General features: G+C 45.2%; 3 protein-coding genes across 12 annotated transcripts; all 3 read left to right on the top strand.

Moving 5' to 3' along the window:
• The first annotated feature begins 8,479 nt into the window (after positions 1 to 8,479).
• On the top strand, positions 8,480 to 90,116 carry PPP3CC (protein phosphatase 3 catalytic subunit gamma). 5 transcript variants are annotated; one of them, XM_035139709.2, is made up of 14 exons: positions 8,480 to 8,738; positions 54,992 to 55,189; positions 55,487 to 55,611; positions 60,622 to 60,733; positions 63,224 to 63,369; positions 67,423 to 67,562; positions 68,332 to 68,409; positions 68,506 to 68,600; positions 70,193 to 70,318; positions 71,625 to 71,702; positions 74,054 to 74,135; positions 75,474 to 75,571; positions 80,303 to 80,332; positions 83,493 to 90,116. In XM_035139709.2, exons 1-14 carry the CDS (start codon positions 8,717 to 8,719, stop codon positions 83,666 to 83,668), a joined length of 1,506 nt encoding a protein of 501 aa, XP_034995600.1. In that variant the 5' UTR covers positions 8,480 to 8,716; the 3' UTR covers positions 83,669 to 90,116. The 5 variants fall into 5 exon arrangements, with proteins under 5 accessions (XP_034995600.1, XP_034995597.1, XP_060124284.1 ...); XM_035139706.2 differs by having other exon boundaries at positions 8,481 to 8,771; XM_060268301.1 differs by having other exon boundaries at positions 8,487 to 8,505.
• A 15,160-nt stretch (positions 90,117 to 105,276) lies between these two features.
• SORBS3 (sorbin and SH3 domain containing 3) lies at positions 105,277 to 174,521 on the top strand. 5 transcript variants are annotated; one of them, XM_035138900.2, is made up of 21 exons: positions 105,464 to 105,850; positions 126,792 to 126,900; positions 128,754 to 128,987; positions 133,570 to 133,678; positions 135,656 to 135,888; positions 137,000 to 137,063; positions 140,898 to 140,936; positions 141,151 to 141,244; positions 145,598 to 145,694; positions 146,062 to 146,121; positions 148,928 to 149,005; positions 151,011 to 151,072; positions 156,875 to 157,020; positions 158,287 to 158,372; positions 159,698 to 159,744; positions 160,422 to 160,536; positions 163,650 to 163,775; positions 166,378 to 166,893; positions 168,974 to 169,056; positions 169,916 to 170,022; positions 171,700 to 174,521. In XM_035138900.2, the coding sequence occupies exons 2-21, from the start codon at positions 126,883 to 126,885 to the stop codon at positions 171,759 to 171,761; spliced, it is 2,376 nt and encodes a 791-aa protein (XP_034994791.2). In that variant the 5' UTR covers positions 105,464 to 105,850; positions 126,792 to 126,882; the 3' UTR covers positions 171,762 to 174,521. The 5 variants fall into 5 exon arrangements, with proteins under 5 accessions (XP_060124326.1, XP_034994791.2, XP_034994787.2 ...); XM_035138896.2 differs by having other exon boundaries at positions 105,466 to 105,850; positions 128,754 to 129,011; XM_060268344.1 differs by lacking the exon at positions 105,464 to 105,850 and having other exon boundaries at positions 128,858 to 129,011.
• Positions 174,522 to 179,535: 5,014 nt separating this feature from the next.
• On the top strand, positions 179,536 to 243,616 carry PDLIM2 (PDZ and LIM domain 2). 2 transcript variants are annotated; one of them, XM_035139380.2, is made up of 10 exons: positions 179,536 to 179,671; positions 196,634 to 196,754; positions 203,435 to 203,586; positions 215,950 to 216,019; positions 219,517 to 219,710; positions 221,368 to 221,440; positions 229,969 to 230,129; positions 236,335 to 236,480; positions 237,492 to 237,615; positions 240,444 to 243,616. In XM_035139380.2, the coding sequence occupies exons 2-10, from the start codon at positions 196,662 to 196,664 to the stop codon at positions 240,637 to 240,639; spliced, it is 1,209 nt and encodes a 402-aa protein (XP_034995271.2). In that variant the 5' UTR covers positions 179,536 to 179,671; positions 196,634 to 196,661; the 3' UTR covers positions 240,640 to 243,616. The 2 variants fall into 2 exon arrangements, with proteins under 2 accessions (XP_034995271.2, XP_034995272.2); XM_035139381.2 differs by lacking the exon at positions 179,536 to 179,671 and adding an exon at positions 193,397 to 194,666.
• Positions 243,617 to 247,844: the final 4,228 nt, after the last annotated feature.

Raw genomic sequence — 247,844 nt, 5'->3', positions numbered from 1 at the left:
GGCAGCAGCAGGAGCCCCCATTAGCTAAAGTGGTGTCTCAGGTTAAGAACAGTTTCAGGTTAAGAACAGACCTCTGGAATGAATTAAGTTCTTAACCAGAGGTACCACTGTATTGGGGCTGGATTCCAAACCCACCAGACCCAATATATTGTGGTGCTTGAGGTGGCAAATCTAAATTCCTCTTCCCTGGCAGCCACAGGAATGTCCTTCTGCACAAATGATTGGAAGCTTCCCAAGAGCCCTTAATATGATGCCCAATTTGCTTCCACGCTTTCTCTCATTGTAAGGCTGCCTCTTCCTTCTTACCATGAATCAAGAAACTGAAACACCTTTATACTATTCTGAGGTCTAACAAACTCCTCCTCTTTCCAAGTAAAATGTGAATTGATTAGAAGATAGTAAGCGTTACCAATAGTCATGTAAGATTGGGGCATGATCCATGGGTAGAATATAGTTTTTGCATTTCCAGTAAGGAGTGGGTTTACTATGCCAACCAGGCTTGGCAGTTCTAACCAGCAGGCAGAATAATTTGCACTGTCATTGGGCAGAGGGGGGTAGTGACGGCTGAGGATGTCTCTCTCCCCACCCCCGGCCTTTAGAAAGTTCAGCTGTGATGAGGGCTCAAACACCCACCATGTTTTGAAGGCTGCTTCTTAGGGCTTAATAGCTCTTAGTTTGTTGTTTGTCCAATGAGCTTGGAGAAGAGGTGTAGATTCCCTCTTTCTTTTATAGGGCTCTTGAGTTTAAGGCCCATATGGGTGGGGCAGGCGAAAAATGGGACTGACGTTAGAAACACCATAAGCAAGCTCAGCCCCCCTGTAAACATTTTAATACTATGTATTTTGATGTTTTTGCAGTACTTTTTTGTGAGACTGCAAATGTAACTATTAAAATTGCTGTTCAAACTTGGAGCATGCCTAAAAGTTGAGGGCATTTGCTGGGGCATTGCTTATTGTCATAGTTAGGGGGGGCACCAATTTGAGTTTTCTTATGGAGTTGTATTCCATAATGCTGCATTAGCTTTTAGAGGTATTGTATATTCATTTTTTTAATTAGGACAACTGGCCATAATATAATTATGAGTTACAGTTTCCTGCACAAAAAAAGTAATGTTTACTACTCTGCTGTGACACTTGTGGTTATTTTGAAAAAATAGATGTAGAACAGAACTTTACAATATACCTGCATGATCAAATAGTCATTCTTATTATGTCTTGAACCAACTTGCATTGCTAAAAGGCATTAGCAACATTTCATTCAACAATCCATTAGTTCCATTTAATTCAACAATCACCATTTCCCCCTCATTGCTGCCACATTATTATTTCTAGGCACCTTATATTTATGATTGTTAAAGGATAAAATCTTTTAGATCATCACTTTTTAGTTTTGACTTGTCTGTGTGTTTGTGTGTGTGTGTGTGTGTGTGTGTGTGAGTGTCACACACAGAAAGTAATTCTGTGTGGAGCTACTGGTAATTAAATTCATTTTGTAGCAAACGGGTGTTGGTCTACTCCAGGCATCCCCAAACTTTGGCCCTCCAGATGTTTTGGACTACAATTCCCATCTTCCCCGACCACTGGTCCTGTTAGCTAGGGATCATGGGAGTTGTAGGCCAAAACATCTGGAGGGCTGCAGTTTGGGGGTGCCTGGTCTACTCTGACAGCTGGTACAGTATATGAAAGTAATTATGAGATCATGTGCAGCTGGATCCTCAGAAGTTGGTCCTCCTGAGTTCAGTAGGGCCTGTTCTCAGGGAACTTGTCTGTAGAACTGCAGCCTTAAATCCTAGGGACCTTAAGGAGGCTGTGGATGCCATTATTGTACATGTAATTTTGAAGAGTGAAAAGAGAAGGTACCATATCTATAGGTTATGCCAGAATAATATGACCTTTGAGGGGAAAGGTTTTGAGAGGAGAGAAAGCAAAACTGACCAAACTTCAAATTTGTATTTGTTTCTTTAATGTGCTTGGTTTTCTAACATAATTTTCCCATCTCAGTATTTGAATAACTCAGGAGTTGTAAGAAAGTTTGTGGAAACAAAGAATGTAACTTATAACACATGACTTATAAAATTATTTGTAAATTCCATAAATAAACTATATTCTGTAAAGATATTGTGAAGTGTGTTTGCCACCCCTAGATACTCAGAGGAGAAGCCTGGAAGAAAGTCATTGGTGCTTTGTTACCTAGACACCTAAAAATTATGATTCTGGTCCCTGTAAATGTAAAATATTTTCCCAGCTTTGTTACTAAACAATGAGAAAAACATTCCTGTAGAAACCCACTTGAGAGAATAGATGTAGAAAGTTGCATTTGGTGATGAACAAGTTCCCTGAAGGGTTTTTTTTATTTTCACATGTATTTATTTTTGGCACAAACGTTCTCAGGAAGGCTAATAATAAAATCATTTAATAAAATGGCAGAGGACAGCCAGGAATAGCAGAAAATATTACAGTGGTTTTAAAGGGAAAAATAAGATCTGAAAAGTCTGGGAGAATAAAAAGGTGTCTGAATGGTACTGAAGAAGAGGTGAGCCTCTTTGGGGAGGGTATTCCAAAAGTAGGACATCAAATGGAAAAAGCTGCTACTTGCTTCAGAAGGTAGGAACACACACAGGCAAGCCTTGGATGGTGATCGTGGTGGGCATGCAGATTGCTGCTGGCAGTATTATCCAACCACAGTACTGAATTGTGGAAGTGACTATAGCTGATGCCATGCATATCATATGTACCAGGCTCAACGCTTCAAAACTCCAGTCAGAATGGTCCAATGACAAAGACCTTAACCTAGAGGGGCTTAAGGAATTCAGTCTTTGTAAATTCTAGTATTAACTGATTTTCATAGAATCACAGAATCTTAAGAGTTGGAAGGGATCCCAATGGTCATCTAGTCCAACCCATGGCAATGCAGGAAAGACTTTTGACCTGTGCCTCCTAATGTGCAGGCCAAAACATAATTATCTTTCAGATTTCTTACTTCTCTAAATCTTGCAATGCAGTTTTCAGCTCAAAGAATGTGTCAAAATGCATCTTTTGAGATAAAATATGTTCACAAATGCATTTTTGGGGATGGATTTTTAAAAACATTGCAGATTAATGTGGAAACAGGGCTGAATGGACTTATGAGCACATTCAGAAATGCAATTAACTGGAAATATTGTTCCACGCATCACTACCCTTGCCTCAGGCCCTGTAGAGTCGCTACCAATCAGTGTAGACAATACTAGGCTAGACGGACTACTTTATAAGACCTAGTGTAAGCCGGCCCTCAATGTTCCTAACCAATACGGCTTTCAACTGAGCTCAGAAACTGACAGGGAACCAGTGTGCTGAAGCAAGCAGTCTTGTATTACCTGAGTGTACAAAATGGTAGAAGTTTAATAATCCATTTTTGCAGCATTTATTATTAGTTATTTACTGCCCATAAGGAAATTGGCTTTGGTTGTAGTACTATGGTTTAAACAAAAGATGGCAGCAATGACTGTGTCTTAAAATCCATGTCCTTGGAGCATGAATTGCTATGTTTATGTGCACACTTGTGTCATGTATTTTATATATTGAACAGATGGTAGAGTATTACAATCAATACCAACTGCTTGTTCTAAGGATGCTTCCAGATTTTCAGGTACCTGCTACATCAATATAGTGGAACCAGCAAATGCTGTCCAGCATTTCAGATAGTAAGAGGAATGCTCATTTGTACTAGTAATGCCCTTGCTCTTACAATGGACATGGGGCCTGGTCTAAACATGCTCTTGCCTCCACTTTAGAGTGAAAGACTAGAGTGATATCAGTAGTTCCAGGAACCCAGTGTGTTGTGAGATTTCAGGGTGGGGTGTGTGTGTCTGTGAGATCTGTGAGTTTGTTTGGGCCCTGGGTGGAAGGATGGGTGATGGAAAAGGAAAATGTGTCAGAAGAAGAAATTTATATTAGCATTTATTACTTATTAATTTTATTAATAGTGTATAGTTGTAACGTTTGTTGTTGCTTTCAGTTTGCTGTACACCACTTTGTTTTTATACATTAAGCAGAACAGAAATTGCCTAAATAAATAAGACTCCCATCACTCCTGGAGAGTGAGGTCAAATGGGCCTTAGAAAGCATTGCTAATAAGAAGGCCAGTGGAAGTTGTGACATTCCAGCTGAACTATTTAAAATTTTAAAAGATGATGCCGTTAAGGTGCTACACTCAATTTGCCAGCAAGTTTGGAAAACTCAGCAGTGGCCAGAGGATTGGAGAAGATCAGTCTACTTCTCAATCCCAAAGAAGGGCAGTGCAAAAGAATGCTCCAACTACCAGACAATTGCACTCATTTCACACGCTAGCAAGGTTAAGCTTAAAATTCTACAAGGCAGGCTTAAGCAGTATGTGGATCGAGAACTCCCAGAAGTGCAAGCGGGATTTCGAAGGGGCAGAGGAACCAGAGAGCAAATTGCAAACATGCGCTGGATTATGGAGAAAGCTAGAGAGTTCCAGAAAAACATCTACTTCTGCTTCATTGACTATACAAAAGCCTTTGACTGTGTCAACAAACAGCAAACTATGGCAAGTTCTTAAATGGGAGTGCCTGATCACCTCATCTGTCTCCTGAGAAATCTCTATGTGGGACAAGAAGCTACAGTTAGAACTGGATATGGAACAACTGATTGGTTCAAAATTGGGAAAGGAATACGACAAGGCTGTATATTGTCTCCCTGCTTATTTAACTTATATGCAGAATTCATCGTGCAAAAGGCTGGACTGGATGACTCCCAAGCCGGAATTAAGATTGCCGGAAGAAATATCAACAAGCTCAGATATGCTGATGACACAACCTTGATGGCAGAAAGTGAGGAGGGATTAAATAACCTCTTAGTGAGGGTGAAAGAGGAGAGCGCAAAATATGGTCTGAAGCTCAACATAAAAAAAAGTAAGATCATGGCCACTGGTCCCATCACCTCCTGGCAAATCGAAGGGGAAGAAATGGAGGCAGTGAGAGATTTTACTTTCTTGGGCTCATTGATCACCGCAGATAGTGACATAAGTCACGAAATTAAAAGACACCTGCTTCTTGGGAGAAGAGCAATGACAAACCTAGACAGCATCTTAAAAAGCAGAGACACCACCTTGCCGACAAAGGTATGAATAGTTAAAGCTATGGTTTTCCCAGTAGTGATGTATGGAAGTGAGAGCTGGACAATAAAGGCAGCTGATCACCAAAGAATTGATGCTTTTGAATTATGGTGCTGGAGGAGACTCTTGAAAGTCCCATGGACTGCAAGAAGATCAAACCTATCCATTCTGAAGGAAATCAGTCCTGAGTGAGTGCTCACTGGAAGGACAGATCCTGAAGCTGAGGCTCCAATACTTTGGCCACCTCATGGGAAGAGAAGACTCCCTGGAAAAGACTCTGCTGGGAAGGATTGAGGGCACAAGGAGAAGGGGACGACAGAGGATGAGATGGTTGGACAGTGTTCTCGAAGCTACCAACATGAGTTTGACCAAACTGCAGGAGGCAGTGGAAGACAGGAGTGCCTGGCGTGCTCTAGTCCATGGGGTCACCAAGAGTCGGACACGACTAAACAACAACACCCCCACCCCCCTAGGCCATGCTGCTCTGGTGCTGATTGGAGTTGGAGGCATACAACACCTTGAGATTACCTGGGATGTTTTGGAGGAACATTATGGAGCCAGATATTGATCTCAGCATTGTCTACATTGATTGGCAGTGGCTTTCCAGGGATTCAGGCAGGAGTCCTTTCCAGCCCTACCTGGGGATGCTAAGGACTAAACTTGGCACCTGTTACATGCAAAGCGAGTGCTCTACGACAAGCAGAGTGCCCTAGGCTATGTTGCCAGAAACTCAAAATGAACCTTGCTAGCTGCATGTCAAATCCACTACATAGGCCCATAGTATCACATACAAGCATGTGCATTAGAAATAAAATGTCTGTTACTCCATACTTTCCATCCTAACATATAATTCCTTGGGAACTAAGTATGGGAGGCTGCTATCTCCAGCTTTAAATCTAATTATTTTTAAAGGGCTTACGGTATTTCAAAGGCAAACAAAGGAGCGAGAATAAGGCTGTGTACACACTATACATTTCAAAGCACATGTGAAACACATTCCTTTCCTCAAAGAATTATGGGGACTTGCCAATCAGAAGGTTGGCGGTTCGAATCCCCACAACGGGGTGAGTTCCCATTGCTCGGTCCCAGCTCCTGCCAACCTAGCAGTTCGAAAGCACATCAAAGTGCAAGTAGATAAATAGGTACCACTCTGGCGGGAAGGTAAACGGCGTTTCCATGCGCTGCTCTGGTTAGCCAGAAGCGGCTTAGTCATGCTGGCCACATGACCTAGATGTTGTACGCTGGCTCCCTCGGCCAATAAAGCGAGATGAGCACCGTAACCTCAGTCGGTCATGACTGGACCTAATGCTCAGGGGTCCCTTTACCTTTACCTTTTTACTCTTACAATTCCCAGCAACATTAACAAACTACGGTGCCCAGAATTGAGGGAATGCTATTTGAATGTGCTTTAAATGCAGCGTGTGTACACAACAAAAAAGAAAAGGGGGGGATCAAACCCAGGACAGCATGACTATTAGAGGTTGGGAAAAGGTAGCAGAAGAGGAGTCTGAATAAGCTATTCCTATCAGGCAAGAACATAATTTCAGAATAAGGCACATAGAAAGCTGAGGGGCCCCCAATAACAAAATGAATTTTGTTAAATGAAGCCGATACTGTACTGGGTTTTTTCCTCCAATGTGGCCCATGCCAGAGGGGAATAGGATAGTCTTGTTAGTCTGCTGTAGGGAAAATAGCAGCAGTCTGTGACAGCTCAGTGTGTAATATTGCTGGTGTAAGCTTTTGCTAAGCCAGAGCCCATTTGGGCAGATGCCACCTCTGTGAGGTTACAAGGAATTACCATTGATACATGTCAGCAAGAGCAGATAAGTGGAAAGCCATTTTCCAGATGGGTAGCCCTGTTAAGTCTGTTACAGCACAAACACAAAAGGCATCTTCATGGGGCAGCAGAGTTAAGTCTGCAGCAGCAAAAGAAATGAAGTCTCATGGCACCTTAAAGACTTGAATTTATTGTGGCATACGCTTTGGTGGACTGCAGCCCACTTCACAGCTTAGCAGACTTATTCAGGCACACATTTGTGAACTAGATCCTGTTTTCTCAGCGTTTGATTCTCAATTTGGTGCATTTGTGTTATGTATACGGAACCACTCTCCACCAATAGCAGTCAGATTCAGTCTGATCTGGATGGTGTACCTCACATCCATGGTTGCATCAGCCCATTCAATGATTAAAGCACAAGAAACCAGTAATTTGTAAACTAAACATGCTTCTATACAGGGGCATCAACTTGAATAAAAATATGGGGGAGGGGAAGTAACTCCCGCCCCACATAATTGACCACATGACACGGTGCACACACATCAGGGGGGGCTCGGCCCCCTCAAATATTTTTTTGGGGGGCTGAAGACCCCTAGGAGTTTGCTCCCGTGCTTCTTTATATGTGCAATCACACATATATGTAATATATAAACTCTCTCCCCGAGCGTATATCAAACAGGATTGTACAGCATCCTCAGCAGTCTTGGAGAGCTGAACCAAAGTACAGCAGAACAATTTGCAGATCCCATGCAGATCCCACACCAAGTTCCAAGTGCAGGTCTCACTCATCGGAGCAAAGCTCGGAGTTTCTTGCAGACACACTGTCTCTGCTGCTTCCCAAACCACCTCGGGTGGCAGAGCAGGAACCTGTCCTGGACCCATGTGTGGCTCTTGGAAACAGGCCTGAAGCAGAACGAGGTCCACGGAGCCCCCCTGGGGAGCCCCTCCCTGACCTGAAGGAGAACAGCACCGCGCGAAGCAGGAAGGCAGGCCCGCGCTAGTCACACGGGAGGGGGCCGGTTATAAAGAAAAGGGAGAGGTGCCTTGTCGCCGTCCAACTGCGTGGCCTCGCTGGCGGGCGGCACTGCAGCGCTTCCGCAGGTCTCTGCAGCGCTTCCGCAGGTCTCTGCGGAAAGCCTCTCGGGGCAACGGAGAGCGGCCCCTTCGGCCCAGGCGAGCACGCTGCTTTCCTCGCGGCTCCAACGGCGCGTCTCCTAGCAACACTGCTTCCTCTTCAAAATGGCGGCCGGAGGGAAGGGAAACCCAAGGACCGCAGCTTCGTCACGTGATTGAAAGAACACGCTCAGGCCGCTGCGCTTCCCTAGGTGCGTCGCGCCCCCTTTTCCTCCGCACGCGCAGGCGTGACCGAGGCCAATCAGAACGGGTGCGGCTGCTGCTGCTGCGGCTTCACCAGGCAGGGGAATGACAGGGTCGCTCGGCGCATGCGTAACGGCGTTGGGGACGCGCTCGCGGGGGCGGGCAAGAGAGCGAGCCAGGAAGGAGAGAGGGGGTTGCCTGCGCCTGCGCGCTAGACGCCGAGAGACGGCGGCCTTGACAGCTTGCGCCTTGTGTGCCGTAGAAGGGGCGGGGGGAGAGCGAGCGGCGCATGCGTGGTAAGGGCAGCTTCGGGGGGCTTGGGTGGAGACAGCCGCCGCCGCCGCCGCCGCCGCGGCTCTGAGAGGATTCCCCCATCCGCGCCTCCGCCCGCCCGCGCCGCCTGGGCCTGCTCAGCCGCTGCCGTTGCCGCCGCCGCCGCCGGAGTCCCGGCCCCTCCCGCGGGGAGGCACGAAGGTCCCGGGAGCCGCCGACGGGGCAGGCGGGACCATGTCCGGGCGCGCCCAGAGCGGTAAACTGTCCACGACGGAGCGCATCGTGAAGGGTGAGGGGCCGGGGGGGCTGCCGTTACCTGGGGGAGGGAGGGGGCTCGGCGCGGGTGTCCTGACTCGCCTCCTCCTCGCGGGAGGGAGGAGGGGGCAGGGGGCTCCATTTTGCCGGGGGGCATTTGAGGGAATGAGAATAATAAACCGGGATTAATCACAATAATCGTTTGTGAGTAGCTACAGGATCCTGTGAAGATGGGGACCGGAAGGGCGGCCCTTGGCCTGCGCTGTGGGGAAGGGGGCGGGCGGCAGCAGCAGCAGCTGTCAGACCCTCCATAAAGATGGGGTGGAAGGGCAGCCGGTCCCTCGCCCCACAGAGCTGCAGTTTCCACATTGCTCAGGGTGGGGGATAATGGGGCACCTTATTGATCCTGGATGGGGTTGATCTGTCGAAGCCACAAAGCAAACAGATGCGGGGGTGGGAGATCTCTGGTATCCTTTCACTCTCAGGTAAGGGAGCTGCAAGGGGGGCAGAGGAATGGTCTGAGTGGAGGGGAAAGATTGCCTGCCTGCCTGCCTCCCTCCCTCTTGGGAGTCCAGAGTGGTCCACTGCTAGGATGTGTGGAGGAACAAGGAGGTGGAGCTGTGACATAAATTAGGGGGACAGGAAGGGCTGATGCAGAACTAGGGAGCTGCATAGAGACCGAACTGAGGGCTGGTGGGGACACCCTTGTGTGACAGTGACATTTCAAAGGCCTGTGCTACTTACAGCAAGCTTTTTCTTTTTCATGTGCTTGTGGGGTGTTTGTGCAGCTGTTAAATGGGTACATAGGAGCAAAATGTGAAAACAATCTGTGTGGCAGATAACAGCTGGGATGGCTGTGTGTGTGCATGCTCACGGGGGGGGGGGGGTCATCAGTGCCCCATTACCAGTTGACTGTATGGGTTGATTATCTTGTCTCTGTGGTGCTTACAGGCATACTGCAACCTTTCTTTGCTGCTACTCTTTAAACCTTCCAGCTTTTCTTCAGCATGCTTGTTAATTTAATGGTCAGTGACCACCTAACACCCCCCCCCCCCAACTTGTGTGCCTTAATCAGCACATGCTGTTTTAAAATAGCCAGTGATACTGGAAACAGTTAATAAGCAGGAGGGCAAAATGTTAATCGAGAAGCTGTTGGATTAGTGGCAGGCTTTTACAATGTAGATTTAGCTGTCCTAATTAATCTGATGCCAGCTATCATACCCCACGTATTGGGAAAAGATCTTTAATGCACTCATTTGTTTAAATGTGCATGCTGCACCCAGCTAGCTGGTCAAGATAAACAACTTCAGCAAACAACGAGGAGAATTTGGACATCAGAAATTGTTATGACCAGCCAGTTTAGCTTTGATCTCTTCTGTTGCAGGTGTTAACTAGATCTCTGCCATGTTATCTTGTAAGAGTTGTGGTTCATTGTTCCAAGACTCCTATTGTTATCTGTTTTCCAAGTCTCAGTTTGAATGCTTGTATTGTATACAATGTGTTCAACTCTGGTAAACGGTATACCAGTAGTTGATTGTTATTGAGTTGATGGGGTCTTACAGTAATATTGTAGTTGGCCAATAGGTGCAGAATTCCAGATAAAGGACCCCCCCATTCCACTTTTATTTCTGATCCCCAGTCTGATCCCCATTTCTGATCCTTCCTCCCTTCCTATCATATGCTTATTTTTTAACACTTTTTTACACTTTATTTTTTGTGCAGCTGTGCTGCTGATGAGTGAGTAGTAGAAATTCAAGACTAATCTTGAGTATGTTCATTTGTTCTTACCGTAGAATTTGGAGCTCTCACTTCAACATTCATTGAAAGAATTTAGAGGTGGGGAGAAAGAGAAACACTACCATTGAGCCTTGTTGTACAGTGGTACCTCTACTTACGAATTTAATGCGTTCCAAACACACATTTGTAAGTCGAAAAAATTTGTAAGTCGAATCCCATAGGAATTGCATTGGGAGAAAAAAATCGCAAGTCGAAGCAACCCTATCTAAAAATTCGTAAGTAGAAAAAATCCTATCTAAACCGCATCCAAGATGGCGGACGGAGCTCCATTTGTAAGTAGAAAAATTCGTAAGTAGAGTTATTTGTAAGTAGAGGTACCACTGTATTCACCTTGCTTGTGTAAACAGAGGATGGCTTAAGAATGGCAAGAACCAACTACCGTACTTTTCCATCTATCAGATGCCCCCATGTATAAGACACCCCTATTTTTGGTGACTCAAATTTAAGAAAATGGGGGGAGATGGCACAGAGTTGTTGAACTTTTTTTGTGGAGGATTGCCCAGAGTTGTTGAACTTTTTTGGGAGGATTACCCAGGGTTGTTGAGCTTTTTTTGGGGGGGGGATTGCCGAAAATCGCTCCCCCGCTCGCATCTCTAAATCTGCCTCCCGTCTGTCCCTGACGCAGCAACCAAAAACATGCACAATAGCCGCTGACAGCCACGGCAGCAACCAATCAAATGTCCACCCTATGCATTATCCATGTATAAGATGACCCCCACTTTTTAGCATGATTTTTAAAGAATAAAACATAGTCTTATACATGGAAAAGTACAGTAATTGCTTTGATGTGACTCTGAGAGCTGTCTTGTGTAAGACCATAGGAGAATATAATACGCTGTGAGTTAAACCACAGAGCCTAGGGCTTGCAGATCAGAAGGTCGGTGGTTCGAATCCCCATGACGGTGTGAGCTCCCGTTGCTCGGTCCCTGCTCCTGCCAACCTACGGTAGCAGTTCGAAAGCACATCAAAGTGCAAGTAGATCAATAGGTACTGCTCTGGCGGGAAGATAACGGCGTTTTCGTGTGCTGCTCTGGTTCGTCAGAAGCGGCTTAGTCATGCTGGCCACATGACCTGGAACCTGTACGCCGGCTCCCTCGGCCAATAGAGCGAGATGAGTGCCGCAACCATAGAGTCGGTCATGACTGGACCTAATGGTCAGGGGTCCCTTTACCTTTAGACTGGTCCTATGCATGCACACTTGGAAATAAGTGTCAGTGAATGCAATAGAGGTTACTTCAGAGTTAACATGCACAGGATTGAGCTCTAAGGATGTGGACATGGAGCTGGGAAGCCTCTAGTGTGGTGTAGGGGAGACAGAATTGGACCAGAGAGATATGTGTTCAAATCCCACCCACTTGGTGGTCTGGGATAGTCGACAACTCTTGGCCTAACTGCTTGTAAAAGGGAAATGGAGAGGGAAATAGACTGCATTAACTTTAGTCAATAGGTTTATGAGCAGTTGTGGCCTGATACATGTCTAGTGCAGGGGTCAGCAAACTTTTTCAGCAGGGGGCCGGTCCACTTTCCCTCAGACCTTGTGGGGGGCCGGACTATATTTTTTTTTGGGGGGGAATGAATGGCTGAAGCGAAGGAGGGATGGCGGCACCGGGTGTGGGTGGGTGTGACTGGACTTTGGTGCTGGGTAAGCCCTGAGGCTCCACCAGCACAGGTGCCTTCTTGCAAAAAGGGAGGCAGACTCCCAAGTCCCCCAGACTATATCCACCCCTAACCTTTACACACTCAGAAAAAGGAAGGAAAAAACTAGGGCTGTGGGAAGGGAAAGCAGTGCATGTGGCATCTCACAGATAAGGACTTCTTTAAAGTTGCTGCAACATAGAACTGCACAGCTCCTTCTGCAGAAAGTAGATGAGGGTGAGAGAGTGGCCAGGTGAAGCTTGAGGGACACGTGGGAAGGTGCTTTTTAAAAAGCCCCAGGAGAGAGATCCCCATCCCCCCCGCTTGCACACAAGTAGGAATGGGATTGGGGCTGCTCCGATAGGCAGCGCGAAGCCTCCCTTCCCAGCTGAGGGATCCCAACGCGAGAAGCCGCACGCGCATCCCCGCCTCCTGGAGGAGAAATTGAGACGGCAACATCTAAAGCGGCACTGCCTGTGATGTTTCCTGCAACGGAAAGGGACTTGGGCTCCTCTGGCGCCCCCCTGCGTGCAGCCCCTCCCAGGAAAGGCCCTCCCCGCCCCGAGTAATTCCTGACTCCGCAGCAAGGCTGTATCACCACGTGGAGCCGCCCGAGCCGAAATGATTGTGGCCCTGCTGCTCGCTCCCTCTGTAGCACCCGGGCAATTGCCAGGCGCCTGCGTGCTGGATTTAGAACCCTGCCGGGCCTGATCCAGCCTGGGATCCATAGTTTGCCGGCCCCTAGTGTAGGTAGCAGACCCTATTTGAAGTAATTTTGGATGCCCGGGGCTCTATTTCTTTTAAGGCAAAATTATTGCAAGGTAATTTACTGTATCTGCTAAACATTTGAGTTCTGAGGAGAAATCCGGACTTTGATCACTTTCTGGACTGAAAATGTCCATCTTATTAAATATACAAGACTGTATTTCCTCCATATATTAATTTTTGCAAGTGACTTTGCAAACATTAGATCTTCTTTAAATTGTGCTATTTCTATCGTTTATGAAAACCAACACTGCCCCCATCAATTTACTTGGGCCCCTTTTCACATTTCTCATTCTAAGCACTGCACTTAGAAAATTCCATGCTGAGGATCAGTATCTTGTTTTGCCAGTGTCTTTATTTTTAAAAAATGCAATGAATCACTTCAAGGAATATCTCTGAGGAAGTTCTTGGGATCTAACTCTTACAGAACTGATTCTACAACCTTGATGTAATTCTTGCAAATTTGACACTGAAAATATCTGGCTTGCTGAACATTGAATAGAAGAAAGCAACTCAATAAGAAACTTAATGCTGGTTTCCCCCTTCCTGCCATTAGTCCTGTGGACACCTAAATCCATTTATATATCCAAATCATTTGTGAAATTTGGTGGAACCTTAGCACAGTTGCAGAAACTTGCAAAAGCAGAGGCTTGACAGGCATATGTCAAGAATGCTTTGATGGTGTTTCCTGCTTGGCAGGGGGTTGGACTGGATGACCCTTGTGGTCTCTTCCAACTCTATGATTCTATGAAAAGCAAAGGACTAGCAACATATGTAAGCCAAGTTAAAATAAGTTTAGTAATGCCAGACGATAAAGCCACTGTATTCATCCATCCACCCATTCATTTCAAACATGGACTTAAAAATTGAATAGACCATGAGTATAGAGCAGGCATCCCCAAACTGCGGCCCTCCAGATTTTTGGCCTACAACTCCCATGATCCCTAGCTAACAGGACCAGTAGTCAAGGATGATGGGAATTGTAGTCCAAAACTTCTGGAGGGCCGAAGTTTGGGGATGCCTGGTATAGAGTTTCCTCCCCAGTTGATAACTGCCCTCCTTCAGGTGAGGAGAAAACATCTCCTTATGGATTGTCTTATGACAATCTCAGTGTATGATAGTCGTGGTTTTAGGTTAGTGTGTGCTGAATTCCAGCCACATTGGCGCACAGCAAACTTTCCATGTGTTTCTACAGGCATTGTCCTTGACCCAACTGTCTGCAAATCAGAGATGATTGCATGAGGAGATATTTACATACAAGGTGGAGAAGAGCACAAGATAGAGCAATAAGCTAAGATTGGTGGCTTAGCATTACATCCAACCTGGGAATTGTGGTTTGTTGCACTGAAACCACAGTTGAAAACCCCAGAACAACCCCTGGCTTCACAAAATGGTTTGTTTAGAAGGAAAGAAACCATGATCTTCATTTCAGATGTACTGTAAGAGTGAGTTAGGAATTGTGGTCTGTTGCGGTTGCTTATGTTAGGGGAGGAGCAAAGCAGGAGCCATCTTGGCACTAACTATGGTTTACAGTGACATGCAAACATAGTCAATGTGGCTCAGCTAAACCTACATCACAGGATTCTTGCACAGACTTAATGGGACCTATCCTGTGTATGCTTCCTTGCAGGATGCATGTGGTAATACGGTACATTAGTTAATAGCTACACACACAGTGTGATTCTGTAAAAGAAATTCAAACCTTCAAACTGTTAAGTCAGTACAAAATTAAGGCAACATCAATAATCTCCATCGTAAAGGCAAATTACCGGTAGTTAGAGAATTTGAGCAGGAAATTTAGAATGGATGGCGTATACTAGTGGCTGCTTTTTACCTAAATTCTAAAAGTTATTTTGGTCATGTTGTTGTTTCATCCAAGGTTGGTGTTCTTTAGAAGAAGTAATATTGTTTAGTGGGACTTTTAGATAAGATGTAAGGAAGTAAGCTATAGCTAAAAACAAAGAATTTTTCTAGTTTTTTTGCAGTGAAATTTCTAGTTGCTTACATTCTGTCTTGTTCTCTGTAAGTGATATAAAGTGGTAAAGGTAAAGGGACCCCTGATTGCTAGGTCCAGTCGTGACCGACTCTGGGATTGCGGCGCTCATCTCACGTTATTGGCCGAGGGAGTCGGTGTACAGCTTCCAGGTCATGTGGCCAGCATGACAAAGCCGCTTCTGGCGAACCAGAGCAGCACACGGAAACACCGTTTACCTTCCCGCTGTAGCGGTACCTGTTTATCTACTTGCACTTTGACGTGCTTTCAAACTGCTAGGTTGGCAGGAGCAGGGACCGAGCAACGGGAGCTCACCCTGTCACCGGGATTTGAACCGCCGACCTTCTGATCAGCAAGCCCTAGGCTCAGTGGTTTAACCCACAGCGCCACCCATGATATAAAGTGAGCCTATCAAAGAAGGGCACTTTTGTGTATAACTCCTTCGCTTATAAAACATGAGATATATTATGCAAATTAGATTACTCATGGTATTGGTTTTCATATGCAATTGTGCAAAAGCAGATGAGAGAAGATTGAAATTCCATCCAGACTGCAACATCTCAAAGCAGTTTTACTTGTATGTTTTGTAAACTTGTAAAGGTGTTGGGTTTTGGTTTGGTCATAGCTTAATTATCAAAATGTGAAAGGCTTGATTCTTTATCAGTTATAGTAGGCTTCCAATAATTCATTGTAGAACACTGGAATTTGGCTGCTATAGGCAAATGCTGTATCATAAATTGATGTTATAAGACATGTACTCTAACAATTATGTTTGAAACCAAAATTATTCCAAGTGCCACTGCTTAGCTAGTGAGTTTTAGTTTTTAAACTTTTCTGATGGCCTTTTCTGTAATGCAGCAGACCTCTAGTGAGCAAATTGGCCACCTAAAATATAGTTTCATATTACAATGGAGCTTAAAAATGGCTTTTGGGGACCATACTTGATTGAGCAATAACACCAAGTTTCCATTTGCTGTCATTTCAAATAACCAGTGAGGGGCTCTTGATTGAGTTTGGAGAGGGTTGGGAGTCCCAGATATTAGAACCAATCAAAAGAATTGTCAGAAGAGATATTGGAGATCATCTAGTCACCCAGCTGCTCAGCACAGAGCTGGAATCCTTTTATTGTTTGATTTATTTATTTATTGTTTGATTTATTTGAAGTATATTTACACAGGTCTTCAGTCCAAAAAGAGTCTTAACAATGATCAATAAATAGACGTCTGTTCTTGGGATTTATAATCTAGGCACAACACAAAGGGATTACAGAGGTAGGAGGTACAGTGGTACCTTGGGTTACAGATGCTTGAGGTTACAGACTCCGCTAATCCAGAAATAGTACCTCGGGTTAATAACTTTGTTTCAGTATGAGAATAGAAATCGTGCGGTGGCAGTGGGAGGCCCCATTAGCTAAAGTGGTACCTCAGGTTAAGAACAGTTTCAGGTTAAGAACGGACCTCCAGAACGAATTAAGTTTGTAACCCGAGGTACCACTGTATAAATCAGATATAGACTCTACTTCTTAGTTTTGCTTCATAATTTAGAATGCTATAATTTAGAATGCTATAATTTAGAATGCCACCCTTTCTAGGAACATTGTGGCAAAACTGAAACATTTTGTGATACCAGTTAGTGCCAAACTGAGGGTCATTGAAAATCAAAAGGGATGCCCATTGCCCAAAGGCCCATAGCCTGCCTTTTTCCCTAATAGGGACTCAAGGTGGCTTACAGAAAAAAAAGGTATCTGAAGAAGTGTGCATGCACACGAAAGCTCCTCCCTATGACAAACTTAGTTGGTCTCTATATTTTGTTTAGAAAAAAATAGGAATAGCTAAAACATAGGGAAGGGGAACAATCATTAACAAACAATTAAACATTAATAAAATTAAAATTTTATTAATTAAACATTAATAAAATTAAAATCATCTATCTATCTATCTATCTATCTATCTATCTATCTATCATCATCTATCATATCTATTAAATCATACAGATAATTACCAGCCCTTTCATTTAAAGCAGTCAGTTCCAAAAAGCCTGTTGGAACAAGAAACTCTTCACCTGCTAGTGGAAGGACAACAAGAAGGAAGCCTATCAAACTTCTCTATGGAGGGAACTCCAAAGTCCAGGAGCAGTCACTGAGAAGGCCCTCTCCCGCATCCCTACCAAGTGTGCCTGTGAGAGTGGTGCGACTGAGGGAAGGGCCTCCCTGGAAGATCTCAGAGCCCAGGCAGGATCATATGAGGAAATATGCTCTTTCAAATAGCCTGGACCTACGCTGTATTCTTCTTTTCCTTTGTTGATCACTGTAGCTGAGTAAGATTGTCTTCTATGAACACGGTCTTAACGGTGTGTCCACAAGTGACTGTGGAGGTCAGTTCTGAATCCACATGTCCTTCCACAGTAGGCTCATAGGTGCCTTCATCTTAGCTCTTTTCTTCCTTTTGTCCTGAATTTGTGCTTCTTCAAAGTCCTTGATGCCTTTGGTAGAGGCTGTTGTCCAATTGGAGCGCTCGCAGGCCAGTGTTTCCCACCCAATTATCTGTGTTTATACTTCACTTTTAAAGATTTATTTTTATTTATTGAATTTATATGCCTTGGGAGTGTCTTTAAACCTCTTTTGTTGTCCACCAGCATTTCACTTTCCATTCTTAAGTTCGGAATAGAATGCAGTTGTACCCAGGAGCTTCCTGCAGCCAATCAGAAACCGTGCTTTGGTTTCTGAACGTTTTGGAAGTTGAACTGACTTCCGGAACGGATTCTGTTCGCCGTCCAAGGTACGACTGTAGTTGCTTTGGAAGGCGATAATCAGGCATCCGAACAACATGAGCAGTCCAACAAAGTTGATGTTGAAGAATCATTGCTTCAACACTGGTGATCTTTGCTTTTTCCAGTACACTGACATTAGTTCACCTGTCTTCCCTAGTGATATATAATATTTTTTCACAGACCCCATGGATGGAATTTTTTGAGGAGTTAGAGGTGGCATTTAGAAGTGTTCCATGTCATAACCAGCACTTTAAATTGTTCCTGGAAACAGACCAGTAGCCAGGGGAGCTGTTGTACTGAGTGACTGGGATGCTGCCTACAGCCAGTCCTGGCTAACAATCTGGCTGCAATTTTTTCAGCCAGTTGAAGTTTCTGAGCACTTTTCTAAGGCAGCCCCAGGTAGAGTGTGTCACAGTAATTCTAGCGGGATATAACTAAGGCATATGTCACTGTGGCCAAACTCTTTCTATAGCAGTGTTTTAACATCACATTGTTAACCATTCACAGATCTTAGACCCTAGATTTATAGCTAGAAATGAGGACAGTATTGCAATTATATACTGTGGTGCCTCGCTAGACGAATTTAATTCGTTCTGACGGTCAATTCGTCCTATGAAAAATTCATCTAGCAAGGCACCGTTTCCCACAGGAATGCATTAAAAGTTATCTAATGCCTTCCTATGGGCTCCGGGGGGGGGGGGGGGACTGGAGGCAGTGGCAGCGCTAGCTTGCTTGGCTCGCGGAAGGCAGGCAGACAGGCGGCAACAGCCCCTGTCTGTCCTTGCCACCTGCCTACCTGTCTTTGCTGTTGGCGCTGGGGGAAGAGGAACGAACGGAGAGAAAGGGCAGCTTTCCCGGGATCAGCTCCTCGGATCCGTCCTTGCTGTCGGCGGTGGGGGGAGAGGAACGAACTGAGAGAAAGGACAGCTTTCTCTCCGTTCGTTCCTCTCCCCCCACCGCCGATCTGTCCTTGCTGTCGGCGGTGGGGGGGGGAGAGGAACGAACGGAGAGAAAGCTGTCCTTTCTCTCCGTTCGTTCCTCTCCCCCCACCGCCGACAGCAAGGACAGATCCCGGGGTTCAGAGTCTCCGAACCCCGGGATCTGTGCATGCTCAGGAGCAGGGGGAGAGGAACAAAGGAAGAGAAAGGGCAGCTTTCTTTTCCTTCGTTCCTCTCCCCCCCCCCCGCCAGACAGAGCCGGCATCTGACGGGGGTTCGGAAGCCCCGTCAAATGCCGCTCTGTCGGGCTAGGCGGTGGGGGGGGAGCGGAGGGATGCGCTAGTTCTTCTTCCCGCGCTAGTTCCCCTTTGTGTTCCGCTGGTCTCTGCCGGTTGCCCCTCACTGCTCGCGGCAACCGGCAGAGACCAGTGGAACACAAAGGGGAACCAGCTGCAGCGCGGAAAGAAGGCAAAGGAAGATCAGTTGATCTTCCTTTGTCTTCTTCCTGCGCTGCAGCTGGTTCCCCTTTCGCTAGAGAAATACCTTTTGCAAATAGGTTTTGTGATCGGAGGTTTTTATAGCCAAGCTTCGCAAAACGAAGCGGCGGCCCTAGAAAACCTCGTCGTCTTGCGAGGCAACCTCCGATCACAAAACCCATTCATCTAGTGAAAAATTCGTCTAGCAGGGCATTCGTCTAGCGAGACACCACTGTATGACTAAATTAATAACAAGCAGTACTTTTAGGGCTTGAAGTAGGAAAATTACATATAAATGTTGCAAGATACAGAACAACTTTGTGTATTTGGTCCCATCAGGCAATGGCTCGATTGCAATGGCAAGGATATCACCAACATGCTACCCTGCTGTCGAAAGAATTGCATTGGCTACCAGTTAGTTCAAGGTATTGGTTTTGGTGTATAAAGGCCTACACATCTTGGCACCAGATACCTGAAATGTTGTTTCACTGTAAACATACTCAGTTGATCACTGCGTTTTAAAATAAAGGCCTCTTGCAGGTGCCATCTTATAAGGAGGTCTGTTCTGCACAAGGTTAGAATCAGTCCATTAGTGTTGTGGCATCTACCCTTTGGAATTCCTTCCCCTTGAATATTAGTCATGTTCCATCTGTGTTGTCTTTTCAGTGCCTACTAAAATCCTTCCTCTTTCAACAAGTCTTTTAAGCTGTGATCTTTTCCCAGTCTGCATCTGTACTGAAATTATTTTTAAGATTTTTTGTGTTTGTTTGTTTTTTATTGCTTATAACAGTTATATCCTTTGGGAGGAATGGCGGGAAATAAAAAAATAATCTGCCACACTCTCTCAGCCCAAAATAGAATACTTGTGAAAATAAAATGAGAATGGGGAGAACCACAAGTTATTGAAAGAGGAGCAGGATAAATATATTTGTGACAATGAGCAGAATAAATTTTTTTGGTGATGATTGATAATATGTAATGAGATGGATTGGGATATAAATAAAATGATACATACACCATTTTGTCTAGTTAATGACATTTGCTGGGTATGATTATCTAGTATTGAAGAGGTCAGTGGTGATAAAACCTAACCGAATATCCATTGATATATTGCTACTCAGTTACATGAAAACCTGGGGTTCTTCTGTTTCCATTAAATAATGCTGAGGGTACTGAAAATCCAAAAAGCTACTTTAGTTCTGATTTCTTTTTTATGTTTTACAAATTCCGTGGGATACAAGTTCCTGTGCCATAACAACAACAACAACAACAATTTATTATTTGCACCCCACCCATCCAGCTGGGTCTCCCCAGCCACTCTGGGCGGCATCCAGCAAAGATTAAAGTACAATAAAATGTCACAGATTAAAAGCTTCCCTAAACAGTGCTGCCTTCAGATGTTTTCTAAATGTCAGGTAGTTGTTTATCTCTGACCTCTGATGGGAGGGCATTCCACAGGGCGGGCGCCGCTACTGAGAAGGCCCTCTGCCTGGTTCCCTGTAACCTCCCTTCTCACAGGGAGGGAACCGCCAGAAGGCCTTTGGCGCTGGACCTCAGTGTCCAGGCTGAATGATGGGGGTGGAGACGCTCCTTCAGGTATACTGCCATATGACATACTGCTTTTAGAACTTTTTTGAAACCAAGAAGTTCTATAAGCAAAATGTCATATGGCAGCTCAGGCGGAGGGCAGTGATTGAGGAGGAGGAGACAACTCACTTTAAAAAACCCCCACTAGGCTTCCTTAACTGTGAAGGACTGTTTCTGTGATGCTTTGAATTTTCAATAATAAAACCTTCCTTTTGTTTGCTATCTTAAAAGGTGACAATAGAAACCATCATTCCCACCACCCTCTATTTTCCCAGCTGATAAAAACAAAGGCATCATTGGATTACCTTTAAACCACAGCAATTTGCAGCTCTATCTCTAACACTGGGTATATATGTAGTCATTATTTGAATGTAGTTTTTACTTTTAAATTTCATAAATATACCACACAGTACAATTTTATTTGATACCTCAGTTAATACTTAAAGTAGTAGTAGTGGTTTGATAAGAAAGTTTTGCTTACATTTTAGTCTGTGTTGGGTGTCCCCCCCCTTATTATTATTATTTTGATACTTGATATATTTATGTGTAGTACATTAAAACTCCTCATCACCACCACCTTTGACTACTTGACGTGCTTCCCAGAGTACTTCAGATTATTATCCTGGGTCCAGAAAACAGATTTTTTTTTACTTGCACTGTGAAGCCAAAGTAAAAAAGAATTTCTGCATGATGCCTTGAATTTAGCTTTTCCTGGAAAACATATCGGGTAGAAGTCGGAAGCTTCTAAAATAGCCTTCCCAAACCTGATGCCCTCCAAATGTGTTGGAATACCATCCCTATTCATTGGTTGTGTTGGCTAGGGTGGTGAGAGTTGGAATACAAAACAGCAGGAGATGCCAGGCTTGGGAAGGCTGTTCTAAACAGTAACTCGTGAGCTGAAAAGAAAATGCCAAAAGGGCAAGCAGCTCTAATCTTTCGTTAGCTGAGGGAAAAGGGAAGTCCAAGTGACCCACATAACCTTCAGCTGATGAGAAGAAAGGGAATAGGAAATGCCCCCAGGGGAAACTGAAAGCAGCAGATAACATTGATTTTGATGTCTATAAAAATTCTACAAACATGGTATAATAAAGGCAGAGTACAAACTTAAAAATATTCCAGTTATAAAGGGCTATGGGCTTGCTTACCCAATATTTGCACCGATCGTCAGACGGCAAGGCTGGTACCCTGTCAGAATTGTGTAGAATACAAAACAGGCTGACGTTGGAACAAAATTAATTAAATTAGTTTTTATCCTACTCTTCCACTGAAGGACCACAGGGCAGCAACAACAGAACAATAAAAGCAATACAAAATTTAAGAACAAACCAAAAATATTCACAACTATTACTGGTATGTCAAAATTGTTGGAAACAGTACAGTATATTCAGCCTTAAATACTGGATGAACTGGAATCTTTGTAGAACAGTTGTTGACTTGAAATGTTAGGATGAGCCCAGAATACCCCTCCTCTATTCAGGAGTGAAATAAATAAATTTCCTGGGTGATATTGCCATGTAGGAAGAAGTCTGTTTATAGAGTATTATTATTAACAGTAAGTAATTATAAGTAATAAAGAAAGTGCAGGGGGAAATTAAATGTAATGCTTGCTTCATATTTTTTTTAAGGCTAAAGCACTGTCTAAATGTGAAAGGTATGGGCAAGGACAATCCAGGGGAAAAACTTTGAGGAACTGGAAGGTTAACTATAAAGGGTTTAGAAAATCTACAGCTTTGGTAGAAACATGAACCAGGATTTGGATTAATGTTCACAAATTAATGTATGAAAGAGTTTTAATGTTAAACAAGGGACATAAAAACTAAAAGTCCCGAAACAGAATTGGGATATACAGTATTCCTGGATATGTAACTTGATGTGATTTTGAAACTAAACATAGCATAAATCTAAAACAGGCAGTAGATGACATTGATACTCAGTTTTCTAACAAATTTAACTGGTACAAAAGAGACAGTTTCATGTTTGTTGAAAACTGGAAAGCATCAGCACTGAATAGGAAACAAGATTATTGTTCTAGTGGTGAAGCTAACAGATTACAGGTCGATAGAAAAATAAGAAGGAACACAAAAGCAGACAAATTTGTTTGTGTGTCCCCCTTTATTGTGTAAGCTTCGTGTATCAAAATAATTGAGTGCCATTTAATGATGGTTTTAATGTTAACATTTGTAATAACTTTTTATAATTATTGTATGCAGTATATTAATTAGTGTAGCACAAGAGTAGTATAGAATTGGTGACTGGCTTGAATTTTAGTTTTTAGAGATGTTGGAGTAACGAGCCAAGCTCTGTAAATATCAAATTTATCTATACTGGATTAATATTTTTATATTTACTGTTGTATTTGTGAAACAGAGGGCCAAGTGAGAGGCTTGAAAGTAGTACAGCATTCAGTTTTAGTGCAGTGCGTGCATGGTGCCCACAATAGTAAACTGTGTTTTAACAGCCAGCTTGTTTTAGCTAGTGTTTGTGCCCATGCTTAATGAGACCATAGAAGAAGTCAGGCTGTCCGCTGCCATGTTTTAAGCCAGCTGGAAGTGCTTCCTAAGACCCATGCAGTAGTTTTTTTAAATAGTTAGAATCTTTCATAAACTGCTCTTGCATGATATAATCAATGGTTGATTATCAAGACATTTTTTATGATGGGCAAAACAAAATTGTGTTGGTGGTTTGACGGGGATATCCATTTTAATGCATTTAGGATCCACTATGTCAGAGACCATAGGGTTTAGTTGGGGAATCTCCTGGGCTATTTAACTGTATCCACTTACTATTACATTTATATCCTGCCTTTCAAGGAGCCCAAAGCAACAGAGGCTTCCTTCTCCCCATATTTACCCCCAGAGCAACCATGTGAGGTAGGTTAGGTTGAGAGGTATTGACTAGTCCAAGGTCTCCCAATTCACTTTATGGCTTAGTGAAGACTTGAACCTAAGTCTCCCTCATTCTAGTTTGACACACTAACATTACACCACACTGGCTGTTTTAGTGAGCTAGGACTGTGTGAATGCTCAGGCTCTTCACATATAGAAGGAAATAGAGCTGGGCACCATTAATGTCTTTTATTGGCAGGTGGTTGGATGTCTCTAGTTTGGCCAAGACATGCATGGAATCCAGGAGCCTTGCTTTCTGTAGAGCAGGATCTTCTAACTGCTGCACTGTGGGCTTCAGCTCAAGTCCTCAGTTCAGCAGCTAATGGGAGGGACTTTGGTTGTGCTCTGACATGATCATTCACTTCTGAGGGAGACAAGGCATCCCTTAACAGTTGTTTGGCAGCTAAAGAGCAAACTTCTTAGATGTTCTGCATGGCCCCGAAGTGTTTGAAGATTCCTTCCTAGTGCTGCCAATAATTTTAAGAGGCTCCTTTCTTGTTCTTCTTACAGTATTGTGAAAAAAATTGGCCAAGAAATTAAAATGCATTCCTCAGAAGCAACAAGGTCACTTGATAGCCAGTGTATTCTAAAGGGTCACATATTGGAATAGATATATGCTGCATAAAGGTAAAGGGACCCCTGACCATTTGGTCCAGTCGTGACCGACTCTGGGGTTGCGGCGCTCATCTCGCATTATTGGCCGAGGGAGCCGGTGTACAGCTTCCAGGTCATGTGGCCAGCATGACAATGCTGCTTCTGGCGAAGCAGAGCAGCGCACGGAAACGCCGTTTACCTTCCCGCTGTAGCGGTCCCTATTTATCTACTTGCACTTTTTGATGTGCTTTCGAACTGCTAGGTTGGCAGGAGCTGGGACCGAGCAACGGGAGCTCACCCTGTCGCAGGGGTTCGAACTGCCGACCTTCTGATCGGCAAGCTCTAGGCTCTGTTTTACAACCCACAGCGCCACCTGCGTCCCAATCCAGTGCCAACCGTATATATAGGGGGAGTTGTAAAAATCCAAAGTGACCAAGAGGGATGATGTGTGTGTCTAAACTGGTTTCTGGCTTGAGAAAAGAGGAGATAAATCCTACAGTGGCAGTATATAGGAACATAAAAATCGGTATATACTTTTTCTGTTTAAGTGTGTGACTTCTATATATTGTGTATCAGCTTTTAAATTAATTGATGTTTCTTGAAAACAAAATGATGAAATATTTTTTCTACTTTATAGCTAGAAAGGCCTTCATGACTGAAATTGCAGTACAGTTTCTAATGTTTTAGTTGAGCTGCTTGCAGACAAGAAGCAAAAATATTTGTTTGTTTTGTGAATTTATACCCCACCAGTATTGCTCCCAAAATCTCTCAGGATAACCTACAGATTATAGCATTCATATGAAGTTTGCAGTAGTAAAATAACATATATCAAGGTAAAACATATACAATTGGTTGTAAAAGTCCCCGGCAGCAGCAATTTCCCACTGAAACTTTAATAAAATCTTTTATTATTTATTTTATTTTATTTTATTTTATTTATTTCTATACCGCCCTATACCCGAAGGTATCTTTGAGATATATGTCTTAAAAAGAAGATATAACCTACTTCTAAATGCTCATGGAAACTAGATTGACATTGTAAAAACCAGCAACAAACAGGTCTGGGAAATAAACAAGATGAACTTGAGCTCTTGGTACAGCAAACTAAATACAACATAATAGGCATCACTGAAACCTGGTGGGATGAGTCTCATGACTGGAATGTAGTAATAGAGGGATACAATTTATTTCAGAGAAATAGACCAAACAGGAAAGGTGGAGGAGTGGCATTATATATCAGAGATGCGTATACCTGTGAAGAGATATACCCCTATGCGTATACCCCTATACAACTTCCCCTTCTATTTTGCCCACCCAGCTGAGACACCCTGAAGGCAGGGCAGCCCTTCACATGGGTCAGATAGGGCCAGTTTTGATCACATCTCCCTCCCCACCACATAGGCAGCTGAGGTTTGACCCACAGTATTCTAACTCAGCCAAGGGATCATGTCCCCTCTGTTATATATCAGAGATGTGTATACCTGTGAAGAGATCCAGGATTTAAAACTTCTAAGCCAAATTGAGAGTCTCTGGGTCAAAATTAAAGGAGAGAAAAATAACAGTGATCTCATTGTGGGAGTTTACTGTAGATCCCCAAGCCAAACTGAGGACACAGATGATGCCTTCCTGGAACAGATGGCCAACCATTCAAAAGGAAGTGAGATAGTAGTAATGGGGGATTTCAACTATCCTGATATTTGTTGGATGTCAAACTCAGCCAGGAGCATAAGGTCAAACAGATTCCTCACTGGCCTTGCAGACAACTTCATTGTGGTAGAAGCAACAAGAGGATCAGCCATTTTAGATTTGGTCCTAACCAATAGTGATGACCTGGTGAGTGGGGTAGAAGTGGCAGGATCATTAGGTGAGAGTGACCATGCTCTTCTGGAGTTTATTATACAGCAGAATGGCGCAACCAAGCATACTAAGACTCAAATTCTAGACTTTAAGAAAGCCGACTTCAGAAAACTTAGGGAAACGCTGGGTGAAATCCCATGGACAGCAATACTAAAAGGGAAGGGAGTTCATGATGGTTTGGGGTTTGTTAAAAGGGAGATATTAAAAGCACAACTTCAGGCAATACCAATGAGACAGAAACATGGAAGGTGCCTAAATAAGCCAGGATGGCTATCTAAAGAACTTTTAACTGAGTTAAGATTGAAAAGGGATATGTACCAAAAATGCAAAAAGGGGGGAAACCACCAGAGAGGAATTCAAACAAATAGCCAGCACGTGTAGAGACAAAGTCAGAAAAGCTAAAGCACAGAATGAACTCAGGCTCTTAGAGAGGTTAAAAGTAACAAAAAAGGCTTTTATGGGTATGTCCGTAGCAAAAGGAAGAACAAGGAAACAGTGGGGTCCCTTAGAGGAGAAGATGGTGAAATGCGAACAGGGGACAGAGAAAGGGCAGAACTCCTCAATGCCTTCTTTGCCTCAGTCTTCTCCAAAAAAGAAAACAATGCCTGACCTGAAGAATATGGAGCAGATGATTGAGCAGGGGAAACACAGCCCAGACAAGTAAGGAGGTAGTACAATAATACTTGGCTAGTTTAGATGTATTCAAGTCTCCAAGGCCAGATGAACTACATCCAAGAGTATTAAAAGAACTGGCAGAGGTGATTTCAGAACCACTGGCAGTAATCTTTGAGAATTCCTGGAGAACAGGCGAAGTCCCAGCACACTGGAGGAGGGCAAATGTTGTCCCTATTTTCAAAAGGGGGAAAGGGAGGGCCCAAACAATTACTGCCCAGTCAGCCTGACATCAATACCAGGAAAGATTCTTGAGCAGATCATTAAGCAAATGGTCTGTGAGCACCTAGAAAGGAACGCTGTGATCACTAAAAGTCATCTGGGTTTCTGAAAAACAGGTCATGTCAGACTTATCTGATCTGGTTTTATGACAGAGAGAGTCACAAGCCTCGTAGATGAAGGGAATGCTGTGGATATAGCCTATCTTGATTTCAGCAAGGCCTTTGACAAGGTGCCCCATGATATTCTTGTAAAGAAGCTAGAAAAAGGCGGGCTAGACAATGCTACCATTCAATGGATTTGTAACTGGCTGACTGACCGAACCCAAAGGGTGCTCATCAATGGCTCCTCTTCATCCTGGAGAGAAGTGACTAGTGGGGTGCCACAGAGCTTGAGAAAGAGAACTGTCATTGTCTAGGAGAGTTTGTAGATGAAGAATTTCAACAGGGAGAAATGTAAAGTACTACACTTGGGCAAAAGAAGAAGAAGAAAGGCACAAGGCACCAGGGTAACCAAAATGGTCAAATGCCTGGAAACGATGCCTTATGAGGAACGGCTTAGGGAGCTGGGTATGTTTAGCCTGGAGAAGAGAAGGTTAAGGGGTGATATGATAACCATGTTCAAATATATAAAAGGATGCCATATAGAGGAGGGAGAAAGGTTGTTTTCTGCTGCTCCAGAGAAGCGGACACGGAGCAACGGATTCAAACTACAAGAAAGAAAATTCCACCTAAACATTAGGAAGAACTTCCTGACAGTAAGAGCTGTTCGGCAGTGGAATTTGCTGCCAAGGAGTGTGGTGGAGTCTCCTTCTTTGGAGGTCTTTAAGCAGAGGCTTGACAGCCATCTGTCAGGAATGCTTTGATGGTGTTTCCTGCTTGGCAGGGGGTTGGACTGGATGGCCCTTGTGGTCTCTTCCAACTCTATGATTCTATGATTCTATGATTCTATGATCTACAAATACAGGATGGGTGACACCTGGCTTGAGAGCAGTACATGTGAAAAGGATCTAGGAGTCTTGGTAGACCACAGACTTGACATGAGTCAACAGTGTGACGTAGCAGCTAAAAAAGCCAATGCAATTCTGGGCTGCATCAATAGGAGTATAGCATCTAGATAAAGGGAAGCAATAGTACCACCGTACTGGTCAGACCTCACCTGGAGTACTGTGTCCAGTTCTGGGCACCACAGTTCAAGAAGGATACTGACAAGCTGGAATGTGTCCAGAGGAGGGCAACCAAAATGGTCAAAGGCCTGGAAACGATGCCTTATGAGGAACGGCTTAGGGAGCTGGGTATGTTTAGCCTGGAGAAGAGAAGGTTAAGGGGTGATATGATAGCCATGTTCAAATATATTAAAGGATGCCATATAGAGGAGGGAGAAAGGTTGTTTTCTGCTGCTCCAGAGAAGCGAACATGGAGCAATGGATTCAAACTACAAGAAAGAAGATTCCACCTAAACATTAGAAAGAACTTCTTGACAGTAAGAGCTGTTCGACAGTGGAATTTGCTGCCAAGGAGTGTGGTGGAGTCTCCTTCTTTGGAGGTCTTTAAGCGGAGGCTTGACAGCTATCTGTCAGGAATGCTTTGATGGTGTTTCCTGGCCCTTGTGGTCTCTTCCAATTCTATGATTCTATGACCTAACACGGAGCAATCTTGCTTAGAAAGCTAGGTGGTATTGAAGACCTCTTGATGAGGGAGCTTGTCAACTGGTACAAAGGATAAAACCTTTTGAGTGGTGGAACCAGGGCTTTTTTCTGCTGGAACTCACCAGAACTCAGTTCCGGTACCTCTCAGGTGGGCACCATTGCCATATTGATGGTAAATCTCCATATCCAGAAAGATAACCCAATGGTAGTTCATGCATTTGATATGGAAGATTTGGGGGAGAAAGCTGTGTACTGCCGGTGTTGGAGGTCTAAGAAGGTTCCATTGTCCGATGTGTCTCATACAAACCATAATGATGAAATGGGAGACAATGTGGGACTTCTGATCATCAAGAGAAAAGATGCATAAATGATGAATGATCTGGACACCGCACAAACAACTATATTGCAGTGTTTTCTGCTCACTTGTAATTGGTGTAAAAATGAGGTCTTAAGTCATTTCACTGAAGCTTTTTAGATATGGATGGTATACAGTATGCTGCAACTGATGTTATTCATGGTGTTTGCCTTGTTTAAACTACAATGTATGTTAGGAATGAATACTTGTGACCTTCCTCTTTTTTGTCTTGTAAAATGTACATTCTCATTAACTGTAAAAAAAAAAGACCTTTAGAATGTAGCCAGATGGGTGGGGTATAAATGATAATGATAATGATAATTATTATTATTATTATTATTATTATACAACCCAGTGCCAAATCAATCCCACCACCTGTTTTTATGACAAAAGCCACTGTGCATGGGGCAACCAAGTGATGGTTTATTAGTTTTTAGCTGGTCCATATTTAGCTGCTTCTGTTGAAAGCAAGAGGGAAGGAAGGCTCCTGGCTTAGGAAACGAACTTGTAGGAAGTAGGGCAGGGTGCTGGCTTAAAATAGTCTTGAAGACTGGCCTGTGTTTATGATGAACTGAGCTATTTAGGTAAATCCTGGAGTCACTGTGGGGGTAGAGCCGTATGCTAATCTAAAGATATTAGCTAACAGACTAGTACAGTGAAGGCCTGGGTTTATCCCTGGGTTGCTTCCTGTTGAAGAGTTTCTAATTCACTCAGGAGTGTTGGCTGCTGCCATCTATGTTTTCTAGTTATTCAGCAAGGTCTTGAATAATAATTACATTAGATATTGATTAAGCAGCTGAAGGAAAAGGATCAGCCTATGTTAAGGCAGCAGCAGAAGCAGCATTAGTTAATACAGTGGTACCTCGACTTACGAACGACTTGACAACCGAATTTTTCGACTTACGAATGGGGGGTAATGGCCGTGCCCTTACGAATGTCTCGACATCCGAAAGGAAACCGAGGCGGTTTTAGATAGGGATTTTTCGACGTTCGAATTTTTAGATAGGGTTGCTTTGACTTGCGAGTTTTTCCGTTTCCAATGCATTCCTATGGGAAATCGCGTTTCCAATGGCGTTTTTCGACTTACTAATTTTTCGACCTACGAAGGCGCCTTCGGAGCGGATTAAATTCGTAAGTCGAGGCACCACTGTAATGCATTCCCTTTCTGCAGGGCCAGACTGATGGCCCAGTGTTGAAGACAGTATAGGCAAAGATTGTTGCAGGAGTACCGAAGGGGAGGGGTGTGCTCTGCTTGCTTGCGCTGCAGTGGAGGCCTTTGGCAGGCAAGCCAAAGCTTGGTGGGATAGCGAGATAAAAAGCACAAGTGGGAGGGAATTTAATGTGGGCAGAAGATCCCAAAGGATGTGGCAGAAGTTGAGGGGAGGAAAGATAAAAACACTTCTCTGCTGTTCTTAAATTCTTTAACAAGTGGTGGGCGGGAGTGTTGCTTGTGCCATCTAGATTGCTCTTCTGTTTCCCAGTCACTGAAGGGTAATAATTCCCTGACATGTCTAGTAACTTTTTCGTCTCCTACTAGAATGCTAGACTAGAGGTTGGTGTACTCCTTGTGGTTCCAGTGGTGAATGTTAGTTATCTTAAATGCTGTCTACTTGTTCATTTACCCAGACCTGAGATTCTTAACTTAGGTCCTGTTTTTCCATTTATATGTTCAAAGTCTTTCTGGAGACCAAACATCAAATGTACAGTGAAGATCCCTACAATCAGGGTTTCTGCCTCGCCCCTTTTCTTTGTCCCAATTACAAATGATTGGTTGTTCAAATATTCACTTAGTCATTATTTCTCATATGCTGTATGCTAGTGTTCATTCCTTTGGGCAGAGAGCACAACTAAGAAATATGATAAATAATTGCAGAGACTGAGTATAGATCAGAATACCTTGCAACTTCAATGACCTTGGAGTGAGCAGGATGTGATTAAAATACAGTACTTGGGCATCTTGTTGTTTGCATCCATCTTTCTTGAGAGACAATGGAAGAGTGTGCCTTCAGGGGTAAAGTCAAACCATTGGAAAGTTACAGCACCTGCTGTGGCTGTAGAGATTGATAAGGAAATATGTTCCAGTAGAAAAGTGTTTGCTTTATAACTTTTTTGATATCCATGAATGAGCCTCATTGCTGTGCCACATACATGAAAAAAATTGAGAATGATTTACAGTGTGGGATGCTGTAGAGCTGCATTAGTTATTGTTGAATGTCAGAATGGCTTGTTTGAAAGTTGGTATAGTTAAGTGTAGTGGGTAAGAGACTGAAGTGTGAGTCTGGAAGTAACTGGTATAAATCTTGCTTCTGTACTGATCTGATTAGGTTGCTTTAAGCCAGCCACAGTCTTTCAACTTCAGTGCCCTCCTCCCACATCTGCAATATGGGAATAATCCTGACCTACCTTAAGGAACACAACAAAATAAAGTATGTGAGGCATTTTGAACATTGTAAAGCGCAATATAAATGCTGAGTACTGTTATTTGAGGACATGTGTGTGTCAAATATTGGCCTTGTTTGCACATAACACTAAACCCAAACTATGGCTTCGTGTGAATGAGCAAGTGTGCTGGAACACAGTGAGAAAATTGTGGCAGTGTCATTCCTCTCTTCTCTGCTGCCGTCCTGCTAGGAGGAGGTCAGTGATGGTTTGGCTTAGCATTGTGTCTGAATCTGGGTTTGTGGTTTGACTTGGCTCCTGTTAACTTGACACCAGCAGGAGCAGGATACGAGTAAAGCAGCCAATATTTTCTCAGTGTTCACCTGCATGCGTATTCAAAATATGTAATACCAAGAAAATACAGTAGATACTTAAATTATATTATTAGATTTGAAAGGATCTCAAGAAATACATTGCTTCATAGCTGCCAAGTTTTCCCTTTTCTCACGAGGAAGCCTATTCAGCATAAGGGAATTTCCCTTAAAAAAAGGGATAACTTGGCAGCTATGCATTGCTTTCAGTGCCAAGAAAATGTGGTCAGCTAATTTGAAAACTTCTGAGGTTTTTACAAGCAAGCAGATTTGCCCAGTCTTGCTATTTCACACACTGGCAGCCTCTGAAGCCTGACACACATGATCATTGTACAAGAGGAAGAGAAATTGGGATGTCTGCCTTGGATGTGCTGCATATTCAGAAATGGTTAGTGGAAGCACTCTGTGCCACTTGTTCTTCTCAACTATTCCTTCAAGGCTTGCTGACTGGCCCCTGCCTCCTTGTCTCAGATTTGGCACTGATCTCCGAAGTGCATGCTGTTGACTATTGCTTTGTTTAGGTTTCAGTATATGTCTTCAAGCTGATTTGGCTTTTATGCAAGTACATTATGTGCAAAATCATCTTCACTTAAAACACCTTCTTTAAAAAGTGCTCTCTATTTTTCACATCCCCGTCCCTTTCCAGCTCAGCTGCTGTGAGAGCCAGAATTACATTTTTAGCAGGTGGGGAAACTCATTTGAGGCAACAAAAAGTCCCCACTGTTGTTTTAATATGGGTCACATATATTTTCACACACACAATCTATTATTGGACTAGCAGTCACCTTGCTAACCCTATGATAACAGGTGGTGAGTTTCTCTGCCTGCTGACATCTAGGAAATCCCCCTCTCATATCCCTTTGGCTAGCCCCCCCTTTATAAATTAGATGCAGCTGTTTGCTGTAAGCATTGGGCACTATGCCTCTCCACCTCTTCCTGCATATGTGCGCACACAAACACACGCACCAAGACCAAGGTTAGAAAAGTTAGCTGGGGAAAACATTCAATCTGATCAAACTGATGAAAGGAAGATGACGGATCTGACACTGATACTGGTTGGCAGACTGTTGAGTGATTGTTTTAGAGTGAGCAGTATATTTTTAACTGCGAAAAGGTCTTGGGACCTGTGCAGTCTCAAAGACCATTTAAAAGCTATACATCAGGCTTTCCTTGGCTATTTCTTGAGGGTAGGTGGCAGTTTGAGATCATAGTCAAGGCTTTCTGATAACATATTCAGCATGGGCAGAATCTACCATTGATTTACTAAGAAAGCTTTGTCCAAAAGGTCAGAATGGTATTGTTTAAGCTAATTAGAGTATTAAAAATATCAGACAAAATAAAGAATAGCACAGTGCAAACTGCCTCCAGCAGTTTGGTCAAACTCATGTTAGTAGCTTCAAGAACACTGTCCAACCATCTCGTCCTCTGTCATCCCCTTCTCCTTGTGCCCTCAATCTTTCCCAACATCAGGGTCTTTTCCAGGGAGTCTTCTCTTCTCATGAGGTGGCCAAAATATTGGAGCCTCAGCTTCAGGATCTGTCCTTCCAGTGAGCACTCAGGGCTGATTTCCTTCAGAATGGATAGGTTTGATCTTCTTGCAGTCCATGGGACTTTCAAGAGTCTCCTCCAGCACCATAATTTAAAAGCATCAATTCTTTGGCGATCAGCCTTCTTTATGGTCCAGCTCTCACTTCCATACATCACTACTGGGAAAACCATAGCTTTAACTATACGGACCTTTGTTGGCAAGGTGATGTCTCTGCTTTTTAAGATGCTGTCTAGGTTTGTCATCGTTTTTCTCCCAAGAAGCAGATGTCCTTTAATTTTGTGACTTCTGTCACCATCTGCAGTGATCACTTTCTGCCATCAAAGTTGTGTCATCTGCATATCTGAGGTTGTTGATATTTCTTCTGGCAATCTTAATTCCGTTTTGGGATTCATCCAGTCCAGCCTTTTGCATGATGAATTCTGCATATAAGTTAAATAAGCAGGGAGACAATATGCAGCCTTGTCGTACTCCTTTCCCAATTTAGAACCAATCAGTTGTTCCATAGCCAGTTCTAATTGTAGCTTCTTGTCCCACATAGAGATTTCTCAGGAGACAGATGAGGTGATCAGGCACTCCCATTTCTTTCTCCATAATCCAGTGCATGTTTGCAATTTGCTCTCTGGTTCCTCTGACCCTTTGAAATCCAGCTTGCACTTCTGGGAGTTCTCAGTCTGCCTAAGTCTGCCTTGTAGAATTTTAAGCATAACCTTGCTAGCGTGTGAAATGAGCGCAATTGTGTGGTAGTTGGAGCTTCTTTTGCACTGCCCTTCTTTGGGATTGGGATGTAGACTGATCTTCTCCAATCCTCTGACCACTGCTCAGTTTTCCAAACTTGCTGGCATATTGAGTGTAGCACCTTAACAGCATCATTTAAAATTTTAAATAGTTCAGCTGGAATACCATCACTTCCACTGGCCTTGTTATTAGCAGTGCTTTCTAACGCCCATTTGACTTCACTCTCCAGGATGTCTGGCTCAACGTCAGCAACCACACTACCTGGGGTGTACGAGACATCCATATCTTTCTGGTATAAGTCCTCTGTGTATTATTCCAGCCTCTTCTTGATGTCTTCTGCTTCTGTTAGGTCCTTTCCACTTTAGTTCTTTATAAAGGTAATCTTTGCACGAAACGTTCCTTTCATATCTCCAATTTTCTTGAACAAATCTCTGGTTTTTCCCATTCTATTGTTTTCCTCTATTTCTTTGCATTGCTCGTTTAAGAAGGCCCTCTTGTCTCTCCTTGCTATTCTTTGGAAAGCTGCATTCAAATTCCTATATCTTTCACTATCTCCCTTGCATTTTGCTTGCCTTCTCTCCCCCGCTATTTGTAAGGCCTCGTTGGACAGCCACTTTGCTTTCTTGCATTTCCCTTTCATTGGGATGGTTTTCATTGCTGTCTCCTGTATAATGTTGCGAGCCTCCATCCCTAGTTCTTCAGGTACTCTGTCCACCAAATCTAAATCCTTAAAACTGTTCCTCACTTTGACTGTGTGGGATTTGATTTGATTTAGATTATATCTTACTGGCCCAGTGGTTTTCTATACTTTCTTCACTTTAAGCTTGAATTTTGCTATAAGAAGCTGATGATCTGAGTCACAGTCAGCTCCAGGTCTTGTATAGAGCTTCTCCATCTTTGGTTGCAGAGAATATAATCAATCTGATTTCGATGCTGCCCATCTGGTGATGTCCATGTGTAGAGTCATCTTTTGTGTTGTTGGAAAAGAGTGTTTGTGATGACCAGCTTGTTCTCTTGACAGAACTCTATTAACCTTTGCCCTGCTTCGTTTTATCTCTTGACTCCCTACTTTAGCATTCCAATCCCCTATAATGAGAAGAACATCCTTCTTTGGTGTCATTTCTAGAAGGTGTTGTAAGTCTTCATAGAACTGGTCAATTTCAGTTTCTTGGATTACAGTGATGTTCAAAGATCTGCCTTGGGTTCATTTCGAGATCATTCTATCATTTTTTGAGATTACATCCCAGTACAGCTTTTGCCACTCTTTTGTTGACTATGAGGGCCACTCCATTTCCACTATGGGAATCTTGTCCACAGTAGTAGATCTGATGATCATCCGAACTGAATTCGCCCATTCCCATCCATTTTAGTTCACTGATGCCCAGGATGTCAATATTTATTCTTGCCATCTCATTTTTGACCACATCCTGCTTACCATGGTTCATGGTTCTTACAGTCCAGGTTCCTATGCAATATCTTTCTTTACAGCATTGTACTTTTCTTTCACTTCCAGGCACATCTGCCGCTGAGCGACCTTTCGGCTTTGGCCCAGCCGCTTCATCAGCTCTGAATCTACTTGTACTTGTCCTCCGCTCTTCCTCAGTAGCATGTTGGACGCCTTCTGACCTGAGGGGCTCATCTTCCAGCGTCATAAGTTTTATATACCTGTTGTTTTTGTCCATGGAGTTTTCTTTGCAGGGATACTGGAGTGGCTTGCCAGTTCCTTCTCCAGGTGGATCACGTTTAGTCAAAACTCTCCACTATGACCTGTCCATCTTGGGTGGCCCTGCATGGCATAGCTCATAGCTTCTCTGAGTTATTCAAGCCCCTTCACCACAACAAGGCAGTGATCCATACATAGCTTAAATTTATTTCTTCTTCTGTGGTGGCTGTCAGAGTACAATTGAGTACAGTATCATGGGGATACAACACATCTAATCGCAACCAGATGATATGCAAGTGCTTCCTATATTTCTGCATAATGAGATTGTAATGGAAATTGTTGGTGGGAACTCTATAGGACCAGATGGGAATGGGATTGAATCTGTTAGGCTACAAACTGTAGCAGCACTGCAATGCTATTACTTCCTGGTCTAGAGAGTGACTATCAAGTTGTGTCCAAAGCAATCCCAACAAAAAACAGTTTTGAACATCTGAAGTGTGATGAAGCCAAAAGAAGCACTTTGGGGCACAGTAGAAAGCACTTCTAAATTGAAGGTAAAATACAAAGTAGCATTTGTGTCTGGCAGTACTGAAAGGTTCCCAGAGAAGCAGAAAGCCCATTTGGAAAGCTGGAGAAATTGAACAAGAGAAATAAAACCTAAATATGATAACCCACAGTATTTCAGTGCACACTTTCTGGTTAAACTTTAGCTAAGAATCCTTTTAAGTTTTATTCTGTTTATACCTTGCCTTATTCCAGAATAATAAAAATACCTTGAAACTTAACACATACCAATGAATAAGAAAAGCAGTAGAACCAACAATAAAATCAGCAGTAAAATCAAAGGGCCACCAATGAAATAAGCTTCACAGCATTGTTGGAGAGTAGGGAGGACTATAGACTCATGCTCTTACTCTTGGACTAATCAAAATGCAAGGGAAACTGATCTTTGGAGTACTGTGAAGAGGCTAAGTCTTTGCTGTCCAGATAAGGGTAGCCTGCTTTCCACTTCTCACACTTCACTCCAATTTACTGATCACATTTCTTCTTCTTTTTCTCTCCTCCAATTTGTAATTGGTATTTTGAAGTGTTGTGCCGATTTTTCATTCTAGTCATATTCTTAATTGAATTTTGCAAAATTTGTGAGTATGTATTAACTTTACCACTTAATACTAGATTGGGCTGCTGATGCATTTTACTCACCAAAAATTTGCCTTCTGCTTCACGTGGTTACTGTCAAGTTTACTCTGAAATACAATATACCCACTTCACATGAGCAATTTATATTTCAGTATATACTTGACATAGCTGTTGTACACAATTCCTTGGCCTTAGGGGTGTGGGGAGGATCTTAGTGTCACTTAATGTTCTAGGCAGAAGAAAGACTTGGCAAGGGATTAAGACTTTCAGCAAAGGTTGTTGCTGCTGGCAGGGATTATTTCTACCCAAATAAAGAGAGATGGGAGGATCTTAATTGCTGCATTGCAGCCTACTGGAGGGCAAGTGCCTTGCTATTATCAGTTTCAGGTGGTTCAAAAGCCATCAGTTGGAGGGCCTCAAAGTGCAAGATTGGCTTAATACTTTTTAAAAAGCATGCTTTCTGAATTTATGGCATGCAGTCCATTTTCACAGTCACCTGAAGCAAGTAAGAACCCATAGCTGCCAAGTTTCGGATTTGAAAATAAGGGATCAGCACCCTCACCTGTCCCGGGGACAGTCTACGATTCTCAGGGACAGTCCACACCGCGGGGCGCGGTAATCCCCCCAGGCTACAAATTAATTTACACCAGGCATAGCTGCCAAGTTTTCACTTTTCTCGCGAGGAAGCCTATTCAGCATAAGGGAAAATCCCTGTAAAAAAGGGATAACTTGGCAGCTATGACACCAGGCCACACACCATCATCTTCGCCCACCTTCAGAATGGACACCAGCCCCATCCATCTCCCCATCCCACCCTCCTCTTTCCCCATTTTCTTCCCAATGTCTCAATAACCAAAACTGATTTGTTAAAATGTTAGATGGGGAAAATATGAGAGAGACATTGTACACACCTCTGCAATATTCTGTGTGTATTACTGTTCGTTTTCCAGCTTGAGCATCGTTGGAGTGAGAGGTAGGATAGATTTTTTAAATAAAAAAAAATAACTTGTTGCTATTAAAGTGTTCAGGTACCAGAAACAATTTGGTAATTTTAGTCTCTGCATTTACTGGCCTTCCAGCCTTTTTGCCTGCTGCGTCTGAAAATGTTAACTGTAATTTGGAGGAGCCAAAAGCAATCCATCTTTTTCTGTTGCATACTGCCAGCCAGAGTGAGCTTTAAAACAGGAGCAATTAGGATTAAATCATACCAAGGGCTAGAAAGAACTGTTAATTGCAGGTTGGATAAAAATCAATGATTTTTTTAAAAAATCAGATTTTTTTTTATTTAAATCAGATTTTTTAAAAATAAAATGCATTTTGAGGAAAATATATTACCATCCAAAGGTTATACCATCATGAAATAAAGATTAGTCTTTTAATTATGTAGAATATGTAGAATATGTTTAATTTTTTTTGGTAAATAAATTCCATTAATCCATTCACAATGCCATGCTCTTCCAGAGGTTTTTGTAAGATTATTGGGCAGTTTCTCTGCCTACGAGATATTATCACAGATGCTTGGTTTACTTTTGCAGTTCTCAAAACTGAATTTGACTCAGCAGAGATCACATGCCTCTTCTTCACAGCAAAAATATTATAACATGAACAGAGTTGAGGGGAAAAAACCCTTAATCCTATTGTTCTACAAACACCCCCCCCCAACAGATACACACAAATTAATTAAGAAGGGAGCAAAACAACGAAAGCAAACTTTTAAAAAGTGCACAAAAGCCAATGAGCCTCCAAAAAACACACTCACCTCACCTCAGAGCAATACACACACCCCCACACCCCCACAGATACACACAAACCAGAGGGGTAGCAATGAAGACTCTGAATCTGCATTCCGCTCCTTCCCCCAACAACCAGGCTAATCTCAGCGTGTAGGGACCGAGTCTGTGTTATCTCTGCTATCTGCTGCAGGAGAGAGGCACAACAACAGCTGTTCCTTTGACTGTGCGGGGAGAAGCAAGCGGAGCGAAGAAAAGCCTCAAAGCAAAGAGGGAAACGGCTCCCGCTTGCTTTGAGGCTTTTCTCTGCAAGGAGGCAAGGTCTTCCCAGTCTCTGGCCAGCAGGGGGAGGGACTTGGAGCTGCTTACTTTGAAATCCGGGAGTTTTAAGGGATATAAGACATCCGTGGCAGCACCGGAAACGGCTTGGAAACAGTTTTTCCTGCGAAAAATGGGATACTTGGCAGCTATGGTAAGAACCTGCTCTAGGCTTCCAGGTAAAGAATCTCTCCCCCCCCCCCCCCGGCAACTTTCAGCCCATCAAGTTTCCCTAAGTGGCTGCAGACTATTATGGACCTGTATAGCTACACTTAAGGTTAACAAATGTTGTGGCCAGGGAGAGTGTCCCTGCATTCCTTCATGGCACATTTTATATGACAAGTCTCTTCCATAATGTGTACCTGAGATTATTAGGTTGTACACTGAGGTGAATAAATCTAGGGTACATGATAGGGGATTATTGCATTAGTTTTCCTGGTTATAATGCTAGTGCCTCTGTTCCAGTTTCTAACATTCCTTTTAATACTACATTATGGAACTATGGATTTTTCATCAATATACAGGCAACTCCCCATTTGCGTGCGATTGGCACGCATATGACTTCTGATGTGTGTGCTATTTTCAGCACTGCAAGGGAGTGGGGCAGAACGGAATGGGCTTACATGCATCCTGCTAACGCATGCAGTGCCTCGGAATGCTAGCCCTGCATAAATGGGGAGTTGCCTGTATTGCCATGTTCCCCTAAATTTCATTCACACCTGTGGGCATGCTGTGACACAACGCGTGCTTCTGCTGCCATGTGGGAATCCCTTGCAGTTAATTGTAGTGCCTGGAGACAGACAGGTTGCGTATCCTAGCAGTGAGCAGAGGAGAAATGACCACTAGGAGGAACACAGAGAGAAGAAATGCCATGGTGCAGCAGCAAAAGCAGACTCTTTCATCTGTCCCAGCTGCAACGAAACATGCAAGGAGGTAGTACAAGAATACTTGGCTAGTTTAGATGTATTCAAGTCTCCAGGGCCAGATGAACTACATCCAAGAGTATTAAAAGAACTGGCAGAGGTGATTTCAGAACCACTGGCAGAACCACTGGCAGTAATCTTTGAGAATTCCTGGAGAACAGGCGAAGTCCCCGGAACACTGGAGGAGGGCAAATGTTGTCCCTATTTTCAAAAAGGGGGAAATTACTGCCCCGTCAGCCTGACATCTATACCAGGAAAGATTCTCGAGCAGATCATTAAGCAAACGGTCTGTGAGCATCTAGAAAGGAACGCTGTGATCATTAAAAGTCAGCATGGGTTTCTGAAAAATAGGTCATGTCAGACTAATCTGATCTCATTTTTTGACAGAATTACAAGCCTGGTAGATGAAGGGAATGCTGTGGATGTAGCCCATCTTGATTTCAGCAAGGCCTTTGACAAGGTGCCCCATGATATTCTTGTAAAGAAGCTGGTAAAATGCGGGCTAGACAATGCTACCATTCAGTGGATTTGTAACTGGCTGACTGACCGAACCCAAAGGGTCCTCATCAATGGCTCCTTCTCATCCTGGAGAGTAGTGACTAGTGGGGTGCCACAGGGTTCTGTCTTGGGCCCAATCTTATTCAACATCTTTATCAATGACTTGGATGATGGGCTTGAGGGCATCCTGGAGGTCTTTAAGCAGAGGCTTGACAGCCATCTGTCAGGAATGCTTTGATGGTGTTTCCTGCTTGGCAGGGGGTTGGACTGGATGACCCTTGTGGTCCCTTCCAACTCTATCATTCTATGATTCTATAATTCTATGTCTCTCCCTTATCAGTCTCCACAACCGCAGCAGGCGCTGTAGCTGTCCAAAGGTTTGACTTCACTCCCAAAGGCGCACTCCTCCATGGTCTCCTGAGACGGACGGATACCAACAACAACTTCTTCTGCTTCCCCATGATTTACCCATGAAAATAGTGGGGGGACGGGACGACTGTAGGCCAGAATATGCCGCAAATTTCATACCATGTTTTTCCATGTTAATGGAGTTGCAAACAGATTTTTTTTGAAGCAGTTAACATGGACATAACTTTTACTAGATTCCACTAGATTTCCATAAGTGGCTTTTACCTCATATGAAAGATCACATAAAACACAAAAGTTACAAGGTAAAGAAACATCAAGAAAAAGGAATAAAGTGCTCCATATGAAGCTCTAGATTTGCATCTTGACATTATTTTTGCATTTAATGCATTTATCAGTCAAACCAATTTACACAACTACAAATACATGTACTGATGGGCTGATGGGCATGTGTTAATAACGCTATTCTTTTTTAAAAAAAATTATTTTTATTGCATCATTACATCTTTACATCGTTCATTTGCAATTACAGTTTCTCATTCATTTGCAATCATCTTTACATACACTTTTGCAATAACTTCCACCCTTAAGTCTAACCCACCACCATTTCCCACCACCCCACCCCTTTCAGACTTCCCTCCGTCACTTCTTCAATACCTGTATACAAAGCCTTAACTCAATATGCATTCTATATGCACTATTCTTTTTTAAAAAAAAGCTTTATTTAAACATTTAAGTATTACAAAACAAAACAAGAGAAAAAACCCAACAATTCAAAACAAACAATATATATTCAGTATATTCAAACAGACTTAAAGAAAAATATCTTTCCCCCCTCTCCACTCCCATCCCTCACGCTTCCCTCTATCCATGTCCGATCTTCTTTTACCTACTGTACTGTTTATTGTTGCGTTGTTCACTATATCTATTTATTTATCCTATCGTTCCTACTAAATTACTCTAGCACCCACTTTCACCATGTATTCACAATTCCATTCTTCCTTAATTACTTGATTAGAACATGCTCTGATTGATGCTGTTAATTGGGCCATCTCTGCAAATTCAAACATCTTTATTCTCCATTCTACTAGTTCTGGTATTTTGTCAGATTTCCAGTTTTTTGCCAGTGCAATTCTGGCTGCCGCGGTTGCATAAAGAAATGCATTCCTGTTATTCTTAGGGATGTCATTCAAAACTAAACTTAATAAAAAAGCCTCTGGTTTCTTCAAGATTGAAATTCTAAATATCGTTTTACGCTCTTCATGTATCATTGTCCAAAATTGTTTCACCATCTTGCACCCCCACCACAAGCGATACATCATCCCCACCACTGCTTTACATCTCCAACATAGGTTTGTTTGTTTTTTATACATCTTTTAGTTTAACTGGTCTGAGGTACCAGGGGTAAAACATTTTCATTATATTTTCCTTAATTGAGTACCGTAGCATGCAGTAAAATTTACATCAGTTTTCCATAGTCTTTCCCACTTGTCTAAAGTAATTATTTGACCCAGCTCTTGAGGCTATTTTATCATAGGTTCCTTTATTACCTCGTCTTTCAGTTCCCTTTCTAGGAGCATATTATATATTTTCAATATTATTATTTTATTTGGCTGCAGAAGTTCACTTTGTAATTTTGATATTTCCTATACAGGAAATAGTGCTATTCTTCAAAGCTCTAGATGAAATGGAAAGCCATTAATGAGTCTGGGAGGCCCTGCCCTCCTGTCCTCCTGGCTGCCTGGGAAGTGGGTAGAACGCCTTATGACGCCATTAGACACCATGCACTAACAGTTGCTTCAGGAGGTAAAGATTATTCTTGGGATAGGGGACTTTAGCTATAAATACAGCAGCAAATTAAACACAGGTTTGAATTTGACCAGCTTAAATGTTAAGGGTCAGACTGGGTTCAAGTCATTCTTTCATTCAATCTGTCAGCACTAAAGAATTTAGCATTGTTTCAAGTTCTGCTTTAGCTTGTAGGCCTTGTCAAGCTATTGTCTGAAAATCAGTTGAAGAACAGCCTGTTAGAAAGCACTTTGTTGCTGCTTCTTTTTATCAGCCTGTTACACATAGCTTTTAGGATGTTTTCCTGTAGTGAACTTCATGGAAATTCTGAGTAGACATGCATAGGATTGCACTGTTCATCTGTTGCTGTTTTTCCATTTTTTTATTTACAGCGTTTAGAATATAACAAAATTTAATATTCACAAGTAACAGCTCAAATCAGTAGCTTGAAATAAGCTACGCTTTCAGTATAAAGAGAATGAAATCCAGCTGGTTTATCTAAGCATGTGTCCTCAGAGTTGCAATAGTCAGAAAGGTTCTGCCTGCTCCCACCCCTGGCATTTGGCTTCCAGGTGGTTGTCCAGAGGAGCATGTAGTACTTGGACCGAAAAAGGTCCCCCCATCATGGCCAAATTGAGCTTGGGTTTAAACCTTTAATTTTTACACTGTATTTCTATCTGAGGCATGACTTGGGAGTTTGCCCTGGCAAAATCCCACTTGATGTTCCTTGCCGATTTGAAATTCCTGTCTTGTAAATCCTCTGTATCCATCTGATTGGCACGTACAGAGAGTGTCAGACCAGGACCTGAGAGACCTAGGTTCAAATCTTCACTCAGCCATGAAACTCACTGGGTGACCCTGAACCAGTCACTGCCTCTCTGCCTAACCTACCTCACAAGGTAGTTGCCAGGATTAAATGTAGAGGAGGAGAAAAATGTACACTACCTTGAGTTCTTGGGAGAAACAGTGGGATATTAATTAAATAAAGTGCCAGGAGCATGATTCTCTTTTGGTTCATATGCAACTTGTTTCTTTTGTATGTGACCAACTTGCCCCCAAACATTCCTCGGTGCCTAAGAAATTTTAATCTTTCCCACCCCACGGTCTAATCCATGCATAGAGAGCCCTCTGCTCTGCCTTTCTAGCTGGACAGATAACAGGTAGTCTTTCTGAAAAAGCCACCTTGGAAGTTCTGGATTTCAACTTCCTACGTAGCAATCTTTTGCAGGACCATACATTTCCCCATGTCATTGGTTCCAGTGCAACAGCTTGCTGTTCCTCACCACTGCCTGGACGCCTATCTAGATGGAACTTTTGCACAGGCACAGAAGTTGTCATGCAGCCTACCTGTTAAACTGCAGAAGATGGAGAGAGGTGGCATAAGCCTTTTTCCATCATAGCTTTCCAGGAACAATCCTCACAACAACAGTTGCTTGGCTGTCCGAAGTAGCTAGTCAGATGCCTTCAAGAGATTTACTAGTTGAGTAACAGCCCTCCCTTATTGTTTGTTCCCCAACAACTGCAATTAGAAGTATAATGCTTCCAAACAAAGGACGATGAGTCAGTGACAGTTACAGTCGTACCTCGGAAGTCGAACGGAATCCGTTCCGGAAGTCCATTCGACTTCCAAAACGTTTGGAAACCAAGCCACGGCTTCTGATTAGTTTCTGATTGTGCAGGCGCACCAGAAATAATAGCAGAAGCCGCACCGGACATTCGGCTTCCAAAAAAAGTTCAAAAACCGGAACACCCACTTCTGGTTTTCAGTTGTTCGGGAGCTGAAACATTCGACTCCCAAGGTGTCCGGGAGCCGAGAAGTAAGATGGCTAGAAAGTCTTGTTTTGGTAGATATAAAAAAAATGGTGGAGTATGAAAATAAGAGAATATATTGATAACGTTGTTTAGCATTGACTCAGTTCCCTGCCTATAAAATGGGCATAAGAGTAAACGGTCTCATGTGGCCGATGAGAGAGTGAAAATCATTGCCACTCTATAAATATAGTGGTACCTCTGGTTACAAACTTAATTTGTTCCGGAGGTCTGTTCTTAACCTGAAACCGTTCTTAATCTGCGGTACCACTTTAACTATTGTGGCCTCCTCTACCACGCCGCCGTCGCACCATTTCTGTTCTCATCCGGAAGCAAAGTTCTTAACCTGAAGAACTTCCTGACAGTAAGAGCTGTTCGACAGTGGAATTTGCTGCTAAGGAGTGTGGTGGAGTCTCCTTCTTTGGAGGTCTTTAAGCAGAGGCTTGACAGCCATCTGTCAGGAATGCTTTGATGATGATGGTGGTGATGATGATGATGATGATAATAATAATAATAATAATTTATACCCCGCCCATCTGACTGGGTTTCCCCAGCCACTCTGGGCGGCTTCCAACCAAATATTAAAAACAGTACAGCATCAAACATTAAAAACTTTCCTAAACAGGGCCACCTTCAGTTGTCTTCTAAAAGTAAAATAGTTGCTTATTGCCTTGACATCTGCTGGAAGGGCGTTCCACAGGGTGGGTGCCACTACCGGGAAGGCCCTCTGTCTGGTTCCCTGTAACCTCACTTCTCGCAATTATTATTTATTTATTTGTTTGTTTGTTTGTTTGTTTGTTTGTTTATACCCCGCCCATCTGGCTGGGTTTCCCCCACCACTCTGGGTGGCTTCCAGCAAATACCAAAATACATTAAAATATCACAGATTAAAAACTTCCCTAAACAGGGCTGCCTTTAGGTGTTTTCTAAATGTCAGGTAGTTTTTTATCTCCTTGACATCCGATGGGAGGGCGCCACTACCGAAAAGGCCCTCTGCCTTTTGGATGGCAATGAGGGAACCACCAGAAGGCCCTCGGTGCTGGATCTCAGTGTCCAGGCTGAATGATGGGGGTGGAGACGCTCCTTCAGGTATACAGGATCAAGGCCATTTAGGGCTTTAAAGGTCAGCACCAACACTTTGGATTGTGCTTGGAAATGTACTAGGAGCCAATGTAGGTCTTTCAGTACCACTGTTATATGGTCTCAGCAGCCGCTCCCAGTCACCAGTCTAGCTGCCACATTCTGGATTAGTTGTAGTTTCCGGGTCACCTTCAAAGGTAGCCCCACGTAGAGCGCATTGCAGTAGTCCAAGCGGGAGATAACCAGAGCATGCACCACTCTGGTGAGACAGTCTGTGGGCAGGTAGGGTCTCAGCCTGCGTACCAGATGGAGCTGATAAACAGCTGCCCTGGACACAGAATTAACCTGTGCCTCCATGGACAGCTGTGAGTCCAAAATGACTCCCAGGCTGCGCACCTGGTCCTTCAGGGGCACAGTTACCCCATTCAGGACCAGGGAGTCCTCCACACCTGCCCGCCTCCTATCCCCCAAAAACAGTCCTCTTCCAACTCTATGATTCTATGATTCTACTATTTCTGAGTTAGCGAAGTCTTTAACCTGAAGTGTTTGTAACCCGAGGTACCACTGTACTCTATAAATACTAGCTCGTAAAGGAAATGTTAATTGTGTCAAACTGTTGTACCAAAACTCGCCATCAAAGTACAGTGGTACCTCGACTTACGAAAATTATCCATTCCGCGGCCGTCTTTGTAAGTCGAAGTCTTCGGTTGTCGAATCGTTCGGTTGTCAAGGTACCACTGTACTTGTTCAGTATTGTGGCTTTGTGTGCTACTAAGACTTTACGCTACTGCCAGAACTGCAAGGGACTTTTGTCATCATTTCAGTGCAAATTAAGGTGTGGGGTTTGGGTTACTATGTTTCAGCAAGTTTAAAAAAATTATTTCGACTGTTGATTAGCCACTCATTGGCAGAATGAAAGCTGGAATGTTTGGAAAAGGAAGAAATCTCAGGATTCAGTTCATTTTTTATTTGTACTAGCTGTTCTGTGTGATGACTTGCAGTGCTACTTTTCTTCCAGAGAACAGCCATCTGTTCAGGCAAGCAGCTGTTAGTTTCCTCACTTGTACAGTCTAGGGAACTGTTTTAGAAAAGCACTAGAAAAAGCAGTAGCTGTATCTGATAAAGAGGATAGAATGAGGGACAAGCAAATGAATTTGGCACATACCTTCTAACATACAACATGTAGCAGATTTTGCCTTTGTATACTACCGGTAAGAATGGAGCAATTATTCAAGTAAGTTAGTGTGGAGTTTGCATCCATGGTGGGTTCCATACAATAAAGGCATTTTCTAGCTTTTACTGTTCTTAGTTTTCTGGTTAAACCTAAGTAGGGTCTCCAAAATACAGACTCCCTTTCCCTGGGATTGCTCTACCCTCAGACTCAAACATGTTCTGTAGAATTTCATGAGTCATGCCTCCATATTTTTCCTTTTAAAATTTGTAGCGACCTGAACAAGATTACCGTATTTTTCCGTGTATAAGACTAGTTTTCCCCCCTTAAAATTAATGTCAAAAATTAGGTGGTGTCTTATATATGGATACATCTCTCCCCCCCTTTTCTTAAATCTGAGTCCTCAAAAATAGGGGTGTCTTATACATGGGGGCATCTTATAGATGGACAAATAAGGTACATCTGAACAGAAGGCTGAAAAAGACTGCTTAACTTATTTCTTTTATCTGTAAAAGAATATCACACTCTCTAAGCTATTTACATCCTAGGGCTCGGGGTTGAAGAGGAAATAGTGTTCTTGTATTTTCCACATTTGTTTCCCACTGTAGGTGAAAATGTACTTTTTAGCCAGAAAAATGGCAGGTGAAAAAAGTTAAAACAAGTGACCCGTTTTCTGCCCTGTTCATTTGTGAGACTCCACTTACTATGTGGCTTCAGTGACAGGTAACCATGCCAGTTATCTTTTGGATTGTGTGAATGGGCCAACGATGTGAAAGAGCCACAAACATAAATTTTAGCTATCATAATAATGGGGGGGGGGGGAGAACAATGAAACAATTCATCAGACTCGTAAACATCTGGACCTCTAAACCTAGAGTGGCTTACCTTTCACCTTCCAGATGTTGCTACTTTTATTCTTGACCCTTGGCCATGCCAGCTGGGGATGATGGATTTTGGAGTGCAGCAACATTTGAAGGGCCACAGGTTAGCCACACCTGCTCTAAAAAAATCACATCTAAATAGCAAAACAGAGTAAAACCAACTAAGTAGGATAAAAGTCAGCAGCATAAAGAATTAAAGGGAGTCTCAGTAAAAGAGGCCTGCGTTATGTGAATGAGGAACATCCTTATTTTAAAAAATGTACACGCTTGTTCAAGATGGGAATGCAATGTTAGGGATGCGGTGGGAAGTGATCAAGTTCTTAACTATTGATCATAATAAAAACCAGCCACAAGCTGCCAAATTCTACAAAATCAAAATGTGTGACCTTTTATAATAAAAATAAAGTGCAAATGAAATTGATTTTATTATAAAACTAGCTGTCCTGGCCACGCGTTGCTGTGGATTTTTGGGGGGGATTATTTATGTCATTTGTGTTTTGAATGGTAATGGTTGCATAACTTGTTTTTGGTTAGTGTTTTGATGTAACATGCTTTTCCGGATGTTTCAACTTTGTGCTTGTATTTATGGTTTTTGTTTTGTTTGTTTTTTTTGTTTTCTTATGATTGTGCATTTTAGTTTGTTTGTTTTGGTAGTTTTATTTATGTTTTTAATTTTAAGAAGTGTGATTTCCCCCACCCTGTTCTAATTCATGACGTTTCCTCCCCCTCCCCCCGACTTATTCCTGTGATTTTTACTGTCTTCTCCCCACCCTCGGTTTATCCCTGTGATTCCCCCTCTCCCGCATGCAGTTGTTACATAGATAGATAGATGTGGCTTAATGGGTTTTATGGTGGGGTTTTTTAGAGGTTTGTTTATTAAGGTATTTTGTTTAGTTTTGTAGGGTGTTTTTTGTTTGTGGGTCAGAAGTGGGTAGGGTTTAAGATGTGGGTGTGATGTGTTTGTGTGTTGTGGTGTATTTGTAGTGTGGGTAGTTGGTGTGGTGTGTGGTTTTAGAGATTTTGGTATGTGTTGTGGTGTATTTTGTATGTTTTTGTTTGTGGATTGGTTTTTTAAAATTGTTTTGTCCTCCCCCCCCCAGGCCTAGTGGGGGCCTGGCAGGGGCCTAGGGGCCTACATAAAATAAAGGGCGTGCTGCGGCCTGCAATCTGGGCGCTCCCCCCTCCCCCCGGGCCTAGTGGGGGCCTGGCAGGGGCCTAGGGGTCCGGTAATGGCTGCCTTGGTGGTTTCAGTTGCTTGGCTGATGATGTCATAATTTGGCGCTGCCCTTCAGAGCTTTTGCTAGTGACAACGTGCAATCTGGCTTTCTATTGGATGCTGCTGGAGTCTTCAGAGCTTTTGCTGGTGACGTCTAATTTGGGCGCCACTTTATTGCGTTTAATCACTATTTAAGGTATGAAAACTTTTGAGTTTCATTTCCCAATAAAGGACTCAGTGCAACATACAAAATAATACTTTGTTCTAATCACAGTGGAATAAAAAATAGGCCTTATATTACATTGGTGTGGATGCCATCTGTCTCTCTCTATAGCAATGTTTTCCTCTGCTGTCTACACCAGGGTTGTGAGAGGAATGTGATTTTCTTTGGAACCCTGGGAGAAATATTTGCTTGATTAGTAATTGGAGGAATAAATATTATACACTATAAATACATTTACTGTATATTGGTAACGTTTGTGTCTTACATGTAGATGAGACTCGAGCCACAAATAGAAAGGGGGAGGATAAAGTTGGAATGAATCAACCAACAGTAGAGACCTACACAAACTTTGCAGCACTACAATTATGCAGAAAATTTGCGCGCGCACCCACACAAATATACTAAATTAAAGTGTTGTCTCCTTTTTATTTACCGTATTTATTATTTAAATACATTTTAAATAAACTTGTTGTTGTTGTTTAGTCATTTAGTCGTGTCTGACTCTTCGTGACCCTATGGACGCCAGGCACTCCTGTCTTCCACTGCCTCCTGCAGTTTGGTAAAACTCATGTTGGTGGCTTCGAGAACACTGTCCAACCATCTCATCCTCTGTCGTCCCCTTCTCCTTGTGCCCTCCATCTTTCCCAACATCAGGGTCTTTTCCAGGGAGTCTTCTCTTCTCATGAGGGGGCCAAAGTATTGGAGCCTCAACTTCAGGATCTGTCCTTCCAGTGAACACTCAGGGCTGATCTCCTTAGGAATGGATACGTTTGATATTCTTGCAGTCCATGGGACTCTCAAGAGTCTCCTCCAGCACCATAATTCAAAAGCATCAATTTTTTGGTGATCAGCCTTCTTTATGGTCCAGCTCTCACTTCCATACATCACTACTGGGAAAACCATAGCTTTAAAGGCCCTACACCACAGCTCTAAATACTTATTTTTTATTTATTAACTTTATACCCTGTCCTTCTTCCTAAAGGTTCTCAGGGCAGCAAACGCATCAGCCTTAACATAAGACCATAAAAATAATAATAATAAGACATATAAAAACAGTAACATATTCTCACAGCTAAGTTTAAGGTTGCCAGGAGTAGAAACTTTCAGCCATCAAATGACTGGGTGAGTAGAAATGTTTTTAAATTCCTCCCAAATGTTATAAAGAGGGGAGCAGATGCACATCTCCAAGGAGGGCATTCCGCAAATGAGGAGCCGCTGCCAAGAAGGCCCTGTCATGAATCAGCAGAAGCTGGGAAGTACGCAATAAAACCACAAACAGGGCCTTTCCTGTTAATTGAAGGGCATGAGAGGGTTGATACTAAGGAAGGTGCTTGGCTCCAAAACAATTTAGGGCTTTGAATACAGTGGTACCTCAGTTTTCGAATGTCTCAGAAGTTGAACGTTTTGGTTTTCGAATGCCGAAAACCCGGAAGTAACTGCTTCGGTTTTCGGTCGAACGTGCCATGCGGCTTCCGTATTTCGAATGTTTCGGAACTCGAACTGTCTTCCGAAACCGATTATTTTTGAAAACCAAGGTATCACTGTACCACACATTGTCATGTTTGGAACTTGGTAGGGGAAGCATGATCAGAAGGGTGATTTAGCCAGGTTTTTGTTACATGTGTGCTACACGTGTAGTTAGGCCCTTGGTGTGAAAGCTGGCATGTTCCCAGTTTGAGTCTTACTTTCAGGTCTGAAATCTTATGTGGCTTTAGATAAACTACAATATCTCAGCTTTCTCTTCACTCCTTCTCCTGCCCTTCAAAAAGGGGGTGATAATACTTAGAGGAGGGATGGAGAACCTGTGCCCTTTCAGAGGTCTGTCCCTATTTGCATATCTAGGAGCCAACTGATTTTTTTAGTTTTACCCCTGTAAGTCACTTTGGGTATAATTAATCACTGAAAATATTGTGGTGATGATGGGAGTTGCGGGCTAACAACATCTGTGGGCCTACAGGTTCTTTGTCCTTGTCTTGCAGCGTTTTAAGTATTACTGAAACAATGTGTGAAGTGCTTTGGACTTAGCATTGGTCTATGAATACTAGTAAATACCTATGAAGTGCTTACCTTCCCACCTGAGTTGTAAAACATTCTCCCTAGTAAAAGTGCTACAGGAATTCCCGTCAATAAAATGGCTTATGTAAAATTGGTATGTGAAGAAGTGTGCATGCACACAAAAGCTCATACCAAGAACAAACATAATTGGTCTCTAAGGTGCTACTGGACAATTTTTAATTTATATATATATATATTTCTATGGCTTATGTAAGTTTCATAGAGCCAATCCAAATGTACAGGGAGATGTGCGACCCAGTCCTGCGCAGGCTTTGCCACCTTTAAATTGTAGAGGCGCTACAGTGCCTTGCAGGACTATACTATGAACCAGTACTAACATTTAAATTAGCTCCTGTGTGGTTTCACCAGCATGCTCAGAAATAATAATACTGAAAATGTAAGATAAGCAAGTACCTTCAGGAATAGATATAGTACCTTCAGGAATAGTAACTGAAGTTCTTGTGGTCTAACTCTAAACCACTGAGCCTCTCGGGCTTGCCAGTCAGAAGGTTGGCGGTTTGAATCCCCACGACGAGGTTAGCTCTTGTTGCTCGGTCCCAGCTTCTGCCAACCTAGCAGTTCGAAAGCATTCCAGTGCTTCCGGTGAGAAGGTAAATGGCGTTTCTGTGCGCTGCTTTGGTTGCACCAGAAGGTGCTTAGTCATGCTGGCCACATGACCCAGAAAAACTGGCTGCCGACAAACACCGGCTCCCTCGGCCTGTAAAGTGAGATGAGCACTGCAACCCCACAGTCGTCTGCGACTGGACTTAAGTCTGAATTCTACCTGTCCTTCCACCTAACACCTTTCAACCATAGACACTAATCTTGCATTCCTGGCTTGGCCTGTGATTGCTTGGACATCCTTACTTTGAAACACCCTTGCACATGCTGCCTCCATTGATTCTTGCTCCTTCCACACTCCCTGTGTCCCATCATGCTCATTAACTTATTCTCTTCACTTTCTTAAACTATTACAGTTGAGTTGATGTATGAAGAGCCACATTGGGTCATGGTGTGGGTGTCTGTAAAACTTTATCTCACAGGTGAAACTCAGAAAATTAAAGAGTGCATTTATTTCAGTAACGCAACTTAAAAGGTGAAACCAATATATGAGATAGATGCATGACATGCAAAGCAAGATATGTCAAGCCTTTATTTGTTGTAATTGTAATTATTTGTCGTTAGGCGGGTCATTTATAAATGGAATGTAATTAATGAAATGTAATAGCTATGTTTATTTTTGTATTATTGTAACTAATTGTTTTATTACAGTGGAATTTCCAAAAGAAAGCATTTGTAAAAATTAAAATTAAAATAAAAAATAATAAGTTGCATTACTGAAATAAATGCACTTTTTGAAGATATTCTAATTTTCCAAGTTTCACCTGTATATGGATTTAAGTTGTCACTTAGTTCCCCTGTGTCTTCTGGTAGATGAAAATATGAGAAGTGCAAGACTCTGAGTGAACGTGTTTGTGTATTAAAGGAAGTTTCTGGATTTAGTGGATTCTAGTAAAGGCTAGAATCCTGATGAACAACCTTATCTTCATTCATGCAGTGTTTTGATGTGAAACCTGTAGCCAAAACTCTTAGTGCCAGGAATATATTATCCCCAGTACATTTCTTTTAGGGTTTGCTTGCTTAAAGCATTTTATCCCATTATTTTGCTAAAAGGTTACTAGAGCAGCTTACAAAATTAGTAGTAGGACATAGAATCATAGAAGAGTTGGAAGGTCCCAAGGGTCATCTAGTCCAGCCCCCTGCAATGCAGGAATCTCAGCTAAAGCATCCATGATAGATGGCCAGCCAATCTCTGCTTTAAAACCTCCAAGAAAGGAGAGTCCTCCACCTCTCATGGGAGTCTGTTCCACTGCCAAACAGGTCTTACTGTCAGAAAGTTTTTTCAAATGTTTAGTTAGAATCTTTTTTCTTGTAACTTGAAGCCATTGGTTCAAGTCCTACCCTCCAGAGCAGGAGAAAACAAGATTGCTTCCTCTTCCATGTGACAGCCCTTAAGATATTTGAAGATGGCTATCATATGTTCCCTCAGTCTCCTCTTTTCCAGGCTAAACATACCCAGATCCCTCAAGCACTCCTTGTAAGGCTTAGTTTCCAGACCGTTTATCATCTTGGTTGTCCTCCTCTGCACATGTTCCAGCTTGTTAACATCCTTCTTAAATTGTGGTGCCCAGAATTGGACACAGTATTCCAGGTGTGGTCTGACCAAGGCAGGATAGAATAGTACTATTACTTCCTTTGATCTGGACACTAGACTTCTGTTGATGCAGCCTAGAATAGTGTTAGCTTTTTTTGAAGCTGTATCACACTGTTGACTTACATTAAGCTTGTGGTCCATTAAGACCCTTAGATCCTTTTCACATGTACTGCTAGTAAGTCAGGTGTCCCCTATTCTATATTTGTGAATTTGGTTCTTCCTGCCTAAGTGCAGAACCTTGCATTAGCCCTATTGAAATACATTTTGTTAGCTTGTGCCCAGTTCTCCACAATCTGTTAAGGTCATTTTGAATTCTGATTCTGTCTTCTGCGGCATTGGCTACACCTCCCAGTTTGATGTCATCCTGCAAATTTGATGAGCCAGTCTCTGTCCACAGGCTTATAATCTAAAAGAAGGAAAAGAGGATGGGGAAAGAAGGAGAGAGACACAAATTCAGGCACCAGTTCTCATAATGACCAGCTGGGATAGAAACAGTTCAGAAAGCCTGATAGTGTGGCTCTCATTGGGTGACAGTTGAGAGAGGGTGAAAGCTAATTAATCTCTTTGCATAGGCAGTGTTTCATTTATCTCCTTCTCTGCAAACAGGTATGAAATTTCAAGCAGGTGTAAAGTTAACTCATATCAGGTTCACTACAGAATATATTTGCTGTTACAAATTACAAGAGTTATTATCTCATGCTTATCTCTCTTAAACTGGTGAAAGGAATTACATGCTTTATACAGAATCAGGCCACTGGTCTTTCGTGCTCAGTATTGTCTACAATGATTGACAGAGGTGCTCTAGCACTTCAGATAGGATTTTTCTCAGGCCCCCCTGGAGATGCCTAGAATTGAACCTGGAATCTTCTGCAGGCAGCACATGTTTTCTACCACTGAGCTATATAACCATATAACCCAAAATACAGCTGCTTATACATATCAAGCCAATCGTCTATCATATTTTGGCAGAAACCAACCAAGTCAGCTTGTTTCCTGGCAGCATGGCAAGAACAGTGAAGAAGTGAAGTGACTGTGATTTCAGCAGTGTGCACCTGCCCACTATGTGTTCACATTAAACACTAGTTTATTTTAACTACTGTATAGCTTTAATGTAATGTGTGGATGAGAAAGATGAGGATTGCTGAAGGGAGAGGCTAAGGTGCTTCCACAGCTAACTTTGAAACATAGCTGTGACATTATTGTGTTTCAAGGCTGAATTAAGCAGTGGGAAACCAATGAAATTACTTGTCTGTAATCTTCAATAGAGAAAAATATATATAAAAACTATGCATTAGTGCTGAGTTACCCAGGACTTCAAAGCCTGTCAGTTTAGGTCAATTAATTGACCTAAATAGAAATAGAAACCTGTTTTGGGTGCATATCTGTGCTCCACATGGGAAAGATCCATTTCTCTGTCACTTTTATATGTTGATGTTTTATTAGTATTGAATCTCTATTGACTGCATTTTGTCATGTGTTTGTAAAGCCACCATAGCAAATTCTTTTGAAATGCACGTTGTAAATCCATTCAGTAAGTAAATTTAAGAAGGATGAGTGTTTGAGGCTTGTACCTAGAAATGTGATGCTTGCACTAGGAATTTGAAATATTTGTTTAGCTATGCGAAGGGCTGCTGTCTTAAATATATATATTTTTTAAAAATCTGATGATGGACTACAGGAATTTGTATCTGGTGCTTGGCATTTGAAATTATTTTTTCCTGCCTTGAATATCCTCACGATGCATTTCATACTTGTATTCAAAATATACTGCATGTTACGTTTCTTCAAACTCCATCTACCGTAGATCTGATCAATTTTCAGTATGGTCCTTAACACTGATCAGTCTCTCTTGTTGCCCAGGTTAGAGAAACCTTTACTGAAATCCAATTATAAGATTTATTGGTCTTTGGAGGAACTCCCTTCTTAATGTTTGTGTGTTTCTGTCTCTCTCCAGCTGTCCCTTTCCCTCCTACACAGCGGTTAACCCTGAAAGAAGTTTTTGAGGATGGGAAACCCAGGCTGGAGGTCTTAAGAAACCACTTGGTGAAAGAAGGGCGTCTGGAGGAGGATGCAGCGCTGAAGATAATCAATGATGGAGCCTCCATTCTGAGGCATGAGAAGACCATGATTGAAGTTGAGGCTCCAATCACAGGTCAGATAATGCTTTATTTTGTGGCTTGTTGTTTTCTGAGGCTCATCTGGAATGACTGGCTGCTAAAGCCAGCAGGTTTCTTGGTGCATGTTCTTTCCACTAAAGTGTGCTCAAGATCAGAAAGCTTTCTATACCTCCAAAGGGAAGAAGTGTTTTTGTAGATTGGAGATTTGAGTACAGGAGCTCAGTATAATCCAACAATTTAGACTGAAGAAAAGCCATGTTCCCTATTGGTTCTGTGACCTTTCTCTTCTTAGCACGTAATCCTGTCCCTCTTTTTTGTCCTTCCTCCCCTAGTGTGTGGTGACATTCATGGGCAGTTCTTTGACCTGATGAAGTTGTTTGAAGTTGGAGGATCACCCAGTAACACTCGCTACCTCTTCCTGGGAGACTACGTGGACAGAGGCTACTTCAGTATAGAGGTGACAATTCAACTGAGCTTTTGGGGATTACACTTTAAAGTTTGGACTGAGCATATGGAACCTTTTCTTCTTCCGCTTTGGTGGTTTATGCAGTCTAGTACAATTACAGAGGGTTAATATGCAACAAGGTTTATCTTTAAATCAGTACAAATTTATTTTTATGTTGGTCAGGAATCATGATGGCAAAGTGGCTAGATTGCAGTAAAGGACATTATGGGTTCAGGTCTGCCAAGCCTCATTCCAAATGCTACCATGTTCCTCCCCCTTCCCACAAATAAAAATAAATTAGGATGCACAAGAGCAACTGACCTGTCAGTTGGCTAAGGACAAATAAAGTAGTCTGTGGTTTTTTTTCTTTGCATGCTATTTGTATTAAAATATATAGGCCAATTTTCAACCAAAAGATGTGCCAACCACAGAATACAATAAAAATGATAAGTCGTAGACATCTGAATATCATTATGGACTGCTTCAGATGTGTAAAAATGTGTGATAACTAAACAAAATAAAAGCTTGCCTCTTTTGTTCTCACCTGGGCATCTTTATGAGCTTTGGTTGCCCTAATGCATCTTCAGGTTCATCTGGGCTTAAATACAGTATATGAATATTTCACTGTCTAAATGTTTCTGTGCTTTTTTGGGCCCCACAGGCCAGACAACATATATTCAGAATTCATAGTTGACTCCAGTCTGCTAAAACAATCCTACAAAAATGGATAATTAGCTAGGAAGGGGTGAACAGAGGAGGAAACAATCACTTCATCAACTCACTTATCATTCAGATGGAAATAGTACTTCTCCTCTTACAGCCAGCTGGCATTATGAAGGGTTAGAATAGAATCATAGAATCATAGAGTTGGAAGAGACCACAAGGGCCATCCAGTCCAACCCCCTGCCAAGCAGGAAACACCATCAAAGTATTCCTGACAGATGGCTGTCAAGCCTCCGCTTAAAGACCACCAAAGAAGGAGACTCCACCACACTCCTTGGCAGCAAATTCCACTGTCGAACAGCTCTTACTTCCAGGAAGTTCTTCCTAATGTTTAGGTGGAATCTTCTTTCTTGTAGTTTGAATTCATTGCTCCGTGTCCTCTTCTCTGGAGCAGCAGAAAACAACCTTTCTCCCTCCTCTATATGGCATCCTTTAATATATTTGAACATGGCTATCATATCACCCCTTAACCTTCTCTTCTCCAGGCTAAACATACCCAGCTCCCTAAGCCTTTCCTCATAAGGCATCATTTCCAAGCCTTTGACCATTTTGGTTGCCCTCCTCTGGACACATTCCAGCTTGTCAGTATCCTTCTTGAACTGTGGTGTCCAGAACTGGACACAGTACTCCAGGTGAGGTCTGACCAGAGCACAATACAGTGGTACTATTACTTCCCTTGATCTAGATGCTATACTCCTATTGATGCAGCCGAGAATTGCGTTCGCTTTTTTAGCTGCTGCATCATGTCAAATTTATGGTCTACCAAGACTCCTAGATCCTTTTCACATGTACTGCTCTCAAGCCAGGTGTCACCCATCCTGTATTTGTGCCTTTCTTCTTCTTTTTTTGCCCAAGTGTAGTACTTTACATTTCTCCCTGTTGAAATTCTTCATCTACAAACTCTCCTAGACAATGACAGTTCTCTTTCTCAAGCTCTGTGGCACCCCACTAGTCACTTCTCTCCAGGATGAAGAGGAGCCATTGATGAGGACCCTTTGGGTTCGGTCAGTCAGCCAGTTACAAATCCACTGAATGGTAGCATTGTCTAGCCCACATTTTACCAGCTTCTTTACAAGAATATCATGGGGCACCTTGTCAAAGGCCTTGCTGAAATCAAGATAGGCTATATCCACAGCATTCCCTTAATCTACCAGGCTTGTAATTCTATCAAAAAATGAGATCAGATTAGTCTGACATGACCTATTTTTCAGAAACCCATGCTGACTTTTAGTGATCACAGTGTTCCTTTCTAGGTGCTCACAGACCGTTTGCTTAATGATCTGCTCTAGAATCTTTCCTGGTATTGATGTCAGGCTGACAGGGCGGTAATTGTTTGGGTCCTCTCTTTCCCCCTTTTTGAAAACAGGGACAACATTTGCCCTCCTCTAGTCTGCTGGGACTTCGCCTGTTCTCCAGGAGTTCTCAAAGATTACTGCCAGTGGCTCTGAAATCACCTCTGCCAGTTCTTTTAATACTCTTGGATGTAGTTCATCTGGCCCTGGAGACTTGAATACAGACTTGAATACAGTGGTGCCTTGACTTACGAATCCGTAAGTGCGCGTCCATTACCCCCCTTCGTAAGTCAAAAAATTCAGTTGTCGAGTCATTCGTAAGTCGAGGTACCACTGTATTTGCAATCCTTGGGTGTTGCTTGAAATCATCCTTTGTACACTGTTGGCATGTGGCCCTTTCATGCTGTTCTTGGCCCTCCCCCCCCCCCAGCCCAAAATGGAGAGAGAGCTGTGAAAGGCTTGTTTCTTTTCTACCAAGCAGGTATTCATCTTTCACAAAGCAAGGTGGGCTTTGACTAGTGCACGCAGGGGGCTGCTCCAAATGACACTTGATAAAACGGAATTGAGAAGCTTTACTTCACTTCTGTGCATAGAGATATGCCTTACCTCCTGCATCCTGCAAAATAACTTCTCTCTGCCTTGAATGAAAGATTTTCTGCTTAGGTGTGTTTAGCACTGGCTTCTAATATTGAGATGGAAGCCAGACACTAGGCTTGGAAGAGAGAAGATGTATTGGCATACAAGGCAACAATACCTAAGTATTTATGGTTTTTGTCAAGGCTTGTAATAACAGGACCTAACTGCCTCAAAAAAAAGAAAGAAAAGAAACCAGCTGGGGCAATCTCAGATATGGAAGAACCTCATTTTTGTGGACAGGCATGACCTCTTATCACAGATTTTCAAGAGTTTCTGTTATACTTGGCTCCTGCTGTTGCTTGTTCCACTTTGCAACATGGGCGCGGTGTGAGCTTTCATGGGCCTTGGATATCACAGTTTGAGTCTGTACAACTGGGTTGGGGAATATTAGGGAGCATTTGCCTGAGGAGTTGGTGTTAATGACCAAACAAAATAAAACAGGATGTAATTTTTATAATTGCACCCTGATGCAGGCAGCCAGGAAGCAGGATGCAGAGCTGGGAGGGAGGGGCAAGACTGGTGTTCTCAATGCAAAGGAGTTACCTGCGCTTCTATGAACATTTATATTATGTATCATGCTCTGATAGTTGGACTTGCACCTGGAGGACTCACGTTCAAATCCCTGTTGGCCATGAACCTCTCTTGGTGGCCTTGGACTAGTGTCTCTGCCTTTGTTTGGCTTAACAATAAACTCTGTTGGCATGTATATTGTTCTGAACATATATGAGTGTATTAAGTGCTTTATGCTTAGTCAGATCATTGGTCCATATAATCTAGTATTGTCTACTTCATAGACATACACCTTACAAATGAAGCATCTCACCTTGTGGCCAAGGCAGCTCACTGCAGCTATTCTGTTGCAGGTAGTTCAATGAAGCTGGGATGTATTTTTCAGCCTGTTTTGGATTGCTCACACACACCCCCTTCCAAACGATCAGATTTGCAGCTTGGACATATTATTGGATCTGGCTCTGTCTTTGAATGCCCAAGTGATATCTGTGGCTTTCCACCAATATGACTCCTCCTGGACAAAAATAGTATAGCCACTTCTGCCCCTTGCAGTGATCAGTGTCCAATGGTGCCATCAGCGGAGGGGAGCAGGCAGAGGCCACCTGGTTGGAGCCAGCCAGCCTCTGAGGGAGGCAGAAAGAGAAGGGGAAGCTTAGAAAGTGGGAGAATAAAATAGGAGGGAGGGGAGGACAAAGGGGTGGTTGAACCTAGAGCAGAAATAAATCAAGAATCTGCTTCTGCTTTGTTTTGTTACCAACCTGTTCAAAAGGATGCATTTCTTATCCCTTCATGCGAGAACATGGCATGACTAATCTTATCCAGCACAGATTTTTAAAAGTGAGGGAAAGACAGAACAGAACTTGAAAAATGTTTGAAAACATTCAGGTAGCTTCTACTGGAGGCTTTTAATTTTTTTAGAGGTGACCATCTCTGTGTTTGCATGGCTACTTTCCTGATTTCCAATTTCACCTATTGTGCCTTGTTGATCCTGTTTGCCATACTACCACTGTTCTATTTTGCTAAAATGTTGTAAGTTCTTCAAAATAGCTCAGCTGAAATTAACAGTGCCGAATTGAGGAGGTTGCTGCAAATTAAGCAAACTTGCAGGATTTAAGTAACAGTGAGCAATTCCTTGTTTGTTTGTTTTTAAAAAGTATGTGTTGGATGTCCTACCTGAAGCATGGATGCCACAAGTTAGCAGAGGCAGCAAGAGTTTTTGGCCTACCTGGGGAGGAGGATCGTTGGACTTGGCTTTGGCACAGTTAGATGTACAGTCTTGCTTGCCATTCCTGTGCTGCACTGGTGTGCCAACTTGGTGGCTCAGTGAATTAGGAGGACAAGCCACCCCAGGATATTGGAGGTGGGGGCAAATCTGCATGGACTGGAGCTAGAGGCAAAGCTGACTTAGGAGAACACTGTTATAGCTTAGTTGGCAGAACACGAGACTCAGGGTCATGGTTTCAAGTCCCACATTGGGCAAAATATTTATGCATTGCAGGAGGGACAATTCTATGATTTTATATTGGCACACCTGCCAAAAAAGTTGGCCATGCAGTTGGATATTGAAGATCCTTGTTTCAGTCCCTGGTGTTTCCAGTTAAAAGGATCAGGTAGCCAGTGATATGAAGGACCTATCTCTGAGACACTGTTAAGTCTGCCTGGCTAGATGGACAAAATGTCTGACCAGTATAAGGCATCTTTCTATGTTTCCACTCTGAGCTCTTTGCAGCAGGACCTTGTGGAATCGAGCTTTCTTCCTTTCTGGAAATCCAGCTCCTTGGGCTTATTTCCAGAAAGTTCCGAAATGCAATTCTCTGCAAATGAATGTTCTAACATGCTGCCTTCAATCACTCTCTTGTAGTGTATGCTGTATTTATGGAGTTTAAAGATAAACCACCCCAAAACACTTTTCCTGCTCCGAGGGAACCACGAGTGCAGGCACCTCACAGAATACTTCACCTTTAAACAAGAATGTAAGTATGGGATGACTGGGGTAGGCTGTGCATCTGGTTAGGAAAAGCTATAGATGTTGGTGTGAAAACATGCAGTATGTCCTTGCCCTCTTCTCCTTCAATATGCATGGAAGGGGAGTTTTAAATTCCATAGAGCAGAGAGGCTGTGAGCACTGTTCCTATGGCACTGTCTCCCTAGCAGTCTGACTCCCTGCAAGTTGTCCCTCCCACTCCCATCAATTTAGGAATCCAACATGCTGTAATTATAGCCAAGAGTTTCAGTTCCAAATTGTGCAGCTGGAATCGGAGTTGGATGGAAATTGAGGGCTTCCCCTTTTTAACACAGACTGAGTGAAACCCGATCACCTCCTGTAAGTGTGTGTGAAGTTAAATGGGCAGGCCTTTGTTAGTTTTTTATAGACTGAATGGTGATGATGCAAAGGGGAGACTGGTCACTTTGCTTCTCAGTTTCAGAATGTCACTGCTAAAAGTTAGTTTTTCTCCCTTCATTACAGTTCCTCTTCTCATTAAATATTTTGTGCTGGTTCTCTGACTGCCCGTATCAGCTTCAAACTCTGAGACTTTTCATTTAAGGCCCTCATCTACCCACAACAGTATATCCTTTTTCTCTGTCATCCATTACAGTACTTGCCTTGTACCTCCTTATCACATTTGCCCTTTCTGCCTTGGAATACAAGTTCCCCTATTTGAACTTCTCAGCTCTTTTTGGCTCCAGGCTTCCATCAGCTCCTGTAAAAAAGAAACTGGCAGACAGCTGTTGTGTAGAACTTCTTGTTCATATTTCTTGTACTTGCTTTGTTCTCCCTTCTCTCTCCTAATACCATGCCAGATCTGAGGTCCATGTTTGCTTTTAGCTTTTACCCAGTCCATGTACAGTTTGCCTCATTCCCGGAAAATCTGGAAGTACAGTGGCCATATGTGCAAGAGAGCCTCATGTTGTAAAGATAGTCCATATTTTTATTTTAATCCTTCAGAAGCTTAATTTTCAAGAAGTAGTGCATTTTCTAAAAGGATGATGCCATAACTGAAAGATACAAGCCCAGGTATCTGGATTTGTATTTTCAGTCATCATTCTGCTTCTAGAGTATATACAAACTTTAATATATACATTATGCTGATTAACCAGGTACTTTATGGGAAAAAATCTTTCTTTGTTTTGAAAGCTGCCCTTGGCTTTAGTTGCCTTTCTGGGTCTTATAGTCTACAGAAGAGAGTTAACAACACTTTTATCTTCCCTTTTAACACTATTTATGATACCCTTATATATTTCAAACAGTGAAAATCCAGACAGAAAAGTTTTTGAGCTTTTTTGGCAAATTCACAAAAAAGAGAAATTTTTGAGCTATCTTGCCCAAAACGACACTGCCAACATGGGTTGCCATACTTCCGGATTTTCCCAGACATTTTTTTTGTGTGATTTCCACCCGGACACTGCTTTCGACTGCAGTATTCCAGATGTGTTCAGGAATTTCCAGGCATATGGCAACTCTACAAATATATTGATTTGTGTTATAAGAGCTGTAAGTTGAATAACTGGTGTCTGGACTGACTTTAGTCATTTGGGGAGCTTCTTTGTCTAAATGTTTTAAATAAATTTATTAAACGGGCTGAATGACACTAGTAATATAATATAATATAATACAATATAATATGTATAATACATATCTAACTTAGAGCAGGCCTAGAAAACCCTAACTACTTCCAGAGTCTTGCTATGTATAGTTACTTTCTGCAGGAAAGCTTTGCTTAGGACAGTGGTTTTCAAATTGTTTCTTGGAAGCTCATCAGATGCTCCTCAGTGGGAGAATCAGTCCAGGTGAGCAAGTTTTCCTGGAAGATGGCTTGTCCCATCTTCTCCTGCAATGTGCAGAAGCAGGACTAAAGAGCCTAGGAGCTAACTCTTAGGGGTCAAGATCCCTTTGCCTGCCCAATAAAATATTTGAGGGGGCCAGGCACCCCCCCCCAGTTGATGGGCATTGCCATTCAAATGGTGTGTGTGTGTGTGTGTGTGTGTGTGTGTGTGTGTGTGCCAGTGCCATGTCATTGATTGATTATATATTCTATTCAAGTTGGTACCTGTACTAGAGAGTGCATTCTGTTGTTCACTCCCAGTTCAGAGTCCGGAATTTCCAGGACATACTTTTTTGTCTGGACATTCACTGTTTGAAATATGGCAACTCTATGGTGAAGCCTAGCATGGATGGCTACAATTCTATGTGAACTACATGTACACCATAGAACATGTCCAAGAATCTTCTGCAATGGACAAGGAGTCTGCAGGAGATGTACTGCAGTTCCTTGGCAGACATGTTGGTGTGGGAAGTCTCTCAAGCAGGAAAGCATGAAAAGTCCTGGCTCAGAGAGAGGAAGAGGCAAGGCAGTTGTATTTCTTAAGTCCAGGTGACTGGCAGTTTTCTGGGAGCCTTTTTATTTTTTATCTTTTATAGTTTGCGTAAGTCATTGCAGTTCTCTTGCCTCTGTTTCCTGCAGGTCGAATCAAGTACTCCGAGCGGGTGTATGATGCATGCATGGATACATTTGACTGTCTTCCTCTTGCTGCCCTTTTGAACCAGCAGTTTCTGTGCGTGCATGGAGGGCTGTCTCCTGAAATCACATGTCTAGATGATATTAGGAAAGTAAGTGGTCCCTCTTTCTTTTCCCTCCATAGAACAGCACAGGCATCATAGTTCCAGTTAGGGTGGTCTTGTAGGCATACCTGTCCCCATTCTGACAAGGTTCCACTCCAGGGTATGTTTCCCCACCATCTTTTCTTTTGAGGCTACCTAAGACTTGTTGAAGGGGCTGCCAGGGATAAAAACATATACACTTCTCTCTGATCCCAGGCTTAAGTTCTGTAGGGTTGACAGTGGTGGAGGAAGGGTGTGCAGTGGGGGCGGTTGGTGACAAAATGCTGGGCACTTACCGCGGGGCCTCCAGTGTGCCTGAGCCACTCGTCTCTCCTGGGAGAGACACGGTGTCTAGGGCGCGCGCAGGCTCCCCTCTGCCCAAACAGTCCGCCCGCTGCCTCCCCCCAGCTGTAGGGCAGCTGAGTGGGAGGAAGGCAGACTCTGGAGGCGCTGTGGTGCACCCCGCCCCCTATGGGCAGCTCGCCCCAGTCGCCCAAGCGGCTTTTTCCACCAATGGGTGGAAAGAGGAAAGGTGCCAACAGGGAACTCGTGTGCGCTCGCAGCATTCGCTCTCCTTCCTGGCTCGCTGGAGCACGGCTGAGGCTTACTCTCTGGTTATTTTTCCTCCTTGCGCCCTTTTTCGTGCCCTGGTTGCCAAGAAATAAACAGTAAATTGCAAGAACTCGGGCCAGGAGGAAGATGAATTTCAAGTAAGTCTTCAAAAACTTTTTATTTATGTAATGATAAGATGAATTCAAATAGGAATCAATTCCAGTATGATAATGAGGCAAGTAAAAATAAATTGCAGTGAAAAAATCCCAGGACAAGGCCCTGTTTCGCCAATTCTTCATCAGCTGGAATGTAGAAAACTCAGAATAAGCGAACATCGCTCTAGGATCCGTAATCACATCTTGGAGGTGCCACAAGTCGAGCATTACACTCAATTTAAACATACAGAGGATGACGTTTCATTCTTTGTAATATGGACATTACCGCAAACCCGCTTTCACCGAAAGAATAAGGACAGACTCCTTCTTCAACAAGAATCTAAATTTATTCATCTCTTTAACACATTACATCCATGGGGCTTGAACAACAGTCTTGACTTTACAGCATTTTTATAATTATTTTTGGATCTTGATACCACATTGAGTTCAACCATGTTTCTCTGCCTTTAATTATCTTAGCACATTCTAGTATTCTTAGATGTAATACTGTTCCTTTAATTTTGCAGTAAACCACACCTTATATTTGATTTAAATGCTGCAAACAGTCTGAGCTAGTTAGGCAAACATACTTGGTACACTCTGACCATTAAAACATTGGTAAGCTACCTCTGTCTATTATAAGCGATATAACCTTGTATTTAGAAAACAACATGTATTTTTGGTGTAAGAACAATTACTTTAAGATGTATTATCATTTAAAACATAGACAAGCTACTTCTGTCTATTATAAGCGATTCAACTTTGTATTTAGAAAACAGAATGTAATTTTGGTGTAAGGATAGTTATTCTTAGATATACCTTCAGTGTTCATTTAAAACATAGTTATCTCTGTCTTTTACAAACGATAATACTTTGTGTTTAGAAATCAGAACGTATTTTTGTTATAAGGATAATTACTCTAAGATTTATTTCTAATGTTCAATTTTTCAACATTCCAGCTGATGTAGAATTGGCGAAACAGGGCCTTGTCCTGGGATTTTTTTCACTGAAATTTATTTTTACTTGCCTCATTATCATACTGGAATTGATTCCTATTTGAATTCATCTTATCATTACATAAATAAAACTTTTTGAAGACTTACTTGAAATTCATCTTCCTCCTGCCCTGAGTTCTTGCAATTTACTGTTTATTTCTGGTTGGCAAGAAAGGCATCTTTGCCACCTTGAATGGCGGGGAAAAGGGTGGGAAGGAGAGGCCGCTGACGCTCTTGGCATGGCTTCTCCGGACCCTCCTTCCCAGGGAGGCGAAGTGCAAAGTGCTGCGGCTGTGGCTGCATTTACTGGCCGCGGGCACCAGGTTTGTTGCATTAGTGAAGGCAGGAGTGTGTGAGTAAAAGTTTGCTCCTGTGCCCACCTCCAGTGGCTGCCAAGAGCCTGTTGCCGTTGCAAGGGAGATGCAAGTGTTTCCCTTTTTGAAGAGAGAGAGAGAACGAGAACAGGGGAGGGCAGAGGAGGATCCAACAGCCAAGCAGGGCGCTGTGTGAACGCATTTGCCTGCCACCCAATGATGCGGAGCTGCGGCGGCTGCCAGTGGTGCCCAGAGAACTGGGTGTTCAGCCAGACACTCTGAGTGCCAGAACTGCTTTTTCCTTTTCCTTTTGAGTCTGCTCTGTAACATGAAAGCAGCAGCTTGATGGGTGTGGGGAGGGGGGGGAGGCTCCGCTCGGCAGCGGAGATGGAGAAGGTTGCCACTTTTAAGCGCATTTTTGCATGCGCTCGGTTTTGCAGGGAAATCCCGCCGTGCAGCTCCCCTCCTTTCCTCCCAGGCTAGCTGGACTGATTTGTCAGCCGGACACCTCCAGGGAGGAAATTCTGTGTGGGCTCTTTGGCGCTCGGAGCCTGCCTTAGGTCACATTCTCGTGCAGCCAGCGAGCTCATCTCGCTCAGCAGGAGGCGCAACGCGACCCCCCCCCCAGGGGAGGAGTTTTTGCTTTCCATCACGGGCTGGTACTGATGGAAGCTGCAGCTATGGCAGTTTGAAGCAACTCTGGCCGAGGTGCTGGACATGTGCAAGAAACATATAAACGAGGTGGAGCGGGGGGTGGGGGTGGGGTTGGCTCTCCAAAGTAGCATGCAGAAGGAGGAGGCACTGAGGAGAGCTTTTTAATCAAGTTTTTTGGGGGGGGATCGTGTGATATGTGCAGTTCTGTTATTTTCTGGTGTCTGCCTTATGTCTGCCCTCCCCCCCCACCTTCCTTCTATGTATAAAGCAAAGAAGAGTGTTACATAATGGGGAGATTCCTGAAGGTAGCAGAAGGAGACTTGCAGGGACTCTGGAAAGCAAAGTGCCAAGCCCTGAATCGCTCCACGGGGGCGGAGAAACAGTCAGGGAGGTGGTTTAATTTTCAGGATGAATTAAATAAAACTGCGGTCTTTGTAGAATTATAGAATTGGAAGAGACCCTAAGGGTCATTTAGTCCAACACTCTATTGTAGCCAGAATCTCAACTACAGCGTACACACAAATTCAGCGTACTGTACTGATTTTTGTGGGGTGAGTGGGAAATAATCGTAATAAACACAAACAAACTTTAACAGTCACGGCCTTCCCACCCTCGTTATGCCCAAATTCCACTTCTTTGACAATGTCTCTTATCGTGACTTTCTCAGATGCTTGTGCATTTTAATTTACACTATGCATTATATATGTCGCCTTATATTAGCATGGTCAAGGCCAGAGGAGTTGGAAGGGGGGCAGACCGCCCCAGGTGTCATTGCTGAGGGGGGGTGACATTCAGCGCACTGCCCGCTCACAACTCCCAAGCCTACCCCGAGCTGTCGATGGGGGGGGGGAATTTCCACACCGGGTACCACCTGACCTTGCTACGCCTCTGAGGGTTGAACTTCTTTGTGTATGCTGGTCTATGAACATAATAAAGATTTGGATTGGATTGGAACTTCTTTGGTCTCCTTCAAAGACAAATTAAGCAGTTGAAAAAAAGAAATGTGTGTTGCCTTTAATCCAGGGTTTCTCAAACTTGAGTCTCCAGCTGTTGTTGAACTACAACTCGGAGTCCCAAGTTTGAGAAACACTGCTAATCCTTACAGAGAAACTATTGAATGATTAAAATTTTCTTATATCTTGATTGGGGGGGGGGGGGTAAGTGGATTCCCCATTCTTAAGTCTTCCACACTTAGAAATCAGTGCTCATATAGGCAATGTTTGTTTCTCAGATGTGACATCATAAACTATGTTTATCTAGCACAGATGAATTGAGGGTTTTTCACCATGCACTGTATTTTTGCATGCTCTTAATAATCAGTTCCCTTAATTCTGTACATTTATATCAATAATCATTGGGGGGGGGGCTTTTCTGTGTGTGTGTGCCTTTCAGTTAGACAGGTTTAAGGAGCCTCCAGCCTTTGGTCCAATGTGTGACCTGCTGTGGTCTGATCCATCAGAGGATTATGGCAATGAGAAGACACTGGAACATTTTACCCACAACACTGTTCGAGGTTGCTCCTACTTCTACAGGTAGGAAACATTTCAAACATAACCCTTGGTTAAGTGAAAAGGTAGTACTGTAGTGTGAAGTCCCAGTTTGCTGTGCTCAAACCCCTCTGTTCCAGAGCTTTGAGTGGGACTCTGTCCCACCTGTGATTGCTGCTGTCTTAAAAATGCAACTTGTACAGTATTATGAATTTTCCCTCTTAAAAACCCCAAAAGCCATTTGTTTGTGGCTTTCTGAGTTGTTTACAAGATCAAAGATGTGCCTGGAGGATTTCAGAAATACTAGAACAAGTTTGTGTAGACTTATCAGAACTTTAAAACTTGCCAAGCAGCAGAGAATATTTAGCAAAGCAATATATATTGAATTTGAATGTTATTTGCTTCACAAGTCCCTCTGAATGGTTATTTGGATGGCCTCAGGATCACCACAAATTCCAAGTTTCCATAAACATTAGTTTGATTTCTAGGTGCTTAGCAGCCCTAACAATAGTCAAGTTTTGTTGTAGCCCTCACCCTCCCTCAGGCTGTGTGTATAGTGATAGAAAGTTGGAGTTGGACTGTGGAGATGTAGGTTCAAATCCCTATTGAGCCACAATGGGCCAAGTCAACCTATCTTCAATTCTCTCAACCTAACTTATCTTTGCAAGGTGATTAGAATAAATTGGGACAAAAGTGGAATACTGTATTCCTAACTTGTATATCATCATCCCTCTTGGGAAAAAGACAGAAAACAAATGTGATGATGACTGCCTTCAGCACATGTTAATATTGCTTTTTAAAACTTCTTTTTCAGTTACCCTGCAATTTGTGAATTTTTGCAAAATAATAATTTGTTATCTGTTATTCGAGCACATGAAGCCCAGGATGCTGGGTAAGTTCAGAGTCACTATTCTGGGGGTGTATTCAACAGCTTTGTTGTCTTTATGTATTTTGCAAAAGCCTGCCTATCTTCTGCTCACTTTTCCAGGTACCGAATGTACAGAAAGAGCCAGACTACGGGCTTTCCATCCCTAATCACAATCTTTTCTGCACCAAATTATCTAGATGTTTATAACAACAAGGGTAAGATTTTGACTGTGCCCACAATGCCAGTGTGAGGTTATTATCAATTCTTTCCTGATGTCTTGATGTGTCTACTTTTAATAGAAACTCTAGCTCTTGCTTACCTTATCTTTTTCTTCTTAATACTTGGTTTCTTAAAATGGGCATGGTTTGTGCTTGGGCATCCTGCCAGAAATGTTGGGTCCCCACAGATTTGCAGGAACAATTCCATGTAAGTGGGATACAGAAGATGTGTCATCTGAGAGGGATGGTTGGGTTTTGGAGCAGCGGTGTCTGCATTCAAATCATTGCTCACTCAGAGGTTTACTGTGTGACCTTACTGTCTCTTGGCCCAACCTTACTTACGGTAGCTATCTTACTATCAATGAGGAAACAAGGGGATAATTCATGTAACCCTCAGCTCTTTGGAAGAAGAGTGGATGTGATAAATTACAATCCTGGAAGGACTGAACCAGAATCAGTTAAATGTAATTCCTCTGAAGCTTGTATGTTAGAAATAGGGTTGCCAGACTCAATAGAGGACAGGACTTCTGTGCCTTTAATTGCCCTGCTCTCTTTTGAGTCTGGAAACCTTAAAGAGAAGCCAGCAGACTCAAAAGAGAGCAGGGCAATTAAAGGCACAGAAGTCCTGTCCTCTATTGAGTCTGGCAACCCTAGTTAGAAATAGTGTTTGTTCTAAAGTAGTTACTGATCTAGTTTGGATTTAACACTAACCCATAGTTTAGTGTAAAGTGCACAAGGCTGCTCCCCGCTCCTCCAGTGGCCATGGGGAAGAGATAGGAAACACCTGCTTCCACTTTCAACTAACTGTGGTTTGTCATCCAATAACTGCAGTTAGTTTAACATACTGTGGCCCCCTGGAGTATAACCTCTATCAACCCTCAACTCCGGCTGTGTTGTTCTACAGCATGTGGAAGCCCTAATCTGTCCAAGAAATGCAGACCAGACCTGTGGACCGTCATCTGAATTGTGTTTGTTTCAGCAAACCATAGTAACAATTATTATTATTATTATTATTTTCCCCAGCCACTCTGGGCAGCTTACAACATATCAAAAACATAGTAAAAACATCAAGATCAAACTAAACAGCTTGTCCTGCTTCAGATGAAATTACAAGCAAGCATTTGTTGACTACTGAAGGAAGTGCTTCCAGTCTATTGATCACAGCTGTGCTGCAGGGGAAGCGGCAGTGTATGAGTCTGAGGCCTAGTCATGTGGCATTAAAGCATAAAGCATAAATAAAATAAATTTTATTTATATGATTCCCTCCCCCCAAAAAAAATCCTTCTTCAGAAGACTGTAGGATAGGTAACAACATTTAATACACATTCCAAAATTTAAAAACAACATATGAAATTCACTCTTAAAACTTTTATCAGAAGAAAAACAACACTTGTAACAGTAAATTTCACCTGATGTCTGATGGATATTTTGACATTCCTTATTGCCTCTCTCATGGAGGGTGTCTGATTTTCATAGGGATTTCTTTACACAGGTATATAATTGCAATTTCCCAAGTTGTCTAACCCTGGAGGACAAAGATGAAATCGGCACTCTTGTAATTTCTCTTTCTGCCTCTTGTTTTCTTCTAGCTGCTGTGCTGAAATATGAAAACAATGTCATGAACATCAGGCAGTTCAACTGTTCTCCACACCCTTACTGGCTTCCAAACTTCATGGATGTTTTCACATGGTCTTTGCCTTTCGTAGGGGAAAAGGGTAAGAAGGAGATTGCCCAATAAAATTATTGATAAGCAAAGCAATTATAAGGAGCAGGAAAGCAGACCCTCCTGATGCAATAGGATTGATTAGGCTGTTGCTGCCATAAAGAGGAGATATTTGTGGGTTTTGCTAGCTTGCTCACTCCTGAAGCAAAGAATTTAGAAAATTCTGCAAAATTTGATCTTCAGGCACTCAACCTTCTAGTTTATATATATATATATATAAAAGCACGTTAGTGACCATTATTGTGTAATAGGAATTTTTAAAAATGTATTGTCTCAGGTTCAAAAATCAGGGTACTTGCATTTATGTACTGTTTTCAGCTTTCAAAATCCTTAAATCCCCAGTCAGACATGAAGCTGACTGGGTAATCTTAGACCAGTTGTACTCTCTCAGGTTGTTGTGAGGATAAAACGGAGGGACACGGTATGTGCTGCATCAAGCTCCTTGGAACAAAGATGGAACAAAAATGTAATAAATAGTTTATGGTGAATATTAAAATCAATATCAAAACAACAAAGCCACTGCTTGGCTACCTTGGGAGGGAGTGATAAAATAAATAAAAGATTTGAAAATCAGTCAATAAAATGCAAATAATAGGAGATAAATCTGTCTAGATGTAGTTGTACATGCAAAACCTTTGTTTCAGCTGAGAGGAGTACAAGGATTAAGTGGCTGTTCTAACATTTGTTAGGTTCTATCTAACTGGAAATTAATTTCAGTTGAGTATTTTATATACATGTGTTATGTGCTTGCATTTTTATACATGTAATGTCATATTGGCATGGTTCACACCTAACACCAAGCTGTATTGCTTTGTTTGCTGTGTAAGCAGTCCTGCTTGCACACTGTCTCTGGTTCTACTGTTCTCCAATAATGAATTGGGAATTGGGAGTTCTGATGGGAAAACTAGTTTGGGGGTTTGGGGTTATAGCCTGAAGGAGTAAGAAGCACCATAACCAGAGAAAATGGTGTTCAGGGATAAAACAGAACTTTTTAAGCACAAGGCATAGTTTGCTTTCAGCATCTGAACCAGCAAACAGTGTATGTTTGCCCTCCAAGACAGCATTGCAAATCACAGTTTGAAGTTGGTTTCCGATCCTACTTTGGCAGGCATTGAAACGGAGCGTGTTTGAGGAATAGGAAGCATACAAGCACAAGGTTTGCTCACGTAATAATCCATGATGTATCATTATATGTGACCAAGCCCATTCACATGCTGTGGCAGATAAAAGATACACACATAAACACACGCACACACAAAATCTCTAATCTCTTGCCCATTTCTCATTATTTCCTGCAGTTACAGAGATGCTGGTAAACATCCTTAACATCTGCTCTGATGATGAGCTCATTACAGATGGAGATGAAGCATTGGACGGTAACACAACCTTTTTACTTTTTCAGGGTGGGTTAGGTTTGGTGGCTTTCAAGCACTTTTGGAAGCAATGACATTCAAAGTCGGATGTGCTGCCTTGTTCTTAGCACCTTTTTGTTACCATCTTTTTCATTCATAGTTTAAGCTCACTGTCTTTGGCTGTTTTACAGACAATTATTTCTCTAGTGCAACAAGAGCCACTCTGCCCCCTCCCTTCCACCTCCCACCTTGGCAGTTTCCTTGATCCAGCAGCAGTAACTTGGTATTTGTTCAGATGGAATGAAGGAGGAAAGGAGAGTTAGAAAGAGGAAGCCTGACCAGCGTGAGCAGCTGCCTTGCTCAGTTTTCATTTACATCTGCTGCTGCTCCTTACGCCCCAATACAGATGGATGGAGTTGTGAAATTGGCTTGACCAGATGATAATCAACTTCCAGTCCACTCAGTTTCACTTCTGAAAGAAACTGCACATTTTTAACTGCATAAGTGCCTATGCAGATATGCACCCATCTTTTATAAGATTAAAAAAAATCTCTCAGTTCCAGAAATATTCTGAGCCTGTGGGTGGCAGAGCAGCTGATCATCGTGGGCTCTCTTTACTATGCATCTGTGACAGTTGCAACAAAATGTACACATGTATTTTTGCAAAACTGCTGCTCATGCTTCTGGGGGCTTTTGGCTTTGCCAAGGTTCAGCTTGAAGTGCTCGAGGAACCCACATAACTAGTTAATGCTGTGAGAGGGGGCACAAAGACTGAACAGGCAATGGCATCTCTATGATACTAACTCTCTGAAAGGCTACTTAACAGTTTGCTGTCTTAAACTAGTGACAACTAAGTAGGCAGGAAAACTGAATACCACTTTTCTGATATTGTTACAATTATAGGAATTTTTTCTGTCTTCCTTTGCTGCTTAATTGTTTAAAAAATGCTGGCATTTTGCACTGCTAGATCAGTTCTTTTGATCATTGGTCATTGGATTGGCCTTTCCATCCTTTTTGCACAATCTACAGGAATAGATTCAACCTCCTCCTTTTTGACCCTTGCTAGTAGTTCATAGAATTGTAGAGTTGTAAAGGACCACGAGGGACATCTCGCCCAACCCTCTGCTATGCAGGAATCTTCTGCCCCTGAGATTAAGAGTCTTGTGTACCTGAGAGACAGAAGGAAATTTGATTTGTTCATCTAGAGTCTTGACAGCCAAGTGAGCATGACACAGGTGCAGAAGAGAACTACCAGCTGGCCCAGAGCTAACCTTCATGTCCCATTGCACTTAAAAAAGAAATGTTATTCCCTCCCTCCCATGGAAATTTAAATTTGTTTCTTCTATCTCTGTCTTCATCTCCTTGTTACTTGATGTCTCCTCTCCCTGAAGATAACTACATTTCAAGCTATCCGAAAGGTACCCAGCTAGAATTTGCTAAAAGCTTAATTCTCACTGCCTGTGCCACCAAATTTCCTTGGAGTGGATTTTGAATAGCTGACTAGCTGGACAGTCTTGCCATTTCCCCCTCTTCCCCATCAGTTTTAACATGAACGTGGTGCATTTGGTTTTTGTTTCTTTTTTCCAACCCTGCTGTGTTCCACCAGGAACCTGAGCGATGGGGGTCACGTTTCTCTTTGACGTTTGAATGCAGCCACCTTGTGCATGGCTGATCCATTGGTGCATGTCAGTTCTCCAGTTTGGCTTGTCCTGTTCTTAATGCATAGTCGGGCAATTAAAAAAGAAGATCTTAGCTTAGAGGAGATGTATTTATCATTCAGTGTACAGTTGAGCTCCCAGAACCTCCATGCTTTTCAGTCCATGTTTGGTCTGTGTAGTAAAAGGGAGTGTACTTATCCCTAGCACATTGTATTTGTTGAGGACTCAAGCAAAACCACAAGATTCCAGCCATTCCTTTGTCTGCATCTGTGCCAAAGGTGGTGCTTGTGTGACCGCTCTCCCTTCTGCAAGCACAGCCCAGCATCTTGATGTCTTCACCCTCACTTGGGCTTGTTGTTGTGTACTTGCCTTGCAAAACTGTGTCTCAGTGGCTGAGTCATTCATGTTACATCTCATGTGTACCATGGTTAAACATGTCTGGGAAGGCAAAGAGGTCTGCCGCTCCAAGCAACACTCGTCCTACTACTTCTGGTGCTCCTACTTCCCCCCGTTTGGACTTCCTCTTTGTGTGTCGTTCTGTTCATCACTTGCTCCCCCTTCCATTCAGTTCATTACCATTCTATGGAATTTAGCTATAAAGTTGTAATTGGATTTCTCTTTCCTAGAGCCAAGCAGATGCTTCATACAGGCATTGCCTGTGTCTTAATCATTTTCCTCCCTCATTCTTTTAAACCCTTTTTGTTCTTTTTCCCTAAGGAGGCACCAATGCCCGTAAAGAGATCATCAGGAATAAGATCAGAGCCATTGGGAAGATGGCACGAGTCTTTTCAGTTCTTCGGTAAGTTTGCTCACTTTGGTGAATCTCAGCTTGAGAGAGAGGGAATATCATTTTGCCAGATTGCCCTGGCTGCACCAGGGCAGAGAATGAAAGGTCGGCAAGTCTTGGACCAGTGCATGTTAAATGTTTAAAAGTCCACTGCTACATGGGCAGGACTGATTCATGTGGGACTATCACCTGGAATTTGCACTCTCCTGGCAGGGAGCCAATTCTGTGGGAAAGACCCTACACAGTGGTGGTCTTGTAAATGTTACAGCCATGCTGTGAGCCGAACCCATATGGGCTGCTCCCATAGCAGGACTGTTAGAGGTGTAAAGTGTCGCTAGGGATTGTTCAGGGATTTTTTTTTTCTTAGTACATTCATATTCCACCTTTCTTCTATTATAATTGGGGAGGGGGGGTACAAGACCTTTGTGGACTTTGGATTTTTGTTTTGATCAATAGATCACACACACACACACACACACCCAAAAAACACCCAGATTTGACTCTTAAATGCTGTTTTACACACGATTGGAAGCTGTCTTGTACAGTGTAAAACTCTTTCTTTGTAGCCCAGTATTGTCTGTCCAGAGTCTCAAGGCAAAGGTCTTTCCCATCATGTGAAATTGATCCTTTTAATTTAGAGGTAGAGAATATTTTTTGGCCCAGTGGACCAGACTGTTATCTGTCCCTACCCTCATGGGCCAACTTCAACATATTGGTGGGATAAACCCACCTGTCAGTCACCTGATTCAATTATGAAGATACAAGGACAGATGAAGGACAGGTGGGTGTGCCTGCACACCTGTCAAAAGTCCCTTGCCCAGCATCTTCTGAGTGCCTGACAGCTAGCTCATTGTAGCGTGCTTGGGAAGGGCAGTGTGAAGCTGGTGAAGCTGCTTTATGCAGGGGTGACTGCCTGATGGAGCTTCCCACAGAGAACTCAGCCGTGCAACCACTCACTACCTGCTCCACACCTGTTGTCAGGTGGCTGTGGTTTGAGGAAAAAGGTCTTCGTGGCTAAATTGGGACCCAAGGTGAGCCCAACTTGGTCCGCAGGCCAGAGGTTCCTCACTTCTGTTTTTATGGGCGATGCCAGAGATGGAATTGGGGATCTGCATGCAAATCATGCTCTGTTGCTGCCCTATCTGCTGGCCAGCAAATATATGCTCAACAGGGAGCTGTATCCAATCCCAGCTCTAAATGCAGCTGTATGGCGCACGTATTTACAAACGTAACTATTTCACACACATTAAAATGTTTAGCATTTCCCTAAAAAAATCTTGAGTGTGCAGCTGAGGAAACCCAAGAGGCGAGATCAGATATAATTGGTCACTTTGCCTCTTTTTCTTGCAGGGAGGAGAGTGAGAGTGTGCTGATGCTCAAAGGACTGACTCCTACAGGTACTCTGCCCCTGGGAGTCCTCTCAGGGGGGAAACAGACTCTACAGACGGGTAAGTATATGTCATAGGTGCCAACTCCCTCGGGCCCCTGGGTGCCCGAGCACCCACAAAATTCCCATGAAGGGCCTGGGCACCCACAAATTTTGGTGCCAGGGCCATGCACGCTGCATGGCACCCACAGCCCTGGACACTCATGGTCGCGGGGCCAAGCTGGCACTCCTGGTATATGTGCAGGATAAGACCAGGTGGGGGAATTCAGCATGTGACTTGTTAAGCAATCATCTAGGTTTTGTGGGGGAGGCACTGATATTTCCACTGCTCCCTTCCCTTCCCTTCCCTTCCCTTCCCTTCCCTTCCCTTCTGCAGTTCTGTCACCAGAAAAGATGGGCTTTAGATGTTCCCATAAACTTCAGGCCTTCAACTCTGGCACTGAATTTGGGGGGGCGGGGAGTAGCTCAGTTGGTAGAGCATGGGACTCTTAATGTCAGGGTTGTGTGTTTGAGCCCCACGTTGGGCAAAAGATCCCTGCATTGCAGGGGGTTGGACTAGATGACCCTTGTTATCCCTTCCAACTCTGCAGTTCTTTGATTCTATTATTCTGTGAATGAAGCTTAGAGGAGAATAATGAGAGGTTGAGAACACTTGGACTAATTTAATAGAAACCTGGCAATGGGACTTGAGGGAAGGATTTCATCCAAGGCATTTGTATGATGTTGTCATAGCTGGTGATCTTGCTGGGAATAGAGACTTGAAACTTGCATAGTGTTCTGGAATCTGTTCTTTGAACAACTATTCAGATTTCATCTCTTTAGCAGCAGTTGCCCTTTAGACTCCTGCTGCTGGGTAAGAGCATGTACAAATGCCACCAGCCTGCTTTTTTGTTCCCTCCTGTACTAAGCCCATCTGTCCTCTGTGCTAACATTGAAAACTAACAGCTGTGAGTTTGAGATTCTCTTTCTGGGTAGGGTTTTAACATGGACATTTATGCTGGTGTTTCAACTTGTGTGTCCTTCTCAGACAACTTGGGCCGGTCCACCGTCCACAGACCATGTGTGGGGGGGACTATATTTTGAAGGAAAAAAATAATGAATTCCTATGCCTCACAAATAACCCCGAGATGCATTTTAAATAAAAGGACACATTCTACTCATGTAAAAACACACTGATTCCCAGACCATCCGCGGCCTGGATTTAGAAGGGGATTGGGCCGGGCCTTAGTTTGCCTACCCATGCTCTAGAGCAGTGATGGGCAACCTTTTGAGCTTGGTGTGTCAAAATTCGCCAAAAAACCGAACATAACTCGGGTGGTGTGTCACGTCGAGAAAAAAACAAACATAATTTCGCGATATTTATAGTTTAAATAACAAAAATGTATAATTGTAATATAGAACTGTATTTAATAAACCAAAAACTAATTATTTAACCTAACCAAACCAAAAAACCCTTATTTATCACAAAGTGCCCAGAGTTGTTGAGCTTTTGGGGGGGAGCTGTTTTGGAGGTTTTTTTGGGGGGTGAAAAAGTTGCTTTGCTTTTTTGGGGTGCCCCAAAGCTGCTGCGCTGTTTGGGGGGGGGAATAGAACAGAAATAAATGACGAATAATACCTTTGCTGGAACTAACACGCAGCACTGACATAGTCTGCCAAAGCGCCCAAAAAACCAGCACAGAATGGGTTAAAAAATGAACGCTGTTACACCCAATCATCGTCTGCCAAAGCGCCAGAAAAAACAGCACAGAAAGGGTTAAAAACCAATCTCTGGCTACCAGCAACAGCAGAGACAAGCTGTGAGGAGGAGCAGGAGAACAAATGGGGGGGGGGACAACAACAACAGCGTGAATGGGCCGATGGGGCGCGTGTCAGCAGTGAGGGCTCTGCGTGTCACGTCTGACACGCGTGTCATAGGTTCACCATCACTGCTCTAGAGGGAACCCTGTGATCTAGTGTTTTAATCCTTTTCTGCTGCCATCCTTCATGCTTGGCATTGAGCCAGGTGGTTTTATTTCTCATCAATGTTGGATGACTTCCTGGTGTACTAGAAAGAGGCTTGCTTTGACACTTGCTAGCCTAGATTTTAAATTTCTCACATGGAAGAATATTGTAGCAGAATCTTCCATGGTCAAAGGAGGTGGTGATTTCCCTTCTTTCTTGCAGGGGAAGGCTAATTTCCCAGATAGTTGAACATGGTTTTTTCCCATAATGGAATAGGAAGTTGGCATAGGTATCAAGAATTCCCTTTCTGGAGCTTTGCAATAAATCAGGCTGAACCATGTGTTTCAGAGACTGAGTAGGTGTCTAATAACTTGGCTGACTGTTTTTAACTAATGCTATATCAGATTTTTAAACTTCATAGAAACCTCCAAACGTAAGCATCTCAAAGCTTCCACTGAAGCTTCATGACACTGAAATTAAGCATATGAATTTTATGAGCATTGTAACTTTACAGGATCTGTTTTGAGCTTCAGTAAAGAGAACCAGCTAAAACACATTCTCCTGTTCCTTTCCTCCTGTTTCTCTATCACATTTAAACTTAACACATACTTTGTTTTCTGCATGCAGTTTCTCCTTCCTCATCTCCCAACCAATCCCTGACTTTACATTTCCCTGCCTTTGTCCTTGTTGCCTGAGAACTGTCCCTTTGTACATCAGAGCATCAGCTCTACTCTGGCCTGTATCCTACTCAGTTTCATACCTCCATTCATTCCACCTTTTAAAAAAAGAGCTCCTTAGCTAATATAAGCCAAATTATCTCCTGCTAGAATTGTCTCTGAGACCAGTGTTCCATCAGTAACAATGTCTTTGCACCCCTGTTTTTTAAAGTTGTGCTCTCCCATACAAGCCTGTGGTGATCCAGAGGCTGAGAGCTGGCAACTTGACCCAAGGCTGCATAAAGGAATTTGTGGCTGGCTGAGCAGTGGTTTTCAGGGAGGCATTCACTCTCCTTTAATGTGTCATTTGTTGCATGAAAAAAAGGACTTGTTTCCTGGATCATGAGATCAGAGATCCTGAACTTTGTCTCGGTCTTTCACAAACTTGCATGCTGTAGATGTCAGGTAATGTTTTAATCTAGCTGCAGCCCAGCACAGAAACAAAGACCTCTTTGTTATGGCCCCCCAAAATGAAGAGCCTCAACAGGGATGCTTTCTCACCAGCAGTTACAGCACTGAGATGCAACTCAGCTCAATCTGTGTATTTCATATCAGAGAGCTCAAGTATGAACTCCAACACTTGGAAAAAATGTTTGATGCCATCAAAGCCTTTGAAGATGGTGCCTGGATATGCCAGATCTTGAAAACATGGGAGCTTGTGCACTAGTCATGTATCAGAAAGGTCCCCACCACTACATAGTGCATGTGTGAGCAACAGCCAGACAGCCAGGAAGCATGGCCCTTTTGCCATGGTGTGCTTTCACCAAGGGCCACAATTATGTTGTGCATTGCCTCTTGTCACAGCTGTTGCATCACCCCAAAGCACCATTCTTTTTGAAGTGATGCCACAACACCACAAAACAAGTTAGGACTTCTGTTTCACATAGATTTGATAAAGACTGCATTCAGCTGAACTGGATTTTAACCAGTGCTCCATTGTGGTTTCATGATATTGATATACTGTATGTATATGCTGTGGTTATCTGTTGTATGTGCATATGGTTATTTTGTTTAAATGGGAATTTAGTACACACTTTTATATGCAATTTGGTCTTGTTAGTGGATGATCTGGGTTATTGGGACTCCCAATGTGTTTAGAATTCTATCCATTGGCAATCTGTCAGGTATCTTTAGAACAGACATAGGAAAACTCGGCCCTCCAGATGTTTTGGGACTACAACTCCCATCATCCCTGGCTAACAGGACCAGTGGTCAGGGATGATGGGAATTGCAGTCCCAAAACATCTGGAGGGCCAAGTTTGCCTATGCCTGCTTTAGAAACTCCCAGGCAGGGTGAGAAGGTAACAGGAACATATATTTAAAGAAGCATGAACTATCATGGCAAAACATACCTTGCAGTAGTCATATTATCTCTGGCAGTTTGGAACCACACAGGCCAACATGCAAGAATGGCCCCCTGCCATTGCTCAGACATGATCTGTTTTATTTATTTTAAAAGTTAATTTGTTGTATGTTGTGCTAGAATGCTCTAAAAATACAAATCAAAGCTAGAGCGTCAAAGCTCAGCAAAATACATGTTGCTAAAGTACTCCTAAATAAGAATTGTTCTGTATTACTTTCTGAAAGGTAGAGTGGATGCTTTTTGATAGCAAAAGCAGAGGATCTTTGTTCATAGGAAATGATATTACAGTACATAGTTATAAAACCATTTTGGGAGGTGGGATTGATCTGGTGTTAAACAAAACAGGTTACGTCTGGGGCTGAAGTGTGGAACAAGCAAGTCTCCCTTCTATTATACTCTTTTCTAGCCATGTGCTGTTGATTGCAGCTGTGGCTATTAAATGCAGCTGTGTGCATCAATGGGGATATGTTGCTGCCTGGTCCTATCAGTCATAGAAGAAGCTACCTCCACGACATCCGTTGGACTCCTGGTTTTGAAAAACCAGCCCTGCCATTCTCTGTTCTTTTTTCCCTTGGGGCTTGGGATAGTTAGGTTTAAGGAAGAAAGCTATAACTCCCCTCTGTCTCTCTGCCCTCTTCCACTGGTTGTCTTCACAATCCTCCTCGGTTGGGACTGGGAGGGTTGTAGATCTCTAACAACCATGGTTATGTTAAAGTTCACTCACTCTTTTCTGTCTTCATTTTTGCATGCCACTGTTCCTTCTGTATTACAGCCACAGTAGAAGCGGTAGAGGCACGGGAAGGTATGGCTAGAATCTTGCAAGAAGCGTGATGGTTTGTGTGTCTGCTGGTTCCCCCCTGCCAAGAGCTTTATTCTCAGCAGCAGTATGAACGCTTTTTACTCTTGCATCACCAGAAGGGGGAGAAGGGGAGAGGGACATGGCCTGGCACACCTCCCACCCCTGGGGTCCATCCACATAGGGAGGATGCACAGAGGCATCCTTCAAACTCTCTACCCTGCCTCTATAATCTCTCCTACATGGTCTTCATCATAGCATTAGAACTGGGTAGGCTCAAATGGCCATGGAGATATAATGCTCCATACTGGGACATTATTTTTATTTTAGATGAACAAAGCCTACCATTCTATGTTCGCTTCAGGGCCACAGTGTGGCATTGGACCCATCCCTTGAGACTTCTAGCTGTGCTGAGTTACAGAAAGAGTATTGCAGCTGGCTCAAGCATGGCAGGCAGACTTGGCAGCTGCCTCGAGTGGCACAACTCTAAAGGGGCTCCTGCCTTGCCAGAAGCAGCATGGAATTTGTGTTTTTGGTGTGCCTCTCAAAAGGCTTGTATCAGCGGCTGATGGAAGTTGTAATCTGAAACATATTGAGAGTAGGCAGGTTGTTGGACAAGGCTGGCTTATCTGTCTTGCCTCGTCCATGTAGCCCAGTATTACCTTCTCAAACTGGCAATGGTTCTAGTATATCTCACTCCAGAAATCACCGCAGATCCTTTTCCTTGAGATGGCAGTGATTGAGCCCAGGACCTTGGGGGATGCAAAGCAGGCACTCTCCAGCTGAGCTCTAGGAATGTGGTGCAGAATCCTCTGCACTCTCAAAATGACCACCATGAGCAAGGGCGTACCCACCATGCGGCAAGTTAGGGCAGCTGCCCTACTCTAATAATAATAATAATAATAATTTATTATTTATACCCCGCCCATCTGGCCGGGTTCCCCCAGCCACTCTGGGCGGCTTCCAACAAAACAGAAATTCTAAAATACAGAAATCCATCAAACATTAAAATACAGAGATCCATCAAACATTAAAAGCTTCCCTAAACAGGGCTGCCTTGAGATGCCTTCTAAAGGTCTGGTAATTGTTGTTCTCTTTGACCTCTAGTGGGAGGGCATTCCACAGGGTGGGTGCCACTACCGAGAAGGCCCTCTGCCTGGTTCCCTGTAACTTGGCTTCTCGTAGTGAGGGAACCGCCAGAAGGCCCTCGGAGCTGGACCTCAGTGTCCGGGCAGAACGATGGGGGTGGAGACGCTCCTTCAGGTATACCGGACCGAGGCCGTTTAGGGCTTTAAAGGTCAACACCAACACTTTGAATTGTGCTCGGAAACGTACTGGGAGCCAATGTAGGTCTTTCAGGACCGGTGTTATGTGGTCTCGGCGGCCGCTCCCAGTCACCAGTCTAGCTGCCGCATTCTGGATTAGTTGTAGTTTCCGGGTCACCTTCAAAGGTAGCCCCACGTAGAGCGCATTACTCTAGAAGCAGGGCTGGTGGGCAGAGGCGGAGCACAGCCCGGCGGAGCGCGAGTTCGCCATTCCCGCCGCACCGCGCCGCACCCTCCCTCCAGCTCCCCGGCGCGCCCTCAGGCAAGGCCAAGCGCGGCGGGGAACCAGGGAGCGCGGCGCGGTGGGCGGGAACGCCGAACTCGCGCTCCGCTGGGCTGGGCTCCGCCTCCGCCCACCAGCCCTGCTGCTAGGGAGGGGCACAGCCCGGCGGAGCGCGAGTTCGCCGTTCCCGCCCGCCGCGCTGCGCCCTCCCTCCAGCTCCCCGTCGCGCCCTCTGGCAAGGCCAAGCGCGGCGGGGAACCAGAGAGCGCGGCGCGGCGGGCGGGAACGCTGAACTCGCGCTCCGCTGGGCTGGGCTCCGCCTCCGCCTACCAGCCCTGCTGCTAGGGAGGGGCACAGCCCGGCGGAGCGCGAGTTCGCCGTTCCCGCCCACTTTGTGGCCCCTCCCCTTCCGTGAGTAGGGCAGCAAAGTGCTTCCAACTGGTCCTGAACAAAGTCATAGAATGTGCATCTTTGTGACTCTTCTTGCAGAGCATGAAGCTGTTCAGGACATATTGCTGTCCAGTAGCCACCTTTGGCCTTCCCTGTGGGTAGGCTTGTCAGAGCTGTAACCATCAAATTGCTCTGTCTATTTACTTTCTCATTTACCACAATCATGTAGCAAGTACCTCTGTGATCTGCAGACACAATTTTTTCCAATCTTTAGAGGAATTTGTGCTTTGCAGAAAAAACAACCATTCTAAATTCCTCTAGCTCTTTGCTCTGTCAGAAACAGTGTGCAAAAGGAAATGTGCTCTACTCTCGAACTGATGGAGAGAACAAGACTATTCCAAATGTGTGCTTTGTCACACTTGAGGCTTTTCCTGGCATTCCCTTCCCTAATGCAAGATTAAAAAAATATATCTACTGCTTTTTTTATCCAAAGATTAGTTTCATTCTCCCATTCTTTGTTGTGTTGTGAGTGTGTGGTGTTGCACTGAAGTATGTGGCTTTGATTTAGTCCTCACTGTTATTTTTTATTTTATGTTTTTCAGTTTTCAAAAATATGCTGCTGTTTCACTGCACTAATGCCTCGATTATTGAGCACATGTCTGACTTGATTCTTTGTTTCTTCCAAGATTAAGCCAGGAATTGTACTGAGAAAAAAAGCAATACTAATGAAAGTTCCTTATAGGGGTACTTTTGCCTAGGGAGTTTGGGCTGGAGAGTCAATTTTAAGAGCATTGAATGTGGTTTGAGAGGGCATCTGTTCCTACAGTGTATACATGTGTATTTATTTTTGTCTCATTGTCACGTCTACTCAAACAATTGCAGCAGACTTTTGAAGCAGTGCAAAAACCAACTGAATGTGTTTTTGAACAGTGACCAGTGGAATGAATGTACACACTGTGAACAGAAATCCTTCTTTCATAATATCTTCAGCTCTGAGAGGGAAATATTTCCAGCCTTACTTAAAGAGACGTCTTTTCACATCAGGGGCATAATAGCTTGTCCTGTCCAGTGTAAAAAAAAAACCCATACCACCTCCCCCAAGTCAGACGCATGCTCCATAGTCACAGCTCTGCATAGTAACTGAAGGATGGTATGTGTGCACATTTGAGCAACCAGGCTTGGAAACTTGCTCTGATTCCTTTTTCTCCTTCTTTCTCCTCCACTCTAGCCATCCGTGGATTTTCGCCACAGCACAAGATCCGCAGCTTTGAAGAAGCAAGGGGACTGGACCGTGTCAACGAACGCATGCCGCCGCGCAAGGATTCCAAGCACCCCGACGGGCCGGTGAACTTAACCTCTACAAACTCTGCGGAAAAGAACGGGATGGGGAAGAAAGCCCAGTAACAGTTCAGGCGCCGCCCACTCTGTCTCACTAAAGGATCCAAAACTTAATGAATTCTATTTATTTATTATGAAGGGGGAGGGCAAGGGGGGAGGGGAGAAACCAACTTAGCCTGGAGGCACATCCATAATCCAGTTTGCATCCATTCTGTAAGAGAGGTGACCATTTTGTAAGTTTTTAAAATTTTATGTTCAATATATAAGAAGTCATCTTTTTTTAATTTAGGAATGGCTCTAAATACTAGTACATATATAAAGTGTTGTTTTGTACAGATTGCCTGTCCCTGCCAGGAGGGAAGGAGCCTGTGCGTGTGGTTGGGGTGGGGGGGTGGGAGGAAGGGAAGCAGGAACAACCCAGGGCAGCTCTGGGATCTGATTTTATAATGGAACCGTTTCAAGTTATCCTTGTTTTTTAAAAGTGGCAACTTTCATTTGAAAGCAACATTTTTCTCCTCCCAGATTTTGCTGTGTTTCTTCTGCATCTGATGCTCCAGCAGTTGACTTCCATTAAAGGCATGTTGCATAGGGCAATTGGTAAACTTTCTCCTTTTTGGAATCCTGTGTCACAAGGCAAATGTTGACATGTGCAGATCAGCTCCAGGTGAATGACTGGAACTGGAGAAAAAGATCTTCCTAATCCTACCTCTGCCCCTTCAGATGTTGCCATTGATTTCCTTTCAGGAATCCAGTTTCAGCAGAGAAATTAATTCTCTTGGAATAACCCAGTAGGTGGGCTTTGAGTTCACCCAGCTGGTTGCTCATGTTGTTCCATGAACACAACCATATTTCACATCACACAGGTGGGATTTATGTGATTTTCTCTGACAGGAAAATAACCTCCACAGATTGTCATGGACTCATATTCTTAATGTAAAAAGCTGTACAAAATTAATATTTTAGCAGTGAGATACTTTCCCTTCTTCCCACATAATATTCTTCTCCCATGCTGCACTGCAATAGCTCCATGATGTGAGCCCCAGCACAAAATCTTTCTATGATATGCCCCCCAGGAACCTGCTTCATTTCCAATTCATGTGAGGTGTAGGAGGAAAGGTTTTGTGCAGAGTCCTGCACATCAGCAGCACTGCTTCCTTTGTCTTTGTGTATCCTATGTGGGACAAGTAGGAAAACCCACAGTGGTTATAAATGGGTGCTCACTTGGGAGTCTCCCTTGAGGGGGGAATGGGCATAAGCAGATCTGTGAAGGCTCCCCCGTTTGGCTCCTGCATACAACTGGCAAAGCTCTCCTGGGCTGAATATAAAGGGCTTCTTGGTGATCTCAAGGGCACAGCCACAGCATGAGCGGCTGATATTCCAGCCCCTGTAATTCGCGTCAAAGTGATGCTACAGCGTTTTGTGATCAACAGCGTTTTGGATCAAATTTTCACAATCAAAGCATTTCCCATCAACACTGGCTCATGGTTCTGGGAGTGCATAATCCCACTATTTTCTGGTCAACACCAGGCTGTATTCAGCTTAATTCTGCTCAGAATAGACAGTCAGGGGTCACCAAACTTACCGTGCTTCTGGCCAGTGCCTGCAGTGCCAATCGCGCGGCGGGTGAGCGCGCACCCATACGCATGCACACACGCTATTTCCGGCGGACTTCCGGGTTGCAGGAGCACCAAAAATAGCTTGTGCACATGCACACGGACCTCCTCCGACCTGGAAGTGCACCGGAAATGACGTGCATGTGCACAAGCTATTTCTGGTGCTCCTGTGACCTAGAAGTGCGCAGCCGCGTCGCACAGCGCCATGCTTGTAAGAGTGGGCGGTGGCAGTGAGCGGCGGGGGTCGCCGCGGGCCAGATAAATGAGTCCTTTGGGCCATATCCAGCCCCCGGGCCATAATTTGGGGATGCCTGGAATAGACCCATTGAAATTAATGGACCTAAGTTAGTCATGTCCATTAATTTAAGTGGATCTACTCATTGAGTGTGACTAGCCTAGGGTACAACCTCATTGTGCTCCTTTTAAGAGGCAGCATGAGTGAAGAGGCAGGTGGTTTCAGCTTTGTAACAGGAGACACTGCTGCTTCCTGCTTCCTCATTACCCCAAACCTTAAATGTGATGGCCAAGAGTAGCTATATGTGGAAAGGGTGTTTGCAAGGAGGCACAGGCCACTATAACACATGTTAGGGAGCTTCAGGGTGCCCGCCTGCCTCCACAACTTTGTGTTTATTGTGGAAAATTCTGGCATACTTGTGGCAAGCACATTTGCCATGTAAAATATGCAGTTCCCAAGTTTGCATCTGGAAAACCTAAACCTGTAACTTTTGCAAAGGGAAGGAGACCTTTGGGCAGATCCCTTAGCACTTCTCTTGAAGTATAATGATAACATGATTGATTGTTTGACAGAATGCGTCAGTCTTGTTCTCTGCCAAGTGTTGTAAAAACCACTAAGGGCTCCACAAAGGTGTGCAAAATGTTTACTGCAAGCTGAAATAGGTGACCTGTGAGTATAGGAGTAATGTACTGCGCCCGTTTTGTAATGAAAGCAGTATGTTTCCTCATACTGCCAGAAAGGAAGTCACAGGCAGGTAGGCTTTACAGGTTGGTGAGAGGGACAAATCTTAAGAGAGAAGATGCAATCCATTTGGCTCTTTTTAAGTGTGAGTGAATAGCCAAATTATATTGCATGGAGAAACTTCTGTAGAACTGAGTGGGGTTTTTGAGGAGAAACTGTTTAGCCAGCAGCTTGAACCTGAGGTCTTCATTCTTTGAGGGATATTTGTTCAAGACAGAGTTGGAAGCAAGGGGATTGTGTTATAATGTGCCAAAGAATAGCAACCAAACAGATGTGCTTGGAAGAAGGGATCCCTGTGTGTAGAATTGAGCCTGGTTGTTTTTTTAATCCTGACTTGGATGGAAGCCAGGTATCGGTGGCAACTGTATTATTATTATTTAAGCCAAACTTGGTACAGTAATTCATTGGAAAGTGGTGCAGATACCTTCCCCCTGGAGTTCAAGCATTACCCTTCCTGGCACTGTTTGGGGTATGTTGGAAGCAGTCTTCCACAGGGCCATTCTTTCTTCCACCCTCTTGTACCTTAGTGACTTAAGCAAATGGTACAATCAGACATTATAGAGGTGTTGCATAAAAAGGATGCCTCTTAATCACAGTGCTGCTATCTTTTTCACTTTGAACATAGGCCAGGGGTCCCCAAACTTATGGCACTTCGGGCCGGTGCCTGCAGCACCGATGCCGCGGCGGGCCGGAGGGTGGGGGAGCGCATGGGAGTGTGCGCCCATATGCATGCGCACACACTATTTCTGGCACACCTCCGGGTCGCAGGAGCCCCGGAAATAGCTTGTGTGCATGCGCATGGGCCTCCTCCCACCCGGAAGTGTGCCGGAAATGACGCTTGCGCATGCACACGAGCTATTTCCAGTGCTCTGTGACCCGGAAGTGGGCAGCCACACCAGTAAGAGCGGGCAACGGCAGCAGGTGGTGGGCCGGATAAATGAGCCCTTCGGGCTGTATCCGGCCCCCAGGCCATAGTCTGGGGATGCCTGACATAGGCTTTCTCTGTTCATAATTATCTCACATCTTGGTTGAGAATTATGAAACGGCTTTGTTTGCATTTTGGAGCAGATGCAACTTTGGGATTATGTACTCATGACTCTCCTTTTTACATTAATGGGTGTTTTGAAACTGCAAACATTTGTTCCCCTTGAGGATGAAGGAATTCTATTTATGTTAAAGCTATGCACACCTCTTATGGCTTCTGTTGGAGAAAACCATGGCACTTACTCTTTCAGAACAACACTGATAGCAATCTCTTCTAGAGAGATCTCATGTTTGCTACTTTGGTAGGATGCAGACAATCTGGCTTTAAGTGGAATGTCTTCAGTTTAAGAACTGCAAATTCTTACAATTCAAACAGAGTCAAGGGAGTTAACACCTTTGCATCTACCTGCCTTGACATGGTTGTTGCTGCTGCTGCTGCTTCTGGCTGCTCTCATGATGATCCCAGGAACTTCCACCCATGTGGTTAGGCTTCCTTGCATGTGTGCATAACATGCAATCTTCCAAGCGAGGTGGGCATTACCTGTTGAGTGAATATGCAAGCAAGCCCAGCTATGTGAGCAGAAGTCTCTATATATATAGCCCAGGGAGCCACGTGGAAGGCATTGCTAGGGGCTCTGGTGTCACAGGACAATTTCTGGGCCCTTTGGTGTAGCAAGAATAAAGCTTGGCTAGCACAATCCTATCTCTCTCTCTCTCTTGGAGTTGGGAAGATAACAGCCATCATGCTTCTCCTATTCATCAGCTTTGGAGTTGGGAAGATAACAGCCATCATGCTTTCCCATTCATCAGCTTTTGGAAGTTTAAATTCATGGCAACAAAGTACATGGCCCCTCTTCACTCACTAGACACAGTTGAAATGTTGCACTTGGACTGCTGATTTGTTAAAGTGAGAAATATTTGGGCCCTTCTCTTGGCTGATTCTTGCAAAATAGCCAGGTATTTCCTTCCTCCACCACCTCCTGCATCTCTTTGTTCCCTGTTTTGCTTTTTCTCCTCTCAGGTGAAATATGTTCATTTGGTGCCCCTTATGCCCCCAGATTCCATTTGCTTGCCAAGGAAAGGGAGGCTGCTGAAACAGCCAGGCTGGGCAACTGTCCCAAGGAGGGACAGCTCTGAGGCAGGAGGGCCCACTTGGGGTCTTTCATGTTCCTTCAGGGTTGCTTTGACACCCAAAGAAAAATGTATTCCATGTTCCATGTACAAAGACATTGCTGGCTGTCAGGCCAAGCCTATGCTCTGGTTGCCAAGGGAAGGCTGGCTCTGGGGCCTCTTTGTTTCCTCCTCACAGAGTGGGTGTTAATTACACCCCGCCCCCCCATTAGCTCATCCTCCTTCTGTAACATGCTCTCAGCTAGCTTCCCCATGTTTTCATGGAAAGAGTGAGCTAAATTCCTGGTACCCTGAAGACACAGTCAGGCACAGTGTCTTGGGTGCTGTAGTCCACCCTTTCTCCCCTGGAGATCCTTGCTGCCTGTGTTAGCAAACTAGAGTTTGAAATGCAGTGTGGAAAGCAGCACTGAAGCCTTACTCTCTCTCCTCTGACTTGGGAAAGAGAGCTGCCAGCCAAGGCTACTACCCCTTTCTGGCATGGACGTAAAGCCCAGTGCCAAGGAGACATTCCTTGATCTCAGCCAGGGCTCCCTCTTAACCAAAAATGTGAAGTTGATAAGAACCCAGATGAAAACCATAATAAACACTGGAGACCTACTTAAACCTTAAACCAAATATTCTTGGGCCCCAGCTCCCATCAGCCCATGGTAAGGAATGATAGGGCTTTAAAAATCCTAACATCGCCAGGAGAGGCACAGGTTCTTCACCCCTGCCTTGAACTATGGTTCCGGACTATGCATGTGATGTGGCAGGTGGCTGGGAGGTGGGGAATGTTGCACCCGCAGCACCCTTGGAGGTATCCGTGGTCAGATGACAACCTAAGAAGCCATACTCTGAAAGGAGCAACCATTAGCCACATGAAAAAGTGACATCCCAGGAGGCAATTCCAGCTGCCCTGTGCTATAGCTTTAAATGGGGGAGGGGGGATTACTGACCAGAGCAGTGGTAGGTTGTGGGGGGGGGGCTTAGATATGAGATGGCCCTCTCTAATTCCCCCCACACCCAAGTACTGGGGAAATGCTCCTGGGCCAGCTGTCCAATCCAGCAGCGATTCTGTCTTAGAGCCACAAATGCCTCGAGAGGCCTTGCCTCTACTCATCATCCCACCCATTCTCCACTATGCTGTCGTCCTTGTTGTTTTGCTTTTTAATTCCAGGGACTATCATGAGCAACGAAAGCAGAAAAAGAAACATTTTAAAAGCCAAGAAAGCCCGCCAGCCATGGGACTCCAGTGTATTAAAGGCTGTGTGTGCTACCCCCTTACTATGAGGTTGCCTATAAGCACCCTTTTTTAAAAAAATAAAAATTGTCTTGCATGGTTTGAAAAAGCAAGAAAAAGCAAGTTGCATGTAACAAGGAGGGGATTCAACAGTGGGTCTTCCAAACTTCAGGACAAAGGTGCTTTCACCTCATTGAAGAGAACCTGCCCTGTCATGGTGCCACAGCCTGCTTGCCCCTCCCCAGTTTAGCTAATCTTGATTCTGCTGCCGGAGCCTCATGCCAGCTTGGCACCATCCCAGAAAAGGTGGAATCACAAACCCCAGGAAAGGTGTGGGTGAGGACTGAGGTTCTTGATTCTGAAGTCGTGTTTGCCCATTGTCTGGAGGCTGACTCCTTTCTGTTCTTGCTCTTTTTTTAGTTACATTTAAAGAAGAATGGTGAAAAATGTTATTTATTGGCTGAAATTATTTAATATAATTTCTCTTTTGTGAACAAGGAATGAATTGGTTAGAACTGTCTTACTGTAAATTGGAAAGTCATCTTTAAGGGGGGGGGAGTTAAAAATTAAATGACAGTTGTTTGGCTCTGGTGTCCTTTTTGGGAGTTCTTGAGTGGCAGCTCACTTCAGACATTTGCAAAGAAGGCTCTGAACCCCTTTTACATTTCTGACTTCTGCAGGGGTAGCAGGAATATCCTTTGATGGTACATGGCAGACTGCATTTACTGCCTTGTTTTGAAGTTCTCTTTGTCGAGGTCACATGGTTAAAGTAGTAGTGGACCAGTTGAGAAATGAGGCCATAATTACCCAAACATAGTAAGTTCTACGCTCAGTCAACTTTGTAAAAATGGCAAATGCAGTTGGCACACCTGCTGAATAGATACCAAAACCACAGCTGGGTTTGTTTTGATGTCTTATCAATGGAACACCCTTGCAAGAATTAGTAGGAACTCAGTACAAACCATGGACCCAGGTGGCGCTGTGGTTAAACCACTGAGCCTAGGGCTTGCTGATCAGAAGGTCGGCGGTTCGAATCCCTGTGACGGGGTGAGCTCCCGTTACTTGGTCCCAGCTCCTGCCAACCTAGCAGTTCGAAAGCACATCAAAATGCAAGTAGATAAATAGGAACCGCTACAGCGGGAAGGTAAACGGCGTTTCCATGTGCTGCTCTGGTTTGCCAGAAGCGGCTTTGTCATGCTGGCCACATGACCTGGAAGCTATACGCCGGCTCCCTCGGCCAATAATGCGAGATGAGCGCGCAACCCCAGAGTCGGTCACGACTGGACCTAATGGTCAGGGGTCCCTTTACCTTTACAGTACAAACCATGCTAAATTGATTCCCTTCTCCTCCCTCAAGACAAAGTCTACACCAGTCAGGGCTGAAAGGTGGATAGCAAATAGAATGTCTGGATGCAGCAGAAAGCTTCCTTCTCGCCTGGGTGCCCATCTTTATGTTGATTTCTCTGCTGAAGAATGCCTGTGCATTGCAAAGTGTTCTGGGGTGTAATTCCAAGGGGTGCTGGCCTCACCACAGTCCTGTACAAATTAAAGTTGGTGTCCTATGCATGTCTTTTGAGAATGTGTCTGGGTTTCACAAATTGCCCACAATTATTGTGAAAGGGTCACCATTTTACTATTATTATTTTTTCTTCTCATTGTGCCAGGAGTGCCAAACTGCCTTGGTTCAGCCCTGCTGGCCAGTAGAAGAGAATAAGCTTGATTGGCAGGCTTGAGAAGTAAAATGGTGGTAATTGGTTAGGCCTGGGGTGGAGGTGAGAGCAGGTTAAAGGGTGAGACCTCTGACTTTTTAATGGATATTCATTTTAGATGAGACAGTTTTTTTCTTTTCTTTTCTTTTTAAGTAGCTGGGGATGGGGAATGGAAACTGAGCTTGACAGCTGTAGGCTTATGTCTTGGATAAGGATTATCTCCATCTTCTAGAAGTGGACAGCAATGGACTGTCTGATTTGCTCTGTTGTTTCCTGGACTAATGACTGCATCTGAAACTATATATCCCAGAGAAGTAGCCAGTTTAGGCTGCTGCTGCTGCTACTGCAAAAGATGCCTTTGAGGATGCTGCATTTCTCACCATCCAACCTCACCAATTCCTAAGAAGTTCCATGCTGCAGGTTGTCGACTGCTCTTGCAACTGTTTCTCAAGTGTTCCTGTCTGAAACCACAATTCAAATTCATTGCAGGGCTCCATAAAGACTAGGCCATAGTCTAAGCTCTGAGCAAACATGGATGAATGCTCAGTAAACGAGCCCCAAGAAGAGGGAGGGAGGCTGAGTTGTTCTTGAAGAGCACTGCATGGTTAATTCACTGCCTGAAGGCAGCGGATGCCTTTGGAGCCCCCAGCAGCAATACTAAAATATCACCAGCAGGTGGCAGTGATGCCTTGAAGATGAAGTGTGAAATGAGTGCAATTAAGGAAACAGAAAACAGAACAGGTGAGAGAAGGAAAGCCACTACCTGTTGGGCTGGGCTGGGCTACATGCTCAAAAAGGCAAACCCATCATAGAATCGGAGAGTTGGAAGGGACCCCAACGGTCATCAACCTGCAATGCAGGCGGCCCATATGGGGATTAAACCCACAACCTTGGTGTTATCAGTACCACACACTAACCAACTGAGCTAACTGTCCATTAGAATCAGAGTTGGAAGAGACCCCAAGGGCCATCCAGTCCAACCCCCTGCCAAGCAGGAACAAGCATTCTGGCAGTGCTTCTCAAAACAAAGGTAAGACTTCTTCTTAGGCCACCCAACCTGAGTGCTGGGCGCTTTTGCTTCTGAATCATAGATGCTGAGTAGCAGGGGGGCCAGAGCCCCTCACCAATATTTCTGATGAAATGGATGAGCACCCTCAAAGTCCCACAGGGCGTCCACACAACATGTCAGCATGCCCTGCAACATGCACAAGTGGCGTCAGCTCACCGTGGGGCATGCTGATGTCATGTGGGCATACTGGGGTGTGTGCTGAAGTTGCATGGCTCTGGGCCCCCTCAATTGTATTCTTAATAGTATAAAACGGTGGTGGTGGTGTTATCCCTAGGGAGACAATGGAGGAGTGTGTCATTCAGGATGAAGTCTAACTATTGGAAGGAGACAAGTTTTGTTGCACCTGGGACGACTCCTCCCAGCAGTCATCCCTGCTCTGGAGACACGTCCTGATTGCCTGTCTCCAGGAATTGCAGTTGTCTGCAGGGGATTCCCACAAAGCGCATTGATGCTGAGCTGGACAAGCATATTGGCTAGGCAGCTACAGCAATGGCTGGCCTCTCCAAAAGGATATGGGAGAATGGGATGCTAGGTCTAATACCAAAAAGGAGTTCTGCCAGGCATGCATGATGGGCATGCTGTTTTGTGGAAGTGAGGCATGGGCAACTTACAACCATCAGGCGTGACGCCCCAGTTCCTTCCACATGTGCTGTCTCAGAAAGATTTTGGGTATCACATGGCAGGACAGAGAACATGAAACTGCCATTTTAAAAGGTTTTGTTGAAATATTTATATTGGACCATTCACTTCAAAGTGGGGGAATGGTGTTGGCATGGCAGGCCTGCAGAGGAAGATGTGGGAGAGCAGCACGACATGCCCTTGGTGAGGGCGCAGTGCTTTTTTTGGGGGGGGGGTTGCCTCAAGTGGCAAAATGGCCCAGCACTGGAAAGAGGGATGTTAGGATTATTCTTTTTGACACTTAATTGTTTTTTAAAAATCAAACTCCACACTTGTATACAGGTTTTTTAGCAATGAAGCAGCTTGGTCTGGGACTACTGAGAATACCATTGTATTATGGAACACCCTTGTTAAATACAGAGGGTTCTCACTGGCTCTCTGTACATGCCCATTCCCTTTATTTATGAGGCCCCTAGTTCCTAATTAATTTTCTTGCACTATACCTCATAAACTCCTTTTCTACCCATTGACTCCAGGACCAGGGGGGCAACACTGACCACTTTGGGAGACCCTCTTTAGAGTGTAGCCTAGAATGGGGTGACCAATGTGTGCCTCAGAAGCTTTCTCTGGTATGAGCAGAGCCTCTGAGCCCACCCCTCTTGCTTACTGCCCCCTTTCTCACGAGGAGGTGAGGTTAGTCACCTTATTTCCTCATCAAGAAGTAGAGGGAGCTGAAGGAATAAGAAGAGCAGCTTTCCTTCTGCTACTTTCAGTTTTATGCGCTTTTTAAGGCTCTGTGCAGCATCTGAGCAGCTGTGAAGGGAAAGTGGAGAGGCTGGGAGAGGAAGGGGGGCAGTCTAGGAGATGGCCGTGGGGTGCCAGCAAAAAAGAGTCTGTGTGCCCATGCATGTGCGTGCGTGCGTGCGTGCGTGCGCACACACACACACACACACACACCTACATCTGATCCAGTGAAATAAATACTCCTTAACCTGCCTACTCTTCTTTAAAAAAAAAAACAGATTACACATTATATCTATCTCCTTCAAATTAACTGTAAACAATGACAGATCCTGTGCTTTCTTGCATGGCTGTGGTGTAAAAGCAGAGGTCCCAGACATGGATCCTTATTGATCCTCTAAACCTTTACAACAGATTCCCTCACAACCACCATCAAATCATAGGTCATTCCTGAGCCCACAGGTGTGTTCTGTGATTTATTGGAGGTTTTCTTGTCATTGCCGGGACAAAAATCTTAAAGGTTAAAGTGGATCCTTTATGTGGATCCATGTTTTTCTGCTGCTGGCAAGTGCTGCCTCTAGGATGCCCCCTCCTTGCAGTCTACCAAGGTAAGTTTTAATTTTATTGGGTGTGGGGTGTAAAAATCATACACATTCAAACAGATTCTTTTTAATTCTATGGGATCTGACTTTTACCCAGATTCCATGGTTAAGAAATGAATATTGGGGGCTTCTCCCCTTCCCTGGGGGAAGGAAGTCACCCGAGGTGAGCTCACTTAAAACTAAAAACCTCCCCAGGGTCCAAAAAAGAATTGCCCCCCCCCCCTGCATATTGCAATGGAATGCTGACATTTTCTCATGGAAGCTCAGGGAGTTCTTCCACAGAAACTCCTGGACTTTTCAAGGAGACAGTTTGAGAAATCCTAGTTTATCACCAAGCTGCAGAGAGTTCCCCCCTTCTGATGACACACATTCTCCTTGCATCCCTGGGAAGCCTTTCTGAGGCCCTCACAAAGGCAAAGCTTAACCCTGGAACTGTTCCTGGCCAGAAGGCTTGACTAGCCAGCTTTTGTTATGCAAAGCCCTTTCCTTTTTCTGCCTGTATTTGGATCAGCCTTACCTAATTGATGCTGGCCTGGTTGGCAGCTTGTGCTTCAGACACAAAGGCTAAAGTCCATGTGAGTCATATTGCAAGTTCTAGGAAGCAAGCAGAAAACAAAAGGTTGCTGTGCCAGTGGAAGGAGGCTGGGATCTGCTTACAAGGTGGATGAAATGAGGACACCACCGTCCACTGAGGCTGCTACGCTGCAGGTTTCCTATTAATTTCAATGGGCCTTGCATCGGAAAGCTCCCCAGTGGATTTTCCTATGTTAAACAGCAATTTCTATTTTTCAGCCCGACCAAAAAACGAAAACGAAAACCTTTAGCCCAAAGGTTATGGCAAGTTTTGGGATAGAAGAGTAACATCTAACTCCTTCTTAACCTCTGTGCTTGAAGACCCTATTTCATCCAGATGGTACAGAGCAATTCAAGACAAAATCCGTAGTTTGGGCATTGCCCTTGAGAGCCTCAAAGTATGTGACGAAAACCACACATTCCAATTAATCAATCCAGCGGCACTATAACCTCAAAAGACAGCGCTTGTTATCTCATACTCTGAGATCTTGTTCTCTGGAGGCCTTAGGTATCACAACATCCTACGGAACCTGTGCCAATTATGAAGGATCTACTACTCCCTTCCCATCGAAGAGTCTTTATGGTTGTGAGACTAAATGCTTTCCCCTTGCAGTGACCGAAGGCAGATTCCCACACGTTACATTTCAAGCCCGTTTATGTACCTGCAATCAAGAAGTACCTGATTCAATGGACCACCTTCTCTTCGATTGCCCTTTACACAACAGACCTCGCCAACTAATGCTGAGCAAAATGTTGGACCTCCAGCCCACAACTTCAGGAAGAAGCCAAATAAGGTTTCTCCTGGCAGATCAGGACAGAGATATTACTGCCTTGGTAGCTTCCTTTTTAGCCACAATTTTACCCGACAGGGTTCCCAACGAACTATCCTTTCGGGAAATAGACAGGCCATAGCAGAATATCCAAATGCACCCAACCACAGTGTGACCTTATAACCCTTGATAGCTCCACCCTTGTCTTTTTAATTATTTCAGTTACTTGAAATGTTTTATACTGCAATTTCTATTTTTCAACCTGACCAAAAAACCGAAAAGGAAACCTTTGGCCCAAAGGATATGGCAGGTTTTGGGTGCTTCATTGAGTCATCTCTTTAGGGGTGCAGACTCAAAGGGAATTAAAGTGGTTTATTTAACCCCTTAATTCAAGTCACATCTGCACCCTACATTTAAAGCACCCTGATACCACTTTAACAGTCATAGCATCTCCCCCAAAGGATCCTGGGAAATGCAGTTTGTTAAGGGTGCTGGAAATTGTAGCTCTGTGTGAGGAGGGGTCTCTAACAACTCTCAGCATTCTTAAGGGGTGCCCAAAAGGGGACAAACCTTGGTGCCAGTTGGGGAGCCTGGTGCCACAGATGCCGTGCCGTAAGGAGGGCATTGGACCAGCCAGCATATTATCCTTTCGACCGTCAGCCAGAATTGGGAGGATGTAGTGCCCCAGAACCTTTTAATGAGGGTGAAAGAGGAGAGCGCAAAATATGGTCTGAAGCTCAACATCAAAAAAACCAAGATCATGGCCACTGGTCCCATCACCTCCTGGCAAATAGAAGGGGAAGAAATGGAGGCAGTGAGAGATTTTACCTTCTTGGGCTCCTTGATCACTGCAGATGGTGACAGCAGTCACGAAATTAAAAGACGCCTGCTTCTTGGGAGAAAAGCAATGACAAACCTAGACAGCATCTTAAAAAGCAGAGACATCACCTTGCCGACAAAGGTCCGTATAGTTAAAGCTATGGTTTTCCCAGTAGTGATGTATGGAAGTGAGAGTTGGACCATAAAGAAGGCTGATCGCCGAAGAATTGATGCTTTTGAATTATGGTGCTGGAGGAGACTCTTGAGAGTCCCATGGACTGCAAGAAGATCAAACCTATCCATTCTTAAGGAAATCAGCCCTGAGTGCTCCCTGGAAGGACGGATCGTGAAGCTGAGGCTCCAATACTTTGGCCACCTCATGAGAAGAGAAGAATCCTTGGAAAAGACCCTGATGTTGGGAAAGATTGAGGGCACTAGGAGAAGGGGACGACAGAGGACAAGATGGTTGGATAGTGTTCTCGAAGCTACGAACATGAGTTTGACCAAACTGCGGGAGGCAGTGCAAGACAGGAGTGCCTGGCGTGCTATGGTCCATGGGGTCACGAAGAGTCGGACACGACTAAACGACTAAACAACAACAAGTGCCCCAGAAGCTTTCTTCTTGTGATGAGCCTGCACACAAAGGTGGTGGCTGCATTTGTAACAAAGAGCAGCAAAGTTGCCGCTGGCGGTGGTGACTGACAGTTCACCATCTCCTTAGGCTCCCTTCCATGCAGCCACTGCAGCCCTAATCCTGCATACTGGCAGCATGAGAGAGTGGTGCAAGGCACCAGATTTCATAGCATGCTTGGACAGGTCCCAGATGGGCAAAGGGGGCATTCCCTTCATGAAAGCAAGGCACTCTATGTGTGCTCAGGGGCCCTTTTAAAAAGAAATATGGGGAGGGCGACGACTGCAGGTGCCTCAAGGCACTAGAATGCTCATGGGCAAAAGGTGACAACTAGGACAGGGAAGAGGCTGAGTGCATGTTGCCTTCTCTGCAGAAGAAACGCTCTTTCCTACGGCCTGGTTACAGAGATCAGCTTTGTTCTTCAACCTGTTCAGTCTAGTTCCCAAACCTGCTGTGGGCTTTTCAGCTAAAAGGTTAAGCAAACACTCCTGGCAGCTCCCTGCTTCTTTTGTTGGCCTAGCTCACTGCCAGGCAGCCTTCTCATCTTACCCTTGCAGTTTTGCTTCCTTTTTCTTCCAAGAACTGTTTGTTTCCTTACCTTCCACCTTCCACCCCCCCCCCCGGCTCTGAAGGGTGACCCTCCAATGCAAACACCTTCATGGCTAAAAGGGAGCCAGTCTCTGTTTGCTCTTCCATGTCACTTTCCCCTATATCTTTTGCAACAGGAAATGCAAGCCTGGCCTTGGCCTTGGCCTTGGCATCCCCCCACCACAAAATGGTCTCTGCTCTTGCTCAAAGTTGCCATGAGCACACAGAAGCCTGGGGCCTGCCAGAATGGAGGGAAGCCTGGCTGTGGGCACAGTGTGCATTTCAGGGGCATTTAAAGCTCCTCCCTTCCCCTTCCCACTCCCTCCCTTCCTGCACTGCAGGGGGTTGGCCCTTGAGGTCCCTTCCAGGGCTACAATTCTATGATTAAACAATCCTGGGAACTCTAGTTTACCACTCACAAAGCTACAGTTCCCAGGATTCATGAATGCATTAAATGTATGGTGTGTACACAACCTGAGGCTCACTCAAAGTACACAAATTCATGTGACTGAATGCTTATCAGAAATGCCTAATCTCCTCTCCTTCTCTCTGAATTCCAATATCCCAGATTTCTTTAGGGGAAAGCGTAATATAACCCTAACCCCAAGCACATGGGGGAAATAGGAACACTTGGAGGATGTGCATCCATGCATATAAGAGTTACAGGATTTCAGCAGGATGTTACAGCACATGCACTGATGGGAAACAAAGCAGTATATTTGCCCTTAAACCTTTGCAGGAGCAAATAGTATTGAAAGGGGCATCACATATAGCTACCTAGTTCCCACCACTGCATTTCAAAGTTCATTTGCATGTTGCTGCAGTGGGGCCAGATGTGTTTTCCTTTCACCCACTGTCTGTCACAACCATGGGCAGAGAGAGAGGCCCTGCTTTCAAATTAGATTTAGGCTGGTTTGGGTGAAAACATCAAATTGCAGGATTTCTCAAGAAACTACAGGATTTTGGCTATTGTTGTGTGTACAGTATATGGCTTTGCAAACCAGTGGCAGGAGAGCATTGGAGGCAGAGTCCATGGGAGCATGATCTACACAACTGGGCTGCAGAAACTAAAGAGGTTAGTCCTTGTGTTTTCTAGCTGTGGTGAAGATGGTTCTGGCAAAGGAAGAACTCTTATTGTTTTCCACAGGAACATGCGTGGGGCATCCATGAAGCAGTGCCAAGAGCCAGAGAGCAGCGCGCTGCATCTGCAAGAATGTCTAGCTGCCTGGCTCAATGCCCTGTGGGCGTTTAACTTGGACTGCCTGTTGCAAACATCTCCGTTCTGAAGCCGGGGTCAGCTGTAATGAGAAGAGAAGGGAAAGATGAGATAATACTAGCCGTGAATAACAGCCTGGCCAACCATCCTGGGCAATTCCTATTCTGTTCATTTGTTCCATGAGTGCAGTTCGGGGAATCTCTCGGATGGGATAACAAAACTATGGAGATTAGCCAAGGCCCAAGGAGGGAGGGAGGGAGGGCATTTTGTGTGCTGGGGGACAGAACATTCATTACTCATCTGAAATCTGCCACTTGGGGCTTCAGCATGTCTGAAAGCCTTACCCCATCCCAAATGGAGAATGATTGACATTGCTTAGGCGTAAAGGAAAGGCAGTTTGCACATGGTCAGCCACAAAGTAAGAATTGTGCAATGATGTGAAGAGAACCTGCCCTTAACTCTGTAAGCACACTTGCACATGGATGCTGCATAATTTGGTGCACATGTTTTCTTTTAAGTATGATTGCATGCATTTATTACGGCTACCTCTTTGGTCCTAGGGGTTTTTGCACATCACCAGGTGTGATCTGTACATGCAGGCACACTTTGCAGTTACACAGATGTCTGCACAAAAGCACAAAGTGGTGCTTCTCTGTTTGCAAACTTCTGTGAAAATGTGTATGTCACAATTCCTCCTTCTCTTTGGTTCAGCTGAGCTCCTTTCTGTTGAAGCCTGAGATATATAAGGATGCCAACAGGAGACTTACCTTGCTTAAGTACATTATGTTGGAAAGTACGAGTAACATGATGTCTGGTCTCAGACATCTACAAATGACTGATAAACCTTGAGGAACATTCAATAAATGACCTTCCTATGAGTTGAGAGCAAGATCTTAATAGACGATGGATCTCACTTTGGGATAAACCTTTTAAAATCAAGTTCAACTTGGATTAAGGAACCGTCATTACAAAAGCTCTCTCTTCTTATCAGCCCACTGTGCCGAAGAGAGTGTCAGGTTATGGGAACATATGCCACAGTGTGTGGGATTCAGGGGTGTTTTTTTATAATGCAATTACAGTAGTTTTATTACAGAACAGGCTATGTAATTCTCTCCACAACTGTCTCCCTTAACTTTATTTTTTAGAGAAAGATACAGAGTTGTTGTTTTAAAATATTTTTATTGGGTTTTATAAACAAGATAATGTTATACAAATAAGTATACAAAGTTTTCTCATGTCATTTGTATATCACAAAAATAGCATAATAAATGTGGGAAAATATCAACAACATATGTTTCATTATTAGTGGTCAATGTATGAGTTCTTGGTTCATGAATTGGTTTTAAACAATTAGGAAGAAGAGAGAAAAGGGGGAGGGGGAATGGTGAGGGGGTTGGGGTTGGGTGGTTATGCTTCTATCATGCTACCTAGTGGGGGGGGGGCGGGTTGTGTCAGCGTACTTGTAAGGGTTCTCTTACCATTCTCTTGCGTCCCTGCCATTCCCACAGAAATAAACACACAAACACAAATATGTTGGGTTAGTAGGATAAATTAGGCCACAACTTTATTGGTTACAAATGTGAGCGGTTTGGCTTAGGCAATTGGGTAAAGCCAGACTATATCCTGACTCCTGCCCATCTGCAGGAAGTCTCAAAAGGGTCGACCATCGGTAGGGGGAGCCCTATGATATACTTCAGGCATAATAGGCATAGGCAAACTTCCTGATATGCAGTTGAAGCCCTCCTGCAATATACTGCCTGCCTGGAGGAACCCTTAGAGCGCATCTAAAGTGTTTTGCATACATTGGCTGCGTTCACGCATCATAACAAGCCAGAGGACCACTAAGCTGATGCACACTGCTTGATTGCTCCTGCTGTGCTCCCCTTCTAGTGCAAGCAAGAGAAACAAGCGAGGAAGCCACAATTAAGTTTGATTTCCCACCCCTGTGGGTGGTTTGCTTCTTCCTAACAAGCCAGAATCACTGCCCAGCCTTAAACCCCAATCCCATGTTCACATATCACAGGGAGCTAACATGCATTTCTCCAATGAAAATAGGGACATCCTATTCCATAATGATGATGATGATGATTGTATGATTTATACCCTGCCCATCTGACTGGGTTGCCCCAGCCACACTCGGCAGTTTCCAACATATATAAAAACATAATAAAACATTAAACATTAAAAAAACTTCCCTGTCAGTAATTGCATAGGGGAACATAGGAAGCTGCCTTATACCAAGTCATACCATTGGATCTTGTCAAAAACCAGAAGCCTTTCTACTAGGTATAATAGGTGAAGAGATACCAAGAGAAGATAAAAGACTTTTTATGTCTGCAACGGCGGCAGCAAGAATGCTACTAGCCCAGAGATGGAAAGAAGGAGAAGTGTTTCCAGAGATGGAAACAGAAGAAGAATGGCAGGTGAAACTGATGGAGTGTGCGGAGATGGAGAGGCTGACGGGGAAGATCTGAAACCAGAAAGAGCAAGTATTTTCTTTCTTTCTTTCTTTCTTTCTTTCTTTTTAAAAATGGCACTTTATTTATATACTTTATAAAAGTTACAAAGACAAATCAAAAAGAATACAAAGAAGCGGAAAAAGAATTTTAACAAAACACAGAGAACAGAGAAAAAGAGGGGGGGGGACATACGAAAAACATATGTACAAACAATTTTTTAACAACCGACTTCCAATTATTTGAACATCGCTTTCCTTTATCAATTTTTATTTTATCCTACTTTATCTGATATTACTTAATTTCTTATAAATTTCCTTCTTATTTGCCTAATATCAGCATATATATGTACCATATTTTCCTCTAATCTCTTCGTCAAAAAATTCTATATTTTCTGTCTACACTTCAGTCAAAGCATATCACCAAATTTATATTTACATTTTCTTTGATTAAATAATTTTCTACATATTTTCATTCTGCTTTACATTTTTCTTTCGATATATTTCTAATCGCTGCTGTCATCTTGGCCAAATTCATAAATTCTACTAGTTTTACTCGCCATTCATGAATCATTGGTACCTTCTCTCCTTTCCAGTTTTTTGCTATAAGAAGGCGGGCCGCTGCACAGGCATATAATAATATATTTCTCCTATCATTGGGAACATTATCCGGTACCATACTTAACAAGAATATCTCCTATTTCTTCTCGAATGTAATACAGTAGCATCTTTTTAAAATTTTCATATACATTATTCCAAAATTCATATATTTTATCACATAACCACCAGCAGTGAAAGTAATTGCCTATTTCATCCTTACACTTCCAACAATTTTTTGAATTTGTTTTATAAATTTTTGCAATTTTATCTGGCGTGAGATGCCACCTATATACTACCGTATTTTCATCATATTTTCCTTTATGCTTGTACATGCCGTAAATTTCATTCCCTCCCTCCACAGTTTATCCCATTGGTCCCTATAGATTGGCCTGCCTAAATCCTGTGCCCATCTTATCATTGTACATTTCACTTCTTAATCTTTAATTTCCCACTCTAATAGATGATTATATAATTTTGCCAATGGTTTTAATTCATTCTCCAATAATATCTCTTGTAATTTGGATTTTTTATCCGAAAATCCAGCCTCTCTATGTTTGTTAAATAAGCTCTTCATTTGATGGTATTGTAGCCAGCTTGAACATTGGTCTTTAATTTGTTGGTATGGTTTTAGTATTAATTTCCCCTTTTCTTTTATTAATAAATCTTGGTATGTAAACCATTCCTTATCATATATTCTGCTGTTTAAGGCCGTGATTTCTACAGGCGAAACCCACCCACGGTGTTTTCAATTTTAAAATATGTTTATAATCCATCCAAATTTTTAATAATGCTTTTTTGAATGCATGATCCAAGAATTCCTTGAGATTTCCTTTTTTCTCATTCAATATATATAGATGCCAGCATGCGGTGTTTCTAAACCCTTCCAGATCTAATACTTCTTTATTTCTAAGTTTTATCCAATCTTTGATCCAACATAAGCCTGCTGCCGCATAATATATCTTCAAATCCGGTACCCCCACCCTCCTCTTTCTTTTATATCAGTTAGCAGTCTATATTGTATTCTTGCTTTTTTGCCCTCCCAGATAAATTTACTTAGATCCTTTCTCCAATTTTCAAATATATCCTTTTTATCTATAATAGGGAGCATTTGGAAGAGGAACAGCATTTTGGGGAGATTCTCCCCAGATCAAGTATTTTCTAAAGACTGGAGTAAATTTGTAATTTATTTAAAAGACCACTGTAAACAGTTAAAATCTTTGGCAGGGATGTAAAGTCACTTGTAATGTGAATTTTTTAATGGTAATTATGGTTATATAATAGGTAAAGGTTTTCCCAGTAGTGATGTATGGAAGTGAGAGCTGGACCATAAAGAAGGCTTATCGCCGAAGAATTGATGCTTTTGAATTATGGTGCTGGAGGAGACTCTTGAAAGTTTCTACTCCTGGCAACCTTAAACTTAGCTGCGAGAATATGTTACTGTTTTTATATGTCTTATTATTATTATTTTTTTAAGGTCTTATGTTAAGGCTGATGCGTTTGCTGCCCTGAGAACCTTTAGGAAGAAGGACAGGGTATAAATAAATAAAAAATAAGTATTTAGAGCTGTGGTGTAGGGCCTTTAAAGCTATGGTTTTCCCAGTAGTGATGTATGGAAGTAAGAGCTGTACCATAAAGAAGGCTGATCGCCAAAGAATTGATGCTTTTGAATTATGGTGCTGTGAGGAGACTCTTGAGAGTCCCATGGACTGCAAGAAGATCAAACCTATCCATTCTGAAGGGAATCAGCCCTGAGTGCTCACTGGAAGGACAGATCCTGAAGCTGAGGCTCCAATACTTTGGCCACCTCATGAGAAGAGAAGACTCCCTGGAAAAGACCCTGATGTTGGGAAAGATGGAGGGCACAAGAAGGGGACAACAGAGGACGAGATGGTTGGACAGTGTTCTTGAAGCTACAAACATGAGTCTGACCAAACTGCGGGAGGCAGTGGAAGACAGGAGTGCCTGGCGTGCTCTGGTCCATGGGGTCACGAAGAGTCGGACACGACTAAACGACTAAAGAACAACAATAGGTAAAGGTAAAGGGACTACTGATCATTAGGTCCAGTCGTGACCGACTCTGGGGTTGCGGCACTCATTTCGTATTATTGGCCGAGGGAGTTGGCATACAGCTTCCGGGTCATGTGGCCAGCATGACAAAGCTGCTTCTGGCGAACCAGAGCAGCACACGGAAACGCCGTTTACCTTCCTACCTATTTGCCGTGTTTCTCCGAAAATAAGACACCGTCTTATATTTATTTTTCCTCAAAAAAGCACATGGTGGCTTATTTTCAGGGGATGTCTTATTTTTATTACGTGCCCAGCCTCTTCCTTGGCGCCCTCCAGAATTGCGCCAATCACTAGGTCTTATTTTCGGGGTATGGCTTATATTGCGCAAATGCTTATAAATCCTGCTACGGCTTATTTTATGGGTATGTCTTATTTTTGGAGAAACAGGGTGTCTACTTACACTTTGATATGCTTTTGAACTGCTAGGTTGGCAGGAGCTGGGACAGAGCAACGAGAGCTCACCCCGTCGTGGGGAATCAAACCGTCGACCTTCTGATCGGCAAGCCCTAGGCTCTGTGGTTTAACCCACAGTGCCACCCGCGTCCCACATATACCGTAATAGGTAGGGTAAAAATGCAGTAAATTTAATCTTAAAGATGGAACTCATGGAGGGAGGAAAGGAGGTCTAAGGGTTTGAAATAACACTGTATTTTAATGTTTGGAATTGTTTTGTTTTATATGTATAATTTTTTTAAAAAAAACTTAATTGCAATTATGTCTGTCTATATCTATCTATCTATCTATCTATCTATCTATCTATCTATCTATCTATCTATCTATCTATCTATCTATCTATGATCTCTCTCTCTCTCTGTGTGTGTGTGTGTGTATTGGCTGCAGTTCTCACTCTGGGCCACCAGTATGCAACCGAAGGATTGAGAGCTGTTGTTCAATGATTGGTTAGTTTGTTGGACTTTGTTACTGTTACTAATTGCTTGACATTATATAAGGCAGCAAGCTAATCTGTTGTAGAGAGAGAACATCGAGCAGTTATAACTGCCGTAATAAAGAGCTGTTGCTTAAAGAAGCTGTGTCTGCCTCCCATCTTTCCCACTCTGCAACACTCTCCCTCCATAAAAACCCACCTGGAGGGCATCAGGGATGTCAAAGAAGGCTGGGCTATAAGCAAAAGCAAGCACGGGGGGCCTGGGCGGTTTCCCTCCCCATGATGTGCATCGCCGGGCAGGAGCAGCTCCGCGTGGCTTGCTGTGCCCGGGGGCCAAGGCAGCCTTCAGTGGCACCGGCAACCCGCCTCTGGAGGCGCCTCTTTCTTTCCCCTTGCCTTGCCCAGCAGCGCTGCCGCCGCCTAAACCAAATCCCAGCACCGCTGCTCTTGGGAAGGTACGATTCTTCCAGCCACTGAATGGGACCATACTCTTCCCGGCAGTTTCCTGACAGGCCTTGCCATGTTCCACGAGAGTCTGTGGGAATCCCCTGGCATGGGCGTGGCCAAAATTTTATGGGGCGGGGGGGAGAGAACAGAGTTATCTGTGACGCAATTGGTCAGTTAGTGACGTGTTTTTATTTATTTACTTGACTGCGGGGCCCCTGCTGACTGTCCTCCCCTGGTGCGTGGAAGTGGCACGCGAGGAGCGCAGCCAAGGAGGCTGCCTGCCTTCCCCTTCCTTCTTTCCCCTCTTTCTGCAGTGCAGCTGCGCTGCCTCGACTTGCTGCTCCCCCTGCAGCTCGCGGCGTGAATCTGGAAGTCCCCCGACCCCGACGACGAGCGCCCTCGCCGGCCGGCCTCCTCCTGCCGTCGCCGCTCGCACACTTGGCCCGAGGCGCGGAGGCTCTGCGGGAGAGGCGGCTGCTCGCGGCTCCTGGTCCGCAAACGCCGCGGGATCCGCCGTCGAGATTCCTCCGGAAGGTAGGACCTGGCTCCCTTCATCTCCGCGAGGAAGGTTGTGGGAATGAGCGAGCAGGCGGTTGCGGGAGGGCGAGCTGGAGGAGGCTTCCGCGGAAGTTGGGGGTGGTGCGTGGCGTGCGCCTCTTGATCTCCGTGCCAGGCTGCCACCTCAGCCTGAATTCCTGCCGCCCAAGGGCGAAAAGAAGGCTCTGGCCCGGCGGGCGCAGAAGGACGCCGCTCTTGGCACGGGCGGCCACGGGTGCGCGTCTGAAGCGGAATCCACGAGTTGCCTAGAGGTTGCTAAGACTTCCAGGAGTTACAGAACGGCTCCCAAGTGAAGGAAAGAGGCTGGGATTTTTGTTGCAACCACATTAATATGCCGCCAGTTAAGTGGATTACCCCCCCCCCCCAAAAAAAATGCTTTTTGGGTGGAGTTGTGATGATTTGGTTGCCCCTCCACAGATGGAATAATAATAATAATAATAATAATAATAATAATAATAATAATAATAATAATAATAATTTATACCCCACCCATCCGGCTGAGTTTCTCCAGCCACTCTGGGCAGCTTCCAACAGAACATTAAAATGCAATAATCTATTAAACATTAAAAGCTTCCCTATACTGGGCTGCCTTTAGATGTTTTCTAAAAATGATATAGTAGTTTATCTGTGTGACAGCTAATGGGAGGGTGTTGCGTGTTGCACAGAGTGGGCACCACTACCAAGAAGGCCCTCTGATAAAACATCAAACATTAAAAAACTTCCCTAAACAGGGCTGCCTTAGATGTCTTCTGAAAGTCAGATCTTTCCTTGACATCTGATGGGAGGGTGTTCCACAGGGTGGGTGCCACTACCGAGAAGGCCCTCTGCCTGTTTCCCTGTAACTTCGCTCCTTGCAGCAAGGGAACCGTCAGGAGGCAATCAGCGCTGGACCCCAGTGTCTGGGTTGAACGATGGGGGTGGAGACGCTCCTTCAGGTACAATGGGCCGAAGCCGTTTAGAGCTTCAAAGGTCAGCACCAACACTTTGAATTGTGCTTGGAAATGTACTGGGAGCCAATGTAGGTCTTTCAGGACCACTGTTATATGGTCTCGGCGGCCGCTCCCAGTCACCAGTCTAGCTGCCACATTCTGGATTAGTTGTAGTTTCCGGGTCACCTTCAAAGGTAGCCCCACGTAGAGCGCATTGCAGTAGTCCAAGTGGGAGATAACTAGAGCATGCACCAGTCTGCGGGCAGGTAGGGTCTCAGCCTGCGTACCAGATGGAGCTGATAGACAGCTGCCCTGGACACAGAATTAACCTGTGGCTCCATGGACAGCTGTGAGTCCAAAATGACTCCCAGGCTGCGCACCTGGTCCTTCAGGGGTACAGTTACCCCTTTCTGGACCAGGGAGTCCTCCACACCAGCCCCCCATCCCCCCAGAACAGTTCTTCTGTCTTGTCAGGATTCAACCTCAATCTGCCCTATAGAGAATGTAGGGAGAAGTGAAGTAGCCCTGACAGGATTTAATATAAATTAAAGAGGCACTTGTCTGTCTTCCCTTTCCTTCTCTTGTCCTTATTTCGTCCTCCAGGAGAGTATGTGGCTCTGCAGAGGCTGCTGCACTACAATTCCCATGATTCCATACCACTGACCAGGCTGCCTGCAAGGGATGGTTGTCTGAAGGGCCACATTCAGCCCGATTTAGCCTGCTGTCTATTTTCTGCTTGCAAGTGTAACTAAATTAGGAAAACAGGAGTGGGGGGGGGTCACAGCAGGGTGTTGGAAAATGTAGCATGAAAACATAGATCTCCTGACAGCTGTATGGCAAGCGGAAGGTGTTTTATTTGACAAGCATATGAGCTTTGAAGAAAATTGTATTTTGTAGGTGTAGCAAATGGAACTGCACCTCAGGGCTGTCTTCCAGCTACCAAAGTGTATTAGGGTTTGGGAACAAACTAGAAAATATTTAAACAGAACATTAAAACATGTTATTTTTCCAGCTGTGGGAAATTGTGGGTCTGTGCTTGGCAGAACTTGCACATATGATTGGGTATATTGGAACCAGCCAGACCTATGCTTAGATCTGATTATTTATTTGGGCATTTATTTCCTGCCCTTCTAGTGTAAATATACCAAGCAGGGTGGCTGATGACATATCAAAATTGCAAGTGCATTAAAATAGTAGAAAACTACAGCAGCTAATCCCCATGACGGGGTGAGCTCCTGTTGCTCGGTCCCAGCTCCTGCCAACCTAGCAGTTCAAAAGCACGTCAAAGTGCAAGTAGATAAATAGGTAAGGTAAACAGCGTTTCCGTGTGCTGCTCTGGTTTGCCAGAAGCGGCTTTGTCATGCTGGCCACATGACCTGGAAGCTGTACGCCGGCTCCCTCGGCCAATAACGCGAGATGAGCGCCACAACCCCAGAGTCGATCACGACTGGACCTAATGGCCAGAGGTCCCTTTACCTTTCACAGCAGCTAAAAAATCCTAAAGATGTTGGGCTGGATTCAGCTAACCTGGTGCACCAGCAGAAGGCAGCTCACAGACTCGCACTGCTGCAGTGATCCTCCTGCTTCTCCCAAATCTGCTCTGGAGTGTTGGGAGAACCCACAGAACATTTCACAGGGGGAGAGGGAAAATTGTTCCGCTGGCAAGCAGAGATATTGTACTAGTGCTGACGGAATGGATGTACTGTACTAATGTGATGTGGAATCCTACCCATTGTTCCAGGGGTTATGTTAAGGCTTGGAAATTGCATATGGCCAAATCCTTGGAGCCACCCTGTGGCTAGCGGGTGGGTGTGGGGAGAGAGCATCTCCAGCACTCCCAGAGCGGGTCTTGCCCAGCACGCAGGGCCTGGAGCTTCAAAGCCCATGGGAGGCCGTTCCACAGGGTGGGCGCCCAGGGGTAATGAGTGGACCCAGCGTGTGAAGAGCTTTTCAACGCTTTGCCTTGCTTGGGACTTGACTTTCACAGTTTCAACCAGCCATCCTTCGCCCGTGTACTGTTGAAATCACCCAAGTCACATGTGTGTAAAATGAGAGTTTACTGCAATAAAGGAGGTGTTGGCAGGAGCATTAATGGCTATCTAGAGTACAGGCAGTGCATTGTCAAGGTGAAAGCAAAGGGAAGAACAGAGACCTTGCAGGCCTGTTACACCTCTAAGAAGGACAGCCACCTCAAACTCCCACCCTATACACCTCAGTGTATGCACAAATCAGAATCCTATTCTGCCTCCTTTGTCAAAGTGCCCACACTAGGTGCTCTTCAGTCTGTTCTTGAAATGCTCCAAGGAATGAGATTCACCTTCATTCCCAATTAACCATTTATTTCACTGGTTAATTGGTTAATTTCACTTAAAATATTTCCTCAGTTGCCCCTTTCCTTTTATTTAAATGCATCATTGCTTGTTTTGTGCCTTCCGGACTTTATGAGGAGTAATTCATACTTTTATTTTTTGCTGACGTCTGTCCATGTGCTCCCTTGTGGGGGTTTTCCTCTTCCTGGGCTGTTTATAATACAGTGGTACCTCTGGTTAAGAACTTAGTTCCTTCTGGAGGTCCGTTCTTAACCTGAAACTGTTCTTAACCTGAAGCACCACTTTAGCTAATGGGGCCTCCTGCTGCTGCCGTGCCACCAGAGCACAATTTCTGTTCTCACCCTGAAGCAAAGTTCTTAACCCGAGGTACTACTTCCTGGTTCAGGGGCGTAGCCAGGATGAAAATCAGGGGGGCCAAGGGGCGGGGGCCAAGGGGCGGGGCCACATCGGAGCAGCCCGATTTCGGGCTGCTCCGACTCCCTCCTCCCCCTCCGCAATCGGCAGGGACAAGGGGGAGCCAGGATCAGCCCGAAATCGGGCTGCTCCGACTCCCTCCTCCCCCTCCGCGATCGGCAGGGACGAGGGGGAGCCAGGATCAGCCCGAAATCGGGCTGCTCCGACTCCCTCCTCCCCCTCCGCGATCGGCAGGGACGAGGGGGAGCCAGGATCAGCCCGAAATCGGGCTGCTCCGATCCCCTCCTCCCCCTCTGCAATCGCTGGGGCAGGTGGAGGGAAAGCCCCAGAGCCGCGCAAAGCAGTTGCCTGGCTTTCCCTCCGCCCGCCCCACAGCCAGCCGGCTAGAAGGGACGTCTCCCTTCTCCCTTGCTGGCTGTGGGGCGGAGGGAGGGAAAGCCAGCCAAACGCTTTGCGCGGCTCTGGTGCTTTCCCTCCGCCCGCCCCACAGCCAGCCAGGGAGAAGGGAGACGGCACCGGGCGGGCAGTGGGGCAGGCTGGCCAGCGGCCCTGCTTCTAGGGGGGGCAATTGCCCCCTCCTGCCCCCCTGCCTACGCCCATGTCCTGGTTAGCGGAGTCTGTAACCTGAAGCGTTTGTAACCTGAGGTACCACTGTAATCTCCTTCAACTTTTCCTTTCTAGAGTGGGCTTTCTGGTGCTCTTTATCTTTCTAACCCTCCTCAGAATTCCTTCCAGCTTGTCAACTTAGCAAAGGCACTTCTGTTTGCTCAGAGGGTCATGGGATGCTCTGAAACGGGAGCAATTTTCATGGTTGCTCTGCAGCGAATTGGCTTTTGATCTAAAGTCAGGAGATTCGTAGATTTTGTCTGAAAAACTCCTGAGATGCGCCCCCCCTTTCTGCTTCCCACCTTCTACTAAAGAACAGGCATAGGGCAGCCGATGCCACAAGCTTGCAAGGGGCTAAATTTTAAGTAAGGGCAGCTATTGTTTTGTCAGAAGCCCTGCAGGGCCAGGAGTCCCCAACCATTCATATAAGACCATCCTTCAAGGGGTGGGGATCTATTTCCTTCTGAGTAGCCTTCGGGGGGGGGGGCAGGAGCAGAGGCAGAAATGGGCAGCACAATCCATGTATTTTCCTCCTTTGTACAGGAGGCTAGTTTCTGCAAATGCTCACCCAGCCCCGACCAACTTCTGTCCAGGCAAAAGAGGCATCGTCAGAATTACCAGAGTCCAGAGCACATTCCAGCTAGGCAGAAACACACCAAGGGGTTGGGCAGCAGCAGGAGGTGCATCTGCTGAGTGTCTGTTTCAGCTTTCTACCAAACCATGTAAAGCTTTCTCCTGCACTTAATAATGATAATAATAATTTATTATTTCTACCCTCCCCATCTGGCTGGGTTTACCCGGTCACTCTGGGCGGCTTTTAACAGAACATTAAAAACAGAATAAAACTTCCAACATTAAAAAATTCCCTAAACAGAGCTGCCTTCAGATGTCTTCTAAAAGTTGGATAGTTGTTTATTTCCTTGACATCTGATGGGAGGCCATTCCACAGGGCAGGTGCTACCACCGAGAAGGCCCTCTGCCTGGTTCCCTGCAACTTGGCTTCTCGCAGCGAGGGAACCGCCAGAAGGCCCTCGGCACTGGACCTCAGTGTCCAGGCAGAACAATGGGGGTGGAGACGCTCTTTTAGGTATACTGGGCTGAGGCCGTTTAGGGCTTTAAAGGTCAGCACCAACACTTTGGATTCTGCTCAGAAACATACTGGGAGCCAATGTAGGTCTTTCAAGACCAGTGTTATGTGGTCCCAGCGGCCGCTACCAGTCACCAGTCTAGCTGCCGCATTCTGGATTAGTTGTAGTTTCCGGGTCACCTTCAAAGGTAGCCCCACATAGAGCACATTGCAGTAGTCCAAGCGGGAGATAACCAGAGCATGCACCACTCTGGTGAGACAGTCTGCAGGCAGGTAGGGTCTCAGCCTGTGTACCGGATGGAGCTGGTAGACAACTGCCCTGGACACAGATTGACCTGCGCCTCCATGGACAGCTGTGAGTCCAAAATGACTCCCAGGCTGCGCACCTGGTCCTTCAGGGGCACAGTTACCCCATTCAGGACCAGGGAGTCCCCCACACCCACCCGCCCCCTGTCCCCCCAAAACAGTACTTCTGTCTTGTCAGGATTCAACCTCAATCCATTAGCCACCATCCATCCTCCAATTGCCTCCAGGCACTCACACAGGACCTTCACCGCCTTCACTGGTTCCGATTTAAAAGAGAGGTAGAGCTTGGTATCATCTGCATACTGATGAACACCTAGCCCAAACCCCCTGATGTTCTCTCCCAGCGGCTGCATGTAGATGTTAAAAATCATGGGGGAGAGGATGGAACCCTGAGGCACCCCACAAGTGAGAGCTTAGGGGTCTGAATACTCATCCCCCGACACCACTTTCTGGACACGGCCCAGGAGGAAGGAGCGGAACCACTGTATAATCGTGCCCCCAGCTCCTCTAGACATTCCAGAAGGATTCCTTGGTCGATGGTATCAAAGGCCGCTGAGAGATCCAGAACTAGGAAACAGCTCTCACCTTTGTCCTTGGCTTGCCGAAGATCATCGACCAGTGCGACCAAGGCAGTTTCAGTCCCATGATGAGGCCCGAATCCTGATTGGAAGTGATCCAAATGGTCCGCATCCTCCAGACGTGGTTGAAGTTATTCAGCAACCACCCGCTCAATCACCTTGCCCAAGAATGGAAGATTTGAGACTGGGTAATAGTTGGCCATATTGGCCGGGTCTAAAGCTGTTTTTCAAAGAAGTGGTTTAATGATTGCCTCTTTCAGTGGGTCTGGGGAGGCTCCCTCACAGAGAGAAGCATTCACCACTCTGCGGAGCCCGTTACCCAGCCTTTCCAGGCTCGCTTTTATGAGCCAGGATGGGCAAGGGTCAAGGAGACAGGTGGTCAGTTTCACTAGTCCAAGCAGCCTGTCCACATCCTCGGAGGTAACTTGTTTTCCGGTTGTCCGACTGGCTTTCAGCATGTCTTTTGTGAGGTCCCCACTTATCCCGTATCACATCCCTCACCCACTCAGCCGGTTTTTCTATTCAGCGTATCTGTCTTCATCCGGTCCACTCACCACAGTTCTTCTTGCTCACAGCTTCTCCTTTCTTGTTTGCTGATCTTCCTTTCTTTGTTCTTCCTATGTTTCCTGTTTCTTAGGGCCCACTCTTTCCTCTGCTCCCTCATCCTGCCTCTGGACTCGCTGCCACTTTGATCAGGAGCCCTTAGAAGTTGTTGGACTACAGCAGCCATCATTCCTGGCCATTGGTGATGCTGGCTGGGGCTGAAGGGAGCTAGAGGAAACAACGCCTGGAAGGTGCCCTGTTGGCCAGCCCTGGATTAGTTTGTTTCATCCTGGGCTCTCCTTTTTCTAGAACTTCGTAGTAAGGAGAGCAAATCCCATCATTTCTCACCATTGGACATGCTGGGATGCAAGGGAGTTGTAGTCCAGCAATATTATAGTTGTTGTTATTATTATTTATTCAACTTATACATCGCCCTATACCCAGAGGTCTCGGGGCAGTTCACAACAAGACCACAACATATAAAATCAAATATCTGAAGGGCCGCAGTTTCCCCTCCCCTCTTCAACACCTTGTGTGAGGTTTTCCTAGCCATACTCACTGGCTGCAGGCACACCATACCTTAAAGCACGCACACACCTGAGTCTTGGGAGCTGTTGTTACACCTCACCATTCCCAGAACCCTTAGCAAACTACAGTTTCCAGGTTTCTCTTTTGGGGGTTGGGGTGGGGTGCTTTAAATGTATGATATATACGCAACCATGTTTTACTATTATTTAGATGCGGCCCTGTTTGGAAACATGCTGTTTGCAGTCTCCCTCCTCACTAGTTCTGCGCTATTTTTCTAGGGAAAGAGGTACCAAAACGCCTCCCTTGTTCCTGAGAGGTGCTGGAACTGAGTTCTTGCAAGTTCTGGCTGAAAAAGAGCCCTGCCAGTAATGATCAGTTTGTGAACATGATGTGAACTGATACCCCAGCAGCTCAGGTGGTGAGGGCTGGTTGGTAGGGGGTTTGCAGACAGACAGGCAAGCAAATGGCAGTTTTCAGTCCCTTGTTTAGTCCATTATTAGATTAGGTGTATTCCGGGAAGGGCCTATGGCTCAGCTGCAGAGCATGAGCTCTTTTCTCTGAGAAGAAGCAAGACTTTCCCTTTTCTCCCAAGGAACATGCATTATTTGTAAAGATAACATTTACAATGCTGCTGCAAGCAGCTGTCTTTAGAGCAGGCATCTCACTCTATGCCAGCTGGTTAGTGCGTATAACCAGTCTAGGCCCGTTGTCCTTGACCTCAGCCACATGCACACCACACGTCTCTCTCCAAAAGAGAGGGTGTACTGTTCCCCCCAAGCCCCTGCTTTATGAAGCACATCCTCCCTTGACATCTCCACTAGATGCAGCTAGCCAGGAAAGGACTCTGCAGCCTGGAGAGCTGCTGTCTGTCTGCGTAGATAGTGCTAGCCATGGGGGAACTGAGTTGCTGTAAAGCAGATTTGTATTCTTGGGTATTTGACCGCCCTATCCCTCAGTTTGTTGTCCAAGGTAGAGAGATATTTTGCAGAGGAGACACCCAGTCTGAAGCCAAAGGGGGCAGTTGCTAACACTGCTCAAGGATAAACATTAGCTGTGCAATCTGGGGGTGGGGTGGGGAACATTTGGGTGGGGAATGGAAATGTTTACATGGAAAGCAGAAAGGAACAACAGAATTGGCTGCAACAAGTAATGAAATCCAGATCGCCCCCACCCTGCAAGAAAGGGCCATGCCAGCATCTCCCCAGAGGGAGCCAGAAACTTTGCAAAAGAAAGATAAGTAGGTTGGGGTGAGTAATGCTGTGGCTGGAGGCATGTTTATTGGCACCTGGTTCTTGGGGAGACACCCCCCCCCTTCATAGCGGTTTGGAGAGGGGGAATGAGGGTTGGTTCTCAGGATGGTGGGACGTGGCACACTTGCAGGGACTGGGGGTGGGAATGGATTTGGCACCTAGTAATACACGGCACAGCTGGCCAAAGCCTCTCTAAGTAGGAGAGCCACATTGCAAAAATCTTCACGCAGCTCAGAATCGAAAACACAGGCAGCCGTGGTGTCGCTGCTCCCCTCCTCCCAGGCCCACTTTCCAGCAGTTCCTGCTGCTCTTTCTGAGAGTGTTTGGGTTCTCTGTCCAAGGCTGCTGTCTCTGAATCCCACTTGCTGGATTACGAGTGAGGAAAGGGCTCTTGCTCTCAGGCTCGGCTTGTGGCTTCTAGCATGCATCTGGTTAGCGACTAGGGGAATGGGATGCTGGATCAGACACAGCTTTGGTTTGTTTTAGCAGGGCTTTGCTTATAAGATCCTCAAATCCTAAGGACAGAGGGCAGCTCTCTGGTCAAGGACATCTGGGTGTAAGGTCTGCCTTTGACAGTGGCCCAGTGGGTAACTTGGGGGCAAATCACTATATCTGCATAAGTCCCCACATACATGCAGAATTATTCCATTTGTTTCATAGGTTAGGTGAAGTGGAATAAAAATTATAAAGCACTAGCTGTTGCTGTGGCTGAGGCTAAGAATGGACGTGCGTTTTGTCTGTAGATAAGACACAGATAAGGGGGTTGTAGTGAAAGTAGAGAAGGTACCCATGGCCCCCCATTTCATGGTCCCCCAAGGGCGTTCTGGTAAATCCTCCCACCCCGTCCCAACCCATTGAGGGTCCCCGAAAGCCATGGGTCTCCTGCACTCTCTGCCAGCGTTCCCCCCCTGCCCCCCGCATACCTCATGGTCCCAGTGGGACCTGGTGGGCCAAGGGGCAGGATCCGGCCGTCGCCCTTGGAGCATGAGTCGCCGTGGTGGCAGTTCCAGCATGCTGAGTTTGCTGATGTCAGGATCCGGCCCCCGCCCTCGGAGAAGGAGTTGCCAGGTAGTCGCTCCCAACAGCCTCTGTTGTGTGATGCATGTAGTATAGCGTCTGTCACATCGATGCCCAATAGATGGCGCTGTGTGGAGTTGTGTTTTCGAAAAACAGTTTTACCTGCCACAGGTGAGACATCTGTCTACACAAAGTGTATGCAAACACTCACGTATTCGCATGTGATGTTGTCTCCAAATTTCAACGCACGCTCAATCGGTTTTGGAGAAAAGTGGAGACACACAAACATGGACATTTTACATTTATATATACCATATATAGATGCTGACACGTCAGAGTGCCAAATAATGCAGCAAAATACTTTAAAGACTGGCAAGTGTATTATGGCATAAGCTTTTGCAGACCACCCCACTGGAAATAATGAGCTGGAAGCATTGTTTTTCAGAAATAGTTCCTTTTTTGCATTGTCAGTCTGAAGCAAAGCTGGCAATGCAAAAGATCCTCTCCTGCCAGTGGCTTGAGCTGCACCAGCAAAAGCAGGAGGGGGAATATTTTGGGTCACCTGATGATTGACACTCACCTACAGGGATGCGGGAGGTCTGGGTCCAGCTTGCTAGCCAGATCCTATTCCAGACCTCACCCCTAAGTTTGGAGAATCACCAGGATAACAGGAAATACCCTTGTCTTGAGAGACTTTGGAGATCCATCATCTTTCAGGGAATATTGGGTTAGAAGGATTAAAAGTCTAACCTGCTAGTATAATACTGTTACTTTATTCCACCTTCAGAAGTAACCAAGCAGAGAAGTATTGCTCAGTTGGAAGAGCTCTGCACTTCTCTTCCATTTTTCAGTTAATCATGCATTCTATGTGTGTGGGCAAGCAAGCAACCTTCTAAAAACTTTGTTGCCATGATATTTGAGGTCTTGTTTAGAAGGCAAGAGCTGGGCCAAGAAAACAAGCCATAGCATATTTGCTCCTAGCAGTTTTGCCCATCCACAATACTTATTTGAGGTGTGTCCGTTGCTTGGCCGGAGAACTGCATTGCAAAATTTAGAGAAGTGCAAATGTCAAAGGTATTTTGGTTTGTGTAATGTTTGAAGAAGTGCAATTTAGGTAGGTATGCATTAAAATGTGAACCAAATCGAATGCTCCCCTAATTGAATTGTAACCCAACCCCAGCCTCGTTATGCCATTGTATGCACTTGGTGAGGGGCAGCATCGCTACATGGGTGGACAGAGAAGTTACCCAAATAGGAAATTGCACCTTAATAGCATCTTTAAGCAAGAATGGTTGCTTAACAACAATAGCTAATAGTATATTTAAGGAACATAGCTCTTGGCCCCCTCACTTTCACTGCTGCCGCCCATATAATTTCTTGTTTGTCACCCTGTGGACATCTCCCTCCTATTTGTAGTCAGCTGAAAAAGCAAGAGGAACAAAGATCAGCTGGTAGTTCGAGGCTCTTTTCTCTCTCCTCGGCAGAAACCTCAACTTCTCCTCCCACCCATCTTCTTCCTCTTCTATCTCAAAATTCAGTTTTGTTGGTTCAGCAGTCTTCTTTCCCGTAGTTGTTGCATTTCCTTCAGGGTTGCAGTTCTCCTCTGTCATTTCCAGAATTTCCCCTAAAATCAAGTCACAGCATGCGTCTTCTTCTAGTCCTTCCCCTGATTCTTCTTCCTCTTCTTCCTCCCTGTATTCATATGGATCATCCATTTCAAAATTCAGTTCTATTAATTCATCAATCCTCTCATCCATGCTTGTTGCAACACCTTTAGGATTGCGAATTTCCTCTGTCATTTCCAAAATTGTTGTCAAAATCAAGTCCCACTGTGTACCATTCTTCTCACAGTCCAGAACCTTCTCTTCCTTCCTGTTGATACTTTCCACCTCCATAATTGTGGCAGAGCAGGAAGTGGTATTGTTGTTGTCCTAGGTGGAATCTTCTTTCTTGTAGCTTGAATCCATTGCTCCGTGTCTGCTTCTCTGGAGCAGCAGAAAACAACCCTTCACCCTCTTCTATATGACATCCTTTTATATATTTGAACATGGCTATTATATCACCCCTTAACCTTCTCTTCTCCAGGCTAAACATACCCAGCTCCCTAAGCCGTTCCTCATAAGGCATCGTTTCCAGGCCTTTGACCATTTTGGTTGCCCTCTTCTGGACACGTTCCAGCTTGTCAGTATCCTTCTTGAACCCTGGTGCCCAGAACTGGACACAGTATTCCAGAGCAGAATACAGTGGTACTATTCCAGAGCAGAATACAGTGGTACTATTACTTCCCTCGATCTAGACGCTATACTCCTATTGATGCAGCCCAGAATTGCACTGGCTTTTCTAGCTGCTGCATCACACTGTTGACTCATATCAAGTTTGTGGTCTACCAAGACTCCTAGATCCTTTTCACATGTACTGCTCTCAAGCCAGGTGTCTCCCATCCTGTATTTGTGCCTTTCATTTTTTTTGCCCAAGTGTAGTACTTTACATTTCTCCTTGTTAAAATTCCTTGTAGCAGGCAGGACAGGAAGAGCACCAGGTTTGGCACTGCAGGTTTTGCCACCCTGTTTGTTAGTCCTCCCCAGCCGCCCACTAGATTTCTCAAAAGAGGCACTCTAAGGTTCAGTCTTCAGATTGTTGAATTGTTGGCAGAATCCAGACGGGGAGCAACATGCAGATGCTGCAGCCATCAACCTGGTTTTATACAATTGCTCGGCCAGTTTAAATTGGTTGTGCAGAGTGTTGTGTTCACATGTGCTGGAAAGTGGGTTCAAGTGCTGCCTGAAGAGGCCTGAAGAGAGGCTGAGGCTGCAATCCTATACCCACTTACTGTACTTGGGAGTAAGCTCTACTGAACTCAGTGGAACAGACAGATATAAGATTGTGGTGTAGGCCCTACTAGGACACACTTCACTTCCTTCATGTTGTTGTTCATCATCATCATCATCATCATCATCATCATCTTTGTTTGCCACCCATCTGACTGGGTTCCCCCAGCCACTCTGGGCAGTTCCCAACAAAAAAAATAGTGAAAACACAATGCAACATGACACACCAAAAGCTTCCCTGCACAGGGCTGCTTTTAGATGTCTTCTAAAAGTTGTATAGTTCTTTATGTCTTTAACATCTGATGGGAGGGCGTTCCATAGGGCAGGCACCATTACCGAGAAGGCCCTCTGCCTGGTTCCCTGTAACCTCACTTCTCACAGTGAGGGAACCGCCAGAAGGCCCTTGGAGCTGGACCTCAGTGTCCAGGCTGAATGATGGGGGTGGAGACGCTTCTTCAGGTCTGCAGGGCCGAGGCTGTTTAGGGCTTTTAAAGGTCAGCACCAACACTTTGAATAGCCTTCCTCCAAGGCGACCTCCAGACCTCCAACTGCCGTGCTCGCTGTCTGTCAGTGCATCAATAACAGCAGCATGCCAGATCATATTCCCAGCAGGTGGTTTCTCCCTTTTCTTTTCCTGCTCAGGCATGCTGCCCTTCCCACCTTCCATCCCTGCTTCCTGCAAAGTATTTTCCCTGGAGGGGGTGGAAATGTTTGTGTGCATGAGTTGCCAGCTACACCAGCGAGGCTGGCAGGTCCTTGGCAGGTCCTTCAAATTGCTACACATAGAGAACGCAAGGCATTTCCTCTCTGCTTCTCTGGCAGAGTTTAGCAGGCCAGAGAGCAGAAAAACTGGGTGGGAGCGGGCACCAGTTTGGGTGGCAAAACGTAAGGTGTGTTGGCTCCCTCCTCTTCTCTCCAGGGCTGGCAAAGATCTGCCACCCTAGGTAAAGAAGATAAAGAGGCACTTTGAGGTTTTCCTCTCCCTGTAAAACAGGACACAACTGCAGCTGATTGTCTGGGACTTTCTCAACATCTCTCTCTCTCTCTCTCAGCTACTCAGGGGTTTTTTTTGTTTATAGCAACAATTTTCAAAGTTTTTAGCTTCGTGAAATGGCCCTCCCATCAACTTGTCTGTCATGGAAATCAAATCTTGCATGTTGTGGACAGCCACACTGCCAGGTCCTGGTTTTGGAGGAAACGTCTGAGGGCCCCACTGAGCAGAGTAAGTAGGATTTTTGCAATGTGTTCTAAAGAGCACACTCATTTCAGGGTGGCTCCAGATGACCTCAGCATGTGAACGTTAGACTGTATCTGATCTTTATTGAGCAATAGTTTTGATATTTTTTTTTGTGATGAGGTTATGCAACAATGAGCATTCATCTTGATTTGTTTGCAGGATGTTTGTATGTCTTCTGTTAATCACTCATTCATCCCACACTTTTCAATCTGTTTCCCCATTGCTTTCATAGCCATAAAAATACTATTGTGCTTTAAAGTGGATTTGTTGCAGCAGGGTGTCAGAGTGGTTTGCTTTAAACATAAAATTCCTGTATGTGCTTGACTCATACTTCCGAAGCAGTGGCAATGTGGAGGCCTGGCCTCATGGCCATCACACTCACTCCATGTTTATGTAAATCAAATACAGTGGTACCTCGACTTACAAACGACTCGACAACTGAATTTTTTGACTTACAAGTGGGGCAAATGGCCGCCCGCTTACGAATTTCTCGACATCTGAACGGAAACTGCGGCGGTTTTAGATAGGGTTTTTTCAACTTACGAATTTTTAGATGGGGTTGCTTTGACTTACGAATTTTTCCGTTTCCAATGCATTCCTATGGGAAATCGCGTTTCCAATGGTGCTTTTCGACTTACGAATTTTTCGACCTACGAAGGTGCCTTTACAACGGATTAAATTCATAAGTCGAGGCACCACTGTAGGGTTTGTTTTTGTTTTTAAATATTATTAAGTGGTATTTACATTTTGTCAAATAAAATAAATAAACGGAGAGGGTGCCATAGCCTAGAATACATGCAACGCTCCCCTGTGGTTGCACGCTGCTGTTTTTCAGTACCAACCATTACTGATAATGGTTCTATGGTTCTACATTCTATGGTTCTGTTTATGATGGGGGTGGGGAGCCTCACCTGTAGCTCTTCAGATATTACTGGACCTCAACCTCCCTCTACCACTGACCATTGACCGTGCTGTCTAGGGCTGATGCGAGCTGGAATCTAACAGCATCTGGGGGGCCACAGGTTAGGCCCCCCCCCCAACCGCTGCTTTGGGATGTAGCTGTTACACAGTGACCAAACTATGGCTCTCAGGCAGCTGAAAAAGGAAAGCAGAAGCTGAAGGGAATTTGATGCTCTGCTTCTATGCACCACTTTCGAGTCCTGAATAAACACACAATGCATTGGTCTGCGGCCATAGGATTTAACAGCATGGGCGTGGTAGCACAATTTAATGCATTTTGGAAAGTGCTTTAAGAATAGATCCCATCATAACAGAAAAGTGTGTGGCAGGGAGGTTGCACAGTGATAAAAACAAATTATTCTTTTGTTATATGTGCAACAGTGGCTGTCTCCAGTCAGAAAATGTTGCCTGATTGTACTGTTGCAGATTTTGTGGCAGATTATTTAGCCTTTTGTGATCAATGGCATTTTAGCATCATTAGCTAATGTGTGCCCTGATTGTAGTTGAGTCTCTATGTGATATTCCAAAAAATCATTATTTAACAATACGGTTATATCCCACTACAAGTAAAATATATGGAGATAGTCTTTTTGCTGTTCCATGTTTTTTTTTAAAATTGCAGGATGTGGGTCCCAGCACAGGAAAGAGTCTGTGCATCCTCTATTAAAGATGAAAAGAAAAATGTGGTGGTCTGGGCTAAAGTAATCTTCACTGCTCATTGTCTAGCTAGATGAAGTTACCAATGTGATTGATTGATTGATTGTGTGCAATACATAAAACAATAAAAGAAAAACAGTAATAATCTAAAAATAGGCAATAAATATAGGTTTTAACAATTGTTTAAAAGAAAACTGATTAAAAGGAGTGTTACTACTTAGGGAGGTAGACTACAGCAATTAATAACACTGGATCCTCTTTAGCTAGTCCTGAAGATGTTCTGAAGATATTTGGACACTGCTAGTTAGATTAGACCAAATTTTTATGGCTCTAGCACAGAATTAGAGTTAGCGTCGGAAAGAAGCCACTCTATATAGAAATTATCTGAGCGTCCAGGTAGCTTTGCCAGTATAGTGTGGATAAGCTCGCCTCGCACCTCCTCGTAGAAGCAGCATCGCAGAAGTATATGGCCGATAGATTCCATTTCTCCTGATCCGCACAGGCAGCATCTCTCACATAAAGGGATCCGTTTGTACTTCCCCTGGAGAACTGCTGAAGGAATTATGCGGTTACGGGCCAAAATGAATGCTCTTCTATGAGAGGGTATTTCCAGGTGGAATAAATGTCTGGCTGGGCGGGCCAAGTATCTCCTTTCCTCCTCAATTAGAAAGTGAGGTACTTTACTTAAATCCTTCTGTCTTTCTATATGTATAATCCTCTGTTTAATAAGGGTCTTTGCTGTATTAAGATCATGTGACATAAGGCTGGATGGGTAGAGGCCTATACTCAGCATCTTATTCACTATGGTCTTGCTCCAGAGGGATTGATAGTTATCTTTCACTAGGAACAGAAGTAGGCCCTGAGGGTTCATGTTAAGTTTCAGCCATAGATTACAAGCCTGCATCCACACTCTGGCCTCCACGCAGGTCAGGCCTGTTTCTAATCGTATGGCCGCGTTTGACACACACGGGGGCATTTGTAAAGCCGCTCTAAGGAATTTGGACTGTACTCTTTCGGCTGTCGTCAGATTAGGTGGCGGGATGTTAAGGTTGGCCCCAAAGAGCAGCTGAGCCATCACCTTAGCCTCATACAGTTTTATAGCCGCACGTTGATGAACATTTATTATAAGACCTTAATTTTTTTATTTCACTGACGAGGAGATCTTATTGTTACGAGATTTATTTCTGTGGAGGGGCTCTCCTGTTGTTGTTTAGTCGTGTCCGACTCTTCGTGACCCCATGGACCATAGCACGCCAGGCACTCCTGTCTTGCACTGCCTCCCGCAGTTTGGTCAAACTCATGTTCGTAGCTTCGAGAACACTGTCCAACCATATTGTCCTCTGTCGTCCCCTTCTCCTAGTGCCCTCAATCTTTCCCAACATCAATGTCTTTTCCAAGGATTCTTCTCTTCTCATGAGGTGGCCAAAGTATTGGAGCCTCAGCTTCACGATCTGTCCTTCCAGGGAGCACTCAGGGCTGATTTCCTTCAGAATGGATAGGTTTGATCTTCTTGCAGTCCATGGGACTCTCAAGAGTCTCCTCCAGCACCATAATTCAAAAGCATCAATTCTTCGGCGATCAGCCTTCTTTATGGTCCAGCTCTCACTTCCATACATCACTACTGGGAAAACCATAGCTTTAACTATACGGACCTTTGTCGGCAAGGTGATGTCTCTGCTTTTTAAGATGCTGTCTAGGTTTGTCATTGCTTTTCTCCCAAGAAACAGGCGTCTTTTAATTTCGTGACTGCTGTCACCATCTGCAGTGATCAAGGAGCCCAAGAAAGTAAAATCTCTCACTGCCTCCATTTCTTCCCCTTCTATTTGCCAGGAGGTGATGGGACCAGTGGCCATGATCTTGGTTTTTTTGATGTTGAGCTTCAGGCCATATTTTGCACTCTCCTCTTTCACCCTCATTAAAAGGTTCTTTAATTCCTCCTCACTTTCTGCCATCAAGGTTGTGTCATCTGCATATCTGAGGTTGTTGATATTTCTTCCGGCAATCTTAATTCCGGCTTGGGATTCATATAGTCCAGCCTTTCGCATGATGAATTCTGCATATAAGTTAAATAAGCAGGGAGACAATATACAACCTTGTCGTACTCCTTTCCCAATTTTGAACCAATCAGTTGTTCCATATCCAGTTCTAACTGTAGCTTCTTGTCCCACATAGAGATTTCTACTCTCCTACCAGGTTCCTTTGAGAAGGATGTACTGTCACGGAGTGACTCATCCTTTTCTTCTTTTTTGACCTACATGTTCAAGGATCCTGAATCCTCTAATGTTCAAGGATCCTCCCCTCTAATTGTGAAAGTCGGTTCTATTTGGGGGCATGTAAACAGGCAGTTTTGAAATTTGGCTGATGGCTGTGTTCCTTGGCCAATCATTCAACCTGCTGGTTAATGAGTTGCAGGCCACGGGTGAATGGCGAGAAGGGAGTGGGGAGCAGCGGTGCTCCTATTGGCTGGTGTCGTGGCCCATAGGGACAACATTGCCCTTTCAGGATTGGAAGGGGGGTATTCAGTTTGCAAAAATGCTTTGTGGGTATTTAATGAAAGGGGTAGCATAATGGAACTTAGTTTTAGAGTTGCTTTCAGCTGTGCTTTGATTACTAAGGACCTTTTTCACCCTCCTTTGAGACCTTTGGAAGCAAACATCTTGCATGCAGGCTGGAGTCCCATGCCAGAGCATGTAGGCACCATCCAACCTTTTTTAAAAGAACTGGTGTGCAAAAGGGTGTGTATGTGTGTGTGTAATTTTATTTTTGCATTTTCAGTTTTACAAACAAACAAACAAACAAACAAACAAACAAACAAACAAACAGAATACAAACCCCTTAGAATTCCCTCCCTGGCCCTTTTGTGGATTCTAATGTTATTATTTTCCCTCTGCATCTTCCCACAAACAGAGCAATAGACCCTCAAACCCGGGGGTCACAGAATCATCCAAAACCTCAGAGCTTGGGGCAGGTCTCCCCCTCTGTGTCCACAGAGTCTTTTGCCTCATTGGTAGCTTTCATTTATGGGTTAATGATGGGCCATCATTTGCCTTCGTTCTTCCAATGACACCCACCCCATCCAGCTAGCTCTTCTAGCCTCTCTCAAGCATAGCTGAGCCCAAGGATTTCCATGTTTGGTGCAGTTTAATCAACCCTTGCTTAATTCTAATGTTTAATAAAACCAGGATTTTGGGGGGAGGATCTGGCACCCAGGAGTTTAAGGAATCCTTGGCCCTCTCAAGACTTATAACACTATTTTTAAAAGCACAGGATGGCCAGAGCCCTGGCTGCCCATAATCAGGGCTGTGCTTATGCCACAGTTCTGCCTGAGCTCAGAAAAAGTGCTGAATCTTCAGAATCTTGTTTTAATTAAAGGGAAGATAAAGTTTCTAGTCATTGTGTGCAATGCTTAGTGATTGCTGGTTTGTTATTAGTTGTCAGAAGGGGTGTGTGTGTCAGTTTGCAGAATTGCTCCTTGCCACTCCTCACAGTATAGTTTTGTGCTTGGTATTGGACTATGTCCAGGAAGACCTGGGTTCTAATCCTCACTCAACCACAAGGGGAAGAAGGCTTGAGCTGCTGGGAGGATATAAGCACAGTAAACAAACAATACACTGTTTCAGTGTATCTGATGAAGTGTGCATGCACACGAAAGCTCATACCAAAATAAAAACTTTAAGGTGCTACTGAAGGATATATATATATATATATATATACAGGCCATTGGTATATGTATCAAATGATATCATGCCCCCTCTGTAATGTATTTTACTCTATTATAAAATTTTAATATAAAATGATGTCATGTCCCCTCTGCAGTATGTTTTCTGTGCTAAACAAACAAAAGCTTTCCTTTCCTTTATAATTTTAATTATAACAGTATTTCAAAACATCTGGAGGAGCATGGGTCGGAGAATGCTCTCCTGCACCAACTGGCAGTAACTCTTAAGAGTCTCCAGGCAGGCGTATCCCCCAGCCTTATCTGGAGATTCAGAGATTGAATCCGAGACCTTCTGCATGCATGGCATGTGTTCTGCAACCAGCCTGTCACTGAGCCACAGCCGTTCCTCAGCCATTAAGCTGATGGTGCGGACTTAAAGCCCAGCTTTTGGCTGGAGTCAGCAGTGCCAATGACTTTCCGTGGGCAGCTAATTGGCATTGGTGACTGCAAGGCCCTTATCAAGGAACTGTCAGGAACATGCATCAAGGTGCCCAGCTGTCTGCATCTCCCTGCCTCATGTCTGACATCACAGATGATGTCAGGGGCAGGTGTGGTTTTGGGGAAACAGCCTCACTGCCCAATTGGCCCATGGGCTGAAAGTTCCCCACCCCAGTGCAGATCCTACAGAGCTGGCTCTTGCCATTGGCTCATCCCGCTCAGTATTGACTGCAATAACTGTCAGTGCCTCTACAGGGCTCTTGTAAGGGGACTTTTAATCCCTGTGTGAACATGATGGCGGCTGAGCATGTATTCTGCCACAGAGCTGTGGGTATGGAGGCCCCGTCAACTTCCTTATCTCTTCCTGCTTCAGCCTCCTGGAGATTCTTCTCTCCCACTCATAAACGTTTGCTTCCTCCCCTCCCACCAAATCCCTTTTTATGCACCCCCACAGGAATGCAGCCATGCAGCCGAGCAAACTGTAGAGCGTTGTCTGGGGCTGAATTATTAAAACAAAGCCATTTGCATTGCCACAGCCACCATGAAAGGACAAAGCCACATGCACACACTCACAAAAGGGGCCAGGCAGCAACCTCTCTGTGGGCATCACACCAGCTGTGGAAATGAGACTTTGTTTCCCAAGCACCCAGCAGATCAGGCCTCAGAACCAGTGAAGGCGGTGAAGGTCCTGTGTGAGTGTCTGGAGGCGGTTGGAGGATGGATGGCGGCTAATGGATTGAGGTTGAATCCTGACAAGACAGAAGTACGGTTTGTGGGGGACAGGAGGCGGGCAGGTGTGGAGGTCTCCCTTATCCTAAATGGGACGACTGTGCCTGAAAGATGAGGTGCACAGCCTGGGAGTCATTTTGGACTCACAGCTGTCCATGGAGGCGCAGGTCAATTCTGTGTCCAGGGCAGCTGTTTATCAGCTCCATCTGGTACGCTGGCTGAGACCCTACCTGCCTGCAGACTGTCTCACCAGAGTGGTGCATGCTCTAGTTATCTCTCGCTTGGACTACTGCAATGCGCTCTACGTGGGGCTACCTTTGAAGGTAACCTGGAAACTACAACTAATCCAGAATGCGGCAGCTAGACTGGTGACTGGGAGTGGCTGCCGAGACCACATAACACTGTTTTGAAAGACCTACATTGGCTCCCAGTACGCTTCTGAGCACAACTCAAAAGTGTTGGTGCTGACCTTTAAAGCCCTAAACGGCCTCGGTCCAGTATACCTGAAGGAGCGTCTCTACCCCCTTCATTCTTCCCGGACACTGAGGTCCAGTACCGAGGGCCTTCTGGTGGTTCCCTCATTGCGAGAAGCCAAGTTGCAGGGAACCAGGCAGAGGGCCTTCTCGGTGGTGGCGCCCGCCTTGTGGAACCCCCTCCCATCGGATGTCAACATTCCTAGCTAAGGAACTAACAGTGAAGCTGTAAAGAGGGTGGGGCTCCAGGGCAACTCCATCATGCCTTGCTTTTCCTCTCCCTGCTTAGGAAACAGCAACCCTGAGCTGACCGCTGCCTCTTCGAGGGAACCATCTGCATGTGACAGGCACTGGTGGTGTTTCAGAACTCCAGATCTGGGATGCTTCAGTCTCTGAACGTGAGCCTCCGTTATTATGCATTAACTCATAGTGATATTGTTATCAGTCACATTAGTATTATTTTTACCATCACTGTGCCTGTCTTTAAATAACAGGAAATGTTTCTGAACAGATTGGTCTGGCATGTGGATTGGAGATCCCAGGGGAGCCATTGATGCCTCTTGTAAATAAAGGCAGGGATTTAATCCATTGCTGGCTGAGGCACTGGGATTTCTGGTCAGGCGTTTGTCTAGGGGCCAAAAGAAGGCATTGGCTTCTCTCATTCCCATGGATGTAATAATGTGAGGCTCAGAGCCCTAGGGGGATGAGTAGATCACATATACAAAGCAGAGGAATAGCTAAATTGGCAATGCTGTTTTTCCATCCCTTGTTTTAAGGAGAGAGAGACACAGAGCAGAGCATACTGTAGCTCAGTCAGCAGCTGCTTTGCATGCAGCATGAGCTAGGTTCAGGTTCAGCTCCTGGCATCTCCAGCTGCAAGAACTAGGTAGCAGCTGATGGGAAAGGCCTTCTCTTGAGGGGACACCTGTTTTGGATGCTTTAGCTGAGGTTCCTGCATTGCAGGGGGGTTGGACTAGATGACCCTTGGGGTCCCTTCCAACTCTACAATTCCATGATTTTATGCTGCCAGTTTGGGTGCACAGTACTGGGCTAGACAGATGGAACAATCTGATACAGGCAGTTTCCTCTGCTCCCGTTGGTTGTATCCTTGTATCCCATGTACAGTCAAACCTTGGCTCCCAAACACCTCTGTTTTGGCATGTTTTGGCTCCCAAACGCTGAAAACCCAGAAGTAAATGTTCCGGTTTTCAAACTTTTTTGAAACCTGAATGTCTGATGCGGCTTCCGCTTGAGTACAGGAAGCTCCTGTAACCAATCAGAAGCTGTGCCTTGCTTGTCAAACATTTTGGAAGCCGAACGGGCTTCTGGAATGGATTACGTTCAACAACTGAGGTTTGACTGTATTGCTAAGTAGCTTCTTCCATTAGTGCAAGGATTTATGCTTGTGCAGTGGAACTCCTTCCTCCCCCCCCCTCCGTCTGCATGCCCCAAGTGCATTGCATGCTGCCCCATCCCCCAGACACCAGAGGCAGCCTCAGGTAAGCAACTCTGCAAAATGTGCCCTCCTTTGCAGAGGACAGTCTTCTGTTTGAATGGCTGTTAGAAGACGCTTCTTGGTTCCAAGGGATACATACGTGGGCCGTCTGCTTTAACAACACTCTAAGAACAGGGGCAGGGATGGGGTTGCCCAGCAATAGTCAGCTCCTGGCTGAGGAGTCTTCCCCACAATTATTTCAAAAAAGTATCTGTGCATAAATCAGTTGATGCAAACATGTGCCTGCATGTGTCTCCTTTTTCCAACAACTAATATCAAAATTTGACTCCCTCTTCCAAGGGCTGCTAATCTGGTGCCCGTGAATGAAGTGGCACATGCAAAGGCTTTCACTTGTGCTCCTGGAAAGGTGTCTCAGACTCTGAGCTCTTTCTTTTTACAAAGTGTCTCTATCCCTCCTAGAAAGAGAGTTACGTGGCAAAATGTGCAACCAGTTCTAATAGCCACAGAGGCAGAGCCCAGGCCTTGTTCTATGGGGACGGGTCGGGAGATGGGATGAGGTGAGGGAAATCCCACCCACCAACTAGGACCTTCCACAGGATCTTTTCCCTTAGGCTCTCCTGACCCAGGTAGAGACCCCCCCAGCCCACCGGCTCCTGCCTCAAGGTTATCTGCCAGCCACTCTTATCCTGAGCTGAAAGGGTTTACCTGGTGGTGACATGTTGCCTCAGTATCACTGTGATTGTATACACCAAGTCGTAACGCCTAAAGAATGTTCTCTTTCCCCAATCCGTGCAGAGTGCGTCATACACTGAGCATCGTCTTCATGTCCAAGGAAACTATTCACCATCTCCTTCCCCACAAGGAAGGCCTCGTTTTACCTCTCCCCCATCTCACTCCAGAGCTGGAGCACCTGAGGGAACACTGGGCCTCAGTCTGGATGACTTCGTTCCATTGCGCCTCCACAAAAACTCCTCTTTCATCAGCAGCAGAAACCCCGTATCTCCTCAGGCTACATCTACTCCAGAGATGGTGAGGGCTCCCTCCAACCACAGAGTGAGTGACCGTTGTTCATTTATAAGATTTCTTAGCTGCTCTTCACAGCAGGATCCCAGGACAGGTTACTACAATATCATCATACAGTTACACAAAACAAGTAAAACAATCATATGATTATAAAAACAAGTAAAATCATTCCAAACAAAAGCAGAAAGCCAAAAAAGCCAGGTCCCACAAAACAACATAACCTTTTAACTGTCAACGGCCAGGGTAAAGACTAAAGAGATGCATTTTCAGCATACAGCAGAATCAGTGCAGGAAAGATGCTAGAGGCCGTCACAGAGGAAGCCATTTCCCAGGCTGCCATTCCCCCACTTCTGAGGATTGTAAAATTGCCAGGATTGCCCCTGCTTTAACCAAACTAATTCAGAGGAATTGCCAGTGGGCGAGGGCCCTCACCTGACTGCTCATCAGACCCATGACTTTCAAGGGATCCCTGCCGCCCACTACTGGGAACTGCCTCAACAGCCTTAGGTGAAAACTGCACCTGTGAGGTATAGCTCTGTTTAATTTACCACTAACTTTTTTGTTAGAATTACAGGCAGCCATGGAAAGCTGTGATCAGAATAGAGTGAGGACAATTGGAGATGGGGGTGAAAAATTCTTTCTGTGCTGGAAATCTTCCTTCTAATACCATATGCCCTCCAGTCCCCCCCCCCCCCCCGCAGAGGCAAAAAGATACAGAAGGTTTTAAGGGTCAAACAAGACTTGAACTTTATTGTGTGAATAAAATTAACATGCACATTTTTTTGTTTTGTAATTAGGAACCCCAGTTTGGGTGGAGCAGGGGATGGGAAGATGGGTAGGTGGAATCTAACCCTTCGTCCAACCAGTGTTGGGTCTCCAGCTGTTTGGGAGTTACAACTTCCATCATCCCTAGCTTAGCAAGACCAGTGGCCAGGGATGATGGGAACTGTAGTCCAAAAGCAGCTGGAGAGCCAAGTTTGGGAAACACTGGTCTAAACCTTAGAGGCTTAGACCTACCATGGTCCCAATGAAAACGACACACCCCTCCTAAAAACAGAGGCACAACTCTTTGCCTACTGGTGGAAGATCCCCTGCTGGTCAGGCTCCCCATTGAGAAAGTATTTCTCAAATAACTAAATTATGCAAGTTAATTTCATTCACACAGTCAGCATCCTATCTCGTTAGGTCCTAAACCACCCCAGCTGCCCATTTTTTCTTAGCACCTGACCTGCAGCTTCCAGTGACTGTTTGCCAAGTCAAAAGAAAAGATGGGGAGAAATTTGCATGTAATTTTGTAGAACAGGTAGCATGGCCTTCACACTCTATTTGATAAAGCAACATGTGCAGCAGGAAACATATAAGCCTAGACAGAAAGGTCAAAGGGCACATCTGCCTATATTCACATCATAAAGAAAAGATAAATAGAAGCAGGTGTTTCTCAAAGGAAATAAGGGGAAAAGCCTTGGAAATAGTTGCAGGTAGGTAGCCGTGTTGGTCTGACGTAGTCGAAACAAAATTAAAAAATTCCTTCCAGCAGCACCTTAAAGACCAACTAAGTTTTTATTTTGGTATGAGCTTTCGTGTGCATGCACACTTCTTCAGATATTTCAGCCTTGGAAATAATTAGTAAAGGTAAAGGGACCCCTGACCATTAGGTCCAGTCGTGACCGACTCTGGGGTTGCGCGCTCATCTCGCATTATTGGCCGAGGGAGCCGGCGTATAGCTTCCAGGTCATGTGGCCAGCATGACAAAGCCGCTTCTGGCAAACCAGAGCAGCACATGGAAATAATTACTGGTAAGCAATTAACCCTGCAGGTTTAATTCTCTGGATGTGCTAACTGTGGGATAGGGTGGGGGGCCTGTGGCCCTTTAAATGCCACTGAACTATGACTTTCCTGGTTCAGGACCCATGGCCATGCTGGCTGGAACTCATGGGAGCAACTTCTGAAGGGCCCCAAGTTCCAGGCAAATGTTCTGCGTGTTTCTCCTCCCCAGGGTCTTGCACTTGTTTTTTGTGGTGCCTCACAGGTTACTTCATCAGGGACAAACTAGACGATAATGAGAAAGGGTGACTGCATTTCATGCTTCTTAAAAAAAAGGGGGGAGGGGGACAGCATTACTGGAGGGAGTCCAATAAGGATTCACTCTTTCCTCTCTGCTTCCCCCAGGAAAGCTGCCATTAGTAGATACTACTGTATGTGTTGTTGTTTAGTTGTTTAGTCGTGTCCGACTCTTCGTGACCCCATGGACCAGAGCACGCCAGGCACTCCTGTATGTAAGACTGTTTAATTAATCTAAGGAGTGCCTCTGGAAAAACTGGTTCAGGTAAAGTGGGTGTATATTTGTTTTTGAATTGAATTGTTTTAAAAGACTCACAGTGAGTGTATGCTTTATAAAATATGAAATAGGAAAGAGTACTTTAGTTTACACCTTGCCAACAAAGGTCCGTATAGTTCAAGCTATGGTTTTCCCAGTAGTAATGTATGGAAGTAAGAACTGGACCATAAAGAAGGCTGATCGCCGAAGAATTGATGCTTTTGAATTATGGTGCTGGAGGAGACTCTTGAGCAGGCATCCCCAAACTTCGGCCCTCCAGATGTTTTGGACTACAATTCCCATCATCCCTGACCACTGGTCCTGTTAGCTAGGGATCATGGGAGTTGTAGGCCAAAACATCTGGAGGGCCGCAGATTGGGGATGCCTGCTCTTGAGAGTCCCATGGACTGCAAGAAGATCAAACCTATCCATTCTGAAGGATATCAGCCCTGAGTGCTCACTGGAAGGACAGATCCTGAAGCTGAGGCTCCAATACTTTGGCCACCTCATGAGAAGAGAAGACTCCCGGGAAAAGACCCTGATGTGGGGAAGGTGGAGGGCACTAGGAGAAGGGGACGACAGAAGACGAGATGGTTGGACAGTGTTCTTGAAGCTACGAACATGAGTTTGACCAAACTGCGGGAGGCAGTGGAAGACAGGAGTGCCTGGCGTGCTCTGGTCCATGGGTCACGAAGAGTCGGACACGATTTAACAACTAAACAACAACAACAACTTTAGTTTACAAGGCTTTTAATGAAGGGGTTGTGTTCTCAAGCCTCTCTGTGGCTCCTGGGATGCTGACTGTTCCTCATTTCTTTCCATATCGGAGCTGCAGGCTGCAAAGTTGTTTTAAGTCTGTGTGCCCTAGACTAGGTTCCTGAAAAGGAAGAGGTTGACTAATTATGGCTGATTGTATTAATGAATTGGTTTTCATCATAGGCTGGTGTAGGTTTTATTAGTACAGTACATTGATCCTTGGCCCACTGGGAGCAGGAGTTAAGCATTGCTGGTTTTGCTTGCATGACGCTGTCCAGGTAACCATTTTGTTGACCAACGTAGACTTTGTAAACTTGGCAGCCTAAATCAGCTTTCGCCAACCGGAGGTCCTCCAGATGTTTTGGACTACAACTCCTATTGGCAGATTTTCCATCTCCACATTCATCCTAAGTTAACAGTCCCAGAAAACTGTTCTGTGCCTCCAGATTCACAACCAGAGAACAGTCCTTTCTTAGGTAGTTACTGTGTCGTTGATTCACTTTTTCAAGCCCTGGTCTGCCTTTCTTCCTCGAAAAAGTCCCCATCCTCAAAGTGGCTTACACATTTTAATGCAAAACACAATAAGAACAATCAAAAGAATTCACCAGGCCTCTAGTTTATTAGGTGCCCATTTTCTCAGTGAAACTGGGTATAAGTCAAAATAGTTTATTATTCCAGACAGTAACAACTTCAGTTACAACAAAAATTAGACAACATACATATAGACGGAGAGAAAGTCAAGGGCAAATATCAGTATTAATTCTGCCAATTTAAAGGTAAAGGTAAAGGGACCCCTGACCATTAGGTCCAGACTTGATCGACTCTATGGTTGCGGTGCTCATCTCGCTCTATTGGCCGAGGGAGCCGGCGTACAGCTTCCAGGTCATGTGGCCAGCATGACAAAGCCGCTTCTGGCGAACCAGAGCAGCACACGGAAACGCTGTTTACCTTCCCGCCGGAGAGGTCCCTATTTATCTACTTACACTTTGAGGTGCTTTCGAACTGCTAGGTTGGCAGGATCTGAGACCGAGCAACAGGAGCTCACCCCGTCGTGGGGATTCGAACCACCGACCTTCTGATCGGCAAGCTCTAGGCTCTGTGGTTTAACCCACAGGGCCACCTGCGTATATTTGCAGTTGGGTTAATCACTACTTTAGATTTATTTTCTATCAATTTTATTCTAGACATTCAGATACAGCAATCTTTCAGAGGCAGTTTATTCTGAATGCCAGTTGCTGAAACCTGAGGAGGGGAGAGGGCAGTTATGCAAGGAGAAAAGCTTATCTGTCAATTTGCATTTTTTGAACAAAAAGTCTCAAAAGATAGCGGGATAGATGTCCCACTCTCCAAAGATTACAAGAACAAATTTATCTTATTAATACATGGAACTGCTGAAGCTCCCAAGGGTGATATTTATGAAGAATGTGAGAAGCTTCATTTGGCTTGGAACCCTTTTCTGGTGCTTCTGCTTTTAAAACTGAGGTGTCACTAATGGGCTTGTGCTGTGGCTTGCAGGTTCCTGTGATTCGTCATTGTGGTTCGAACACCTTGAATTTTGAGTTCCACGACACAGCCCCCCGCACTGTGTACAATGGGATCTCTCAGCCATGGAAAACAACCTCAGGTAACTCGAGCCAAATATGGAGGAACTAATGGCTTCTTCTTGGCAAGAGAATGGACATCTGGTGGCCTTTTGCCTTCTTCGCTTCCTGTGTTGTCCATTTGCTTGGGCCTTTGTGTTTGATTGAAACTCAGCCCAGCTTCCCACTCTCTGCTTTCCCAGTGCTCCTGTGGTGTTGTGGGGGGTGGGGGGCGGTGTCTGCGGGCCATACATCTTTTTCTAAGGACTGGGCAGGGGGGAGATCGACTGGTAGGGGTAGGATATCAATCTGGGAGAGTAAATTAATGTAAGATGGCTTTATCTAGCTATAATGGATCATATCCAACTCAGAGTAAGCCCACTGAAATTAATGGACCTAAGAGCCTTGTCTGGGTTAATTTCAATGGGTCTACTTTGAGTAGGACTAGCATTAGCTACAGCCCAATGAATGGATCTGGGACCCAGGTGGCGCTGTGGTTAAACCACTGAGCCTAGGGCTTGCTGATCAGAAGGTCGGCGGTTCGAATCCCTGTGACGGGGTGAGCTCCCGTTGCTTGGTCCCAGCTCCTGCCAACCTAGCAGTTCGAAAGCACATCAAAATGCAAGTAGATAAATAGGAACCGCTACAGCGGGAAGGCAAACGGCGTTTCCATGTGCTGCTCTGGTTTGCCAGAAGCAGCTTTGTCATGCTGGCCACATGACCTGGAAGCTATATGCCGGCTCCCTCGGCCAATAATGCGAGATGAGCGTGCAACCCCAGAGTCGGTCACGACTGGACCTAATGGTCAGGGGTCCCTTTACCTTTAATGAATGGATCTAATTGAAGGGGAATTGAATTGAGCAGGATTTTTTGATAAATAAATTGGGAGTAAATGAATTGAAGAGGAATTTATTTGGAGTAATCTGGGCTGGGGGGTTTGAATAATTAATTTGGCCTGATCTTTTGGATGGATAATTAATTGACATGCCGTCATTGACATTTAAATTCTAAATGTGTATCCATATGTATCCATGTATAAATATGTGTCTATACATATGCAAAGCTTATGCAATTTTTTGACCATGGCCGCATGCCCTGAATCTTTCTTAAGTATCCAGCAATACCTCTGCTGTGCTCCCATCAGTGGAGGAGCTGACATCTCAAAGGACTTTGGTCAGGTAACCTTTGGCTACAGAATCATGTCGCGGCGGAGGAAGGGCCAGCTTGTATGTTCAGCAGCATGTCTAAACTCCCCTTTTAGACCAGTTGACTGGGGCAAAATTCCCATCTGGTGGCAGCAGAAACAGAATTAGGGCTGATTTTTACACATGGAGTCAGCCAGCCTTGTAAATTAGTCCCCCCAACAGTTACTAGCCTGCAAAAATGTTTACTCACCTGCTTTTTATTCACGAGAAAGGCTGGCAAGTAAAACATTTGATATGCTAGAGACAAGGGTTTCTTTTCTCATCCACCAATGCACTTTCTATGCGGAGCTTTTAACTCCTGTGCATCCAGCATAGGAACACGGGGGAGGGGGCAGGGGGAGGGCCTGAGTGCTCCCTACCTCTTTTGGCCGTCTAGGTGCTTGGGGCAACCAGGCAAGTGACAACAAGGCTGGTGTTGTGTCCAGAATAATCGTATCTCCCAGCCAGGATCCATTATTCCCAGTACTGGACTAATGTGAATACTAGATGCTCCAATGCCAGGGATTCATAAGAACTTAAGGACTGCTTTATTGCATCTTACCAAGGTCCATCTTATCTAGCATTTTGTTTCCATGAGCAGCTAGCCAGATTCCTCTGCTTGAAAACCCACAAGCCGGCTCTGCTGATGATGGCCACGCTGTGTTTATTATTCAACATATCCTCATTGGAGGTATATTGCTGCTATGAAATTTTTGGCTATTGTGGTTAATATGGTGTGAGCCCAGTAAACTGCTGTGTTTGCTTTGTGTTGGTCTGGCTGATGATCTTACCTCTTGGAGAGCTGGCTCACGATACATTGCCCATAACTGTTTGCAGCAAATAATTGGTATCCCACCTGGCCTGCTAAAGAAATTAGACCACCGACATCACAAGCAGCACCTGTCCCCCACCCGGCTGGTTCACCTGCTAGCCCAGCTGTCAATGGCACTGCAAAACCAGGCTGGTCTGCCACCTGGACAAAAGATGGCCGGAGGAAGGAAAAACGCTGGGTGAAGTATGATGGCATTGGACCAGTAGATGAGTCTGGGATGCCCATCGCCTCACGATCGGTGAGTCTGTAGATGAAACAGATGTAAATAGGATGCAAAAATCCAAGCTCTCTTCAGCATCCCCTCTCCTCTGCTATGTACTTTAAGCACAGAGTCTGTAGCCAAGCTGATTTGAGCTCATGGTCTCTCAAGGCTTCCTTTGAACTATGGAAAACTGGGCTGGTTCTGCAATTGAGTGAGAACCTCTTAAGAATAATTATCTGAATGGTGTATCAAAGGGAACTATGTGGGTGGGTGGCCTGAAGTTGAAAGTGTTCCCAGTGGCCTCCATGAGCTTGTTTGCAACAAAAGCAACAACAAATCTCCCCTATTGCCAAAAAATATGAAAGGAAAGCACATTGACCCAGTTCAGATGGCATGTGTGGTTTAGTACAAACCATAGTTTGCAAACTGACTTAGGACTGTGTTCTCCTCCTTCCATTTTCTACCCTTCTCCATTGGAGCTCTAGCCTGCTCTTTCCTTGTCAGCCTAACCATGGATGAAGCTTGGTATCTGCACTGATGCTGCTAACCATGGCTAACATGAACTAATATTCCCATCATAGCTTGGATTTGAGCGCATATGCAGATACACAACATGAAATCATAGATAAAGGCCAACAAGGAAAAAGAAGGGAATCTGCACCACAGGGAGGAGGAGGAGGAAGTGGGAGGCATTGCAGTGTAGAGCTGAACTGAAATTTCTCAGAATAAAACTTTATTTTTCTCATCCTCCTGAAAAAAGATCGTTTTGAAGAATATTTTCCAAATATTTTCCACTATTTTTGTGGTTCTCGAATCCTTATCCCCAGTGCCCTAGAATGATGCTAGCTGTGAGATATTGTGGAGGTTGCAAAATGATGGCTAGGCTGACAACTGAGTTACTTCCTTAGGAAAAGAAGAAGAAGAAACTGTGCTACCTCCACGGCTTATAGTGAGTCTTCACAGCTTCAAAACTGTCGGAGAATGTATCCTCTCTCCAAACAAATTTGGGGAAATGATCCCCATAGTTTCCTGCCCATAGTTCTTTCCTGCCCATCACTCCAACCCTGTCTTACACCCCCACCCCACCCCTTCCTTCAATTCTCTTTTGCAGCTGTTAGTGAATTTGCATATCTGGTTTCTGTTGCAGAGTGTGGATAGTCCCCGGGACTGGTATCGGAGCATGTTCCAGCAGATCCACAGCAAGCTTCCTGGTACAGTTTGTCAGGGCATCACATTAATCTAGTCCCTAAAATATGTATCCATAATCCTTGAGAAACTATAGTCAGCATGCAATCTATCCAATGAGACATGCTCTCTGCAGGTATTGAGCATCCCCTAGTGGTTCAAATCTCATTTTATAGGCTGCCAATGGCTCCTTGTTTTAGGAAAATGAAACTAGTGAAATAGTGCAACTCTGGCTAGTAAGAAGTCTTATCCTGAACACACCTGGTGGCTTTCAGCAAGCTAAACCTCAGGCTTCAAAATATAGGCTCCAGGAGAAAATGTTCCTCTTCAACCAGGCCTTTGGCTGATTGACATCCAATGCCCTGTTGAATTTTCAATTCTCCACATTTCCACATTAGATTACATTTTTTTAAAGTCCTCATTAAAATTCATGAGCATTTTCATCCAAATTTCAACTAATACACACATTTTTGTATGCAATTTTGCTTCACTCACACATTTTTTTGCAAAGCAATTTTCTCCAATTCAGTGCATTTTTGTATTTTATTTTCACAAATATATGCATTTCTACAAAACACATGATCCAGTATATGCATTTCAGTGCTCATTGGAGTAAGGCACTGCAAAATTCAGAGAAACGTCAGTGTCAAAGGATGGCTGTGTTTCAGTTCTTATATAGTTTTGGAATGTGCAGAGCCAATCGGTTCACCTTCAATTGCAAACGGAACCAACTGTCTTCCATCCCTAGTTACCACTCACTTCTTTGTCCCAGGTGCAGCCTGAAACCTGAATGGCACCTACCAAATTCTAATCCTATTAAATCTGCAATCTCCTCTTTCACTCAATTCTAAGAGTATGAATAAATGCATACTTTGTGTCTCTAACATCAAGCCAGCTTCTACCCCTGCCCCCCACTCTGATTACCAATTTCGAAGAACTGTAAAGCTTCTCACTATTCTGTCACAATTTGGTTGGTCCTAATACAGATGTGGCTCAACTGTGGATTATTACAGTTTTTCTTAAGGAGGAATATGTCTTCCTTTTTGTAGAGATAATGTTGGGCGAACCTACAGGGTCGTTGAGAGCCAGACTAAACAGGTCCTAGGGATTTGCATCCCTGAAACAGATTTCCCACCACCCCAGGTATATTAATGCTGTGTGAGTAGAGGCCATCGGTTGGTCAGTTTCTTTGCCCATGATCCAAGTCAATGGCCTTTACGAAGTGAGTGGAGGAGGCGGCACAACACAAACCCGCCTACATTTCCCTTTGAACCGCTCTGTGTTCACTGGCCTATAAAGTGGCTCCCCAGGGTCCAAAGTCCTTTGCCACATGTCATGCACTTGATGAGCAGTCTTTCCTTCCTCCACTTCCTATTATTTAAAAAAATTCCTTCCAGCAGCACCTTAGAGACCAACTAAGTTTGTCATTGGTATGAGCTTTTGTGTGCATGCACACTTCTTCAGATACACTGAAACAGAAGTCACCAGGCGCTTATATATAGTGAGAGTGTGGGGAGTGGTATTAATCAGAAGGGTGGTGGGAATGGGTGATTGACTGACTGATAGCTGTTGACGACTGTTAACGACTGCAATTGGTCTTACAGGAAGAAGCAATGGGTGAGATGGCTAAAGATAGCTTTATCATGTATAATGAGATAAGAATCCAATGTCTTTATTCAGACCAGGTCTCTCCATGGTTTTAAGCTTGGTAATAAGTTGCAGTTCAGCAACTTCTCTTTCCAGTCTATTTCTGAAATTCTTTTGTATTAAGACAGCTACTTTGAGATCTTGTATAGAATGTCCTGGGAGATTGGAGTGTTCTCCTAATGGTTTCTCCATCTTGTGATTCCTGATGTCAGATTTATGTCCATTTATCCTTTGGCGTAGGGTTTGGCCTGTTTGTCCAATATAGAGAGCTGAAGGGCACTGTTGGCATTTGATGGCATACACAATGTTAGAAGATGAGCAATTAAATAGTCCTGAGATGGTATGTTGGATGTTGTTGGGGCCAGTAATGGTGTTATCCGGGTGTATGTGGCAGCAAAGTTGGCATCTGGGTTTATTGCAGGCTCTGGTACCAGTGTCCATGTTAAGTCTGGTGGTTGTATTATTGTGGGTGAGGAGTTGTTTAAGACTGGGTGGATGTCTGTAGGCAATGGAAGGTTTTCCTCCCAGAGCTTGAGAAAGAGAGCTGTCATTGTCTAGGAGAGGTTGTAGATCTCTGATGATGCGTTGTACTAGTTTAACTTGGGAGCTCTATGTGATTACGAGTGGTGTTCTGTTATTTTCTTTTTGGGGTCTGTCTTGCAGCAAGTTGTCTCTGGGTATCAGTCTGGCTCTGGTGATCTGTTGTTTAACTTCATCGGGTGGATATTTTAGTTCTAAAAAGGTTTGCTGTAGATCTCTTAGGTTGAGAGTCTCTGTCTGTAGAGTTTGAACAGATGTGGCTGTAACGTAGGGCCTGGCTATACACAATGGTTTGTTTGGTATGTTTGGGATGGTAGCTAGAAGCATAAAGATATGTTTGTTGTCGGTCAGTTGGTTTGCGGTATAAGATGGTGTCTATACACCCATCCTGTATTTTAATAGTAGTGTCCAAAAAAATGTATTTATTGCATAGATTGGTTCATTGTTAGGTTGATGGTGGGGTGAAAGTCATTGAATGTCTGGTGGAAGGTGTCCAGGGTCTGTTGACTATGTGTCCAGATAATAAAAAATATTGTCAATGTATCACAGGTACAAGAGAGGTTTGAGTGGGTAGGAGTTCAGGAAACGTTCTAAATATGCCATGAAGATGTTGGCATACTGTGGGGCCATGCGGGTGCCCATGGCTGTGCCGCTGATCTGGAGGAACAGGTCATCACCAAATTTGAAGTGGCTGTGGGTAAGGACAAAATGGCAGAGTTTGGTAGCAAAGTCCGCTGTGATTTCATCTGAAATGGTGTTCCTTATGGCTTGTAAACCATTGTTGTGTGGGATGTTGGTATATAGAGATTCCATATCCATAGTGGCTAGTATAGTATTGTAAGGAAGGTTATTCAAAGATTGTATTTTCCTCAGAAAATCTGTGGTGTCACGTACGTAGCTGGGAGCACTGATGGCATATGGTTTCAGAACAGAGTCCATATCGCCAGAAACACCAACTGTAATAGTGCCAATACCTGAGATGATGGGGCATCCTGGATTTCCTATTATTTGTTCAACACCCTCCATTCTGAGCAGAGACCTCGCTTGGGTGCCCTTTGGCTTCCCAGTGTGTATGGGGCTGGAATCAGCACCTGCTATCCTTGAGCAGCTGCCTGGACCCCTCCCCTCCCCTCCCTTTATTTTTATTTTTATTTATTTCCTGGCCTGGCATTCTGAGCAGCACAAAACAGATGGACCCAGCAACCCTTTTGTTTTGTCACACTGCCCCTAATCTAGAGTTGCTATGGGGTATGGTGGGAAATCACAAGTAGGGATGGGGAGAAATTTGGTTTGGTTTGCCTTTGAATGAAAGCCTAGCTAACTCACACCAGGTAAATGATACATGAACCGCAATGCAGGCTTCCTTCAAAACTTGCACTTTTCAGCAGTTCTCCAACCAAATAATGTACAGTATACAAAAATGCATATATTAGGGGAAAGCACAAAAATGCTGGCAAATTTTCATGAGGACTTTTAAATTAAAAATCCACAAAGTGATGCAGAAATGTTGAGAATTGAACTTAAGGTTGGAAAAATGAGAAATGGAGAGAAACTGAAACTGGCAGGTTTGTCCATCCCTAGCCAAGAGAATGGCATTACCAGCACAGCTAGAGACCCTTAGGCAAGCTCAAACCTGGAATTGGTTCTATCTAAAAATCTCCCTTTCCTTTCAGAATCGGAACTGGACTGGGACTTCTCTGACAACTCTAGAGGTAGGAATTGGTTTCTGCTTCTGATTGTGCAGTCTGTGTGTGGGGAAAACCCAAATGCAAAAGGCTGTGTGTGTGTGTGTGTGTGTGTGAAGTTATTGGTCAGGACGTGGTACCAAGGAAAAACAGAAATCTGTGGATGTTCTTCTGAAAAGAAGCCTAAGAGGAGAAACACAGCTGTCCCTTGAAGAAGCCTGTCTCATTTTGTCCTCCTCAGATCACAGGCCTCCGGGGTTCATGCAGAAAAGGCAACCCGCAGCCCTGCCATCAAGCAGCCCTGGCTTCAAGCACCGGCAGAATGGCTTAGACTGGTAAGTACAGCCATGAGGGAGAGGCCTGCGTGGGGAACCTTTATTCTGTAAACTGGGGGTGAGGAACTTCAGACCCAGAGGCCAAATGAGCCCCCCAGGCCTCTCTGTTTGTGCAGTGTGACCCCCTGGAAGATTCCCCAGAAGGGAATATAGCTCTTGGACTGGAAAAGATTCCTTGCCCTTGAAGTAAAGGACCACATTCCCCTCTCTCTCACACACACAGAGCAGGCTGCTGGATTAGAGACAGGTTGCCTTTGCCAGACAATGCTAAACTAATAACTTGCAGAGGCCTTTTGAAATTAAGGCAGAGGCTACAGGTTGCCCAGCATTGCCTTAGACTCTTGGTTTTCGGCCCGTGTGCTGTGGCACCCTGGTGGGATTTGAGGAACATTCATTTTTTTAAAAAATATATTTTTATTAATTTTTCCAATTAAAACCAATTATATCACATTCATTATTTCAAATTATACACATATATATCAATCAAACCGAATGTTATGCCAAATCATATATAAAAATTTTTTGGGGTTCCCATGCTTCAAGAAATTGGGGATTCCTCGCAACCGTCCACTGCCGTCTTTTTTCTAAAGTTCAAATCGTCTCTCCAAGTCCATAATAATCCAGATCCTTCCCTTACAGTCACATAGATGTTTTCCTCTTTCAACCGATTATTTCCCAGCTGCTGAGATAAATGTCAAACAAAGTTTCACAAATGTTCTTTCTCCTGTGTGAGTTAATCAGTCCAGCCTCCCCATAAATCTTCTTGGTCTGGAGCGTCCCTATTGCGTCGACTCTCAACACGAAGCAGCGCCATCTTAAAAAAACTCAAATCACTTTCGTTTTCTCTCATAACCATGTAGATTAACGATCTTTATAAAATTTACAGCTTTTCCAGGCAGAAGAACCAGACCTCACACCGTGCATAGACTCTTGGTAAATTAATGGATCTCCTTGCCCTATAGCTGAACTTAGCTTCAGGTCGCTGCTCCAATTCAAAGTGCGTCACAACTCATAAATCCTCCGAACGCGTCCAGGCACTCCTCCCATCCAACTAGAGGGGGGCTTTTCTCGTCAGCAACTCCTCATCTTCAAAAAATATGCTCAATAACAACAGTTTATAAAGTTCAACTCACACAGTCTTTTGCTTCTCTTTCACTCCAAACAAGCCAGGACATCACGTCTGGGAAGGTACGAAATAACTCATATGAAAAAAAAATAAAAAAAGACTCTCTTCCCTTATCGCTCCGTCCCCATCAATCCTTCTTCCAGATGAAATACAGCCTTTAACTCCTCACCCTCAGCAGCATAGATTTCTCGGCAGTAAACAGCGCTTCTGCCCCTCCTTCTGAAGTATGTCCATAAATTTAAGCCTAATTATCTTCTTTAATCATGGAAATCCCCGCCATGCAGATTAGCGTCCGGGAGTCCTGGCCCTCGTAAGTGCTTCAGCCCAAGCTCCCCCCACTCCATAAACAGTCGGAGTGGGTCTGGGGGCATCGCGGGCCAGCGGCCCCTCTCCGTAACCCCCGGAGAGGGTAGGGGGTTGCCATTTACTCCCCTAGCAACTGCCAAATTCCTTACGAAGGTCAGAGGGATGGAAAACAGGTCCGCCATTCCTGCAGGCGGAAACCGGAACCACCGGGATTTGAGGAACATTCAGGAGAGCCCCAGAGGGCCGTCCTTTCATGAACTTGCAGCCCATATTTTCCTGCATTCTCTCTCTCTCTCACACACACACACACACACACACTCACACTCACACACACAACTTGTAGCCCATTATCTTCCCAAAATAAAACAATGGCAAAAGGGGGGAAGTACTTTTGCATGACTGTTTATCTTCTTAAAATCTCTCCCCCCCAAACAAAAATCCTCCCCCAAACAAAAATCCCCAGCTTTAGTATCCACCACCTTAGACCCATTAAGGGAGACAAAGCGATGCATCTTTCTAGGATTAATCTACAATGCAGGCTTAAAAACAATTTGTAATTTTGTGCATATTTTCTCAGAAGCAAGTCCCACTTCTCCCTAGAAACTGTGCATATGTTAGCAGCCCTAATATCCATTCCCTTTCTCAGGGGACCACGGTATTATAGTTCCGAGGGGGAGAGCTAAGGATCCTCTTTCTCAGCAGTCTCACCAAACTATAGTTCCCAGGAGGTTTGGGCATAAACTGTGACAGTCCAACTATTATAAAACAGGGAATATGTGCATGTATGCTGAGAGTATTACCGTAGAAATGAAAGTCAGTTACTTCCACAGCCTCCTTGCTTTTGGGTGTGTTCAGCGGCAGTGTGTTGTGGTTGTGGCCAATGAGGGAAGGGGAAGATTTGTAAACATGACTTAAGGGGCAAGCAGTTGCATTTTGTAACTTGGGGATAGTTAGCCTCACTGTGACTTAGGAAGTATGAGCGCCATACTTGACATTATGTGAAATAAACAAGAGCTGTCACAGGGTGTGTAAGGGCAGGAAGGAAGACTACAGCCTGATTAAAAAGCACACAACATGTACGCTGCTATTGATGCCAATTGCAGCTACTCTCTCAGGTCAAACTGCAGATCTGAGCAGGCGGGGTTTTTTTTGTCAGGACCACAGTGTGGAACTGGTTGATTCCCCACCTCTGGGTGATCCTGAATGGTGGGCACTGGCTGCTCTTAAAACAAACAGGCAAAGTGACAAGCACACGTTTTGCTTCTATGTGTGTTCCAGTGCCCAACTGTGCACTGGGGGGGAGCTGTGGAGCATGCCAGCAGAAAGTGGATTTTGGAATTCTGCCTGGCAGAACAATTGGCTGCTAGACCATTGCGCGTAGATGGGTCCTTGATACAGTATCTTGATGACTTATCACTTGAGCACAAGCAGCTGAATGGACCCTGGGACTTCCTTTGGGCTCTGCTACATATTTAGTTAGCCTTGATCGCAGCTCCTTCAGGCACTTTGTTCCCTGGCACGCAAGGGATCCTTCGTGCACGGTCCCGTTTCGATGCCACCAAAAGCACGTGCACCGTGGAGCTCTCACCGCCGCCTGCTGGGCTGGGGATCTGTGGCCCAGCACAGTGGCCACCTCTTGGTTAACATGGCTCCGCCCATGCCTCCTTGCTCTCCCTCTGCGAGGTGTGTGGGAGGAAGGTGGCAAAGCCGGCCTTAGCAGCCCGAAGGAGGCCGGCTAAATTGGGAGGCAGGCAGCAGCTAACTCACCTCAGGAAGCAGCGGCAGCAGCAGCAGTGGGCACCACTGGGCCTGCATGTCGGAGAGGCTTCCCTGTGGCGCTCGGCTCCCAGGCAGGCCTCTTCTCGAGCGCAAGGAAGGCCAGCGCGGTGCCTGCCTGAGCTCCCGCTTGCCCACCTGTTCCCGACAGCGAGGGCTGCCTCCTGTTCTGCCTCCAGGCCCCAGTGCTCTGTTGGGCCACGGGTCTGGTGCTCCCATTCCCAGTGCGGTTGGGGCCGCTGGGGGGGCCTGGCGGGCTCTGGGCGGCTTTTTTGGTCCCCAGGCTGGGCACCCCCAGGCAATTGTGGAAGGCAGTTTTACGGCTCAGGGATCGGCTAGGCAGCGCAGCTGGTGCTGGCTGCCCTCAAGCTTCACCTGCCATTTTGCCTTGCTCCGGAAGTCCTTGGGAGTCACCCTTTCTGGGGATCCAAACAGGCGGGCAAAATGAGGCGGGGGGATCTTATTTTTATTATGTTTACCTCCTCAGGTCCGGCCCCTGGCGGGTCATCCTTCCTTCCCAGTGAACGTGCGCGTGTTTTATATAACATTATTTTTTTTAGAAAACCCTTTAGAAAACTCATATTTTTGCCCATTTGTCACTCCCCTCAGAGATGTCACCCAGGGCGGTCTGCACCCACTGCACCCCTCTTCCTCCGCCACTGCAGGTGCTGCAGTGATTTCATGGCCATTTCGCAACATTTGCTTTGCAGCAGTCCTGTGATATTGCCATGTGTGTGCGAAGGAAACCCCCTGAGATAAAGGCATAAGAGGCAGCGGAAGCAGGGTCAGCCCTATCATTAGGCAGAGTGAGGAAGCTGCCTCAAGTGGCAGATGATGGGAGTCTGAAGTTCAGTCCCCAGCATTTCCAAGTAGGGCTGGGAATGTCCCCTGCTTGAAAGCTTGACCACCCCCTTCCAGTCAGTGTAGACAATACTGAGGAAGGTGGTCTGACTTGGTTTGAAGCATCTTCCTATGTTCCAAGAATGTTTGGGACCAGTCCAGGGCACAACACGGCTATCCATTGCAGCAGCCCCTGCTGAAATGTGTCTTGCCTGCCTTTGAAGACTCGGGGGGGGGATAGTCACAGGTGCAAGAAGTGGAGGAGCTCACAGCCCCTTTGAGATTCTCTTCTCTTTCTCTTGCAGGAGAAATTGGGAAGCAGCTGATGCTGCAGTCATGGAGCCCAAGAGCATTTTTGACTATGAGCCTGGGAAGTCCTCCATCCTCGAATATCCCAGCTCGGTATGCAAGCCTCCTTGGATGTAGTTGTGCCGTGTTCATTGACTGAACTAGCAGTAGACCCAGATTGTGTCTGGACTGGGTCACATATTGTCAGTCAGCACATTTCCTTTCCAGGCATGTCAACCCCACTGAACTCACATGTAATGTCACACTGCACAACTCTTTGTGCTCAGATTTGAAAGCAAGGATGTGGAACAATGATTGCAACATAAGGAGAATAACTTATTGAAGCAGGAAATCCCAGCCCTTCGCCCCCTCCTCCCCCTTCTTCGTAGTCCTAATTCAGACCAAGGAATATGCTGTCCTGCTTGATGATTCCCTCTAATACAGCGGCCTCTTTACTGATGCTTTGATTTGCCCTTTGCAGCCTTCGAAGCCCCTCACAGCATATTCAGCACAACGCCGCCCTCCCTCCCCACCCATTGAGGTGAGTATTCTGCAGTGCCAAGGGTGAGGCATGCGTAGCCTGTGGTCGCAAAGCAAGAACTGGGATCCAGCCAAGCCTATGCTATGCACTTCCTTGGGGGCAGGGGGGAACCTAACGTGGAGACTCATTGAGCAAGGAGGAGGGGATGGGGCTGTGCTGGAGATCCTCCCTGCGGCTTCTCCCAAGACGGCTGGAGTGCAGCTGTGTTTACTGGCTTCCATGGAGTAGGATTCTTTGTTATATCCCCGCCTTCAACATGGTCCTCTGCACTGCAGATACACTGCCAAGATCTGCATGCTGTGGATGGGGAAGAATGCTCTAGGTCACGATTCAGAGCAAGAGCCCTGCTGCTGTGGTCCCCAAACAGGTCTCACAGAACCAGGTGCACCTTTTGTGCTCTAGTCTGGGTCTTGCACACCCCACACTAAAATAAAATATTTAAAATCTGCATCCAGACCATTCAAATTCCACCTGAAGAAATACTCATTTCTACGACTGGTGTGAGTTGTGTGAATGAAGCAGATGACGATTATTTCAGTTTTACATAATGTATCCTGCACTTTTAAAAGCCACTTCTGCCTATTTTTTTCTGGTTTAGCTGCATGTGGGAAGGGGGCAGGAAGCTGTGCAGGTAATGCAGCAGGGCAACCCACAAGTAGCCTCCAGCGTCTAGGACTTCAGTAGGCATTGCCTGCACACTTCCAAAGCTACACCTGGAGCCATAAGGACCTGAGACTTGAATTAAAAAACCCTGATATTTCTAAGAAGCAAAATCCTGCACCCAGTACTGTATTGCATTCTGCACTCTTGTTGAATCATGTGTACATGTGGTTCTAGTTATAGTACCTCATTACCTTTGCCATTATCATATTATAGTTCCCTTTCACAGCAATATGTGTGTGTGCCCACCCCCCCCCCCCCCGGGCTCCTGCCAGAAATCAAGGCCACCCTCGCCTGTTTAAGCTTTCCATCTCATTGTCTTTGCAATCACCCTCAACCGCCACCCTATAATTATGTTGTTCTGACTTGCCTGCAACGAAATGGTTAATAGCTGCTTGAGGCCTGAATGGCGAAAGGACTTCCAGTGCATCAGCTGTGTTAGTCTTGCAGCAAAAAACAGCAGCGTTTTGTGGGACCTGTAAAGAGCAATAGGATTACTGTGGACATCTTTTTTATGGACTGGAGTCCACTTCAGCAGATGAAAAAACTTTGAGGCACATAAAATGCACAGCAGCAGCCCAACCACATCAAATTCAAGGTAAAACCACAGCGGTGAAAAGCCTGAGAAAATAAAAAGGTGGCCCCTGGAAGATAAGAGATGTGGTGCTAGGCACCCCTTTCTAAACAGAGTTCTAAAACAAGGGTACCACTACAGAGAAGGCTCAGCTTGGCATAATCGTGCAAAGATGTACCTTGTTTTGAGACATTTCTTAACACCCACATTGCTCCTCCCTACTGTGAATGGGATATACAAATCAGGACTGTGGCATTGTAACAAGCCATTGCCAGCAAGCCAGTCTTAAGGCATGGCTTGTTGTTGACTTGCTCATCATGATGTGCTAACATTAGGATCCACTCACAACAGGAGAGGATTGAAGGCGGGGGGGGGGGGCAGTTAAGCTGTGTGCACCAGCTGGGCTGGGGGAGACATTTAGTGCAGCTTGCATTCAAATCTACCTAAGGGACACTTCACAAAGCAATATGCAAACACAGCCATCCTTTAAAATTCACACTTCTCCTAATTTTGCAGTGCAGTTCTCCAACCCCAAACTATGTGCAAAAATGTGTATATTAGGCAAAAACATGCACAAATTCATGAAAAGTGCATAAAAATGCATTGTAATGCATTTTTTTTAGTATATTAGAAATGCACACTGAAATGATGAGTTTTTGTGATGACTTTTTTTAAAAAAAAACACAAACTGATGCTGAAATGGGGTGAGAACTTAATTTTATCATTAGAAAAAGAGAGAAATTGAAAATGAGATTCCTCCATCCCTGGCATCAGAATGCTGCTAATTCACAGTAAATTATGTTGCACTGGAATCTCTTATTCCATCCAGCCTCCTTATAAATTCAGAATCATTCCAAAGCTGAGCCTCATCTTGTGTAAAGATCTACAACTCTTAATAAACACTTGGCTCCCTTCAATTTCACTCTTGTCTGAAGGTTTGTCCTTTGCACAGCAGGCTTCTGCCACTCAGTTCAGAGCATCCTTGTGCAACCTAGTTCTCACACTAAGGCAGATGAACTGAGCCTGGGCTGTACGACTTCAGTCTGCAGGTGGGTGTTCACATGATGGAATTCTCCCAATGAAAAATAAAATGCTTTGCACATAGTAAACAAGCATGTCATGGAGGAGGGTTGTAAGCTAACCTTTTGTCTGGCATACTAGTTTTCTATGTGTAGGATTCCTCCCCCACCTGTACACTAAATCAAGCCACAGATTTACCTTTTTGGTGAAAAACGAGAGCTCTTTGCCCACAGCTGTCTGTCCATCTCTGTGTGGTGTTCTTAAGACTACACAGAAGGCTGCTCCATTGAACTCAGTAGGACTTCTTCCATGCATGCAGTATCTGGTGGCTTAAGGAGTCACTTCACATGGCAGTGTTTGCATCCTGGAGCAACAGATGCCTCCCTGCCATGAACCTTGTTTCCCATGCATTTCTGTGCAAGTGGCCCCATCGCTGCCTCCTCGTGCTTCTCTCTTGACTCATCCAACAGCCATGTAGCTCATTTGCTGTGGCCACTGCAGGCTTCTGCCTACAGCCCCCCCCCCCCACTGCCTCTTTCTGCCCTCTTTCAGGAGTTACTGGAGAGGGAGCTGCAGCAGCTGAGCGAAGAGCTGGACAAGGACATCAGAGCCATTGAGTTTTCCCTCAAGGTAACTCTTGCCTTGCTGCTCTTGCTTTCTGTGGTTACTGCTTCCCTCTACAGGGAAGGCATGGCTGCCTAAATACCTTCTTAGGATGCTGGGCACTCTTCTTCACCCTCCTTGTGCCATTTGGGCTTACTCAGGTAGGTGAGCCGAGGGCTGGAACCTCAAAATCTTAAGGATAAGACTAATCCCTAGTTGATTGGATAGAGGGGTGGGTACTGGAACTATTAAGACTAATCACCTTTCAGACTTAATTTAAATTAATGAAATGGTTCACTTCTCTTGCATTAGCAAATCAACATAATGTCTAAAATAATAAATGCTTAGCCAATCATTCATGACTGTTATCAATGTACCTCTTTGATGTACAGTATCAGTCTATTTTTGTTGCTAGTATTTCCACCCATTCTTTAAGTGTAGGAAAAGAAACCAGCTTGCAGTGTTGACCCACCTAATTCATGCTGCTGCCAATAAATTCTGCAGCAATAAAGTAGATAAATAGATTTTGCTGGTTCAGGTGTGTGCTAACATCATCCTGATTACCTGGGAGATAATTCCTCCTATTGATCTTCAGTCCTTTTGAATTACTCTGAAGGCTTCTTCACTTATGGAAGAAATCTACAGGTGGAGGACCACATCTCCCAACGCTTACCATGCAATCTTTAAATGTCCTTCGCCACACTTGCCTGTAAAATAAGCCAGGGTTTGTGGCTTTTTGTGGTTTATTGTGGAAAAGCCGCATGCTATTGCATGTGCCCCAATTGCTCCTGCTTCAACTTTCCCCTGGCACAAGCAAAAGAAACAAACCAGGAAGATTTCCGTTCCTGTTATGTCTAAACAAGGAATTGCAGTTTGTTGCTTCCTAACGTGGTACAGTAAGCCAGCAACAACCATGGTTTAAGGTTGGCTTGTTGTGATTACTGCTTGTTAGGGAGAAACCAATAGCAACTGTTGGTTCAGATGTAAGGGAAAGCCAAGGCCTCCTGGTTTATCCAGTTCGTGCCAAGGGAAGAGAAGAGTGTGAGTGACTGTCCAGTGTGCACAAACACTGCTCACACTCAGTAAACCATGATAAACCAGAAACTTTAGCCATTCCCATCAGTGGGATTGACTCTGCAGGTGAGTTTCTGTAGAATTGTAGCCTTAAAAGCCCTGTGCTTATTTGAAATTTTAAATACAGCACAACTCTGTGCATGTTCATGTGAAAGTCTGTGTGTGCACAACAGAGCTCTAGTGTGTGCTTCAAGGATTGCAACCCCAGTCTTGCAGGTGTAATAGGTCAGCCTTCCTCAGTTGGGTGCCCTTCAGAGGTTATGTACTAGTACTGCAACTCCCATCAGCCCCAGTCAACACAGGCTGACCTTACTGGGGTGATGGGAGTTGTAGTTTCAAGCAGGTTGCAATAGGCCAGGCACCCCCAAACTGTGGCCCTTCAAATGTTTTGGCCTACAACTCCCATGATCCCTAGCTAACAGGACCAGTGGTCGGGGAAGATGGGAATTGTAGTCCAAAACATCTGCAGGGCCGACGTTTGGGGATGCCTGCAATAGGCCATTGATTTTATATGGCGCCTCTCTGAGAAGGGGGGAGCCGCTTTATGGCAAGGTGTCATGCCCTGCGCTTCTGCTGACTCCCAGACCAACTTGCAAAGAATTGAATCCACAACAGAAGCAATTTAAAGCATAATAAAAACAAGATTGAAAACAGTTGGCTTTGCTACTCGCTTTTGCCATTTCGTAATCGCGAATTCCACTTAAGGAAAAGCGACTGGTGAGTGCTAAACGTTCGCCAATCCCGTACTGGCCCTGACTCCCAGGTAAGCGCCCGGCTCTGCAGCGGACCTGTTGGCCTTTAGGACCCAGCTAGGTCCTGGCCGCTTTCCCGCCTCTCCCTCCCCGCGGGCGAGCAAGTTTGCGGCGGACTCTCTTCCGCGCGGGACACGGCGAGGTCCGCCCCTCGTTCGCTCGCTCAGCGCCGCGCTCTCTTCCCGTCTCTCTCTCTCTCTCCGCAGGGCTCCTCCTGGGCCGCTTCGTCCGGCTGCGCCCCTGCTCCTCCGACCTCGGCTGCCCGCCGGTGAGTATGGGCGCGGAGCGAGGGGGGCGACCGGGTGCCTGCCCAGCCAGGGGTGCTCCTGCCTCCGGCCCGCCGCCGCCGCCGCCGCCGCCCCAGGCTGGCTCGCGAGGAGTGGCGTCATCCCAGAAGCATCTGGGCCGGAGGGGGGAAAGCGGTGCGCGCGCTGGGAAAGGGGGCAGAAGTGGAGGGTGCGAGGGGGAAGAAGCAGCATTGGGGCATTAAGAAGGCGGGGGGGGGGACGCGAAGCTCTTTTACTATAGGTATCCTCCAACGCAGGACCCACTTTTAACCCAAACATGCATTGGGGACCGATTTCTTAAAGTGCGTGGCGGCAGTGCTCCTGCCGATACTAGAGCATGAGGCTCTTAATCTCAGGGTCGAGGGTTGGAGCCCCATGGTGGGCAAAAGATTCCTGCATTGCAGGGGGTTGGACTAGATGACCTTCATGGTTACTTCCCACGCGAAAATTCTTCAATTCTATGACTCACCTTGGATCAGGGCTGCCACCCATTCCGGGGTCCCAACCTACCCCGCTGAAGACCAGGGGCGTAGTATTAGTGCGGGCAGCACAGTTTTGTGGTGTGAGCTTGCAGCCGGGACCTTGCAGCCTTTGCGTGTACAGTACAGTATTGATTAGGAGCAGAGTACAATACAAACAGCAGTTTATTGGATGGCAGCCCTGAAGTTTGGCGGTTTCAGACTCTGGGCTTGCCGTACCTGCTCTTCAGGTAGTCGGGTTGTCTTGCTTCACTTACTTGGAAATGTGGCAAGCAGCCCCTCCAGCTCATTCTCTTGAATGGAGCTCTGGATTCCTGCCCCTGATGGCAACCAGCCAGGTAGAAGACACGGCCCCACCTGAGCATCTCAGAGGCAACTGGCTCACTCAGTGTTAGTAAAAGGAAAGCAGCATTGAGTGGAAATGACCTTTCTTTATTTTATCTGATCCAACAAGACTTTTGTCAGAATCTATTTCTGTTGCACATTTCCTGCCCCACAAGGAAAACAAGAAAGATAAGTGTGGGGTCATAGCAAGTAGTATTGTTTACTGACAGCTGCTTTCTGGCATTTCAGGCAGGGAATCACTCCCAGCCCTGTCTGGAGATGCCAGCAATTGCACCTGGGACCTTCTGCATGCCAAGCAGATGCTCTGATCGCTGTTCTAGCTGTCTGGGATTGTGGGTGGACTGATAGGAAATAGAACCTCTGCACTGGACATGCCAGTTTCTAATTTGTGGTGTTTGTTGTCTTACGCAGCTGACTTGTGTCTTGGCTTCCCTTTCTTGCACTCGGGTGCTTGCAGTTGGGGCAAAAGTGTGACAAGTCCCTATAAAATGATGTGGCTGTAGGAATATGGAAGTAAAAGAAACACTGGTATGCCACTATTTGTCACATGCATCCAAGTCTGGAGGCAAGCTTGTTGTTGTGGCAGCCTATTGATTGCCACACCCCTTCTTTAAAGAGGAGCCTAACGGCATGCAGCTATAGCCTCTCTGCATTTTTAGGAACCTTGCAAGGAGCCTATGCAAGGAGGGTTTGCACACAGACCTTGTTTCCACCAGAGAATGGCATGGTTGCATGCTTTGGGGGGTCTTGAAGATTAGTAGTAGGCCCACTGGCCTATGAGCCCCTCCTTTCTCACTTGGATGCATAGAGCACCCAAGAGAAGTCTGTTTGCACACCTGCCTCTTCCAGGATTAAGGAGCCCACTGGGGACGCCTTTTGTAAGGCAGGTCCCAAACACTTTTCCATCTGAGGTGGAGCAGCAGATGCCCTCCCCACCCCCACAAAATCATGGTACCAAACGCAAGCTTGATCAAGCTATTCTGGCACCTGAAAATCCCTCAAGTGACCCTCCTTTGGGAGTAAAAAATAGAATAATAATAATAGATCAAGTAACAATTTGCTGCCCTTCCATGTAAGGCCAAGTCAGCTGTTCCATCCTCCGCAATGGTAGGGCTGGCCCTGGAAGCTCCCACCACCCCCATTACAGAGTAGCCAGCACTGCCGTTACTGTTGAAATTCAAGGTTCAATACCCCAACACATGGGCAAGAGACTTAATGATCACCATGAGGAAACTTCCAGCTTCTGCCAAGTAGTCCTATGACACATCTTCCCCATTGCACAATCATCTGATGAGTTTGGATGAGAAGATGCTTCAGATTTGCTGAGAGTGGCCCAATATATTTCTGGTCAGAAACCCAGATGACACCCCCACCCCCAATTAATAAGGGACAAGATTCGCCAGTTCTCCTGCAAAAGTTGCATTGGAATTAATGAGGGCACTTTCTATATGGGATGTTGCTCTTCTCTCTGCCTTTCTCAGGGGCATTTATCACCCTACTGGGAAAACAGACAAAAGAATTTACTCCCAGCTCCAATCCACTTTTCCTTGCAGGCCCTACAATATTCTAGGGCAGGCTTCCCTCCTGATGCTTTGGGACTACAGTTCCCAGCATCCCTGACCACTGGTCCTGCTAGCTAAGGATCATGGGAGTTGTAGGCCAAAAACATCTGGAGGGCCGAGGTTGAGGAAGCCTGTTCTAGGGACTATTGTTGTTTGTTGGTGTTATTTTCTTGTTCCTCCAATGCTTCTGCTAGACTTGCATTCAAAGGATGTTTTGTATAGGATTGGCAACCTTGCTGCAGAGATAACTGATGCTGTTGAATTACAGTTTCCCTCATCCCTGGATTATTGACCCTGCTGGCTGGGACTGAGAGCAAGCGGGCACCATGTTCTCTACCCCTGCTGTTGTGTTTTGTTTCCTTTTAAAAAAACAAAAACTAAATATAATTTGTAATGTGCTCAGAATATATCACATACACTATCTCAGTATGTAATTATCATGGTAAAGGTAAAGGGGCCCCTGACCATCAGGTCCAGTCGTGTCCGACTCTGGGGCATAGCTGCCAAGTTATCCCTTTTTTACAGGGATTTTCCCTTATGCTGAATAGGCTTCCTCGCGAGAAAAGCGAAAACTTGGCAGCTATGCTCTGGGGTTGTGGCGCTCATCTCGCTCTATAGGCCGAGGGAGCCAGCGTTTGTCCGCAGACAGCTTCCGGGTCATGTGGCCAGCATGACAAAGCCGCTTCTGGCGAACCAGAGCAGTGCACGGAAACGCTGTTTACCTTCCCGCCGGAGCGGTCCCTATTTATCTAGTTGCACTTTGGTGTGCTTTCGAACTGCTAGGTGGGCAGGAGCTGGGACCGAGCAACGGGAGCTCATCCCGTCACAGGGATTCGAACCGCTGACCTTCTGATCAGCAAGCCCTAGACTCTGTGGTTTAACCCACAGCGCCACCTGGGTCAATTATTATGACAACCCCATAAATAGATCAGTGTTACCCCTTACTACAGAGACTGGGGTTAAAGAAATAGCTTGCCTCAGGCTAGTTCATGAATTCATGGGTGAGAGAGTTCAAATGTTTAATAGCTTACTCTGTTAACCACTCTGCTTTTGTTGTTCGGCAATGGCAATTTCATGGCTTTCGGCATTTCAATATACTGTATGCAGAAAAGCAACAACACAAACACCCCCAGTCCCTCCAGAAATGGGTGTACCTGCATTCCTGATCATGTGTGCTGGTAGGGGGGGTGTTGTGTGTCTCTCCCTTGAACCCAAAGCAGATGGTGAGATGGATCTCCTGCTTATTTATTTAAAAGCAGCCCCAGGAGGAGGAGGAGAGAATGGCTTCAAATCAAGGTCATGGTGCTGAGGGAATCAATGGGGAAGAGACCCTTTCTCTTGTTCCTGCCCCCCAACAGAAATCCCCACTGAGCCAACAGTGCTGTTTGCCCAACTGAGAATCTGCATATTTACCCTGTGGGCAGCTTCCAAGGCAGTAGTTCAGTTTGGGTGAATTGGCACAGGGAAAGGAATGGCTCAGCCTCTCCTCCAGGCTCCACCTGCGGCTGCCTTTAGATAAAGACATAAGCAGGAGAATCGGCTCTCAGATCTCCCACCCCACATCTTCCAGTGGGGCCCTCAGCCCAGTTCCTCACGTTCCCCCCCCCTCCCACCAGCCCCTGCTCACTTTGCCTGCAAAGGGGTTCTGTCCCTTTAAATACTAAAAACGGCTGAAGTTAAACTTCAGCAAAATAGCTACTGCCTGCCAGTTTCTTGTTGCCGCCTCAGTGCTTCCTGTTGAGCTTGGCCTCTGCTTGCCAAGACAGCTCCAGGGGCCCTGGGCTGGGAGAAGGATTAGAGGCAGGCCCACCATCCACTTGGGGAAAGGACCTGGAGCTGCTGGCCTCTTGCTGCCTCTGACCAGGGACCCACTCCCACAAGGGCAGTCATGGCCACCCACTGGGATGGCTTCAACAGAGGAAGATGGGGCTGTCATTGACTTGTAGCCACAAGGACAGTGTTCTGAATGCTACTTGCTAGGACTCACAGGTGGGGAGAGGGCTGCTGCCCTCGGATCCGGCTTGCAAGTTTCCCATAGATAACACAGTGCTGGACTTGGGCATTTGTTTTGATCCAGCAGGGGTCCTTTTAGGTCCTTAATTGCTGGTTCTTTGGTGGGCATCTTGTTTTTCTTCAGTTCTTACAGGGCAATCTTTGCCAACCTGGTGCTCTCCAGATGTTTTAGGCCAGGCATAGGCAAACTGCGGCCCTCCAGATGTTTTGGGACTACAACTTCCATGATCCCTAGCTAGCAGGACCAGTGGTCAGGGATGATGGGAATTGTAGTCTCAAATCATCTGGAGGGCCGAGGTTGAGGAAGCCTGTGTTGCCCAAAGCTGATATAGGACATGTTTCTCCTGTTTGAAAGAGCTGTGATGGAATCACAGGTGGGGGGTGATTCTGGCCAGATTCTGTGTGTGGAATGTGCAGAGACAGAGCAGGGCATCAGTGGATCAGTTTGTATCTCTGTGTTGTGGGTGTAGGAAATGTGGAAGGAGGCTGATTGGGACCGTTGTGCCTTATGTGGCAGGGCAGGGCTTCTGTAAACAAAAATAGTTTTGTGAATTCATTCAGAATATTAGATCTGTAGTAATTGATTCCCCCCCCATTTGCTGTATCCCCAATTAAAACCTCCCCTCTCCCTGCCATCTGTTCTGTGCCCCACATGATAGCTATAAGTTTTCCTCTATGGAAAATAAGCAATTTGCAAGCTCATTTAAAGTATTGGAGAAAATATTAGAGATCAGGCTACTTTTAAATGTGTTCATTAGCATCCTAGATGTGCAAACTAGTATTTCATTCAGATACCGTTAATCTTCTAAGACAGGTATCTCATGATGTTGCATCTCTCTCTCTCCTGGCCCTGAGAAGTGGGTGGAGAGGCCCAGTTGACATTTGAGCTTGAAATACAGAATAGCGACATATGCTTTCCACACTGTTTATTGTGAGCTGTTGATGTTCAAAGGAGATAAGTTACAATATATTTTAAATCATTTAAAATCATTTCCGGCCAATTTGAAGATTAGTGTAGAGTTTGAGCTGGTGTTTGAATTCAAGTTAGTTGAGTCATGAATTTGCATGCCAAAATAATATTAATTTGCTCTGATTCAAAGACTATTGGCTGCAGCAGGGTGCACACCACTGTAGGGGAGAAACCCCCATACTCTCATCTGCCCAACAGATGGCTAATTGGGTTGAGAGATCACAGAAGGTGGACCAAGTTTGCGAGGTTGCTTGAGTTCAAAATGTGAGAGAAATGCTGTGCTAAGCACGAGAGCAGAATGATTTGTCCAAGAGCCTCAGCTGAAGGAATGATGTCCTGGGTCCATTTCCAACATCCCCATTGGCTCAGCCATGTTCTCTCTCACTGACTGTACCTTCATTTTTTCCAACCCAGCAGCCCACTGCCTGACCGCAGCACCTATCCTTCTACAGGACAAAGCCTCTCTGTTGCTCAGGACCACTTACCAGCCACCCCTAGAATGGAGAAGGGAAGCCCAGGCATTGCCAGGAATAACTGGAGCAGCTCACCACCCAGGAATGGTAGGGCTCCAAATTTGCATGTGCTCATTATGGGAACTAGCGGAACTTCAAAGAGACTTACGGAAGTTCTTCTGATGGAGATGTTTTTGTTCGCTTGGAAAATGCAGGTGTACCTTCCTAAGGGATGCTCTGGCTCCTAAAGCAGGATGCTTATTGTCTAGATCAGAGCAGCCGTTGTCACCGTGAGTATGGGGATCTGTGAGAGCTAAAGCCCCTCTCTGAGTGGAATTGTGGGCATTGGGTACACTCTGTATGTTTGCACACAACAAGTGCTGTGCAGGTGCACCCTTATTGCTGTGCCGTTGATGGAAGAACTGAGGTGGTTCAAGCATTGTGGCAGGGGGAACACATACAGTACTCCATGTCAGAATGTAAGTAGGAACTGCATGCCTGAAAGCTCCCCATATTCAACAACTCCCTGCAGCTGGAAAGGTGCAGGAGAAGGCTCCTTTCAAGGAGACGGCTCATCTAGAACCCTTCTTTCAGATATGCTAGATTTCTAGATGTAGGGAAATTTGGATTTAAAAAAACCTTAGACACCCACATCATCTATCTTCATTCTGAAGTGGTTGGTCCTAAGAGAACTATATGAGCCGCATGCCCTCTTGCAAATGTTTGAACCTGTTCAGAGATGTATATATGGGATCTACCTAAATCTGTCTTAGAACTAAGAGTAATACCAATTCCTCCTTTTTTTTCTACCATCAGGAATGCTTTGATGGTGTTTCCTGCTTGGCAGGGGTTGGACTGGATGGCCCTTGTGGTCTCTTCCAACTCTATGATTCTATGATGCCCAACCCACCCACTCACCAGGGCCTAGATTGCTAATACCCCTTGCTAATAAGATGCACCCAAGTCTACAAACATTTGGTTTGAACTCCTTAGTTTGTGTTGGAAATGTATCTTAGTTATGGCTGATGGCCAGCTGTTCTACTGCCCAGTGCCAGATTCCTACTGAGAGGAATGTGAGGCTTTAGCTTGCCCAGTAGACTTTCTCTTTAACCCCAAGTGCATGCAGACTAGATTTAGTGACTCAGTTGTGAAGGTAAAACACTCTCCACATGCCCAGAGCTGCTCATCTCTAGCTATCCCACAGCTGCTTGCAATGTTCTGAGGCCTAACCTTGAATTTTGACTTCCAGAAGTGTGCTATGGTTCAAGTTAAGTTCTGCCTTTTCCTTTTCACTTATTCCACCACTGAATATATGTGAGCATTCCCTTGTGGGGAACACTGTTATCCAACTGTTGTCTCGTTCTTTTCACACAGATCCTCTGAGACTTGTTGGGACAAGCCCCTTTCTTGATTCTTCAGAAATTGTCTTGGATAGTCCCCCAAAGAGAGACGAGAAGAAGGTGAGATGTAGCTTCCACCCAAGAGTAGATGGATGACGGGTTTTGTTTACACACCTGGACTTGGTTTATCATTGGGCATCTTTTCACTAGACATAAATTCATTTAGCACATATTCCATCTCCTGGGAAGCCCTGTGGGGTGTAGTTCTGTGAGAGCCTCTCAGACTCTGTAGCAGATAATCATCTCCATGCTACAATCAATTCCCAAGATTTCTTGCAGGAAACTTTAACTGTTGGAATGGTTATAATATCATTAGGAAATTGTATATATAGCTACTTTTATGGTCCAATTTCCCCTCAAACCAGGCTAAATTTCTTAAACATAATGAGCTGTGCCCAATGTTCTCTGTTAGAATCCAGTGCAACAGCTGCACTAGCAGGAACACGTTGCACTACAAAGTTATCAGCAACCTCCTTATACTGTTGGTGCAAAATATTTTGCCAGGGGAATTAGCATACCTCTAAGTGACTTGTAACCATTTAAAATATTCTTAAATATCTTAAAATGTTAGTTCCTATGTCATCTTGGTGTAAATTGTTAAACATCATCATCATCATCATCATCATTGTTGTTGTTGTTGTTGTTGTTACATTTTATATACTGCTCTTCATCCAAAGATCTCAGGGCAGTTCACAATATAAAAATACAGAAGCACAAAATAAATAGTTAATATAAAAACAAAACAAAACTTTGTTTTCCTTGTAGCATATTCTGCTGCTCTGAGCAATGGGCCATATTCAGACAAATGGTTGGTTTGGGCCAGCAAATCATTAATCTGCTGCAACTTCTGTTCTTCTCCCACTAAGAGCAAAACTGAATTGATGAGAGACGAATTCTGCAGGCTTTACTTTAAAGAGGATTATCCACCCCAGTGTTGTGGGGCTTTTTGGCAATTACCAGTTTAGGACTAGTCCAGCTGTCCCCCCCTTGATAAGACTCCTTCCTTTCTATAAGTGAGGCACAATTCTGGAGTATTTTGCAGGAATTTGGTCAGGACAAATCCTCTCTAGCTGGGAATGTTTGCATGCTCTTAAAGAGAAAGGAAGGATGTAGAAGTGCATGAATTAAACCCCTACAAAAAGTGCCTAAATTGTGTTTTCTCTTCCATGTGAGCCTCATTTTTTTTCTCCAAGGGTTGCCTGTAGCTTAGTGAGTCTTGTTCACTTCTGGCACTCGTGATTCAAGCCGGAGATTTTCAGTGCCATTATTCACTTTGTTTTGTGTCGTGCTGGCAAGATGCCCAGGTTCCCTTTTAAAACCTGATGGCTTTGAACTGCATCTTTTAACTCCATGTCTCCTTTTAAATAGTTTTCTCCTCTTTCCAGATGAAAGCTGCTCGGCTCAAATTTGACTTCCAGGCAGAGTCGCCAAAGTGAGTCGCAATACTGGTAACCTTTTGGCATTCATACAATGCCTGGGTCACTTGGCATCCTCATTATGTTTATTAGTCATCATTGTTAATTAATGCAGCACCATTTACATCAGGGTTGGGGAACCTGTGGCCCTTCCGATGTTCTTGACCATTTGCTGTGCTGGCTGAGGTTGATGGTACCAGTTGAGTCCAAAAACCTCTGGAGAGCCACAGGTTCTCCTGCCTTGCTCTGCTAGCCAAGAAAGGCGGGGCTCTGCCCTGGGAAACCTAACGCCAAAAGACAACAGAAGAGAGACAAAAGGAAGGGAGGAAAGGCTGAGGCAAACAATGAACATGATCAGGTGCAGTTTCATGTTCTTAGGCTTTTGTTTCTTACACTCCCTAAGGCTTAATTTCAGGTGGGAATAAATTTAAGTCAAAGGCTTTATGAGAAAAGTGGGATCTGAGGACAGATTTGAAGTGGGAGAGAGAAGTGGCGTTATGAGCTGCAGAGGGAGGTTGTGCTGTTTCATGAGTTCATCTCCTGATCCGTATCCTCCCTCTGTAAAGAGTTGGTGTCAGCAACTTGAAGAGGAGGCAATTTGTCCAATTGAAATGAGCAACTTTAAGGAGAGAATATTCCTAATGGAGGTCCATATGCATCTCTGACAGTGGGACGTTGCCATTTGATTTTTCAGGGAACTGACTTTGCAGAAAGGTGACATTGTCTACATTCACAAGGAAGTGGATAGAAACTGGCTGGAAGGAGAACACCATGGCAGGGTGGGCATTTTCCCCACCAACTATGTGGAGGTAAGTATACCTTGCTATTCCAGGAGAAGGCTTCATTTGATAAACTCGATACAATTTTGTTCAGTATGTGGAAGAGAAGGGAGATAGCAGAATTTTTTAGCAATCTGGACCTCCATCAGCTTTTAGATACAGGCAAGGTTAGTGGTGGTGGGAGGGGGGGGGTCTCATTTTCAGCAAAAATGTCCTCTATTTTTGTTTTGGTCCCATTATTTTAATAATAATAATAATAATAATAATAATAATAATAATAATAATAATAATAATAGTAATAATACCACCCCAGGTAGCTAAACTCAAGGGTTGATATCAAGTTTAGAATCACTAACAAGAGTTCCAGTGTTCTGGGTATTAACAGCATAAGGTGGTTTATAGAGTAATACAAACAAATGCCAGGTCCTTGCCCCAAGAAGCTTACAGCCTAAATTCAAGCAGCTCTGGCAGGGGGAAGAGGACAACAAAGGGAACGAGCTTCAATCTTAACAAGGGACAAAGTGAACCATGCTGCTCCGAATAACTTGATCCTTCTCATCTGTGTCGTCTGGTAGTGACTCTCCAGCGTGGCAGCAATATCTCTTTCCCTGGAGATATTTGGAGGGATGGAACCTCTTGAGTGCAAAGTAGCCATTCACTCCTATGGAGAAAGCATCTGAGTAGTCATGTGCTTAAACCTGCTTCTGGGGGTCCTAGAATTTGGGAAGGAGGATCCGGTTTTGCTCCTTGCACAGCACACTTGCCAGTACAGTATTAGCCTTTTCTGTTTTGACTCACTAAATGTAAGCCATCGAGGGCGTCTGTGATCTATTCCTTGTTCTGATGGAGGACTTGGAATTCACTTATTTGCATGTGTTTGGAAAGCCAAAGTCATCCCACATATCTGTTATGGCACCCAAATATGGGTATCTCTTCAAAAAATGAATCTGGAAAAACCCTAGAATAAATATCTTTGTGCCATTTCAGAGCTCCCCAAGGCAACTGAGTCTTCCATTCTCGGTTTGTTCAGTGAAGGCCAGAGTGCATCTCCTCCCCCTTAGACATTGACTAAAAATTTAAATTGAATTATGGTGCTGGAGGAGACTCTTGAGAGTCCCATGGACTGCTAGAAGATCAAACCTATCAATTCTTAAGGAAATCAGCCCTGAGTGCTCCCTGGAAGGACAGATCGTGAAGCTGAGGCTCCAATACTTTGGCCACCTCATGAGAAGAGAAGAATCCTTGGAAAAGACCCTGATGTTGGGAAAGATTGAGGGCACTAGGAGAAGGGGACGACAGAGGACAAGATGGTTGGACAGTGTTCTCGAAGCTACGAACATGAGTTTGACCAAACTACGGGAGGCAGTGCAAGACAGGAGTGCCTGGCGTGCTATGGTCCATGGGGTCACGAAGAGTCGGACACGACTAAACGACTAAACAACAACAACAAAAATTTAAAAAGGGGATAGGGCCCATTTTAGTACTTTCTACTTTCAATGAGATGTTGAGTCTTAGTCATTCCATTGGCATCAGGAAATGCTACTAGTTATTGATAAATATGGCCTTTCTTTGGACTGTCTGAGTTCATTAGACTTTGAGATAGCATCTCACCACATGAAATCTCATATTTTAAAGCATGATTTTTGTGCTGATTGCACTTCTGCCTGTCTGTCCAAATGTGCCCCTTGGTATGCCAAACTACCCATTCAGACTTCTTGCCCTCACTCTGCAACCTGCATTGCAAACATTCTATTTGTAGCCCTGTGGCTCCAGTCTGTGCCGTAGCTGAAGAACGCTAAAACCCCATCCCCTATGAGGAGGTTGTATGCCTGAGGATTTGCGCTCACTACTCGCTGGTTTGCCCAGTCCACGAGAACTTAAGAGCAGCCTTGTTCAAAGATGTAAATCTCGCAGTGGGGAGATCAATTGGGTATTCGGTTAACTTTTTATCAAGAAGCAGATCTCCCTACACCTTTGAGAAAGGGGCCTGTTGTGCCTTTAGAGCAGCAGGTTTAAGGAGAAATGTTTGTGAGGAGGATAAGTTAGATTAGGGGTCAGCAACCTTTTTCAGCCATGGGCTGGTCCACTGTCCCTCAGACCATGTGGTGGGCCAGACTATATTATGAAAAATATATGAATGAATTCCTATGCCCCACAAATAACCCAGAGATGCATTTTAAAGAAAAGGACACATTCTACTCATGTAAAAACATGCTGATTTCCGGACTGTCCACGGGCCAGATTGAGAAGGTGATTCGGCTGCATCCGGCCCACAGGCCTTAGGTTGACCTACCCCTGAGTTAGATTCTTCAGGGGAGCAAACTCTTACCTGACAGCATGTCTGGCTTTAATAATTATTTTAACTGTGCAATGTACTTTATTCTGTTTTATGTATTTTATATTTTGTAATGACTTTGGCTTGACTGATTGATTGACTGACTGACTGACTGACTGACTGAATGAATGAATGAATGAAATGTTGGCAAGGGATTCATGCAGAGGCCATGGAATTTCAGGCATGCCAAGGAGTGGGCTGGTGGAGGGGAGAGGCAAGGCACTCCATCCCTCTTCTGCACCCAGCACAGGCTGATGGAGGGGAGAGAGCCCCCCCCCTTCTTCAAACAGCAGGGGTGGGGAAGCTTTTTTAGGCCAAGAGTAACGTTTCTTTCTGGGTTACAACAAGGGAGTGGTGGGCAGGACCAAAAGCAGAAAAAAGGCAGAGCGATAGACATTAACACTCCCCCTGTGCGTTAGGCTAGTTCCTACACACAGTCTCTCTCTCCCCCCCCCCTTTCCAGGCAAGCAAGATGCATTATCAGAATTCAGACAGTTAAAGACATTCAAGAAAGGGTACAAAGCGGGCCAGGGAGGGGTGTGGCCTGAGGCGAGTCCCAAAGGCCAGAGAGAGAGAGACAGACAGACTGACTGGACAGCCACACCTGACCCCCTGACTTAAGGCAAACAGCAGCACAACATGCAGCAAATTGCTGGAGGCAGAGGAAAGGACCACTCTGTCCCTCCTCTACAGCCTCTAGGAGACTGGCAAAATCTTACAGCCTAGTAACTTGTGTGGGCTTATTTGCAGAGCAGGACTGAATCCAAAACTGCTTGTGCCAATATGCCACTGCTTGTCTTCCCAATAGGTCCTGCCTCCAACAGAAATCCCCAAGCCGATCAAATCCCCCACCATTCAAGTCCTGGAATATGGAGAAGCGCTGGCTCAGTACAACTTCAAGGGTGACCTGGCAGTGGAGCTGTCATTTCGGAAGGTACAAACCGAAGCAAAAGAACGGGGGTTGGGTGAGGGTGGGAGTGGGAGTGGGAGTGGGAAGCTCAAAGATGGGCAGAGAGAGGAATTCCAGCTCAGGATGGGGCCAGGGGCAAAGGGTGCCAGAGCCTGCTGCCCCCACCGCCTTGTGGGCTCCAGGCCAGCTCATTCCTCTCAAACAGATGTTCAGTTGTCTGTTTCTGCTTCTCATAAAACTGAGCTCCAAGACAGCCAGTGACATTTTAGTGCCTCGGGCAGAAGATCCAAACGGCGTCTCCCATGCCGAAGAAAAATGTAATAAAAATGCAATAAATTGACAATTTCAGTGCCCCTTTTCATAGTAAACCTCCAAATCTGTTTTCACAGGCAGCTACCTCTATCTTGTCTAATAGCAGAGCCGACCCTGACTGGGCTATTAATATTCTGCTTGCTGTTGCTGACTCACCCCCACCAAACCCCGTCCGCATCCCTAGAAAACTTCTGGGAGTTCTGTGTGAAAGATAAATTAGACAAATAACATTTTGTATAGCTTGCTTGAGTGTGAATTAGATTTTACATAATTTACAGACTTTGTTCTGAGCTTCTTTTTTGAGTTGGTGCTTAATTTGGTGGCATTTTACAAAGTGTAACAGGGTAATAGCAAGAAAAAAGAGATGGGAAAGTGGAGTTTTTATGGGACAAAGACTCTTGACCGGAAGGAAGGTAAGATGCAGGGACAGGTCACTGGGCAGAACTGAGATGTGCAGTTCCTAAATACAGGATTGTTTATGGATGGTGCTTGAACATGTGTCACACTCAATAAGGACTAGAAGCTTGTTGTTTTTACAAAAAGAGACTCATCTATTTTGCAGAGAAGCCAAAATTTTGAATTAATTGGCAATTAAGGTTTCTCTTGTAAAAATATGGACTTTGAAATATGATTCCCCCTCCCCCAATGTTAGGCCTAGTTTTTCGTAATCTCAGCTGGCTGCTGGTTCAGCCAATGATAAAATCAGTTTTGTTGTTGCTGGATTTCTTAGAATTTTGAAGTGTCAGGCATAGCTCTAGTGGCTTTAGCCCAAATGTAGGAGAGTTTTCCTGCACAGCGCATAAGCTAGTTGAGGAGGAAATGACTAGTCGGCTAGACGCAGAATAACTATTTACAGGATTTATTAAAAGAAAATAAAACCAGCAGAATTTCTGCATACAAAGCAAAGCAAAATAAATCCTCTCTGTCTCTCTCTCTCCAACAACACACAGCACTCCTACTCCTAACACCCAACAAGAAACAACTGTGCTAGCATTCCTAGATAACAAAGTTCAGTGCTGGTCATTAACCAATCAAAGAGTAGTTTCCAGGCCAGGCAGACCTTGGCTTTCTGCCAAGAGTAAATTGACACTGCCTTGAGTTAATTGTGTGAAGCAAGAATCTGTAAGTTTCCCATGAGAACCAATTAATAGAAACTGAACAGGATTGAGCTAGGCCCTCTGACAACCTATTGGGTGCTAGAGGAAATTTGGCAGCTTCCTCCTGACAGGCTACCAGCACTGGCCAGTTTGGACTTAGCATTGCTCTGAAGTTTCCAGTCTCAGCATACCTTTATCTGTTAGGCAGCACATTCCCAGCAGGGTCGTGGGTGACCTTTATTTTCTAGGAAAAGCTGGGAGCCCTGAAGACCTGGAATTACCTGTGTCACCTGATCAGATCTCTTTGATGCACCAGGAAGTTCCTTTGGGGGCAGCCACTTCTGCGGTGCTGCATAAACCTACATGAAAGTTGGATGCAGGTTACAATGTGTAAAATCACTGGTGGGTGGTTTGGCTGTTGTGTTTTGTTGCTTAAACATGCTGTGTACACTTGCAGGGAAGACCAACCAATTGTGATCTCCTAGCAAGCATGCATAGGAAAACAGCATATGTGTGTGCTGATTATGTGATATTCTACATGTGGGTTTCACAACCTCTTAACCGCTCCATGTAACCTGTCCAGAGTGTGCCTCCCACCCCGTAATGTCACCAGCTGCAAAAAAGAGTCCTAGGTTTAAGAGGCCATGGGATGTGTTGGTCAGAGTGTCAGGCTAGGAGTGGAAAGAGAGCAAGTTTCAAATCCCCTCTCAGCCTTGAAGCTTCTGGGCCAGGCACTCTCTCTCAGCTTTGGCTATAAAATGGGGGTGTGCCTGCTCCATGGAGGACAGGCAGGATATAGATAGATCAATATATTGATTAAGTATGGGTTTGTTTGTTTTTAATGAGTAGTGTCCTTAGTGTTTCAGGAAACAGCTGTCGCCTGTGTGGAGATCATAGGAAGGACTATCTGGGGGTGATGTTGCTAAACCTTTCAAGGTACCAAACAGGACAGAAGAGTGGAGCAGTACAGCAAATGCTTGGGCTGGAATAGCTTGTGGGTCTGTCAGGCTCAAGCTTTAAATTAGCCTCTTGTAAAAGTGCAGAAAACGACCACCTGTCAGGGATTCTTTAGCTGCAATTCCTGCATTGCAGGGGGTTGGACTAGATGACCCTTGAAGTCCCTTCCAGCACTACATTTTTGTGAAATCTCTTCACCAGGCCAATTTGTCAGCCTCAGGAGCTTCCTTGTGCTGATCTTTCCTTCTCCTCCTTTCCAGGGTGAGCGCATCTGCCTGCTCCGCAGGGTGGATGGAAACTGGTACGAGGGCCGCATCTCTGGCACCAACCGCCAGGGCATTTTCCCAGCCAACTATGTGCAGGTGGTGAAGGAGCCAAGAGTGAAGAACTCGGAGGAGTTTCCTTCCTCTCCAGGCCTGCAGGCCCCTTCTGGCTCCCCGTCCCAGCCACACTCACCCAGCCTGAGCAGCAGGGGGCAGTTTAACACCTCCCCGTTGAGCCTGCGGGGCTCCCTGGCCACAGATGTGCTGCATTCCTCCTCCTCAAGCCACTCCGGATTCACTTTCCCTGCATCCCCGAAGTTCGAGCACCCAGAGGCTGTGCCCCGCGGGCCCCAGAGCGCGGCCAGAGCCGCCTCTTTCAGTCCCCACATCCAGAGCCCTGTCAAAACATCCAGCAGCAGCCCATCGCCAGCCTCATCCTTCCAGATTCAGGAGCCTGAGCAGCCTGCTGCCCCCACCATGGCTCCACAACAACGAGGCGTCTTCCCACCGCAGGTGAGGCCCTGGCTGTTCCCCTCAATTCTCCTTTCCTTTCCCCCCACCTACAGGTCCTGAAGGTAGGAGTATCAAGTGCTGAAGATGATCATCCAAATGTCAAGGACCAAATGGAGCAAACAGCACGCAGACCTAGTGGTGGGAGGAAAATATCCTCAAATAAGAGACATGGGGGAATGATCAATGGTCTTCAGTGTCTGTATACTAATGCACAGAGCATGGGAAATAAACAAGATGAACTTGAGCTCTTGGTACAGCAAACAAAATACGACATAATAGGCATCACTGAAACCTGGTGGGATGAGTCTCATGATTGGAATGTAGTAATAGAGGGATACAATCTATTTTGGAGAAATAGACCAAACAGGAAAGGAGGAGGAGTGGCGTATGTCAGGGATGTGTATACCTGTGAAGAGATCCAGGATTTAAAACTTCAAAGCCAAATATTTATCTGGGTCAGAGTATCTGGGTCAAAATTAAGGGAGAGAAAAATAACAGTGATCTCATTGTGGGAGTTTACTATAGATCCCCAAGCCAAACTGAGGACACAGATGAAGCCTTCCTGGAACAGGTGACCAAGCATTCCAAAGGAAGTGAGATAGTAGTAATGGGGGATTTCAACTATCCTGATATTTGTTGGATGTCAAACTCAGCCAAGAGCATAAGGTTGAACAGATTCCTCACTGGCCTTGCAGACAATTTCATTGTCCAGAAAGTAGGAGAAGCAACAAGAGGATCAGCCTTTTTAGATCTGGTCCTAACCAATAGTGATGACCTGGTTAGTGGGGTAGAAGGAGGGCAACCAAAATGGTCAAAAGCCTGGAAATGATGCCTTATGAGGAACGGCTTAGGGAGCTGGGCATGTTTAGCCTGGAGAAGAGAAGGCTAAGGGGTGATATGATAGCCATGTTCAAATATATAAAAGGATGTCATATGGAGGAGGGAGAAAGATTGTTTTCTGCTGTTCCAGAGAAGCGGACACGAAGCAATGGATTCAAGCTACAATAAGATTCCACCTAAACATTAGGAAGAACTTCCTGACAGTAAGAGCTGTTCGACAGTGGAATTTGCTGCCAAGGAGTGTCGTGGAGTCTCCTTCTTTGGAGGTCTTTAAGCAGAGGCTTGACAGGCATATGTCAAGAATGCTTTGATGGTGTTTCCTGCTTGGCAGGGGGTTGGACTGGATGGCCCTTGTGGTCTCTTCCAATTCTATGATTCTACCCAGCATATCCTTGCTTTGCAATGGGCCTCCTATATCAGTGGGCACTCAGTCATGAGCGAACCTGGCCTTGACAGTGGCAGGCAGCCATTTAAATTCCCCACCCCCGCCAATGTAGCACCACTCCAGGCATTGTGGGAAACTAAAATGGCGGCCAGAGACCCAGGACAGGCATTGATGCTGTTAAGCCCTGCCAAGGTGCTGGGGCTTCAGCTCCCAAGGGTGCTGGGTGCTGATGTGAGGGCTTGAGAAGTGATGTCAGAGAGGGCAACTGCACTTATGTTTTAGAGGAAGCAGAAACAACATCTGTCCTCAAAAAGGTGATCTTTAAGGGCAAAGATTCCACTTTCTGTGTTAAAATGAATGATGTAAGCTAAAGAGATGGTAATATTCTGTCTCCATTCCTACAGACCCTCATGGCTGTTGGCCTTCACTTGGCCATCAGCACTTTGAAGTTCCATGTCTGCCCCATATCTTGGGCTTGGTCCACCAGCTACAAATCCACCGAACAGTAACATAATCTAGCCCAGATGTTTCTCAGCTTCTCTATAGTGCTTCTGCAGCAGACAAAAGGCATTGTGGTTCCCAAGTGTGCTTAAGGTCTTCCTTCATCCCTGTCTCCATGCGTAAGAAGCAGCATGTCCCCATTTTACTTCCATTAGCCTTAGATTAATGGCACTTCCTGCCTCAAGGGCTCAGGACATGGTGTCATTGCTCAGGTTTTTCCTTTTCAGGCCCTGCAGCTGCTCCTGCCTGCTTCCCTGCCTTTGGAAACATCTCTCCCACCCCAGGCATCTCTGGCCCAGGTGCCTCCCTGTTTCCTCCCCATGACTTCCCCTTTCCCCCTTCCTTTCTCCATAGGCAGCTGCTCCTGGAGCTTCCCAGCCCTGCAGCCCTGGACACGTCTCTTCATGTGTGCCCCCCTCCAGTGCGCAGTGGACCCTGTAAGTGAGGCTGGTGACAAGGGGCTGGAAAGTGCAAAACGGGGGTGGGGGTGGGGTGTTTTGCTCCTCCGCCTGGCAGCTGGCCAGGCCCCTCCCTCCCTCTGAAGTGACCCGTGGGGAGGGCTGGCGGCATACGGCCCCCTGGGGTGCCAGCCAGGGACAGTGTCTGGATTGTAGCTTGGAACAAGGCCCTTTTTCAGAGGATCTTGCACACTGCTTATGGAAGCGGAAGCTTCTGGCTGCTCTACCTGTGCCTTGGCTGGCCTTTGCCAAACATTGCAAACTCCTGCTGGAGAAGACAGAGAAAACTCAGCATTTCCTAGCAGCAGCACTCCCCCCCCCCCCAGAAGTCAGGAGGGAAGGCGATGGGGCAGAGGGCAGCCCAGAGTGTTTGCCTCTGCACATTCCTTTTCCATGTGTAAAGCACAGTTCACTGGCTCTGATCCACACAGCCTGCAGAATGGAAATAGGGAACAAAAATGTCCTCTCCTTATTCTTTGATTTGCTTTTTGAAGTGTTTACTGTTTGAGGCACATTTCTTTTTTAAAAAAATACACATCTTTTATTTATTTGTATTTAATTTATTATTATGCTTGCAGCCCACCCACCCCCCAAGCTCAAGGTGGCATGCCTTGTTTTCCCTCCCCCTTCCTCCATATTTTATCCTCACAACAACCCTGTGACGTCAGTTAGGCTGAGAGTTGGTGACTGGCTCCAAGGTCACCCAGGGAGCTTCCTGGCTGAGTGGGGATTTGAACCCTGGTTTCCCAGCTCCAAGGCCAACATTACACCAGGCTGGTGCTTCCACTTAAATAAATCAGGAAGGAAGTGGGCTCAACAAGTGGCTTCTGTTTTTCAGATACCAGGCTCTCTATCAGTACAGACCCCAGAATGAAGATGAGCTGGAACTTCATGAAGGGGACCAAGTGGATGTCATGCAGCAATGTGATGATGGCTGGTTTGTGGGTGTGTCTTGGCACTATAATTTATGGGACGGGGAGGACTGTACAATCCTAGCACTGGAAAGTGACCTGGGGTGCATGTTCCTTTTCTGGAGCCTTCATTATGACCTTGAAGGTCTCCTTTGCCACCCACCCTGGCCACCAATAGCCTTAGGAAAAGGCTAGCGTGACACCAGCTGCTTTTGCATGCCAGGCTTCGTGTGAACGCACTGGCTGCCAAGGAGGGAACCACAGCAGCTCTGCTCCTCCTTGGACTGTTGAGGTCAGTACAGCAGCATCAAAGCCATGGTTTGGCATCTTTGTTCAGTTTCCTCCTCAACCACAATCTGTAGCCAAGGTTCTATCCTATGGTTACAGGTCGTGGTTAAGAAGGAGAGATTTTAACTGTGATCCCAAGTTCGGACAATATGCTAAGCCTAACCTTGGCTTCCCTGCCATTGTGTGCCCAGGGAAGAGCAAGGGGGGGCAGCACTCTCTGGGAGCCAGCACATTTGTGAGGTCATGGGAATCCATACTTTGTCTTGCCGTGATGCACAAGCCATGCCAGAGTATAAGTATCAGACAGAGCTCAGTTTCAAGTATCAAACTTGGCATTTGGCTTGCAGGAATGTGATACCTGTAGAGTATGCTACCTGTAGAGGGTGCTGCCCAGGACTCTTTCCTGCTGTGAGTGCCTACAGGCCCTGTCCCTGTCTCTTTTCATCTGGCCCAGGGCAGGCCCTGGGGGGCCTCATAAGGACTGCTGCCGCTGCTCTGCTGCTGGTACTGCCCAGGGGGACTTAGAACAGCACAGAGTTCTTTTTAAAAAATGGTTTTTTAAAACATTTATGTGTTTGTTTTTTTTGGTGTGGTAGGTGGGAGGGATTTTTAGTTGGGTTTGGGATTTTGTTTAATTTTGGTATATTTGTAATTTTTACTGTTCTTGGTTTTTATTGTTCTATTTTGTTTTTTGTGTTTTTTGTGTTTTTCTTTTGTTCTGTTTTTTGCTGCTTTTCTTATAGAGGTTTTTATCAGGGCTGCCCCGGAGGGGGTCCCAGCCAACAAAATGGAGATAAACAACTACCTGACATTTAGAAAACACCTAAAGGCAGCCCTGTTTAGGGAAGTTTTTAATCTGTGATATTTTATATTTTAATGTATTTTGATATTTGAGTGGTGGGGGAAACCCAGCCAGATGGGCGGGGTATAAATTAATAATAATAATAATAATAATAATAATAATAATAATACCCTTGCATCTCTAGGATGCAAACTTTTTACCTGGCATTGGTCACTGCCTACATGCCCATGTTTTAATTGGAGCCTAGAAATGGCAAAAAGTACATTGGAACTAAGGTCCCTTCATTTTCCCCTGTGTTTACCCATTGAATAGTCCAGCATGGTGCGGGTGATGTAGAATCATTACCCTCCAGATCATGCTCTTGAGTAGCTGCAATAGAGCCAAAAGTTCTGGAGAGGCCCCCAAAACAGGATGGAAGGACATAACTGTGGACGAAAAAGCTGGTGCTTCAGAGTGAAGAGTTAATTTGTGCAATGAATTAGTGCTTCCTTAGAGGCCAATGTTTATTTCAAATGGTTTTTTCAGGACACTCCTGGGAAAAGTTTCTACTGCAGGATGGGCAACCTTGAGCCTCTTTTTCCTTCATCAGGGACCCTTATTTTGCTTTTGTTTCTACCTTAGGTGTCTCTAGAAGAACACATAAATTTGGCACTTTCCCTGGGAATTACGTTGCCCCTGTGTGACTGCTCCTCGACCAACCCCTCGTGTGCCAAGTGGAAACTGAGTCAGAATCTGCTGCTCTTGTATCCGGTTTCCTTGGAAAGATGCCCCACAGTCTGTAGACAAGGAGCAAAAAGAGGTGGTGGTGTGAGAGCCAGCCTGGAGCCCAAACTGTGTTCCAGGAAGTTCTTGCCACTTGTCCCCTGGAGGCCTCTTGTTCCTTGACCATCGCCTTACACTTCTGTGTCTTGGCTTCCTTGTACAGGGTGATCACACTCTTATTTTCTCCACCCTCCAGTATTTATGGAGCATCATTATTTCAAGCCTTTCTGTAACAAGCAAGAGACTCGGGCGAAGCAGGCAATGCAGATAACCTCCTGGGCTCTTTGCTTGCTGTGGCCCAACTGAGTTTCCTTTTTGTGGGCAAATCTAGGAGTGCCAGCCCTTCTGCCAGCTCTCATAGCAGCAGTGCAAGGTGGAAATGGGATTGTGACCCTGTGACTGCCCTGCATCAAATCTCCAGAAAGATCCTGCTTCCTTGCAATGGACCACAAACACTGCTGTGGTGTTCTGCAGACTCTGTAACCAATGTCCCAGCACAACTGATGAGCTGACAGCGCTCTCTGAGCACCCACAGCCTCTGTGTTCCATGGGAATCCATGGACCCTGTCGAATGGCGGCTGCTCCACCAAGTGTATGCAAGGCAGCATGGCTACCAGTAGTAACATTTTTGTATCCTGCCCAACTTCCCTCAAAGGCTTTGCCTTCTGGAGATCCATCTAAATGGTCTCTCCATCTAAAGGATTCATTTAGAACTTTGATCAAAATAACTTCCAATCATTCCTCTTCATGTTTGACCCTGTGAGTGGATGCATTATCTTGCTTGTGTTAAACTAAAAGATGTGATCACTTGGAGAGTTAGCAAATTCCTAGGGCTACTCTGCAGCTAGAGCACACTTTGGACATTCCTTTAGCCTAAACTCTCTGTCTTTACTTGCACTTCTTCTTCTTCTTCTTCCTCTTCCTCTTCCTCTTCCTCCTCCTCCTCCTCCTCCTCCTCCTCTTCCTCTTCCTCTTCTTCCTCTTCTTCCTCTTCTTCCTCCTCCTCGCCTAATTTTGAGCACCTGCTACAAAGGCTTTAATATTGATACAGTTGTTGGGGGTCGAAGGAAGGAAGTGAAGGGGAGAATTCAGTTCTGTTACGGTTACTGACATCTGTGCTAATTGACCCCAACCAAGAAGCAGTGGTGGTTATTGCTTTTGCATAAGTGCCCATTGTCCACAGCTCCTCTCTGAAGATGCATCTCATTCCTGCCCCCAGCAGCAAAAGCCAGACACCATTGGAGACCCGCAGGACTCCTATCCTGGCATTGGAAATCTGGGCCTGTTTGTATGTTGCCTGTATCCTGCCTTTAATCTCCTTGAACTTTCCATTCTGGCAGTCTCCTTTCACCTCCAAAGTCAAGGGTCAAGACCGGAGGGAGATTTCTAGGTCTAAAGATATTCTCTAGTGGCTAGAGTAGCCACAGCTTGAGTTGTTTTCAAACTTCTGGGGGTATGCAGCTGGTGAGGCAGAGGAAAGAGACAGTGGGGGATTGTATTGGGCCAAGAACACTGAGACATCTATGTCTCCTGCAGCCTCTTGCACAGTGCTAACGAAATTGTCCTCCACACTGCAGCAGAACAGTTGTGCAAGTGGGGTGTTGAGACAGTCCCACCCATGGAGAGAAGATGTGCAGGTTGAGACCAGTCCTGGTGGAGTTGAGTCTCTGCTCTAGGTAAACAACAGGGGCTGCCTTTTGTTTTTAAGAAACATGGTAGCCGCACCTTGCAGGTTCAGACTCAGCATTTTGGCTCTGCGGTTTTCAGACTCTTTACCTTCAAGGAAGCTTTTCCAGCTGTCCCCCTGCCCCGCCCCCCAGCACATAGCAAAGGACTGTGGTGCATGCCAAAGTTCACTGGTCCTCCCTATCATGAGGCAGTGAGGCAGACAGTGCTGGGATCAGAGCTGTGTGTGCCCTAAGCCTGCACTAAAGTAGCTTGCTTTCATCAGGTGAGCACTGCAGGATGTGATCCTCTTGCCAGTCTTAGGCAGTTTAGACACCATACCTTTAAAGCAACACACACAAACACCCCAAATCATGGGAACCGTAGTTTACCCCTCAAAAGCTACAGTTCCCATCACCTTTAACATGCTAGTTTCCAGGATTCTTTTTTTTTGGGGGGGGGGCGAATCATAGAATTGTAGAGTTGGAAGAGACCCTGTGCTTCAAATGTGCCTTAAAGGTATGGAGTGTGTACAGCCTCAAAATGAGATTCAAGTGTCTCACTGAGACACTGTCCTGGTCCATTCAGCTTCTGTATATGGAATGGAGGGGGGGGGACCAGCTGTTTGTTTGTCTCCAGCAGCAAAGTGTTGGGGGCTGCCCTGCTGTCAAGCCGTCACTCCCTTGAAGCAGCACTTTTGCAAGGGGAGTTTGGTAGAGACGGCAAACTCTCTTGTGGGAGAGCTCATCTCTCTTCTCTCATCTGTCTCCCAACTTGTGAGGAACCCCAACCACCACTATTTGAAACAACCTCATCTAGCATTTTGGATCAGACTGGGTCTCCTGACCTGACACATGATTCAGAGATGTGTTGTGCCTGAGCTGCACAGCACCACTGAACCCAGTCAGCTTGTAGGAGGCAAGTGGCTGTCTGGTTCGCTGTGGGAAAAGAGAGTCCTTGATATTGTTGCCTATACAGCTTTTCCTGCCAATAAAATGTTGCTGATCTAAAGTCAAGTCTGGCTCTTGCCATGCTGTTTCTAAAGCGTCTACAGATTGAAGATCCCACAAAGGCAGAGACCAAGAGACCCGTCTCTTAAATGGCTAATTTTGGGAGCCCTGACGGGTGGGAGATAGACAAATGGACTCTAGGAAGCCCTGTCCCTTGGGAAGATATCCTGTGTGGGATAGTGCAGCTCTTATTTACTTCATGGAGTTTGGCCTGGAGAACCTCTGGCTTGTGTACTTTTGTAGAAAGGCAGTGTAAAGTCATAGAATTGGAAGAGACCACAAGGGCCATCCAGTCCAACCCCCTGCCAAGCAGGAAACACCATCAAAGCATTCCTGACAGATGGCCTCTGCTTAAAGACCCCCAAAGAAGGAGACTCCACCACACTCCTTGACAGCAAATTCCACTGTCAAACAGCTCTTACTGTAAGGAAGTTCTTCCTAATGTTTAGGTGGAATCTTCTTTCTTGTAGTTTGAATTTATTGCGCCGTGTCCGCTTCTCTGGAGCAGCAGAAAACAACCTTTCTCCCTCCTCTATATGGCATCCTTTAATATATTTGAACATGGCTATCATATCACCCCTTAACCTCCTCTTCTCCAGGCTAAACATGCCCAGCTCCCTAAGCCATTCCTCATAAGGCCTTTGACCATTTTGGTTGCCCTCCTCTGGACACGTTCCAGCTTGTCAGTATCCTTCTTGAACTGTGGTGCCCAGAACTGGACACAGTACTCCAGGTGAGGTCTGACCAGGTGAGGTCTGACCAGAATACAGTGGTACTATTGCTTCCCTTGATCTAGATGCTATACTCCTATTGATGCAGCCCAGAATTGCATTGGCTTTTTTAGCTGCTGCATCACACTGTTGACTCATGTCAAGTGTGTGGTGTACCAAGATTCCTTGATCCTTTTCACATGTACTGCGCTCAAGCCAGGTGTCACCCATCCTGTATTTGTGCCTTTCATTTTTTTTGCCCAAGTGTAGTACTTTGCCCAAGTGTAGTACTGTAAGTCTTAAGTTGTCTCCCTGCCATGTGTTAATGTTTGAAACATTGCCATTGGGATTTTCTGCCTGAGGTACCAGTGTGAAGATTCCTTTGGTGAAGAGGCATGATGGCTGAGGCATCTAACAGCAGGGACAAGGCCCAGCCTCTGCCCTTGGACCTTGAAAATCCCGAGCGCCTCAGGGAAGACTGCATCCCCTAATTCTGGTATGCGAGATACAGCAACAACACAGTTTAAAATGGAAGGTTAGAGAGATCCCCATACATTTGTTTATATACAGAGCTATTTAATTTCATTTGCGGATCAAATTCTGGATTTGGGGGTCATGTGGCCAGCATGACTAAACTGCTTCTGGCGCAACGGAACACCATGACAGAGGCCAGAGCACATGGAAATGCCATTCACCTTCCTGCCACAATAGTACCTATTGATCTACTCTCGCCGGTATGCTTTCAGACTGCTAGGTTGGCAGAAGCTGGGACAGAGCAATGGCACGCAGACTCGAACTGCCGAACTTGCGACCAGCAAGCCCAAGAGGCTCAGTGGTTTAGACTTTAGACCACTGTGCTACCTGTCTCCCTTTACCTTTACCTCTTCCTTTAACAATAGCTGGATGTGCAGAAACTGAGTAGCTGAAGATTTTCACATCACTTTTATTTTGTTAGCTTGATATGTCCACATGGCACATATCAAGCTACTGTTGCAGGCACATGAGCAGGTCAGTAAAAGCAAAAAATGGCAATTTAAGCCTTGAGATGCAAATACTTCCTCTATATACAAAAGTGTTGAGAGAGAGAGAATGCAATTGGGTTGTAGCCAACAAAGTTCTGCTTAGAGTGAGCCCACTGAGATTAGTGAACCTAAATGATCACACCCATTGACTTTGATGGGTCTACCCTGAGTAGGACTACCATTGGATACAACCCATTGATCCTCTGTCTTTGTCCCTAGATGTCCCTGCCCACAGCAGAATGACATGCTTGTTTTCCAGTAGTCAAGTGTACACAGAGATTAGCATGGAGGGAGGCTGAGCAACATACCTGGGCTTGGCTGGGTCTATCTTTGTCAGCTGCCTCCCATCCTTAGTCACTTGAGGGTTTTACTGAGTTTATTGACTGACCTCAAGAGACACGGGGAATTAGGCTTCAGAGCAAAACAAAAGACCTCTCTTCGGCTCCAGACACAAACCTATTTTGCAGACATGCCTTCAGTTTTTTATATTGCCTGTGCAGAAGGGCTGTGATAGTCTAGGGTGCCATTTGGGAAGGGCAATATTCTCCCTATCCCTCACAAATATTTCACTGCCTTGTCTCTTGAGACAGACGGATGCTAACAGTAACACGCAATAAAGCTCCCAGCCATCTGCCTCATACGGTACTTATTAAGGCCAGTGGCTGACAGCTTCCAAGGGTTTCAGGGAGTGGTTTCTTACAGCCCCACCTGAAGATGACGAGGATTAAAGTCATCCTTAATATGGAATTTATTGCCATTTGAGTTAAGGAATCCACCAACAAGCTACTATTTTAGATACACGCTAGGACTTTTATTCACCTTAGACTTTCTTGCCTTATACTTTAAATTATTTGATCATCTATTGCAGGTGTGGCCACCTCCCAAGAGACTCTGATCTACTCACAGAGTTAAAAACTGGGAGTGATCTACCCCCTTTTGGGGGGTTCAGGTCAAAGCTGTTGAGTTTTTTTTAAGGAAGGGAAGCCCTGCTTTTGGGGGTTTAGGTCAAACTTGTTGAGCTAAAATCAATTCAACAAACTAAAACAGCAAAACTAATAATCAAATTCCAAAAACAGCAAAACCATTTCATCAGATATAAAATTGATATTCTGTAAATAAACAAAGAAACCTAAGATCTGCATTGCGGCATGTGCTTCCCCACTGAGGTGTGCCCTTCCCTTAAATACTGGAAAGAAAAGCGTATTTGCTTTTGTACCATTATTATTTGGCTAAAATGCAACACATTTGTTTTTTAAAGTTTTTAGTAAACAAGTCTTCGCACAGGATTGCTAAAGTTACTTCAAGAAACATCCCTCAGATATGGAAATGAGAGAGACCAGCTGTTACTAAAATATTGTTATTCTAAGCATTTTTAATGAGCTAAATTGTAAGAACTGAATCTGCAGGTTTCCCCTTCTTGCCCTCTGTAATGCATGGCAATCCTGTTTCCTTCAGCTTTAATGGATTACAAAGTGTGGAACCTAAGAGAGGCAGTGAGATTTGCACTTTAATTTATAGCACAAACATTCTATCATTGGAGTAAGTGATTAAATTTGCTGGGAGATGCAAGATGTTCCCCACCCTGCCTCCATTCTGGTTTCACTCTTTCAGGTCAGTTTTTCTAAGGCTGCAGTGCATTTACCGGTAGTAGGGAGGGACCAAGTGCCGTTGAACTGAATGGGGCTTACATCTCCCAAGAGAATGCATAGGCCTGAGCTGTGTCCTTGTTCTTAACTAAAATATGGTTAAGAACAAACCATATCTCACAAACCAAATCCAAAATTTGCTGAAGTTGAAAGGCCAGATGTAAGACCATCTATTTGCAAGGCCAGTGAGCTCATTCATTGTGATTTGGAAGTATGTCTCCTTGCAGCTCCTGCAGTCAAGCTGGTGCCAAATGTTGTCTTGACTGCCGTAGGAGGGGTGTTGGTGTTGTCTACACTGGTTGGCAGAGGCTCTCCAGCCCCACCTGAAGATGCCAGAGTCTGAGCTTCAGGTTGTCTGCATGCAAAGCAGATGCTCTGTCATGGAACTATGCTTCTTCCTCACTCATGTTAGACTCTGGGTTCAATGGTCTTACAGTGGGCAGCTCTTTAGAAAGCAAGAAGCATTGCAGTACTTCACATTTCAAGATGTGCCAAGCCCATGCTGCTGTGCTGGGGCCCCTCCTGCTTCTACTGGACTACCCTGGACTCCTGCCCCAGAGCCCTACACTGATGGTGCCACCGCTGGCAATGCAGCCCAGTCCTAGATGTGTGAATGTCTTCAGAAGTGAGCCCCACGGTACTCAAGGAAGCTTACTCCCATAGATGTTATGGGTTTCTATTGATTGCATAAAATGTATACACGGCTTGATTGTAAGAAAACTCAATGCGGTTTACAAAGAAAATGTTCACAGTTGCAGCCTTTGCTTCTTTGCCCAGGCATTAACTTGGATGTTCCCAGAGAGCAGGTGCAACCTAGGAGGGCTTTTGTCTCCCCACCCCACCCCAGAATGGAGAACCTCTGTGCTTCCAGATGTTGTTGGTCTCACTCCCATCTTCCCCAGCCAGCGGAGCTTGTGGTCAAGGGCAATGTGGGTTGAAGTCCAGCAACATCTGGAAAGCCACAGATTCCACATCCCTGCTTTTGGGTTTATCCGAAGCACCTATTGCTGGAAGCGAGATGATGGACTAGTCAGCCCTAGATTTTGATCAAGCAGCAGGCTGAGAGCCAGGTGGTGTAGTAGTTAAAATGCTGGACTGAAGTTGGAGAGAGTCAGGTTTTAATCCTCACTCAGCCACAGCGTTCCCTGGAGGAAATCTTTTCAGCCTAGCCTCCCTCGCAGGGTTGTTGTGCTAAGAAATGGGGACGGGGGGGCCATAGGCGTAAATACAGCCTTTCTCAGCCTCCGGTCCCCAAATGATGTTGGACTACAACTCCCTCATTCCTAGCTAGCAGGACTAGTGGTCAGAGATGATGGGGCATTAAACCAGCACTTTTTCGTTTTCCAGTGAAGAAAGAGCCCACCCGCAACAGGGCAGGGAGCGCAGGGTGGCCGCCTCTCCCCCGGTCTCTTCTCGGCACACGGCCGGGCGAAGCGAGAACCAAGCCCCGGGGCAACAGGCGGCTTCTCCGGCGGAGCCTGCAGGGGCTCCGGGGCGCCTGAAGGAGGCGCTCGCCTCCGCTCCCTTCGCTGAAGTCGCCGGCGCCGCCGGCCCACGAGGGAGGCGCGTCCGCCCCTTCGCGGGAGGGAGCGAGGGAGGAGGCGCCGCGCCGCTAGAGCAGAGCAGCTCGGGGCGCCCAGGGGCAACCTCCGCCTGCCCGCCCGCCCGCCCGGCGCTGCGCTGCTCTCCCGCTGCTGCTGCCGCCGCCGCCGCCCGGCCTCTCCGGCGCGCCTCTTCCTCCGGCGCCTTCGGGACCCCACGAGCCACGTCTTGCGCCGGTGAGTGTCCGCGTGCAGGCGCCGCGTAGGGCGAGCGGGCGGGCGGAGTGGCAACCCGACAGGTGAAGTTGGCGCAGGAGGAGCTCGGCGCGAAGATCCGTCCAGCTCCTCTGACTTACCCGGGATGTGCGTGGCTGTCTCGGGCGAGACTCGGGACGAGCAGCGCGCCGGGGCTGTGGGGGTTTGGCCTTCTCTGCCGGGGAGGGAAGAACAAATAGAATGCACGAGGAGGGTGCCTGCGTCCCGTCCGTCCCCCCGGTTCTTTGGAACTCCTTGCCTCTTGAAGATTTTGCACGCACCGTACAAATCCCCTCGCTCCTATTTCTTTCGGGGGATGCTTTCAGCAATCAGGTTAAGCAAGTTATTTTTGCCTCCGGTGTCTTTTTATTGGGGAAAGGGTGGGGGCTCTTAGTTTTGATTGCCCTGTTCTTGTCGCATGACTTTAATTGTTCTTTTTAGCTGCAGCTTAAAAGGGGTCTGTAAATAAGAGTAAGCAGATCCCTAGCCGGTGGCTGCTTAGAATTTCGAACGAGACTCGCATTCTGGCGTTTCAGGGGCATCCGGGACGCTTTACGAGTCTAGCGGCTGATGGGCTACCCTTTAAGGAGAGAGACATCTGGCTCAGAAAATGCTTCTTCTTTCTCCCAATTCCTTCTGTCATTCTGTACTCCTCTCCTCCTGGAAAGGGTGCCAAGGCACTTCACAGAATTCAAGAGGACAGGCTCTTGTGCTTTGGAGCTTCTAGTCTGAATTTTGCCACAGGGGAGGCCACTGAGGAAGGGAGAGGTGAGCAGGTGTGTCTGTTTTTTGGCTCGGTATATCCATCACATGGAGATCAACAGGAAGCTCTCCTCAAATCACGGATGGGGAACCTGTGGCTCTCCAGCTGTTGTTGGACCCCATCCACCCTGGCCAGCATGCCTAGTGGTTGAGATTATGGGAGTAGCATTCCAGGAGCAGCTGCAGGGCCATGGTTATCCTGACTGACGTGGCACATGGGAAACCTGCCTGCGGAGAGAAGCTCTTTGGTATGGATCTGGTTTGAGAGAGCCCTCACTTGTCTAGGGTGGGGTCAGGGAGAGCACCCTTGAGTCCTTCCCAGCACAACCCCACCCTGTTGTGTGTGGCTACAGAAGAGAAGTTCTGTCGGACCTTGAATGCTAGCGGGGGACAAACTGACGACATCAGCTGCAGGAAAGTTTATGCCTCAATAAATTTTGTTAGATTTAAGGTGTCCAGAGTCTTTCCCTTACCCCCTTCCCTCCAGTAGGAGTCTAGTCTGGGCATAGGCAAACTGCCCTCCAGATGTTTTGGGACTACAACTCCCATCATCCCTGACCACTGGTCCTGTTAGCTAGGGATGGTAGGAGTTGTAGTCCAAAAACATCTGGAGGGCAGAGTTTGCCTATGCCTGGTCTAGTCTTTTGGAATGTGGTCACCTTGTTTCAATGCTGTCTCCGAACGGAGGTCTGTCTCTGGTGGGCTTGCTGGTTAAGCCCCTCCTGTGAAGGGTTTGCCCAGGAAGTGGTTCCCATTGCCAGGTAATATAATAAAGAACCGTGTGCCCTTGAGCATGTGCAGAGTGTCTTTCTCTCCATTCAATAGTTACATAACAGCAGCACTCTCCCTGCTTGTGATGCCAGCCTTAGACCAGGAGTCCTCAAACTACAGTCCGTGAGCCGATCTGGCTTGTGAGGGCCCTGGGCCCGGCCCGGCCGGCAATTGCAGAACCTGCCGCTGTCTTAACGGCATAGCTGCCAAGTTTTCCCTTTTCTCGCGAGGAAGCCTATTCAGCATAAGGGAAAATCCCTTTAAAAAAGGGATAACTTGGCAGCTATGCTTAACGGGTCTATGGCAAAAGGAAGTACGGTGTCCCATGTGTGAGCATGACCTCTGCAGTGGTTGGTTGGTTGTGGGTAGGGGGGGTGCACGTGCAAGAGGAGGGATGATGCGATCCTGTACCATGCGCAGCAGGCAGGTCGGCGCTTTTGCGTTCTCTCTTTGTGGTCCGTGGCTGAGTTCCTTTGGCTGCGCTGCATGAGGCAAGCAACTTGGGTGAGGCAGCCGTGGAGGGGGGGGAGGTCAGCCCCCCCCATGCTTTCCCTTTTCAGCTGTTACACTCTGAGGCGGGACAGGGAAGTGGCCGTTTCGGGGCTGAGAAGCCTCATTCTGCCGCCCAGCAGAGCAGGTGTGAGGCGATATTAACCATCTCATTAGCCAAAAAGCAGGCCCATACTTCCCATTGAAATATTTATAAGTTTATGTTGATTAAAATCATTCTTCATGTTAAATATTGTATTGTTTTCCCTTTTTTTGTGCACCACAAATAAAATATGTGCAGTGTGCATAGGAATTTGTTCATATTTTTTTCAAACTATAGTCCAGCCCCAACAGTGTCTGACGGACAGTGAACTGGCCCCCTGACAGTCGTCATGGCTGGGCACTAATAGCCATTGATGGTCTTTTCCATCAGGAATCCATCCTGTTCTCTTGTAAAGCCATGCAAGCTGGTGGTCACTGCTACTTATTGTCGGAGCAAATTCTGTAGTTTAGCTGTGTGTGAGGAACTTCTTTAGTCTGCCGGTAATCTTCCAACATTCTCAGTGAAAAATGTTTCTGGGGCAGAATGTGTGCCACCCGGCGGACAAACGTGAACCTGAGCACCTCTCCTTTTAGCATTCAAACATGTTCCCCGTACCCCACATTTCCAGACTCTGATCTGTGTGTTGCGTGTGCCACAGACTTGGCCAGCTCACACAGCTCTTTATGGCTGTGTAGTAATGGCAGGAGCCGAGGAGTGACTTGACTGAGCTCTTGGGCTGTGGCAGGGATTATTCTTGGATGGGTGAGAAGACTTCATAGGAGCCTCCTGTTTCCTCTTCTCATTGGGGTTTTGCCCCAGGACTTTTCCAATTCTCCTCTATTGATCGCATTTTCACACATCCAGCTAGTGTTATTGTCTGCTTCAGAACCTGTTGCGTTTCCTAATGGGAGGGCCTCGTTGGAATGCTTGGACCCTTTCATTTCTTTCCCACAAGTTTGACATATGGAGTCGACGTCTTTCCAAACTGATTCCATTTTGATTATACTGTAGTAGCAACTATCTAGATGCCTCCTAGAAGCTTGCAAGGCTGCTTCCCTTTTTGGTATGCTGTCCCAGTGATATAGTGCCCCTGCACATGGAGGCTTCATTTTGCTGCTAGGAAGTGAAATACTTCTTGGAGGTAGCACTTAAGCCCTTCAGGCTGCAAAGGTAGACTTGTCCTCTCCATGCATTAGATGTACACAAGGAAGGGGAATTTGACTGCACTGTTAGTGAGCAATTGGGAAATAACACAGCCCGCATGCTTCCCTCTCACACTAAGTAAAAGGGCGAGAGATAGTTTTTAAGACTATAAGAAGAGCCGACAAGATCTGGCCAGTGGTCCATCTAGTCCAGCATCCTGTTCTCACTGTGATACCTGTGGGAAGAAAGCAAACAGGACCTGAACACAACTCCTGTGAACTGGTATTCGGAGGCATCTCGCTTCTGGCTGTGTAGGAAGAACATGACCATAGCCTTATCCTCCATGAATTTTGTCTAATCTACTGTTTAAACCAACCAACCTACAACTGTTTTTAGGGTACCTTAAAAAAACCACCCCTATTTGTGGTCACATTTATGAATGAATCTTTTCCTCAGTGCATGGTGACTTAGGGCACATAGTGGCAAATTCCAAGTTGTGCAATTGTAGTAATGGATATGGTGCTCTTGTGCAACAAACCAACACCACCCCCACCCCAAAAAAATCAGACGCCCTGGAAAGTGTGAGATAACAGTTGCTTCACACCCAACCCCATGTAACCTCCCCACCAACAAATCAGAGCGACAGCTCAGTGGACAGGCAATGCCATATATCCTCCCTACAACCTTTGTGCAAACAAATCAGAATAAATGCTCAATAACAAGGCTGCCTGCAGGTGACATCGGATGCTGCTCTGTCCTTAAATCTCAGCAGTGATGGCTTGCGCTCATTGGGACTGGCCGGCCAGAAGGCAGAGAGACCGGCAGTGGGGGAAGGCAGAACCAATGACTGGCTTGTTTTGTCTCTCTCCTCTGCCCTGCTAGCTCTAAAAAGGCCAGCTTCCCCATATCGTTTGAGGAAATTGTGTGGATGTTTCTTCTGAAGAAGTGCCTGTCTGTCTCCCGCTCCTCCACCTTAATATTGGGATTTTCTTTTAGCAAAGAATGTGCCATAATCTCCCAGTCCTTCTTCCTAACACAATGTTCTCCCTTTCTCTGATATCTCACAATTTACCACCCTGGTCTGGTTCATTTACTACATCCATGTCCCTCTGTTCCTCCAAAGGGCTCAAAATGTCATTCATGGGCCTCCCCACTTCTTCCCAGGAGCGGACTTTGGTAATATGGTGCCCTGAGCAAGGATTTGGCACCCCCTAACTTTGAGTAAAATATAAATATAGGTTGCAGCATCATTATTATAAATATAGGTTGCAGAATTATTATTATTATTATTATTATTATTATTATTAATTCACCCTCTTAGCTTGGCACCCTGTGCAGAAGAACCGTCTGCACCACTCTAGATCTGGTGTTGCCCCTTCCTCTGTATTTGATGCTCACAGCAACCCTGTGAGGTAGGTTAGGCTAAGATATATTGACTGGCCCAAGGTTGCCTAGGGAGCTTCATGGCTGAGTGAGGATTCAAACCCTGGCCTCCCAGGTCCTAGTCTGACGCTCTAAACACTCCACCACACTTGCTGTCAGTTGGTCTTGGCAGGCTGAGCTACAGAGTTGTTACCAGTTTTTCAGCTACTGCTAAAGGCTCCTACCTGGAGGGCCTTCCTATTCTGGGGACGTGTGGGATATGGGGCTTCCAAATGTTTTTAATGGGCAGCGAGAGGCCCTCCTCCAGATCACTCAGCTCCCAGGCCTTGCTCAGCTCTTTTTTCTGGCTTGAGATATGTCATGGAGGTGTAATAATGGCTCTTGCTTGCCTGAATGGAGAGATGTATGAGCAGAAACTGTCGACCTTTGTGTAACTGAAACGACATAAAGATAGGAGTCACATCCCTTGCCCCACCCACCTCCAGCATGTGGTCCCAAGGAGATTGCCTATGAAGAAATGCAGCCTTCAGGCTGACAACGCCACACCCCCCCACACCCCCGCCACTGCTTTCAATGTTATATTTATATTCAACTGCCTTGACCGGTTGAGGAAGCCTATTTAGATGGACACATTTCTATTTTTTGTTTTGAATAATTTATAAGCTGCTTGATTAAAAATAGACAAACCCCTAAGTAGTGTGCATAAAACAATAATATACAAATAATGACAGACAGCAAGCTTACCATGCTGTCCGTGTCCTAAAAAAAGAATACAAAGATCTAATAATCCACCAAAAGAACGCTTATAGCAGAAAATGTTGGGCGGAAATAATCAGTGCAGCAAAATCAACAGATCAGACATTATTCTGGAAACTGGTGGCTTCTGGCACCCACAAGACTAATTCCCCCCCCCTAACATCACAAATTCCACCAAACCTCTGGGTATCCTTTTTTCAATCTCTGTATGAGGACGCTGAATCCCCACCTCAGATTTATAAAATAGAACAACTGGCAAAATGGCTGACAGTTTCAATAACCAAAGTGAAAACATACATCAACCAACTGAAAACAGCCAAAGCCCCGGGCCCAGGCGGCATCACGCCAGAAATAATAAAAGCTCAGGCGGACTGGTGGGCACCATTCTTACCCAGGGAAAGGGAAACAGCCATAATAGTCCCATTCTATAAAAAGGGCAACGAAGGGACCCAGCGAATTAACAGGCCGATCAGCTTACTAAGTGTGATAAGTAAGCTCTATGCAAAGCACCTCCTTAACATTAAAACCTACAAGGGAGACCCCATTAAAACCTACAAGGGAGTTAGGCAAGAGTGCCTTTTGACCCCTCTATTATTTAACTTTTATTTAAATAACTTAGTAGCCGCACTTAATGACTTAGAACTCCATCCACCAAAGCTTGCAAGCCAGCACATTTCAGTCATGTTATATGTTGATGATTCTATCTGGAACCCCTATCGGACTCAAAAGGGCGCTAAGAAAGCTCGCTACTGTGAATCCGAACGTCTCAAAATCAACTATCAAAAAACCAAGATACTAGCCTTTGGGGAAAAACCAAAGCTTAGAAGCTGGGAACTTCAAGGCCACAAATTAGAACAAGTCACAAACTACAAATATCTTGGAATGGTGGGACAGGCTTCAGGATCCAACAAACTCCACATAAATTCTACTGAGAGCTCCGCGGGGAAAAACGCAAACTGCATCCCCAAATTTTTTAGAGCCCAAGGGGGATTTTTTGTCCCCACGGACCTTAAATTATTCAAGGCCAAAACGCTGGGTTTTGCCTTTCTGGGTCCACCTTCCTCTACCTTCTCCCCCCTGGAGCCTGTGCAATCTAAATTTCTTAGAGCTCTCCTTCATGTCCCCAGATATGTCTCAAACACATGGGTTAGACTAGAAATGGGAATGATGAGAGTGGAGGCTTTCATCTGCCTATCATCAATTTACAAATGGCTGACATTAAATATGCTCCCCTGAGGAATAGCCCATTGATCCTCTGCGATCAGTTCCAGTCAGGCTGGCTGATAGCAGTTCTGAACACCCTCCAGAAAATGGTTTTTGCTCCCCAAGCCCTTTTAAGTATAGGGTTGAGCAAAGCAAAAGTCACGGTCACACAAAGAATCATAGACATTGAGAGACAACAGGACTGCTCAAGATGCCCCAAATACAAAATTGAAGAAACAGAGAGAGAGATAGCCGCTCTGGCAGCTTACCTCTCCTTTCTCTTAGCCAAGAATGCAAGAAGGGCTTTCACACTTGCCAGAAGCTCGGCCCTGCCCACGCCTGTAATGGAAGGTTCTTACAAAAAAGTCCCCTATGCTCAAAGACTCGCCTGCTCATTGGGGGAAATAGGTAGCCCAGAGCACCTTTTCTTTAGATGTCCCTTCTATGAAGAGACACGTAGGGAGACCTTGGATTCCATACTGGTGAGGTTAGTTGACACCCCGGAAAAGCAAATATACGACATGCTCCTGTTAGGCAAAGACCAGAAGACAACCCGGACGGTCGCCAGATTCTGTGTCCAGATCTGCAGACAGACAGAGACCTTCCCCTGAGACAAACCAGTTCGTTTGAAAGTCCCTAATTCCGGTTCCCTGAGCAACCCAGGGCCAGTTCTCTGTGGCAGCTTTTTTAAAGTTTTAAGTATTTTTATGCTCATTGCATTTATAAATAGTAATTTTATCATTGTATAAAGTTTTTTAGATATGTTTTGTACTTCAGGATTGTTCTCCCAAATGTGTTTTCAAGAGCTGGTCTTTGAAAGATTCTAGAGCAGATCATTAAGCAAACGGTCTGTGAGCAACTAGAGAGAAACTCTGTGATCACTAAAAGTCAGCATGGGTTTCTGAAAAATAAGTCATGTCAGACTAATCTGATCTCAATTTTTGACAGAATTACAAGCCTGGTACATGAAGGGAACGCTGTGGATGTAGCCTATCTTGATTTCAGCAAGGCCTTTGACAAGGTGCCCCATGATATTCTTGTAAAGAAGCTGGTAAAATGCGGGCTAGACAATGCTACCATTCAGTAGATTTGTAACTGGCTGACTGACCGAACCCAAAGGGTGCTCATCAATGGCTCCTCCTCATCCTGGAGAGTAGTGACTAGTGGGGTGCCACAGGGTTCTGTCTTGGGCCCAGTCTTATTCAATATCTTTATAAACGACTTGGATGATGGGCTTGAGGGCATCCTGAGCAAGTTTGCAGGTGACACCAAATTGGGAGGGGTGACTAATACCCCAGAGGACAGGATCACACTTCAAAATGACATTAACAGATTAGACAGCTGGGCCAAAGCAAACAAGATGAATTTTAACAGGGACAAATGTAAAGTACTACACTTGGGCAAAAAAAAATGAAAGGCACAAATATAGGATGGGAGACACCTGGCTTGAGAGCAGTACATGTGAAAAGGATCTAGGAGTCTTGGTAGACCACAAACTTGACATGAGTCAACAGTGTGATGCAGCAGCTAAAAATGCCAATGCAATTCTGGGCTGCATCAATAGGAGTATGGCATCTAGATCAAGGGAAGTAATAGTACCACTGTATTCTGCTCTGGTCAGACCTCACCTGGAGTACTGTGTCCAGTTCTGGGCACCACAGTTCAAGAAGGATACTGACAAGCTGGAACGTGTCCAGAGGAGGGCAACCAAAATGGTCAAAGGCCTGGAAACAATGCCTTATGAGGAACGGCTTAGGGAGCTGGGCATGTTTAGCCTGGAGAAGAGGAGGTTAAGGGGTGATATGATAGCCATGTTCAAATATATAAAAGGATGTCATATAGAGGAGGGAGAAAAGTTGTTTTCTGCTGCTCCAGAGAAGCGGACACTGAGCAATGAATTCAAACTACAAGAAAGGAGATTCCACCTAAACATTAGGAAGAACTTCCTGACAGTAAGAGCTGTTCGACAGTGGAATTTGCTGCCAAGGAGTGTGGTGGAGTCTCCTTCTTTGGAGGTCTTTAAGTAAAGGCTTGACAGCCATATGTCAAGAATGCTTTGATGGTGTTTCCTGCTTGGCAGGGGGTTGGACTGGATGGCCCTTGTGGTCTCTTCCAACTCTATGATTCTATGATTTCTATGACCGTAATAAATCATTTATTCATTCATGCAAATAAAACCAGCAAATCTTTGAAACAATTATTCAAAACTAATTTTATGTCTGGATTGGCATGCTCAATGTTTTGTTTTTTTAAAGCAGTTTTCTGAAGCAGTACAAGGAGAGTTTCTGCCTAGTGTTCAAAGGCAGGGAGTTCCAAAGGACAGGTACCTGCCACAAAACAAGACAGATGCAGAACAAAGAATCAAGTCACGCTTGTAAAAGTGCACATTCTGCAGATCAAAGCGGTTGAATGGGTTTGTAGCGGGCAAGGTCCCAAGCTGTTAAGGGTTTTATATACTGATAGTAAGACCTTGACTTTTGTCTGGTAGCAAATCAGCAGCCAGTGAAGATCTTTGAGCAGAGCCATCATGTGCTAGCAGGATCTCGCTCTTCTTAGCAAGATGGTCACACACTGTGTTTTAACATAGGGAGCTACAACAGGTTCTTCATCTGGCAAGCTGAGTTCTGGTTGAGCCTCTGTCTTGACCTTCTTCTCATCCTTCAGGCAGTAGACGCCGGAAAGTGGTGCCTGCAAGTTTTTTATTTTATTTTTATGTGTAATCTGCCCTTCAACCTGAAAGTTCCCAGGGCAGTTACAACATCTGATTAAAATATAATACAAAAGACATAGCATTCAAAAACCACAGAATCAATAAGCATCCTCTACTTCCTAACACAATCATAGAATACCACAGTAAGGCAGCAGCAAAGGAATCAGTCCTTAAACCAGCTAGGTCCATAGGTCTGAACAAAAAAGGACATCTTAAACAGATGTCTACAGCTGCTACTGGGGTGGAACAGATGTATATTTCCAGTGGCAAAGAGTTCCACATCTTCCACATCTGTGGGGCCATGATGAAGAAGGCTCTGTCTTGTATGTTTATCATCACTTTTAAAAAAAACAAAAAATTGTATTAAAAAAAAACGGTTGCAAAACTTGCTCTAGGGATCCAAGAAGGGAAGGATGTGCAAAAGATAACAGCACATAATAAAATAGCGTAACACCAATATAAAATACAATGATTTCACATATAGCCAAAATAACCAGCTGTCTACTGGACCTGCAGACCAATCTGGGATAGCCTGGCCCTGGATTAAAGTGAGAAGACTATTGCATGCGCCAAAAGCACACAATTGTTGGAATTTCCCTCACCCCATTGAAAGGTTTAGTGGTAGAAAATCTCTCCCCATCCCAGCTAAGGACAGGCTATTGGTGTTCCTCACTAGGAGTGGGGAGTAGTTTCCTGCTGGCAAAAACATGTACAGTAAATGCAGGAAATTCTACCCCTGGAGACCTTATTTGTGTGTCTGAGGTTTGGGGTCTGTTTTCATGGGTTGTTACTGGTAGAGGTGGAACGTAACTGCCACATGGACAAGGTGGAGTTCAGGCAATTTCTCTCAATGCCTCTCCGTTAATGGCCCCTGTTCTTGGCTTGGCTAGTCTGCGCTGTGTACACACCATACATTTAAAGTGCTTTTTATCCCAAATAAGTTGTTCAGCAGCATCTAGAGCAGTGTTTCCCACTATAGCAGTGGGAGGCACTGGAATGATCCAGGGGCCAGAGTAGTCTCAGGTGCAATTGAATAAAAATAAGGGAGCGAGGGAAGCATGAAGAGAGAATAAAATTTTGAAAAACCATTCGTACATGTCTCATCTGTTGTGTAATAATGCTTATCCTCTGATTGGGCGCCGTTGCAGGACAGCAACAACTGTATCCGGTGGTTGTGCTGGAGGCGAGGGGTTTTCCTGGGCTTGGGGGGAACCCTTTTTGGTTCACACAGGCTTGGGAAGTGGATTGCAGCTTGCTTGCTTATTTGGCCAATGTTGTAGGACATAGGTGGAAATATAGGTATATAAAAGACCACAAATTTGTCACTGCATCTTTCTGTTTGTTTTCTTAAAGAAGGTACATTTCCAGGGGGCACTGGGTAATTTTTTTCCTGAAAAGGGGCATTACACCAAATAAGGTTGGGAACTTCTAGTCTAGAGGGTCTTGGTTCTCCATCCCTGCTCTGTTAGAATGGCTGTCTGGTTTAAAGATAAAAGGACAATTAGAAGAAGGAGCATCAGCCTTGAAGTTTCCTCCAACAAGTATGTAGCCAGGGACAGGCCTGCTTAAGTCACAGCCTCTTCCCTGTATCCTGAGTTGTGTTTGCATTCAGTGCAGATAAACTAGGGCATGTCCACTTATGGTTTTTCCACTGTGATGTATTTTTCTTTCTTTTGTGATGTATAAATGGCCACCCTTTGGTTTTTAAGTGTCACTGAGCAGATATGAGTGCAGTAGGGTTGTTCCTGAACTATGCAAGGAACAAATGCCACCCCCAGATACAAAATAAACTCCCTGGCTCCCACCACCACCTCAGACACTACGTAGAGATTAGGAAATGGGGGAGAAATTTGATTCCGTTTGCGTTTAATGGTAAATCAACATAATTCACACTTTCTGAAACAATACATCAACCAAAAGGCAGTCACCCTTCTCTGAATCTTGCAATGCCATTTTCCAGCCACGTAATGTTGTGTCGGCTAAGGTAAAGTGTGCATTAAAATGCATGCATTGATGAAAGTAACATTACATTGATGATGTAATGCAGAAATTCATTACATTAGGTGACAGAACTGATTGTGGAAACTATCAAGGCATCTCTCTTATTAGCTGCGGCCAGCAAAATTCTTGCAAGGATCTTAGCAAACCATCTGGTAGCAATATCCGAGGTGACCCTTCCTTAATCCCAAAATGGTTTTCGGCCCTCTAGGGGGACAATGGACATGATTTTCACCGCTCGACAACTTCAAGAAAAATGCACAGAGCAAAACCAACCCCTGTATATGGCGTTTATTGGCCTGACTAAGGCTTTCGACACTGTGAATCGTAATGACCTGTGGACTGTCCTTCTGAAAATTGGCTGCCCAGATAAATTTGTAAACATCATTCGGCTCCTCCATGATAATATGACAGCAACCATCACAGATAACAATGGCTCTAAATGTGAACCATTCACAGTGGGATCAGGTGTTAAACAAGGTTGTGTTATTGCCCCAACTCTATTCATTATTTTCATTGCCATGATCCTACACTTTGTCGATGGGAAACCCCCCACTGGAGTAGAAATCATATATCAAAGAGATGGAAAGCTCTTCAATCTGAGCAGACTGAAAGCAAAAAAGTAAGGTTACTGTAATTTCCGCCATAGAGCTTCAGTATGCTGATGACAATGTAGTGTGCGAAAGCTCAGAGGATGATCTCCAAACCATCCTGAATATCTTTGCAGAAGCTTATGAAAAGCTTGGCCTATCACTCGACATCCAAAAAACCAAAGTGCTGCACCAACAAGTACAAAACAACCCCTCTGCAGCACCACAAATCCAACTCAGTGGTGTAACGTTGGAAAACGTTGATCACTTCTCCTACCTAGGCAGTTACCTTTCCCACAAGGGCCAACATTGATGCTGAAATCCAGCATCGCCTGAGCTCTGCAAGTGCAGCTTTCTCCCGATTGAAGTGCAGAGTGTGTGAGGACTGGGACATTCGCAGGGAAACCAAAATGCTTGTTTACAAAGCTATTGTACTACCGTACCAACCTTACTATATGCTTGTGAAACATGGACTACTTATAAACGCCATCTCCAACTCCTTGAAAGATTCCATCAACGGTGTCTCCGAAAATTTTTACACATCACTTGGGAAGACAGACAAACTAATATCAGTGTACTGGAAGAGGCAAAGATCACCAGTGTTGAAGCAATGATTCTTCAACATCAACTTCGTTGGACTGGTCATGTTGTGCGGATGCCTGATGATCGTCTTCCAAAGCAACTACTCTATTCCGAACTTAAAAATGGAAAGCGTAATGCTGGTGGTTAACAAAAGAAGTTTAAAGACTGTCTCAAGGCAAATCTTAAAAAATGTAGTATAAACACTGACAACTGGGAAACACTGGCCTGTGAGCGCTCCAGTTGGAGAACAGCCTTTACCAAAGGTGTCATGGGCTTTGAAGACACTCGATCTCAGAACGCAAGGGAGAAACTTGCTAAGAGGAAGGCACGCTTGGCAAATCCACACCGTGATCAACTCCCGCCCGGAAACCAATGTCCCCACTGTGGAAGGACATGTGGATCCAGAATTGGTCTCCACAGTCACTTACTGTGGACCCATTGTTAAAACCGTGTTAATGGAAGACAATCTTACTTGGATAAGAGTGATCGCCAAAGAAGAAAGTGTGCATTAAAATACATGCATTGATGAAAGTAACATTTCATTGATGATGTAATGCAGAAATTCATTACATTAGGGGAAATGTTATTTGCCAAAGTGTATAAATTATGCAAAATTGCATACAAAAAATGTAAAGGCAAAAATGTATTCACAGTAAAAGGCTGGTGAGGACTTAAAAAACAAAAGATGCGGAAATGCAGGGAACTGAACTTAAGATTGAAAAAATGAGAGATCGGCAGAGACGGCAACTGATTGATTCACCCATCCCTTGTGGAGACTTGGTTCATTGTGGTCTTAGCCCCTGGGCCGTTGTCAGCACCCCCCCCCCCCGCTGCATAAACAGGCAGTGGCATGCTCAATGAGCTGTCAGGCCAGCATCCTCTCCTGGGAGGTTGTGCTTCGCTGCAAACTTCCCAGCCTCAGCCACAAAATACATGAATCAGGCCTTGTGGCTGTGAACTTCCTGCCTGTTTGTCCGGGTGAGGAAGCTGTATCGTGTGGCCTACGGCACCAAATGTCTGGCGCTGACAATTGCTTGTGTTTCTGGGGACCTCCCTTCCTCTCCTAGATCTAGGAGCCACTCCCACCCTGTAATGAGCCCTCTTCTTGCTCCTCAAGGCAAAGTGACCTCCTGCTTTTTTGCTATCTCTCTAAATTGTTGTTCCATAGTAGTGGCAGTTATGTCCATTTTCTGCCTCATTCTAGCTGATTCTCTCTCTCTCTCTCTCTCTCTCTCTCTCTCTCTCTCTCTCTCTCTCTCTCTCTCTCTCACACACACACACACACACACACACACACTGCCATTGCTGCTTCTCCATCCCTTCTTGTAGTCGTTTAGTTGTGTCTGACTCTTCGTGACCCCATGGACCAGAGAAGAAGAAGAGTTTGGATTTGATATCCTGCTTTATCACTACCCTAAGGAGTCTCAAAGTGGCTAACAATCTCCTTTCCCTTCCTCCCCCACAACAAACACTCTGTGAGGTGAGTGGGGCTGAGAGACTTTGGAGAAGTGTGACTAGCCCAAGGTCACCCAGCAGCTGCATTGCCTTTAGGTCATGGCTGGGGCAGCTTATGGCATTCCAGTGGGAAACAAAACATAAAATGGGAATGAAATGTGTCAGAAAGCAACGAGAGAGGCACAGATGTTTAGCAGCTGCTGGTCTAAATATCAGAAGAGCATTTATTTCATTAGTCTACAAAGCACAACAAGCATGCTCATCACTTGATTGCAAGTGGTCACTTGCATGTGAGAACAGGCTCTTGCTTGCTCCATCTGGCATGGCCGTCTTCCCAGCAGGCCAAGCATCATGCAGCTGCGCTGGCAGGAGTTCAAAGTAGCCCAAAACATCTGGAGGGCACCAGGTTGGGGAAGACTGCGCTAGAGAAATTTAGCAGTGAAAATGAAGGCATGCAACAACATATTTTATTGGGCTCCACTTACTCAGCCTAGATGTGTGCTGCTGGGAATATGCTACTGTTATTACATATTTAGCAGTTATGATCATAATTATTTTAATTAATAGCCATTCCAGGTTAGCCCTTTCTAGTCGGCTTTGGTGTCACATTCTTTGTCATAAAAATCTAGGGTCACCCTTGTTCTCTTTGTTGCAGTTGGGATTCCAGGTTAGGAGAAAACATGCCCAAGCAAAGCACAGGCAATAAACAATCAACCTGACTGTGAGGGACAGAGCAAAAGAAAAGTTGGATTTAGAACTTTTATTATCACTGCAGCTGCTGTTACTGCTCCTCCAGGTGTCTGCAAGTTGCTCTGCGCCCTTCTCTGCTTAAAGCTCCTTTCCTTGTCAGGCACTTGCGGTTGGCAAGGAGGAACCTGCAGGCTAAGGGGGCGGAGGGGGTGGTGGTGGAAGTGAGGTCTGTGACAGGAAGGCAAATGTCACTCGCAGCATCATGTGGTCTAGGAAGGAACCAACTGCTTTTCAGTCTTGAAGTTCCCCTTTTGGAGAGTGACTTTGCAAGAGAGGAACAAAGCTTTGGGTGTGCTGAATCTTTGGGGACAATTGCTGCACCTCAATTTGGGGGTTGTAGAGGTAGGTCCAGGATTTGAGATCTCCTGAACAGAGCCGGGGTTGCTTGGAGAATTTTGTGGTTTGGGGGTTCCAGCCTTGACAAAAAAAATGGGAAGCCCACTTCTAGGGTCCTTAAGTTGACATTATGGACTGTGTTTCTCTGTGAGGGAAATTGCAAGGTGCTGGAGAAGCCATTTTATTTAAAAAAATTCTTAGAAAATAATATCTGAGGTAGAATAATTTTTATTTGGGGGGGAAGATTCCAGCTGAACTGTTGGAGAATTTCACCAGTGCCCTGGAGAATATTCAGCGAAATCCCTTTCCTGTGTGTACTTTCAGCCCCCATGAACAGAGTGGAGAACTTGGGGAACAACTGCGGATGAATTTTTATTATTCAAATGTAATTGACGGCAGCAGTAGACTTGCCCCCGACTCCTTCCAGTCTCCTCCTCCTCCAATGAGAAGGCCTATTCCTTCCTTCATCTACCTATATGACTAACAACAGTATACAGGCGTCCTCCCACTTACTTGGGGCGTTACATTCCAAGCTCCCACATGCATAAATGAAAATTGTGTATGTAGGAGAGCACCCTCTAAAAAGCTTATGAACGCCCGTTTTTTCCTGCTCCCCAACTCACTCTCCACACAACTTTTTCTTTAACTAGAGTTGAAGCTCTGGGGCCACCTGGAGGCTGGAGGACGTGCGGAAAGGTGGCTGCTGCTGCTGTTGTGCTGCTGCTTCACTACCGCATGCATCAGCTGCTAGGCAGGGAGGCTGAGCAGCCTTAATAAGGCCCCGCTGGACCTCGTGTCTCTTTGGGGCTTCCTCCGTCCTCACTGATGTCCTCTTTGGGCTCCGGGGAGGGTTTCCTCACAAACCACAAGGACTCTCTCCTGCCATTTCCTGGTATGATTTTTTTTATTTCCCAGTGCTGTGCATGCAAGTGGTCATGCACAAGTCAATCATGCATATGGGGGTGGGGTGGGGGGTGCCTGTGCAGTTTAACTTGATAGTAGCTGAGCTGAAATTTCTCAAAAGGGAACTTACTTAGATTTTCCTCTCTCTCTAATATTCGCTATATTTCTTTTGAGAGGGCTCTTTCTGCTGGTTGTTAGCATGGTTACCCTGCTTGCAAATTCAGGGCCACTTCTGACACTGTCCACTGGCTACTTTCACTCCTGGAGGTTTTGCTTGCTGGATCCAGGCACTGCTGCACCACCTGCCATTAGCAGAACAACCTTTAGGTTTCCAAGAAGTTGCTGTGCCTGATGTTGGTGGCTCCCCAGCCTTAAAAAGAAAAGCCACCTTGCATACATGAACCAGATGCCTTTTGGTTCACTCCAGGAGCTGCCTAGCAATAGCTGCAGGAGCAGGGAGGAAGAAGGAACCCAGGGCTATTTCGTTGCCTCTGCTGAAGGAATAGCTGCCTTTGACCCTCTCTCAGCTTTCGACTTGCAGCAGCCATTCCACCAGACCTCCTGACCTGCTTCCACCCCAGCTGGTCACTTACTGGTCATTGTAACTGGTGCCTGTCGTTGCTTTCTTCATCCTCCCTCTGCATCTTTTTTCTTAGGTGTGATGTCTTTTAGACTGTAAGCCTGAACGCAGAAAATGTCTTACTTCTGGTCTTCATGTGCTGCTCTGAGAGCCTCAGAGCTAAAGAGCAGCGTGAAAAAAAGAGCTTTACATAACCAACTGATAAATAAATGATTGAATAGAGTTGTCCTGGTAATTGGGGAGGAATCATACCTCAAAGGCAGAGCATCTGCTTAGCATGTAGAACATCCCAGGTTCAGTCCTCAGCATCTCCAGGAAGGGCTGGAAGGAACCCTTGCCTGAAAGAGCTGCTTCCAGTTGCTATGGATAACACTGCACTAGAGTCGGTGGCATAAGGCAGCTTCCTAGGCTTCCGGGGCCAAGAGCACTTCCTCATCTTCTCCCTGCTGTAACACACTGTCATAACACACTCTTATCCTTTGCTTTTCAGGCCCACAGGGTCTGCTAGTGGAACTGCCATGGTGGTGAATGTGAATCTTATGGGTCCAGCTCCATGGGGCTTCCGCATCACAGGGGGAAGGGACTTCAGGAAGCCCATCACAGTATCTAAGGTACGTACCCTGTCTCCTGTCTCCCCCATTGGCTGCCCATATAGTGCAGCAGAGTTCACCTTATAGCATGTGGGCCACATAATGGACGTTGCTAATGGGGTAGACAGTTTTGCGTGAAAAATGACCTGCTGCTTCTTATTACTGTCTTGTACTCTGGAAAGTCAGGCAGCAAGAGAGCCACACACAGCAAGGAAATGTAAAGTGTGTATAGCAATGAAACTTAACTCCCACACCACCCTCTGCTAACAAGGTAAGATTGTCTGCTGTTGTTTACTTGGCACCTTCAATCAAGAAGGGAAAAGAGGGGCCCTGCAACAAAAGGTTGCCATGTGGAAAACCCCTGATCAGGGTTCCAGTCGCTCCATTCCATTTTCCATCTTCTCTAGTTTTCTGTTTCATTGCCCTCCCTCAGTTAGCCAACATTTTTTGCCTGCTGAGCATGCTCAGTCCTCATTGAAGTTTTTGGTGAGGGTGGGGTGCTTGGGTAGAAATTTGATTGCATTGTTTTATTTTCTTAAACAATCCACAAAACATAAGCATCCTCCCGGGTTTTGTACATCTCCAGCCAAGCAAGATGTACGAAAATGTACACTAGGGGAAACTGTTTTGGAAAACTGGGTATACTAATCAAAACAGCATACAAAAATGTGTTTATTAGGATAAATTCACATTAATATGTTGATTAATTTTCATGGGGGTATTTTATTTTAACGTGCAGATTGCTGCAGAAATGTGGAGAGCTGAATTTAAGGTTTTTAAAAAATGAGAAATTGAGAGAAACCAAAATTAACAGAATTGTCCATCCCTTTTTAAATCTTGTATTTCTTGATTGATTTCCATTGCCAGTCCCCAGTTCCATCCCTAGGGACATTTTAAAATAGCTTCTGAGTGTGAGACAGGAAAGGACCCAACCCTGAAAGACTTGTGTTTTCACTGAGCTTGTATCTTCCTCAGTCTTTCGTTTCCAGCCACTCTCTTCCTCTGCCCTCCCACCTGGTTTTCAGTTTCCCCCTTTCAATAGTTGTTCAGAACTTTGAGGGCACTGAATGTTCTCCAAAGTCTATAGTGCACAGTGGTGCACTCAAAAACTTTGAGCCAGAATTATAGAAATCGGATGCTATCTGGAATGGGCTGCTAAATCTCGCCAAGAGAGGAAGATGAGCAGGTGTGCTGTGTGTGACATGAAGACAGTCACAAAACTCTGATGTGGACGAGACATAATCTGTGGGCCACCTGCATTTTAGCGCACCCAGGTGAGATGCACTTGACTATATTGTAGCTGGAAGCTTCAGCAGGTACTTGGAGAAGGAGGCACAGTGTATTGCCTCAAACAAAAAAGGTTTGAATCCGCGTGACAGGGTGAGCTCCTGTTGCTCTGTCCCAGTTCCTGCCAACCTAGCAGTTCAAAAGCACACCAACACAAGTAGATAAATAGGTACCACTACAGCAGGAAGGTAAACAGCATTTCCATGCACTCTGGCTTCCATCACTGTGTTCTGTTGCGCCAGAAGCGGGTTAGTCATGCTGGCCACAGGACCCGGAAAGCTGTCTGTGGGGAAAGCTGTCTGTGGACAAACGCTGGCTCCCTCAGCCTGAAAAGCGAGGTGAGCGCTGCACCCCACAGTCGCCTTTGACTGGACTTAACTGTCCAGGGGTCCCTTACCTTTACCTTTACCTTTACCATTGCCTCAAACTAAATAGGCTCTGTTTTTCTGAACAACTTGCTGGGTGCTCTGAGTGGAATTTCCTGTGGAAAAGTGGGAGTGAAGAGATTTGTTGGCCTGGCTGTTCCTGCATTGAATGTCTTTGGGGTTTTGCAGGACATCCTGGAATGCTGAGCATATTTTTTTTAACGTGCTGCTTGGGGCAGAAGCTCTAAAAGGAAACTGCCCCTTTTTCTGGCCTGGGCACTGAGCCAAGTGTGACCCTTCAGTTTATAATGAGGGGAACAGATCCTGTTTACCATTTCTTCAAGGAACCAACTCCCTGGAACAGACTGTAAGTCTATGGTGCTGCACATGGAGACTGTAAGCAGCAGGGGTCTAATACACTTCTTCCTTACTTCCCTCCCCAGTGCTGGGCAAGGGAATATCCCTGCTTTCCCCCCAGTTGGCACAGATTGAAATCAGAGTGGAATCTCTTCCAAAGCATTGCTATGGAAGTGTTAATTTCTTAAAATAAAAAATAAACATTGCCAGAATCTGTTAAAGGCACAGGAGGCAGCAGCCTTGGTGAGTAAGGTGGCCACTTGCCCCAAAGACAGGAAATACATAATAAAAAAGAGAGCAAAAGGCAACATAAATATGAATAAAATGTGCACATGCTGATTTACATGTGAAGATGTAGAAATAATGGCCATAATTGAACTTTAAAAATGCAAAGCCTTTCCTCCTAGTGGGGGAAACTGTGACCAGGCGACCTGTGTGGCTGCTCTGTCTCCTGTCCAGGTGCTGACTCTTGGTGGGCAACTTCGAGATGCCCCACCCCCTCCTTTGGGTTCTTTATCTTTAAATTGGATTTGGACTGGGTGGCCTTTCCATGGGTCAGTGTCTCTGTGGGCTGAGGACCCTGTATGCTGCCTTGTGTTCTGTGGAAGAAATGTAGGCTATCATTAGATTTGCTGCAGTGGTTGTATGGGTTAATTGGGGGCAGTCATCTGGGGCCAGGCTATCCCAACACAGGCTTTTCTGTTGGAGATGTTTGGGACTTGTTTATGTGATCTGGGGTGCCTGAGATGGTTTCAGAGGTTGCTATTATCCTGAATCAACAACCGCCTGTTTGCATTGCCAAGAAGGTTTTTGAGCGATTCAGCATCACCCCTTGGGTGGTCATTGTGTGAGAAGGGAATTCTGTATTCTGCCCACCAGGTGTGCATAAAGAGAACCTCGCTTTTGCTTATAGCCTTTCATGATGATTTATCTGGGAGAACTTGAGCAAGGTGAGTCAAGGTTTCTCCAGGCTTAGGTAGAAAGATAGATTAAAAGGGTGCCCCTAAGCATGTGCAGAAAGATAGATTAAAAGGGCGCTCCTAAGCATGTGCAGAGTATTAACGCGTTGCAGTCGCATGGTACACACTTGGAACGGGAGGGGATGCCCTCTTGGGGCGAGGGATGTTGCGGAGCTGGAAAAGGTTGAGAAAACGGGGGCACCACAAATGATCCAGGGACTGGAGCAACTCCCCTGTGAGGAAAATTCACAACTTTTGAGGCTTTTTAGGGTAGAGAAAAGGCGACTCGGGGCGGGGAAGGGGGAAGAGACATCATATTGGGATATAAAATAATAGATTCATACAAGTTGGAAGGGATCCGGAGGGTCATCTAGCCCAACACCCTGCGATGCAGGAATATGCAGCTGTGTGAACCTGCAGCCTTGGTGTTATCAGCATAAAGCTCTAACCAACAGAGCTATCCAGGCTGGGGAGAAAGTCGATGGAGAAATCTGCTGCCCCCCTTGCTTCTCTTGTAATAAAGTCCTGGAACCTGGGGTCACCCAACGAAGAAGAATGTGGGAAGTTTTAGGGCAAGTAAAAAGGGAAAGACTTTTGCAAAAAGCCAGTAGTTCATTTTACATTTATTTACTTGTTTATTTACTTGCTGCATTTATATTCCACCTTCATTTTTCTCCAAGGAGTGTGTACAATGTCTCTCTTATTTTGAGAGAGCTCGGGTTGTGGAAGGTTAACAAGACATCCCTAGGTTTGTTGGGCGGGTCAGCCACAAGTGTGATTGGGGGTTTGCTGTTGTTGGGGAAATTGGTATGTTGTAAGTTATTTGATTGACAGCCATAGCCTTTTATATTCATAGCAAGCAGCTTGAAGTTTCACTTTTGCTGCTTGCAATGGATCTCCCTCCCTATTTTTAGGGGTTCTTTGCGCTTGTAATTGCTATGCCTGTCATGGGGTTGCCTGTTTTGGATCAGGGGCCTGGTAGGAATTTTGTCCACTTGGCTGATTGGCTGGTGCCATGTGGTTTTTGCCTACTGTGTAGCAAATCGTCACAACTTGTAAAGTTGCAGTTAGGCATTGGTTCAAATTGGATGGTGGAGGAGTAAGGATTTGGCTGGGCCTGCCCCTCAAAATTGCTGCTGCCAGGTATTCCGTTAAAGGAATCCTGGGGCTCCACATGTTTGTCCATTGTTAAGATTTCTCTAATGAGTAATTTAGTTAGCTCATTAGAGGCTTTGCCAAACATCACAACAGTCCAGCCCGCTTCCTTAGCTGCTGCGGCTCTTGGCAAAAATAGCAGAGTAAATCATCTTCTGTCACAGCTGGAAGTCTGTGTGTGAGCTAACAAGAAGCAGCAAACAATAAATCACGAAGATAGCGTCCGTCTTCTAGACGAAAAGCTTTATTTACATAGCAATAAACAACTGCCTCGACACACTCCCTGAGAATCATAGACTGTCGCCGGGACAGGTGAGGGTGCTGATCCCTTATTTTCAAATCCGAAACTTGGCAGCTATGGTCCCCACGTCCCCAGAACGCTCGATCTGGGGCTCTTTTGGGGGTCCGCGGCGCTCTCGCAGCTCCCCCCTCCCTCACGGCGCTAGAGAATCTCGGAGCTCGAGATTCTCCCACCGGTCAGCAATGGCAGTAGACCAGAAGTCAAGGGCCACACGTTTTCATTAGCAAGTCTTTCCCCACCTCCTGTTAGCTGGTGCCTGTGGACTTCGCATTTGTAAATGAATTGGAGTCTGAAGTGAGTTGACTGACTTGTTCCAGAATTGCAGTCTGGCGTCTTGGGATCCATGTTGAGGAATAGAGCAGCCCAGTGTTAATTCTGGAGAGAGATCTCCTCCTGCTCCCGCGGGTTACCAGTTGAACACCTTTGCCTTGGCAACAGCCTTATTTGTTCACTCAGTTATAAACAAATATTTATTGCCAGCTTTCTGAGAGAGGAGAAAGTCGTAAGGTGAACAACACTTGACTGCTGATGGTGGCTAGAGAGTGGTAACTGCTTTACTGCAAAAACAAAACTAGAATAAGAGTCACAGATGTTGTAAGGGAGGGTGTTGTTGTTTTGGTCTCTTTATTAGTATTTCAACAGCATCACATGTCACAATAATGCATTGTTAACATCCAGATGTTTCCAGAATACAGGACAAAAGAAACATTCAGTATTTATGTAGCTGCCTTGAACGCTATTTTGAAATGGAACTGTATGCTATAAATTATTGTAATAAACTGCAGTGTTTAAGGGAATCTTTAACAGAAACTATATAGTACAAAGAAACTGGAGTACAAAGATGGTTAAAATATTGCAAGACACTTACAGAATCATGGAACTGTAGAGTTGGGAGGAACCCCAAGGCCATCTAGTCCAACCTCCTGCAATGCAGGAATCACAGCTCAAGCATCCCTGACAGATGGCCATCCGACCTCCAAGGAAGGAGAGTCCACCACCTTCATGAGGGAGCCAGTTCCATTTTTGAACAGCTCTTACCATCAGAAAGTTCTTCCTAATGTTTAGTTGGAATCTCCTTGTAATTTGAGTTACATTCAGATTATATCATTGTTTCCAATACAGCAATTGATAAAGAGTAACTCCGATATTGCTCAAAACTTTTGGGTGATCTCATTCCTTCTTTTAATTATTTACTTTCTTTAAGCATCCCCATTTCTGCAATTTTTCAAATGTTGCAAAACCAATCTGTAGCCCAGCATAAGAAAGACCATCAGCATATGCTATTTATTGGATATCCAATTCTTCATGGCTGTCAAATGCTTTTATACAAGGAGTGTGACACTTCTTTGTTTTTAGAATTATCCATCACGCTCCAATAATGTAAGTTTAAGATTGAAGGAAGTTGTAATTGAACAATCAACCTTATTGCACAAACAATTCTCTCTCCCCCCCCCCCCCCCCGTAGGCACACATTTCTGGACACATGGATTTTGCTGTGCCATGTAATGGAGTGATTTAAAGTAGGGTGAAAGTGCTTTAAAAATAATAAGAAAAGCATTTTACAAAGTGACCAGCATTATGGAGAGAGCTCTCTGGATGAATTTTGAAATTGGCACTTCCTCAAAAAGCAGTGGGCCTTGTTAAAAAATACTGGTTGTTTTGCCAGTTTTGTATTTTATTCTTTGTGGTCTTCATGGCAGTAACTTGCTTAGTCCATAATAAGATGTTACGGCATAAATGCACAGTGACTTAGTTTCTTTCCCCCAATTGTCAAATGCATATGGTGAAGCAGAGCCATACATTTCAAAAGGCCATGACACAATACACTTATTAGCCTTTATGATGCAACAGGAATCTTTTGATGTTTTTGCTACAGCAGATTTAACTCTGTTACTGTTCTGGAATGTTTTCAGTCGGGTTTAATTAACTTTTTTTCTATTAAGCACAACACATGGCAAATCCACTTTTAATCTTTAAGATGGGCGGGTGCAGAGACTCTTAATAGGGGTTAATTTAGACAAATCCTTTGTGCAGATGTTTATTTGGATATGGGGACAGAGCCAGTGGAAGCAAACTGTACAAACTCCATAGCATGCCTTTGCCACTTTGAGATTTTATTATATTAAGCAGTCTAACATGTTAAATAAATAAAGGAGCTAGTGGGATAGACTGTCTGCTATTCATCTGCATTCGTCTTGATGCACAGTTGAGCATGGCTTGTTCCCAGTAATCACATTTTAGCTTGCTGAGTCTCTGCCTTTCTCATTCTTCATGCAGGTGACTGAGCATGGCAAAGCAGCTCTAGGTGACCTTCGTCCTGGTGATGTCATAATCTCCATCAATGGAGAGAGCACTTCTGAGATGCTCAATGTGGAAGCACAGAACAAGATTAAGCAGAGCTCTGGGCAGCTGCAGCTGCAGGTGGACAGGTAAGGTTGCCTGTAGCAAGGGCTGAAATAACCATAAGCAATTGCTCCAGAGGTTCCTGGCCCGATAGTTTTGGGGAGTTAAATCAGAGCATTCATTCCTTCACTGTGCCTTTAATGATGTCATCATTGAAAGTAAAATAAAGGAATACTGAAAGGCACAAAACTAGAATGAGCAATGTCAATAATCAATAACTTAAGAACATTTTAGTGATTTTTTCCTTGACGGACAGTTGCAATCCTTTCCATTTGGGTTGTGGACAAATAGGGATGACAAATTGCCATTCTGCAATCCTGCTGCTTTGGGAAGTTCTAGCAGCTGCTCTCCTGTCTTAAGGGGGACAGGCTTGGTCACTGTGCTGCTCACATTTAAGAACTGCTGTTTCAGGAGCTCTTAGTTTCAGCTGCAGTGGGTTGTCCTTTCTTGTCTGTGTCAGTTAACAAAAGATAAGTATGGTGCTCTCTACCATTTGCTTGGTTCTCCCACAAATGCCATTTAATGTCATAAAATTCAAGGTCTTAATCCATGGTTGCTGAGCAGAGGTCCATGGGTGTTCCTGCATTGAAAGTGAGGGACCTTATTTAAAAGGAAGGAGGAGGAATGAATCCTGTCAAGAGTGCACCGCAGAAAATGCTCTAGCTTCTGCTTACTGGAGTAGAGGGTAGAGTGTTGCTCTCTGGGTAACTTGTAGACGATTGGAATTGGAACACCTAAAAAGTTTGCCACCTCCACTGCTGAATTTGACTGCTAAGGCACTTGGGGGTGGGGGAACCAGCAGTGATTTTGGGGGTGTTACTGTGAGCTCAGTTCTGGTTTCGAAAACAAACTCTTGCGCTGGACATTTGCTCAGATGCACCCTCTTCCGTAATCCTAAATGAATCTCAAATGAAAAGCAAATCAAAACAACAACAATTTAGGCTATACAAGGCTGACACCTGCCCACTCTGGAGATAAAGACGTGAAGGGACGAGTGTACTGGTTGCACCAGGAATAGGAATGGGCTGCGTCTGTCCAAAGTGGGGACTGTGACTGTGGGGTGTGAGGCTACAACCTGTGGCGTGCATTATAGGAAGCGCCCTAAGGTTCCTGGCCATTGGTTCACATTCTGCTATGCATTAAAGGCTTGGGTAGTGTGGTTGCTGACCTTGAGCCAGACATCTTGGAGAGTGAAGTCAAATGGGCCTTAGAAAGCACTGCTAATAACAAGGCCAGTGGAAGTGATGATATTCCAGCTGAACTATTTAAAATTTTAAAAGATGATGCTGTTAAGGTGCTACACCCAATATGCCAGCAAGTTTGGAAAACTCAGCAATGGCCAGAGGATTGGAGAAGATCAGTCTACATCCCAATTCCAAAGAAGGGCAGTGCCAAAGAATGCTCCAACTACCGCACAATTACGCTCATTTCACACGCTAGCAAGGTTATGCTTAAAATTCTACAAGGCAGGCTTAGGCAGTATGTGGACCGAGAACTCCCAGAAGTGCAAGCTGGATTTCGAAAAGGCAGAGGAACCAGAGACCAAATAGCAAACATGCGCTGGATTATGGAGAAAGCTAGAGAGTTCCAGAAAAACGTCTACTTCTGCTTCATTGACTATGCAAAAGCCTTTGACTGTGTCGACCACAGCAAACTATGGCAAGTTCTTAAAGAAATGGGAGTGCCTGATCACCTCATCTGTCTCCTGAGAAATCTCTATGTGGGACAAGAAGCTACAGTTAGAACTGGATATGGAACAACTGATTGGTTCAAAATTGGGAAAGGAGTACGACAAGGTTGTATATTGTCTCCCTGCTTATTTAACTTATATGCAGAATTCATCATGCGAAAGGCTGGACTAGATGAATCCCAAGCAGGAATTAAGATTGCCGGAAGAAATATCAACAACCTCAGATATGCAGATGACACAACCTTGATGGCAGAAAGCGAGGAGGAATTAAAGAACCTTTTAATGAGGGTGAAAGAGGAGAGCGCAAAATATGGTCTGAAGCTCAACATCAAAAAAACCAAGATCATGGCCACTGGTCCCATCACCTCCTGGCAAATAGAAGGGGAAGAAATGGAGGCAGTGAGAGATTTTACTTTCTTGGGCTCCTTGATCACTGCAGATGGTGACAGCAGTCACGAAATTAAAAGATGCCTGCTTCTTGGAAGAAAAGCAATGACAAACCTAGACAGCCTCTTAAAAAGCAGAGACATCACCTTGCCGACAAAGGTCCGTATAGTTAAAGCTATGGTTTTCCCAGTAGTGATGTATGGAAGTGAGAGCTGGACCATAAAGAAGGCTGATCGCCGAAGAATTGATGCTTTTGAATTATGGTGCTGGAGGAGACTCTTGAGAGTCCCATGGACTGCTAGAAGATCAAACCTATCCATTCTTAAGGAAATCAGCCCTGAGTGCTCCCTGGAAGGACAGATTGTGAAGCTGAGGCTCCAATACTTTGGCCACCTCATGAGAAGAGAAGAATCCTTGGAAAAGACCCTGATGTTGGGAAAGATTGAGGGCACTAGGAGAAGGGGACGACAGAGGACAAGATGGTTGGACAGTGTTCTCGAAGCTACGAACATGAGTTTGACCAAACTACGGGAGGCAGTGCAAGACAGGAGTGCCTGGCGTGCTATGGTCCATGGGGTCACGAAGAGTCGGACACGACTAAACGACTAAACAACAACAAAAGGCTTGGGAGGTGAGCAGGGCCTCCTTGGATTAACTCCTGGCTCCTTCTGTCAATGTTGAAAAAGAGCAGCAAGAGGTAACCCAGTCCCAGTTCTCAGGCCAGTTAATACAAACAAACTGGGATGACAGGTAGGGTACTAGGACTTTTTACTCTTAAAGAAGTGTATATTAAAACCTATGAGCATTAAGGTGTTTGTTGTTTTGTGTTATTGTGACATTTCCCTGCTGCCAGCAAGGTCTGCCTTAGGAGCCCACTCCCACACTTACGGTGAAATTGCTGGCTCTGGGCCTGCTTGTCATATGTGGGGACTGCAGGGGTCAGACACTCTGAAATGGTGCACCCAGCCATCTCCTTGGCTGTACCTTGGAAGGTGCAGGGAGAAGCAGCTAAAATCCCTGATCTTTTGTGTACATAGGGCATGAGGTCTGTTCTGAATACAGCTCGTGGGTTATAAGGACAGAGCCAGGGGTTGGTTGGCTGGAATTGACTGACTCTTGGTTTCCCTTGCTGTATTTTGGCTCTGAGAGCATGCTAGTGGTTTGCAAAGCAGCACAAAGCTAAGCTGGGGTGGATTAGCTGGGAAGGGAGGCCGCTTGGGCAGTTGTTTTCCTGCTACCCAGGTCTGACTGGTTCTAGAGCCTGGGGCTGTTCTTGGGGAGGAGGTGGGGAAGGGGCACTGCTTGTCTGTATATTCTGTGCCAAAGGGAACTTGGGAGGTGTCGCTTGTCATGTGTGAGGGAGTCAAAACCAGCTTCTTGGTGTTGCTCTGGTTCTGCTTTATATATACTGATGTGTCTACTCTACACGCACAGATTCTGTGGCCAAGGAAGATCAAATTCTACCATAGGAATTATGACAGAAACCTAATCTACACAATGTATGTTTATTGCAGTGTATTACTTTATTTTTATGTTTTTGTACAATTAAGATGGATTTTGGTTAAGCATAGGCCTGGCAGATGCCAAGGCAAGAGAAAATGCTTTTGAGGAGGGGAGTGAGGCATCTGAGGCATGAGAACAGAAAGTTGGCTTAGAGGGGAGAGGAGGAATAAAAAAGCCTTACTCTTAGGTAGCTGAAATATTTGCCTGAAATTTGCTCTGCTTTTGAGCCTCAAAGTACTTTCAAAATTTCTTTTGTCTGCCAAAAGGACTAGAAAGCCTGCCAAGAATGGTTCCCCGTGCTGTGTGTGTGTGTGTCATCATATCTTCCTGATGGGTGGTGGGAGAAATCCTTAAAAACTAACTTGCTTTTGTATGCGTACATTTTAAATAACCTCATTGACTAGCACAGATGGTGGGCTCAAAAAAATAACAGCCCAGCAGTCAAGTCTTACTTTTCCTGCTGCCCCTGGCATCCAACTATCAAAGCTGGCAAATTAAAACTCGTTGGTGGCAGAGAGAGGGAGCAACAGAGCGCATAGGACTTTTTTGGCGATGGGCGAGAGCTTGTCTCACCACCAGGGTGGGCCATGCCCTTCTGGGATTCTGTTGTTGGGCAAAGCATGCTACAGAGCCACAGGACAGATGCCTGTTGAAAACCTCAGCCCACTGACACTCTCCTTGCTAATCCTGAATGTCCCTTTTCAAACTCTTAATGGTGGCAATTGATACTTGTTTTGGAAGAATGTTTACAAAAACCAAAAAAGCTCTGTGTTTGCACACAGATTCTCCTCCTTACAAAGGGCCTGTGAAAGCGAAGTAAGCCAGAATAACTCTGCTCCGAGGAGTGTTAAAGATGCACCTCCCACTGGGTCCGGTGCTGGAGTTTTCCTGTGCCCTGTTGCATAAGCCCAGCTGGGTCTGTAATAATCCCACATGAGCCTGCATGTGACTGCAAAGCTAGTGAGCTGTGAAGTAGCCTTTGGGGCACTGCAACATGTGGGCAAGGCCAGCAATATTGCCTCGGGCGGGGAAACTGGTAGCAATCTCCTACCGTAGTATCTGATGATTCAGACTCTGTGACAGATGAAACTTGGCCTTGTCTTGGGGGGTGGGGAGAAGGGTGGAAGGGAAGAAGCAAACTGTTGCATTGTATAAAGCCATTTGACAACAGGCCACTTCGCTGTCCCGGGTGTGGTCTTCTACTGGCATGAATCTTTCCCCACCCAGCACAGCTGAGTTCAGATAATGAGGGAGTGTGTGTGTGTTTGGGGGCAGTGGCTATGGAGTGGGGTACAGCCCTAGCTCAGGTTCCTCAAGTTCCTGCACTATCCACTTAAAGCAGTACTGTATTGCACCACTTTACACAATTGTGGCTTCTGCCAAAGAATCATGGGAACTGTAGTTTGCTACGAGTTGTAAAAGTTGCTAGGAGACCCCTCCCACCCCCCGGCTACAATTTGCAGAATGGTTTAACAAACAATCTCCTTCGCAGGGAACTCAGGAAATTGTACCTCTGTGAGGGAATAGGGGCCTCCTCCTAACAACTCTCAGCACCCTTAACATGGCTTAAAGCGATATAATTTTGCTTTCATTATGCTGTGCAGGTGGTGCCTGGCAGTTGGTGTTCAACCTGAACTGTCCCACTCAACACCTGCGAGTGAGCCTTGACAGGGCCTTGTTACACCTCTCCTAGCTTGCAGGCTCTGGCTTGCAGCCTCACGGTGCTGTGGCATGCACACATGAGTGTTCTGCAGAGCAGCTGGGCAGGGTACAGCAACATGCCTTTCTGCACCACTTGGCCAGGAGACTCAGTCTTCTGCCTCTCTGGCTGTCTTGTCCTCTTTGTTCACTGCTGTGTCCCCTTTCCTTGTTTCTTCTGCTTTTGACATGCAGCGGATGCTAGATGAGAGTTGGAAAGTCTTAATGGTATCTTGGCACCACCCCAAAACCGACAAACCGAACTGAAGGAGCTTCAGGAGGCAGCATTCCTCTCATTCCGGGGCCTTCGGCTCATCTTTTTCTCTTCCTCCTCCACCCTCTCTGGAGCATGATGCTTCTCCCCTGACCCCACCCTACAGTTGTCCTGGGGCGCTTGGAGCTCTTTGAGTTAGCTCAGTGCTGGGCGTCTCTCTTTCTCTGAAGTAGCAAACATTGAGGTCCATGTCAGAAACCTCAGTTGGAAGTGACAGTGCAGAATATTGTACAAAAAGCTCAGATTTTTCTCCCTGAGTTTCTAACTGTCCTTTGGGGTTTCTGACTGTTCTTTGGAGACCCCTTCAGCCACAGCCAGGTGAGGACTTAGGCTTGTGTGTTGCTCATTGCTAGGGATGTAAGAAAGCTTTGCTTTCCATTCCAGCCTTGTGTTCATCTCAAAGAGCACTGTTTTCTTTCTGTTGCAGATGGGCTTCTTACTGTCCACTATGGTTGTGTGTGTGTGTGTGTGTGTGTGTGTGATCATTACACAATTCCACACCATTTCAATGCAAAAGAAACACAGTGCAAATTTTTGGGTGGTATGAATTATGTATCATTTGTGGACTGGAAATAACAACAGTTAAAACAGATCATATTCGCTGAATTGATTTCTGTTGTGGAATGAGATGAATGTTAAAATAAACAATTTCCATTTACACTTCCACCTAAATTCTCCAAGATCTCTACTTCCTGCTTCTGTTGTTCCTTGAGAATTTTGAGGCAATTCCCATTTGCAACCCTCTGTCTCCACTAGGTTTCAGAGATCCAGGATATTTTCTATTTTTTTAAAACAGTTTTTCCCCCTGTGTGTCCTGGAGGTTTTCCCCTTGTGTAGGAATTCCCTCTATCCCTCTCCCTCTTCCTCTAAGTGTGTGCAGCATCCCTGCCTAGTGGACACCCATTTTCCTAATGTTGTTGTTTAGTCGTGTCCGACTCTTCGTGACCCCATGGACCAGAGCATGCCAGGCACTCCTGTCTTGCACTGCCTCCCGCAGTTTGGTCAGACTCATGTTAGTGGCTTCGAGAACACTGTCCAACCATCTCGTCCTCTGTCGTCCCCTTCTCCTTGTGCCCTCCATCTTTCCCAACATCAGGGCCTGTGTTTTTCCTAATAGGAGGAGCTATACATAGCATTTTTTTTTAAAGGGGAAGGGCCATAGCTCCGTGGTAGAGCATCTGCTTTGCATGCAAAAAATCACAGGTTCCGTCCCTGGCATCTCCAGGTGGGGCTTGGAAGGTCCCCCACCTGGAACCCCAAGGAGCTATTCCCAGTGCTGGGAACAAGACTGAGCTGGCTGGACCAGCTTGGGGGAAGGCAGCTTCCGTGTATAATGTTTCAGACAAATGTCCAAAGTGCATCATGAACATGCTCCTGGAAGTTTCAGCACAGCACTGTTTTGCCCAAAGTGCAGGTGGGGAGTTTTGGGTGAGGGAACAGTGACTTACTTGCCTAAGGCCACCTAAAGAATTTGTGACTGAGGTAAAGTTTAAAGCGGGGATTTCCTCTCTTGCACTTTTAACCACTAATATTCAAAACTTGTTCTTCAGATAACACTCAGGAGAGATTTTTGTAAGGCTTAGGTTCTGACTGAGAAGTCGCCACTTGATCTTGCTTGATACCCTACCTGCCCGCAGACTGTCTCGCCAGAGTGGTGCATGCTCTGGTTATTTCCAGCTTGGACTACTGCAATGCGCTCTACGTGGGGCTACCTTTGAAGGTGACCCGGAAACTGCAACTAATCCAGAATGCGGTAGCTAGACTGGTGACTGGGAGTGGCCGCCGGGACCACATAACACCGATCCTGAGAGATCTACACTGGCTCCCAGTACGTTTCCGAGCACAATTCAAAGTGTTGGTACTGACCTTTAAAGCCCTAAACGGCCTCGGTCCGGTATACCTGAAGGAGCGTCTCCACCCGCATCATTCAGCCTGGACACTGAGGTCCAACACTGAGGGCCTTCTGGTGGTTCCCTCATTGCGAGAAGTGAGGTTACAGGGAACCAGACAGAGGGCCTTCTTGGAAGTGGCACCTGCCCTGTGGAACGCCCTCCCAGCAGATGTCAAGGCAATAAGCAACTATTTTACTTTTAGAAGACAACTGAAGGCGACCCTGTTTAGGGAAGTTTTTAATGTTTGATGCTGTACTGTTTTTAATATTCGGTTGGAAGCCGCCCAGAGTGGCTGGGGAAACCCAGCCAGATGGGCAGGGTAAGGTTTTTCCTTACCATTTCCCGGCGGTCTCCCGTTTGAGCTCCTCTCCCATAAATCTCCCTTAAATCCGCTCCTGCCAGCAGCCATTTTTCTGGTGGCGGTTTGCCCATCTATGGGCTCCAGAAAATGGCCGCCGCTGGTGCTGGAAATAGCTTCTAGGCATGCCCGGTGGCCATCTTAGGGGTGGCCACATGGCGGTGCCCATCTTGGAGGTGGGTGCATGGCCACCCCTAAGTTGGCCGGCACCATACGGCCACCCCCAAGATGGCCGCCGGACAAATTCCAGTGCCGCTGCTGCTGCTGTTCCCGTATTTTTCTGCAGGAGACTTGGCAGGTATGCTCTCCACATGAAACTCTCTGGCTGAAGTTACCTCAGTCAGATTATTGGCCTTGGTCCCACCCAGATCTTACTGGCTTGGAGCTGGGCTTCTTCTTTGCTGAGCCCAGAATAGGCCCGCTCTGCCTCCTTCTGTGGGGCCAGGGGTCCCGCAAAAGGATCTGTGTGTCTTTATTTTTATGTTGGCTACAGTCTACCATAGGAATGCAGAAATGCATTGCATAAATTGATGAATAGAACCTTTTTAAAAAATTACTGGGGGGGGGGAGCCTCTCATTTACGAAGTATTCCCTCCGCAACTCTTTGAAGCCCATAAGCATACAGTCATACCTCGGGTTAAGTTCGCTTCTGGTTGAGTACTTTCAGTTTAAGTCCTCCGCGGACCCGTCTGGAATGGATTGATCCACTTTCCATTACTTTCAATGGGAAAGTTCGCTTCAGGTTAAATTCGGACTACCAGAACCAATTACCGGTAAGTACTTAACCTGAGGTACCACTGTATTTGGAAATGTAGGAAACCTGTTGTGCTCACTACAAAATATGAATTTCACATAAGAGAACTGGCAATACTCAGACTCCCCCCACCCCTCAAAAATCCTAGGCTCCTGTACTTTAAAACACAGACAAAAAGTAGCATAACAGGGCTCTCAAAACAGGCAACCTCCCACAATTGAAGAACCACAAAAGGCAACCCCCCCCCTCAATTTAAAAAATAGAAATTGAGAAGAGCAGACGCCTTGACAGGCACCATGGGAAGTGTGTCTGACCCTAGTTTAGTGGTAGGTCCTCAGTTCAATCCCTGGCAGACTCGGGAGACCTGCTGCCATTCATTGTAGACAAATTGATATAAAGATGGACCCAAGGTATAATGCAGATTTGAAAAATAATTCCTTCTTTGTGTGTGCCTTTTTTCTTTTGAGGAGTTTTGTCCTTGACTGTCCCTCACTTAAAAGTCTAGGAGCTGGGAATTATTTTGCACCCCCTCCTTACAAACAGTGATTTAGGTTGCCATGCTAATGGTACCCTGCTAGTTACTTATCTATATATATTAAAATGTAGGCATTGCGCGCACAGATGTAACAGCCTTTCTCCGTAACCGCCGAACTGTAATGTAACAAATTTGGCCACAACGTTCCATGCCCATCAGTGAGGGATCTGGCATAATTTTTTTTCCAAAAAAGCAAACCTTTCATACCTAAAATAATGATTAAACAAACACACAAAAATGTGGCGCTCAAATTAGACGTCACCAGCAGAAGCTATGAAGACTCCAGCAGCATCCAGTAGAAAGGCAGATCACCCACTGCTGCCTCAAAAGCCACGCCACCAGATGACACCACAAAATTCCACAGCAACCAACTGAAAACAGGCCCAACCAACTGAAAACAGGCCTTTTGCAGCAACAAGGCCCAACATTGCCAAGTGGAGGTAGGATTAGTGCTGAACCTTTTGAGCTTGGTGTGTCAAAATTCGCCAAAAAAACTGAGCATAACTTGGGTGATGTGTCACTTTGAGAAAAACACCATAATTTCATGATATTTACAGTTTAAATAACAAAAATGTATAATTGTAATATATAACTGTATTTAATAAACCAAAAACTAATTATTTAACTTATTTTTTTAAAAAATCAAAAATATTTTAAAAGGGGAAAAAATAAGGCAAAACCCAGAGGTCTTTCCCAGTGGGACTCTGGGCTCAGGCCTTCCTCCAACGGGTTGGGCCTGTGCTTCCTCGTGGCCCTCTTCAGCCCACCTCTCCCCTCACTACCATTCCTTGAGAGGAGGTTTAAAATGCATTGGGGTTGACCCCCTCTTCCCCTTGCATTTTTTTTGCGCCCAACACGGTCTCCTGCTTCAGTCTCCCAAATTTTTAACAGCTTCCCGGCTTTGTTCCACCCAGCCTTCTACCACAGTATTTTAATTATTGTTATTTTTAAAAAAAAGAAAAGGGGGGGGGAAGGCTCCCCTCTCAAAAATAGTCAGACAAGCAGGTTTCAATTTAAAGGCAGGCCAACCAGCAGTCAAACAACAGTGACAAAAGTGGGAGTGGGGGGGTGAGAAGTGGGTAGGTGGGGATGATGATGATGAGATGAGTAAGGTATAAAATGAAGGGGGGAGTGATTATTATTTTTTTGCTTCTGGGAGGGGCAGCTCCCCCCCACCCCTCGCTGGCTATGCCCATGGCTTCTCTGGAGCAGCAGAAAACAACCTTTCACCCACTTCTATACGACATCCTTTTATATATTTGAACATGGCTATCATATCACCCCTTAACCTTCTCTTCTCCAGGCTAAACATACGCAGCTCCCTAAGCCGTTCCTCATAAGGCATTGTTTCCTGGCCTTTGACCATTTTGGTTGCCCTCTTCTGGACACGTTCCAGCTTGTCAGTATCCTTTTTGAACTGTGGTGCCCAGAACTGGGCACAGTACTCTAGGTGAGGTCTGACCAGAGCAGAATACAGTGGTACTATTACTTCCCTTGATCTGGATGCTATACTCCTATTGATGCAGCCCAGAATTGCACTGGCTTTTTTAGCTGCTGCATCACACTGTTGACTCATGTCAAGTTTGTGGTCTACCAAGACTCCTAGATCCTTTTCACATGTACTGCTCTCAAGCCAGGTGTCACCCATCCTGTATTTGCGCCTTTCATCCCCCCCCCCCAAGTGTAGTACTTTACATTTCTCCCTGTTAAAATTCATCTTGTTTGCTTTGGCCCAGCTGTCTGATCTGTTAAGGTCATTTTGAAGTGTGATCCTGTCCTCTGGGGTATTAGCCACCCCTCCCAATTTGCTGTCATCTGCAAACTTGCTCAGGATGCCCTCAAGCCCATCATCCATGTCATTGATAAAGATGTTGAATAAGACTGGGCCCAAGACAGAACCCTTGTGGCACCCCACTAGTCACTACTCTCCAGGATGAAGAGGAGCCATTGATGAGCACCCTTTGGGTTCGGTCAGTCAGCCAGTTACAAATCCACTGAATGGTAGCATTGTCTAGCCCGCATTTTACCAGCTTCTTTACAAGAATATCATGGGGCACCTTGTCAAAGGCCTTGAAAGTAATTGTGGTTTTCTTTTTCGTGGCAATAAACACCTCTGGGCTTGGACTGCTATCTGGAAAATATTCCTCCCACCCACTTCCCAAAGAATACAAACTATCCTTGAAGCATGCTTACCATAAAGATGTGGCCCTGTGGGGTATGCCATATCCCGCCTATTTGTCATCCCCTTTGCTCTCTGCATTCCCCATCTCACTGCACTGCCTACCCTCCCCTGCCTGATTTAATTCCCTTTAACGAATTCCAGATTTCAGCTACATCAAAGCCCCAGATGCATTCCTCTTGAGAGAATATAAAGGCAGCCGCATCTCTCCCGCCACCCCGCCAATTTCAGAGTCTGGGATTGGGGAGGTATCCAACCGTTCCCCTTGTTTTGCGGCTGGAGCCAGCACCTCCTCTGATGGAGGTTAGTTGAGGGGTAGTACAAGGCTGCTTTGATCCATATATGGGATGGCAGCTCTCTGTTCATCCTGGTGGGAGGGCAGCAGTATTAGGGTAGCTCTCATACTTGCCATCTGTGCCTCATTTGAAAGCCATATAGTGAACACCCTTGTGGGAGAAGCAATCTCTCTCTCTCTCTCTCTCTCTCTCTCTCTCTCTCTCTCTCTCTCTCTCTCTCTCTCTCTCTCTCGTGTGTGTGTGTGTGTGTGTGTGTGTTCATGGGAGGGCTACTCAATGTTCAAGGTTCTAATGGGGATATGGTCCACACACCAGACCAGAAATCTTAGCACTTTTTGAAATCAGCACATACCAAAATAAAACTACCCCCTGGTTCCTCAGATTTGAGTAGAAACTGGTCACACATTTTCTGTGTTTTCCTTGACTAATTCTGCTTGCAACCTATGCTGGTCACACAATAAACATTATACTGCTCCTGTAATCATGACAGCTAGGAACACAATTTTTAGATGTCATTTTTTTAAAAAAAGATATGATACTGTGTGTTAAATTTCCATTTGTAATTTGAGTGCATTTTATATATTAATATGTTAACCACTTAGAATGTTTTGCTGTAAGTATATCAACTTCTACAAGCTTAGGGGTAGAGGTGGCATCTCATTATTTAATGACCTTTGAACCCTGTGGATGCACTGCAAGACTGGAGGGGGTCACCTGCTTATAAGGCCTTGCGGGTGGTTGCTTTGAGTAGCACAGAGGTCAAGGAAATTGCTAGCCCACTGACTATTTTGTTCCCTATCAATCTTCTTCATCTCTTTTCCAGGTCTCAACAATTTTCTCCCAGTCAGACAAATGGTGAGAGTTCAGCAGAGTTGTTGTCCATACGGTTTCAGGTGAGCACCCCTCTGCTTCTGACACCAATCTCTAGATTAAAGTACATGGTGGGGCATCCTGAACCATGCATTTTATGCATGTATTTTTGTCAATAATTTACACCCCATATTTCTGTCAAGGGATGCAGGTGGCGCTGTGGTCTAAATCACTGAGCCTAGGGCTTGCCAATTGGAAGGTCGATGGTTCGAATCCCTGCGACAGGGTGAGCTCCCGTTGCTGGGTCCCTGCTCCTGCCAACCTAGCAGTTCGAAAGCACGTCAAAGTGCAAGTAGATAAATAGGTACCACTCTGGCGGGAAGGTAAACGGCGTTTCCGTGCGCTGCTCTGGTTCGCCAGAAGCGGCTTAGTCATGGTGGCCACATGACCCTGGTGGACACATGAGCTGTCTACAGACAAACGCCGGCTCCCTCGGTCTATAGAGCGAGATGAGCACCGTAACCCCAGAGTTGTCTGCGACTGGACCTAACAGTCAGGGGTCCCTTTACCTTTTTATTGCTGTCAAAGTGACTAACAGAGATTTGAAAACATCAATAAATAAAATTAAAAATATTAAAACAAGACAGAATATTAAAAAATACATCTGATAAAACTTTAGAAAATAGTACCTAGGGAATAAACCAGTGGGTTTTACTTTTACATAGAACTGTGCTGCATAACAATTTATTAAGAGAGCTAATTATTTAACAGGAATAAAATGATTTTACTTGCCTTTTTGTTTTCCTCGTCACATACAGAAAGGCAACTGGGCACTGTTCCCTTGACCCATTCATGCAAATCTAACCTAAGTGTGGCCCCCTGCTACCTCTTACCTGGCCTTCAGAACTCTTCACAGGCCACATCTCCTGCCTGGGTTATACCTCTCACTGAACCTGTTCAATAACTGCCTCCAGTTTTTTTCCCTAGCAGGAATCTGTGCTTGAGCTTTTGAACTGGCCTCTTGCTTCCCTGATGGAGAGCTGTAGCTGTGGAAACTTGTTTGCTGGGCCACAGCTGGACTGTGTGTCTCATCCACAGAGTCATCCACAGAGTCTCATCCACTGCCCCAGCTACCACTAGCATGCGCCCCCAACTACGAACTGCAATCTTTGGTCTAAAAAAGAAGTTCCCCACCACTGCATTAATATTGCAGCTCATCTGCCATACTATAGAGATCAGGGCTGTAATATTCCTTCTCCCTAAAAGTTAACATTACAAATAGGCACAAAGTGAAAACCACTGGACAACACAAACATTGATGGATGCTTTGCATTCCAACATTCCTTATACTTGTCTCATTTAACTCAAATACTGTATTGGGATAATGTCTTTCTTTATTTGCCTGTGTATGATTTATGTAAGTTTTCCTCCTTCATCAGTATCAAGAATCTTCCTTAGCTATCCTACAATTGACAGAACAGTGTCAGTTTTCCAGTATCTCACTCAACCAATTTTAGCTGCAGTGGTTATTTGCCAAACTGGTTGTTTTCCTATTGGCAGAAAGCCATCAAGCACTTTCAATCCACACATTCAAAGGATCTGTTAAAAAGATACCCCAATTCAACCATTTCACAGATAGCTTTCCAGTACTGCTTTGCTTTCAGATAATTCCAATACAAAATGGAAAAAGCAGCTGTTGTCAGCCTGATATCTCCAGTATTTATATTATAAAATTCTATTCTATACCCTGTTAAGTTTGGTCAGAATGAAGGTATAACTCGACATGCCTTTCCCAATGTGCTGACTGGGGCTGGTGGCAGTTGGAGGGTGCCAGTTTGGGGAAGACACCTGTAGCAGATCCGTGATTCGGATCTCTTATTGTTAAACACACAGAGACATGTGCACATAGAAAGAGGCCAACATGAGACACGTACAGTGGTACCTCAACTTATGAAGACGATCCGTTCCGCGGCCGTTTCGTGCTTCTGCGCATGCGCCGACTGTGCGTGCCGCTTCTGCGCAGGCGCAGAACGCGTGTGCGGCAAAAAGGCTTCCAGGTTTGTCGACTTTGGAAGTCAAAACCTTCGGAAGTCGAGTCGTTCGGATGTCGAGGTACCACTGAAAAAACATACTGTGGTTTGAGTTGTGATCACATATCTCTGCCAGGACATGAATATATGTGCTCCATGGAAATGTATCATTACATCTCAGTTTGTTGAGAATGTCAGCTCTTCAACAAACTTTCAGGTGCTTATAGGTCATTCACTTATACAGGCCTCTGCTTGCCTTTGTTGCTGAATTTCTGTTTCCATTAATGCTGAGGCTTAAGAGGTTTACGTCAAGGGCTTCTGCCCCTGGGCATTCATGTCTCTCCACCTACCTTTTTGACATACAATCTTTTTTGTAGTTTTCACTCTGATTGGCAGAGGCACCCTGTGAAAGGCCCTTCACTGCAGAGGTCTGCTCCTACACTACTTCAGCTACTGCCATGGGTTGAAAGTTTATCAAAAATAAGACCAAGACTCTTGCAGGGTATTACACTGTTGCTGAGATGTCTACTCTGGCTGACAGTTTGTTACTTGAGTGTAGCTGCACCCATTTTTCCCAAACTCTCTGCCAGTTAATGCTAGGTGTGTACGATTGCATTATCAATGTTAAAACGTCGCAGCTCTCTTGCAATGATGGCAGTTCTGTGTTCAGGACGCCCGCTGTCTGTGTTATTTGACAAAGTTCGTATATTCCATGATCCAAAATTCAATTGTCTTTTACGACCACTAGGTGGTGACCCCACTGGGCGCGGTAATCCAGTCAGGGGGAAAGGGAGGCAGACTATGTTTAGGGCACCTTTTCTAGCCCCTCCCCCTTTTGGGGGTGAGCAGAGTGGATCCTAAAAAGGGCTGCTCAACTGCCTCATTCCTTGAGTCAGAACGACTGAATCCGTATCTACTGCCCATGTTCATGACTAGGGGCTTCCAGATTTTAAGATCCTGCCCCCGTTACCATTTGCCGATTGCCATGGGACTTTTGAGCTTTGGGTTGGGTTTTTGGAAGACACCTGTATGTGATTTTGTTTTATGTGTGTAGGTCAGTCCACGCTGACCAATGCACAGTCTTCTCAGTAGGGCTCTGTTCCGATGGCATGAAGTAGTCACGGCAAACCGGTAGATTCCTATCTGCTTCAGCCTTCATCCGCCTTCACAGCCGTTGTAACAGACCGCTTGTTATCATCCGCCTGTTCTGCCATGGAGGACTTCTTGGATCATTCTTTGTCTAGCTCCTTCCCTTTGACCTTACCGACTTGGGTGACCCTGCCGGGAGTACGAGATTCCCGACGGTTTCACTTACAAGGGTCATAGGAACATGCAAGCCCACTCACCACGACAAGGTGGTGATCCAAGGTGGTGATTCAACACCAGCATCTCCAGGTAGGGTTGGGAATGTCCTCTGCCTAAAACTCTGGAGAGCTGTTGCATTTAGTGTAGACAATTATGAGCTAGATGGACCAATGATAAAGCAGATTTATGTGTCTCTATGCAGCCTATCTGTCTTGACATGGTTTTTTTATGGACTTCTCCTGTAGGATGTTGTAAGAACCAGAGACGATGGTCAGAACTCCGTGAGATCTTCCTACTCCAGCCCAGCCTCCATCAGTCCACGGCCCAGCAGTCCCTACTCTCCTTCATCTCCTGGATTCCGAGCCGGTGGCCCATACAGTCCCCAGAGGCCTGACCTACCCAATGAGGGCAGAGGGGAATCTGTGGTGAACAGCCGCAGGTAAATAATAATCCTGATCCATGTAACTCTGCATCCTGTTTCCTGTGACAAGCCAGATGCCTCCATGCTCTGTTTGTGGGTTTCTTCCTGGCAAGAGTCCTCCCCACAAAACATTGGAATTCTGAGGTCTGCTGCATCAGTCCAATGGAATCTCCATGGTCAGTCGTAGCAGCTGCAACCCCCTTTTAAATCAGTCTTAAGGCTGGTTTAAAACACAGCTAGGTCACTCTCTTTCTGCATTTGAATTGAAGGGGGTGTTTGGGAAAATGCAACAAAACACAGTATTTCATAAGAAGCAACAGGATAGATATGGGAAAGGTATGGATCAGGCATCCCCAAACGGTGGCCCTCCAGATGTTTTGGCCTACAACTCCCATGATCCCTAGCTAACAGGACCAGGGAAAGATGGGAATTGTAGTCCAAAACATCTGGAGGGCCGAAGTTTGGGGGTGCCTGGTATGGATTGTGACTAATGTCATCTGTATGTCACTTCCCAAACCAGCAATGGAAGCACACTGGGTGAAGAGTAAACATGGATATGTACACAGCCTAAATCGTTGCTGCCCAGTGAATTCCATAAGTTACTGATGCATTGTATAAAATATTTTCTTTTGTCTGACCTGAATCGACTTCCAATCAAACTCATTCGCTGATCCCCAATTCTAGTACTGTATGGGAGAGTCTAATCTCTGGACTCAGCTACTTTAGTAAAAAAAAAAGTGTTTTATATACATTTTTACACTGTGATACCAGATGGCTCTGTGGAGATTTCCCACTTTGAGGTTTACAACGTGTTTTCCTGAAACACTTTTTTGACGTGTCTAGATCAGGCATAGGCAAACTCGGCCCTCCAGATGTTTTGGGGCTACAACTCCCATCATCCCTTGCTAACAGGACCAGTGGTCGGGGATGATGGGAGTTGTAGTCCCAAAATATCTGTAGGGCTAAGTTTGCCTGTGCCTAGTCTGATCCAGCCTCTCTCTTTGTCTCATTTGGGTATCATTTTATTAGCAACTGTCAGGTCCCCTCTGGACATCTTTAAATTAAAAGGCCCCAAATGCTTCATCTTTTCTTCTTGGAAAGATATGCTGTCTGTTTGATCAATCTGGTTGCCCCTTTCTTTATCTTCTTCCAGTTTTGTAATATCCTTTTTGAGATGTGGTGACCAGAACTGTTCCAACAATATTCCAAATGCCCCATAGATTTTAACATTGTAATGTTGTTTTGTTTCGTTTTCAGTCTTCTTTCTAATATAGAATTTTCTTTGTCACTTTTGCTGTACATTGAGTTGATGGTTTCACTGAGCTGTCCACAACTCCAATATCTTTTTCTCGTTGGTCAGGGTGCATTCAGATGCTAGTGCACTGCACTCCATTATGGAGAGTGCCTTTTGGGGCTCTTCACAGTAACTTGGGTTTTCTCCCTCCTAAAAGAACATCATCTCTCTCTCTCTCTCTCTCTCTCTCTCTCTCTCTCTCTCTCTCTCTCTCTCTCTCTCTCTCTGTGTGTGTGTGTGTGTGTGTCAACACTGTCAACAAAGTTCTGGGTGGTGGGAGTAGTAGTCCAGCAACATCTAGAGGGCCACTGATTTCTCATTCCTGATAATTATTTGTTACTTCTTCCCTGTAATATCCAATTGTCTGTGTTCTCCTTTCAGCTTACATTCTCTGGAGAGCTCGTTGGGAATCTCTGACGAACCCTATGGGCAGCAGCATTCAAGCAGCAAGCAGGTAAAGATTTTTAAAGCTCAAGCTGTTTATGAGACTCCTTGGAGCCCTGAGGATAATATCTGTATAGGGCCATCAATGTATCCATGCTGCTGTATGGTTGGGGGTGAACCCTGTCCTATAAGTGTGTTTTCTGTAGCCCTGCTTCTGCTGTGTCCTGTCACTGTGTGTTAGCAACACACCTGGCTAGGGATGTTTGCTTGTTCTTATCTGGTGTCTCCAAGCAACAGCTGGAAGCTGGGGAGGCAGAACCAGTTTGGGGAGGCACCACCTACGTCTCATGGACACAAGAGGCAGGGTGTTGGCAAGTGCTCTGCTTGCCTCTCCTTCCTCCTGGGATCTATTAAAGTGTCTATTCAAAGCAATCCCCCTGACTGCTTTTGCCAAAGGGACCTGCTTGTGGGGTTGTTATTGGTGGGGGCGCTTGTGTTCTGTGGGAAACCCTCAGTCCTGAGACAGCTTTGCAGTGGCTCCTGTAACACTGTTCAGCTGAGCATCTCCTGTAATGTCAGCAGCTCGTAGCTTTCAAGAATTTATGTTGAGTTTTTACTTGCAACGACATCAGAGACAGACAGAGACAGACAGACAGAGATTCACAGGATCCTTTTGCCATCTTCTAGCTCCATTTTGTTTAGGTATCTCTCAATTGCTTCTTTGAGAAGGAATTGTGAGCCTTCTCTCTATTGAACACATTGACATTGAGATTCCGGCATTGCAGGGGGCTGGACTAGATGACCCTTGGAATCCCTTCCAACTCTACAATTCTATGATTCTATTATTCTGTGACATGTGCTTCAGTTTTTTTATAGTTGGGGTAAGAGCTGAAAAGGCCACAGGTATGGATGTCCACAGAGGATCCGTGGCTTATCATAGCACATTGAACATGAAAGAGAAAGAGAGAGCTTCCAATGCAGACGGTGGTTAAACTCTACAGAATTTGCATAGTTCTGGGTTTTTTAAAAAAAACAAGCCTATCATCATTTTAATCTTGGTATGATAGCATTGAGAACTTAACAATATGTGGGCAGTTCTCTGCTTTTTAAATGCTTAAAAACCAGAGGGGCCTTGGTGATGAGCTTGTCTCTGGCTTCTTCAATAGGAACATTTCCCGTTATCCCCCCCCCCCCCCCGCAATGCACACACATGCCATCCTATCCTCCTCTCTTTCTATCTTACACAAATATTTTCTCTTCCTTGGACCCATGTGTTTTGTGAATCCCAATGCCAGTTTGTGAGAGAGAGATGGGCGTGGGGACAGTTCCAGATTGTGCAATGAAATGAAGCATGTAAATTAAGTCCATTGAAGCATGTCTGCCTTATTTGCATAATTTAAATTGCAGAATTTTGCTTTTGGGCTGCACTGTCTTGAAGGTTTTAGGTGGGTGTCAAAAGCAAAGCCCCACTCCAGTCCACCAAAACAGAACATTAAAAAAACACATTAAAATATAAAGCTCACCGCCACTACCTTTCTCCAGTTTAATCCTGATCTTCACAGAATTAAGACCAGACAGGCATGGCATAATAATTAATTGTGGCATGGCATGAATAATTCCAAGGTTGTTGTATGGATTACACCTAGTTAGTGCAGGTGAGACTCCTTGAACACTCAAAAGTACTATACAAAGGTTGATTTGCCAATAATAATGATTACAGGATGCTCCCATGCTCCCTAGACATGCTTTGCTACAGATCCCAAGACCTTTCTGGACCTGTCTAGTGAGCTTCCTAGCCGGTTTCCCTGGGTGATCCTGTTGAATGGTTTAAGGTTTAAGGTTCATTATTGTTTCACAAGATGTGTATCTCTTTAAAAGCCAGAAGTAAATGTCATGACCTGGTTTTGCAGCTGTGGGGCAGGACAGCAGGTGATGTTAAGTTTGTGTGAATTAAGCTGTGTCAGCAATTGGGTACAGTATATAAGGAGCATTGTGTACCTCTCTCAGTACCCTGGTGGGTGGGTCACTGGATGGGTCATGTTTTGTAGTGTTAATGTAACTTCTGTTATTTTCTATAATTAAAACCAAGCAAACGATTTACTTTGCATTCTCTTAATTATGCTCAGAACATGTAGTCTCCTCAGCATGCTTTCTGCAGCGCAGTTACTCAGTTTACATTTCATAACAGATCCTTCTGGAATGCCCCTGTTCTCCCTCTCCTCCTATGGTCTTCGTTGAACCTCCTGATTCCTCGCCCATGTGTCCTGGCATCTCACTCTCCTGTTGCTTTTGGGCTGGGTGCTGCTGTTTGTTTGCTTGCTTTGGCTCCAGGGGTTGGCCACCCTCTGCTTTTTCTATGTTCTGGGCCTATTTTTCAAGCCCAAATTGGGTAGGGAGGTTGGCCCCAGAGCACAGTGCTTGCCAGCTGGCACCTTGCTTGCCCCAGCCCCTCAACCCCTTGGCTTCTCTGTCATGTTTTTCTTTCCTTCTCTGCATTTATTTGCTTTAGCTCTTGGCCCCATTGGTTGGCCTCCTCCCTACCCAGCGGTTGCATCAGTGGTGGGGGCTGAGATTTGAGTGTTGGAGGGTGGTTAAATGAGGCTTAGGCCTCATTGGTTTCCTCTTATCTTATTTGCCCCAGAAAAATTCCTTGGCCGTGCAGTTCTTCAGATGCAGAGAGCAGTAATTAACCTAAAAGTGTTGCATTTCTTATGTGAGCCCCAAATCAAGGAGGAACCTGCTGCAGGCTGTCAGTCTGTTTCTTTTCTTCCTGGTGTTCACAGTTGGAAAGTTTGGGTGCAAAGAAAGATTTACTGGCATGATTAGGCATGTGTGTTCTACAGGGCTGGGCCACTCAGGAGGTGAGCTGAGACAGCAGGATCCACAGGGGCAGCAGATCCTGTTGTAGATCTTTATTCCCCCCCCCACACCCCTTGTTCCTGCTATAAATGCTCACTCACCCATGCCATTTGTGGTCTGCCTCGGGGCAAATTGTCTTGGGCCAGCCCTAGTGTTCTGGCTTGGACAGAGGACAGATCAATGGATCATTCCTATTCAATTCAATTCAATTCAATTCAATTCAATTCAACACCTTTATTAGCATATATATAAAATATAAAAACAAGGACAAAACATACAAAACATATAGGTCATTAGTATAAATAGTAACTCTACATCATACAGAAATAATGGAGAGCAGGAGGAGGGAAAGGCACACAAGGGATCCTCAGCTATCATTGTTGAAGGCTAGATGTATTGATTTTAATTACATAAATTCTGGACAAGTAGTGGGCCATAATTCTGGTAATTTCGGGGAAGTCATCCCTCAGCAAGAGCTGAACCACTGTTTCCTTGTTGGGGAGGGTTCCAGGTCTCATAAAGGATAAGAGGGGGCCAAAATAAAAAAAAATAGAAAGGGGACAGTCCAGAATCATGTGGGCCATAGAGTCTACCTCTTTCTGGCCACAAGGGCATAATCTATTCCAGTAGGGGATGCCTTTGAGTCTTCCGGCTAACACAGAGGATGGAAAAGCATTTAGGTGGGCCAACATAAATACTCTGCGATAAAAAGGAGATATCAGGTCATATATATAATTAGGTATCAATCTTTGGTGCGGCGGCAGCCCCAAGAAGGCAGGCGAGCATACTAGAGGTTGGGCAGGGTGAAGTTTCTGGAGTTCAATATAAAGCAGTCTCTGTTTAATAAGAGTAAAGATATATGAGTCCTCATATGTCAGGAGGGAATCCTCTGAGAAGCCTAGTTGCCTGAGTTTGTTGGAAATATTAGAGAACCAAATACAGCTATAGTTGTCTTTCAGAAGATAGGATATCAGGCTATCTGGATCGGTATTAAAATGGATTTTTAGCCAATATTTAAAAGTAATGATCCAACCTCTTGTCTCAAGAAGGTGTTGGCCCAATTCTGCACAGATAGCTAAGTATGGCACACATTTTGGTACTCCAAGGATTTGCCGAAAGAAGGATGATTGAACTCCTTCTACTTTGTTGTTAAAGCTGGATATCCATAAGGGGATCCCGTATAGAAGCTGGGAGGCGGATTTTGCCTTATAGGCAGCAATTGCTGCAGGTACAAATTGATTCCCACCAAGAAAATGAAAGCGCTTGATTTGTGCAACCGAGCATCTTGCTAAATTAATTGTTCTGTTGCGATGGGTCACCCATTTTAAGTTATAGTGAAAGGTGACACCCAAGTATTTATAGAATTTAACTTGCTCCATTTTTTGGGTTCCAATCGACCAATTGGACCATTCCTATTAAAAGAGCCAGAGTCCTTCTATAGTGAGCCCACGGGACTATTTAGTTTGGTGCTTCCAGGAAGCTAATAAGCAGGGCACAAAGTCAGTAGCTGCCCCACATTGTTGCTGCCCCAGCAACTCTCATACAGTGATAGACTACTATTTAACAATGATGTCTAATAGCTATTGATGGGCCATCCTGCTCCAATGTTTGCCTAAGCTTCTTAGACTTGGCAATTGGTCTTTCTCTTGTTGGCCTGATCAGTAATGCTGTCTTCTGTACAGTAACCTTCCATGATGTCTGAAAAGGCATAGCAGTATACTTCAGGTTCTGTTCCATCTCTGACATTGGTCTCCTAGCTCTAACCCCAGTCTTCCAGGCTCTACCAGAGCATGAGGGCTTGTGACTATTTTTTATTGTTATTCAAAGCTGGCAGCTTTAAATGTGTTTGGGGTGTGGGTGTGTTTGTGTTTGGTAGGTCTCCAAAGTTAGGCCAGTTGAGTCACTTAGCAAAGCTCCATGGAATGGTATGTAGGCCTGGGCTAGATCTTTGTATGGGTTTCAATATTTCTTGGAACTGACGGTGTCTCTGTGTGGGCACTCTGGGTGGGCACTCTGGAACCAAGGAATCTGGGTGGGCACTCTGGAACCAAGGAATCAAGTCTTTGCTTGGAGGGCAAGCAGTACCACGCCTTCCAAATATCAAGCTGCTTGGGGATGGGGAAGAAGGGTAGAAGACATACAGCAGAGGAGAGGAACAGAAGAGCACCAGGACACTGGAAGGGTGGGGTGTGTTTCTGCACGGTGCCTGTTGCTCTTGCCTATCTATGCTCTGGTGACTTTCCCTGGATTGCTGGGTAAAGACTTCCTTCCCTTCAATGTGTTCTGCCCAAGCTGCTGCCTCAACTAGGGCCTGGGAGCACACAGGTGGGCTTACCTGGCAAGGTGCCGCCCATCTTGCTACAGCCCAGGCTCATCTTTGTTTTCTTAACAGCTTCACTGCTCTTGGTCTTTGTTAGGCAAGTGTTCCTTACCCAACTTTGGGGCTGGGATGCAACCTGCTGGGCATCCTGGCATTTGCTGAGGCCTCGGAGAGCCCCTGCTGCTGGAGCCCAGTCACGGAGCTTCCGTAGGCCCCACGGATGTCTGGGCTTGGCTCTGGGCAGCAGCGAGGCCCCCGAGAGCTCAGAACGCTCACTTCCAGGATAAAAACGTTCATAACCTGAAAAAATGTAACTCGAGGCATTCGTAACCAGAGGTACCACTGTATCAACAACAATTTTAAATGACATAGATAAAAAATAAAAACAATATTAAAAAAGGAGCCCTCTCTGCCCAGCAGGCCCAGCAGCAGCACTCCTTTATGGAGCCTGTCAGGCCCCGCCCCAAGCCAGGTGGAGAGAAGCAGGGCAGGGCCCTTCAGACTCCCAGCAGGCAGTCCTGGGCCCTTGTTCAGTCTGAGGGCCACATTCTCTCACAGGCAACGTTCTGGAGGCTGTCTGCAGGTGATGGATGGTTTCCCCCCCCCCAATATTTTGGGGGGCCTGGTATGCATTGCACATACATGACGCCACAGTCTCCTGACCAGTGCAGTCTTCTGCAACATTGGGGCGGGGCCCCTCAACATTGCGGGGGGTGGCCCCCTTTCAAACAAATATTGAGGGGGCTGAAGACACCTCCGCTCCCTAGAGCTGGCATGCCTGGAGTGTTATAAAGACAGGCGGGTAGGTGGGTGGGTGGGAGGGTTGGGATACCTGGCACAGAAGCATAGGCCCAAACCATTCTGGGAGCTTCCCTGAAAGCAAAATGATGTGGGTCCTTTCTGGTGCTCCTACAGATGCTCACTTCCTGAAGCTCTGGCCAAAACATCTCAATCCTGCTGCTGCTGCTTCCAGTCTGGGTACCGTACTCCTGGGAACTGAGGTTCAGCAGTGATGGTGTTGCCCAAGCTGCCTCCTGGCAGTTATATTTTCAGCACCTAGTTGCCACAGTCAGTGTAAAGTAAGGTTACCAGATGTCTCTGTTTCCCAGGGACAGTCCCCAGATTTACAAATCAGTCCCCATACAAAATCCATTGAAATTTACCCAAATTCATTGGAAAAAATCTGGTAACCTTAGTGTAAAGGGGGAGCAGCAAAGAGCGCCGAGTCAGGTTTCCACCCTTCTCTTTCCCCACCGGCCCCCTAGCTTCTGTGCACCCTTCTTCCTGTTCAGCTGTATTGCTCCTTCCCAATTAGCAGCTGGAAAGTATCTTTTTGAAGGTGTGGGGCTCCCCCTTGTGGTTGGTGCATGCCCTGAAACAGAGAGGTGTGAAGGTTGTGAAAAGGATTTTTGGACAGCGCATCACTCTGTTGGGCAGTTGAATGTGTCCACCCAAAGGCTTTAGGCATTGATTGTTTTAGCTCAAGGATGAGTTATGGACACAAGAATGTGCAAACGTCTTCTTCTGCCCCCTCCCCACACCCTTGCAGGAAATGAGTTCAATGTAGGGTTAACCTGTTTAACTTTAGCTCCATTCAAGTCTGTTTACGACTCTCCCGCTGTATCCTCAGAACAAGCTTATAATGACTCCTTTCCCTGCTGTAATGCATAGTGCAGCTTGCCATGGAGACCTTCCCAAATTGCTTGTAGAGTTTCCTTATGATGAAGTAACATGTGGACGGTCCTTAAAAGCCACGAGAGGACACGAGAGGACTATTGCAACAATGAATGTTGTAGTCCTGGTGTTATGCTCTATGTTCCCATTCCATTGGTGATCTGAGGCTGAGACGGAGATTGGCAAAAGTGTGAAAAGCAGCTATTGCAAAGATGGGACATGAGGCTAAGCTTCCCAGACTTAAGACAAAGTCTCATCTGCTGGATCAGCTTGGCTCCAAAGTGGAGGTGCAAAGTATCTCATGAGACTGTAGATTTTGAACTTTGCATGATTCCCATGGTTCACCTCTCCCTATGGCTAACAAAACTTTTTTTTTAAAACCCAATATAACCAAATGCACATAGTTAAAAGAATTCAGCTTTTCTTCAGTTCAGGTAGCAATGTATGAATTACCTTTTGTTTTTAACACTCACCTTTGATGTGACCTCCTTCCAGTATTATATGGCAATCTGCTGTCAGCTGTGTGTATTTCAGTCTACAAGCATGTTTTTTTTGGATCGATTCACAATGGGGAACTGTAGTAGTGGTGATGGACAAAAACTTTCAGGATCTTGTTCTGACACGTGAGAGTTTGTTGGGGACTGAGTGTGCAACAATTCCATGGAGGCAGATTGTGATATTAGATACACAGTTAACCTTCAAGAAAATCTCGGCTTGTTTGTGTGCCCACCGCTGTGTTAGCATTTTATTTATATATTGCATTTTTATCCTATCTTTCTTCTGAGGAGCTCAAGAGGGCATACATTGCTCTCTCTCCCACCCCAACTTTATCTTCATAACCTCCCTTTTAAGTATGTTAGGCTGTGTGTGTGTGTGTGTGTGTGTGTGTGTGTGTGTGTGTGTGTGTGTACTGGCCCAAGGTCACCCAGTACGTTTTGTGGCTGAATGGGAATTTGAATTTGGGTCTACCCAGTCCTAGTCCAACTCTCTTAACTGGTACACCACACAGGCAAGTTTCTAGCCCCAACACATGTTTGACAAGTTGGTGTTCATGCTCAACCTAAAAAACCAGGAAGTTAGCTGAATTAGATTCCTGTGGTTAGGGGTGAAGCTTCTTGTCTATGTCTTTCTATCTCAGTTCTCCCCCCCCCAATTATTTTAGTAACTTTGTGTTATTTATACAGTTTTCCCTGGTGCTGAATTTGGATTGTTTGGCTGCACTCACCCCTGGTTGTGTATATTGGCAATGTGGGTTGTGTAAGGTAAAGGGATACCTGACCATTAGGCCCAGTCATGACCGACTCTGGGGTTGCGGCGCTCATCTCGTGTTATTGACTGAGGGAGCTTCCAGGTCGTGTGGCCAGCATGACAAAGCCGCTTCTGGCAAACCAGAGCAGCACATGGAAACGCCGTTTACCTTCCCGCTGTAGCGGTTCCTATTTATCTAGCACTATGACGTGCTTTCGAACTGCTAGGTTGGCAGGAGCTGGGACCAAGCAACGGGAGCTCACCCTGTCGCGGGGATTCGAACCGCCGACCTTCTGATCGGCAAGCCCTAGGCTCAGTGGTTTAACCACAGCGCCACCTGCATCACCTGGGTTGTGTAGCAACTGCTTATTTTTATGGGGCCAAGTCCTATAATGCGTGATGGTCAATTCATCTCTTCCTGGGGCTGAGAGGATCCTTGGGGCCACACCTTTCCTACAGAATGCATTTACACCAAGCCCCATCTCTTTCTGCACCAGCTGCAGGAGCGAAGGAGCACCAGCCACTCGAGTGGATCTCCAGTTACAGTTCTGCTTCCATTAAATGGATCTCCGTCCCCCGGAGCATATTCATTCCGCAGCCCATGGGAGAAGAGGAAGGACCAGGACAGGAACTCCTCTTCCTACCAGCGCAGTTACAGGTAATCTGTCTAGTGCTAAGGATGCTTTCAGACTGTCTGTTTTGGGGTGGGATTTAGTCACATAGCAGCCGATTCAGGTTCAGCAGCAGCAGCAGCAGCACTTTTAGGTTGTATAACCTCTTTCTAGATACATGAGGCAACTTACCAGCTGAAGAAGCAACAAAATGTGCAACAAATGTACAACACACCTTAGAATAATCTAATCCAATATAAATAAGTCCTAATAAAAATATGACTTAAAATATACAATATGTATCAAATAAAGGTTGCACAATAAAAACTGTTTTGGATTTCATCCACAGAACTAACCCATTTCCCCAATAGATCAGACATTTCATAGAATCATAGAATCCTAGAGTTGGAAGAGACCACAAGGGCCATCCAGTCCAACCCCCTGCCAAGCAGGAAACACCATCAAAGCATTCCTGACAGATGGCTGTCAAGCCTCTGCTTAAAGACCTCCAAAGAAGGAGACTCCACCACACTCCTTGGCAGCAAATTCCACTGCCGAACAGCTCTTACTGTCAGGAAGTTCTTCCTAATGTTTAGGTGGAATTTTCTTTCTTGTAGTTCGAATCCGTTGCTCCGTGTCCGCTTCTCTGGAGCAGCAGAAAACAACCTTTCTCCCTCCTCTATATGACATCCTTTTATATATTTGAACATGGTTATCATATCACCCCTTAACCTTCTCTTCTCCAGGCTAAACATACCCAGCTCCCTAAGCCGTTCCTCATAAGGCATCGTTTCCAGGCCTTTGACCATTTTGGTTGCCCTCTTCTGGACACGTTCCAGCTTATCAGTATCCTTCTTGAACTGTGGTGCCCAGAACTGGACACAGTACTCCAGGTGAGGTCTGAACAGAGCAGAATACAGTGGTACTATTACTTCCCTTGATCTAGATGCTATACTCCTATTGATGCAGCCCAGAATTGCATTGGCTTTTTTAGCTGCTGCATCACACTGCTGACTCATGTCAAGTTTGTGGTCTACCAAGACTCCTAGATCCTTTTCACATGTACTGCTCTCAAGCCAGGTGTCTCCCATCCTGTATTTGTGCCTTTCATTTTTTTTGCCCAAGTGTAGTACTTTACATTTCTCCTTGTTAAAATTCATCTTGTTTGCTTTGGCCCAGTTGTCTAATCTGTTAAGGTCATTCTGAAGTGTGATCCTGTCCTCTGGGGTGTTAGCCACCCCTCCCAATTTGGTGTCATCTGCAAACTTGCTCAGGATGCCCTCAAGCCCATCATCCAAGTCATTGATAAAGATGTTGAACAAGACTGGGCCCAAGACAGAACCCTGTGGCACCCCACTAGTCACTACTCTCCAGGATGAGGAGGAGCCATTGATGAGCACCCTTTGGGTTCGGTCAGTAAGCCAGTTACAAATCCACTGAATGGTAGCATTGTCTAGCCCACATTTTACCAGCTTCTTTACAAGAATATCATGGGGCACCTTGTCAAAGGCCTTGCTGAAATCAAGATAGGCTACATCCACAGCGTTCCCTTCATCTACCAGGCTTGTAATTCTGTCAAAAAATGAGATCAGATTAGTCTGACATGACTTATTTTTCAGGAACCCATGCTGACTTTTAGTGATCACAGAGTTTCTTTCTAGGTGCTCACAGACTGTTTGCTTAATGATCTGCTCTAGAATCTTTCCTGGTATTGATGTCAGGCTGACTGGGCGGTAATTGTTTGGGTCCTCTCTTTTCCCCTTTTTGAAAATAGGGACAACATTTGCCCTCCTCCAGTCTGCTGGAACTTCGCCTGTTCTCCAGGAATTTTCAAAGATTATTGCCAGTGGTTCTGAAATCACCTCTGCCAGTTCTTTTAATACTCTTGGATGTAGTTCATCTGGCCCTGGAGACTTGAATACATCTAAACTAGCCAAGTATTCTTGTACTACCTCCTTACTTATTCTGGGTTGTGTTTCCCCTGCTGAATCATCTGCTCCATATTCTTCAGGTCGGGCATTGTTTTCTCTTTTGGAGAAGACTGAGGCAAAGAAGGCATTGAGGAGTTCTGCCCTTTCTCTGTCCCCTGTTTGCATTTCACCATCTTCTCCTCTGAGTGACCCCACTGTTTCCTTGTTTTTCCTTTTGCTACGGACATACCCATAAAAGCCCTTTTTGTTGCTTTTAACCTCTCTAGTGAGCCTGAGTTCATTCTGTGCTTTAGCTTTTCTGACTTTGTCTCTACACGTGCTGGCTATATGTTTGAATTCCTCTCTGGAGATTTCCCCCCTTTTCCATTTTTTGTACATATCCCTTTTAAATCTTAACTCAGTCAAAAGTTCTTTAGATAGCCAGCCTGGCTTCTTTAGGCACCTTCCATGTTTCCGTCTCATTGGTATTGCCTGAAGTTGTGCTTTTAATATCTCCCTTTTAACAAACTCCCAACCATCATAAACTCCCTTCCCTTTTAGTATTACTGTCCATGGGATTTCTCCCAGCGTTTCCCTAAGTTTTCTGAAGTTGGCTTTCTTAAAGTCTAGAATTTGGACCTTAGTATGCTTGGTTGCTCCTTTCCGCTGGATAATAAACTCCAGAAGAGCATGGTCACTCCCACCTAATGATCCTGCCACTTCTACCCCACTAACCAAGTCATCACTATTGGTTAGGACCAGATCTAAAATGGCTGATCCTCTTGTTGCTTCTCCCACTTTCTGGACAATGAAGTTGTCTGCAAGGCCAGTGAGGAATCTGTTCGACCTTATGCTCTTGGCTGAGTTTGACATCCAACAAATATCAGGATAGTTGAAATCCCCCATTACTACTATCTCACTTCCTTTGGAATGCTTGGCCATCTGTTCCAGGAAGGCATCATCTGTGTCCTCAGTTTGGCTTGGGGATCTATAGTAAACTCCCACAATGAGATCACTGTTGTTTTTCCCTCCCTTAATTTTGACCCAGATACTCTCAATTTGGCTTTGAAGTTTTAAATCCTGGATCTTTTCACAGGTATACATATCCCTAACATATAAAGCTACTCCTCCTCCTTTCCTGTTTGGTCTATTTCTCTTAAATATATTGTATCCCTCTATTACTACATTCCAGTCATGAGATTTGCAATAAGGAAAGTGACAGGGGAGTGCAGAAGTGTGAGATAACATTTGCTTTAAACTCAGTGTCATCCGTCCTTCCTGCAAACGAATCAGAGTGAGTGCTCATTAGATAGGCAACAAAGTCTAATCTCCCGGCAAACTAACCAGGATGAATGCTCAATAAATGGATTGTCTGGAAGCATCTATTTCCGAAAATTGCTAAAATCATGTATGAGAAGCTGCCAGACCAAAGTGACACTGAAGGGTGCTTCCAGGTGTGCCAGGTTTCATGCATTCAGTACAGGTAGAGCTGGCAGAGCAGGTACTTCTCAAAACACAGAAACCTTGTTTGCACTGCGGTAGAGTGATTCCTGCCTTTCAGGCCACATAGACTACATTGGTTCTTCGCTTCTATGCGCTTCTGTGGTGTTGGCAGACAGGAGTGAGTGGGTGGGGGTCAGAGTTCAAGGGCAGAGCCACTGCCAAGGCACATCCCTCTGTCTTCACCACTAAGCAGCTGTAGAGTAGGGGGACCAAGGGCCCTGCTGCTTATTTTATTTCTATAGCCTCAAGAAGTTCTCCAAGCAGCCTGCAAAAGGTTCTCAAAATAAAATTGCTCTCGGATCTGGGACAGGGGCAGAAAGGACTTTGTTGTCCTCACATAAAACACCATCTGAGCCAAAAGAGTGGGGGGAGCGGATGGATTCTTCTTAGCAGGAACTTGCCCCCCCCCCCCGGTGTCTCAGGCTCCATCTGGGAAAAAATTGCAATGGCAACCTGAGACATTTCAGTCCCAAACCTCCCTGAAGTCACATCACCTACTTTGGGGGGAGCCAAAATGCTGCCCCCCCCCCAAAAAAAACCAGGCAAACCACTTTGATGCAGTTCTAGAGAGTGTCCACATTATGCAGCAAATGCACAAGTGTGTGAACACAGCCAGAGTCTCTCCCTGGATCACCAAGCAGCAAACTCAGCCAGATCTTTAGGGTGGTTTCTGCTTTCTCTGCCTAGAATACAAATTCTACAAATAGCCCCATAGACCCTCACTATTGTTCCCAGGCTATTTCCTTAGGTGGATACCAGACAAAGAGGCAGATGGCTCCTTTTGACTCTGCATGCAGACCCTTCCCACTGCTGGTTGGGAAAGCCACGAAAACACACATTGGCCACAATGCACATCTGCCTTGACCTTTCATGTGAAATGCTACACTTTGATGTGTTTTTGCCCAAACCTGCTTTGATCTTAATTGATAACTGCTTACAGGGTAAAGATATCTCAGCCCACTGGTATGAACATAGTATAATAGGAGATTTACATACACATCAAACTGTGCCAATGTGCACACAATATGCAAATGTGGTTTGAAATGCAGTGAAAAAGAATGACCTTGCTGAATTTTAAGCAGGTGATGTGTACACAGCTTATCTCTCGTTTTCCTGGGAGCAAAGTTGTCGGCCTACTTTGCTCTTCAGGGAAAGCATTAGCCTCTGCTTTAGTTTATATAGAAAGAAGGCAATATGACAGAGGTTTATACCACTGTGCGTTGCCTGGAGAAGGTGGAGAAAGAACTTCTTGGCTCCCTTTCTCATAACACGAAGTTGTGGACATCCACATTCAGGACAGTACTTCTTGCAGCACATGCTCCCACAGGAGGCAGTGATAGCCAGCAACTTAGATGGCTTTAAAAGAGGATGAGAGAATTCTGTGGAGATAAGGCTGTCAGTGGCTCTGCCTTCATGGTTGGAGGCAGCCCTGCTTCAGAATACCAGTTCCTGGAAAATCCAGGAGGGGATAGTGTGGTTCTTGTGCTCAAAACCTGTTTGGGGGCTTCCCACAAGCGTCTCATTGGCTGACTTGCCTGACTCAGCAGTCTCTCCCTATTTTTTAATGTTTTCCTGCTGTGAGGCTGAGTGAGGGTTAATTTGACGCTGCTGACAAGTCTAGAGGCTGGGCAGGTGTCTCAGGTAGGGCGTGTTCTACCTGCACTCTCAGGAGAGTGAGCCTGACCAGGTCTGGGGACAGGCAAGCAGGAAAGGAAATCTCTCCAGTGGTGGTGGGGAGCAGGATTCAGTTCCTGCTGAAACTGTTAGCCCTTGAGGGTCATTATACCTGCCTGGTAACAGTAGGTGGAGCCTCCTTCCTAGGGTGGGGCGTTTCCTGCTGCTGTGCTACATGCTGTTGCTCTCTGCTCCCTTTCCTGGAGGTATGTTTGTCTGATAAGACTTCAGAAGGCTTGGGGCCAGGAGAACACCTTCACAGCCCCAGCCAGCTCACAGGGGAGCTGCTTTGGTGAGCTGGCTGGGGCTGATGGGAATTGTCACCCAAAAATCTGGAGGGCACCAGGGTGACAAAGGGGGCCTAGGAGAGTAGCTGGCAGGGGAACTCCACAGCTAGGACTCGAAGGAGTAGGAGATCCTTGTTGAGAAATGAGGAGGGGCTGGGATGCTTCTCTGAGTCAGTGAAGAGCTCATTTCCATTTTCTGAAGTCCTGGCTTACCTGGAGCCAGGGCCAGTGCATCCTGGAGGTGGACGGAGGCAGCTGCCTTGGGCAATGGAATCTCAAAAGGGCAGAGCCCCTGCAGGCACCACCCACCCCTACCGCCACAACCAGAGAAGTTAGGAGAAGCGGCAGCAGCTTCCGGCAACACCTTGCGGAGCTCATGTGACATTCCATCTCACCATTTCTGCATTGCAGGGGGTTGGACTAGATGACCTTTGAGGTCCCTTCCAACTCTTACCATTCTATGATCCTGTGATTCTACCACTGCCACCACTTTTCCTCACTTCTCCTGTGGTTGGGAGGGCAGCAAGCAAGGCTTTGGTGATGGCAGGGGGGGGTGAGACAGCACCTTCCCCTTTCGCCTCAGGTGGCAAAATGGGACAGAAGAAAGAAGAAAAGGCTCCCATTTCTCTCCTTACGCTGCTCATGGCAAACCCTCTGGAATCCTGCATCCTTCTACTGAGGCGTCTGTTGTTCTGAAACAGTATTCAGGTGTGCCTGTTCCTGGGTCTCTCCTGGTCCCACCTCTTCCTCCAAGTTCTGCGGAATTATTTTGGTGATGGAAGACTGGTTTGTCCTGTCCTCCTGGGATATAAAAAGCTTGAGGTATTTTTCCTCTTCCCAGGACGGACTGGCTGCATTGCTTTTCTCTCTCTCTCTAGTCTGGATACAGAGCCAGCCATGCGTCATTTGGAAGGGGACTCGGAGGTCTACAAGATGATGCAAGAAAATCGTGAAACCAGGGCTCTGCCACGGCAATCCAGCACTTTTCGCTTGCTCCAAGTAGCTCTGGAGTTGGATGAAAAAGGTGAGGGTAGAGGTGGCTGGGAAGGAAAGCAGGAAAATTGTGTTTCTTTGGACTTGGGAGTAGCAGACAAAATGCAGTCACCCCCATAAAATGTGGTGTGAAATACTTCCTAATGCTTCTGGTTTGGTCTGTATTCTGTTTGCTTGAAACTTATATATATATATCTGGGGAGCAGGTGAGTGCTGAGGTTGTGTGTGAGTCCATGAGAATACTTTTGTAGTTGAAGGCAAAGATCAAGAGACATGTGGCCCAAGTCTTCTGTATAGGACTGCAACTTTGAATTAGGAGGAGGAGGAGTTTGGATTTGATATCCCGCTTTATCACTACCCAAAGGAGTCTCAAAGCAGCTAACATTCTCCTTTCCCTTCCTCCCCCACAACAGACACCCTGTGAGGTGGGTGGGGCTGAGAGACTTCAGAGAAGTGTGACTAGCCCAAGGTCACCCAGCAGCTGCATGTGGAGGAATTAGCAGGTTAATCAACTACCGGTAAAAACTAGAAACCTAGGAAGCTGAGTAATATTATTGGTCCACCTAGCTGTAGCATTATCTATAATGACTGGAAGTGGCTTTCCAGGATCTCAAACAGAGGTTTCTTCCAGCCTGACCTGAGATTGAACCTGGGACCTTTTGCCCACAACTTGTTGATGGCAAACTTCCGTCTGTGAATTAACTGTTGCTTGTGATAGTCTGTTTTGGTGCTGTTATGAAGGGAAATAAAAAAAAATTAAATATGCATTTTCCTTCTAACCATTAGTAGATATCTATGGCTTTATTAGCTAGCTAGCTAGCTTTAATACTTTTTAAAAGGCAATTAATACTGAGGTGTTTGTGGTAATAATTAACCTTTTGCTTCATTAGATTAAGTCTGCAATCCTATACACAGGATTGTAGGTTCATGAAACACACTAGGGCTCCCCTCTGAGTAGATGCACATAGGGGTTGCACATTATTTATAATCTGTTGACAGCCTGCTTCTGAATCCTGATGTGCCCTCTTGGTTGCTTTGGCAGAGGGCTCCGTGACTCACCTTCCCAGCTCACTGTCTCCCAGCACACAGAAGCAGCCAGTCAGCAGTTCCATGGCAGGAAGCGCCCAGAAGCTGCATGTGTGTGAAAAGTGTGGCAGCAGCATCACGTGAGTGTTTCTCTCCCTTGGATGGGATGCAGCTGTGGAAAGGGGTGCATGGTGGTGTTCTGGAGGGATAAGAGATCTAGACACAGGTTAAAAATGCTATAAATAAGTCAGAACTTAAATCGTTACAACAAAAAGGGGAAAACGCCTATGTAAAAATCCATATAAACTCCTTTCTGCTCTCTGGCACCACCTGGTGTTGGCTGTTTATAACGCATTCAAAACGTATTATTGTGATGAATGTAGCTGAATCCGAAGAGAGCTTTGCCACTCTACACCAGGCATCCCCAGATGTTTTGGACTACAATTCCCATCTTCCCCGACCACTGGTCCTTTAAGCTAGGGATCCATGGGAGTTGTAGGCCAAAACATCTGGAGGGCTGCAGTTTGGGGATGCCTGCTCTACACTTTCATGGTATTATAACCACAGTAGGGTTAAACCACAGAGCCTAGGGCTTGCCAAGCAGAAGGTCGGCGGTTTGAATCCCCACGACAGGGTGAGCTCCCATTGCTCGGTCCCAGCTCCTGCCAACCTAGCAGTTCGAAAGCATGTCAAAGTGCAAGTAGATAAATAGGTACTGCTCCAGTGGGAAGGTAAACGGCGTTACCATGCACTGCTCTGGTTCGCCAGAAGCGGCTTTGTCATGCTGGCCACATGACCTGGAAGCTGTATGCCGGCTTCCTTGGCCAATAACTCAAGATGAGCGCCGCAACCCCAGAGTTGGTCACGATTGGACCTAATTTTACCTTTTTTAGGGGACCAGTTATGCATTGCCATGTGCTGGGCAGAGACCAGAACTGCAATTTGGAGCATGTGAAAGTTCACTGTGGCCATTTGAAATGAACTTGGTGGCTGAAGAGTAGGGAAATTGCCAAAAAGGCATGGGGTTACTTATGTGTACACTGTTATGGCATTGATGATGAGGAAATATTTTACCTGCCATTCACCATATGGTCCCAGGGTAGATTATAGCAATATAAAAATACAATACTGAAAGTGGTTAACTCATTTTACAATCAGAAGATTATAATCAGAAGAATAGAGTGGATCCTAAAATATATGTATTGGGTGTCTAAGACCAGGGTAAAGAGGAGTGTCTTCAGCATACAGTGGGAGCTATGCAATGTTGAAGCAAAACACATCTCTGTGGAGAGGAAATTCCACAATTTAGGCTCTGCCACAGATAAAGCACTCTTCTGGGATTTTTTTGTTTACTGCAACGGAAATGCCATAGAATTTTTTCAGTAACAAAAATATGTGCCATTAAGTCTGTGATGGTGGGCAAATACGGGTTCTACTACCTTTATTTTTCATTATTGATTATATTTGTATCCCAGTCTCCCTCTAAGTTCAGGGAAGCACATTCCCACATTTTCTCCTTGAAACAACCACCTGAGACAGTTAGACAGAGAGAGTGGCAGGTCCCATGTTGTTGAATACGTTTTTGTGGCTGAACCAGACCCAAAGCAAACACTCCATCCATTGCGCTAAGGATGCCAAATGGTTCGGGTTGTAATACAGGTAAATAATAAAGCAAATCCTAAAGACAATTAAAGAGCAGGCAAAAACATATCACATCTATTAAAAATTCAATAATGAGGCCCTCCTTGAAATGGCACCACTTGTGGCTCTTAATTGCAGTGGCAGATACATATTTGCACACCACAAAAAAAAGGTGTGCAATAAATATGTTCCAATTTAACCCTGACTGGACTCAGGATTTTACCAGGTAGAGCCTGGTTGGTGGCAGTGGGAAATAAAGTGGTGGCCCAGGGATCAATAGACATACGGCCCCCGAGGCTGTTTTATGCGGTCCCCGGGGACGCCCGCCGCCCGCTCTTACCGGCGCGGCTGCCGACTTCCAACCCAGAAAAGCAACGGAAATAGTTTGTGCGCACATTTCCGGTGTACTTCTGAGTCGGAGGAGGCTTCTGCACATGCGCACAAGCTATTTCCAGCGCTTTCCAGGTTGGGAGTATGCCAGAAATAGCGTATGCGCATGGGCGCACACAGCCGCGCGCTCCCGCGCCCCACAGACGTGCTCCCCCACCCTCCAGCCCACCATGCAATCGGCACGGCGGGCATCCAGCCCAAAGACGGTTAAGTTTGGGGACCCCTGACCAAGAGGCTGCTGTAGAGGTGGCATGAGGGGGCTGCCGGGGTGGGGGTGTAAATCTGGCCTCAAATGAGTGTATCACAGATGGCACTGTGTAAGATAATCTCTATTGTCATTGTCCCCTTGCGGGAACAACAAAATTACTCCTGTGTACCTAAGGCAAGGAAATGGAAAGCTTCTACTGATTCCATGAGCAGGGTAAGGCGGCTGGAGGCTCCCTGGAATGAACACTTAGTTCTGAGAGAGATTTTGCCCTGGTCATTTGTTTAAAGGGGAAGGAGGCTGAAAGAAGATAATAAATGATGATTTGTAGGCAGCAGTCTTTTGTTTGACAGTTGGGGGAGACTCTTGCATAGAATAACACATGCAAAAGTATCTCTGTGGCTTGTGTGTGTCTATATGTAAATTGTGTTGTGGCTAATATGACAAAAGTAACTAAATCTACTGGGTTGTGTCCCATGCCAGCCCTATGCAGAGTAGACCCATTGAAATTAAGACATACCTAGCTTAGATCCATTAATTTTGAGTAGGATGTAGTTGGACAGAACCCATGCTCCTGGTACTGCCCCATGCTCTCAATACTTTCTCCACAACCCTGAGGGCTAGGAACTTTGCTCTAAACATGCTAACATTGAATTTTAACGGGGCACCAGATTTCAGAGTGCCAGTCATATCTGTCCTCCCCTCTGAGTCATGTTTTACTATCTCCTACAGGACCCAGGCAGTGAGAATCCAGGAGAGCCGCTACCGCCACCCCTCCTGCTACATCTGCGCCGACTGTGGCCTCAACCTGAAGATGCGGGGCCACTTCTGGGTTGGCGAAGAGATGTACTGTGAGAAGCATGCCCGCCAGCGCCACCAGGGGGCAGCAGGGGGCAGCCCAGTCACAGCCGTCTACTCGCAGTCCTAAACTGTGCCATTGGCATGCAGGGGAATGAGCAAGAAGGAAACTGGTGTTGCCCCCACCCTGGAGGCTTCCTCCCAACATCTAATCTGTGTGACTTCCAGAGGCCTCCCTGGATGGTCTATTTCGATTGGCTATCAGACCTTTCGCTTTATGCAGAATCCCAGCCACTCAGGATTCTGCCTGCTGAGACAGACAGGGAAGAGGAAGCCAGGAGGGCTCAGAGATCTAGGGAAATGGCATTGTCAGCTTCTGGCCTATTCCTTAGAAAGGCAAGCTTGGTCACATTTGGCACTAAGCATCTTCCGGAGGAATGTTTTGCAGGAATAGCTGAAATTTCCTCTCTGCCAAGCTGTGCCTGCAGAGGGTCTGTTTGGGGCACCCCATGGAACGCAGTGGTGCTGCCCCTGCCCCTCCCTGCCCCATGGGGAGTGGAACCCAAACCCAAGTGGCTCTTGCCGCTTGCAGGGTAACTAAAGCCATGTTATTCCCTTCTGTGCCTCTAGCGCCTTTTTCTCGCCACGGCTGCCAACTTTCCTGTGTCAATGTAGAGATGGAAGAGGAAAGGAAAATTAGGGGTGTCACTGAAGCACTAGGTACTGGGGTGGCATGGATGCAGCTTTGAATACCGACTCTCTGTAAAGCTTCTATAAAATATTCAGCCAGATCTCTATATGAAATATAATATATATGTTGTATGTATGTATGTATGTATGTATGTATGTATGTATGTATGTATGTATGTATGTTGTACTTGCTTGTGCCTGCATGAAGGGGATTGGAGAAAGGAGCCTATTCATGTTAAGGTTTTATAAGAGCTTGTCACCCTCCCCTCAGCAGTTGCACACAGGACAGGAGTCTCTTACAGTGGTACCTCCGCTTACGAACTTAATTAGTGTTGGAGGTCCGTTCTTAACCCGAAACCGTTCTTAACCTGAGGCGTGCTTTTGCTAGTGGGGCCTCCTGCTGCTGCTGCGCTGCCGGCGCACGACTTCCGCTCACATCCCAGGGCAAAGTTCGCTACCAGGAGCATCTACGTCCGTGTTAGCGGAGCTCATTACCCGAAGCGGTTGTAAGGAGGACGATACGTAACCCGAGGTTCCACTGTATTTCGGGAGGGGGAAAGGGCAGCCTATGGGGAATCCCTCATCATACGAAATGCCATACGCAGTGAACAGAGGCTGTAGGAGGTGGCATTTGAATTGTTCTCCCAGCTATTTCTGAGCAGGGAGGGAGTATGCCACTGACTGAAGTCTTAGTTTATTGTCATGAGCTAAAGGCATTGCTGTTAAGTGACTGGCAACACAGAGGCACAACAAAACCTGGATTGACTACAGATTGCCTGGCACATTCCTGCGCTCAACAAGCAAAGACCACACAACCAATCTTCCTTTTGATGACTAGCAAAGCAAAAGGTGTAATAGTATTAGGTATGGCAAGTTGCATCTTGTAGGCAGTGTGTCATAGCAGGGAAGCTCCATCAGCCTCAAAAACACAACATGTAAATGAAATACGTGTACATAGCCTAAGGGTTTTTCTGTATGATCCTAACATCCTAAGTGTTGCCTTGCTGAATCATACAAAGGATCCATCTAATTCCATGTTCCGATTCCAACAGCCATTCTTCCAACATCTTGCTGAACCTTCTTCTTAAATGTGGTGCAGGTAGTCGGCCAACCACTAGGGTAGTGAACCAAAGGTAGCCCCCCCCCCCAGTCACTTAGAGATCTCTAGTTTCTGGCTAAAGAGTATGCAGGAGATGGTACTTGCACATAAGCAAATGTTAAGAACTTTAGTATCTGCTAAAGGTTTGAAGAGAAGCAGAGACACAAGGGCCAGTTGAAGCTGTCTCCTTGTAACCTGTTTAGAGTAGGACCACCCATTCTGCCCCCTTCTCTCTCTGCCTGTGTGTTTTGTCTCCAAGATGCTGGGCTGTTCAGCCTGGTTAACAGTACATGCCGTGTTCAGACTGCACTGGGGGTTCAAATAAGTTCACATCCTTCCCATGTTGTACGCTATCGCAATCTCCCTTCTCATATGTGGGCTCACTGGTTACGTATTTGTGCCCAGGCCATGTGGTCTAGGTATAGACACTTAGGAAAGCAGAGCTTAGACTGCCTGTGGGGGTAGAAAAACCTTTATGCTAGAACTTGAGAGGATCTTATAATAAGGCAAAGGACTCAGATTTCCAAAAGCTATAGAAACCCTATTCATGTTAGAATATGCTCTGTAACATACCTGAACAAAATAGGCTTGGGTGTTCTTCAAGTTCTGTTCTTTTAGCATATCAGTAAGTGACATGAATAGTAAAGAAAATAAAAGAAAATAAAGAGTCAGCTATTATAAAAAGTTATTTCCTCTTTCTAGTCAATTATACCCCAGTCCGCCATCTCCTCTCTCCCTAAGAGGCAGATGGCCACTAACTCACTCTCAGCTCAACCTAAAATGCTGAGCTTCAACTCTGCCCCTTCTCCTTATCACAAAGCTTTTCTCCTTCAAGGTCACACCTAGATCTTCCCAAAGAGGGAGTCAAACATCAGTCAGCCTCTATAGCTTGCTACTATGCCAGTTTCACAAAAAGCTTGCTTGCTTTCCTGGCCATATGGTGGCCCAGCTCCCTTCTGCATGGTGTGACAGAATGAAAGATGACTCGATTAGCCATTTTATCTCAGGCTTGTGATGGGGATACAAGACCTGCCATTTCCTGTGGTTACCAATGTAAGGAAAGGTGTCACTGCGCAGTAGCCATTCTTATACTTTCATGTGCAGGAGCTCAAAATCCTCCTATTGCAGGGATCTACAGCCTTCCCTGGTCATCTTGTCCCATTTTCTGAAAGCTCTTCCACGGGGCAATGTTATGTTACACCTCATGTAATTATGGCAAATCCATGGTTGCATTAAAGTTTGAAGATGGTTCTCTTCACTGGATACTCTAGGGGTGGCCAAGGTGAGCCTTGAGGCTGCATCTTCTATATATATATATATATATATATATATATATATATATATATATATATATATATATATATATATATAAAATAACTTTATTGACATAATGATTTACATGAAATATACATAAAAAATGACACCTACACATACTTACATATAAATAAACAAAATATTAAACGAACACTGACAAATAACAGATAATAACAAAATCATCACCGATATAACCAAATACGAAATCATATTTATCTTCAAATTAAATTAAATTAAACACAAAACACATATAAATTTCTCATTCATACAAAGAAAAAACACATAAGACAGAGAAACTGGGGAAAAAATTAACGACACTTCTACATTCATCCTCTTCCCCCCTCCCCCCTAAAACGATGACTTCCAGCCAACTCTTTGCTCTGGTCTATTTTCAATCTTGTATCTATTTGTATATGCTTTCTTTATTTTCTATTTGTTCATTTTTGTTTTATGCCTTTTATACATCCGCTAGGAGATTGGTTTTTTCAATTTGATTTTTTTGATATTGTTTAAACATACTCCAACTTTTCTTTAACTTTTCTTTTATACCTTTAACCCTTCCCGCTCTAAACGTTAAATTTTGATAGCTTATCCATTTTTTGACCCATTCCTCCCTTTTTGGCACTATTTCGCTCTTCCAATTTCTTGCAATCAGCATTCTTCCAGCTACTGTCGCGTGCATCATTAGTGTTCTATCTTTTACCTTTATTTCATCATTTAATAACCCTAATAAGAATGTCTCCGGTTCTTTTTTGAAAGAATATTTTAAAATTTTCTTCAATTCATTGTAGATGTCACCCCAATATTTTTTAATTCTTTTACAATTCCACCAAATGTGCATATAGGTTCCCCGATCTTCCTGGCATCTCCAACATGTATCATTTGACCCTTTATACATTTTCGCTATTTTTGTGGGTGTCATATACCATCTGTGCTGCATTTTTTGAAAGTTTTCTTTCAAATCGTAATTTGTTACATACTTTAAATCCCTTCTCCATAAATTTTCCCATCTTTCAATTGTAATTGTTTTTCCGAGATCTTGCGCCCATTTTATCATTGTTTCTTTTGTCACTTCATCTTTTGTCTCCCATTCCAATATTAATTCATACATGTTTTTTATATATTTTCCCTTCCCCTCCAACAAGATTTTTTCCAAATTTTGACATTTCTTTCTCAAACCCAATTCTATTATCTAATTGAAATCTTTGTCTGATTTGAAAGTACTGTAGCCAAACACTGCACAGATTTTTAATTTTTTTCATATTCCTTTAACTTCTACTTTCCACTGGATTCTTCTACTATCTCTCTAAAGTTGGCCACCTTATTCCCATATTTACTCTTCTTACCGCTATTATCTCAAATGGTGACACCCACCACGGTGTTTTTGGCTCTAATATTCTTTGATATTTTTTCCAAATTTTATATAGAGATTTCCTTATTATGTTATTCATAAAGATGTTATGTTTTTCCTTTTTTTAAAAAAATGATATTTATTCATTTTACACATTAAAAGAAATAACACAAAATACAAATTCAGCATACAAAAAAAGAAAAAGAAAAAGATCCCCCTACCCCCCCAAAAAAGGAAAAAAGGAAAATATAACAATAAAAAGAAAAAAAATCAATCTAATAATCTTATATCATTCTCATAACATTGAGACTTCCCCGGTTTCCCCCTCTTTGATTCCCTAATTTACTTCCTCGTAGAGCAGTTTTCACCTTATACCAGATAATTTTTACTTAACATTTCCTCATTCCTTATCACCATTAAATTATATCTATAAACTCAATTTTTAAATACTCATATTCTAATATATCTCCCCAACTTATGGTTTTTACCAACAATGAAACTGCATTTTAATACTTCATTCTCCCCCTCCTTCCCCTGGACCCAGATTCCCTAGATACCTCAGCAAATTCCATATTTCATACCAGTGTCTGACATTTCCAATCAGACCAGCCTAAATTTACATGATTAAACATTTTATCCCACTCCCACCCTTTCCAAAAACTTCCAGCAATATTTTTTAAAGCCACTCTGCTGTTTCCCAACACCCCCCTTCTTCCTTCCCCTCAACCCAGAGCCTTCCCTGCACACCCTCTCTCACTGGGTGTGCAGAGACCCCCCCTGGTTCTCCGTTGGAGAGTTCTTTTTTTAAGTCCAAAACTTGTCCCACATCTCCCACTTGTGGGGCTTTTTGACAGTCTTCTTCCCTCTCTTCTTTGCAATTTTGAAGTTCTTCTAAATTATCGTTAATGTCTGTCATTTTTATTTCTTCCTCCGTGTTGTCTGCGCAGGTCAGTTCTCTTCCAGAATCCTTGTCCATATCTCCCTTCGTGTCTTCAAGTCTGTTGTTAATTTGTCGCACTTGTTCATTGTTCTTCACCAGCTGTCCCTTGATGTATAAAAGTTCCAAATAGATCTTTTGGTACTGTAAGTCCTGTACTGATGTTGAGACTGCCATCGTCCTTGCTCTCAAATCCCGTGGGAAAGCAGCAGATAATAAAACCAGATGTGACAGGTGTCAAATTCCCAGATGGAATCCATTTTAAGTCCAGTCCTGGCTATTTCGTGAATCCAAATATCAATAACATAGTCTTTTCTTAATAATAGCAAAATATCAATCCATTCACTGCTCTCTCCAGGGACCTAGTTCCAGTCTCCTGGAGGGTTTTAAGAGTCTGATTCTTGGTAAATTAATTACTTCCTCTCTCTTCCCCTGCTGGGGATCAGGTTACTGCTTCACATAACAATCAAAGTGGGAGACCGACTTCCGTTTTTATAGTCACCCACCGTGTCCAATTTTTTTTTAAAAAAAATATTGCCAATCAAGCTTTTTTACTCACGCTGAGTTTTGTTTTTTCCTGATCGTTGCTTTTTACGGAAGGAATCCACCGCTCTCTGTGTGAAGACTCGGGACGTCGCTTCTGGAGGTAATGCTGGTGCCCAAAATGGCTCCCGCGACTGCGCCTCCGCTGACTCTCGGGGACTCTGCTGAGCTCCCCGGGCAGCGGAGGAGTCGCGTCAGGAGCTCTGCAGGGCAAATTTGGCCCCCGGGAAGCTCAACCCGGGGTTCTATGGGGATCCGCGTGCCCCCGTGGTATTCCTCCCCTCCGCGAATGCCAGAAGCCCCGCAGCTCGGGGCTTCTGCGTCCTCACAACAGCGCGATAGACCGGAAGTCAAGATGTTATGTTTTTCCATTTTTTCTTTCATCATGTAGAGATGCCACCCGAAACCTAGTCCTGCTCCTTCCAAATCCAAAATCCAATCTTTCTTGAGCTCCATCCAATCTTTAATCCAAACTAAACCTGCCGCATCGTGGTAAAGTTCTAAATTTGGTAAGCCAAAGCCTCCTCTTTCCCTCGTGTCTTCCAATATTTTATATTTTATTCTCGGTTTTTTCCCTTTCCATATAAATTTTGTTATTTATTTTCGCCATTCACTAAAGCACTTTTCTCCCCCCAAAACTGGTATATTTTGAAATAGGTACATTAGTTTTGGTAATATATTCATCTTTATCACTGAGATTCTTCCTAATAGTGACAGCTTTAATTTAGTCCACATTTCCATTTTTTGCTTAATTTCTTTCCAAATTTTTTCATAATTTTCTTGATATGAATCTATATTTTTAGCTGTCATTTGTATCCCTAAATATTTTTTTTTTTTTCTTTATCTCTATACCTGTTAATTCCTGTAATTTGATTTTTCATTTTTTTCCAAATTTTTTACCAATATTCCACTTTTTCCACAATTTATTCTGAAACCTGCCAATTCTCCAAATTGATTTATCTTTTTTATCACCTTTGGTATGCTTTTTACTGGATCCTCAGTTGTTACAATTATATTGTCTGCAAATGCCCGCACTTTGTACATATTTTTCCCTACCTTGACCCCTTCAATTTCTCTATCCTCCCTGATGCTTTTCAATAGTGGTTCCAAAACAATTATAAATAATAGAGGTGACAAAGGACATCCTTGTCTGGTTCCCTTATAAATTTTTATCTCATCTGATAATTTTCCATTTATTACTATTTTTGTGTTTTGATTCTGATAAATAATCCCAATTGCTTTTGTTATTTTCTCTCCCAATTCCAATTCACCTAACACCTTTTCTAGAAAGCACCATGACACATTGTCAAATGCCTTCTCGGCATCCACTGACATAATAGCTGCACTTTTTCCTCTATCATTTTCCAGATATTCCAAAATGTGAATTATATTTCTTATGTT

This window comes from Zootoca vivipara, chromosome 15, assembly GCF_963506605.1.
Source record: "Zootoca vivipara chromosome 15, rZooViv1.1, whole genome shotgun sequence".
In the NCBI taxonomy this organism is placed as follows: Eukaryota; Metazoa; Chordata; class Lepidosauria; order Squamata; family Lacertidae; genus Zootoca; species Zootoca vivipara.
This window is presented reverse-complemented; position numbering and strand designations above follow the sequence as displayed.

Bases quoted from the DNA above. Each gene is read 5' to 3' on its own strand.
- PPP3CC (XM_060268299.1), top strand. From the start codon at position 42,282: ATGAAATGGAAAGCCATTAATGAGTCTGGGAGGCCCTGCCCTCCTGTC. The intron at 42,406-54,991 runs GTAAAGATTATT...GTCTCTCTCCAG, and splicing joins ACTAACAGTTGCTTCAGGAG to CTGTCCCTTTCCCTCCTACA. The intron at 74,136-75,473 runs GTAAGTTTGCTC...TTTTTCTTGCAG, and splicing joins CGAGTCTTTTCAGTTCTTCG to GGAGGAGAGTGAGAGTGTGC.
- SORBS3 (XM_035138896.2), top strand. The intron at 145,695-146,061 runs GTATGCAAGCCT...TGCCCTTTGCAG, and splicing joins TCCTCGAATATCCCAGCTCG to CCTTCGAAGCCCCTCACAGC. The intron at 151,073-156,874 runs GTGAGTATGGGC...TTTCCAACCCAG, and splicing joins CCGACCTCGGCTGCCCGCCG to CAGCCCACTGCCTGACCGCA.
- PDLIM2 (XM_035139380.2), top strand. From the start codon at position 196,662: ATGGTGGTGAATGTGAATCTTATGGGTCCAGCTCCATGGGGCTTCCGC. The intron at 236,481-237,491 runs GTGAGGGTAGAG...TTGCTTTGGCAG, and splicing joins TCTGGAGTTGGATGAAAAAG to AGGGCTCCGTGACTCACCTT. The intron at 237,616-240,443 runs GTGAGTGTTTCT...TATCTCCTACAG, and splicing joins AAGTGTGGCAGCAGCATCAC to GACCCAGGCAGTGAGAATCC.